Source organism: Haliotis asinina, chromosome 6, assembly GCF_037392515.1.
Source record: "Haliotis asinina isolate JCU_RB_2024 chromosome 6, JCU_Hal_asi_v2, whole genome shotgun sequence".
Lineage (NCBI taxonomy): Eukaryota > Metazoa > Mollusca > Gastropoda > Lepetellida > Haliotidae > Haliotis > Haliotis asinina.
In genome coordinates, this window is record NC_090285.1 from 18227654 (window position 1) to 18471429 (window position 243776).

The 243776-nt window shown below is 40.0% G+C and overlaps 7 protein-coding genes and 2 pseudogenes across 7 annotated transcripts; all 9 read left to right on the forward strand.

Moving 5' to 3' along the window:
- The first annotated feature begins 2616 nt into the window (after nt 1-2616).
- On the forward strand, nt 2617-77689 carry LOC137287724 (protein wech-like; annotated as a pseudogene).
- On the forward strand, nt 23433-40840 carry LOC137286622 (multidrug resistance-associated protein 1-like). Its single transcript, XM_067818571.1, has 23 exons — nt 23433-23552; nt 24116-24293; nt 25106-25426; nt 25688-25825; nt 26936-27082; nt 27752-27836; nt 27945-28014; nt 29877-30003; nt 30508-30684; nt 31225-31392; nt 31514-31697; nt 32060-32126; nt 32322-32484; nt 32847-33096; nt 33743-34053; nt 34519-34718; nt 35425-35551; nt 35955-36056; nt 37138-37278; nt 37720-37878; nt 38672-38838; nt 39710-39904; nt 40708-40840. Exons 1-23 carry the CDS (start codon nt 23494-23496, stop codon nt 40838-40840), a joined length of 3669 nt encoding a protein of 1222 aa, XP_067674672.1. The 5' UTR covers nt 23433-23493.
- On the forward strand, nt 59668-62093 carry LOC137286936 (uncharacterized; annotated as a pseudogene).
- Nucleotides 77690-79431: 1742 nt separating the features above from the next.
- LOC137286935 (tripartite motif-containing protein 3-like) lies at nt 79432-88529 on the forward strand. Its single transcript, XM_067818976.1, has 3 exons — nt 79432-79502; nt 80817-81108; nt 85592-88529. The coding sequence occupies exons 2-3, from the start codon at nt 80817-80819 to the stop codon at nt 87214-87216; spliced, it is 1917 nt and encodes a 638-aa protein (XP_067675077.1). The 5' UTR covers nt 79432-79502; the 3' UTR covers nt 87217-88529.
- A 6022-nt stretch (nt 88530-94551) lies between these two features.
- LOC137287725 (multidrug resistance-associated protein 1-like) lies at nt 94552-124170 on the forward strand. The gene is made up of 26 exons (XM_067820112.1): nt 94552-94560; nt 95221-95285; nt 95870-95998; nt 97464-97673; nt 98277-98454; nt 99173-99493; nt 100519-100656; nt 101536-101682; nt 102217-102301; nt 103667-103733; nt 104521-104647; nt 105637-105813; nt 106142-106309; nt 106934-107096; nt 111674-111719; nt 112738-112819; nt 113348-113597; nt 113917-114227; nt 114966-115165; nt 115930-116056; nt 116912-117013; nt 118139-118285; nt 118932-119090; nt 119969-120135; nt 120775-120969; nt 121847-124170. The coding sequence occupies exons 1-26, from the start codon at nt 94552-94554 to the stop codon at nt 121956-121958; spliced, it is 3882 nt and encodes a 1293-aa protein (XP_067676213.1). The 3' UTR covers nt 121959-124170.
- A 9842-nt stretch (nt 124171-134012) lies between these two features.
- Nucleotides 134013-148197, forward strand: LOC137287419 (carbohydrate sulfotransferase 15-like). Its single transcript, XM_067819688.1, has 8 exons — nt 134013-134421; nt 140315-140548; nt 143002-143221; nt 144848-144973; nt 145574-145730; nt 147102-147252; nt 147578-147725; nt 147916-148197. The coding sequence occupies exons 2-8, from the start codon at nt 140324-140326 to the stop codon at nt 148095-148097; spliced, it is 1209 nt and encodes a 402-aa protein (XP_067675789.1). The 5' UTR covers nt 134013-134421; nt 140315-140323; the 3' UTR covers nt 148098-148197.
- Nucleotides 148198-175281: 27084 nt separating this feature from the next.
- On the forward strand, nt 175282-196980 carry LOC137287726 (carbohydrate sulfotransferase 15-like). The gene is made up of 9 exons (XM_067820113.1): nt 175282-175541; nt 182485-182724; nt 182864-183083; nt 183977-184102; nt 184652-184808; nt 185781-185931; nt 186018-186165; nt 195142-195366; nt 196655-196980. The coding sequence occupies exons 2-9, from the start codon at nt 182494-182496 to the stop codon at nt 196978-196980; spliced, it is 1584 nt and encodes a 527-aa protein (XP_067676214.1). The 5' UTR covers nt 175282-175541; nt 182485-182493.
- A 371-nt stretch (nt 196981-197351) lies between these two features.
- On the forward strand, nt 197352-198290 carry LOC137287727 (uncharacterized protein F54H12.2-like). The gene has a single exon (XM_067820114.1). It carries the CDS (start codon nt 197352-197354, stop codon nt 198288-198290), a length of 939 nt encoding a protein of 312 aa, XP_067676215.1.
- Nucleotides 198291-233961: 35671 nt separating this feature from the next.
- Nucleotides 233962-239790, forward strand: LOC137287728 (carbohydrate sulfotransferase 15-like). Its single transcript, XM_067820115.1, has 7 exons — nt 233962-234192; nt 234585-234804; nt 235358-235483; nt 238429-238585; nt 239043-239193; nt 239277-239424; nt 239609-239790. Exons 1-7 carry the CDS (start codon nt 233962-233964, stop codon nt 239788-239790), a joined length of 1215 nt encoding a protein of 404 aa, XP_067676216.1.
- Nucleotides 239791-243776: the final 3986 nt, after the last annotated feature.

Consider the following 243776-nt stretch of genomic DNA (forward strand, 5'->3'; position numbering starts at 1 on the left):
AAAGGTTAACGTTGGCAGCGTACTTCCCTCGCTTTGGTTTGAAAAATATTTTTCATGTCAAAATAAAACATCGCCATCATCAAAGGTACACTCCCATTTCCTTACTTGGTCGTACTTTTAGGTCTCCTACCCCATGTTCAATAATTATTCACGTGAAATATGTTTTATTTAACATTTTTAAGCGCCACTCGTGGTATTCAGATCGTTCTTCGCATCCATTACCCTGTTAGCGCTGCATTTTACCTGTAGTTGGACAAGATAGGGCAAAAATAATCGCATGATTTGTATCAAAAACTTCACATTAGACAGCACAATTCTGTTAGCTACGTACTTTGTACATTGAATATGACGATATATACATTTCAGGCCCCCTTAAGTAATGGAAGGAATTACGGCAAATTTGAAGGAATTGCATTTCATATGTAAACAAATGCAGCCCACTCGCGAAACAATTGCAGCGATATCGGTAGTTTAGCGGTAATAACATAAACACAAAAGAGCGTCAGAAGTCATGCCCATGGAAGCTGTTTTTTTCGGAAGCATCCGGGGGCATGACTTCTGACGCTCTTTTGCAGTGACGATCTTTTCCTAAAAAAATAATTTATAGCTCCGACAACACCTCATACCTAAACGCATTCAACACGGGTGGTCAACCATGGATAATTATGAAAAATAAAAAGTAGAAGCTAAAAACAAAACTCACCGGGTGCTCCTTCCAGTGACGCCATGTTTTGATGCGTGAGTTTCAGGACGCGACCGACAAATCGTGGAACTGAGCCGAGAAATCTCTGAAGATGGCCGATCTTGTTTCAAGTATTACCGACATTGCTTCTGATAAGGGCGTTGTGTTTATGATATTACCGCTATACTACCGATATCTGAAATAACCGTCAATCATAGATAATTAGATGATCAAGTTATGAAGCTACATAATAGTAACCGAAGTGTAACCGTAACCGAAGTGTAACAGTAACAGAAGTGTAACAGTAACCGAAGTGTAACCGTAACCGAAGTGTAACAGTAACCGAAGTGTAACCGTAACCGAAGTGTAACAGTAACCGAAGTGTAACCGTAACCGAAGTGTAACAGTAACCGAAGTGTAACAGTAACCGAAGTGTAACAGTAACCGAAGTGTAACCGTAACCGAAGTGTAACAGTAACCGAAGTGTAACCGTAACCGAAGTGTAACAGTAACCGAAGTGTAACAGTAACCGAAGTGTAACAGTAACCGAAGTGTAACCGTAACCGAAGTGTAACAGTAACCGAAGTGTAACCGTAACCGAAGTGTAACAGTAACCGAAGTGTAACCGTAACCGAAGTGTAACCGTAACCGAAGTGTAACAGTAACCGAAGTGTAACCGTAACCGAAGTGTAACCGTAACCGAAGTGTAACCGTAACCGAAGTGTAACAGTAACCGAAGTGTAACAGTAACCGAAGTGTAACAGTAACCGAAGTGTAACCGTAACTGAAGTGTAACCGTAACCGAAGTGTAACAGTAACCGAAGTGTAACAGTAACCGAAGTGTAACAGTAACCGAAGTGTAACCGTAACCGAAGTGTAACAGTAACCGAAGTGTAACAGTAACCGAAGTGTAACAGTAACCGAAGTGTAACAGTAACCGAAGTGTAACAGTAACCGAAGTGTAACCGTAACCGAAGTGTAACAGTAACCGAAGTGTAACAGTAACCGAAGTGTAACAGTAACCGAAGTGTAACAGTAACCGAAGTGTAACAGTAACCGAAGCATTAGTAAAATCTATGTAATGACAGAAGGCCTAGGTGTAAACATATAATTTAACACATAAATCTTCGTCGGATCAGTAGCCGTGAGGTAGAGCGTCCGATTCATGATCTGACAGATGCGATTCTATTCCAGAGAGAGTTCATTTCGCGAAAAATTGCTTTCAGGACCATGTTTGGAGTGTTGTGCAGAATGTCCAAGTGATATTCTATATGACCCTAGCCCTGAAAGGAGGTTTACCAGAAAAAAATAACCTCCATAGTAACACAAATATGATATCTGAAGTTGATATGTTTGGAAACCAAACAATGAGAAGCTCATATACATGAACACAAAAGTTTATTATAAACAGTAACAACGTGTAATTGAATCACGACTGGAAAAGCGGCACATAATAAGATGAGACCAGGGGGCAGCCAGTAACGTAAGAGGGATTAAGTTAACAAGGGTGTTACGATAGAGTCTACAGCTTGAGTAATTATCCGTCGGCAAATGATAGTAATGCACTTGGTCCCTGTTGATCAAAGTTTGTGGCAACCAAATTTGATTGCTCCCAAAGGTTTTCTTGCGCGGAGGTCTAATTCTTGATGGATAGGATATCAGTTTTGTTGTCAAACAGAGGTTTAGATGGGTAGGGGATTTGCGTGGGTGGTTTGAGGGTTCAGATTTGTTGTCTGATGCTGAGTGCATGACAATACCCAGTCAGAACCATGACGTCAATTGTGCTTCTATGGTCACAGACGTTACTGACAGTTGGTATTGTGACAAATACTGATGACTTATTATGGACAGAAGGATTCGTTCCAGCATAACAAGACTGCTTCCATCCATATTTTTATTCAAAGTGCCCTTTGTATCTGTTTACATCAGATGGCGACCGCCAAGAAACCGACAGACAACCACCTCACCTGTGTCATCTGTACTGAGGTCTCCACAGACCCTGCCACACTTCAGTGTAATCACACATTCTGTAAGTCCTGTCTGTTGAAATACGCCAACACACAGCCTGAAGCAATACAAGCCAGGTCCATCCCATGTCCCTCCTGTAGACAACTAACGAAGGTGACCACACCTGACAGTCCAGCAGAGGATTGGGTCAGTCAGCTAAAACCAAGCCACGTCATACAAGGGCTGATGGACGACTTTGGACCAGGGACAGAAGGTAACGTATCAACAGTTTCATATTTAATAAGCATATTATGTGACATAACTGAGTTGTTAACCTCCATGAATGTGGGAATACCAGTGACGAGTTACCCAAAATTGTACCATCGCCTCTGATTTCTTACGAAATGCAAAAAATTTTATCTTCTCAATCAATTTTGATAACCTTTTTGTGTTTCTTTAAACACAGTACTCGTTTTTCTTCAAACTTAATTTGTTAGTTCAGATATATTATGAATTTTTGGGTTTATTTGTAACATCCAAGTATTTATATGATGCAACAATTTCAAGCAACTGTCCATTCACAAGAAATTTTTCATACTTTCATAGTCGGCCAGACTTCTGAAAACAATACCTTTACTTTTAGCAATATTTATTTTCAATTTCCACTTCTTACAAAATGAAACAATCTTATCTAAAGTTGCAAACCTATAACTGTAAAATAAAAAAGTGCAGTACCATCAGCAAACAATTGGATGAACAACTCTGTTAGTCTACATTGATAACCCTATGACCATCAGCTGATGGACAATAAACCATATCGTTGACAAAGATGGAAAATATATCTGTAATTCCTGACGACCTCTTGATAAACAATCAAAGAACAGTGTGTTAACCATTTCTCATCGAGACACAATCTCGATTACAATAACACCAGAATCAAAACATATCAAATATCAAAACCATTCACACAAAGTAACCATTTGCAACTTTCCAGTAGTCCTTTTCAAATAGCAAAGTTAACTGAGAGTCGGATAGCAGTCAGTGTTCCATGGAGTCAGGAAATAGTTACAGTGGATGTTACCCCAGATCCTATATTGCTGTCAACTATCACAACAACTAAACCGTACAACAGTCTAGCCTGTCTGAGTCTGTCAAAGCTGGTGGCAGGTACATACCAACAATCTCGCTCAGTGGACATACTGGACATGACAGGGAAGATACTGAAGTCTATCAACTCGGGTGACATAAAGAATCCGGAGAATCATGTCACCAGTAATAACAACTTGATAGTAAGTGAAGGAGCAGTAAAATCCCTCGTATCTGTGACAAGCGATGGAGAAGATGTTTTCACCTGTGGGAGTGTTAAATGTTTAAAAAATGTTGTTATGTAATGAATTTAACTTATGCTTAACCTAGTTTAGGATGCATTATTGAAGAATGACTCACCTATATAAAGAGAAGGTCTCTCAGTAAGGAGCAAGCACCCACTGTGAAACAATATACGGGTGAGCAACTATGAAGGACCACCAGGGCCAATCAGAGTCAAGAAAACATTTGTTTGACATAAGAAGCCAATCAGGGTCAGATAAATACTGAAAAGGAAGTAATGCTATGGATGGAAAAGAAGAATTGAAGTGAATTGGGATGATTCCAAATGACACTTAAGGTAATTTTAACATTATTTTTATTTGTTTGTTTGTGTTTGTTTGTTTTTTTTCTTTTATATATATATATATGACCAAAATATGCCAACTTCATGAAAAACTATATACAAAAATATCTCACACTGCAACACTTTCAATACCGAGATCTGATCTAATGACTGCAGAGCAAGTGTTGCGTTTGCTAGCAAAGACTTCACTTCAACGTTGCTTTAGTTGAATTTCGATCTATGGGAATGACCCTAATATTTTGAGTGAGTGAGTGAGTGAGTGAGTTTAGGTTTACGCCGCACTCAGCTATATTCCAGCTATATGGCGGCGGTCTGTAAATAGTCGAGTCTGGATCAGACAATCCAGTGATCAACAACATGAGCATCGATCTGTGCAATTGGGAACCGATGACATGTGCCAACCAAGTCAGCGAACCTGACCATTCGATCCCGTTAGTCGCCTCTTACGACAAGCATAGTCGCCTTTTGTGGCAAGCATGGGTTGTTGAAGGTCTATTCTACCCCGGGACCCTCACCGGTCTAAATTGTTTGAAGCACAACATGAAATGAAACTATCTGTATTTATGCCTTTTTTGTGAATGATACTAGACAATGTAGAATCCTAACAATGTTGACAATGTTTATCAAAGTAACATTAAATATATTACACAATGGGCTGCTGTTTTGTGTATTACATCATTTAGACTTTCCACTGTTTTTAATCGTAGTATATCTGTATTTTTAATTTGTGGCTAGATGTGACTAAATTGCTAACATCTGACGGGTTGGTGTAAATCCAGCTAGGTTCCATGCAGGAAGCAAAGGTACTTTAAGTCCCCATGGTCCCTAAGTATGGTGATCTACCTTCAGTTGCTGGCAATCTATAGCCTGTTTTTATATTGTATATAAATAGTGATATAGTGAATGGTGATATTAGTTTTAACTTCCCACGCTAGTTTTAATTCCATGTGTGATATTCTAGTGTTTTACTGTCCTTTGTTGACATGTTTTTATTATATAAATATATTCCATTTCAGTCTTAAATGCTCTCGTCACGATATGGCTGAAATATTGCAGATGTGACGTTAAATATTAACTCACTCACTCACTTGTGTATTATATAGTATTTGTCAAAGTCAAGAGGTCGGTTTTATTGTTTATATGTAGATTTCCGTAAGGCCTTTGGTTCTGTTAACAGAGATTTGTTGTATTATGTTCTATTATCTCACACTATTCACGATCGCATGTTTAATATCATAAGGGATATATATTCTAAGACAAAGGCCTGTGTTAAAGTGTCTCAGACGTCCGTTACTGATTATTTTGATTCATTTAGTGGGGTTAGACAGGGTTGTATTTTAAGTCCATTATTGTTCTCATTATTTGTAAATCAGCTTCATGGTGAAATGGAAAGCTTGGATAGGGGTATCTTCTTTGGTCCAGAGTTTCTGGAGCTATATTTATTCTTGTACGCAGATGATTTATGTCTATTGTCAGACAGTGTTATTGGTTTGCAGGGGAAGGTTAATTTGTTGGTTAAATTTTGTCATAGACTGACTGTTAATTTTGACGAGACAGAAGTTATAGTGTTCAGAAATGGTGGTAAACTTCGGAAAAACGAAGCTTGGTTGTTTGAGGATCAAAGGTTGAAGATTTCAAGATTGCAATATTGCTGGAATATTGCTAAAAGAGCCAAAAACTAAACTAAATGTATGAACGGTTCTTTCTCACACTCTCACTCACTCACTGAATGCAGGACAGCTACAACAGCAGTGTGACAGTATGCTATCCACATCAGAATATTTCTACCATCAGTCAACCGTGACCAAGGCATTTGCATGTATTCAGCTTACTATCAACCAATCAAAGATACCTATCTGTCACAGACCCGTGAAGGTCTGGAGTCAAATAGGCTTTCTGCAACCCATGCTTTCCATAAAAGGCGACTACGCTTGTCGTAAGAGGAGACAAACGGTATCGGGTAGTCATGCTCGCTGACTTGGTCGACACAAGTCTTCTGTTTCAAATTGCGCAGATCTATGTTCATGCTGTTGATCACTGGATTGTCTGGTTCAGACTCGATAATTTACAGACCGCCGTCATATATAGCTGGAATATAGCTGAGTGTCGCGTAAAACTAAACTCACTCACTCTCTTTCCACATTCTGCTTATCGCATGCTTGATAACGGTGTTAGAACCAACGCAGCCCTCAATGTAATAAAGAAGTTGTCTTTCTTTTATTTATTGTTATCCTTTCCCAGTGATGCGTTGTGCAGTGTCTTGTGTTCTGATCAACCCACTTTCATGAAACTCTTCAATCGTGAAAACTTATTATTATCAAAAATGACGAAATTTGTTGTAAGAAAATGGTTTAATCTTTCAGGTCACAAATTTGAAAAACAGATTTGTTGTCAATAAAAGATGGAAGTTGATCTACACATTGCAGCATGTCTTCCTCACTTTTCGAAATGATAACATAATGCTAAAAGCGGGGTAAAACAAAACTCACTCAGTCACTCGAAACTGTAACTAAAAATTTCAAGATAATGGTTGGGTTTGTCATTGCTTCGAATACTTGAGTGAGTTTAGTATAACGCCGCTTTAAGCAAAGAGCCAGCAATATCACGGCGGGAGACATTGGAACGGGGCCTCACATATAATTAAGCCCGTGTCTACGGCGTGACGATCGAAACCTTGAACCATTTGACAACCCCACCGGCCGGTCTGATATTTAACCTCTGGATTTTGTCTGTTTCAAAAGCCATATGTCACGCATTTGGATTTGAGTTTCATATACATACATCCTTACCTGATCAAACAATGTGAGAACAGAATTGATTAATATAAGTGTTTTTCACCTTTTGGTGTGATTGTAGAATATGTCGGCTCAAAATCAGATAACTAGGCATATTAAACAATAATAAATAATAACTATTATCAATCAATATGTCATATGATGATTTGCAAATAACGTTCTAACGGTCCATGTGTATATTTTTCACGGGATGATACAAAAGCCAGCGAGGGTGGGAATCTGTATGCAAAACACGAACTAGTGTGCATATCATGATTTTGCATTTCATAATATTGTAATAAACAAGATTCATTAAATTTTCTGTATACATAATAAACTGACACACTCTTAGTTTACGGTGAATAAATAAAAACACAACATGCTAATAGTGATTACACATGCACAGAAAGTGTTTTATTTTATGGTGAAAACAAGAGACAGGTTTACTTTCCACATTTTGGTTGTGAACTGTTGCATGAAGGGCGTTTACACCAACGACACCCATCCTGAGTACTTTAGTATAGTCAGTATCAGGGCATTTTTATGCCGTATAATGACATCATTTAGTGAAGAATTTGAGGGGGAAAAAACAAAATCTCATGCCAAAAATGATGTAATTTTATGTCAGCGATTATTCAGCCAGTATTTTGGTTTTCAATGCTACTATGGACTCAATAGTTGTATGGATGTGTTGTAGTATATTATAGACAAGACAATACAATCGCTTATTTCGTTGTGAACCATGAATAATTGTACCGTGAGGCATTTCGAGACGGGGATCATCTCATTTTTAAAAACTTAATCCCTGCTAAGATACTGAGGGATGTGACAGTGAGTGTCCAGGTTTTAATTTTGAGTAAGTTTACTTTTACGCCGCACTCAGCAAAATTCCAGCTATATGACGGTGATCTGTGAATAGTCGATTCTGGAGCAAATCCAGTGATCAATGTCTGGCAAAATGACATTCGTGTGATTTGTATTAAAGACAAATGCGCAAGATATCCCAAATGAAATCCGAAAATTTCGACAGATTGTGGTAGAAGGAGAAAAAAACTCCTTGATAAAGTCGACCGATATTCCAATGAACAGTTACAGGAATTACAAGCACAAATACAATCCAAGGAGATTGAGCTACAAATGTACCAGCAACAGTATGAGTTCACAGCTAATGCTGTCACCTCCAACTGTAAGATGGACATGTATGCCGTCTATGAGTCGGTGGGTGAGGGGTCGACAGAGAACAAAGACCTGGACAACCGACCAGCCCCAGGAAGGTTCGTATTCACTCACGACATAGACAAACTGAATAAAGTTGTGGATGAGATACAGTTGCAAGTTGCCAACGGTGTTAGTGACCATCAGTCTACCCCTCTTCTACATCACACTATTGACTGTCAGGCAGATGATGACAGTGAGGAGCCTTATTTCCATGACGTTTCATTGTTGACTGTTGATGGTATAAAAGTAACAGTCGTTGCAGATTGCAATAACCAATAACACCAGCATCAAAGCATATCAAACACTAAAAACCAAGCACACTGAGTAACCATCTACTACCCCCAACCCCCAAACCCCAAACCCCTTCCAAACCCAATCCCCAAGCTGCTGCTTCAAGGAGTGAGTGTTTAAACAGCAAGTCCATGTTTTGTAACACATTTCACATTGTTGAATATTCGGTTCACCTTCCCTATTCTGTTATAAGGTTGAATGGTCATCTATAGTCTATGCTTTATACATTGTCTTTAACAATTTCCCTCCAAAGGGGTCCCAGTTTCACAACTCCTCTCACGTAGAGGGAAATTCGGCGTTTCTCATCGTGCAAACGCCTCAGTTTATGAGATGTTTTCAAACTAAACGTCCGACGTTGTCTCGTCATTCTCTTCTGACTGTTAGACTGATATATTACTGACCGGTATTTATATCCTCAAACGTTCTCCTGCACGTCATACTCCTCATCATCTCTGACGCTTTCATCATGTTATTCACGTCCAATCCGTTTGCTGGTGAGAGTTAACCTGTTTGTCAGGATACACTAACGTTTATACTGTCTTGCAGGTGCAGGAAGACACTCTCTTCTTCACAGCACACTTGTGGCTGTGCATTAAAAAGCGATGATATGTGTATTTTAATTTGGTCTTACAAATACACACAGATAAATAATCCTTGATGGTCTCCATCATTGGCTTCTACGGGCAGCAGCCCAGAACATGCGTCACACAAATACGACATCTTAAACTGAACTATAAGCAGTCTCAAAGGACATTGGCGCATGCGCAACAGATCACAAAAGCCTAAGGAGAGAGGGTTGGAGGGTAGGCTGACATTCATGTATAACCATGGATACTTGAAATGGTTTATTCACAAGCACTTGTTTGTTTCAAAGGAGACTTTGGGGTGGCCGGCAGGGTTGAGAGGATGAGGAGACAATTGTAAACATGAAACACGTTGCTTGTCACTAAGATGTGTTATAGATTGCTTCTAACTCTTTCCCAACAAACTCACCTTCATGGTGTTGCACTAATCAGTTTTCTAAATGATACCGTTATGTTTCAAACCATCTAGTTTTAAATTATCACACCCTAAAGTAAAACTGAATACATGGTTAAAGTCAACCCGTACGGTTTATTTGTCATAAAGCTACATGTAAAAGGAAAAGCTAGCATGAAATATCACATAAACATCGGGTTCAGTTATGCAAGTCGGTACAGGGGTGAATAATTCTTTACAAATGGTTAACAATAGGCGCAATTCGAACGGGCATCCGTGAAGAGCCACCTCCTCGTGGTTGGTGCTGGGTAACGCTAAGGGCTCTTCTCCCGTGTGGACCAGGGACAGAATGTGTCCACAGCACCCCCATTGCTGGTCGTAAGAGGCGACCAAATTGGGCAACCTGTTTGCCGTGGGTTGCGTCCCGTGTCGGTGGAGGACGGTAGTCTGGTGGTTGAGGGCACTGGGAGCCTGAACAGTGTTCCTTTTGCTCAACACACCACTGTGGCCCTTACTTCACCTAGACGGGTGGTAGAATCGGCCCGATTCTATCAATCGGCTGGTCACGCCAAGCCCTGTGTATGGACTTAGCTTTATATGTCATTACACTAATCTCTTTGGAAATTGTATTACTTGTGGTCTTCGCAGAATCGTTCTCATAAGATGTTTATGATTTTGATATATGATGTTTTGCACTTTGCTTAGAGTCTTTTGCCAGAAGACGGTGGCTCATAGGCCAATCTGGTGGATTTGTTGTTTGTAACTCTTCTGCTGGAGTATATCATCCGAGTATCCTTGGTGATGCAAGTTGGAGACCCACTTGTCTATAGCATTGTCCTTGTGATATTCCGTGGTGGGTGGGGAGCTCGGATGACGAACTATTGAAAATTAACATGGCTTATGAAACCCCCCCTACAAAAACAAACCACAACTAGACAATGATCCTATTGATACTGATCAAACACCGCCCACGTTCACTGAATACTGGCCACGATTTCTTGTAATTGAAACTGTTGATAAAACTCAATCAAAGTTGAACCCTTTTGCCATATCCAAGGGTATACAGGGCCTTCCTGGTGATGTCAAGAATATTAGACATTTGCGTTCCAGTGGTTTGTTGGTTGAATGTGGGAAGAGGCAACAAGCCACTGACCTTCTGAGTACAGAATTGTTTGTCGGCGTTCCAGTCACGGTTACAGCTCATAAAACACTCAATACGAGCAAGAGAATCATTAGAGATCGTGATCGATTGTTTGCGGATATGACAGAGCTTGACATTGTACTCTATGTTAAACGTTTCACAATCCGGAAGAATGATGTTGTTATAAACACCAATACTTACCTGTTCTCCTTTTCTTCACCAACTGCTCCAAAATCTCTTAAAGAACGTTATTGTAACATCAATGTCGACACGTACATTCCGAACCCTCTAAGGTGTTTTAAATATCGAAAGTTCGGTGATGGCGTCAATACTTGCACATAGTCTGTTGTATGTGTTCACTGTGGCGAAAAGACACACTCCTCCTACTCCAAAAGCTGTCCTGTTTGGAAACATCAAATGGAGATTAATAAAATCAAATTCACTCAAAACGTTAGTTTTGTAAAAGCTAAAAACTAGCTCAAAGATCAGAACATAAGGAGAGTTATGCTTCTATCACCAGAAAACCGTCAGGAGCAGTAACCGCTAAAACAACGTCATCTGTATGCTGTCAGACAAACCTGACCTGGGATAAAACTGAATCTCCTCTGATATTATCACCTGCACTATCGACCCAAACAACAGAATCAGTTCCTAGTACATCTCAAAGCCAATGTGAAACCTCCCCTGATCTTGACACATCATCTCAGCCTACATCAAAGTCTACACAGCTTGTCAAAGGCAAAGGTTCGAAGCCATATTCTTTGAAAAAGCTTAGTGGCAGAGCCCCCAAAGGGTCAGACAAGAAAAGCAAATTATACAACAAATTTGGAAAATGGTTTATTCAGTACTTTGGCCACATGGCCCTTTGTACAATTACAAGAAAAAATTTGGTCACGTGCTTGACCTTACACTGAAAACATTTTTCAGATATAGAGCAACGCATGTAATAACTGAAACATTTTCACTGTTTAACAAATTTATCATACATTGGTTATTGATATTGTGGTGAATTGGCAGAAATTTGTTCCTGAGAGATTCATATTTACTACAAATAAATAACACGTGTAATTCATCTTCCGTACCCAGGCTGCAATGAGAACATAGTGCGTCAGTGTCAAGTTTGGTATTTTCTCGTCGTTTCTTGTTAATAGAAAACATTTGCAAGGATATTCGGAGTTTACAGTATGCATCCAGTTGCAATGTAATATATCTTTTAGGTTGCAGAAGAGACAGTTTCACCTGCTTGTAGTGATCGAGAAAACTTGACATAAGATTGAAGGAGAAGATAAAGCAGCTGGAATCGAAACTGGATAGATCGGAAGCCGAACACAGAAGAAATAATGTAATAATTTCTGGTTTGCCATGTTCGGTAATTAAAACTTTGTTACAATCTGAAAAATGTGTTCAGGACTTTCTTCAAATTAACCTAGGGGTACCAAACTCCAAAGACATTATCATTGATAGAGTTCAGCGAATAAAAGAACAGTTCCCACAGAAGCCGTTGCTTGTTAGATTCCTGTCATTTGGTTACAAGAGGAGAGTCATGGAGGCTGCTAAAACAAAGTTAAAGGACAACAAAAATCTACGTGTGATGCATGACTACACTGAGCTGGTTCGAGCAGTGAGAAAATTGCTGATTATGTTGAAAGCCAGGGAAGGTGGCAAAAGGGCGTTTCTGTCCCATGATAAAGTAATCATCAATGACAAAGCTTTTGTTCTAGCGGAGGATGGCGAGAGTCTGGTCCAGGTTGGAGACGGAGGAGCGAGACGAGGCGGTGCCGGTAACTACAGACACCTGCCGCAGCAGCACACGCAGGCGGGGGTGGACGTCAGCTAGGGAATCGGCCGTGGCCCACGAGCAGCTACTATCCAGGGGAAGTGGATCTCTAATTCTAATTCTAATCTTAATCATAAATCCTGCCAAACCTTAGAAAGTTCTATTCTTAATATATGCACATGGAATATCCAAGGCCTTATGCCTAAAGTACAAAATGTAGCTTTTATCAATTTTCTACATAAGTTTGATATTATCTGTTTGGTGGAAACATGGCAACATGACATTGAAAAGAGTAAGTGTTGTCTATTGTTGTTAGGGTTATGTAAACAGCTAGATGTGCATATTGTGAATGGTAGAACGTCTGGAGATTTGTGTGGCTCATTTACGTATGTTGGACCAGCCGGTTGATTACTTTTTGGTGTCAACTGGGTGTTTTGGTAAGGTGATAAACTCGTTTGTACATAGTAGAACAGATTCGGATCATTTACCCGTTTCTTGTCAGATCTTTTTGATATTCACCATGCTGCTAGTTGTGAGACAGGTTTACCGGGTGCATGTACCACCACCCCGATAACGAAGTACATCTGGTCCGACACAGGTAGAAATGTTTGTATGGAAAACTATAGCTCAAATCAGGCTTCAGATTTGTTGGATAGGTTCCTCCAGTGTGTGGATGTGAATGTAGATGAGGCGGCAGTCTGTTTCATTAAACTTACACAATTATCTGGAGAACACTTTCAGAAAGCTCCATATTCTGAGTGTGGAACTGCTGTAAATGAACAACCAGAGTGGTTTGACGAGCAATGTTCAATTTTTAAAAGAATGAAATATAGTAAACTACAGCTCCTCAGAACACAAAATTGTAAAGAAAATCATGAACAGTTCCTGCAAAGCAAGAAGGAATTTACAAAAGTATGTCAGGAAAAAAAGAAGGCTTTTCAAAATTAGCAAACTGATCGTATAAATTAAATCTACATTGCAGCGATTGTAAATCCTTTTGGCGATCCGTAAAATCCCTGTTACAAACAAAACACAGATCAAACGGTATTTCACCAGAGGTTTGGTACCATTACTTTAAAGACCTGTTAAATCCTAACTAGTGAATTTGATGTTTCCGTAGCAAAATATTATCAAAGAACATGACCATTTAACTTGCTCTGATTGTAATAACTCAACTATGTTATCTGAAAAAATTACCGAAAATGAGATTGTTAAAGCCATTCAGTCTTTAAAGCAAAATAAAGCTCCGGGTATACATGGAATTCCATCTGAGTTGTATAAAAACTCTCCAAATAACTATAGGGTTGTTTCTTTATTAAATGCTCTGGGGAAAGTGTTTACATGTATCATAGAACACAGACTGAGAGTATGGTTAAAGATGAATAATATTCTCTCTGAAGCTCAAGCCGGATTTAGGCAGGATTATTCCACCTCAGATAATATTTTTTGTACTGCAGTCATTAGCACAAAAATATCTCAGTAAACCTAAACATCGTTTTTACGCTGCATTCATAGATTTTCGGAAGGCTTTTGATTCAGTTGATAGAAACAAACTGCTATATCAGCTTCTCCAACATGGAATTCATGGAAAACTTTACAAAGTCTTAGTAAGCATGTATGAAAATGTTCCTGCTTGTGTTAAAAGTTGGAAACTCTATTACAGGCATGTTTTACTACATCTAGTGGCGCAAGACAAGGCTGCATGCTGAGTCCCTTATTAATATTCATATTCTTTATAAATCAGCTTGCTTCTGATCTGCAAAATGACGATTGCCATGGTATCTTTGTCAATGATCCTGTTGAAGTTATTAAACTACTTTTATTTACAGACGACATTGTGTTAGTTGCAGATTCTGTGGTTGACTTGCAGAGGAAGTTGAATGTTTTCGAGTTCTTTTGCAGTAAATGGGGGTTAGTGGTTAATATGGAAAAGTCAAACATTATTGTGTTTCGGAACGGTGGAATGATTAGAAATGTTGAAAACTGTCACGTATGATAAATATCTAGGTGTAATATTTTCTTCATGACTGTGTTGGTCAACAGCCTGTGAAACTCAGGCATCGAAAGCCTGTTTTCCTATCTACCAGCTCATGAAAAGTTACCCAGATCTTTCTTTGAAGGCTTTTCTGTCCATATTTGAGACACAAATCGCACCCATTGCATGTTATGGCAGTGAGATTTGGGGGTTTACCTTTAGAGAAAGTATAGAAAGAGTTCAGAGTAATTTCTTCAAACATTATCTTGGTTTGTCGAAACGATCTTCATCAAATGCAGTTCTTGGTGAGTTAGGGCGTTATCATCTATCATTTAATTACTTCTGCCGGTGTATAAAGTATTGGTGCAGATTGATCCATATGGACTCCACACGATACTCCCGTGATTGTTACAATATGCTTAAAGCTCATGATGAAGCTGGCAGTGTAAACTAGACTTCTCATGTCAGAATGTTGTTATTTCAAACTGGCTATTCATATGCTTGGATTTTTCAAGAATGTGGAAATGTATGTCATTTTATGACATTGTTTAAACAGACATGTATAGAGTTAAACATTCAGTCTTGGTATGGGAAAACAGAAGCATCTTCATTCTTGAGAACCTACTGTTCTTATTAAACTGTCTTTGAACAAGAAAAGTATCTAAATGCTGATATTGATGGAGATTTGATTAAAACACTTGCTATGTTTAGATGCTTATCACATTGTTTAAAAATTCAAAAACTGCGTTCTAACAAATGTACTGATCAGAGTGATTTGTTTTGTGAACGCTGCAATCTAAAAGTTATTGAAGATGAGTTCCATTTCGTACTTGTCTGTCCATATTGTAAGGAAAGTAGAAATAATCTCCTACCAAATATTTTTTGTCAATATCCAACAAGAGATAAATTTATTCAATTGAAGTCATGTACAAATAAAAACATCCTGAAAGGTCTAGCCATTTACCTAAAAGGAATATGTATAATTGTACTTAATCTCCCACATCAAAATGTACATTTATAGTTAACGGAATTGTATGAATATATATTCAGCGAATACTTTGTATTTGCACTCTGGGCCACGCGGCCTCCAATGCCGAAATAAAGTCTAAGTCTCTCTCTCTCTCTCTCTCTCTCTCTCTCTCTCTCGCTCTCGCTCTCTCTCTCTCTCTCTCTCTCTCTGAGAAAACTTGAGCTGTTGATAGAGTCATGCCAATCTTGTAAATATATATCAATTAAGCATTGTTTAAACATGTATATAGACGGTTTATGGTCCCCGACATCTTGTATCATCCAAGCAGTATTGGAGACAATTTAGAGTCAAACAGTTTGCACGCAGTTGAGAAAGATAAGTCTTTGCACTTATTGAATAACTGATACAGAGGTGTAACAGCCTTTCCAGCTTTTGTGAGGCCAATGTTTGGCATGCTTTTGTCCACTTAAACAGGTTTTCCACGTAATGTCCAGGATTCGTGTTTTGAAAGGATTCCACCATTCCGAAAAACGATAATGTTAGTTTTGTCCATGTTAATTTCCAATCCCCATTTGGCACAATACTCCGTAATACAGTTCAGCTGTCTCTGTAGTCCAGCCACGGTACATGAGAATGTAACAATATCGTTGGCAAATAACAGCAACATAATATCGTCTATTGATGCTGAAACAAAAACTCCTTTTCCAATGGAAGAATACATGTCACATACCAATTTGTTGATATAAAATACAAATAGCAATGGGCTCAGTATACACTCCTGTCTTACTCCAGAGGATGTTTGGAAAGGAGGAGTTTTCTGTCCATCAACCTGAATGCAAGATGTAAACATGATAATACATATTCTTGATGATGGTGTACAGTTTCCCATGACAGCCACGTTTCAGCAGCAGATAGATCAATTTCTTTCTTGGAATGAAGTCAAGCCCTTTTTAAAATCAATAAGAGCGGCGTAAAATCGCCTCTTTGGTCTCGATAGATAATTTGTACACAACGCTTGAAGGACGAACATATTGTCTATTGTTGAATAATTTTCTCTGGATCCTGCTTGATCTTCCGATAGCAAATCATTAAGTTCAATCCATGTCCGTAGTCGTTTTTCTACAATTGTTGTGAATATTTTACCAAAAACGTTTAAAAGCGAAATACCACGATAATTACTGGGGTAAGCCTTGCTTCCACATTTATGCAGTGGCATTATCAATCCGACTGCCCATGATTCAGGGAAATTTCCAGTATCCATTACTTTTAATTATTAAATAGTGGAAGGGGAAACGCTGTCAGTTATGCAATATCAGCTTTCAGGAATTTGAAGGAATGGCATCCTCTCCTGGGGCCTTTCCATTTTTCAGATATTAAATAGAGTCCATGACTTCAGTTTCTGTGATCTCCTCAAGCAGAAAGTCTGTATGGAAAGGGGTTTCATCGCACGTTTCACAAGTATGATTATCTACAAAATCATGTACAAAATGGTCAAATTCAGTATTGCCATTATCTGTTGTCTTCGGATTCAGCAATGTATTCAAATATTCAAACCAACCTCCCGGTGTTACATTACTAACACCCGTATAACCCTTCAAGAAATTCCCAATTGTTTTCCAGAATTGTTTACAATCCTTGATTCTCAAAGTTTCTTTAATGTCTCTCGTTAAAGTCTTTGGAACAATTGTAATCATGAAAGTCTTTCGAATTCTAAACAGAAGTGTCTGTGAAATATGACATTACACACCATTTACACAACACTTACACAAAATAATCAGTATGTATGGCGATGTGTGACAGTGGACAATATTGCATTGTATGCATTTTGCATGTACATAGCATTTACAGAAAAACGGACTATTTTTATGCTTCACTCAGTGATATCTTTGTGTTGTCATGTTTGTTTCACGAATATAAATAATCGAAATCGTGATGTTTAGCTCTAGAATATATTAACATGAAATAGAAATAAATGAAATTCAACACTAATTCATGTAGAACATAAGACAATACCCTAAACTAAACAATACCTAGTTGAAAGTTGCAAGGCAAGAGTGTTAACTTCATTTATTACAAATCTATTCATAAAGGTTGGCATGTTATGTGCAATACGAATGTGCGTGGTTTAATTAGAGATGGGCCTCACAAAGGAAACTTGGAATATCAATATTCACATGTAGTGTAATAGATCGCAGTGCGTTGAAATTCAGTTAGAATTCCCACAGAAACAGGACAATATGTATATTATAGGTCGGTGTATCCATAAACGTCTTTTTGAACAGAAGGATATGTTATAAGGAACAATTATCCCAGTACACCTTCGTTATCAGCGTCCGTCAACACACCGCCGAGCAGGGACTGGCTCACCCGGTGACCCACATTGCACAACACCGGGACATCGATGTTCACTATAAACAGCTCATGAGATACGTGAAGCTTCATTTGTAGCCGCTGTTAACACAGGAATGTTGACGGGAGATTCCCGTACATCTTTGACATGACAGATACACCACCAGAGGTACGCTTTGTTTAACAAGTGTTTATTATAGTTTCATTCTAGGAAGCTGCAGTGTAGACACAACACTGCATTAAGCTAGCGTTTTCACTTATATGATATATGTGGAAACGATGCTGACACCCCCTACCAATTATTGGCAAGCCATTATGGTATCATTCTAACTCGGGAATTTCCGAACCTTCTATTAATACCAGTTTTGTCTAAAAATAGTACGTGTCTTTCCTGGACCAACCTTGGCTAAACTGATTGTGTTTAGTGTTTATGGTGACTGACATTTAAGCATTTGCTAGGGCAAGGATGAAATAATGTGTAAATGAATAACTGGTGTTTCATTCAAAACCCCCCAAGCTATAGCACATTGAATCCATGTGGGGAATCGAACCCTGGTCTTCGGAGTGACAAGCGGACGACTTAACCACTAGGCTACCCCCACCGAGGTTTCCTAGGATGATGTAAACGTGAACGGACAAAGATGGTTCCCAAAGTCAAAATGGGAAATGACATCCAAAATAATTTTTGCCACTGATGCGAAATTGTCTTCCACAGATCTTTCCATAAAACATTGTTGTAGCTTCCCTGGTGTCTTAATCACATTTTCTTATTTTACACATGCTATTGACATTTGTCAGGAACATTTGGAATAAACAGAATTCAGGAAGAATCGTTAGCGAAATCAATAGAAAAAAATACTGCCTCTATATCAAGTCCAGAAAGAGGGTGTGCCCAGTCATATTTTCACCCATTTTCTTGAGAGTTTCAACTGTGTTTTAATAAAATTTCGGGAGGGGTAGGGTATTTTCAAAGCCATGTACTTTGAAATCGATTTCACTTTAAACTGGCTTTTGAGAATGATGGAATTAATGTGACGGGATGTGACGACTGAAGACTGCCTTGAAAAAAAGTTGAACATGTTCTGAAAGGTTGATACTTGCACAATAGTATCTCTAGACTTTATTATGACGGCCATTATGGTCAGTTTCTTTGTGAACTTGATGTAGGCCCAATATGTCCAAGATTATCAGCTTGTAGAAGTTCTTCATTTAAAGTAAACTCATAAAACATACATTTTCTTCCCGTTTATTGCGAGCATCGTAAGCCTGGTTTTAGATAGATTTCAGCAATATCATGGTGGGGAATCCCAGAAATGTGCGGCTTTTCAGTGGATCTTTTCAGTGGTGAATTTCATCAACCCTGTGGTTTCGGGGTAGTTTCATATACTCTGAAACAATACATCCAGATAAAGTATTTTTGTATTTATTACGTTCATATCGTGGTGACAAGAGTGATTAAGTATTGTTTGATGCCGCTTTAAGCACAATTCCTGCAATGTCACAACGTGGGACACCAGAAATGTGCCTCACACACTGTGCCCATATCAGAAATCGAACCCAGATCTTCTTCGTGACAAACAAACGCTTTAGCGGCTATTTTACCCCACCATCCATGTATGAATACGAACCCATCTCTAATTCCTTTCATATTTCTTTAAAAAGGAACACATTTTATATACCATCTGTGTAGTTATGATAATGGTCAGCTTTGTTGTCCTGCAGCCGACACCATGTCCAGAGGTCAACGCCTCGAAGTTGTCTAGACTCTTCTTCTTGTGGTCTAACGGGTATGTAAACATGTCAACATATAGCAAACATATATAACTATTGTACATGTTGAGGTGAGTGATATTTTAGCAATTACTATAGGTATAGTCAGTGGTTCAAAAAATCCATCGCCCGAAGCCCGGGACAAGTCAGTTTTCATTCCGGGAAAGCACATAATGGCATCTTACCTGTCCATGGGCTTCTAGATAATTTCTGCTGACGGTTTATCTTCATATCTGCTCAAAATGTAGCTATTCAATTTTGCAGTGATAATAAAGTAGGGTTGGCTGATCACTTTTCGATAAATAGTCCGGAAAACATTAACATCAAATACCACGTTGATTTATTCTTTCATACTTTCATCATCATGATTATGTCATAAAAATTAGAGCAAGTAGAAATTTGGTCAGGACAAGTTACTGTGGCAAGTGCAATAATCTTATTTCTGCAATAAAGCATAATTTCTTCAATGTCTGGCAGAAAAGTAATTCTTGCTGAAATTTCAGCACAAAACTAAATTCAGTGAGGCATGTCTACGGAACTGATCAAATTCGTAGGTTTGCATATTTACTAACGTCGTACTAAGCAACATGGAGGACGTCAGACATCCTAGTGATTGATATCATGAACATTCTTCTAGAATATGATAGCATGCATCAACCAAGTCAGACGGGTATCTCTATTGATTGGGTGAATCCTACATAAAGAAATGGTAATAGCTTCAGAAATGTGTGCATAAAACAAATGCTATGTTATTTGTATTTGCAGGTTATTAAAGAAAGCTTATACAGAAACACTAACGGAGGACACCCTCTGGGGAATCAACCCAAGAGAGAAGTGTCAGAATGTATGTCCAAAGTTCGAAAGAATCCTTTCAGAAGGCACGTCAACATCAAGAACCTCAAGGTAAACACTTCAGAGGGACTGGGAGTGGTCAATCTGGCAGTTATAGCAAGCGTTATTCAAGTATACAAAATTCAGTTTGTCTGTTCAATCATCTTTGATTTTTTCCATAAACAGAGGGGAAAACTAAATTATGCCGAGCTTCTTTTCTGCTTATGTATGTTTTAGTGTTATGTTATGCTACTGAAAAACTAATTATCTTGACTTCACCAACGCTTATTCCTTCAACAGTGAAACAGCTGGGTACCTTTGCATAAAACGCCTGTAGTGATTTTCACAGGGTTTAAATGGATGTGAGTGAGTGAATATGGTTTTGCGCCGCTTTTAGCAACATTCAAGCCATATGAAGGCGGAGGACACCTAAAAATGGACTTCGCACATTTGGAGAATCGAACCCCAGTTTTCATTGTAAAGAGCGGCTTTAACCATAGAGCTGTCCCCACTTCCCCCATTGTGTGTAAAGGCGTGTGAAATGCCCACAAGTATGTGTGTATTATAGCAAGAAAATATTATTTAAAAGGCCACGTTGGATGTACCTGAGTGAGAAGGACGTGAGATGATTTGGGGTTGAGGTCGATTTCACCATACCTCCGTCTGTTAGAGACTTGCTTCTATAAGACTTGTTCCTGTAATAACCTCGCAAATTCGGTACTCCCACCTCCAAAATATGACATTTCATATTAAAGGTCTTTGTCATGTCTTAATTAGATTAAGAGAGGCCAGTGTGGGAACACTTAAGTGTTCAGGGGCCACACTGCAATAAATCAGTTTAGCGAAAGGCCGACTGGCGGGATCGATTCTGAGCGCTCAGTGTATACGTTACCCCGTATGAGTCAATACTTCTTAAAACAACGCACACTTATAGAAACTTGTCAGGCAATGGCAGTATATGGGACCATGTTAATTTCCTATATAGTGCCACTGCCTGGCTCGGAGCGCCACGCTACTTTCCCATTGTTGTTTTCCCTTCTTGTTATTCCTGAAACCTTGAAAATACCTGACCGTCCATACCAGCATCTGTCTGTACTGTCGTCTACTCATAGTAGCAGATTAGCAAGTTGTCTCACACTGGCTCCCACGTTTCCTCCTTAACGAGTTGTCTCACACTGGCTCCCACGTTTCCTCCTTAACGAGTTGTATCACACTGGCTCCCACGTTTCCTCCCTCTTAACGAGTTGTCCCACACTGACTCCCACGTTTCCTCCCTCTTAACGAGTTGTCCCACACTGGCTCCCACGTTTCATCCTTCTTAACTTGCTGTCCCACACTGGCTCCCACGTTTCCTCTCTCTTAACGAATTGTATCACACTGGCTCCCACGTTTCCTCCTTCTTAACGAGTTGTATCACACTGGCTCCCACGTTTCCTCCCTCTTACCGAGTTGTCCCACACTGTCTCCCACGTTTCCTCCTTCATAACGAGTTGTCCCACTCTGGCTCCCACGTTTCCTCCCTCTTAACGAGTTGTCCCACTCTGGCTCCCACGTTTCCTCCCTCTTAACGAGTTGTCCCACACTGACTGCCATGTTTCCTCCTTCTTAATGAGTTGTATCACACTGGCTCGCACGTTCCCTCCCTTTTAACGAGTTGTGTCACACTGGCTCCCACGTTTCCTCTCTCTTAATGAGTTGTCCCACACTGGCTCCCACGTTTCAAACTTCTTAATGGGTTGTCCCACACTGGCCCCAGATTAGCAAGTTGTCCCACTCTGGCTCCCACGTTTCCTCCTTCATAACGAGTTGTCCCACTCTGGCTCCCACGTTTACACCTTCTTAACGAGTTGTCCCACACTGACTGCCATGTTTCCTCCTTCTTAACGAGTTGTATCACACTGTCTCGCTCGTTTCCTCCCTTTTAACGAGTTGTATCACACTGGCTCCCACGTTTCCTCTCTCTTAACGAGTTGTCTCACACTGGCTCCCACGTTTCCAACTTCTTAATGAGTTGTCCCACACTGGCCCCAGATTAGCAAGTTGTCCCACTCTGGCTCCCACGTTTACACCTTCTTATCGAGTTGTCCCATAGTGGCCCCTGAATTTGGTTGTTTACCATTAGAGACTGGCCACACCTCTAAATTCCAGGAAAAGTTGACAGTTGCCACTAATGGAATGTATTTTCCACTCTGCAGTTCAAAATTATGCACTGAACTAGTTAGTACTGGAGTGTTCTTTTACATGTTTTGAATTGAAAGTATATCAGTTCATTAACGTTGATCGGTGACAACATAGAATGTGTTTAAGTTAAAGATTCATTGAAGCTCGATTTCCGCATTAACTATGAAGTAAAGCACTACATGTACAATTATTTCGGATTACCCACATGGTGACGTATCTCCTAACTTAATACAGCTATGTTCATTGGTCATTTGGAACTGCCAAAGTACAAAGAGATTAATGGCATAAAGTTCATCTTGAATAATACAAGTGTATATTCTGGGGAGAATTTTCACGTTAGGGACAATATCAGCCAGATTAGAAGAATGGAGGCGATTGGACCTGAAGCCAAAAAACTCTTAAATACTACTAATTAAGAATCAAGTTACCCTATTTCCCGTAAAAAAGCTCAATAACAATGATAGTAATTACACAGAGTAAGGGACTAATAAGCGCCGGGTCTAGAAGTCAGTTGAAACAGGTGCGTATTAAGGGAAGTACGTACACTTTATAAAATAGATCCGTGCAAAAGTGTATTGTTTATCTTCAGCTATGTTTTTAATGAAACAAATGACTGGGAAGTATAATAGGTTTTTTTGCCCCTCAGTTTGTAACTATATATTAGTTCAAGCCTCGAGATCTTTAAACCGAGTGCAAAAATTTCAGCATGTATTTCAGACATCCAGTTCATACAGAAGACATTCCATCAAGTCATCACAGCGCCACGGGGCCCAGGTCTGATATACGCCACAGAAAGGAAACCACAGAACATACAGTCAAACATGTTCACATCAAACATAAAACACATGATGTCATCACCCAGCCGTGTACGAAAGTCAAATCCCGTTCTCTGTGGATTGTCATTATCAAGACTTTTTGGAAAGAGTTCTTCAAAGCGATGGGCCTTAGATTCCTGCAGTATATAATAATTTGGACAACAAACCCTTTTTTCATGAGGTAGGTAATATATTCACAAATCTCAAATGGACCGATGTCAAACTTTATGCTCATATCTATTAATAATATTGGCATTTATTCCTGAATATACATTTTTTCTTGCTATTTTATTTTCATAAATCGAAACACAATTGCTTTGTTTTTGGACTATGAAGATTAACGCCCAGTCTTCAATAAAGGCACGCGACTGTTCAACATAGATTTTCTCAAACGTTTCAAGTCCAAATTTATTTTCCTCAATGTTCTGGAAAGTAGAGTCAGCGTCCAGTACAGTGAAAAGCCAAATAATCACCTTACTCTTTTTTCAACTCAAAAATTTACAGACCTGAGTACAAGCGTATGAGGCTTGAGTTCGGAGTATTAGTATTGTTTAGTATTAGTGTGAATTTAAAAAAATGTTGAACTTCGAGCATTTTTCCCAAATCAACCTAGCTCGCGAAATAACCTAACTACTTAATCAAGCAGCTTCAAGTACAGTCTGCTCACAGATATAATAAACTCAAGCAGACACTTAACCACTGTGTCACGTCATTATGAATGCATAACAACCACTTCAATGTTAGCTACCTCATCGACACAACCGATGACCCCGACTCCAGTCCATGGATGGGGATGCTGCTGTCCATGGTTCTCCTGCTGTTACTGATGACGGCGGGACTATTGTTTGAACACTCCTTCTTCAACAACCAAAGCCTCGAGATCCATATACGCTCATCCCTTATGTCCTCTGTTTATAAGAAGGTACGTCAAACAAGTTCAAGAAAAACACGCTCAAGTATATTGTGATAGCTTAGACAAATCTATCTACTATCTACTAATAAAGCATTTCATACCCCTGTATGTAGACTCAAAACACACATAACGTAAATGCGTTGATATACCACGATACATACTGATATATTTCGTTTTCAGCATAAGTAACCAGTTTCATAACGTCATGGTAACATTTTTTTATTTGCCGTATGCCGCATTTATCAATATAGTACAATGTCATGTATTATATTGGCGGATCGAAGAAACGGGGTAGGGGGAGGTGGAGGGGGTAATGAAATTAAAGCTGCGGGTTGTTGTTTTTTTTTAAACAAAAAGAAGAAGTAAGTGAACTTCATTTCTAAACTCAAACAATTGGGAGACATATCGGAGTCAGTGAATGTTGATATGGCCATCATGAATGAATGCATCACCACTGGCACTTCCTTATGACCATAGTTGTACTGAAATTGCTCTTGATGATAGACATAAAATTTGTACGTGCAAGGTGTCCATTTTCATAAACAACGGCTAGAAATGAACACCAACAAATGTGTGATGCAAAGTGATTGTCACAAGGATGGTCTACAATGATTTATCGACCTTGAAACCCGTCAAAATCAAGAGTGACACTCCATGCATGCGTACGGAAACATCCCATACGATGCGTTCATAAGGTGTCTTTGAAAAGTTTGGTCAACACTTATACTTCCCATTCAGACTGAAAGTTCAGGTTCCCTTAATTTTGTGTTTACATATTATTAGATAATATATAATAATGAATTACTTTATTAATATATAAGGCAATGAATCTCCATTGGAGGTCACGGAAGAAGTATTCCATTGGTGAGATGACCAACTACCTCTCCAGTGACGCTGACACCATCGCCTACCATCTCACCCACCTGACAGAAGTGATGTACACTCCTCTCCACTTCCTCCTGGTCTTCTACCAACTGTTCTTCATCCTTGGTCCAGCAGCTGGGCTTGGACTGGCCACTGTCGTCCTCATCATGCCTATCAATGTGTACATCGCCTTAAGAATGCGGGCTCTATTCGACGAGAACGCCGATAACAAGGACGAGAAGATAAAGCTGTTGAATGAAGTTCTTACGGGTATGAAGGTAGGCAAGGAGCCTCGACGTCATAACACATGCTCACCCTTGGCACATATACAATATTGACACAGTCCATTTTCCGAGGTCTACATTTTATTACAACCTGATAGTTTCACGTGTACTAATAGTATTGGAAAAATGAAAAAAGAAACTGCTTAAAACTTCTTTAAAGCATATGCATCCCCTGAGGTACTTTCAAAAATGGTTTAAATTCCAATCACATACGAAAACATGTTTTGCATTGGAACTATGTGCCTGTTATTTAAGGTATTAAAGCTTCTTGCCTGGGAGAAGTGTTTCGGGGACAAGCTTGATACAATCAGGAACAAGGAACTGTCGGTTCTGAGACGTCTGTACATTTTCCGAGCCTTCACAGTCTTTTGCTGGAATGCATCCCCTTATGTGGTATGTTCCTGGAATTTAATAAAGCCCAGGTGGCCCTAGTTTTGCAGCCAACTGAAATGTGTCACACAACAATGGCATCACTCATCATCATCATCATCATCATCATCATCATCATCATCATCATCATTATCGACAGCTACATATATTTTATATTAGCTGTATCTCTGTGATGAACGGTGTTCAGTAGGGGTGCTTTGGTTCCATGTACATAGTGCATACTAGTGTTGCTATCGATAGTCGCTTTAGTAAACGTTTGGTGCCAATCTTATAGGAAAGCACTTATTAAGCATGATAAAGATTAAAACCAAAGTTGAAGGAATGTCATATATTTTTTCGTTGGTCTGTTCGCCGCTCCTCGAAATCATGCTCCTGCATTGTGTGATGTACGTGTTATTACGTAGAAAGCCGGTTTGCATGTATATTCTCATTCTTCAATGTCCTTCAATATCGTGAAGATCCGGATTAGAACTGATCTTCAGTAACCCATGCGTGTTGTAAGAGACGACTCACGGGATCGGTTGATCAGGCTCGCTGAATTGGCTGACACATGTCATCGTATCCTAATTGATGCTCATGCTGTTGATCCTTGGCTTGTCTGATCCAGACTCGATTATGTAGACACCGCCGCTATATAGCTGAAATGTTGCTGATTTAGGTGTAAAACTCACTCACTGTCCTTTAATAATCATTACCCGCAGTCCCTCGGCCGGTGATGATCTATCTTCAGTTATTGGCGATCTATGGCCTGGTGTTGTCCCTTATAGACAAAGACAATCATAAAGAAAAGCATTTTCTTCACAGATATTACCCTAGTATGGTGATCTGCCTTCTCTAGCCATACATTGTGTTGTCCCCTATAGCTAAAATGTTTAATTTTAAATTTAATTACTAGTTTTACAAAAAGTCACGTATATCTGTGATATTCTAGTTATCTTACTTTCCTTCGTTAACAGGATTGTATGATCCATCTTTCATTATCGTTAATCTATTTATTGTTTTAGTCACGGTATGGGTGAAATACTGACAGGGTGACTTTAAGTTTTAACTCACTAACTCACTCATTCAGTAATTATTGTATTCAACCTGTGCTAACATTGTCTTTGTCGCCAGATCTCCGTGGTGATGTTCTGCGGGTTCTACTACATGAACGGAGACAGTATTTTGTCTCCGAAATCTGCCTTCGCCGTTGTGTCACTTCTAAATCTTCTCCGATTCGCAATTAGCCAGACGCCCGAAGTTGCGTACGATATCACAAAGGTACACTACAAGTTTACCACAGTTACGCCGTATCGAATCATGGCCCATGTGATAATGCATATCGTATCCTGGTGTATTTTGTTTGTAAGGATAAAGGTCGTCATCAACCGTTGCTTGTTTTACAAGGCGACATTGTGGATTGGATGGTCGGTTCGGTGACTGGGTGTCATCGTACCCTCACGGCGTGACACCGATGTCACACCACCAATCACTGGATGTTCTGGCCGAGCGACGATTGTTTTAAGGTGACTTTAGTGAAGCCAAATATAGCTGACTCAGCATCATAGAATAAGCCCCCATCCCCAACTCCATTTCTGGTTTAACTCACCTGGATACACGTATTGCTAAAACATTGCTAGAAACGGACTAGAACACTCATGCTTGGGGTAAGAGGCGGGTGGTCACGCAAGCTGAATGGTTGATACGTCATCGGTTCGCAGATGTGTTGACACTGGATTGTCTGGACCAGACCTGATTATTTACATACCGCCGCATATCTAGAATATTGCTGAATGCGGCCTTAAGCTAAACACACTTACTCAATCACTTATTTTGGTTTTGTCGCTTACAGTATGAGTATCTGATACTCAGCACCACGCAGATCATCCATGTTGATCCATCATATGATATTCACGACAGGCTACTGATCCCTGATTCCTCATTTTTCAGGCCAGTATTTCAGTCAGCAGACTGCAGACATTTCTACAGGAGGACGAGTGTGATGCGAGTTCGGAACGAACTTCTCACTCCACTGGTAGGCCAAATACAAATAGCATCTCCAACTAGACTGCATATATTGACTATCAACATACATACCTAAAGGCATCTAATATATATTAACCGCTACTTCATATGTCCGTAGGTATTGCTATCAAGATGGAGAACGCCAGCTTTTCTTGGGATGACGACAGTTCCAAACCAACATTAAAAGCGTAAGTAAACTGCAGCTGCTGATTATTTCTGTCGATTCATTCAGCAATACATACATGTCGACTCATGACTATCATCAGATACAGATTCCATGTGGGGGGAAAGGGCAAAACAATTGTGAAAAGTATATGAATGGGCCATTCATATGAATCGACCTTCCTTGAGAGAGTGAGTGAGTGACTGAGTTTAGTTTTACGCCGCACTCAGCAATATTCCAACTATATGGTGGCGGTCTGTAAATAATCGAGTCTGGTGCAGACACTCCAGTGATCAACAACATGACCATCGATCTGTGCAATTGGGAACCGATGACATGTGTCAACCAAGTCACCGAACCTGACCACTCGATCCCGTTAGTCGCCTCCTACGACAAGCATAGTCGCCATTTATGGCAAGCATGGGTTGCTGAAGGCCTATTCTACCCCGGGACATTCACGGGTCCCTTCCTTGAGAGAAGCTTAAGCTTGTGCTGCCCTGCCGGTATTACCCGCCCTTTACACAATGTGCCTGAAATACGTGGTTAGCTGGTTGTTTAAAATAAGAAGTATTCAACCTATATGACGTCTGTAAATAATCGAGTCTGGACCAGATAATCCAGTGATCAACAGCATGAGCATCTATCCTACAAAATTGGGTTAGCGAAGCATATGTGATCCAACTGGTCTCTCCCAAGGAAGTTTTCAAAATTGCCTCTCTTCACCCATCAGAAAATGGGTACCCGCTGGGATAAGTCATATGACTATTAACGGTCTAGTGACTCACTGGCAGCTTGGGTTATGCGGGGTAATAATCATCAAATTCTGATAACAGCGTCCAGTGAGCAACTGGTCAGGTGGATAGTAAGCGCTATTATTTTTAATTATTACCGTTATATAGAGTGACATGCCAACCAAGTCAGCGAGCCTAATAACCCGATCCCGCCAGTCGTCTCTTACGACAAGCATGGACTGACTGCCTGATAAAGTAAGCAAACTGGTCAAAACTAGTTAGGGACATATGTAAATTTCCAAATTATGAATGATGATGTATTTTTCATTGACACACTGATAAAACATCAGTCATAATAATCCAATATTCCTAACTTATTTTGTCCAGTGTATTTGTAGCTCGAGGGAGCACAACACTACGCATGCCTTCCGAAAGAGACCTGTTAAGACCAGTTAAAACCTTGGAGCAAACTTTACTTGCACGCTCTTTAAATGATATCACTAACCATAGTGTGCTGTACACACGAACACATACAGACACTTAGACACGTGCAGTATCATTGAACAAAATACTGTGACAATGTGTCCCAGTTTACCTAGCTGTACATGGGTATCTTGTGAGGAAGAGGCACTATGATAACTCACATCGCCTAACGGGCTGCATACTTGTTGAATACTCCCCAAGGAGTCGACTTGGTTAAAAGAATGCCTGATCAAGGAAATACACAAACGCCTTGTTGCGTTGATATGTACGCTGCTAATATTTTTTTTTATTTTATCGTATCCTAAACAGTTTAAGTTGTAAATTGTTAATTGCAAGCGTTTAGGATGTCAGAGATTTACAAGGGCAGAAATGGGTTTTGACATGTGGGTTAAGGTCATGGTGGGAGTCATTGGATTCATCAAGAAGCAATTTTCTCTTTTTGATTATGGTGGGAAATATGAAATTTTTAGCATGTTTACGTAAACCAGTTTCAGTTGAACTTGCTGGATTATTGTAATGAAAACATGACATGAGGACCAAAATTATTCATTTACTAAAAGTGTTATTCGTACCCAAATTCCCAGGAACTTTTTCAGCGCCACCTCTTCCACCCGTATACAATAAAAATGCATCCCTTAATATTTGTCGTAATGAGTACTGATGTCTTTCGCAGTTTGAACCTGAGCATCCCAGAGAGAAGCCTGGTGGCTGTGGTTGGACATGTAGGGGCTGGAAAATCTTCACTGATAGCAGCTGCCCTAGGCGAGATCCAGAAGGTTGAAGGCCAGGTCAATGTCCGAGTAAGCTCCACAGTTCTGGCCTTTGGTTTTGCCAACGCATGTCATGGATTATATCAACGTAATTCTCAAGTCTTATAACCTTCTATATTCATCTGAGAGCCGTTTCATTCAGGAAGCCAGCGATAAACACTACCTCAGGTTTCACCTCATATATACATGCTTTCTACTCAACATGTACGTATTCAGAGAGGTGTAATTATTACACCCAAGACATGAAATAATGAGAAAGGTATTTCTCTTTCTTGTGTAGGACACACAACTTAAAATTTACAAAAATCAAAGGAAAAAACATACATCTTACAGGAAATATTTTACAAAGGTTAATGAATCATACATTGTTAGGTCAGTCTGAATCATCTGCTTTGCAAGATATGCATTCTCACATAGGCATAAAATTAATGGGCCTGCGTTCTGCTTCGCTAGCCTGACTTCTGGAATTTGCAGTCTGTTTGTAGTCATAGGTTGTACGTTGTCAACGCTTTTCAAAACACTCTACACTTACAGGGTCGTGTTGTCTATGTGTCCCAACAAGCCTGGATCCAGAACGACACCCTGCAGAACAACATCTTGTTCGGGAAGCCGATGGACAAGCAGCTGTATGATAAGGTGGTGGAGTGCTGTGCCCTGAAACCTGACCTGGATATGCTTCCAGCAGGGGACCAGACAGAAATAGGGGAGAGGGTGAGTGACTTACAACGCAGTTTTCGAAACATCCAGTGAACCTGTGATTAATTGTTGGTATTCCAAGAATCTAAAAACATCTCCAGCCAAGTAACTATCACAATGGGTATTACATTTGTTTCCGATCTTGTCATCGGTGTATCAGCTAGACTGGAGGACAGAAGCAGAGAGTGTCTCTAGCCAGAGGTGTCTGCTCTGATTTGTGTCCACCAGGTCTTGTGTTTGTTTTCTTTCTTGTCATCAGGATATCAACACGAATGGAGGACAGAAGCAGAGAACGTCTCTAGCCTGTGTTGTTAACTGTGTTGCGGGTTTTGTATTTGTTTCCTATCTTGTCCCCAGGGTATCACCCTGAGTGGAGGACAGAAGCAGAGAGTGTCTGCGACTAAAGCTGTCTACTGTGTAGTGGGTTTTGTACTTGTTTCCTGTCTTGTCAACATCAACCTGAGTGGGATGACAGAAGAAGAGAATGTCTCCAGTTAAAGCTCTGCACTGTCTACTGTGTAGTGGGTTTTAGTTTGTTTCTTGTCTTGTCACCAGGGTATCAACTTAAGTGGAGGACAGAAGCAGAGAGTCTCACTGGCCAGAGCTGTCTACAACAATGCTGACATCTATCTGCTGGATGATCCACTCAGTGCTGTTGACAGTCATGTGGGGAAGCATATATTTAACTGTGTCATAGGTGCAAAGGGAATGTTAAAAGACAAGGTAATAAGATAGTAATATGATGAAGTGATGAGTAAGTACTAAGTCAACCGTAAATCAGCGGATTCATGCTTTAATACTGTTCAAACATCAGTGAAGAAATTCAAACATATTGATTCTGCAGACAAGAGTCCTGGTAACGCACAACGTCCGTTACCTGCCTGGCGTTGACAACATCGTCGTTCTTGGAGACGGCACAGTGGCAGAGACGGGATCATTCAGCGACCTCCTCAACAGTGACGGTGTGTTTACGCGTGTGCTGCGATCTTACCTTGCTGACTATGAAGACAACAGGGCGTGTGTCGAAGGTGAAGTACATAGTGGTCACAGCCGTAGTCGTAGATGCACCTGTAGAAGTATCTGAAGACGTACCTTGTGCAGCACTTATTGTAATAATTGTAGTAGTAATAGTTCTAAACGTCTCAGCATTTATATAAATATAGTTTAGTATTACCCCTCACTCAGCAATGTTTCAGTTATATGAGTCTGTAAATAATCGAATCTGGGTCAGACAATCCAGTGATGAAAAGCATGTGCATTCATCTGCGAAATTGGGAGTCTGACCATCCCATCCCGTTACTCGCTTCTTACGACAAGCATAGTCGCCTTTTATGGCAAGCATGGGTTGCTGAAGGCCTATTCTATAATGTGATTCTATACTTCGTTTTAGATCTGGAGAAAAGCGAAGACGACGACATAGACAGTGATCTGAAAACAAAGTTGATTCGTCTGAATAGGTGAGCTAGATCTGGAGGGGTGTTTTAGTTACCCTCCACAGTGGGTAACACTAGTCCGCCCTTGTCTTCCCTGAGGCGAATGACACAAATTTAAGTTCCTGTGAACGTTTATATCTTGTATCCGTTCTAAAGTTTAACACCACTACCGTTTTGTCGACACCGTGGTAACAGATGTACCACACCATGATGTTTTAGCGAGGATGTACCAGTAACAACTGACGCCAGTCCAAACATATCTCAAGAGGTGAACATGAAGACATCAAGACAGAGCTCCAGACATCTGTCTACCTCTGACGATAACCTGCAATCTGGTGGGGAAATAATTGTAGAAGAGGAGTCGGTGGAAGTTAGCGGAAAGGTATTAGTACGAATCACAGAGTCTCACACAGGCAGTCTTGGGTAGGGCAGCATATTGATTGAAGATTTAAACACGATTTTGAGTGTAACACAAAGACGTGTCAAGCCTATTTCTTATATTAGTTATCCTATTGTTATTCATCACAACAGAGAAAACATCCTTTAAGATATATACTTATCAAATGGTATGTATTTTGTTGCGTTTTTTTGTGTGTGTGTTTGTTTTGTTTTTGGTTTGTTTTTCTATTTGTTTGGTTTGTTTTGTGGGATTTTTAGTTTGTTTGTTTGTTTGTTTTGCAAAAGGAAACTCTCACCTTCAAGACCATCGCTCTGTTTATATACGAGTATCTCTTTACACTACAGCGGACATGGAGTCTGTTTCTGGATTATGCAAGGGCTTACGGCCACTGGCAGATGTTGTTGACAGTGACGTCCTACTGTCTGTACTACATCCTCTGGTTGGAGGGCAACATCTGGCTGACCCAGTGGACGGACGACCCTCTGCTGAAGAGTGTCAGAGACGGTATCCTCACCAATGGGACAACAAAGGAGGACGTTCGGAGGACCAACATGCAATATCTGAGTGTCTACAGCGGATTTGGACTAGCCATGTGTAAGTTTGTTGTTTTGCAATGCGAAAATCAGGGGGAGGGAATGTTTCGAATGTATTGTCAAAGGAAGCTTGATTGTGGAGTGTTGCATCTGTAATCCTCGGAATCACATGTCATGAAAATATGCCTGGAGTAACTCCTTAGAAAGTTGAATGTAATGGAGAGAATGGGGAAAGCCTGTGTTAACTGAATAGCCGCTAAGTCAATGATAAAATGGTGACTAACAAATGTGTAGCATACAGGGTGTTGTTTAAACCCTGCCATACTTACTCGTACCCTGTGTTTGTCTTTGTTGTAGTTTGTTACCCCTGAACCAGTAGATCCGGGGTAGACATGTCTTCAGCAAACCATGCTTTCTGCGACTGGCGAGATCGGGTAGACAGGCTTTCTGATTTGGTTGTTTGGTTGACACATGTCATCGTGTCCCACTTGCGTAAACCGATGTTCATGATTCTGATCACTGGATTGAGTGATCCTGACCGCAGCGATATACAGCTGGAATATTGCTGAGTGTAGCGTTTACAAGCAAACAAAACGAGCCATGGTAAATTACAGACGTTGTTTTTCATAAGAGTATCATGTTAATAGTCGTCAACTTCTAGAATGCCAAAGACACGTCTAAAATTGCGTATCAACATGATCTTACAGCGTTCTGCATCCTCATATACACTTCTTTCACAACCATCGGCGTGGTAAAGGCCTCGACAGACCTCCATCACAAATTGCTGACAAGCATCCTGAGAGCTCCAATGGCATTCTTCGACACAACACCAATCGGTAGAATAACCAATCGCTTCTCACATGACATGGACAAGATCGACGTGAGCCTGCCATTTGACCTTGAGTTCTGGCTGGACTCTGTGGCTATCGTGGCGGTGTCCCTGGTTGCTGTTGTGTACAGCTCTCCTCATGTTATAGTGCTCATCATACCACTGACATACTACTACTGCTATATACAGGTGAGTGATCGAGTTTTGTTTTACGCCGCTTTTAGCAATATTACAGCAACAAAATTGAGGCGGACACCAGAAACACTCCAACCACGAAGCTACCCCACAAATTGATATAAACAAATGTGAAGTGGCAATGTGGACTAACAGTGAAATGTGGCAACATGTTAATAAATAAATAATAGGGTGACGACCATTTAAGGCCCGTGAAGATGGCTGACATGCTCCACAATTTCAGTGTGTGTGTGTGTGTGTGCGTGCGTGCGTGCGTGCGTGCGTGCGTGCGTGCGTGTGTGTGTGTGTGTGTGTGTGTGTGTGTGTGTGTAAACACAGACAATTAATGATTTAGATCATATATTTTTATCCCACCTACATCTGGACCTTCACTGCAAATTGTCCTTGTCTCTCTACTATGTGTTCGTTACCAGTCATTTTCTACATCGTAGTGGTTATGTGGGTTATTTTGTTTGATAGAGGTACCATTACAAGTCCACGTCTCAGCTGACGAATCTGGAATCCAAGACACGGTCACCCATTGAAAGCCACTTCACAGAATCGGTAATGGGGGCGGAGGTGGTGAGGGCATACGGGGCTCAAGACAGATTTGTCCGTAAGCTTGAGAACCGTATAGACAACTTCAACAGGGTGGTCTTCTACCAGCTGTTGTCCCACAGGTGAGAATTGTTTTTGTAAGGTAAGTGAGTGAGTTTAGTTTACCCCGCGCTCAGTAATATCCCAGCTATATGACGGTAGTATATAAACAATCAAATCTGGACCAGACAGGCCAGTGATTAACAGCATGAGCATCGACGTGCGCAAATGGGAACTGATGTCATCTGTCAACCAAGTCAGTGAGGCTGACCACCCGATGCCGTTAGTCGCCTCTTGCAAGCATCGGTTACTAAAGGCCAGTATTCTAACCCGGACCTTCACGGGTTTGCTTTTGTAATGCCAAAAAATTGGTTTGAAAGGAGTTTCTAGTAACTACACCATGTCAAACTGAAAGGTATTGATCTCCTGAAGCTCCATTTGCCGGTTGGGTCGCTGAAGCAGATTACAACCTGAATTTTATGCTTCATTCGAAGGTTCGCGTTGATACTGGTCTTGATTTCACCAAATGGACAGTATAAGCCATAACACAAACAGTGAACACAACTCTGGACACAAGCAGTGAACACAACCCCGGACACAAACAGTGCACACAATCAGTAACAATGAACATAATCACTGGACACAATCTGAAAACACAAACAAGGAATATCTGCATGAACGTTATGCATAAACATTGCCTGAAACACTCCTCGACTAATCTTTTGACAATCACAGCTCCTGTTTCACACTTTTGTTCGTGTTTCTATTGTTTTAATCAATTGTACTCAGGTGGATGGGTATACACCTCTTGGTTGTTGGTAACGTCATCTGTAGTGCGACATCCTTCCTACGGAATCTGACCAAGGGTATCCAATCCGGTGCTCTGGTTGGGCTGGGGACGGCTTTTTCACTCGATGTAATTTCTTTGATTTCATTTTTGTATTTCGAAAGCTTTTGTATATTTGTAGTGGATTTAACTTGATATTGCAGCAAATAACGTCTTTGTTAGCAGAGGTTAAAGTATTAATTTTGATAATGCAAGTATTCCACATTTGTTCATGCGTTCATTAACTCATGATATGTAATACTGGTATCAAAACGTAGGCCAGGTGCAAATTCGAAACGGTTGCTAATTCCACAATTAACACATGCAGACTGGTCTGCTAATTTAGTATTGTCAGTTATGCCACCTTAAGATGAACAACTCGAATAGATTTCTAGCTATTTCGTTTTGTCTTTTTCATCATTTCGGAAGCTTATGTGAGACAGAAGACCACCTTTGCCTTAGTACTCATTTACCAATCATGAACCTTTTCTAGATAAACTCCTCCTTGGGGTTCATGGTCATTACCCAGAGTGAGGTGGAGGTCAATCTGATGTCCATGGACAGAGTCCAGCAGTATATCAGCAAGCCAAATGAAGTGAGTTCTTGTCCATTTTGTCGTCACTCCCAGCACACATCACAATAGAAATTAAATGGCATAAATGATACACCTGACATTGACAACCAATCTACAATGATTTACGTTGCCCTTAAACAATGTTAGCTCTGACATCTTTCAAAAACACGACTTGCGAAAAACGCGACATGTGTCGCAATGGAGGTAACTCAGGCAGTTCTGTGTGCTGGGTGACTCCAGTTTGGTTCAACACTAAACGATCAGGGAAGAGGATGAGTTAATCTGGATGGCTCATCCTTGAAGCCATCTGTGGACGTGTGTGTGTGTGTGTATAATTACATGAAGCACAAGTAGGGTTGCACAACAGGGAGGAAATGAACAGTCTTCATACATGCAAGCGAAACGAGCAAAGGTTGGCAACGTACTACCCTTTCCCTGAGGATATGGGTGTGTACTATTGGTGGTGGCGATATTTTATTTTGACATGCAAAATATGTCGCTAAACTTGGCTCGCTTCACTCGCATATAAGACTGGTAATTTTCTCCTTGGTACGCAACCCTGTTTGAGCTACAGTTCGCCCGTGGACGAAGTCACGGTCTAAACTTACGCTAGGGTTCATTCACACCGTTCATATGAACCGTGACGTGCCCATGATAGCTTTTCCTCAATGTTTTAAAATCAGTGTTTTACTTGCCTCCTGTGTGTGTGATTCCGATAATTTTAAAGCGTTTTAAATGTTTTGGGCGGAGCACGTGCATTACACGTGGAAGGCAAGGTGTCCGTTGACAGTCGCATCCCAGCTGATTCAAGAGGAAACACCAAATATTAAAATTATTCCTCAAGTATATCTTCGGGCAGTTCACAGGTTGGATCAAAGACTCCCCCACCCCACCCCACCCCACCCCGGTTTGTTTGAAAAATTATGCCTTTGGCCTCGGGAAATCGGGTCGGGCCTCTTGGCCTCCTCAATTTCCCTCTGCCGCGGGCTTATTTTCCCAAACCTCAGAGCCGGTTTTGTTCCTTTACTCATAGACCCCTTTTCCGTGGGGAAGTTTCCATTGGAATCATCGTTGAGGCTAATAACGCTCCCTTGTATTTTAGGCAGCCTTGAGAAAGGGGCAAGTCCCTTTGAACTGGCCTAACAAAGGCAGGCTTGAATTTCTGAACTACAGCCTCCGTTATCGGCCTGACAGGGACCTGGTGCTGAGAAACATTTCATTTACTGTACGTGGAGGAGAGAAGGTAGGTGGAATTTTTATTCTAAACATAGTAGATGTAATATTCGAGTACATACTTCTTTAAAATGTTTTTTCGAGAATTTTATATTGAATCACGAATGTGATGGATGGGTGACCGTGCTTGGCAGTTTGACTCCTGAGAGTTTCTAGGACTTCGGTCCTGCCCCACAACGAAGCACATGGGAAACATGTGGTCTCACCTTAATCAAATGAGTTTGTTCAAATTTGCTTCTGTTCACCCAGCAGAAAATGGGTACCCGGTGAGATAAAATCCTGTGAGTATAACCTTCTAGCGCCTAACAGGCAGCTTGGGTTATCCGGGGTAATGATAATCAGATTCTGATTACAGCGTACAGTGACCAACTAGTCAGATGGATACTAGGCCCTATATAAGTGAATTATTATCATTATTATGTGGTCTAAAACAACATTGATATAATTACAGATAGGTGTGGTAGGCAGAACGGGAGCAGGTAAATCCTCCCTGATGCTCTCCCTTTTCCGTCTGGTGGAGCCAGCAGAGGGCGCTATTTTGTTAGACGGTGTAGACATTGCTGACATCGGACTTCATGATCTCAGGGAAAAGCTTGCTATCATACCACAGGTATGCTACCTAGACTGAGTGAGTAGAACTTTGATTGAGTGAGTAGAACTTTGAGTGAAAGAATGAGTGAGTATAGCTTTGCCCTGAACAGCAGCGTTTTGCGCACATCACAACGCATCAGCAAACGAATACGTGAAATATCAAAATGAGTGAGTGAGGTAATAGTTACCCGTCACATCGGCCATATTGCAGTCATATCGTGACGAGAACAATTCATTTAATAAAACGAAAACATCTGGAAGAGTAAAACCTGTCGACAATGGAGAGTAAAAATACTAGACCATCACATATATGAATATAAAATTAGCATGTAAAACTAAAACACTGTAATCACAGAAGACAATGCAATATAAGCCACGGGCAATAGATCACCAACAACTGTAATTAATGAAAATACTAGCGTCTGCCTCTAAAACATGACTTCAAATGCGGACAAGACAGTTTAAAAATGAGCAATGGATCGCCAACAACTGAAGATAGATCACCATACTAGGCACCATTGCTTGTTAGTGCTATTTAATTCTTTGAGATGCCTACAAACAGTAAAGTATTCAAAAACCTGGTTTGTTTTAGGGTTTTTTTATTGTTGTAAAATAGACAGGCAAGTTTGTATCTGTGTCATTGTCAGCATTCCTCTAACAATTGAACTAATAACAAGCAGATCCTTGCCTGTGAAAGAGATAATACCCTACCGAAAAACACGAAACAATGAACCCTGAGTAACCGTAAAGCTGCCTGAAAATGGTTCTATAGAAGAAAGCGTTTAGACAACAGAATACATACTCCTTTTCAGGACCCTTTCCTCTTCACGGGTCCTTTGAGAATGAACCTTGACCCAGAGGATCTGTATACAGATGAGGACATCTTGGCCGCTTTGGACCACACCCATCTTCGCGGTTTTGTGGAATCCCTGCCCGATGGACTTGACACAGACTGTGGGGAAGGAGGGAACAACTTCAGGTCAGGTTTTGCGTGGTTTGGGTCAAAGGTTAGGCGAGGCATCGCTTTGAGCAAGGGTCTGTATTAGCGTTACAAGTGTTTATAAATTTACCTAAACTATTTTGAGGTAACAGTCCAGAATAAGGGTAAGTGTGTGTATGTGAGGTAGTTGACGTCCCTTTTGCGATACGTCTGGGTGTGTCAAGTTGATGTGGGGACATAAATCTTTGTTCAGACATTCAACAAACTCGATTATGCGCACCCATAACTGGATAGCAGAGCCTTCTCCGTTGTTGTACCACGTTTATGGGACACTGACAAAAGAGACTGCACAATAACAAATCACTGACATTCAGCAAGAACATCGTCTACAAAGAGACGGTCAAACAAGAATAAGTTAAACACCGCCCTTACAATATAACCGTATTATGAGTGGCGCCAGTGGGCGGCATTGTGAGCGAATAGGCCCCATGTCGTAATATTACTGATTTCCAACACTGACCACGTGAAAGTCTTTTGAGCAAAACGTATGCAGAATCAGCTTCACGGACAAGCACTGTACATGCATTGGCCTACATCTGCTATTCCTTTGAAAAACCAAAATAGGCTTGCTCATTGCTGTGCGCTGACTTCTCGAAAACTCGGTCTCTGCACAGTTCCAACTTATCCTTGTTTGCCAGTAGATACAGACCGCTTTATTGCAACCCATAAGCATTGTATATGGTACTAGAAAACCTAAAACATTTTAGGGAGAACCGATATTTCTGTCACGTCATTGAGATGTAAGTTTGCGCAGTTATACTTGAGAGCTTCAGTTGAATTTGCGAATAAGGAAGTATTTTTAATGTGTGGAGGGTAAACATTCATGGATTTATTTTGGACGTATTGGCAGTGTTGGGCAGCGACAGTTATTCTGTATGACCAGAACACTGCTCCGAAAAGCCAAGGTTCTTGTTCTGGACGAGGCCACAGCTTCGGTTGACATGGAAACCGATGACTTGATTCAGCAGACCATCAGGTCAGAGTTCAAGGACTGCACGGTGCTGACCATCGCCCACAGACTCAACACCGTCATGGACTACGACAGGTAAAATCATTAAATGTATATGTTGAGTGTTTACGATCCTGTTTCCTATGTATCTAAATTAGTAAACATTCAGGTTAGAAATGCTATTCTTGTTTTCCCTAAGAGTTGACTATCGGGATCGGATGGTACTTCTCGCTGACTTGGTAGAAGCATATCATGGTAATACAACAGAGTACGTCGATGCTTATAAGTTTAGTCACAAGACTGTTTGGTCCAGACTCTATTATCTACATAAACAAGGCACTAATTACCATTTGAAAGATCGACAGTATTCGGTTATTGGTTCAAACGATATGACGTCTCAATGCTTAATTGTTGAGACACGATATGACATATTCATGACGCCAGAAATTTATTTTGGATATACCCTTTGTCGTCGAATAACGGCCTAGCAGTTAAGTGAACGGGATTTGAACCCACGGTAATGTCGCTGCACTGGTGCCGGGCGCAACTCTGCTCTCTGCAACACATTTGTGACTTAACCGCCCCACAGTTAATACCTGCAGAATCATTTGTAATCGCAGCTAGAAATGTACGATAAGTGTGTTCATTTGATAAAACAGCATTTGGTATGGGCATGCCTAAACCCCATTGAGTAGCTTTCATGTGCAGTTTAATAAAAGATAAGGGGATCTCTAAATCTGTCTGTTATCTGAACGCAGACGCACGAAACGAATTTAACGTCCGATTAGGCCGTAATATACCCATTACAACATCTGTACGGTTCTTGTGCTCAACATGTCATGATTAAAAAAAACCTAAATGGTCACGAAATATTGCTGTAATCCGCTTTCCATCTTCAGGATTCTAGTTCTTGATCTGGGTGAGGTGAAAGAGTTTGATTCTCCCGAGAAACTCATCCAGAAACAAGGTGTGTTCTATCAGATGGCCCGTGATGCAGGAATCAACCCCAGTAGAACGCCCAATTCAAGTTAACACTCAAGTGGAACACAAACACCATTAAAGCCTCCTTACACACCGTCCAATGCTGCATCTTTAATGGTGTATTAATGTTCTTGAAGATATGGCTGCTTGTCTTTGAACGCAGCCAGTAACAGTGAAAATCACCATATAATTCAGTATGGGTTTGAAATGTGTTTGTATTTTTGGTGGAATATTGAGAAATAAATTTACAAACCAATATATCTATGTGTCTACGTTTTTCCCTAAACGCCTTTAAATCGGTCCGTGGGTTTTCAGAGAACAGCAGGCTGGTGTAATCAACACTTTTCTCCTTTACTTGTTCTTAGCCCCACTGCCATTCGTGACCAACTCGTATTATTCCGAGACTGGCCGAATAGCGACTCGTGCCCCTCTCGAAGGATTTCATATTCGCGTAGGAACATCAGAACTATTTCAAACAGGAACGATAATTATAACTCTATTCCTGTTCAAATGGTACTTAATATCACCGAAGTAGTCATACATTGTATTGTTGTTTTTGTTTTTGTTTATTTATTTCAAAGAAATAAACCTCCTTGATACACCTAAAAGAACGAACAAAATGTAGCTGGTAAAGACATAATCTGACGTTATCATTACCACATCCCTACTCCAAAATTTCTGAAAAGGGTTTAATAACTACAAGTGAAATTTGTTTCATCGAATGTGTGACTAAAACGTATTTTAAAAAACAAAGTACATTAAATCCCAGAGTAGACACTCAAGGATGACTTTAAAATACTGGACATTTGTGTCACCCTGCTGTCACACCCAAAGGGGAATTTTGACTGATTCGCTGAAAAATATGTGAATGACCCAAGAAGGTCAGACTAAAATATTCACGGAGATGTGAAAGATACGCCCAATGGTAAAGATTAACGTTGATTAGTTTTACACATGTAATGTTATTATTTTAAAGCTCCTAGCGATTTATGATTAGATTTCCTAAAACTGTTTGAAGCGCACGTACAATCACCACTACATGTTGGCAAGATCATCAGAAAATAATGTTCAGTTGGACCACAGGCAAAATGTAGCGCAAATAGGGTTGCGCAGCATAGAGAATGTTGTTGGTTGGACAAGACAGGGCAAACACGCATGCGAGTATTTGAATCTCAAAAACTGCACATTAGACAGCACAATTCCGTTAGCTACGTACTTTTTACATTGAATATGACGATATATACTTTTCATGATTTTTAAACAATAACATAATGCCATAAAGAATTTAAGTAGTCGCGATTAATTTTATCAAAGCATCGAATCCATTAAGGGCATTCTGATTGTTTTTTGGCAAATAACAAGCATCGAGTTGGGGACGAGTCATCTTAGAGGTTACAGAGAGGGACGAGTGGTGGCGAATGCAAGGTGCCCAGCTTTCACGCAACGAGACAACCACAAATTATTTATAAACATGAATTGTTAACCAAAATCTTACATATATATATATAATCTACAGGCACATACATTCACACATAATTAACGTGTTGAATACTGGCTGCATAACAACATACAAAACAAAGGTTTAATGAGTGGCATGACCCATGACCTCTCTGAAATAACGTTAACCCCCCTTCCAAACAAAGCCAAAATATCTCCTTAAAATATCGTAAATACGGTACACTTTACTCACACTTTATGAATAGGAAGTTTCAACGGTAGGCGAGGACGGTATATGCTGACATAAAATATTGTTAAGTTGGTATTGCTATGGGCAGTCAGTCGCTTATATCTGCTTCACACTAGGCTGATACGAAGTATGACCCTGGTTACTTGAAATGGGACCCCCCGGATTGAAATCGTTAACAGACAGGCAACATAAGTCAATTCATTTGAAATCAGGAAATGACCTACCAGTATCTGTCTGATGAATTTTTAAAATGTGCGATCGGTGGACACCTCAACAACACCTTATGTCAAATATGTAACTGGTGTTACTTCATGTCAGAACTGACGCTGGATATTAGTAATCAGCTATGTTATATTAGGGAAAACGCTTCACTGTATTTTACTTTGTAGAAATGATTGAGAATGTCTATCAACTGGCATCACATGCGTACAGCGTGGATTTCAGTATAATAGACAATAAATCCTACAGCTATATAAGTTAACCCTAAGTAGTATAAAGTCGATCAGACAAGTCGACCAATGGGTGCCAGCCAAATAGCCAAAGCGCCAAAAGGCCCCAGTAAATTTGGTCAAAATGCCCTAGAGTTATGGGCAAATCTCCCCTGGGGGTAGTCAGAAATGCATAGTTTTTCCATACAATATTCTTCACATATTATTATGTAGTAATATTTCTGACCAAAAGTAATATTCATGTATGGACAACATTGCAGTTCATATTATCTGGTAAAGAATCACAAGAATAAATTAAATAGTTTGCATAATATATTTATTGTAAATACTGTAAAGTTTCTGTCAACAAATGACAGTGTGTCATCTCAACAAGTATGAGTGAGTGAGTTTAGTTTTACGCCACACTCAGCCATATTCCACCTATATGGCGGCGGTCTGTAAATAATCAAGTCTGGACCAGACAATCCAGTGATCAACAACATGCGCATCGATCTGCACAATTTGGGACCCGATGACATGTGTCAACCAAGTCAGCGTGCCTGACCACCCGATCCCGTTAGTCGCCTCTTACGACAAGCATGGGTTAGTGAAGATACATATCAAAACTATCTAGAGGTTGTGGTAATCACTCTTGTCCAACATTTAGGCTGTATAGGCTTTGGTTTTGTCAACAAGTATGATATAATAGGTGTCAAAACAATTTAAAGCTTTTGTTAATTACTCTTGTCAAAATTAGGTCGTAAATGCGTACGTTTTGTCAGTACGTATGGTAAAATAAGTATCAAAACTATCTTAACTATGCTTAATTACTCTTGTCAAAACGTCTGTATAAAACATACTATTAAAGCATGATCTGATCCTAGTCTTCAAAGAAGAACACTCAAACCTCTTGGCATATCGTCTCTGACTTGAAAGTGGACATCAACCACCTAAATATCGACTTGTTGCAGGGGTGAACAATCGGATGTACCAGCTTTCAGTCGGATGTACCAGCTTTCACTTGAATATATGATGAGCGAGAGGGACATGGCTTCCTATTTGTTAGCTTGTGGGTCATTGTTCAACTGAACATATGACTGTGATATGACTTGCAACTCTAAAAGTAAGGATGTACTGATGTGTAAATGTCATGAATTATGTAAATGAACCTTAAAAGACTTTTTGGGTTGGTGTTTCTTATTCATCAGAGTTCTTTCAAAGCATTACACATCACACCTCCCAAATTTGTCCAATACAGCTATTAAGCTAACTGGATTGAGAGGGGCCAGTGTAGGATACAATCAAGTGTTCAGGGGCCACTCTGAGAAGGGTCGTTAAAAAGGCGTGAAAACCCAGGGGTCACTGTGGCAAGGGCCACTCCGGGAAAAAATCCACTGCTGACGCTGGTAAGTTGGTTTGGTCCACTAATGCCTACAGGGCCAAATAGCTACAGGGAATAATAGCTACAAAAATTATTGTGACAGCGATACACTTACCTGCACACGCGTGAACCGTACCGGATAGTGTACACTAATGCTTACAATGGATTAGGGGAGTAGAGGACAAAGCGCAGTTAGCGGAGGCTATACTCCATCTCGCACAGTTGATGGGTAGAAAACATATTTAGTGATAGAACAAAGTGAGAAAGAAATGTTCAATTTATTGAGAGAGATTTTTCTTATTGAGAAGGAAATGTATTATTTTAAAACGCTTGTAACCAAAATCTTCTTTTCTAACTATGGCAAACCCAAAGAAAGTCGAGTACTTCACATCACAGAAAGGAGGACAGCATATACCACTAGATGGATACAGATACAGACTCAACAACCGACGACAGACCTGTGTTCACCGGAAGTGTCTTCATGGGGGCTGCCTTGGTGATTGCACTTCAGTCGGACAGTTTGTTCGAAATCAGTCCCCACACAACCATCTACAGGAGGATCAAGGTGCTCTGAAGATCGCCAGTGCTCTGCGGCGACGGGTACAGACTGAGACAACGCCAGTTCCGACTATCTACGACGAGGAAATTTCAAGACTCACTATATGGGCTCTGGTTACATGAGGACCTAATGGGTGTACAAGAGAAGCTGTGCCCCTTCAAGCCTATCTTGCTTCCGACAAACAGCAAGAACAAACAATCACATTGAAGGTAAATATTTTAAATAGTATTTCTTTTAGCTATTTAAGTTATGTTTCATTTACAAATATTCAATAAATGACGAATTACAATGTGAGTTAATAATGTTGAGCATAACAACATTTGTTTTCCCTTTCTGTTTTCAGGTTGGCACCAGCGCCTAAATACAAAAGTCGGGGAACAACAGCTGGGACTAATTCCGTAAATCATGGCATAATGAAATTCCTACTTAGTTTACAGTTTACATTTACTGACATCTGTGGTGTTACAGATTATGAATACATGTATTTATGTGTTAAAGACTTACGAAAATACACGATATCATGAATTACATTAAGCATACAATATACATGAATATAAACTTCCATACAGCAAAAGTACTTTTAGTTCTGCTAGATGAAAACTTTGAACCGATTAAATCTTCTTGAGGAGGCAATAACGTTTTGTACTGATTTGATAATATCATGATTTATAGACCTGGGAAATTCGAGGTTATCATACAAAGTATCATTTCTGTTACATTATATCCATGTTTGAAATAAAATGAATTCGAATCGTTTCCTATAGCATCATAGTTGGGACTATAATGAAAGGGTGTCCTCGGAGGCAGCACCCCAAGTACATGATGGTTATCTTATGATATCTCTATGGGCATTTGATCACTGCCTTCTAATTGGAGTCTGCAGTGGATTATTTGACAGAACCTGTTTCCAACGTTGATGTCAACCCCAAATGAATCCAAAGCTTTGCAATATGATGGAATCCTTTTCCTGAATTCATTTGGTGATTGTATATGTCTGAAGTCTTCAAGCAAAGAATTCCAAAGTTCAATAGTACTGGGTAAAATGATTTTTCTTGGAAATCGGTATTTGTAACCCCTACAACAATTTATCAATGTTGAAACATTATAAAGCATAGAATTTATCTATGCAATCCAGTTTCCGTCTTTTATAAACCAGAGACCTAAATGTTTGTGCTCGGAATAAACACTTTTACATAAATAATCTTGGACTAGTAAAATCACTTCACTAATATCACATCTGAGCAGTTCCTGAAATTCGTATCTATGTCAATACCAACTCAATTTATCTCACCTTGATACAAATGTCACTGATGTCACTAGTTGAAAATATCTTCAAATCCTCAAAAAATATTTTTTAAAACCCGTATCAATGTACATGTATCTCACTTTAATACAAGTTCACGAATGTCACTAATTGAGCATTTTATTGAAACAAACTATGGCACATCTGGACTACGAAGTCACTCAGTAGGGATTAGCGTTTTTCCAAGTTGGTGGCTTTATGAGAATAAGCCGCTTGTACATGGGACTCGACGATTTTTAGTTGAGATGGGTGTCACGACTGCCATCGTCCTGTCTTTGTGAGTCCTTCAACACTGGTCTCTCACATAGCAAGACTGGACCACATTGACAGTAAGATTAACAAATTAGGTATGTTGGAACTATCAGTGTTTAAAACACTGAAGCAAATATGAACAATCTTGCAATGAAAATACAAGAACTTCAAATGAATCGACAAAACATTGCCTGCAACACCTCTGAAATAAACAATGTATCAATAGCTAATAGAATAGGTACAGCTAAGGTAGGAAAGACAAGACCAATAGTTGTTAACTTCCCAAAATCAATACACGAACGTAAGATAAAAGCTCAAGCAAAGAACTTGAAAAGCACAAGGTGGTGATAGACCGCAGACGACATCTTACGCCATTTATGCAAAGAGTCAGGTAAAACTTATTTTACGTATTGACAAGCTGGTAGTGGAGGGCAGAGAAGTGGATGTCCTTCAAAGAGCTGAACCAGAGCAGATGTTTCCTGATTATGATGGAGCCTTTCCAGAGGAGACCAAACGAGCCAAAGAACAATAGGATCATGCCGAGGATCTATGTGTTGTTTCGTGGAATGTTCAAGGTGTGACAGAAAACGTCAAAGGAGTGTCTGGAACTGTTTGATACAAATAACATAGTTATACTGACTGAAACATGAACAACAAAAACACTTACAGTTAATATAAACGATTTTAAGAGTTACGCGTAGCACTTCCCAAGGTCAAAACTGCACAAAGGGCTAAACACGCTAATGGAGTTGTCATTGTATATTGTAGGAAATGTGTCAGCAAAGGATTTAAACCTATCAAATCGATTGAAGATATGGTTGCATGAATAAAGTCGGACAAACGCAAAACTGGATTACCCAAACATATTTACATGTTCGTAGAAGAATATACTTAGTGGTTGGTTTTATGATGACATGAAGGATGAAACTGACTGTATGGGAACTCAAACAGAAATATTTCTTTCTGCATTCTTTTCTAATATTTGCATACAGCGGACAAAAGCAGTAATGGCCTTCATCTTATACTTGCTGCTATGTATAACATTAACACAATCGGTTTTCGCTTGATATCCCTAAATGTCTACCTTTTACTTTTAGGGATAGGGATAGTGCTGTTCGGAATTTCTTAACGGTAATGTTTAAAGGATACTTTTCAGTTAGAATGAATGTTTCAAGAATAACTAACAAGATATATAACAAGATAACAAGAATAACGATTTAACTTGTGTAAAGAGAGTGAAGAGAACCACTTTTGAACTTTTAGCCTTTGCCTTATGTCATATATCTGTTGTTAATAACAGGTTGTTCTCTCCAAATGTAAATGCAAGACTGAAATATCTGGAGCGGTATGTTCATTATGTCGTATTGTCACATCGTCGTGCATGTTAACGTTTCCGTCCAATCTGTTGCCTCCCAGTACTAATGGTGATCATGTGACTGAGGTGACATTGATCAATGCAGTCAATGCTGGATTAGTTTCTCAGTCATAGCTGATATGGTTCCTCAGTTGCTGTTAAATATGCAATGAATTATTGTGATGTGATAATGGTGTTCCTCATGATTTGTGGTTCAGGCATTATCACTTGTGTGTATATATATACTGTATATGAAATTATGCAGGAGAGATCGGAATGATACATAATAGCCAGTCAACACAAAGCAGAGGAAATGGCAACTCGGTGATAAAGGTTTGATCTGATCGGGATTGTTACAGAGATGACATCTGACTTCTCTTGGTAGGGATAACAGTGTACAGTCCATGTGGGCCAGATAACAGGACCATGAAGGCACACGCCCTCAGACAGCACAACCTCAGTACCAGGATATCTTCAAATGCGACGAGTGACTATTTTCATTTTGCCAACTTGAATCCGTTGATGGACAATCGAGTCTGGTTATTTTTCTGGTGTTGGTGTCGCTATACTTGAACAGGGTATTGTACGACTTACTGGCCAGGATGATGCACAGCTAACAGATTACACGGAATCCGTTGAATGACTATATCCACAAATGCCAACTGAGATAAATGAACAGTTAAGGATGAATCAGACTCAAAACATGAATGATGATACGAAAAGAGATGCCTTTATTCTTGGGGTCACCTATCTCCTGGTGTCGATGTGCGTAATAATAAGCAATGGTGCCACTGTTCTTGTAATTGTCTTGTCCAAACAGCTACACATGCCCACGCTGTGGCTCACGACGTTCAGAGCTGTATGTGATCTTAGTTTTGGAGTCTACTTTTTAACATTTGCAGTACCATCGGCCTTCCTTAACCTCTTCGCCTACTCCGACGGAATGATGGGTGTTGCAACGGCCATTTTGTCTTTGTTGACAGGCCAGACAATATTCAACATAGCTCTGGCAGTCATAGATCGCTATATAGCAATATCAAGGCCATTAACCTATACCCGACTCGTCACTACAAAGGTTTTCTTTCTTGCCATTGGTACCAGCGTGCTGCTCAGTGTGGGAAGGTTTTGCGTGATTATGTTTCCTGATATGGACTTTTATTACAGTCCCCATATATGTCTGTGTTTGGCCGATTTTGATACTAAGCCGGCTGTGATGGCAGCTGTGGGCATCCCGCTTCTAACACTCGCAATCATCGTCATGTCGTCTTGTATGATCGGTGTTGAACTGTACCGAGGAAAGCAACGTATTCACTCTGGAGGCACAGACGATCAAAGTAACGTCGCCAAATTTCCTTTGGTGGTGACGTTGGATGCTGGTGTCTTCTGTCTCTCTTACGTCCCCTTCATCGTCACCGTAACGTTGAACCTGGTGTTGACCAAACAAGAGGTCTCAAGGACTCTTGCAAAGGTATCGACTGTGTCTGTTTTGTCCAACAGCCTGTGGAACGTCTTTATATACACCGCTACCTACAGGCCCTTCAGAGAAGCTCTTTTGAACCTGTTCTGCAGAGCCTATTTACGGCGACAGAGACGAACTGAGATTCAAAGAGATGCCCGTTTTCGAAACAGGAGTGAACTTTAGGGAACAGTTCGAGACAAGCATTAGTGGGTGATGCGGCTCATTGCTGTTAAATCAAGACAATACGAAAACCTAGAATAGGAACAAACTAGTGATCGAAGAATAAATCAGTTATTTATGTGAGTGAGCGGTGGGAGATACCAGAAATGGGCTTCTCACATTATACTCGCGAAGGGTACGATCCCAGGTCTCCAGCCTGACGAGCGGATGCTTTAACCACTAAGCTACCCCCACTAGCCCACGTTTTGGGTAAGATGACCAAGTCAAGGGAACAGTCAAGATATCCTAGGCCGCGCTCTTCGTCGCGTAGCTGTTATTCGGAGGTATTTTTAACTCACATTTGTATTACGATTCATGATTATATGGGGTCTGGGCAAACAAAACAGTTGTGTGCGTGCAAGCATGTATGTTTGCTTTGACTGGAACCTGCACATGAAACCCGACTCAGAAGGTAAGTATCAGAACGACCCATAATTTTCATAGTAACACCGTTTAAGCAACTATGTATCTACTCTGATACTTTTATAAGTTTTGTATTCCGTGAGGTTAAGTTAACATAGTATACATGTGTATGTCTCGTGGTGGACATCAGTTAGCAACCGAACCTATCCAAACTTCAGTTCAACTTACTATCACTATAAAATGACCCTCAAGGAATACGTACATGGCAAACTTGAACCCAAAGCGATCGGAGAACCATACCATTCTGGATCAGCCACACAAGCTACACAGACCGTCAGCTGCGCTTTGTAAATGATCTGTTTGTGACTGTCTCACAGTCCCTGAAACATATTATTTCCACTGCAGCCTAGCCCTTCCTGCAATGCTAAAGCCCAATATGAATCAATACTAGATTTCTCCAGGATCTCGGATCAAATGGGTTTATTTGTTGCAATAAAAATATTCATATAGTCATATGAAGAGTCTAAAACTCTTGCACGTCCATGTGCAGTGACGACTTTTACATGGAGAACCGGCGCGAATGTTTCAATTAGTCTATGAGTGCTCCTTGAGTGTATTACGAAAGGAAATCCAGGTACCTCCCACCTACTAAGTGTCAGCCACTTTGTAACGTTCAATGATTGCTCTCACTGTTTCAACTGTTGTACCATACTGGTTAGGTGTTTTTAGTATTACAGTTACAATGCATCTGTTTACTACTAACTCTGATGACTGGTCGTGCAGTATATAATGAATTTCCTCAAGGACTTGTTGAAAATCTAAATGTTTAATTTCTCAGATTACCCCCACTCCCTGAATCCTCCGATTGCCACCTCTACTGGACGTGAACACCACTTCCGTATTTACAACTCACCCATTGATAAACCCAGACTACCACCTCTCCATCAACACTACTGCTGCCTTAACAACACACAGTTGTACTTTAATGTACTTGCATCAAACCGTATGCAGATAGCCCTTGTGTCATACAAGATTCATTTAAATCCATCCATATCATTTTGAGATATTATTCACATACCCCATTTACTTACTCGAAATACCCATTCACGATTACAAGCTGGCGAATCATCACGAGGACCTTCAGCGTCCAACTTAGCACAATAACTCTGTTGTTGGGTCGTTTCGTGCATTCCATTTCGAAAAAGATGACCATCAAAGACCAAGAAAACCACGGGGCAACACACCAGCTCAAGATATTTACATCCGGGGACCGAACCTAATTCGACCATCGGGACACGGCACAAGAGCGTTTTGAAACCCGGAGAATGTCAGCGAGTCAGATGGTGTGACACGTTGCAGTAAAGGAGCCGTGGAAACTGGACGCACATTTGGTTCAGTAAGGAATCACGGTATCCATTCCAGCAGCGTGGCGGAAGACAACGTGTCCACAGACATGCAATGCACGTTTTGCATCTAACTGCATCAGGCAAGTGGACAGGTTTGATGGCGCTGGTGTCATGGCGTGAGAAGCCATGTCATTCACCTGCAGATCGGAATTGGTGCTCGTCCAAAGCAATCTGACTGACGCTCGATATATCGATCGACCAGATTTTCTGTCCTCACGTGCACCGCCTGGCTGACCATCAGAAGGGGCTGTACCAACAGGACCACGCCAGACTTCACACAGCACGTGCTTCCGTGGAGTACCTGGCCAATAGCAACACCAATGTCCTTCGCTGGTCCTCAAATCAATTGATAATCTGTGAGATCAGACCGATAAACCTATCTACCATTGCCCCTATAATGGGGGATTCCACAACGAAACCTGCAAGAACTGATTCGATCTGTGTCTGTGGTGCAGTTTAAGCAGTAACATCAATATTAATGTCGACTCGTTGACACCAGCCATGACTATGGTGTGCATGAGATACTAACGTATTGCTCAAATTGATTCCATTTTTTATTATTATTTTTTTTCTTATTTTTCTTATTTATTTTTTATATTTCTACTATTTTTTATTGTACTGTCTTCAACATCTAAATGATTTAACTACATACCCATGAGATAGAATAAGTTTCATTGATGCCTACCTAGTAGTTTTTAGGTAAAGTTGCAAGCACATAAGCATAATGCATAACTACACACACACACACACACACACAGTTAGTTATGATTCTAGTTGTTATTATTTTTCATACATTGTACCGATGTTCAGTTACCCCAGAATGACACCTATTATCATCAGAATAAAATGGAGCTATCTTTTTTCTGAATCTATAAACAATGCTGATTACTATTATCTGTGGCTCAAAAATTTAACATGCACATTCCACGGAAAGGATACTTGCTTAAGGCCCTGCACTATACTGTGATATAACTCTTCATCTTCCTCCACGCCCGCCTGCTGATCACCCCTCTATCTGCTTCACAAGAGGAGTTTCCTGAATTTTTAAAGTCTATTTTAGGCATCTCTTTTGAAATGTAGCAGTAACCAGCTCACAAAAATCTCATTTAAAGAAATTCACCACCTCACATCATACCGTTACGTTCTTTGTTGTGTGCTTAGTTTTGTTGTTGTTGTCTGCTTTTTTTTTGTTTTTGCTTTTGCCTTGTTCTTGTTGGGTTTTTTTTTCATTGTTGTTGTTCTTTGGTATGTTTTGTTGTTTCTTTTTTTTTTTCTTTTGGTGTGTGTATGTGTGTGTGTGTGTGTATGTGTGTGTGTGTGTGTGTGTGTGTGTGTGTGTGTGTGTGTGTGTGTGTGTGTGTGTGTGTGTGTGTGTGTGTGTGTGTGTGTGTGTGTGTGTATGTGTGTGTTCTGAGGGGGTGCGTGGGGTGTTGGTCTTCTTCTAATTACTTTAATTACATTACTTCAATGTCTTAACTTTCTCTGATATTTTCTCGGTTGTAACATGTACGTGTATGTGTATATCCGGTCAAAATAGTGGTGCCCTTGTCAGTCGTTTATCACCATGCTCCAAATTCCAAATATGTGGTCAAGGTTAGGTCTTGTAGTTCAGTATGGTGGTAATGATATGTGTGTAGCTATTTAAACCCTTGATTGCGCTTTCTTAATAACGCACAAATTCTAATACTTTATTAGGAAAGTGTAATCCTAAATACAACGTATATTACATTTATCCAATTTCTAAATGGTGCTGTCTAATCATGACTATATTGGAATTTCGCGAGCATATGCAAAAGGGAGAAAGGGTCATACACAGATGAAGTGAGTGAGTGAGGTTAGTTTTACGCCGCACTCAGCAATATTCCACCTATATGGCCGCGGTCTGTAAATAATCAAGTTTGGACCAGACAATCCAGTGACCAACAACATGAGCATCAATCTGCGCAATTGGGAACCGATGAAATGTGTCAGTCAAGTTAGCGAGCCTGACCACCCGATCCCGTTAGTCGCCTCTTACGACAAGCATAGTCGCCTTTATGGCAAGCATGGGTTACTGAAGGCCTATTCTACCCCGGACCTTCACGGGTCGATGATGGGAGTGTGCATGTATGTTTTGTTGGATGACAGAAACTGACCTATTTCATGCTGAGTCCATGGAACATTGTTCTGACACATTTACCAACCTGTGTATTACTTATTCATCTGAAGATCACATTTTCACCTGACTAACCTTGATTATGTTAATCGTCGTGTCGTAGAAATATAAAAACAAATATGGGTTCTTAACATATTGGCATGTTCCAAATGTTAGCATACTTTTGTCGACATTTCTACCAACATATATCGGTTATTCGATTTTGTAAATTATCATTTTGTAAAACAAAGTATCACATTTAGTATAGAACATGTTTGTCACCAAAACAAGAAGAATCTATTACATCAGCTTACCCTGTAAAATGAATTCAGCAATCAGAAAGTAGATTATAACGTTGTATTTTCATCCGACTTACCTTGATTATGTTAATCGTTGTGTCGTTATATAATTCGGGGAAATGGGTTAATAGTTTACGGGCAATCTTTTAAGCAAAGTGTCATATTCATTTGAAACATATTCCTCACCCCAAAACAAGAAGAAATCTGCTACTAGAAAGCTATATTATATCTTATCTTGTGTTGATCGTGTATAATTTATATGATGTATATTTTAATTCAATCACCACCTCATTCAAAATATTCTCGACTTGCGACTTCACGGGACAGGCTGTGTTGCCGTTGCTGTTTTTACCACCGAATAAAGCATTGTGGATCCACTGATGGACTTGAGTGAGTAATTGAGATTAGACAGTGGAATCTGGTTTTAGACGCTTTTCATTGAGACACACACACACACTCTCTCTCTCATCTGATTTAGTCGTGCAATCAGGGACGTTCTTTCAAAAGTAATCATTCGTAAGGCCTCGGTAATTTCCTTATGCATCGGGAAACCTCTTCCCCAACACGAGGCGCAAATGATTCTTCCAGACAGAGCAAATCCTTGAAATTGCGATTCAATGGCGCCTCCATCGCCCTCGTTAACAACAAACCAGCTAGCTATGAAAGTTGTGTGTTAACTCAACACAAGTCGCCAACTTGTTTAGGTTAGTCAAGCTGGATGTAAGTCAATGTACCACGCGTTCTGACTGGGAGATACTTCGAGTTGCGATTATTTGCCCCTAGGGGATATTATGAGAACCAGCAAATATGGCCGTATTAGGACAGAGGTTCGTAGGAAGATATGACAAGTAAACTTGTGTGTCACATCAACACATCAACGCATCAACACACCTCAAAATATATATATATATATGACATAGTCATGACCAGCCGCATTCTCTTCCCACAGAGGTTACTTGTCATATCTTGCTACGAACCTCGGTTCTAATACGGCTCTTTCATGGTGCGAGTGTTCAAGATTCAGACAGACAGACAGACTTTATTAAGGATTTAAGGCCTCATGGCCCAAAGTACATCACAGAAGCATTAATAAGTCAATACGGTGTGGTTGTATGGCATACTTGTTTAAATACTTGGGTTCTCTTTAAAAATATAGCAATATGTTTATCAATGATAGATCTTTGCATGCTAACAGCTTATAGAATTTCATCCTTGATGGGTTATTGGTATAAAAAGGAGGTATGTACAATTTCCTATGGGGCTGATAACATGGACAGATAAGGATAATATGGTATTCATCTTGCATCTCATGTAAACAATGTGAGCAGGTAATATCATTTTTGTTATCATTGTTCAATTTTCTTAATGAAGTTAATTTTGGACCTTTTCTATTGCATCTCTGAAGCAATAATCCCAAATTTCACTGCCATATAAGGCTATTGGAGCTATTTTTGTATCAAAACTATTCATTATAGTTTTAAAGCCAATATTTGTATAGTTATGGAGCAAACGGTCAATAAGAAAACATGCACGTTGTGCTTGTAAAGCTATTTTTCAAAGCTAATTTTTAGACCAGATTAAACGAGATGAAAAAATTACACCCAGGTATTTATAGTATGTTGTAGCGACTATTTCCTTCCCCGCTAAATACCATTTTTCTGAACTTCTTAAGCACTCTCCATTTCTAAAAGCTATAACATTTGATTTCTCAAGATTAACTTGAAAACCCCACATAATACCGAACCGGTGTAAGATATGTATAATTTTCTTTGTAAGTCGATTTGCGAGTCTGCAACCAGGACTACATCATCTACAAACAGTAGTATTCTAATCACGTCAATGCAATCATTTACAAATATACCATTACTATATTTCTTTCATCAAGTTCTTTAACAAGCTCATTTATGAAAAAGATAAACAGAAGCGGACTGAGCATACTCCTCTGTCTAACTCCCGCGGAAGTGTTGAACGACTCAGTTCTGAGTTGACCTGATCGAATACAGAACAACACTTTAGAATACATACTTTGCAACACCTTATAGAACTTACCATGGACTCCGTTTTTCCACAAAAGAGATAACATTTTCTTCCTGTTTACAAAATCAAAATCTTTTGTGAAAGCTATATAAGCCGCGTAGAAGCGGTGTTTAGGTTTTCTAGAGTACTTTTGCACAAGAGCAGGCAGTGTAAAGATATTATCAACAGTAGAATAGTTATTACGGAAACCTGCTTGTCCTTCATCTAACAAGTTATTGATTTCAATGAATGGTCGTAGTCTGTATTCTAGAATGGATGTAAAAACTTTGCCTATTACACTTAAAAGAGAAATTCCTCTATAATTGATTGGATTGGAAGAGTCTTATACAATGGCACCAGAAGACCAGTACTCCATGTTTCCGGGAAAATTCCGGTGGCCATAGTAACAAACAGATAAGGAGCTATAAATGAGGAGTGTTTAATACATTCTGGTGGAATCCCATCAATTCCAGCGGCTTTACCTGCTTTTAACATTAAAATAGCTTTATTTACTTCATCTAGGGTGATCTGATCAGATAACTCTGTCTGTCTGTCTGTCGGTCTGTCTGTCGGTCTGTATGTTCAAGATTCGTGATTGGTTGCCATCTGATTTAGTCGCGCAATCAGGGTCGTTGTTTCAAAAGTAATCATTCGTAAGGCCTCGGTAATTTCCTTATGCATCGGGAAAACTAGAACCTCTTCCCCAACACGAGGATCAAAATGTTTCTTCCAGACAGAGCACATCCTTGAAATGGCGATTCAATGGCGCCTCCATCGCCCTCGTTGACAACAAACATGCTAGCTATGAAAGTTGTGTGTCAACTCAACACAAGTCGCCAACTTGTTTAGGTTAGTCAAGCTGGATGTAAGTCGATGTACCACGCGTTCTGACTGGATAGAAAGGACGGAGATACTTCGAGTTGCGATTATTTGCCCCTAGGGGATATTATGAGAACCAGCAAATATGGCCGTATTAGAACAGAGGTTCGTAGGAAGATATGACAAGTAACCTCTGTGGCAAGAGACATATGCATGAAAAGTGTTATGCCCGTGCAGGGGACATTGATGACTTGGCTTGATTGCAAATTATTTATTCATGTTTATGTTGACTATGCTAGCAGGGGACAGTCGGGACGATTTTACTAAGAAAAGACGTGTTGGAAAAACAGCAAGATGCGAGATTCGAAGCGTTTTATTCACAGAGGTTGGACAGGTTTGCTAAAGTGCACAATCCAATACCCATGCTTGAAACAGTTCAAAATCGACATTGAGGTATTCACTTTCTGAAAAGGAATTTGACAAAATTACATATGCAGTTGTTGTGAATACATATTTTTTACAAAAAAACCCCTACCGATTTAAACTTGCTCGCGCGAGCATTTGGCCCATGGGCGCGAATATTTGCTTTTACTCAAAATGCCTGGGCTTTTTCTATGTATTCGGTGGGAGACACAGAAAGGGCTTTACACATTGTACCCCTGTGAGGAAAAAAATATGGTCTTCGGCGTGATGGGGGAACACTTTAACCGCTAGGCTACCGTGGGGGATTCATTGATGGTGTCGAGTGTCTGTAACATATTTCTATATTTCTATCCAAGTGGTTTACTGACATCCTAGACATTTCGATTTTCGATTATTCCCCTGCTACATGTTGATACGGTGTTAGATATGGGATTTTGCGATACAGTTTTCATGAGCATAATGCCAGTAAGTAACTCATCGTCAGACTGAGACTGTATTTTGAAGGAAGGTGTGTTCTGGCGATTTTATTGATACGAATAGAATCATGAGCATGTTGATAAATGTCCATAACCACGTGATATCATGTGAAGGAATATATCTAGTTTTTGTGCTGATATTTATCCCAGCAAAAGAAGTGTTCTTAAAGGCACAATGTCACAAATGTTCGATAATATTTTGGCCTGTATTTTATATATTGGGTGCATATGCCTTCACTTTAGCTTCCTATTGATGCAATAACATAGTTACGACTTGCCTGAAATCGATAACTGAAACTTCATCCCAACAGATACCGTCGATGTAAACGATTTCTCCGTTCATCGAAAACTATCGCACGCAGTGTTGTCGATGTTTGCGGAATCGGCCTCAATCACAAGTTAGGTCATGGGATATTCGTCAAGGAAATTAACTCTATGACGTTCGCTTTAAATACTGTTAGAGTGCGCGATAGTCGGTGTAAAGCAACGCTGCCTTAATTCATTCGAGTTTATTTTTATTTATTGTTATATATATTATAATTTGGATAATAGCTTTTCCGAGGGCTGGCAGAAAGTATTCTTGAGAAAAATGCATTATGGATTTTTTTTCAGAGAAATGTGGTGTGACAGTGTGCCTTTAAGTAACACTGTGACATTGTCAGTCATCTTTTGTAGAATGTTTTCAGTGATATCGAAACCTACCAGCAGTCGAATTTTACTCATGGGAATTATGAATAATACTCAGCACAAGTTATGTACATAGGATTATAGCTGATTATTACCTCATCGACAGACTGAAAATGAGTGTCACACTGATTTTATGGAGTGGAAAATATCCATTCAACATTTGGCTAAGCTTTGAGACAGCTCTTGGCTAACTGCTCTCGTGGACAACTGGCCCCGGGCAGTGTGTGAGTGTTGTCGTTAACCACGTGATCAACGGTACGACATGTGACTCAGAGTTGATTAAGTCCAGCAACCAGGAAGTGAGGAAGGGCGAGACAGCCCGTTCACCAGGAAGTGAGGAAGGGCGAGACAGCCCGTTCACCAGGAAGTGAGGAAGGGCGAGACAGCCCGTTCACAACGCAGTAGTTATCACAAATCGATACATTACGTGTCGTACTAAGATCTTCTTGTGATTGTCATAGAAAAGCGCGTGTGTGTGTCAGTGGGATGCACGTGCGATGGTGCGGGGAATGGTGGTGAGGGTGTGGAATGAGTATATAGGTCACTATGATACCCCATCAAACTAACTGATTTATTGCACGTTTTTATACAGGTTAAATGCATAGTTTGGGGACAAAACTAACCCCATTAAGTCAAACAAACACAACATACTTTTATTGCATAGTTCTAAAACTAATGGGGCTGTGGGGTAGCCTAGTGGTTAAAACGTTCTCTCGTCACGCCGAAGACCCGAATTAGATTCCCGTGGGTACAATGTGTGAAGCTCATTGTCTGGTGTCCCCGTCCGTGATATTGCTTGAATATTGCTGAACGCGGCGTAAAACCAAACTCACTCACTCTAAAACTAATGGATGTTTGATCAAACGTGCGTTCAGTGCGTTCATATACAAGTTTGAATAACATGGGCCCACTTGCACAAAGTGATCTTAACTCTACAATGAGCTTTTGACCATGTTAGGGTTTGGGAATTTCAATCATCGCGGTGTTAAGATTGCTTCGTGCACGAGGCCCTGAGGTATTTAGTCAGAGACCGGGGGTCACTGCACTTAGTGTTTGGTGAGTGTGACGCAGCAGTCAGATATCGATTTTACTGTCAGTATAACCCTGCAAGAAATCACAAGAAGGTTTTTAAAGACTGCACAGCAGTGCCTTACAAATCAGAAAATCAATCACGGTTCTTGCTGAAGCCAATCAAAAGTATTTTCTAACCATCGATTATTATGAAGATGATTGCTCTGTAATCAATATGTATATACCTGACAATGATTTCCTTACATGCTCATTTCTTCTACCGTACACATCACAGTCCGATACTTTGCCAATCCTGACGTGTCTTGCCATAGTCATCTAATCTAGATCTAATCCCAACAGAACACCTATGCCATGAAACCTGTTTAGATGGTCTGAAACTTCTGATTCACCGTTTGACGCTGGATGCATTGACAATACCCAGTCACGAGGTTAGATGCCCCGTGTCTCTGGAGTCACAGACGTTAATAACGTCCAGGGTTTTGGCAAGTATGGATGACTTTAGTCATTCTTGTTGAAAATTGAGTTTCATCTTTATCGCCATCCATATGAGTATTGAAAGTAATTTTGTATCTGTTTACTTCAGATGGCGACCGCCATGAAACTGACAGACAACCACCTCACCTGTGTCATCTGTACTGAGGTCTTCACAGACCCTGTCACACTTCAGTGTAATCACACATTCTGTAAACTTAGTCCTGTCAGCTGAAATACGTCAACACACAGAATGAAGCAATACAAGCCAAGTCCATACCATGTCCCTCCAGTAGACAACTCACGAAGGTGACCACCCCTGACAGCACTCCAGTAGAAGAGTGGGTCAGTCAGCTGAAACCAAGCCACGTCATACAGGGGCTGATGGGCGACTTTGGACCAGTTAGCGACGGTAAATGATTAAAAGTTTAAATAAGCATACATTATTTATAATAATCTCCACGAATTTGGAAATAGCAGTGACGGAAAACACTCGATTGCTTTCAGACTGCATCTTACATCTGTAACATACATCTGAATGCAACATCAAACAAACGCATGATTCACACCATGAATGCTACTCATAATTCAGTCACAATTACGAAATGAAAGGGTTTTTTTTTTTCGTTTCTGTCTGTTTCGATAATCTTAAAGAATTTCTCCAAACACAATAAATTTCGCACAGAAACATAAAACCTGTATCAGCAGACACCTGTCCTTTCTTTGTACCATAAAATAATTTGATACCAAGATATTTCAAAGTAACGATGGACATGTTATATTCAGCACGAAAATCTTTTTCATATTTGTTATTACAGATTCAGTTGTAAATATCGCCGCTGTTTGTTATCAAGGTCTACGATGTAAATGCCCGTGATGTTTGCTGTTACTGGTACTAATGTAAACATCTAGTGTGTTTGTTATTACAGCTAGCGTTGTTAATAACTGCAGTGTTTGCAAAACACAAGGAAAGACGACTCCTGCCAGAGTTTGGTGCTGCGTCTGTGATGAGGTCTTCTGTGATAGATGACAAGAGATGCACAGCATGATGCCAATTTTACGTGGACATGAAGTTGTGGATGTATCAGATACCATCAAAAGAAAACCTAAGCATCGTTTCATGTGTAAAACCCATACAGATGAAGAGACCAGGTTGTTCTGTAAAGATTGTAGGAAGGCCATTTGTCATACATGCTGCAGTATAAAACACAGAAAATGTGACGATGTTAATACTTTAGATAATATGACCCCGGTTGTCAGAAAACACCTGTCAAATCAAAACCAAGAACTGAAAATCAAAATGACAACTTCACAAAATGAGATTATCTTCAAGAAATCTCAAATTAAAGAAATAAGGACAAATGCGCAAAGTTTCAGAAATGAAATTCCAAAATTACGGCAGACTGTGGTAGAAGTGATTTTAAGGAAGGAGAAACAACTCCTTGATAATTTCGACCGGTGTTCCAGTGAACAATTACAAGAATTACAAACACAAATCAAATCCAAGGAGGTCGAGCTGCAGATGTACAAGCAACAGTATGAGTTCACAGCTAATGATGTCACGTCCAACTGTGAGATGGACATGTATGCCGTCTATGAGTCGGTGTGTGAGGAGTCGACACACAACAGAGACCAGCTCCCGGAAAGGTTGTATTCACTCACGACATGGACAAGCTGAGGAAATGTGGGTGATCTACAACTTGGAGAGGTTGAAGTTGTCTGTGCTGTTAGTGACCACCAGTCTACCCCTGTTCTACATCACACAGTTGACTGTCAGGATGATGATGACAGTGAGAATCCTTATTTGTATGACGTCACAGTGTTGTCTGTTGGTGGTATAAAAGTAACAGTAGTTGCAGATTACAATAACACCAGCATCACAACATATCAAGCATCAAAACCAAACACACTGAGTAATAGGATGCTACTTTCCAGTGGTCCTTGTCAAATAGCAAAGTTAACTGAGAGTCGGATAGCAGTGTGTGTCCCGGGTAGTGAGGAAACAGTAACAGTCGATGTTACCCCAGATCCTGTATTGCTGTCAACTATCAGAACAACTAAAAAGTACTACGGTCTAGCCTGCTTGAGACCTTCATAGCTGGTGGCAGGTACAAACCAACAGTCTCACTCTCTGGACATACTGGACATGACGGGGAAGATACTGAAGTCTATCAATACGGGGGTCATAAAGAATCTAGACTATATCCATGTCACCAGTAACTTCATTGTCAGTGAAGTATCAGTAAAGTCCCTTGTATCTGTGACTAGTTATGGAGAACCCGTTTTCACCTACAACCCCAAAGGAGACAGAGCTTTGAAAGGGCCACAGAGTATCACAACAACCAGTAGAGGAGATATCCTGCTTGTAGACCAGGACTCCCACAAGGTGATTCAGCTGACAGAGTCAAGGCAGTTTGTCAGAGATGTCCTCACATAACAGGATGGGCTTGAATATCCTCGTGGCATCTGTCTTGTTAGGGATGGGTTTCTGTATATTGCATGTAAGCATTATGTCAGAGTATTCAAATTTAAATGACAGATGTGTGTACGAAGTGAGACATGTTTAAAGAGCGGGTCTTAACACATTCCCACCTCAATCTGAGAGTACCAGTGACCGTTTTTCGAAAATAATTCCCAAAGTGATGACATTGACGAAGTACTGGAACAGGCTGTTACACCGAGAACCCCAATTCTTGTGTACTGCAGCATTGCAGGATAATCTGCTATAAGAGAATTGTACCACAGAATCACCCTAGTTCCCCTGCAATAAGACAGCTCACCTAGAGCGGAGATATTAACTGTTCATGAATAACTTTTCAAATACTATGTTTTGAAGACGAAGAAGACATTCTCCCACTGACTGGAAATTGTTTAGGAATGTAAGAAATAAAGTGGTATCAGCTGTAAGGAAATCAAAAGAATTATATTTTCAGAAATTAGACAATATTATCAATGATAATTGTGATAGTAAGACACGGTGGCGTCTGATAAAATCTTATCTTAGAAGAAAGGAAACATGTATATCATTTCCATCTATATCACACGCAAATGTAATATACGAGGATCCAGAATCAATAGCAAACATCTTAAATAATTTTTTTGCGAGTCAATCTACTGTCCCAGATCCGGATCCCCCGCTTCCTCCCCCAGTTATGATAACACAAAGTAGATTAGACTGTATTGAGATATCACTGCGCGATGTCCAAGACATATTGCTTTCTCTTAACACTAGGAAAGCTACTGGCCCAGATGGAATTGGAAATACCTTTCTTAAGCTCAGTGCTATCAAATTATCATTTCCCCTGTGTGAGATTTTTAACAAATCTCTTCACGCAGCGGTTTTTCCTAAGATATGGAAAAAGGTATCGGTAATTCCTCTACACAAGAAGGGCTCAGTAAATGAATGTGGCAACTACAGACCTGTTGCTCTTTCCAGTTGCGTATCTAAAGTTTTCGAAAAGTGTGTCCATAAACACTTGTTTAATTATTTTAGAGATAATAATATCATTATTACAATACAATCTGGATTTATTCCTGTGATTCTACGGCTTATCAGTTAATGGATTTGTACAATTTTATTGCAAGTGCTTTGGATAAAGGTAAAGAAGGAAGAGCAGTGTTCTGTGACATAAGTAAAGCATTTGACAAAGTATGGCGTAGGGGACTTTTAAACAAATCACAGACATTTGGAATTAGTGGTAAAGTGATAGTATGGCTAAGTAGTTTTTTAAGTACCAGAGTCCAGAAGGTACTTATAAATGGATACAACTCTAAATACATTCCTGTGTTGGCAGGAGTTCCTCGGGGTTCAGTTCTAGGGCCTCTATTATTCTTAACATATATTAATGACCTTGTGGATAATATTGATTGTAACATACGTCTTTTTGCTGATGACACATCTTTGTACGTAATAATATTATAATAGAAGATCCTGTTTTAACAGCAAACAGTCTTAATGACGATTTACAAAAAATATCAACTTGGGCGAATAAATGGCAAGTGAAATTCAACCCCGAAAAAAACGGAAACAAGTCAGTTTAGCAGAAAACGGATTGCCAGCCCCAGACCCTCTTTATTTATGCAAGGGATTCCTATAACTGAAGTTGATGAACATAAACACTTAGGTCTTATATTTCAAAAGGATCCTAATCGGGCTGCTCAAATTAATGATATTGTAGATAGAGTTACTCCTATGATAAACTGTTTGAGAAGTTTGAAATATCGTTTATCACGTAGGTCACTTCAGATTATGTACCAGTCTTTCATTCTGCCGTTATTTGACTATTGCAGTCACGTCTGGGACAACTGCACCTCTGCTCAGAATACCGCTTTAGAAAAATTACAGTTAGATGCATCAAGGACAGTTTGTGGGGCAACAAGAGGAACAAGCCATAACAAACTATATGCAGAAACTAAGTTCATTCCTCTTATTGAGAGAAGACGTATACAAAAATTAACCTTCTTCCATAAAATGATAAACGGCAAAGCACCAGACTACTTATGTGCTCTTGTCCCAGACAGCGTTTCGGTCAATAATTCATACAACTTACACAACATTCGCGTAAAAACAACTCTTTATTCAAGATCCTTTTTACCAAGTACAGTAGATCTTTGGAATGCATTACCAAATGACGTTAAAATGATACAATCCCAAAAATCATTTATTGAAAAAATAACCCCACAACCTGGACATACATTGGGATTTGATGTGAATTATGGAAGTCGATTTTGTCAAATTATTCACTGCAGGCTTCGTCTAGGCTGTAGTGATCTGAACTATCATAAATTTGAACGACATCTTTCAAACTATCCTTCCTGTTCTTGTCGCGCTCCTCGTGAAGATACCCAACACTATCTACTTGTATCTCCTAATTACAATATACTAAGAAATGATGCAGAATATTACAAACATGGATACAGCTTAAAGACAATCTTATTATTCGAAATAGTGAACTATCTGGTCTTGATAATCTAGCTATCTTAAAATCTGTCTTCCTCTTCGTCATTGATTCTCGTAGATTTGATACTAAATGTGGTTGAGAATTACTAGCTCTAAGAAATATATTGGTTGTTTTTGAAACATTGACCATTAACTAGTTTCATGTGCATTTACCTTGTGGTTTGTCATGTGACTATTCTCTATTAGAACTTTGGTTATTTACTTTTGTAAAGTTCATTGGAGGGGCATTAACATAAGTTTTTAGCTTGTTTGCCAATCCATTCGTTTTTCACGAATAAATATGTTTAAACCAAATACTATGTTTTGAGCGTATGGTCACTCCGATATGTCAGTCGATGAACATACGAGCAGAAAATCGAGAGCGCCGTGCTCGGGTCATTCTCATTTAGCCACCACCCTAAAGGGATTAATGAGGTTTAGTGTACACAGGTCAGTGATTACAGTGATCACCATTAAATTTGGTCCTGGTGGGTGACACTAATTTGTCTCATCCAGGTGAACGGTGTTTACCGTTCATGAAGTGAAGTTTGATGATTTGTTGTTGTTGTTGCTGATTTTTTAATAAATTTAGAGAACTCTCTTTACCATAACCGTTAGTATATAATGATACATATGGTTGGTTGTCAAATCTGGTTGGCGACTTGCGGCTTTTTCATCGGCTGCGCATGAATAGAATCAATTCCTCATCACTAAAGCATATCACATTTTTTCTCCTATTTCTCCTATGTATACATGTTCTCTCTCCATCATCTGTTTGTATTTTTGTATATTTTATGCATTTTCACGCCATAATCCCACCCCCAACCCCCATCCAAACCAATCCCCAACCAACCACCACAACCCCTGCCAACTCCTCTGTACAGAGCGATGATCATGCTGTTGATCACTGGATTGTCTCTTGATTAAACTATTCCCACGAAAAAAATTAACGTGCAGATGCCCTGTCTTAATGTACGGAATCAGTTCTAATCTACTGAAGCGCTTAACCTTGCAAATTCATTTTTGTTGACGTTAAACATAATTTCACACCAGTACTATTTCAGTACTGCTGTGTGCGGTGTTAAACAACGGCCAGCTAACCAACCAAACGAACATTTTCTTCTGCCTACACTTGGACACTTTAAACTGAAACGACAGAGGGGATTAAAGTCAGTGAAAGTTATTCACATTAGATGGGTTTTTTTATAAATACCTCACTGCCATGTCCATGATGTGTGTTATATTGATAGTTTATGTTCGAAAACATTCGTATAATAATTTGCATGTCCATCGACACATGTCTATACCTGTCAACAAGAGAGCGAGGACAGGTCACGTGACACACAAGAGACCGGCAACCAGGAAGTGAGGGGTGACGAGACATCCCGTCACAACGGTGTAGTTAATGAGGTAATGTCAAACATTTATTCAACATTATTCAGTCAACACTATATTTAGTCAACACTACAGACTACTTCTTGTTACAGTGCCGTGTCACGATTTCTATTGACGTGTTCTTGTCGTGTTTTACCTGTGGGTTCGGCACCAAAGTTTCACTTCAATATCGAAAGTAGACTTTGTAATCACATAACGCAACATACTCAAGTCCAATGGCATGTATGTCTGTGTTACGTGAATTTGCTACTGAGAGATAATTGTTGAAACAGGATGCCTTTCCACTCAGTATTTGTGATATCAACATCAACTGGTTTGGAGAAACATCTTGACAATGCCGACGAATTTTAAAATGTTTGTGTACTACAGGACAAGCAGCGTACATGTATCTACTTGTAGTTTCATTGTCCAACCGACATGTCATTTATGTCAGAGTTATGTCCCTTGAAACAAGCCTGATGGACCAGACTGGCCTTCACTCACTCTCTCCCCTCTTCTACACACAGAATCCAGGTTACACCAAATGTTTCCCCTACACTTTTATACTGACCTTATTTTTTTTTTAAAATTCTCCAAGTTATCAACAATCATACCATGTATATTTGGATACAGTCTGGCCTTTAAACTACAATAAAACACAATTTCCGACCTGTCCGCTTAATTTTCCAGTCACAGGAAGCAGAAGACATAAACACCCTATTCCGCGCCAAATGTCACCTACTTGAAAAATATAAACAGTCAATGATAGATAATTAGATGATCAAGTAATGAAGCTACATAATAGTAACAGAAGCGTTAGTAAAATCTATGTAATGACAGTAGGCCTAAGTATAAACAGATATTAATTAATCTTCGTCGGATGAGTAGCCGTGGGGTAGAGTGTCCGATTCATGATCTGACAGTTGCGATTCTAACTCAGAGAGGGAAAACAATTGTTCAGTACAATTGATCATTGACGACAATTTTCAATATGTTACAATAACACTTGAATTTTGATGCTTAAAGAGTTCATTTCGTGAAAAAACTGCTTTTGGAGTATGTTCAGAATGTCCTAGGGATATTCTATACGACCATGAAAGCAGGTTTACCCGAGAAAAAGAATAATCTCCACAGCAAAACAAATATGACATCTGAGGTTTACATGTTTGGAAAACAAACAATTTGAAGTACATGAACATGTACACAGCATTTTATTACAAACAGTAACAACAACGTGTAATTGAATTACGCCTGAAAAAGCGGCACATAATAAGATGAGATCAGGTGGCAACCAGTAACGCAAGGGGGATTACCTGACAACAAGTGTGTTCCGATAGAGTCTACAGCTTGAGTAATTATCCGTCGGCAAACCAAATTTGATTTCTCCCGAAGGTTTTCTTGCGTGAAGGCCTGGTACTTGCTGGATAGGAATTCAGTTTTGTTGTCAAACAGAGGTTTAGATGGGTAGGGGACTTGTGTGGGTGGGTTGATTTGCTGTTTCATGCTAGGTGCATGGACAATACCTAGTCAGAGCCATGACGCCAGCTGTGTTTCTGTGGTCACAGACGTTACTGACATTTGGTATTGTGACAAATACTGATGGCTTATTGTGGACAAAAGGAGTCCTTCCAACATGACAAGAATACTTCCACCCATCCCTTTGTTTATTTAAAGTACATTTTGTATCTGTTTACTTCAGATGACAACCATCTCACCTGTGTCATCTGTACTGAGGTCTTCACAGACCCTGCCACACTTCAGTGTAATCACACATTCTGTAAATCGTGTCTACTGAAATACATCAACACTCAGAATGAAGCAATACAAGCCAAGTCCATCCCATGTCCCTCCTGTAGACAACTGACGAAGGTGACCACCCCTGACAGTCCAGTAGAGGAGTGGGTCAGTCAGCTGAAACCAAGTCACGTCATACAGGGACTAATGGACGACTTTATAGGCAAGTGTCCATCCACAAGTAATTTTCCGGACTTTCATAGTCGACTAGCCTTCTGAATATAATACCTTTACTTTCATCAATATTTATTTTCAATTTCCACTTCTTACAATATGAACCCGTGAAGGTCCCAGGGTAGAATAGGCCTTCAGCTACCCATGCTTGCCATAAAGGCGACTGTGCTTGTCGTAAGAGGAGATTAACGGGATCGGGTGGTCAGACCCTCTGACTTGGTTGACACATGTCATAGGTTCCCATTGCGCAGATCAATGTTCATTATTGTTGATCACTAGATTGTCTGGTCCAGATTATTTACAGACCGCCGCCATATCGCTGGAATATTGCTGAGTGTGGTGTAAAACTACACTCACTCACTCACTTGGAGACCCCCTATCAAGTGAATCAAAAGCAGATTTCAAGTCAATAAATACACAACAGGGCCGACATTTGTCCAGTCAAAGATATTTAGCAATTATAGCACTGAGAATAGAAATAGTATCATGTGTATGGAAACCATGCCTGAACCCATCTTGCTCGTCAACGAAGAGTCCTTCCCCTTCAGATCAACCTGTTGTTGATCATTTTACAAAATATTTTAACACTTACTTTGATTTCGTTTGATTTTCCGGACGTCTGGTCGATGTTGTACAGTACTGTGTTGTTCTGTCTTGAGTTATTGTCCTTTGTGGTTGAGTGTTTCAAAGTTGTCTTCAGTCACTTATTTTCTTCTGTGAATGTAACTATGTAACTGAATGTCCTGTCCTAATTTTGTTATTTGGCCGAAATGTTTCTTGCCTCATAACCCTGATTTCCTTTAACGTTTCGCAATCACAAATCTCTCCCTCAACAGTTGTTTCTCTTCGTGGTCCTTGGTGTGACTCAATATCATTTGAAAGTACGAACAACGACACCCGTGAAGTGTCTAGTGATCGACATTATGAGCATCGATCTACGCAATTAGGATACGATGACATATGTCAACCAAGACCTTCAATAACCCATGCTTATCATAAGAGGCGACTAACGGGATCGGGTGGTCAGACTCGCTGACTTGGTTGACACATGTCATCGGTTCCCAATTGCACAGATCGATGCTCATGTTGTTGATCACTTGATTGTCGCCATATAGCTGGAATATTGCTGAGTTCGGTGTAAAACTAAATTCACTCACTCACTCACTCACAAGCAACGAAAAGTGTAGGGCTTTGTGAAGATAGAGTCTAACTTGGCACATAGATAGATCTTCTGTTATACTGGTGCCTTGAGGTAGTTTTGGATTTCTGAATAAAATATATTTCTACGTTTCAATGGCCACAAGTTTGACTTTGACTGAATTTGATGGAAGTGTTTTTTTCCGGAGCATAACTGTAAAACCTTTCAATATTTCTTCACCATTGTCGCCATATGGATTGGTCTGGTGTACTGGTGCCTGTTGATTGTTTTGGACATCTGAATAAAATGTTTTTTGTGCTTCCATGCCAGTAAGTTTCAACTGTATTTGTTAGAGCTCCTTTCTGGAGCAGAGACGGTCCCGGATATAACAGGTCTTCAGTAACCCATGCTTGCCATAAAAAGGCAACTATGCTTGTCGTAAGAGGCGACTAGTGTGATCGGGTGGTCAGGCTCGCTGACTTGGTCGACACATCGATGCTCATGTTGTTGACCAATGGATTGTCTGGTCCAGACTCGATTATTTACAGACCACCGCCATCTAGCTGGAATATACCTGAATGTGGCGTAAAACTAAACTCACTCACTCATACTGGAGCAGAACTTGAAAACCTCTCAGTATTCCTCTTCAACTTGGCCATTTACACACCAAAACATTTAACATCATCCTAGTGGCTAGACATATTCTTGAAGAGTACTTTGCCTTTGTGGAGGATATTGATGATGTTATTTTTGCCGATGTACACATTTAAAGCGTTTGTTATTACAGCTAGTGATGTTAGTAACTGCAGTGTTTGCAAAACACAAGGGAAGACAACTCCTTCCACCTCTTGGTGCTCCGTCTGTGACGAGGTCTTCTGTGATGGATGTCTGAAGATGCACAGCGTGATGCCAATGTCGCGTGACCATGAAGTTTTGGATGTATCAGATACAACCAAAAGAAAAGCCAAGCAACGCTTCATGTGTAAAACCCACAAAGACAAACAAATCGAGTTGTTCTGTAAAGATTGCAGGAAGGCCATTTGTCATACATGCTGCAGTATAAAACACAGGAAATGTGACGATGTTGATACGTTAGATAATATGACTCCTGTTGTCAGAGAATATCTATCACATAAAAACCAAGAACTGAAAATCAAAATGACAATTTCAGAAAATGAGATTATCTTCAAGGAGTCTCAAATTAAAGAAATAAAAACAAATGCGCAAGATGTCGGAAATGAAATCCGAAAGTTACGACAGACTGTGGTAGAAGTGATTTTAAGGAAGGAGAAACAACTCCTTGATAAAGTCGACCGATGTTTCGATGAACAATTACAGGAATTACAAGCAGAAATAAAGTCCCAGAAGATTGAGCTGCAGATGTACCAACAACAGTATGAGTTCACAGCTAATGCTGTCACGTCAAACAGTGAGAGGGACATGTATGTCGTCTATGAGTCGGTGTGTGAGGAGTGGACAGACAACAAAGACACGGACAACCGACCAGCTCCTGGAAGGGTTGTATTCACTCACGACACGGACACGCTGAATGAAGCTGTGGATGATATACATCTTGGGGAAGTTAAAGTTGTTAGTGGTGTGAGTGACCACCAGTCTACCCCTGTTCTACATCACACTCTTGACTGTCAGGATGATGATGATGATAGTAAGGATCCTTATTTGTATGACGTCACAGTGTTGACTGTTGATGGTATAAAAGTAACAGTAGTTGCAGATTACAATAACACCAGCATCAAAACATATCAAACATCAAAACCAAACACACTGAGTAATTGGATGCTACTTTCCAGTGGTCCTTGTCAAATAGCAAAGTTAACTGAGAGTCGGATAGCAGTCAGTGTTCCGGGTAGTAAGGAAATAGTAACAGTCGATGTTACCCCAGATCCTGTATTGCTGTCAACTATCAAAACAACTAAAAAGTACTACGGTCTAGCCTGCTTGAGACCTTCACAGCTAGTGGCAGGAACATCTGGGCATTCTCGCTCTGTGGACATACTGGACATGACAGGGAAGATATTGAAGTCTATCAACACGGGTGTCATAAAAAATCCAGACTATATCAATGTTACCAGTAACAACAACTTGATTGTCAGTGAAGTAACAGTAAAATCCCTCGTATCTGTGACTAGGGAAGGAGAAGATGTTTTCACCTACACTCCCACAGGAGACAGAGCTCTGAATTGTCCATGGAGTATCACAACAACCAGCACAGGAGATATTCTGCTTGTAGATCGGGACTCTCACAAGGTGATTCAGCTGACAGAGTCAGGGCAGTTTGTCAGAGATGTCCTCACACAGCAGGATGGTCTGGAATCTCCTCGTGGTATCTGTCTTGATGGGGACAGGTTTGTATACGTTACATGTGGGCGATATGTCAGAGTATTTAAATTTTAATGGGTCTATGTAATATTTAATTGTCGGGTGACCTGCTATAATATAACTTTAACACATGATCGCTGACCAAAAAGAAAGATATTGTCTGTTTATAACTTGTCATATACGATGATATCTGCATGTCTATTAGGACTCGCTCTTCGCTCGACTCATTTGTCTGGATTATAAAGCAGTCCGGATTAATCAACTTTTGTCCGTTATTGCAGACACTGCAATTCTGAGTATTTAAATTTTAATTGGTCTATGTAATATTTAATTGTCGGGTGACCTGCTATAATATAACTTTAACACATGATCGCTGACCAAAAAGAAAGATATTGTCTGTTTATAACTTGTCATTGCACGATGATATCTGCATGTCTATTAGGACTCGCCCTTCGCTCGACTCATTTGTCTGGATTATAAAGCAGTCCGGATTAATCAACTTTTGTCCATTATTGCAGACACTGCAATTCTGAGTTTGTTCACATCAGGTGTTATTGTGGAGATCAGCTTTGCTGACGGTAAATCGTCTTCTTCGTCGTCGCCTTCAGTTTCTTGGACAGTAGGGAATCCACATTTCTGAAAGCACTTTAGAATTGTTGAATCTGTGAGATTGCCTTCAACGCAGTCACAGTCTTGTACAGTTCACCAACATTTTCTCTGTCCTTGATCCTCGATAGCAATGACTCGAGTATATGCTTTCAATGCCGAGCTCTGAAGGCACGTATGCCGATCCCTGCATCTAATGAATGCAGACCAGATGATGCGTTCGCTAGCAAAGACTTCACCTCAACGTTGCTTTAGTTGAATTTCTATCTGTGGGGTGGAGCCTTTTCAATAAGCAATAATATCTTCTGGCACAATGTTTCAAAAGATAGGCAAAGCGTCGTCTCCATTTCAGGGAAACTGGTTATAGCTATATAAGCACCGGGGTCAGAAACATACATCAGTCTGACCCTGGTACCCTTCTGTTTGTATTAAGGTAAGCCCTAGTTACTTAATGCTTTGCTGTTTTCATATTTTTGCTTACTTGAACCTCGTTCTACACGTTATCAGTGTTATGTTCTAATCTTGTGCCTTGGCCGGGCTGTTATGATTGATCTAACTTAGTATCATTACTACGGTAGTGCTGTATGCCGAGACTTTGTAAGACTAATTTAGTTATAACATAAACATACAACTCGGCTGTATGACAGGCATGGTTTACAAGTTAGGCTTCTATTATTTCTAAACTATCGCAATATGTGTCCTGGAAGTTTTCCGTCAACAATATATATACGTGCGTTCTGTAATTTACAGGTTACACTCTGTGGGAATGTGTTTTCAGTCATCACTGTAATATCCATGTGTGTAGAATTTGTCTTTTCAAATATAATGGAAAATGTTGAATAACATGAAACACTAGCTCTAGCTACCCATACGTTCCGGCGTCAATACACTGTTCAGTTTTATGTTACAGTACAATTCCTGAGTTATTAGTTTACTTCAATTCAGATGTTTTACCATCGCATATTGTCGAAACTCAAAACCAAGTCAGTGCAAGTAAATGTTTTATATTGTGACTAGTTGCTTTCGTAGATATTGTAATTGTAGGTAACTAAGTTGTGTGCATATGTACAGAGGAAATTAAGTTAAGTTAAGTTATTCTGACTAAATGCGTACATCATTAGCAACGAATAAATGAATATATATTCTCCATTTGATATATGCTATCGTGACTTATTAATTCGGAAAATATCCGGTAAATAACAATCATTTTGAAGCTACGAAATTTAGTGTATGCGTATTGTAGGTCAGTTCGTAAATAACCGGGGTTTTCCAGATTTCCAAACTAGATATATTCTTCATAACTTTCTATATTGAGCCCGTTAACAGTTTAGTTGTTATAATATTTTAGTGAGTTTGTTTACATTGTCAGTTTAAAGCACTTCAGTGGGTTTAACGAATAAATGCTAACGCTGTAGAATCTGTGCAGCAACACAACGGTCACGGTTCATCAGCATGCCGCCACACTGGTCTGTACAGCTAGTACGGTGATAGATTGCCAACTTCTGACGTCACGTACCGTAGTCAGTCTCAGTGCGTTCTTATGATCAGTCACATAGTCCTTCATTTACATCATGATGTAGCTGTATGTCGGTCAATATTCTGAACTAATCCAAAGATATCTACTTGTCATATATATCACGGCTCATCTGTAACTGTTATGTTAAATTTACCGTACATCGGATAATAACAGTACATGTTAACAACACTGTACGGGCGTACCGTATTTGAGGTAAAGGACGCTCCTATATTGAAACAGGGTCCTGTTCAAGAATGGTGCAGTGTTTATGAGTAATGTACATGATAAATGAATACAGATGATGTTAAGTTCAGATATTATTAGTACAGGCATGCAGTTGTTAATTATAACTTTAAATGTGTTTGTATTACACCGTCGTAATGGTAAAAGAACTTTGTATTGAGTTTAACTTAAATTGATAATGATTTATTATATAAAGTAATTTTTGTATGTTTATTCTACCCTTCTCAAGTGCATCAATGACATTTATATCATTATCCTTGAATGATTTTGTATGACATCGAATCCATATATTGAATAAACAGTCTGACCCTGGAACCCTTCTGTTTGTATTAAGGTATGGAGATCCCCCCCGGCTAAATTCCCCAATTCTTGGTATGAAGCATCTTTGTGATAAACCAAGCACGACTTCAGTAGCGCTATCCGGCTTCATAAGGGTGACTTGCACATCGTACAATGTACCACGTGATCTAATTGTTGATATTAAGAGCAATGACTGAGGACTACAACGTTCAAGGAAGTCACAGAGTCACATGCTCCAAAACGTCGTATCCTGCTACACACAGGATGGTTTGGGCATATCTATCCCGATCCAAGTGTGGCCTTGATTGAACATGATTGAAAAACAGCATGTAATGAAACTATATGGTTTACTTTTACCGCTTTAGTAAATGAGACTAGACAACGTAGAATCCTAACCATGTTTACAATGTTTATAAAAGTAACATTAAATATGTTACACAACGGGCTGCTGTTTTGTGTATTACATAGTGTCCGGCAGCTTAATGTGGGGAAAAAAGCGGTTGGGCAGCCCAATGATGAAAGCGTTTGCTCGTCACACCGAAGATCCGGGTTCGATTCCCCACATAGATACAATGCATGAAGCCCTCTGTGGCATCCCCCACAGTGTTATTGCTGGAATATTGCTAAAAGAGCCGAAAACTAACCTCACTCACGTAATGTATGAACGGTTCTTTCTCACTCACTCACTCACTCACTCACTGAATGTGGGACAGCTACAGCAGCAGTGTGACAGTATACTATCCACATCAGAATATTTCTACCACCAATCAACCTTGACCAAGCCATTTGCATATCACATGGTTACTATCAACCAATCAAAGATCCCTATCAAACAAAGACCTGTGAATGGACCTCCAGCAAGCCATGCCTGCCTTACAAGGCGACTATGCTTGTCGTAAGAGTCGACTAACGGGATCGGGTGGTCAGGCTCGCTGACTTGGTTGACACATGTCATCGGGCCCCAAGTGTGTAGATCGATGCTCATGCTGTTGATCACTGTATTGTCTGGCCCAGACTCGATCATTTACAGACTGCCGCCATATAGGTGGAATATTGCTGAGAGTGGCGTAAAACTACACTCAGTCGCCCACTCACTCTCTTTCACATTCTGTTTATCGCTTGCTTGATAACGGTGTCAGAACCTACTAACGCTCAATGTAATGAAGAAGTTGTTTTTTCCTATATATTGTTGTCCTTCCCCAGCAATGCGCTGTGCAGTGTACATGCGTTGTTGTGTTCTAATTAACCCACTTTCATGCAGCTCTTCAATCAAGAAAAATGTCAATTATCAAAAAAGACGCAATATGTTGTAAACAAAATTGTGTAATCTTTCAGATCACAAAATTGCAAAACGTATTTATTGTAAATAAAAGATGAAAGTTGATATATATAATTCAGCATATCTTCCTCAATTTTTGAAATGATTACATAATGCTAAAAGGTGCTTAAACTAAAACCCACCCAGTCACTCAAGATAATAATTAGAAGTTTCAAGATACTGGTAGGCTTTGGTATTGCTTTGAATACTTGAGTGAGTGAGTTTAGTATAACGCCGTTTTTAGCAATGAACCAGCAATGTCACGGCGGAACACATCGGAAGCAGTTTATCGAAACTTTGAACCACTTGGCAACCCCACCGGCCCTCTGATATTTAACCTCTGGATTTTGTCTGTATCAAAAGCCATATGTCCTTTGGATTTGGATTTGGATTTCATAAATAAAATATACATACATCTTTACTTGATCAAACAATCTGAGTACAGAAAAACTCTATTGGTGTGTCTGTAGAATATGTCGGCTCAAAATAGGATAATTATGCATATTAAACAATGATAAATAATACCTATTCTCAATCAATATGTCATATATGATTTGCAAATAACGTTCCAACTGTCCATGTGTATATTTTTCACAGGATGATACAAAAGCCAGCAAGTGTCAGAATCAGTATCCAAAACACGACACAGTATGCATATCATTATTTTGAATTTCATAAGATTGTAATAACCGTGATTGATTAAATTTTCTGTACACAAAATAAACTGACACATTGTTAGTTTACGATGAATATATAAAAACACAAAATGCTCATAGTGATTACACATGCACAGAAAATGTTTTATTTCATGACGAAAACAAGAGACAGGTTTACTTTCCACATTTTGGAAGTGAACTGTTGCATGAAGGGCGTTTCTACCAACGACACCCATCCTGAGTACTTTAGTATAGTCAGCATCAGGGCATTCTTAAGCCGTATGATGACATCATTTAGTGAAGAATTTGAGGAAAATAAACCAAAATCTCATGCCGTAAATGATGTAATTTGATATCAGTGATTATTCAGCCAGTATTTTGGTTTTCAATACTGCTATGGACTCTGTGTGTTGTAGTATATTAGAGACAAGAGCTGTGTAAATATAGATTGTTCAGCACACAATCAGTGATTTCGATGTGAAACTTGGGGAATCATGATCAATTGTACTGTGAAGCATTACGAGTCGGGGATCATCTCATTTTAAAAACTTAATCCCCGCAAAGGAACCGGGGGATATGATAGTGAGTGTCCAGGTTATTAATAGTGAGTGAGTTTACTTTTACGTCGCACTCAGAAACATTCCAGCTATATGGCGGTGATCTGCCCATTGACGAGTCTGGACCGAACCCAGTGATCAACAGCTGGTAATATGACAGTGGTGTGATTTGTAATAAAGACAAATGCGCAAGATAGCCAAAATAAAATCCGAAAATTACGACAGATTGTGGTAGAAGTGATTTTAAGGAAGGAGAAACAACTCCTTGATAAAGTCGACCGATCTTCCGATGAGCAATTACAGGAATTACAAGCAGAAATAAAATCCCAGGAGATCGAGCTGCAAATGTACCAACAACAGTATGAGTTCACAGCCAATGCTGTCACGTCCAACTGTGAGATGGACATGTATGCCGTCTATGAGTCGGTTGGTGAGGAGTCGACACACAACAGAGACACGGACAACCGACCAGTGCCAGGAAGGGTTGTATTCACTCACGACATGGACAAGCTGAATGAAGCTACGGATGAGATACAACTTGGAGAGGTTGAAGTTGTCGGTGGTGTGAGTGACCGCCAGTCAAACCCTGTTCTACATCACACTGTTGACTGTCAGGATGATGATGACAGTGAGGATCCTGATTTGTATGACGTTACTGTGTTGACTCTTGATGGTATAAAAGTAACAGTAGTTGCAGATTACAATAACAACAGCATCAAAACATATCAAACATCAAAATCAAACACACAAAGTAATCATCTGCTATTTTCCAGTGGTCCTTGTCAAATAGTAGAGCTAACTGTGAGTCACATAGCAGTCAGTGTTCCGAGTAGTAAGGAAATAGTAACAGTCGATGTTACCCCAGACCCTGTATTGCTGTCAACTATCAAAGCAACTAAACAGTACTACGCTCTAGAATGTCTGAGTCCTTCACAACTGGTAGTAGTTACATGTCAACAGTCTCACTCAGTGGACATACTGGACATGACAGGGAGGATACTGAAGTTTATCAACACGGGTGTCATAAAGAATCCAGACCGTGTCTGTGTCACCAGGAGCAACAACTTGATAGTCAGTGATGGAGCCGGGGCAGTTTGTGAGAGATGTCCTCACACATCAGGATGGACTTGAAGATCCGCGTGGCATCGGTCTTGGTGGAGTATTTAGATTTAGATGACAGATACGTGTACAAAGTGAGACATGTTTAAAATCCGTGCGGATCTTAAAACATTCCCACCTCAATTTTGAGAGTACCAGTCACCGGTTTTCGAAAAGAATTCCCAAAGTGATGACATTGATGAGGTACTGGAACAGGCTGACACAGCGAGAACCCCAATTGTGTGCTACAGCATTGCAAGATAATCTGCTATACGTCAGCTTACCTAGATCAGATATATAATCTGTTCATAAACAACTTTTCAAATACTATGTTCGAAGCGTATAGTAAGTCAGATTATGTCAGCTGGTGAACATTATGATACGAGCACAAAACAGAGAGTGACGTGCTCGGGCCATTCAATTTAGTGAACACTCTTTACCATTACCATCAATATATAATGATACGTGTGGTCGGTTATCAAGTCTGGTTGGCCACTTGCGACTGCTGGTTGGCGACTTGCGACATTTTCATCGACTGCGCTTGGAGCTGGTTGTTCAGCACATCTTGCGCCGATCACCCGATCGCGTTAATACAGCCTACTACCCTGGCTTCGCCATTTTCCCCCTCCTCTCGAGCTCCCGCCGCTCACATCAACCAGTGAACCAGACAGAGACATTTCCCCCCACGGCCGCCGAGCCAGGGCCATTCAGGCCAGGACTGAAGGACTTTATATAACAACGCAAGTTTTCCCACGGACTCTGGTACGAAATCAATAGAATCAGTTCCTCATCACTAAAGCATATCCCCTGTTTTTCTCCTATTTCTCCTTTGTCTATATGTTCTCTCTCCATCATGCGTTTGTATTTTTGTATATTTAATGCATTTTCAGGCCAACATCCCCACCCCCCCCCCCCACACACACACACACCCACCCCCTATTCACACCAATTGCGAACCACCCACCCCAACCCCTGCCAACTCATCATGGCCTCCCCCAGCCTCACCACCTCACGCTTCTCCGCACCAACAAGAGATTTCCCCTACCCCCTCAAATCCCTGCAACAAATCAACCCCATCCCCATCAACTTTGCCATTGATCTGGACTCCCTACTACCAACCTAACCAACATCTGATCCACCCCCACCGCCAACCATAAATACCACTAATGCAGTCAAATCTACCAAGGTGACCACCTTTTTGCGCTCTTGATACTGACGTTTTGGGCGTATTTTTCTCAGACTGCAAGCAGATTCTTAATTATTGAAGATTATTTCATTAATGTTGTCGAAATTTCATCAAATGAGCTGGTGGTGTCTATACGGCGGTGTTATTATTATTGATGGTGTTCGTGTTTCTGTCTGTTAGTGTAAGATCCTGTTGATAGACGCTACAGGAAATGTAATCAGTTACAACGCCTTTGATACTGATTTACCCGTGAGGAATAAACCCGTAACTGAGATCCTAGTAAAGCACATAACCTTGCTCAACATCGAAATTCATTTTTGCTGACGTTAAGCATAATTTCACAGCACTCCTATTTCAGTACTGCTTTGTGGGGCGTTAAAAAACGACCAGCTAACTCCCTACACTTGGACAGTATCAATATCAGGATCAATATCAATATCATCCCTTGAAAAGACGGCATTAAACTCAGTCGAAGGTATTCACATTAGATGTTGCTTTCTGATAAGGACCTCACTGACATGCCTATGATGTGTGTTATTTTGATATTTTATATTCGAAAACGTTCATATAATAATTTGCATGTCAACTGACACATGTCTTTTCCCGCCAACAAGAAAGCGAAGACAGGTCACGTGACACACAAGAGGCCGGCAACAGGAAGTGAGGAGTGACGAGACAGCCCGTTCACAACGGTGTAGTTATTGAGGTAATGTCAAACATTTAGTCAACAGTAGTCAGTCAACGCTATATTTAGTCAGCACTACAGATTACTGTTTGTAACAGTGTCGTGTCACGATGTCTGTTGGACATGTTTCTGTCGTGTTTTACCTGTGGTATCGGCACCAACGTTTCACTTCAATATCGAAAGTAGACTTGGTAGTCCATCATACTCAAGTCCAGTTACATGTATGTCTGTGTTACGCCAATCAGCTACTGAGATATAATTGTTGAAACAGGATGCCTTTCCACTCAGTATTTTTTATATCAACATTAACACTACAAGAGAAGCAGAGTACATATGACCCTGTAGTTTCATTGTGCAACCGACATGTCATTTATATCAGAGTTATGTCCCTTGATGGAAGAAACAAGCCTAATGCACACACACACACCACGTCCATTCTTTATCTTTAGTCCCACTCCACCAGCAGCGCACACGCGCGCACGCACACACTCCGCCAGCACCACCTACTCCCCTCCCCACTACCACCAACAACCCCTCACACACAACACACTCTTTCAGATACTCTCTCTCTCTCTTTCTCTCTTTCTTTCTCTCTCTCTCAGTGATCAACAGTCATTCCATGTACATTTGGATACCGTCTGGCCTTCAACTACAAAAAAGACAATTTCCGACCTGTCGACTTAATTTTCCAATCACAAGAAGCAGACTTGTGGAAGTCGCGGTGGCTCAGCGGGCTAAGCGGCTGACTTTGTGTGCTGGCGATGCGATTAGGTGCCTGACTCTGAGGGTGCGTGTTCGAATCCCGGATGGCATCGTGTAATCAGTAACAACAACGTGTAATTGAATTACGACTGAAAAAGCGGCACATAATTAAATGAGACAAGGTGACAACCAGAAACGCAAGAGGGATTAAGTTACAACAAGGGGTTTACGATAGAGTCTACAGCTTAAGTAATTATCCGTCGGCAAGGGATAGTAGTACCCATGGTCTCTGTTGATCACCAATGTGGTTGCTCCCATAGGTTTTCTTGAGCGAGGCCTAATTCTTGCTAGATAGGATTTCAGTTTTGTTGTCAAACAGAGGTTTAGATGGGTAGGGGACTTGTGTGGGTGGGTTGAGGGTTCCGATTTGCTGTTCGATACTGGGTGCATGGACAATAGAGCCAGTCAGAGCCATGACGTCAATTGTGTTTCTGTGGTCACAGACGCTACTGACAGTTGGTGCTGTGACAAATACTGGTGACTTATTATGGACAGAAGGATTCGTTCCAGCATAACAAGAATACTTCCATCAATATGTTTATTTAAAGTACATTTTATATCTGTTTACTTCAGATGGCGACCGCCAAGAAACTGACAGACAACCATCTCACCTGTGTCATCTGTACTGAGGTCTTCACAGACCCTGCCACACTTCAGTGTAATCACACATTCTGTAAGTCCTGTCTCTTGAAATACGCTAACACACAGTCTAAAGCAATACAAGCCAAGTCCATACCATGTCCCTCCTGTAGACAACTGACGAAGGTGACCAACCCTGACAGTCCAATAGAAGAGTGGGTCAGTCAGCTGAAACCAAGCCACGTCATACAAGGGCTGATGGACGACTTTGGACCAAGGAGCGAAGGTAACTTATCAATAGGTTCACTTTTAATAAGCATATTATGTGAAATAAATGAACTGATAACCCCCATGGGTGTGGGAATACCAGTGACGATTTTCCCAAAATTGTGCCATCGCCTCTGATTTCATACGAAATGAAAATAGCTTTTATCGTCTCTGTCAGTTTGGATAACCTTAGTGTGTTCTCTTCAAACACGCTATTAGTTTTTCGTTACTTAGTTCGTTACTTCAGATATATTATGCGGTATTCATTTTCTATATTATTCATGATACAAAGCGGACAAAGGTGATCCTCCCTTTCAAGACATAAGTGTGTACCGTACTCTATCTTCAAATGGGGGTTTGAATAACGAAATCTTCATAAGAAAGTGCGAAACTGTTTAACACTGACACTATTGATATAAAACCCCGACGCTACACCTTCTTTGAGCCCACGATAAAAATCCAATTCAAAACAAGTGTAATACCAATTGACCACAACTAGTTATCTATGTCAATGCACCTCTCCTATTTCCAACACATTGTCAAAACTTTAACTCTACAAAAGAAATTTTACCCTTAAAACCCCACAGTCTATCCCTTTTTCATCAAAACAATAACGATACTCACTTAACTCGAGACAAGAGGCGAGCCAGTTATTTAACAATTTTAATATAGTCATTTACCTTTAATGAATAACGAAAATCTCAGCACGTGCTACAATGTTTCTTGAAGGACTCAAAACCTGTTTACAGAAGCTATCGAATACATTCAATACAGATGCCGAGGGAAGGAAACCCCAGACTTCATTTCCGATTAGTAACATGGCATCAAGTATATGGAGCACAACATTAATTGGTAAATTATAGAAATTCTAAACCGATGATCTGAGAATATTCAACACCTCCCATGCTTGTTCAGCCAAAGGTAAGACATACCATGATCCAGAAGTGGACAAATGAAAACGCAAGTATTTATATGATGCAACAATTTCAAGCAACTGTCCATTCACAAGGAATTTTTCGTACTTTCATAGTTGGCCAGCCTTCTGAATACAATACCTTTACTTTTATCAAAATATATTTTCAATTTCCACTTCTTCCAATATGAAACTAGCTTATCTAGCCTCTTTTGTAAACTTATAACTGTAAAATCAATGACTACAGTACCATCAGCAAGCAATAGGATGAACAACTCAATCAGTCTAGATTGATATTGTGACCATCAGCGGATAGACAATCGACGTTATCGTTGACAAAGAAGGAAAATGTAACTGTCATCCCTGACAAACTCCTTATAAACAATCAAAGAACAATGTGTTTCTCATCGACACACAAGCTTTAATATTTGCCCAGGACATGTTTTTCAACAGTCTTTAGGTATTACCTTTCATGTTGCCAAGCCAAAATTTGTAAAAGAGACCACCTCTGTCAACTGAGTCAAAAGCAGACTTCAAGTCAATAAATGCACAACAGAACCGGCATTTGTCAAGTGAAAGATATTTAGGAATTATAGCATTGAGAATAATAATATTATCGTGAGTCTGGAAACTAGCCTGAACCCTGTTTGCTCGTCAACGAAGAGTCGTTCCCTTTCAGCTCAAGAGTTAACCCGTTGTTCTTAATTTTACAAAGTTTAACTATTTTACCCCTTAATTCAAGCAGTGTAACAGGTTTATAATTCCCAGAGCAAACGATTGTACCTTTCTTATACAAAGGAATTACGGCTCCGTACGGCCACTCAGACGGACAACCACCTGTAGAAAAGATTATTTCAACAAATCAAAACACTGATGAGGTGCATTTCTTATAAAATCATTTGGAATGCCACTGAATCCTGGTGCTTTTCCATTTTGCATTTCTTGAATAGCATCAACTATTTCTTGGAAGGATATTTCTTTATCCAGAGAGTGACTCTCCACAGATGAATCAATAAGTCACTGATTGTATCAACACATTTTTGAGAAAAATATTAAAGTGTTCTTCATTGGTTGAATAGTAGGAAGAAAAAAACAACCTTGAAGTGATTCATCGAATCAGATTGTGTAATGATGTTCTTTACAAATGATGATTTCGATTTCACAGCTCTCCAGAAAAAATACTGACTTTAGTAGAGAGTGAGTTACGAAGGTTATGTGTGAAATCTGAGAATGATGAAGACAATGTCACAGCATACATTTGTTAATGGTGTGACACAGACTCGACATAACGGTGTCCATCACATTAACGGTTACTTGCTCGAAACACACGCAGAAAGCGCCGAGCGATGTCACGTGCACTCTTGTGTTCATAGTCATATAGGTTGGCTCCCTTTGGAATTATCGGTCAACAACACTAGATTTACAAACACACATGATTGCATAACCGTATTAAATAGGGCTCTTGAACATCACCGTTATAAATGGTGAAAACTGATTCGACTAGTAATAGACCCCAGCTGTTGTTCTATCGATGTTTAATTTTAGCTGAAAGATTGTAGAAACGCTCATTATTGTTCAGTGACAATGAAACCTAAAATGTTAATGGCAGACGTGTCGACTCAAGTTGTCGACTCAACCTCATCGGACACTTTAAACTCATTAAAATGTTTTCCGAACAAATCATTTAGTCAACAACATTTTGTGCATTATTGGCAAAACATGTTATGTTACCCTTTACCTTTGTCTAGAAATAGACTGTTACATATTCTCATGTCTGATGCTTTGTAGAAGTACAAAAGGACATAGCCGCGTTTGCTGATCACAGTGTCACATGATACACGTGGTTCATGATACACGTACGCGTGGTTCATGATACACATGGTTCATGATACACATAATCTAAGTCATCATCAGTCGGGAGATACCTCGCCTCATTATTTAAACCATAGTCCTTGTAACATCCATTCCCAGTGCATGCATGAAAACATTGGACTATAATTCTAAAATCCGGTTCAGATAATAACTCTACAATCCGGTTCATTTTACCTGAATTTATTTACATCATCTTCCAAAATAGTAAAAACAGGTTCATCAGTATATGCACTGGAACTTGCCCGTGAAAACTAAACAACACGTATAACTATAGCATGTTACTTTCCGGCGAAATTCCGTTACAGTGTCGGCGATAAATACAGTTATTCCAGTGGAATTTCTATACGCTTTCGCATGTTTTTGTCTACATTTCCTAAACACTATACATCTTCGCCTCTATCTGTGGTGTATCACCAGATCGGGGAGGGAATGATTTAACAGAACTAGTTCATCGATAGGGTTTGTTTTCGATTTGGATTTTATCAACCTTACGAATTGATTTACCCTCTTTCCTGGCTTCGGTCATGATTCCTGTGATTTTTTGCCTGGTAGACGGTACGTTTTCCATGAAATCCTGTTAAATGGAGATACTATCTCCTTTAAGAAGTTTTACTAACTGTAGGATCCTTGTCCTGTGTCGGAAGTTGAGGCAGGTAACAAGCACTGGTCGGGCACCTCGCGTCTTCGACAAGAGGCCAACAACACGGTCATTTAAATTCTTGTGTACGTGATACTCAACTTGTTCTCTGTAACACCGAAAACTTTGCCTGTAATGTCGTTTGATTCTCTAAATGCCTCATCGATGTTGTACAGTATTATGTTTTTTGTCTTGAGTTATTGTCGATTTTGCTTAAACCTTTCAAACTTATCTTCAGTCACTGATTTTCATCTGCGAACGTAACCACGCCCTGTCCTAATTTTGTTATTTGGCCGAAAAGTTCGATTTTTTTCTATGTTCTCCCTAATTTCCTTTTAACGTTCCAGAATCACAAACCTCTCCCTCGATAATTGCTTGTCTTTGTGGTCCTGGGTTTGACTCAAAATCATTTGAAAGTACGAGCAAGGAGACCTGTGAAGGTCCTGGGGTAGAATAGGCCTTCAGAAACACATGGTTGCCATAAAAGGCGACATTTCTTGTTGTAGGAGGCGACTAACGGGAGCAGGTGGTCAGACTCGCTGACTTCGTTGCCACATGACATCGGCTCCCAATGGAGCAGATCGATGATCATGTTGTTGATCACTTGATTGTCGCCATTTAGCGGGAATATTGCTGAGTGCGGCGTAAAACTAACTTCACTAACTCACTTATGTGAAGATGGAGTCTAATTTGGCACACAGATATATATTGTGGTATAATGGTGCCTTTAGGTAGTTTTGAATTTTTGAATAAAATATATTTCTGCGATTCCATGGCAACAGGTTTAACTTTGACTGAATTTGGTAGAAGTGTTCTTCTCCGTAGCATACCTGTAAAACCTTTCAGTATTTCTGCACCATACAAGCCATATAGATTGGTCAGCTGTAGCGATACTTGTTGGCTGTTTTGGACTTTGGACTTGTTGGTAGTGCTCCTTTCTGGAGCAAAACTTGAAAACCTCTCAATACTCATCATCATAACTAGTAGACATATTCTTGAAGAGTATTTTGCCATTGCAGGATATTGATGACTTTGTGTTATTTTTGCCGATATACATATTTAAAGTGTTTGTTATTACAGCTGCCGATGTTAATAACTGCAGAGTTTGCAGAACACAAGGGACGACAACTCCTGCCACATTTTGGTGCTCCGTCTGTGACGATGTCTTTTGTGATGTGTGTCTGAAGTTGCACAACATGATGCCAATGTTATGTGACCATGCAGTTGTGGATGTGTCTAATACTACCAAAAGAAAAGCTAAGCAACGCTTCATGTGTAAAATCCACAAAGACAAACAGATAGAGTTGTTCTGTAAAGATTGCAGGAAGGCCATTTGTCATACATGCTGCAGTATAAAACACAGGAAATGTGACGATGTTGATACTTTAGATAATATGACCCCTGTTGTCAGAGAATACCTATCAGGTGAAAACCAAGAACTGAAAATCAAAATGACAACTTCAGAAAATGAGATTATCTTCAAGGAGTCTCAAATTAAAGAAATAAAGACAAATGCGCAAGATATCAGATATGAAATCCGAAAATTACGACACACTGTGGTAGAAGCGATTGTAAGGAAGGAGAAACAACTCCTTGATAAAGTCGACCGATGTTCCGATGAACAAATACAGGAATTACAAGCAGAAATAAAATCCCAGGAAATCGAGTTGCAGATGTACCAACAACAGTATGAGTTCACAGCCAATGCTGTCACGTCAAACAGTGAGAGGGACATGTATGCCGTCTATGAGTCGGTGTGTGAGGAGTCGACAGACAACAAAGACACGGACAACAGACCAGCACCAGGAAGGGTTGTATTCACTCACGACATGGACAAGCTGAAAAAGGCTGTGGATGATATACAGCTTGGGGAAGTTAAAGTTGTTACTGGTGTGAGTGACCACCAGTCTACCCCTGTTCTACATCACACTATTGACTGTCAGGATGATGATGACAGTGAGGATCCTTATTTGCGTGACGTCACAGTGTTGACTGTTGATGGTATAAAAGTAACAGTTGTTGCAGATTACAATAACACCAGCATCAAAACATATCAAACATCAAAACCAAACACACTGAGTAATAAGATGCTACTTTCCAGTGAACCTTACCAAATAGCAAAGCTAACTGAGAGTCGGATAGCAGTCAGTGTTCCAGATAGTGAGGAAATAGTAACAGTCGATGTTACCCCAGATCCTGTATTGCTGTCCACTATCAAAACAACTAAAAGTTACTACGGTCTAGCCTGTCTGAGACCTTCACGGTTGGTGGCAGGTACAGATGGAGAGTCTCACTCAGTGGACATACTGGACATGACAGGGAAGATACTGAAGTCTATCAACACAGGGGTCATCAAGAATCCAGACTGTATCCATATCACCAGTAATAACAACTTGATAGTCAGTGAATTAACAGTAAAATCAATCGTATCTGTGACGAGTGAAGGAGAAGATGTTTTTACCTACACTCCCACAGGGGACAGAGCTCTGTATTATCCAAGGGGTATCACAACAACCAGCACGGGGGATATCCTGCTTGTAGACCGGGATTCCCCCAAGGTGATTCAGCTGACAGAGTCGGGGCAGTTTGTCAGAGATGTCCTCACACAACAGGATGGTCTGGAATCTCCTCATGGTATCTTTCTTGATGGGGACAGGTTTGTGTACGTTACATGTGGGCGACATGTCAGAGTATTTAAATTTTAATGGCCCTATGTTATATATAATTGTGGGGTGACCTGCTATAATATAACAGTAACACATGATCGCTGACCAAAACAGTTTACAAATATCTTTTCATATAAAGTGGTGTCTGTGTATTACAGACTCGTCCTTCTGTAGACTCATTTGTGTGGATTATTAAGCAGTCCGGATTAATCAACTTTTGTCCGTTATCGTAGACACTGCCATTATGAGCTCGAGTTCGTTGACATCGGGTGTCGCTGCCGAGATTAGCTTTGCTAGCGGTAAATCGTTTTCTACATAGTCGTCTTCAGTTTCTCGGACAATAGGAAATCCACATTCCTGAAAGCACTTAAGAATTGTTGAATCTGTGGGAATTGCATTCAACACAGTCACAGTCTTGCACAGTTCACCAGCATTGACTTGAACATTTCCTGTCAATACCGAGGTCTGAAGGTGCGTATGCCGTATCTTCCGGCGTTATTTTCTCGCCTGACTGCATGTTTGCTCCAGCAAATAGGTGAATACGGCGGTATTCAGCCAAGCCTTCCGATTGGTTGTTAAAGGAAGGACTCTATCTTCACATAATGAATAGCGTTATGTAAGTAATCGACTCGGGACCAAACAGTCCAGTGATCAGCATCATGAGCACCGATCCACGCAAATGGGATACCATCGTGTTAGCTGTCTCTTACGACAAGCATGAGCTGCTGAGGACAAACGCCAACTCGGATATTCACGGGCCACTTCATTGTTTCTTTATTGGTAGCACTATCCGGCTTCACAGCGGTGAGACCTGTGAAGGTCCCGGAGTAGAATAGGCCTTCAGCAACCCATGCTTGCCGTAAAAGGCGACTGTGCTTGTCGTAAGAGGCGACTAACGGGATCGGGTGGTCAGGGTAGCTGACTTAGTTGACACATGTCATCGGTTCCCAATGGCGTAGATCGATGCTCATGTTGTTGATCACTGGATCATCTGGTCCAGACTCGATTATTTATAGACCGCCGCCATATAGCTGGAACATTACTGAGTGCGGCGTGAAACTCACTCACTCACTCATAACGGTGACTTGCAAAAAGCACAATCTAACACGTGATCTAATTGTTGATATTAAGAGCAATGACTGAGGAGTACAAAGATCAAGGAAGTCATAGAGTCTGGCCACTTGCTCCAAAACGTCGTATCCTGCTACACACAGGATGGTTTGGATATATCTACCCTCAATCCAAGCGTGAACTTGATTGAAAATGATTGAAAAACAGCATGTAATGAAACTAGAATAGTAACAATGTGTACAATGTTTATGACAGTAACATTAAATACATTACACAACGGGCTTCTGTTTTGTGTATTACATAGTATGTGGCAGCTTAATGTGGGAAAAGGGGCGGTTTGCTAGCCCAGTGGTGAAAGCGTTTGCTCGTCACACCGAAGGCCCGGGTTCGATACGATGTATGAAGCCATTCTCTGGCGCCCCAAGCAGTTTGGCATATTGCTCACTCACTCACTCACTCACTCACTCACTCACTCACAGACTCGACTATTTACAGACCGCCGCCATATAACTGGAATATAGCTGAGTGATAAAACTAAACTCACTCACCCACTAACTCTCTTTCCACATTCTCCTTATCGCTTGCTTCATAATGGTGTTAGAACCAACGTAACACACAATGTGATAAAGAAGATGTTTTTTTTCTCTTTGTATTGTTGTCCTTCTCCAGCGATGCGTTGTGCAGCGTGTTGTTGTGTTTTAATTAACCCACTTTCATGCAGCTCTTCAATCAAGAAAACTTGTCAATTATAAAAAAAACCTGAAATTTGTTGTAACAAAATAGTTAATGTTTCAGATCACAAATTTGCAAAATTTAATTTTATGGTAAATAAAAGATGAAAGTTGATCTAGGTATTGCAGCATATCTTAATCAGTTTTCGAAAAAAGCGGCGTAAAACAAAACCCACTCAGTCACTCAGAATAATAACTAGACGTTTCAAGGTAATGGTAGGGTTTGTCATTGCTCAGAATACTTGAGTGAGTTTAGTACAGTGGAAGCTGCAAATACCGGCATCTTTCTGATCCGGCAAGTAGTCAACACTGGTTTGATATTTCAGTCCCGTCTGTGCTTTGTACATTTATCATCAGCTGCAGAGTCCAACACATTGTAAAAACCGGATTGTTTTTTCAGTCCCAATGAGTTCCGGTTTAGACAGCTTCCACTGTATAACGCCGCTTTTAGCTTTTAGCAGTGAACCAGCAATATCTCGGCGGGACACATCGGAAATGGGCTTCACACATTGTACCCATGTTGGGATTTAAGCCATTGTCTACGGCGTGACGATTGAAATCTTGAACCACTTGACAACCCCACCGGTCCTCTGATATTTGACCTCTGGATTTTGTCTGTATCAAAAGCCATATGTTACGCATTTGGATTAGGATTATATAAATATATATAAAAATATACATACATCCTTACCTGATCAAACAATTTGAGAACAGAATTGATTAATGTAAGCCAAATGTTTTTCAACTTTTGGTGTGGTTGTAGAATATGTCGGCTCAAAATGAGATAATTATGCATATTGAACAATACTAAATAATAGCTATTCTCAATCAATATGTCATATATTTGATTTGCAAATACGTTCCAACTGTCCATGTGTATATTTTTCACAGGATGATACAAAAGCCAGCAAGTGTCAGAATCAGTATCCATAACACGAACCAGTATACATATCCTTATTTTGCATTTCATAAGATTGTAATAAACAAGATTCATTAAATTTTCTGTATACATAATAAACTGACATACTCTTAGTTTACGGTGAATATGTAAAAACACAACATGCTCATAGTGATTACAAATGCACGGAAAGTGTTATATTTTATGGCGAAAACAAGAGACAAGTTTACTTTCCACATTTTGGTAGTGAACTGTTTCATGAAGGGCATTTCTATCAACGACACCCATCCTGAGTACTTTAGTATAGTCAGTATCAGGGCATATTTACGCCTTATGATGACATCATTTGGTGAAAATAAACAAACATCTGATGCCGCAAATGATGTCATTTGATATCAGTGGTTATTCAGCCATGTAATGCTACTATGGAATCTGTGTGTTGTAATATATATACTGGACAAAAGAAGTTAGAGATATTGGTATTTTTACGACTGATATTTTATCAGGAGTGAGTGAGTCTACGCCGCTTTTAGCAATATTTCAGCGATATCACGGCGGGGGACACCACAAAACGGGCCTCACACTTTTATCATTATTCATAATTTCAAATTTTACAAATATCCCTAACTATTTTAGTCCAGTATATTATTGACAATAGCTGAGTATAAATACATTGTTCAACATACAACCAGTGATTTGCTGTGAATTCTTGGCAATCCTGATTGATCGTACTGTGAAGCATTTCGAGTCGGAGCTCATCTCATTTTTAAAGACGCAATCCCTGCAAAGACACTCCGGGATGTGATATGAGAGTCCAGCGTGTAAAAGCAAGTGAGTGTGTTTAGTTTTACGCCACATTCCGCTGTATTTCATATATATGGCGGCGGGCTCTATTTTCGAATTTTAACCAGACAACCCAGTGATCATCAGCTGGTAATGTGTCAATAGTGTGATTTGTAATAAATGTCTCTATTACTCCATGACTGCTTTTACAGCTTTAGGGCAATTGCTCTTACACACATATGATCATCCTGTCAAAACAGAATTCTGTCTAAGTGATCTTATGTTGAAATTATTCATTACATTGAAATAAATATTGAAGAATAACGAATATATTGTTCTTTATTACTCCTGATATTTACTCCTGATATTTTTAGATGCGCACGCATTGTTCCGATACATATGATCGATATAAACAGCCGTGAGTTTGGATCTACTTTTGAATACTTTCATAATGTGATATTTAAAGATATGGTCAAATATCTGCACTAAAGTGAGTGGGTGAGTGAGCGACTACGTGAGTAACTCAGCGAATTTACCCTCCTCACGCCGTTTTAACATTATTTCAGTAATGTAATGGCTCGGAACACGAGAAATGGTCTTCAAGCAGTGTACCCTTATGGGGATCGAACCCGGCTCTTCGGGAGAAGAGAGAACACTTTAGCTGCTAGGCTACCCTTCACACACACACACACACACACACACACACACACACACACACACACACACACACACACACACCTCCCCCTGAAAAATCATCATCACAACCACACCTGCTATAAGTCACAACGCTCCCTCATTGATTACATATCTTTCAAATCTCTTTCTGTTATTATCCTATTCAGACCAAACATATTTTACACGCACGTCAACAGTTGCAAGCACTAAATAAAAGTACTTAATGACATATTTCATTATGTAATAGAAAAACAAAAGCATTGTATACGGCTATTCATACAGACGATTTCCAGATGTCAAACCCTGTCATTACACCCCACCAGTCTGGACCAAACCTCACCCGTATTATAGGAGATGTACCGCGTTGTACGTTGCGCACAGTATAAATCATTCGAATGTCTGCTACCTACTCGATATTTCATTATACTGCTAGACGCAAGCATATCCGGAGTCGAAGTAGTTTTAGTAACCTATGCTTGTCGTAAGGGGCGACTAACGGGATCGGATGCTGAGCCTCTGCTGACTTGGTTGACACATTTCATCGTATCCCAGTTGGGTAGATCGATGCTCATGCTCACAGGATTACCTGGACCAGACTCGATTATTTACAGACCACCGCCATATAGCGGGAATAGTTCTGAGTGCGGCGTAAAACTGAATTCACTCACTCATTATGAAGTCAGAATGTGCTGAGTGCAGCGATATACGGGAAACTAATATTTTACCCATCGCTTCAAAATGCGTGACTCATTCCTAATGCAAAATGTACTTAATAAACGTTAATACGTAGCTTAATCATACGGCTGATACGTTTATACTTCAGATAAACCAAAGCACACGTGAGATACCTGTTGATACGCTAAATACCCTCCAGCTGGGAATCTACAACAGAACAGTCGACCTTCCACAAAGGTGAGGTTTTGAATGCGGGCCAATATCCGAGATAGCAGATGCAAGTGCGATGTACTATGGCAGTAGCACTGTATGTATAGACACTAAGCCTGTTCTGTACGCTAACCATTTACGTAATAACGAGGAGCGGGTATTCTTAGCCGCCGGTACATCGAGGATCCGTGAGCTTAGTACTTGACATACATGCTGAGGAGTGGACACGGGAAACAGTGAAGGACTTTATAGGTGTGTCCTATGTGATACTACGCCCGGGGGTGCGGCGTGGGGATATGGACCAGAAAACGAGGGTAAGGCATGCGGTGTTTGCATCACCACCATATTCAAGGAGAAACGATTTGGTAGCGTTTTCATGTTGAAATCTCACACTTCAGACCGTGTCGTTATATATCAATTCGGACACAATTGTGGACACACTATTCCTAACGTATTTCCGTACACAATTCAGCTTGAATTTAATTAAGCGTGTTCTTTTAACAGGCTTAACGGTCAATTGATATCACAAGCGAAAATAACTCCTGAGAGATAAAGTCAAGGGTAGAGGGCGCACTCATGATATTAAGTACATATCAGGTGAACATATCGATCGTTCAGCTATATGCCCTACCTTTATTAATTTTATTTTTTCATAAGGTCAAGGAAACATTCCGTATTTTTTAAATGATTTAACCACCCTGAAGTTACAATGAAGGAATAAATGAATGTTGTTTATACTATGACAATTCAAACTTATATAATAAATAATATTTCATACCATTAAGACAAATTTGAACACTAATTTTCATCGAAGGTATGGAGATACAATAAAAGAATATTTTAAGGGAACCTTCAGTTTTGATTACACCGAACAAAGGTTTTCAGTCCTGAAATATAAAAATATATGAGTTGTTAACTCGGCTCCCTCAAGTCTTCCAGTATAGTAGCTTTGGCAGAGGCAAACATTCCGCCAACAAGGTTATTCCAGTGGTTGTATCACTACATTGGTCGGACTGTAAAACAGCTTGCCAGAGAGTCTGTGCATAGTCCTGTCGCGACGGGATGTCGACAATGATGCATGAGGTCACCATGTGTGCGTTCGCGTGGGATGTGACCTATGTGATTCAACATGGAGATGAGAGGATGAGTTAGTGAGTTACCGCCGCTTCAGAGGGACATGTAGAATTTCAGTGGCACTAAAACAGTGATAGGGTTGGCGGAAGGTCTTGTTGATGGGATTCCACCCCCGAAAATCGTTTTCACAATTCACAACATTCGAGCATCTGTGTGCAATCTTGTTTCATTCCGAAATTAGAAAAAATGCTGCATTTGGCGCCTTGTAGGAAAACTATAGGTTTGGTTGAAAACCGTTGATGAGGGGGAGTGTGGTATCAAAAAACCTTTTGTTATCTTCTTTTTCGATTTAGTTTTAATTATATGTTTTCCTTTTTTCAATCCATTTTTTAACTAGAATAGTGGAAGACCTTTGATTGTTGATGTGTGAAATAGGTTTGACTACTCATAGCAATATACAGTGAGGGCAAAAGAAACGCGACTGCTTTTTGTCAAGTGTTTAAAGAGAAGACAAAAACATAAACGTTTACTTTTACGAGATTTCATTGTTTTCGAAACTTCAGATACATATGATAATACATATGATAATACATATGATAATACATATGATAATGCATATGATAATACATATCATAATACATATGAATTATTTACACTCCGAAATGAAAAATATCGCACCATTTAGCACACAATACTCATTCATTTAACGACAGATAACAGTCATCAGCACATTTTTTAAAAAAAAACAACAACAAACGTCATACCATTTCAATGTCTAGAGCTGCTGAACCGAATTGGCCATTTACTGTTTAAATGTTAAACCTGGAACCGGTCATGCTTTGGTTATGGAAATCCGATTACTGTAATTTACGTTTGTTGTTTACCACTCACCAGTATCTCAGCTACACGGAGGCTATCTGTAAATAATCGAGTTTAGACCAGAAAATCCCGTGATCGACATTATAAGCATCGATCTACGCAGTTAGGATATGATGACATCTGTCAACCAAGTCAGCAAGCTAGACCACCCGATCCGTTAGTCTTACGACAAGCATGGGTTATTGACTATTACTTCTAGCGCGGAACTCACTCACTTACTTACAGTACATATCAGTGTACTATTATTCCGTTGAATGAACACACATGCCCGCAGTCAAGGAACAGCACACTCTCAGGTGCACGGTGTGTTATTTATAACAGTCGGCAAACGTATATATCATCAAGTATTGCTGTTATCTCTGACAGGCCCTCGTCGATATGAACAGTGTACGTTGCGAACTTGTGATAAATACCTGTAATCACTTGTTATGATTATCTGAACACACTAATTCAGACTATCAACCATCTACTTGAGCTTTGGCTAAAGGGAGTGGTGTTCACGGTCAAAAGACAGACAGACAGACACACACAGACACACACACACACACACACATACATACATACATACATACATACACACATACATACATACATACATACATACATACATACATACATACATACATACATACATACATTCATTATCCTGTTTTATACACGTACATAAAACTGAATTATATATATGACATGTGACAACCACGTGAGCAAACTGACCACCGGATCCAGTTAGTCAGTATGCTTCAGTTTCTAAACACATTGTTGTAAAGAAGCATCAAACCTTGCAGTCTTTCAACTAATCATACGCCATTTCAGTTAATCATACGCCATTTCAGTTAATCACACACCATTCAGTTAATCATACGCCATTTCAATTAATCATACGCAACTTCAGTTAATCACGCGAAAATATAAAATTATATATATACGTGGATGTTTTTTCCATCGTTCATTACATCTTTTTTTAACAAAGCAAAGATAATCGTTTATTTCATTTCGCATTTCAACCATTGTCATTTATGTTCTGCACCTTATTTACTTTCGTTTTAGACCAACACCTGTCCAGAAAACGATGCATCGTGGCTGTCAAGAATCTTCTTTACATGGCCAAACAGGTAACGTATCGTACTTTTATCTTTAAATAAACGCTTTGGTTTTAAGGCTTCTTTTGTCGTGGCTACATGTTTCATAGACACGATATAGCGAAATTAGTTTTTTTTAATCTACCAGAACAAACGACCATGACCCATACCGTTTGTACATTTAAATAAATGGATTGGTTGTACGGTTGTACTGCAGCATGCATGGCATGGTAGTACAGTTGTAAGGGTACGTAAGTAGATGGTATGGATGTACAGGTATACAAATGAATAAATCTCCCGTACAGAGAAATATAGTTACATTTCTCGAAACAGTAAACCGGCCTAACGATTTCGCCGGTTTAAACTTATAGTATATCTCGAAGATAAGATTTAGAATTGGTCTTCAGCAAAAACTGTTGGTGTAAGAGCCGGCTAACAAGATCATATCCGAATAGCGTAGATAGAAGCTCATGCTGTTGACCATTGGATTATCTGGTCCAGACTCGAATATTTGCTGCAATATAGCTGTAATATTGAAAGCATTGTACAACACACACACAAAAGAAAGAATTACAGCAACAAATGGATGTTTTGAGTTGTCTCCCTTGTTTTGATAGCCTGCTAGAACTTGGTAGTAGGAAGATTCTGAGCAGTGAGGATATCCCTGACCTATGTCCACCCTGCACCTGCAACTCTACCTACCCCCGGTTTCAGAAGGAGTGGGAGAAAGAGCTCCACGCCGCAAGGTAAGGGCCGATAACTCCTCACGAATAGCCCCATGTCCTATACATTCACCCCAAATATAGTAATTTTACTCATATTTACGCTGATGCTTCAAAGGATCCCAGAACTGGTTATGCTGATGGAGTCTTTTATATTCCCGATCTTGGTTTATCCAACAGATTTAGACTGACTGATCATCTGTCTGTGTTTGCAGCAGAACGGACAGTCATACTTCAAGCATTAAAATAGGTAAAAGATAATGAACACGAAGCAGTAATTGTTACTGATTCGTTGCCAGCTACACAAGCAATTCAATCAGTTGTCCAAGTTCCACGCAGTGACATTCTATACGACATCTTGTATCTTGATACTGTTCTAAATTCCATGTGCATCAGTTGTGATATTGTTTGGATTCCTGCACATGTTGGTATAGCTGGGAACGAAGTAGCTGACACACTTGCTAAGATGACTTGCAACAGACCACAGCCAGATACTCACTCCGTCAAGCCCATTCCAAAAGATTACTGGTTTGTCATTTCATCGTCAATACATGCCTCTTGGTAAAATATATGGCTCAATGAAACTACAGGTAGACACATGTACTCTACTTGTCCTGTGGTAAACAAACGTTTTAAACTTCGTCGGCGTTAACGCAGATAAGAAGGTGTTTTAACTCGTCTCAGGCAAGGGCATTGTGAATTAAAGGCTTACAGAAGTATTTTAGATAACGAAACAGTTCAGTACTACCTCATTCAATGTCCAATGTATGGTTGCATACGAAAGTCGATAACTCGACAATTAATGTTCCTTCTAGGATTCCATAGATTTTTCTTCATCTCTGCATAGCAACATGGTGTCCATTACTGAAATCAGGCGAAGGTGTTTGAAGTTATGACACATCCCTGGCATACACATGATACCATTTGGCGGGTTGTGAGATTGTTTTTGTAAACACTCCCCATGTTGGGGAGTGAGTTAGTGAGTTGGGTATAACGCCGCTACATTGCAGTTATATCCTGGAATATCTGCTTAATGTGGGAGTAAAACCCCAGTTTTGAGTAGCTAATCACATTGATGAAACTGACGGGCTTTCGTATGGTGCTGACTAACCTAGAAATATAAACGGGCCGAACCGGGATCTGCCGTGCCACAAGATGATCTGCAAGGTGAACTAAGCCACCTTCGACGACTGGGCCAGTCGTGCTCCCGATTCAACGACGTCGATGCCGGTCACGTTTAATCATCACGTTTCAGCTTATGCAACTGTTATTTTGAATTTCTGCATATAACATCCTTTAACGGTCGACAGATATCAGATATACTTTTAAGTTGTAAAACGATCAATAACAAAAATTGGCCTCATTTGCCAATAACAAAATATGTTTTTGATCTGATTAACTTTTACTTCAGGCTAAGAACGATAAAAGTCATTCGGTTATTATTTCTGCAATTGAACACATCTGATATCCTCTAAACACTGCTATCCAGATATTATGATGCCGTGAACACTACTCACGTCTCCAACGGCCACGTCTACCACGAAAAATCCCCACCTGACAACGGGCCTCGATCCTCTTCTAAACACACCGCGTCGCTTGTATGGGCTTTACTGAGGACGTTCAGATGGAGGTTCTCCATCATCCAGTTCCTTCACTTGCTCTGCTTCTCCTTGCTGTGGATAGCCCCCATACATCTCAGGTACTGTGTAGTGAGTGAGTGAGTGAGTGAGTGAGCGAGCGAGCGAGCAAGTGTCATACTACGTGAACACTATTGTAGGTGTTTGCCTGTCTATATGTACATTCTCAGAGCATTAGGTGTAATCCTTTACGTTTTCCTTCAAATGTCAGCAGTTGTAATTCCAAATTTCTCATTTTTCATTACTTGTAATATTTACCTCTACTTTTCAAAATCGTTGCAATTGTTGTGACCTTTTAAGCGTCAAAGACTGCAATACAGTCACTCAGCTGTTGGCAATGTTTAGAGCTGTTTCATTGCTATCCCCGTAGTTTAAAGGCGGGTGTTTGAATCCCTCAGTAGTGAAGGAGTTGTTTTTTACAGCGTTGTCTGTAAGATACCAGCAATAACAAGACAGGGAACACCTGTGATGGGCTTACAGCGTAGTACTCATGCCGTGAGTCTTCGGCGTGACGAGTGAACGCATTAACATATAGGCTAGCCCACTTCCAGTTGTACTTTTTAGAATCTGTTTTCGATTCAATGATGATAGTGGCAGTATTAAGTTCACGCTGTTAAATAGTACACATTGGATGTCAAACATAATCTTTATATCCCTCGCTCCAGGACACTGATCTCCTACGTTGAGAAACCTTGGGGTGGGGTGTGGCAAGGTGGCGTCCTTGTGGCCTCTCTGTTCCTCACTCAGGTCTTGGACAGTATCTTCTACCAACAGTTTATCTACATGAGGAACAAACTAGAACTGTCAACGCAGAATTTACTAATGGCAGCCATATTTAAAAAGGTACATTTAGTTATATACTGACAGAGAAAAATAAAGGATCACATGAAAAGACAAGTGTTCCTTTGTTTTTTCCAGATTTCTTCACACGCTTTATATCGCCTACCTTGTGAAGAAATCTGAAAAAAGTTAAAGGAACACTTGTGCTTTTATGAGCTCCCTTATTACTTTCCGTCAGTATATTAAAAAACATAATATGTGGTTTGTCGGTATCACAAATTTGTTCACAGGTTCCATCATGAGATTAGCTCAGTTGAAATTTCCGTCCCATCGACATTATTTCAGTCATTTATCCATGGGACAATTTTCTGGACAAAGTTCAAATGCGATTCTTAAAAACATGTTTATTCATTACACTGGCAGCTATTTGTTCAAATGTCTCTGACGTACATTTCCCTGAGGGGATTACACACAATGCGGAATTTAACATGAACATGCGGAAGCAAACAAATAACATTACAGTTTCAACTAACAACACGTTGTACATAATGTGTAAGAAAAATATACTTGGAGCTCAAATTCAACTAAAACATAATATTCCTCAATCGCAGCATGCGTTTGGTTCTCTGAGTATAATTGGGGCCATAGAATATAAATGGTTCTCTCATGCCTACGCCACATTGATCCATGTTACAAGGTATGAAAACTCAGAACATCTGAAGCCAAACGTTTTGTGTAATATTCTTGGTGGAACTGAACCTTTCTTTGTTGCTACTTTCAGTCTCTCCGCCTGTCTTCCTCGGGACGGAAAAATTATCCAGTAGGAAAGATGTTGACACTTATTTCCACGGACGCTGCAGAAGCTGGCCTCGCCTTCAACAACGTCTCATTTTCCTTTCTCAGCCCTCTCAACATCGTAGTAGTGTTTGTGCAGCTATTCCTTCTCCTGGGCCCCGCATCCACCCTGTCCCTATTCGGGAGTCTTGTTCTTGTCATCACCCATATCCAGATAGCTGGGGCAATGCAGAAGCTCCTTAAAAGCCGGATGGAGAAACAGGATAGTCGGATGAAGCTGTTGACAGAGGTGCTAACTGGTATAAAGGTAGATTAGAAGCCTTTATCTAATAAATATGTAGACTGATAAACACGTGTAGAGTATTTTTGATTAAAATTATTTTATTTTTTATTTGTTTATTATTTTTAATTATTTTTTTTATTGCCATTTTGGGGGGTTATTGGGTAGGTGGGTAATCAGTTAGCGCAAGTATTAAAAATAATACACAAAGAGTAATTTATTTTTCATTTTTTTGGTATTTTTAGTTACGCAGAAGAATGACACCCAATGCACGTGTAAGGGGGCCCATGCGTTATGATTAAGAGTGGTGATAAAGAGAAATGGTTCATAAGATGCCTGGCTTTGCAAAGTGTGTTAACGTTTATACTTCCTGTCCAAATTGAATGTTGATCCAGGTTCCACTAATTTCTTAAGATTTCGTGCAGCTGACAAAGCATATGGAGAAAAAAAGAATTTATTTCATGATTTAATTATGGTATCTTACCGATCTGAAAACAGACCAACGCCAAACTTAGTGTAAATACTCGTCTTAAATGACACAATCTTAGAAAACAAAACAAAGTGGGCATGCACGTTACATCGTTGCTGCGGGGCTTTGGCGCTGACCCGTCCACACTGTCTGGACTGCAAAATGTATCAGATGTTTTTCTTAAACATGGCGTGGATAGTAAGGAGCAACACGCCGCTCTAAACGACATTAACACACGTTGACTATCATGTCCTTTCTACACTATCTACCCGAGAAGACACAGGCTATGATTGGTCCACAGTAACCCATGCCCGTCGTAAGAGGCGACTGCCTGGATCAGGTGCTCAGACTCTCTGACTTCGTTGACATATGCCATCGGTTCCCAATTGCGCGGATCGATGTTCAAGAAGCTTATCACTAGGTTGTCTGGGCCAGACATGATTACTTACAGACCGCCCTAATATAGCTGGAACATTGCTGTGTGCGGAGTAAAACGAAACTCTCTGACTCATTCTACACTGTCTGATGGCTGTTGTTTATTTTTGTTTTTGGTTTTGTTAATTATTTTGAATTCTTTCTTAAGGCGATAAAGCTGCACGCATGGGAGGTGTGTTTCGGAGGACGGGTGACGCAGAGGAGGGACAAGGAGCTGGAGGTTTTGTCGGATGTGTTTCTGTTAAAGATTCCTTTACTGCTGTCAACTACAGTCGCTCCGTTCATGGCAAGTACAGAATTGTAGACATGTGCTCACCAATATAACGTTTACGTTGTTGTTGTTTTGTTTAACGCCACATTCAGCGATGCTCCAGGTTAATGATGTCTGTCTAAATATGATCGAATCTGAACCAGACAATCCAGTGATCAACAGCATGAACATCGAACTACATGGGATACGATGGCAGGTGTCAAGCAAGTCAGTGAATCTGAACACCCGATTCCGTTAGAAGCCTCTTGCGTCAAGCATGGGTTTAACCCGAATCTTCATGGGCAATATGTTGGCGTGTTTGCAATATATGTTTATTAGATAAGTGAGTCGAATAAGTATAAATAAGTATAGAGAATATTCCATCAGCATCACGAGAAATGAAGCGTTCTTTTTCCAGTTACCTAAGAACCTTCTTTTGAATTTCAGGGTATTTATATAACATCTGAGTACATAAATGTCCGTATATTACTCCGATATATATGTCCGTCAAAAGCTTCCACTTTGGAGGTAGACAGCTAGAGACACACTTGTCGTAAGTCATGTTTCCAAAGAAGCTGATAACATCGCATTGTTCATTAGAGACATGGATTTCCTTGTTAACATATTTGGGATTCGACAAGTATTTCTCGAACTTGTCTCGAAGCATGGAAGCTGTTTAACTAGCAATCTTTTTAGTGATCGGTTTGTCGGTCAAAACATGTATGCTTCGATATAAACGTGTAATATATATCTGATTTCATATGAAGGACGGTTGGGTAGCCGAGTGGTTAAAGGGTTCGCATGTCACACCGGAGACCCAAGTTCGATTCAACACACTCACTTACTCAGCTGAGCTCAGCTCCGCACAGCTCAGTTCACTAAGGAACATGGATGTGTATGTTTGTGATGTTGCAGGTATCGGCACTGACACTGGCTGTGTATGTATTTTGGTACGACGACGTACATCTAGATGCCGCCATCATCTTCTCCACCGTCTCACTACTAAAGATACTCCGCCGAGGGTTGAACATGACGCCAGACTTCTTTCATGACCTTGCAAGGGTAAATGGAACTAAACCAACACATAATACTCCGTGATATGTTCAGTTACTTCCGTTTGGTTACAGTTCCTTTTTTTGTGAAATATCTTTAAATCCTAAGTTTATGTCAAACCTATCTACGAACACTGACATATTCAACTCATTTTTCACATTCTCGCATAATAATAATGATAATGTTCATTTCCAGGCTCAAAGCGCACAATCTGATCATTATTACCCCGGGTAATCAAAGCTGTCTGTTAGACGTTAGAAGGTAAATAGTCTCACGACGTATTTTACCGGGTACCCATTTTCTACTGGGTGAACAGAAGCAACTTCTGACAAACTCACTTGCCTAAGGTGAGATCACATGTATCATGTGTGCTTCGCTGTGAGGCAGGACAGTCCTAGAAGCTATCAACAGTCACCCATCCACGGACACTAGGCGTCCAACATTGCTTAACACCTACCAAATTGTTATAGAGCTCAGTGCACAGGGCCACACACCACCATATATGTTTTTGATTAACGGTTACTTCTCCATCTTCACCCACAGCTTCAAACTCATGTTGGTAGGATACAACAGTTTCTTCTAGAGGATGAAAAGCCTCAGCATCCCCATGAACACAGGACATATACAGGTAAGTGATGACGACAACGCAGTACGAATTGACAGGAATTGAGGGGCCGGAAAACATGATGACATAAACTAAAGGATGACAATTTCTGTACTGATTGTAAAGAAGTTTTACAGTTTCATCTTTCTCATTAAATTTAGAGATCATGATGAGGACTTGGTTGTCGAACCCAAAGTAGACCCGCCTTTTAACTAAAATGACATTGTTCCCAAAGGGGTCTCTTCGAAGCGGCCATAACATGTTCAAAACTAATTCCCAACTCCAGCCTTCTTATCCGATGTCGGATACTTTGCTCACATGACCAAAGAGGTCACAGACCAGCAAGATGACAGTGTAAGGATGATATGTGAGATCATACCACGCCCATAACTCGCATGAGTTGAGTGCTGAGACATATTTGCCAAGAACACAATGATGGTGCTCAGTCCAACGTTTGGGCGTCATTGTAGCGGCCATGAAACTTTCTAGTCCCGTGGCTCGAGATCAGACACCTTGTCCAAGTGACTGAAGACGTTAACTCAGGCTGATATTTAAAGTAAGAATGGCATCTTTTGGGTGATCTTATGTCCCGTTACATCTTCAAAGTCTGACGACATCCAAAACGATTCTGTGGATATCATCGGTACTGTAGACTTAAGTGTTGTATTACTGTTCAGAATGTTTGAATATCTGTTACAATGGTGCAGTGTTGTAGTCAGGAAACATGCCTAATGGTGTTGCCTACAGTGAGGAAAGGGCTTGTCAAATCCCTCTTATCCCAATACGGATGAGGTCACAGGCCAAGTCAGGTAGCAATACATGCATACAATCATAATGCAGACGTTGATTGCCATGTACAAAAGCATGGTTGAAATTCTTACCAAGTTTGCGAATGTAAGTTGTATCGTTACAGTTCATTAACAAACATATTTTAATAGTATACGGATATGCACGGTACCATTACGGTAGATATTCGTAACGCAAAAGGTGGAATTCATCTTCGGTTACATTTAATGCACACATTCACAATCTGTTTTCTCTTGGAATGTTAAAATGTCTACCTTCTCGATCATAAGCTCATGTGAAGAACATTTATATCTGGTTAATAATAACGACGAAATTTCTGAGATTAATATCACGGAGAAATTTAAAACAGTTGTAAAAGTACAGTAAAAAGTGGACGAGTGTACAAGAGATGAATGGCCTTGCCATCTAAGACAAAGTAATCGCTGTAGAGTTTTGTGTCTCTCAGTTGTGCCAGAATCATGATAGCCAAAAGAAGTATTTAATCCAAGTGCTGTCCAAAGACGCATTGACTTTTTTACTCATCTTCAATTCTAATTTTCAAAGACGAAGAATTCATATCAGAGAACGTCATTTTCTTTGCAGATTTTGCTATTCAAATAAAACGAGGAACATTTTCATGGGACAAAGCAATACCACCAGTCCTAAAAGAGTATGTATATCCTTTGCTATGAATATGTAACTGAAATTATGTATTTCTGAATATTTACCATATGCTAGCACCAGAACCTGAAGATCCGGGGTAGAATAGATCTTCAGCAGCCCATGCTTGCCCCCAAAGGCGACTATTCTTGTCGTAATAAGAGGCGACTAACGGGATCGGGTGGTCAGGCTCGCTGATTGGTTGACACATTTCATCGCTTCCCAGCTGCGCAGATCGATGCTCATTCTGTTGATCTGTTGATTGTCTGGTCCGAACTCGATTATTTACAGACCGCCGCCTTATGGCTGGAATATTGCCGAGTGCGGCGTAAAACTAAACCCACTCACTCTCGATTAGCACCATCCAGTCAAACTAAGAACTGTTGGATGGCCTTACGTCCGCTACACGCTCAAGGTCTTCAGTTACCTCATATAAATTAAATAAAAATATAATCGTTACTATTTTGATATCTTGCTAGTTGTCAAAGGTAATAAGATTGTTCAAAATTACAGTTGTTGTGCAGAGTTGCTTCCCTTGTATGTTTCACAAACCTATGATGTTCTACTTAATATTTAAATTATATTCCTGGTTTGTTCGGTTAAGCTCGTGGTCTCTTCACATGGCATGCTGACACGAGAGAATGTTTGAATCCCTTTAATAAAAACCAACTCTCCCTCGACTGCCTTCGTGTTTTCAGTGAATAGGGCACCTGTGGTTACAAGGAAGAATAGCAATAAAGGAATTGTTAGGTGTAAATTCAAAATACGACTATATGCTAATTTTCTGCTGACGTCAGTATTTCAGTAAGTATGTCGAGGGGAGGCCTGGTGGCGGTTGTTGGACAGGTAGGGGAAGGGAAGTCGTCGCTGATAAACGCCATTCTGAGGGAAATGGTCGTCATTGATGGCACTACAGACGTGCAGGTACGGCGTTTATGTCCGTGGTTACCAATCAGTTTCTGTCAAGGAGCATGTACTTTTAATTACTGGTATTATACCGAATGTGATTACGGAACATCCGATCCTAATAACTGCTGGATATAAGGATAACACTATTACTGATAATTATTCTAATGTTATCATGATATCACGTCGCCTTGAGGTGGGTTAGCAAAGTGGTTAAAGGATTCGAAGATCTTGGTTCGATTCTCCACATCGGTACAATGTGTGGAGGCCATTTTGGTGTTCTCCGCCGTGAAATTGCTGGAATATTGAAAAAAGCGACTTCAACTTAAACTGACACCTACCGCCATGAATTGTATGTTGATTCCGTTTGACTGGAATTCAACATGCAACTGATGACGACGTCGTGATATCACGATCACATTTAATTTAGAATAATTATCCCCTGTGATGTTTAATATTTGTTATCCAGCTGTTATTAGCATGCTCTGTGGAACTTCGACGTGTTCATACGGCAAGACAAAGGTCATTGATGATACTAACATTCTTGACTTTAGGATTTGGCAAACAAAAATAAGTTGAACACCATCCTGATAATTGACCCGCATTAGCATGTATTAGTGACGCCCACTTGCGCATGCAATTGTAAGTGACGGGGAGCCAGGTTGTCCGCGATGAAGTGCAGTGCGATGCTTTTAGCTACTCCCGGAATCGGTTTCATCTTCATGCACTGCACACGTACTCGTCTACATCTGCTCTCCTTTTCACAAACCAAAAGGGTTGCTCATTGCCGTGCACTGCATACTTCTCGTAAACAAGTTCTCTGCGTCGGTTCAACTTATCTGTGTTTGCCAGTGGATATAATATTGCTAAATCGATCCCAATATTACACAAGAACAATGTATTCGTTTTCTGATGCAACTTTATGGTCATTTGTTTGTTGTAGCAGATGAAAATATGATCGGTTCCCAATATGTCGTGTAATGGCAATATATGATTTTTTAACGTAGGGCAGCATTGCGTATGTCCCCCAACAAGCCTGGATTCAAAACGATACCTTGCAGCAGAACATCCTGTTCGGAGCCCCCTTCGACAAAGAACGTTATAGCGCTGTTCTGGAGGCATGCGCACTTGGACCGGATCTTGAATTACTCCCTGGAGGAGATCAGACAGAAATCGGAGAGAAGGTACGAGGAACAATGAATATTCATTATTACAGGATATTTATATAACGTCTTTATAACCAAAGTCCTTGGGATACAAGACTTGACTTAACAGACTGTGTTGTTGGTCTTGTATTTGTTTCCTATCTTATCACCAGGGTGTCAACTTGAGAGGAGGACAAAAACGGACAGCATCACAAGCCAGAGATAACTACTGTGTTGTTGATCTTATGTCTGTTTCTTATCTTGTCACCAGGGTGTCAACTTGAGAGGAGGACAAAAACAGAGTATCTCAAGCCAGATCTGTCCATTGTGTTGTTGGTCTTGTATTTGTTTCCTCTCTTTTCAACAGGGTATCAACTTGAGTGGAGGACAGAAGCAGAGAGTGTCTCTAGCCAGAGCTGTCTACAAGGATGCTGACATCTATCTCTTTGATGACCCTCTCAGTGCTGTGGACAGTCATGTTGGGAAACATATCTTTGACAACGTTATTAGTAACAAGGGACGACTAAGTGACAAAGTAAGTGGGTGTGTGCCACTCATAAGGCACACCAATATATGACCGTGGCCCCACACGAGCAACATATGCTCATCTTTCCCGCCAACACCGGGTGCCATAACTATCTGACAGACGCACCTGGCGTAATCTAAATCTTTTGGCAGAGATTAGTCTTTAGCACGCCATGCTTGTAAGTAAAATACGACTACCGGGATCGGCAACTCATTCAGCATCCCATGCTTGTAGTAAAATATGACTACCAAGATCATGTGTTCGGGTTCACCGACCTGGTTGACACATGCTATCGAAACTCAGTTTCGTAGATCAATGTTTATGCAGTTGATTATTGGAGTGTCTGGTCCAGACTGAGTCATTTAAAATCGCCTGCATAGAGCTTTAATATTGCTGAGTGTGTCGTTAAACATCAAACAAATTAAAGATAACAGATACTAGCATACAGTTGATCTCGATGTGAACCCTAAATCCTTCTTCAAGTTCTTCTTACTGATAGTCTATCAGCGTCATATTGTTAACCAGATGTCATGCTTACGAAATGTGTTCTTGAAGCACCTACTAAATTTTAACGATGTGAATATAGCTATATGTACCAATACATCAACATGGTAATTCAGTACCATGTTTTAGACACGTGTCCTGGTGACCCACAACGTGTCCGTGCTGTCCAGAGTGGACACGATCCTGGTCATCAGCAACAAGTGTGTCCAGGAGAGGGGATCTTATGAGGAACTCATGTCCAGGAACAGTGTTCTGAAGCAGGTGGTGTCCTCCTCACCTGTAGCAGATATTGGTAAGAACCAACCAGTTCTTATGGCTATCATCAAAGTAAGGTTAACGTCTTCGAGAAACATTTAGGCGTTCTTGCAGCAAGGATTTTACATTATATTGAGATAGTCTCATCTTGCTTGATAACGGTGTCAGAAGCTACACAAGACGCCTCTGTCAATGTAATAAAGAAGTTGTTCATCCACATATTGACATTCGTTCTCTTAATCAGTAAGATTAAGTTTCTGTTTTTTCAGTGGTTGTTTTGTTCAACGGCTTGATAGTTGAGTGTCTGAAAACTATTGCATTTCTGTACAAAAGAAATGAATTTGGTCAATTTAAAAGTCTTTCTCCCGAACTATTTGATTGAGAATATACATGCAGGGATTACATACTGTTGTGTATGTAGAAGAAAAGGACTAACACCTTCTCAGTCCGTTGGACCACACACGTGGTTCCCTTTTATTCAGCCTTCACCAAAAAACAAACCCTCCAGCTCAGAAACGAAATGCGTATATTGGCTACATGTAAAAGTACAACTTGAAAGCGGAATTTGGAATGCGAATGACCAAAACACCACGTATTTCCCCTCTTTCAAAAGTTCAAGTGCAATCATACGCAGACAAGTAGACCGGAGGTGTGCGAGTTCTCTGGGGTCGAGTCTCATCAGCAGGAAGCACATCGACAACTGAATCAAGTGATGATGGCTGGCCTCTAGCAGGAATGAGACGTCGGGCATTCCAACAGGTACCATCGTGTAGCTGATAGGAATACTTCCCTAACCGGCGTTTCATCTGTCTATTTTATCAGACTTGAGCTCAGCTTGTGACTTCAAACTGGTCTTGAAGTTCGAACCAATCACCCGGTTGGAACTTCGGGGTTGAAGGTTTACGGGCAATGTCAGTGTAACTTTCAGACTTCTTCCGTCTGTTGTCAATATCTCTAGCCAGAACGTCAGGATTGTTTGACGACTTGCTAGGGCGAAGTCTGTCAAGTGGCAACTTAATGTTTCTTCCCAACATAAGCTCCGAGGGAGTTCTGTGTGTTAGGCCATGAGCTGTTGCTCTGTAGTTTAACAGAATTGATTGGATTGCTTGACTGAAGGATTTTCCAGCCGCCATATTTGATTTCAGGCCTTCCTTAATCGCTCTGTTGAATCTCTCTACTCCACCATTACTTTGAGGGTTATATCGTGACGTCAAACGATGTTCAATGCCCAAATTGTCCAGAAATTCCTTGAAAACGTGCAAAGTGAACTGTGGACCGTTGTCCGAAATAATGACTTCTGGTACACCCCAACAAGTGAAGAGTTTAATGAGAATGTCTATCACAACTTCCGACGTGACAGTGCCAGTAGCAGCGATTTCTCGCCACTTGGAGTGTAAGTCATGAACCACGACTAAAAATCTCTTGTTCTGAGGAACAATTTGGACTTCGCCAAAGATGTCGATCTGCAACTGTTGCCATGGCTGTTTAGGCCACGGAATGGACTGCGCTGGCGGAGTCGCTGGCTTCAAGGACTTTTCACTGAGTACACAAGGCTCACAATCCCTCACAAACTGTTCTATTTGGCGGTCAATGCCAGGCCACCAAACAGATTCTATACACCTCTGTTTTGTACGCACAATGCCTGGGTGACCCTTATGGGCCATATTCAAGACTCTCTGTCTAAGAGACTCGGGGATAACAGCTCGATATCCCCGTCCGACGCAGTAGGAGTCAAACATAAATAGTTCATCCTTCATCTTGTAATATACAGCAAACTTCTCAAGACACCTACTTGGCCAACCCTGTTCAATGAATTCCCGCAGTGTGCACAAGGTGTCATCAGACTTTGAGCACTCCTTGAGCTCTGCAGGAGTAACGAGCTGGTCAAGAGAATCTAACAGAACTGACACAACTCTGTTCTCCTCCTCCTGAGAAAGATCCTCCGCTGCCGGTGAAATCTCGTCCTTGACGAGCCTACTTAGCATATCCGGTACCTGATTGTTCTTCCCAGTGACATACTGCACATCAAAGTTGTACTGGTGAAGACGATCCGACCACCTGTATAAATTATCCTCAATGGCCGATGACCTGATCCCGATGTCGCTAGTAGAGTGGGCAGCGCCTGATGATCAGTACAGTAGGACAAACTTCCTACCAAACAGGTAGATATGCCAGTGTTCACAAGCACATATGCAAGCAAGGGATTCACGCTCCCCTGTCGAGTACTTCCTTTCTGTTTCAGTCTGAGTCCTAGACCAAAAGGCGACAGGTCGTTCTTCCCAATGGATCATTTGACTCAGCACCGCTCCAACAGCGATACCAGAAGCATCCGCAGACGCAAATGTGTCCGCCGTCGGGTCAAAATGAGCAAGAATTGGCGGAGATGCAATGTCATGCTTGAGACCTTCAAATGACTGCGCTTGAGAGTCACCCCATTCCCATGGGACATCCCTCCGCAGCAGTTTACGAAGTGGTTCGGCTTTGTCAGCAAAGTTTGGGACAAACTTGAGGTAGAAGTTTGCAGCACCAAGAAACGACAAAAGCTCTGCACGGGTCTCAGGTTTCTTCAAGTCAACAATTGCCTTCACGTTCGAGACTGTAGGCAGGATACCGCTAGCTGACACCCTGTATCCAAGAAAGTCAATTTCACTAGCAGAAAATGTGCATTTATCTGCGCTCACAGTGACGTTATGTTGATCAAGCCTCTGAAGCACCATGTCTAGTCTATAATCATGCTCCTATTGATCTTTACCATGTACCACAATGTCATCAATTTGGTTTGGTGCACCTTTAATGCCTGATAAAATGCTTGATAAAATCTTCTGAAAAGCACTAGGACTTGAGGAGAGTCCATAGGGCATACGGCAGTACTGGTACACACCCTCATGAGTGATGAATGCAGTCAGGTAGCGGCATTCTTCCTTCAAGTTCACTTGGAGATAGCTACGGCCTAGATCAAGGTTTGAGAAAACTGTAGATCCATGAAATCCAGAGGCAAGTTCTTCCAGGGTCGGTAATGGGAATTTATCCGGAAACACACATTTATTAACCTCCTTTAAGTCAACACACAGACGTATCTCACCAGTTTTACGTCTAGCAATTACTAGGTTGGAGATCCAGGGTGAAGAATTGATCTTTTCAATGATTCCTTGGCTTTCTAGCCTTCTACGTTCAGTAGCAACTTCATCCCGTACAGAGAGAGGAATTCGGCGCAGCTTTTGTGACACCGGAGCAACATTTGGATTCACCCTAGGCTTATGCACATACCCCTTTATATCCGGAGAAGACTGATGGATATTTCTCGTTCACTTGACAAGTTTTAAATTGTCCTGCTTCGGCTTTCACAGAATACACTTCAGTGTGAGGATAATCCTTGTCCATAGAATCACTATTTGACACCATCTTGACTAAACTTTTTGATTTACACATTCTAGCAAAATGTCCAACTTTACCACAGATTCTGCACTTCTTTCCCATAGCGGGACAGTTTTTATCCTTAGCATAGTGAGATGAAGAACCACAACAATAGCAATGTCCAGATGTAACAGCTGATTGCCTCACTTTACTCTTATCGTGATTTCTAGATTGTTTCTTTACAACCTGTACACTTGTTTTGTTTTCGATCAAAGACGGTGTCCGGTTTTCAATCACCTTCGCCTCCGCAATGGCCTCTTCAATCTGCACGGGCAACGTAACAGGCCTATCAAGCGTCAACGTGTCTGGTTCCATTAATAAACGCTCCCTAATTCTTTGGAAAGTGGTCTTTTCAATCAGTTGCTCACGAATTAGTTCATTGGTCAAGAAACCGAACTTACATGTAGACGCGAGTTCAGTGAGAGCCAAGACAAACTGACGAATACTCACTCTCTCCCGGCATCTGGTCACAATGACGAAAATGCCACCTCTCCATCATAATACTACGTTGGTGGACAAAGTGGTTGTGTAACACAGTTACAGTATCGTAGTAAGTGTAAGTTTCACCAAGAGTTCTAAAGATTCGCTGCCCCTCAGTTCCCAGACAATGTATCAATATAGCACGTTTACGGGCTTGCTTCCCTTTGTCCCCCGGTATACCACTGGCCACCGCAAAGTTATCAAACATCTCTATCCACCGAGTCCAAGGTATAGGCGGCTCACGTGGGGTTGCAAGAAACGGCGGAGGTTCCGACAAACTGTACGCCGCCATCCTCGTCGCCAAATCCATTGGGGTCTCCCCGCGTGGGTTCGAATCCCATCCTCGTTGCCAAATATGCTGTGTATGTAGAAGAAAAGGACTAACACCTTCTCAGTCCGTTGGACCACACAGGTGGTTCCCTTTAATTCAGCTTTCACCAAAAAACAAACCCTCCAGCTCAGAAACGAAATGCGTATATTGGTTACATGTAAAAGTACAACTTGAAAGCGGAATTTGGAATGCAAATGACCAAAACACCACACATACTGTGATTCATAAGATGTGTCTGAAGAAGAAAATGGTCGTAAGTGCGACAGTGCCATCAAACATTGTTGTTTGTATGTTTCGGGGGTTTGGGGCGTTATTTGATTATACTCCTGTGTCGTGGTTCATTTCATTGTGATTTCATGTCATATCATCTGGTCCATGTATAATTTCAGATGCAAAATCGTGGGAAACCGAGAATAAGCCGGCAGATGAGAAGCGGTAATTATTTATCTCACTCGTTTACATTCGTACTTAACAATGTCAAAAAGGACTAAAACTTGACTTGTGTAATTACCAATGCTTCAAGCAAGGACATTCATGTGATGAAAAGTGCCTTGAGATAATATGTATGCTTCATGGGGACATTACACAATATTAACCTGTTTTCTGTCTGAAGTAGTATAATGATATGGGTTTTTTGTCAAATAGCCCTGCATGTGGTCTCACCACATTGGATCAAATCAAATGCATATAGAACACAAGAGAGCTACCAACCAGAGACATTCCACCGAATGCAAGCCAGATACAGCATGTTGATGGCAGAGAATAACCATTCTCAATATATACAGACTCCATTGGGTATAACCTTATATAAATGGAAAACGACATTGTTCCGATAGTTTATTTGCGAACAGGGCAAAGTGCAACTGCCAAAAAAATTGCACAAAAAAAGTAAAGAAAATAAAAAGGTCCAATGCGATTTATCTCACCTGACACATAAATGTCGTTTTCTGATTGGCTAGGCGCTCTCCTATTATTTTTATTGTACCGCACTTAGAAGAGAGCTATATTTCAATGTACCCTGCTGCGAATGGTAACTCATTCGGTACTTCGTGCTTATTACTTGCTTATATCAAGCATGATGGACGGAAATCGATGGACAGGAGATAACTCAGTTCTTCTTGTGTCGTCTGCAAAATCTAATGATGGCTACCAAGAAATTTGACCAAACGTTCAAATGTAGTCCATGTAAATATTAAGATGGGGAATTACACCACGGCGACTTTATAAATACAATACCTACAGGAAAAACAGCAACATGCAAGATTCGAATCGTTTTATTCGCACAGGTTGGCTGAAGTGTACGATCCGATAACCATGCCATAAACAGTTCAAAATTAATATTGAGGTGTCCGGTAAGATAAATACGTTGTTCCCACGGGGAACATATACAAACATCGCGGGTACATCAATCCATGTCACCCCCGTGACCAATGAACAACTTACATTGTTTCAGTATTCTTGCTTCTAACAAAAACGACTCTGAACAAAAGGAGCTGGGCAAGCTGATTGAGGAGGAGAGCGTGGGGTTGGGAGGAGTGAGTAGCTCACGTATGTTCATCATCCTTCATTCCTCCTTGCCTGACAAATACAATACATGATTGAACCCCTTCATTGTCAAACACACCACACCAAACACCTTTTTCTGTTCTATCTACCACGTCCTTCACTGTCAAATACAACCCAACGAGCACCTTTTCTGTTCTATCTACCACGTCCTTCACTGTCAAATACAACACACTGTGCGCCTTTTCTGTCCAGTCTCCCACCCCCCTCACTTTCAAATACAACACACCGAGCACTTTTTCTCCCGATTTTTTCAAGGCCTAGTCACAAATACAATGTACGATGTCTTGTACTTTTACATTAAGTATGTGTAAATTGTCTTCCCTGTGCCCAAATTTGAATATTTTAAAGTCACAGTGATTAAATGATTTTTATATATTATCTCTTTATAATATTTATAACTAGGCCTTTGTTGCTAACTTGATAATCATACATGATTTTGTACCTTGAGTCTTAATATACATAGTAAAATGTATGTGACTGGCGAGTGTTACTTCCAGATGAGGATGAGCGTGTTCTCCAAGTTCCTGGACGCCTTTGGTCCCACTCACTGGTTGCTGATAGCAGGCAGCTACTTCTTGTATTACGTCACAGTAACTTTGGCCAACGTCTGGCTGAGTGTTTGGGCCGAGGGTACGGGTAGCCACTACTCCATTGAACACCATAACTCTACCTTACACATGACGAAGGGGCGTCAGTCGTCCAACACCTGGTACCTGGCCATCTACTTTGCTCTAGGCATACTCCAAGGTCAGCAGGTGTTCATTGTTTTCACTATATGTCTTTAGTTGTTTATTATCAACATGGAGACCAATCAGTGACAAAACTGATCTTTGCTGTCTCAGCTTCCTGTTTTCTCGCTTGTGTATTTTCAGGTAAACATTTGACTTGCCTTGAATTTTCATTCCTGGAACACCACATTTGCAAATATATTCAACGTGGCACTATTAAAGCTGTTCAAATGGTGGTTTCCATAAATAGCGTGCACGTTTTTGTATGTGCTATTTCTGTCAAATGCGACATAAGGCATCTTTATTTTACTGCTAATTACAATCTGTTCTATTTTCAGCTGCGCTTGTCCTGTTCTACAGTGTTGTTCTCAAGAACTTTACGGTGTCTGCTTCAAGAAAGTTACATTCAAAATTGGTGGAAACTGTGTTGAAGTCACCAATCAAATTCTTTGACACAACTCCTTTAGGAAGAATAACCAATCGGTTTTCACAAGACATAAACACCATCGATAAAGAGCTCCCCTTCATCTTTGAGATATGGATGGATTCATGCTTTCAGACTTTGTGCTCTATGTGCATTGTGTTTTATAGTGCCCCTGGAGTGGTGGTTCTGCTCGTTCCATTGATATATTTCTGTATTGTGATACAGGTAGGTATAAATGTTTGTTTCACCTTGAATGTATCTCTGAGACTTTGTCGTTACCGCATTTTACTCCATACTCCACAGATCTGTCAGACAGGCTTACATTTCTGTCCTAGGATGTATTTCCTGGAAGATTTCGGTTGTGTCATTTAGATCGCTATATTACCAATTCCTATTGCCTCCACACGCGAATGTATCATAGGAGAGTGTGAGAGAGAGACAGAGAGAGTGTGTGTGTGTGTGTGTGTGTGTGAGTGTGAGTGTGAGTGTGTGTATTAGGTGTTCAATTTGATGAGGCCTTTTGTAAATTCTACTGTCTAAGTTGGGTCATCACAGTATCACGTCTTTCCAGACTGAAAGAGGATGATGTCATATCTTTCTCACGTTGCCATCGTTTGTTCCAGTTATATTTTCTCGCCATTGCGAAACACGTAAATAAACACATACTTAAACAGAAATGAGTGAGTGAGTGAGTATGGCTTTATGTCGCTTTTAGCAATATTACTGCAATATCACGGCGAGGGAAACCAGAAATGGTCTTTACACATTGTACCCATGTGGGAAATCGAACCCGAGACTTCAACGTGATGAGCGGACGCTTTAACCATTAGGCTGCCCCACCGCTCCTAAACAGAAATGAGCATGCGTTAATGTGTATTACACAAATTAGCAAAAAGACATAAAAGAAATAATATTTAGGATTTTTCCTCTTTCGAAATCAATATTAAATATTTTGTTTCTTAGAGATATTTCATCAGTACGTCACGTCAGCTGAAGCGAGCCTACGTCAAGTCGCTATCCAGTGTATTGAGCTTCTTCAGCGAAACTTCTCAGGGAGTAGAGCTGATCAGAGCCTTCAATGATCAGGAGAGATTTGCAACTCGGTTCATTCGATTGGCTGAGACGCACATGAAGTTTAACTACTACAACTTTATATCAAACAGGTAACACATTCTTATATGGTATACCTGCATGAAGGACCGGTGAGGATTTAGGACAGGGTTGATCTTCAGTAACCCATGTCGTAAGAGGCGACTAACTTGATCGGATGGTCAGTGTCTGTCCGTGTCCCCACGAGTGTTTATGTGTGTAATGAGCAGACAATAGTTTTGGTTGATTTTGTTTCGTTTTTGTTTCTTTTCTTTGTTTTGTTTTTTTTAATTTGAGAAACCAAATTAATCAGAGTTGATGGTGTATTTTTATGCTGTCACCATACGGTATTTCCCTGCGTTGGGAACCATGAAGATGCGGATTAGATTGTGGGCAGGCTCGCTGACTTGGTTGACTTGTCATCGTATCCCAATTGCGTTGATCGGTGCTCATGATGTTGACCACCGTATTATCTGGTCCAGCCTCCATTATTAACGGACCTCCTGCAATAACTGGAATACTGCTAAAAACTAAACTCACATTTCATTATTTTGGACGAGCGCTCCGAGGGAGAAACAAAACCAATTTTGTTTTAAGTGCAAGTTTGTTTTCTTTGTTTCAGAGTATGTAGATCTCTGAAAATCTCAATGAATCAGACACTACACGTCCTGAAGAACCCAGAGCATTCGCCTTTGTTACTTGTGTCACACTCTCGACAAAACTTGGTAAATCTCACGCGAGTTACTTCGCGCTAACGGTCGATGAAATGTCAATGATGCATACGGCAGAGGTCTGAGTTTGTAAACCTACTTTTTGAAGACTGCGATGTTCGTTGCAGGTGGCTGAGCATGCGCCTAAGCTTCGTTTGCCACGTGATCCTTGCATCGACAGCGTTGTTGATCTTCCTTGAAGGGGATGCTGTCAGCAGTGGTGTGATGGGGCTTGCTTTGTCCTTTGCATATGAGGTGGGAAAGGAACGTTTATATAGATTATCAGTGAAATTATGAACGGAAGGATCGGTGTGCTGAACTTATGGAGGGATGGATCGGCGTGATGAACTTATGGAGAGATGGAGAAGTACGATGAACTTTTGGAGAGATAGAGCGGTATGATGAACTTTTGGAGAGATGGATCGGTGTGGTGAATTTATGGAGAGATGGATCGGTGTGAAGAACTTATGGAGAGATGGAGAAGTGTGATGAACTTATGGAGAGATGGATCGGTGTGATGAACTTATGGAGATATGGAGAAGTGTGATGAGCATTTGGAGAGATGGATCGGTGTGATGAACTTATGGAGAGATGGATCGGTTTGATGAACTTATGCAGAGATAGATCGGTGTGATGAACTTATGGAGAGATGGAGAAGTGCGATGAACTTTTGGAGAGATGGATCGGAGTGCTGAACTTTTGGAGAGATGGATCGGTGTGATGAACTTATGGAGAGATGTGCTGAACTTTTGGAAAGATGGATCGGTGTGATGAACGTATGGAGAGATGGATCGGTTTGATGAACTTATGGAGAGATAGAGCGGTGTGATGAACTTATGGAGAGATGGATCGGTGTGATGAACTTATGGAGAGATGGAGCGGTGTGATGAACTTTTGGAGAGATGGAGCGGTGTGATGAACTTTTGGAGAGATGGAGAAGTGTGATGAACTTATGGAGAGATAATGAAGATGAGGGTGTTGTGAAACCAAAGATATATGACGCGATTTCATTCAGTGTGTTGAAGTTATGATGACAGTTTTGGAAAAAAATATGGTTTTTAGACTGACAAGCTAAGACTATGAATAAGTTGTTTTTTTCTCTTATTCCAGACTAGCAATGATCTTCGGATGGTTATTATTAGAAGCACAAAACTTGATCTCATGAGTGTCTCTGTTGAAAAGATAATGGAATACGTCGCCATGGAAACAGAGGTACGTCAGTCAAGGGAGGCGTAACTGATAACTCTTTGTTCTAAAACTTAATGGACCTTGTGTTCGCAGAGAAAAAGTTAGTGAGTGAGTTTAGTTTCACGCGGCAATGTTCCAGGTATATGACCTAGGTCTGTAAATAATCGAGTCTGGACCAGACAACAGCATGAACATCGATCTGGGCAACCGGGAACCGATGACATGTTTCAACCAAGTTAGTGAGGGTGACCACCCGACCCCGTTAGTTGCCTCTTAATCTAACTCGGAATGTCACGGGTGTGAAAGTTCAAGGCGTTATATCATTCCACAATTAATAATGCATTTCTTTCAATAATAATAACTACCCTCAGGGAAACTACCACATAATTTATTCCCAAAGCAATTGTGTATTTAGATTACGATATTAGATAAAATAATTCGAATGAATGAATGCAATATTGCATTTAATCGACACTCACGCCCTCTACCGTGTTAACATTATTTCAAGCGAACCTTAGAATTCATTAAACACTAACATATGCTATATTTGCGATTACTCTTTCTTAATAAACTACAGATTCTAGTACTTGTGTTAGGTTGTGTCACTTGGAAGGCGCATGTTGGCTAAGGCAGTGGGAGTAGTTCAGTGGCTAAAGCTTTCGCTCATCACGTCGAAGATTCATTTCTGTTATCTCCTGCTGTGATATTGCTGGAACAAAAGCGGGATTAAGTCTATATTCACTCACTTACCGACACACAAAGTAAGCTTGTCAGTCTAACTGCTTTCACGGTCTTAATCCCAGTTCTAAATGTCGTAAATAGTAAACAGCAGAATGACTATCTGCATATAACTCTCCTTACATGGCAATAAAAAGAACAGACATTATAATAAAGATTACATTGAAACGTTGGGGGTTATATGTACATGTAGTGTCTCCGAAAACGGTGTTCGAAATATATATCAAATGGGTCCCCGGTAGGACTAAATGGTAATGTGACGCCAGTTGTTGGTGTAATAATGAGTAGCCCATTAACCGTTAAGTGGTGTTATATATACACAGACATGGAAGTTCATATAGAAGGATTTCCAGACAAACGGGGTTTTGCATTACGGAGGGAAACGTTCTTTATGGTTTGTCCTGTTGTCAGGTAGACTGCTTCGACAGGACTGAAGACGTCCCTCCAGCATGGCCGGATAAGGGAGTTATCCAATTCCGGAATTTTTCGCTGACGTACCGTCCTGGATTACAACTAGCGCTGCAGGACATAAATGTATTAGTCAAAGCAGGAGAGAAGGTACGGGTCTACGTGGGGGATGAGTAAGTGAGTCAGTGAGTGAGTGAGTGAGTGAGTGAGTGAGTTTAGGCTCAAGCTGCTTTTAGAGGCATTCCAGCAATAACAAGGCAGCGCACACTAGAAATGAAGACAGACCACATGCGGAATTACACCCAGGTCTTCTACCCTTCAACCATGAGCCTACCCAACCGCCCTGAGGAGGAGGCAAGGGTGAAATGGGGACTTTGGGGTGGGTCTGTGGGGTTGTTTTGTTGTTTGTTTGCTTGTTTCTGTTTTGTTTTTGTTTTGTTTTGTTTTGTTTTGTTTTGTTTTGTTTTGTTTTGTTTTTGCTTTTTTTTTAAATTTATATTTCGCGGGGGAGAGGGTTGTTGTTGATGATGATGATGCTGATTTTATTTGTTGCGGTCGCGGTCGGCGAGGCGGGATCACAATCAATTGGTGATGGAACTGTAACAATATGCGCAATCTGCCTGTGATTTGCATCTGTGTTGAGCATCTAGTGTTCCATATAGGGTATCTAGATCTTCATTCGTTTAGAGTGCCATCATTTCTTCTTGCTCACAATGAACCCCACTCTGTCTGATCCTGCCTGGATCATTAGGTCGCGTGCTGAGCGAGACATTATACTTTGAGAACTATTTTACAGGTGGGAGTAGTGGGTAGGACAGGGGCAGGCAAATCTTCGATGATGCTCTCCCTTTTCCGTCTCATCGATCCCGTAGAGGGCGCCATCGTCATTGACGACGTAAACATCGCCGATGTCCGGCTCTCCGAGGTCAGGTCAAGGTTGACCATAATTCCACAGGTGACCAATACATTGCTTAGTAACTGCATGTGCATTGCTGAATCTGTTTTAGTAGTTTAATTGCATATGCGTGAATCTCTGACACAGGAACAACTCAACTCAACACAGGAACTATTATATGATTACACAATGACGTGTAGAAGGTGATCAGATATAACATACGTTTTATTTGGGATTTCACTTTCTTTGTAAGCTACAGGTTCTTTTAGGTTTGTTAGGTTGAGACTCATGTGGGATTCGCACCCACACCTCCGGCACCTAATCGCCAGCAAAGAAAGTCTGACCCGTAAACCACCGCGACTTCCACTTAAAAGGAAGTCGGGCAACTGGTAGTCTGGACTGCGTACTTTGTGTACCCTTCTGATAAGTGTAAATTGGCATGGCGCTCACGGCATATGTTGTATATGACCACTTTATAAATGGCAGTTAATCATAGCTTTCGACGCAGAGTCGAATCCCGCATGAGGCTCAACCCAAAAAAAGTACTAGAATGTTTACTTTATAATCTATTATAAGAACTAACATACATTTCAAAGTGGAATTTCATGAAAATGCTAGAAACCTTATCAATACTCCGCTAGTGACAACAGTTAGAGTTTAACCCTGAAGTGCTATCGTTCGGTTAAATATAATAATCGGTTAACCATGTCTCGTTGGTTTCCTTTGTAGCCGCTATCAAATACTTCTGCGTTGACTTTTATCCCTTCCCGAAAGTTTAGAATGTTTCTTTTTATCGCCGCGGTTGGCGATATTCCAGCTACATGTGTAATAATCGAGTGTGGACCAGACAATCTTGTGATCAACAACAATTTAGTGATTGGTTTCACATAGACCCTCAAAAAGAGAGATATTTACATCGTTGCTTCGTTTCGTTTTAGGATCCGACTCTATTTTCGGAAACATTACGCGTGAATCTTGACCCAGTCGAGGCTTACGATGACCAGGAGATCTGGACTGCCTTGAGACATGCCCACCTTCACACTCTGGTCAGTTCTCTACCTGGTCAACTGCTCTACAAATGCCAGGAGGGAGGCAAGAACTTCAGGTACGAAGAATACAATCAGTGAGTGAGTGAGGGCATTCTCGGTGGATCCTCAGGAGATTCTTTCAAAATAAAACTCCTAGCCTTCGAAGCACTAAAAGAGGACAAAGTAGCATAATGTATTATGAATGCAACGCATCATAAAAGAAGGAACGCATTAAACACCGCCTCTAACAAAACTCGAACTATTTCATGACAAACTACATCTTCTATAGATGATATAGCCGTCAGTGTAAAAAGGAGAACAAGATGGCATATTATGAATGCAACGCATCATAATAGAGCGAACGCATTGAACACCGCCTCTAACAAACCTCAAACTATTTCTTGAGAAACTGCACCTTCTACAGATGATATTGATGTCAGTGCTAAATAATACCCGATGTTGACTATCCTCAAAAACGTCTAGTTGCGCGTAAAGGGAAAATAGCTGGCAACAATAGAGAAAATGGATCACTGTGTATAAGTGATATTCATCAGGAGTTCGAGAAAAACGTGAGCATGTACTGGTGGCGCCTGCGGCCCTAAATAAGAAAAATGGAAATGGAAGCGTATTTTACCTACCGTTGTATTACATTGAACAAAACATATTCAGTTAGTGTTCAAGACGGCAAGAGTCTGATTTCGTGTCTTCCTTTCCAGTATTGGGCAGAGGCAGCTTCTATGCCTTGCGAGGACTCTTCTACGAAAATCCAAAATTCTGATACTGGACGAGGCCACAGCAGCCGTTGACATGGAAACCGATGACCTGATTCAGCAGACCATCAGGTCAGAGTTCAAGGACTGCACAGTGCTGACCATCGCCCACAGACTCAACACCGTCATGGATTACGACAGGTCAGCATTATTGCAACAAATGACCCATAACACATGTTATATTTGGGATTCCTAACCCATGCCGTCAGAGGCAGGCACCTTATCTGTAGCAACAAGAGTCAACTGCCAAACCCATGAGATAGGACTCCTCCCAGTAAAAGTACTAGAATCTGTACTGATTGAGAATGTGTAATCTCAGAACAACGTGTTAAACTTGACTAGTGTCTAAACAAATTTCATAACAAATCACCTACCACTGAATCTGATATAGGTTTGAGGAAACGTTTTTTACCATGTGTAATGTATGTACCACAATCCTACTGCTATGAATACCATTTTATATCTTGTCGTCAAATGACATGAAGTTTCAGTGTGTGATTTGTAAGGCATAGCATATCCTCTGGTATCAGCAACTAGTGATTGTGAGCATGACAAAGTTAATCCACCTCAGTCAATTGTTACTCCCGTTCTCGAAGCGCTTCCTCACTCTTCTAAAATGGCGGAAGGATTGCATTTTGATCGCCTGACCATAACGAAGAATGCATTAGAAGAGTCTGCTGCTGCTTTTAACCATTTCACATCTTATCCCGTCAAACACTTGTTGTTCAGCTGTCGACTTCAACTGTCCTTCAGCCGCCATTTTGGTTTGAGCACAAAGCGTCTTCAGCGAGAAATTGGCGCGATTGTATGCGGCTGAAAGTTAACGCTCTGCGGTTATAAGGCGAATCGCTCTAAATCATTTGTGTGCGATTGGCTCTGTGTAACGCACCCGTATTTTAACCTTCTTTCCAACAGATTGGAGCTGCCTCATTTGATGTCAGCTAAATATTTTTAACGAACAATATTTTCCATTCCCATGATTATTCGAAAGATAACAAATTTTGTTATTATTTTGCAGAATATTGGTGCTAAACAAAGGGGTTGTCGAGGCGTATGACACCCCAGAGAGACTGCTGCAAGACACCAAAGGAATTTTTTATGCTCTCGCTAAACATGCTGGCATAGTTTGATTAAAGATGCAGCTAGGATTCTCAGCTTGTATTTCCAAGACTTTCTCATATCATCATACACCTGTCAGATGAGAGCAGTTGTAATATTTCCTAATTACTACTTTTTCTCACTAGAAGTTTAAAGTTTAAAATTATTTTATCATGGTTTTGATATTAGTGATATGCTTTGACATTTTTTTTTTATTTTCTTAATTATTGTAATTCTAAATGAAAGAGTGGACTGTCCATTGCTGAGCTTTTCTGTGCTGATGAATTTGGTAATGAAACATACACCCAATATGGATGACAAGTTCGTGTTTATTGCATCATGCAACGTTTCGATGTAGATTCTTAAAGGTGGACCATGTAAGAATTTACATCGAAACCTCCCATAATGCAGTGTACAAGAAGTCGTCTTCCGTAAAACTTCTAGAATACCGATCAAACAATTATAAAAGAGTATAATTAGGGGAAAGATCGATGTCATTTTGTAAGTAGCAGACTTCTAGTGATAAACAGACCTCAAGAGGATAAGACGTTTTCTGATTTTACGTGAAGTGATTACAAGATATTTAGATGAGCTCCGTTTGTGGAGCTGCCGGATCAACATAACAGACGATACGCTACTCAACACTTGTGAAAGTTAGAAAGAAATTATCCTAAAATGGTTTGTACCTCCCTCTCATATTTCTCGGGAGACTGCAGAATTGTTGCCGAAAGAGTTTATGAGCGGGGATATGTCTCCCAGAACAACACATTCTGAAGATTAGTTGGTTTGTTGTTTAACGACGCACTATTCCAGCTATATTGGGCCTGCCGGTACAAAATTCAGCAGACAATCCAGTGATCAATAGCACGAGCATCGATGTCTTGGTATACGATGACGTGATGTGTCAACCATCCAGCCAATCCCGTGAATCGTATGTTATGACAAGCATGGGTTAATGAAGACCAATTCTAACCTTGATATTCACGGGTCATTCTTAAGAGCACGAATAACTGTTCACATACTGCATAACATAAGACACATCTTATTGCAAAAAAACCCAAAAAACAACTGTTTGAATAGACCTACAGACCCGTGCCACTTTGGCCTCTTCACGTAGTATCCATGGATTTACATCTTTTTTCAGTGTAGTATAAATAATTTTCATTTTAAATTTCTTAAGAACTTAGTCACATTTTGCTCGTTTGTGAGGAATCATCTTTCTTACAATCATATAAATTCTGCTTTATTTCCCGTTGTTTATTTATCGAATGGCAACAATTTTATCAGTGCCATGAACACCCTCAGCGTGGATTTCGACGTGATCATGCATTGAAGAACCATACGTAAGTTGATATATGTGATGTCATTAGATAAACAGTGGTTGGAACATCAAACTGAAATTATGTGCACAGAGCGGAGATGATTTCAAATGTGCTTCTCAAATTTGACAAAGATCCGTCCTAAACTCACTTCATAAAAATATTTATTCTGCACTGAAATAGTACGCAAGTCAATAGAAACGACGTTTAGTGGCCCAGTGTAACTGCCACGGGTCTGTAGTTGAGCTCTTTCTGTGACACATCTGAATTCATAGATTATAGCGTATTTGGTACTGATTAGTACCAGATTTGTTTGTTACCAGATTACAATAGGTAATAACCAGGGGTGCGTTGCAAGCCGAAAATCGCTTAGAGTAAGCAAATTAGTGGCTTAATTCGGGCTTACTCGAAGCGTTTACCGCTCTTCCAAAATTGTCGGACCGATTTCCGTTGGCTCGTCTGGCGCTAACAAAGGACGTATTAAGAGAGTCACGATGACGATTGATGAATTTATGATTGTTGATAACTATATTGAACCTGTGGAACAAACCGAGGATGCTGGGATGTAAGTTTCATGCCAATTTGGCAGCCGAACAGTTTTGATCAGTCTTCAAATACAAATTTGCCTACGTCGCCATTTTGGTTTCAGATTGAAGCGACTTCATCCAGCGATTGATGCGATTGCAAGCGGCTGAAAGTTAGCATTCCGCTGTCAGGCGCTGTACATCGCTTGCAAGCGATTGGTTGTTAGCAACGCACCCCAGAATTTCCTGAGATGTGACAACACACGTACACACCTTATAGGGACTAGGCTGTGATGTCAGGTGGGGGTATCCAATGAACCAGGCACACTTGTATGTGATAGAACAAAAAGTTATACCATTTTAAGGATGTATATTTTCAATAAAAATGTTCGTTTGTGTTATCTTCTATATTCTTTGGATAATAACATATTTCCAAGCTGGAAATCTCCAAGATCATATCTCCAAGATGTCACCAGCAAACGTCAAACAACGTTATACTCTTCGACGTCGCAGGCTTTTGTAATGCCCCAAGCTTCATCGTTATTTTAGGAAGGAAAGTGACTTGCCCTCCTGTGTGTAGTGGTACCGTGGTTGGATGAGGATAAGTTCTCAATTTTTATACCTGGTATTATCAATATTTGGTGTTGATTCATTAACACATGTTACTTTGTTATATTGATATTGTGGAAACCATGCATGGCACTGATTTCTGTGATAAGCATTGTCTATGTTATTTTCCTGGATGTCTGTGTTGAATCGTGCAGTGATGGTGTGGATGTTTATGTTAGTCATATATACATCTATGTTCGCAGTAACTCGCTTAATTTGCACATTCATTGGCCATTATAGCACTTTCAGCATGTAAAGTGTACATGTTCGTGACTGTAGTGATTACGATCAAGAAAATCAGTTTACACATTCGTAGTCTTTATATTGCTTGTAAATCATGTTCACATGCATTAATTTCACATATCGGTTTTGTATCTTGTATCCATTTTGTAGCCATTGATATCTGCAGAATTTTTGATGTGGCCAAACTCAATATCTACTCACGACTCATTCTCATTTATGTAGGGTCGATATTTTTAGGGGACACCAGGAATGGCTGCACACATTAAAACCGTATGGGGAATCGAACTCGAAAATGCATACATATCTGACAATTATTCCATAAGTAGATCGTATTGTGGTAGGGCGCACCTGCATCAGTATGGGCGACACTAAACTTGCATAGACAGCTGACAATTATTCCATAGGTAGATAGTAGTGCACTGGGACACGCCTAAAACAGTAAGGACGACAATTAACTGGTATGTACAGCTGATAATTATTTCATAGATAGTATTGTATTGGGAAAGCCCTACAACAATAAAGACGACACTAAACTAGTATACACATCTGACAATTATTCCACAGGTACAAAGTATTTTATTGGGACGCCAAGGATGACAATAAACTGACATACATATCTGACAATTATTCCATAAGTAGACAGTAATGAATCGCGACAGGTCTATAACAGTAAGGACGACAATAAACTGACATTTACATCTGACACTTATTCCATAAGTAGCCAGTAATGAATCACGACAGGTCTACAACAGTAAGGACGACAATAAACTGACATTTACATCTGACACTTATTCCATAAGTAGCCAGTAATGAATCGCGACAGGTCTACAACAGTAAGGACAACAGTAAGGACGACAATAAACTGGCAAACACATATGATCGTTATACCATAGACAGATTATACTGGGACGACACTGAACTAGCAAACACAGCTGACCAGTACTTCATTCATATAGGACGGTTTGCAGACAAAGCCAAACATGGCAACATATTTAACATATATGTTATCTGCAAGTACATCAGATTAAAACCTGTCCTCAGACAAGATCCTAATCTGCGCCCAAATTCCACTCACGACCTGATATAAAGTCAGTGAATCAGCCTGAATAATGTCGACAATCGTATCGAAGAACAAGTTCAGAATTCTTCTCGTTGTACAAAATAAAAATACATAATGAATATTTATAAAAGTATATATATATGCATTGTTTGCTTGTGACGTTTTCAAATTGTAAATGGACATATTCTGCAAAAGATTTTATTACTCCACATCTTATCATGTGGAACAGACAGGTCGTCAATTTCAGTCGATATCAATATCTACAGTCTGAAGTACCGAGTTGTTGGTTATATGAACACTGACAGCGATCGTTTTGGGACTTATTGTTCTTGGGGCTCTGTCATCATGCAGTTGGTCTCATCGCACCCCTGACCAGAGTCGGGGGATGGGGGGGGGGGGGGGGGGGGGTGGGGAGACAAGACATCGGTAACTTAGTAAGTCACGTGACCCTGCTGGACGGAGCAGATATCTACCGCAGTTAGTAGTCACGCAGTCGCAGCTGAAGGATGCTCAGAGTTTGAAGATTGAGTGGTCATGTGGAGATAAGGTTTTCTTCGTCTACACCAGATTCTATTTCCACAAATGTGTGCAAGTAATGCTAATGATTTTGCATACGAAAAATGATGGAGAGTGTATTCTGTAAAGTCACCCATTTGTGGTTTTTTTTGTTGATTCCAATACCAAAACCATATGTTAATATATAGTCTACGTACAATGTAAATCGAACACGAACGAACGTTTTAACCACTAGACTTGACCTCTCTGACAAAGACACAAATTGTAAGATGTTGCCATGTACACGGCAAGTGAGTGAGTGAGTTTAGTTTTACGCCGCACTCAACAATATTACAGCTACATGGCGGCGGTCTGTAAATAATCGAGTCTGGACCAGACAATCCAGTGACCAACAACATGAGCATCGATCTACGCAATTGGGAACCGATGACATAAGTCAGCCAAGTCAGCGAGTCTGACCACCCGATCCCGATTGTATGTTTTAAAAAAAGATGTACACGGCAAGGGCTTAATATGCAACTAGTTCTCAACAAACACCTGTAAAGATCTGGGTTAGAACCGATCTTCAGTAATCATTGCTGGTCGTAAAAGGTGGTCAGACCCGCTGACTTGGCTGACGCTTGTCATCATATCCCATCGTACACCGATGCTCATTCAATCAATGGGTTGTCTGGTCTTGACACGATTATATACAGACAGCCGTCACATAACTGGCATATTGCTGAGTGCGGTCTAAAACTAAACTCACCCACTTTCATGTAGGCAGACAAAATGGCATTCGTCTTCAATTAAGTTTAAATCACACAGTTTACAAATTATATTTTCCCACATTAACCTGTTATTGTAAATAAATCATGCTATATGAGCAGCAGAATCTCACAAGGCATTTCTACATTTCTCACTTTTGAAGATAACAGATACATAATTTTTGTCAGGCACCACTGTTTTTCTAAATGTGAGTGAGCATGCTTTTAGCAATTTTAGCAATATTTCAGCAATATCACGGCTGGGGACAACATAAGTGGGCTTCACACACTGTACAAACCGAACCCAGGTCTCCAGCGTAACGTGTGGACGATTTAGCCACTAGGCTACCCCAGCACCTCGGTATTTCTAAAACACTCATGATAATCATAACATTTAGGATTTTCAGGATTCTCTTTCAAATTTCTCTATAAAATAAGATGTGGACTTTTTAATTGCAACAATATTCCCAGTATTCAAACATGACCAATGTATTTAGCAACCACTTTCTGTTTAGTAGTGGTACTGATCATGATGAGATGATGACTAGTGGTAGTACACAATGCAGTGTGTCAAATAGTTTCCAAATTTTGCTTCCTAGTAGGGCTACCTATGCATGAAAGTAACCAGCCCTCAAAAGAATTCACTATCCAAAAATGTTAATGTAGAACTAAGATCAAGTTGGATAGAGTGGTATATTTAAAAATGACCACAAGAAAATTTGCTAGTCGGTGACTGTGGAGAAGTACTGACCAGACTGGACTGTTGCTAGACACGTGCTGGCAGACCAGTGGATATTTCGTTCACTGAGAACATTTTGTTCCCCCGTGAACTGACTGTTGTGAAAAAAGAACCCCATGCAGCGCAAACAGAGCTGCGTGTAGCGAATCACACAAATAGCGACCTTGCTTTTATCAAACAAACTGTTGTCTGGATGACTCAGAACAATGCAGTGATATTTAATACAAAACCAGTGGAGCCTAAATATGCATGAACTATGTTATCAATGAATTACATTCAATAATGCATTCTGTATCAACTAGATTCTTCAAACTTTGTGCCAATGACTATATTCATGAAGAGTATAGTCTGTGTATGAGACAAGTCAAGAATCAGCCAGACATCAGGCCCAAAGTGGATTTAACCAGGGAATACAATCCAAAGACAATGACTCAGTTTTCACTTAGACGTATAGAACATGTTATTGGCCAGCCCATCGGGGTCACATTCGGTCTTCATGCTTGTTGTAAGAGGCGAGTAACAGGATCGAGTAGTCAGGCTCGCTGGCGTGGTTGCGCCCTGACATCGTACCCCAAATGCTCAAGATGATGTTCATTTAATAGGTTCTCTAAACACTATGTTAAAACTTGCATTGAAGCAACTGACTGAATATTTGTTGAAAAGGAACGAGATAAGTACAGTGTTCGTTGCCAGGTGTATGTTGAAAGAGCATGGTAGGCAATGTACCTTCTCAATGGATCTTGTCAAATGGGCAGAAGGACAGAAAGGGAAAGAAGTGTCAAATGGGCCGAAGGACAAAAAGAGCGAGAAGTGTCAAGTGAAAGTTAAATTGGCCGTGACAAAACGGCAAAAGGACTCTTCGTCATATGCGCCGAACAGAAAAAAACGCCATCAATACACACAAAAACACTGTTTAAAAAATTACCTTTGGTACCTGGAATGATGCTTCAGTTTCTAAGGCATGAAAACATTTGAAAACTGAAACTGTACAAAGATTTCTCCACCTACGGAAATATTCATGTTTCAGCCTCAGTAAACTTAGACAAAATATGAAATTTCAGAACCTGTTACCATGAAAAGGAATGTCTTTGAAATACTGGATGTTTAAGCATTTCCTCGGATATTAGACGTTCAATTCATCCATGGACATACTGTCATCACATGAATAAAGATGCCTCTGCATACGTCAGTGTACGATGAGCATATGTTTCAGAGGTGAAGTTTCATATGAAACAACCTCCTTCAGATAGGAAATATTATAAAACGGTCCAGCATCTATTCATACTTACCCCTCAGGCCTCGGTAATGGACTGAATTTAGCAATAAGAAATCGCTTTCACATGCCCCACCATCGTAGTCTTGTGTGGAGCAAATGATTGGAGGATCCCCTCCATACTTTGAAACGGCTTTTAGGCTATCTAGGTGCCTTCAGGTTTTTATTCTATGAATATTATATGCGAGGCATGATGCTCATGCGCATGCGTCAAGCAGAGTGGTTTAGGTCAACATTTGCTCTCAATTGAAATGTCCTAAATTAGAGAATTAAAGACATATACGACGTAGAAATAGCTTAACCACTTGTCGGACATAACTGTTTTGAGTTTTGCCAACCACGATGGTGGATATAACAACATGGAGACAACGCATCGGAAGACACACACATCGACCAGGTTGGAGCCAGATAGACAAGATGGCAACTGTGTATAACCCAGAAACGAACTGAAGATAAGTAGGGATCAAAGGGATCAGCTTAACGAGTTTGAAAACAGACTGGAACGAATTTTCAGCCGCAGAGACAATATTGTGTTCTTCGGGATCCCTGAGTTTGAACATGAGTCGTACAGTGACTGCAGATACAAGGTAGTGCAGGTGTTGAACTCCGTTTGTAACGAGTCTGAGGACTGCATACCACCCAGCGACATCAAATGTGCTCACTGGATTGATGATGAACAGGCCAGGAAACCAAGACCACTTATAGCTGCTTTTGGGGATACGGAGAGCAAAATATGGGCTCTGAAGAAACGAAATCAACTGAAAAAAATAAAATAGGCATAGCAAACGACCTGACCATTAAACAGAGAGAGAAACTAAAAGGACTATCAGATACGGGAAAGAAAGGATACTATAAAAATGGTAAACTTATTGTTGTAGACAATGTCAGTACCTCTAGCGACCACGTGTTTGGAGGACACCGGGAAGCTAGGCGTAAAGCAGCTAGATCCAACACCGTACAGGATGGCCAACACCGTACAGGATGGCCCTAGGAGGCGTAAGAGACAGGACCAGGAGTACAGATATGGGTACGGCCGGGCCCCAGCCAAAGCAACCAATATCCACGAGGATTTATCCAACAAGGTGACTGATTCAGGTAGTGGCGTTTCGTTTGTAACATGGAACGTATCTGGACTAGTTATTAAATTACATGACCCTGACTTTATGAACTTTCTTAAAGAACATGACGTTATTCATCTATCAGAGACATGGGTTGCTGATTGTGATCATAGTACTATAGTGTCATCGTTTCCCTTGTACAAGTGTTACCATATCCCAGGTGTACGATTGTCAAAATCGAGCAGATTATCTGGAGGTATCCTTTTATGTGTACCAGCCATATGTTACCAGCCAACTAACTCTCTTCTCAGTGTACTTACTCACGCTGTCTTATTGATGTAATAAGCATCTAATCTCCTACAGTGGAGGAAATAAAGATGATGATGATGATGATGATGATGATGATGATGATGATGATGATGATGATGATGAAACACATTCATAAAGGAGTTAACGCAATATTTGCTCTCTTCGGCAAAAATATGTTTACCACTGTTAAAAATAGAATGTTTATATTTGCGTACATTCAACCAGACGGATCAAATTGGTACTCTTCACTTACCTATTCCAAAAATGGTATCGATATCCATTTTAATGAATATTGCGATTACTCTGCGAATGTTGCACACAGCGATGCCGTTCTGACTGGCGATATGAATGCGAAACTGGCCAACTATCAGATTTTAACAAAGATGATTATAAGTACATATCGGACGATCGTGATGATTTGAATGACTTTATAAATGATGGATTCTCATCTTCACGAATACGTTGCGATACCCATGTCAACACATTTGGAAAACGTCTTCTAGAAATATGTCGTCTGCTTAACATCCATATCGCAAATGGACGATCTGGTTCAGACAAGGGTAAAGGTGATCATACGTTCATAAGTCACGTAGGGTGCAGTGTGATCGACTATGTCATCGGGTCAGATACAGTACTTAACCAGATATTGTCTCCTGTTTTGAATCTCGGCATCTTCCAATATCGTTTTCTCTATTGTCGATACATGGCAAGCAGCTAGCTACAAGTGAATCGCCTCTACGTACACCTATTGTTATGTACGTCTGGAAACCCGAAAAGGAAGGTGGATATGTCTCAAATCTTTTAAACCTGTCAAACGAGTTGGAGAATGCAACAGAAGTAATGTTCTGATTGTGAGTTTGGCATACAAAAGTTTAGTGGTGCAATACTCAAGTCAGCGGAGTGGATGAAGTGGACCCTTACATCGTCAAAACCCAACCCAAATTGATTTAATAATGCATGTTTGGCACTTATACGTCAGTGGTGTCACTACCTTAATAAATTTAGAAAGCATGAAGACACAGCATCCTTGAACTTATACATCTCATCAAGAAATGTCTACAAAACAGCGTGTAGGGATGCAAAAGGTAAGTTTGAAAACAAAATTATGAGTGAGTTGTCGGACTCAATTACTAACCCCAATTACTTTGGAGAAAAGTAAAGTAAATATTCAGTCCACGTAAAACTGAAAATAAAAATAAAGTTAATTCATGGCACGATTACTTTAGAAATCTCTTTGATTGGGACTCCAGTGTGACTTTCTCTGACTCCCTAGAAGATAGTAATAGCATTTCTATACCTGATAGCCAGACACAGAACATAACTAACGATATATTCAGTGCATGAATTAGCCGGGAGGAAATCCAGTCAAATTAAAAATAATATAACCGCTGGGGAAGACCTCGTAATCTGCGAGTTCTTCAAGTGCTGTTGTCATATCATCATGCCTTACCTTGAAATCATTTTCAACACATTGTATCATAATGGATCATTCTCTATAAAATGGGCAAAGGCAAAAGCAATAATTGTGCCAATACATAAACAAGGTGATAAAAACAATCCGGAAAACTATCGCGCCATTTCCCTTTTAAGTATTTTCGGTAATATCTATACAAACATTCTAAATAACCGCTTGGTATTCTGATCAGACAGTTTGGGTATGATAAATGAAGCACAAGCAGGTTTCAGAGCAGGCTATCCCACCACAGACAATATATTTGTTCTTCAGTCTGCAATTTGTAAATATGTTTCTAAGAAAGGTGGAAAACTGTATGTATGTTTTGTAGATTTTTCCAAAGCATTTGACTCAGTACAGAGACACAAATTATGGCATGTCTTCAATAAACACGGTCTCCATTCAAAAATGGATAAAACCCTAAAAAGTATTCATGAAAATGTTAAAGCCTGTGTTCACACTAACAACAATATTCTTACAGACGTATCTGACTGTCCTGTTGGTGTTGGGTAAGGTTGTGTACTAAGCCCTTTCCTACTTTCGTTTTTCTAGTCTCCTAGATTAACCTTTCATGTTCTACAGTGTTCAGTTATTTCCAGATCTTATTTATTCTGATAATGCCGATGATGTGGCATTCTTCTCAGAGGCTGTCATCGGTGTACAGAGGCAAATTAACGGTCTAGAAACCTACTGCAATAAGTGGTCCCTAAATGTCAATCTCGATGAACCTAAAATCACAGTTTTTAAGAGAGGATCAAAACTTTCTAAATCAGAAAAATGGACATATAAATTCACTACGTTTGACGTTGTTACATCTTACCAGTATCTTGGCCTAACATTCAACAACACTCTAAATTTGTCCAAAGACATATCAATTAAGGCAAAGAAAGCCTTAGTTTAAAGACTTGTCATATGATGTCTACTTTAAAATATTCGACTGTAAAATACTACCAGCATTATTGCATGGGTCAAAATTGTGGGGTTTTCACAAACATGTTTGCTTGGAAAGGGTATTACTTTATGCTTGTAAACGATTTCTTGGTTTGCGAATGTTTAAACCAAATAACATTGTACTCGGAGAAACTGGTAGATATCCTGTCCATGTATATACTCCTAAACGCTGCATTGTCTACTGGTTAAATCTCTTCGCGCTTTCCATCTAAAGCTTACAAAATGTTCTGTAATTTAGACTCAAACGCAAGCGCCGAGCGAAATAGGTTTAATTGGACTTCGCATGTAAAAACAATTCTGGCCGTGTGGATATGCCAGAGAGTTGTAAGCAAACACAATTTCTTAAATTTGCTTGTACGAAGAAGCAAAGGTTGCTTTATACAGGAGTGGCATGCAAAACTCCAAAACAGTTCCTGTACATTCACTTACTCCTTGTTTAAAGATAATGTTACATGTGAACCACATGTACTCTGTATTAATCTCAAGAAAGTAAGAATCGCCATGTCACAGTTCCTTTCCGTTTATTGTGACTTAAGAATTCCACCGTGTGCAAATAGTGTAAATTGAATATCTTGGAAGACGAATACCATGTACTATTAATTTGTGATTACTATAGCAACATTAGAATCAAATATATACCCACTTATTTTACGTTAGAACCGTCAAAACCTATGCAACTACTGTCAACTTCCAATCGGATACTCATTGAAAATGTTGCTCTGTTTATTTATCATGCTATTTCGAAAGGAAATCCACTCTGCTGTTGAACTGTTTTATAAATCTGTACTATGGGCCTGTGGCCTCCAGTTCTGAATAAACATTGATTGATTGATTGATATGCGAGGCCAGAAGGCAATATGTTATGGAATATAATATACAGAAATTTGGTTTCATTTACATCTTTGACAGGTGTGCCATTTCGACTTGCTCTTCATGTGGTGTATATTTTCTGCAAAAAATAATACAGTGACGTGGTTTTGGGGAACAATTCACTTTTGTAAAATTGATTGTCATACATTTTACCGAATCACCCTTCATGCATCATGGATGCGCACTGTGTTCATTAGCTCGTGAAGATCAGCTACAAGATGGCTGGCTTTATCGACAAATTCATGCATCATAAATACGCATTTCATCATCACATGAACGTTAGCAACAAATTGCCTGGCCTTATCGACAGATTAATAAATCAGTTCAAAACTTCAATTTAATCCCATCTGCGACCACGATGCGACCTGCAGTTCACGGACAAATATTAATTTTCCATACTTTAATCTTCATAGTTTAATATAGTGCAGTTCTCACTAAACTCCCTTCTCGCCACCCATGTTTTGTCATGTCGATCCGGCACTAGAGTATTTACATCGTCATATACTTGCTCATTCAATGGTGTTATTACAAGCATTAATAATATTATTTAGTGGTGACAGCACTAAGATTACTTCGACTCAATAACGTTCATCACTGCCTCTCAGGGTGTCACTTGTGCTATCTCAGTGGAGGCGTGAGACGTGAGACACACGGAAAACAACTGGTACTGAAACAGTCATTACAGAGACGAGCACGTGTTGGTGATGTTTAGATATCATGTTTCTACAAAGACAAACAGAACCGAACAGGTTGCTCTGTGGTACACCGGATGTTTGGGATGCTGTTCATATGTTTGGATACTGACGAATATTTTCCTCGTGTAAGGTAACCACCATTACTATTCCTAGCAATAATACTACACCTTTAGCCATTTGGGTGTAATACATTTCTTAATTTTGAATAATACCTATCAGCTATTCTAAACTCCCATTTTATTGAATATATAAAGTAAAGCTTAAGATTTGAAAAACAAACGTTTTCATTCGATCATTACACCCAGTTTTTGTTTGTTTGTTTATTTGTTTGTTTGTGTTTTTATTTGTGTTTGTTGTTTTTAAGTTTAATTATTGGGTATTTTGCAGCCAGCCACATTTACGTCATGACATTGATTTCAGTGATTGTATACAATAAGAACCATTAACAACAATACATTACAATCAATCAAATCAGCGGGTGCCACTGTTTGAGTGAAAATCAAAATCAATCTAACTATATCAAGACAAATGTCAACAAAGGAATTATAAACAACAGAACAAAATAGAAATGCAGCATAAATTCGATGATAAAACATTAACCCTTGTCTTGCTACCTGGGCCTCAGTGGCCAGAACGTGACTTTGATTACACATAAACACTTAACTGTACATCGGATATGGCTACGTTTCCACGTAAGTCCTCTAACACAACTGTTGATTTTCAAAACAACGATTTGTAAAAAAATAATAAATATTATCAAATCAAAATCTACATATACTACCTGTTAGGGCTGCACGGACTTTACCTGTATATCGCGATACGATATTGTAAAAACTACGTATTGCGATACGTTTATAATGTACCGGTATAAAAACTGTTTGTTCAATTTTAACCCATTCAGCGCCCCAAACCTTCCGCCCACATACCTCCTAAACTTCAAAGGTTAGAAAAAAAGACATAGATGTATATTAGATGTATATTCAGGTAATATGGGTGTTGGTATTGGGTGGGGATTGGGCGAAAGTCTTTCCACGTGAATGGCAACATGTCCACTTTCAAGTTGTCAAATGGCAAAGTACCGAAGTTTCGAGGAAATCATTAAAAGTGAGTAAGCTAATAAATAAAATAAAATAGTTCCACAAAAGTTGTCAAACGTACATCTTTGTTACTATTTACATATTTTCGAGGACCCGTGAAGGTCCCGGGGTAAAATAGGCCTTCAGCAACCCATGCTTGCCATAAAAGGTGACTCAGCTTGTCGTAAGAGGCGATTAACGGGATCGGGTGGTCAGACTCGCCGACTTGGTTGACACATGTCATCGGTTCCCAATTGTGCAGATCGATGCTCATGTTGTTGATCACTGGATTGTCTGGTCCAGACTCGATTATTTACAGACCGCCACCATATAGCTGGAATATTGCTGAGTGCGGCGTAAAACTAAACTCACTCACTCACTCACTCACTCACTCATATTTTCGAGCGATCATATAATGTAAGTCAAGGGACATCTCCGTTTTCGTCGCGTCGATCTTCATGCTCGGACACGATGTTTAATGCGAAAACAATTGTATAAAGAATACTTGTCACAGGTCGCCATCTCGCACGATACTTCCAATAAGTTGCATAATTTACGTATATATGGCGTTGTGTTGATTAACACGTTCAGAATAGCATGATTGTACCCAAAACATTTCTTCTAAACCTTTTTCTTTTATGAGGAGGGTATCCATTGCTGTAATATGATTGGCTGCCTTAGGTTACGTGCACGATATTCACCAATCATAAACCTTATAGCAGACTGTGGTGAAAAAGCGTCTTTAGAAGCCAATCTTTATCCAATAAAACCGCTTCTTACAACTGCGAAAAAACTCCTTGCAAGGTTATTTTGATATCAAGATTAGTGCTTTCGCACGATACCAGTCATCAAATGAATCTTCTCAAGTGATATTCATTCGGAGCTTCGAAAACGCACTTCCCAGTGTTGTGTTACGGTTATCGTCAAATAGATATACATGTACATATGATTTAATTAATCTTTATGTAATTATTTTCTGATCACGTAAAAATGAAAATATAAAAGAAATAGGCAAGTGATTATTATTGCATTTTACGAATGGATTTAAATGTGAGTTTTAGTCTACTTCGGGGTTTATCTAGACATTGTAAGTGTGTAAACTTGGGTTTTTATTAGATTGCTAATCTTGAGTGTTTTGTTCAATCATTTCTTTATGTGAAAGCGTGCCAAACGTCATTCATGAAATCGGTCATAATAATGCTTCTTTCATGCAAAGACATAGGGGCATAAATGACTAAAATGCGCACTTAAGATCATGTCACAGTCACACAATTGTGACGTCAATTAAATGTTTCATGAGAAATGCAAGTGTGCACAGTAGCTCAGACTCTTTGAATTATTTGAAATTCAACACCCTTTGCTGTTTAAAGAAATTAAAGTATATACATAGTTGAGTAGGTTGATGGAGGGCATGGTGTAAGCTCGTTACAGTTGAATTTGTCATATATATGGAATGACAAACCATACAATTTTATGTGTATACTTTCCTTTGGAAAGAGGTTACAAATAAAAGAAAGACGTGTTGACAGTTTTGTTGTTTTGTTGGGTTTTTTTGTTTTTGTTTTTTTTTTGGTTTTTGGTTTTTTTGTTTTGTTTTGTTTTGTTTTTTTAGCCCGGGGGACCATTTTAACGTTTTAGTGAGTGTCGATCTCAGTAAAGTGTGGGGTTTTTTAACAAAAAATCTAAACAGAAGAATGTTCTCTTTTTCGTTTTTTTTTTCAATTTGAAGGAAGCTCCACAATGCACAATGGTAACTCACACATCTTGTGACTCAACTTGAAGGTAAAAGTAAATTACAAAGTGGACAGATCTCAATAGCTGTCACAATATATCGCAATACGTATCGCAATACTGCAGAGTTTCTCTCAATATATCGCTATACGAAATTCGGGGCGATACACAGCCCTCCTAACTGTTACCCCAGTTATATCCCATCGAAATATTACACAATATCAAGTGGCTATAAAACTGTCCATGTGCATATGACAACGTATACTCTAAGGCACTATGAAGCTCCAGGCGAGGAACATCCGTACTTTTGACCAATCTACAAGAAGATGATGATGCTCATATTCACATTTCTGATGACAGTTGTTTTGACTGTTACTGTGTACAAAATAATTCTGATCTTGAATGAACGCGTTCTGACAGCGACAATTCTGTGTCTGACGAAAGCCCTGTGGATCATGAGGCCTTTTTAGCAGCAAAGATGGCAGCATCTGCTCTCTATATACTTTAATCTTCTAGACAAGCATTTTATAAGGGGAACTGCAGATAAGTTTTCAACATGGATCAATGAATATGTTTCAGCTGTTGCCGATGAAATGGTAAATGACATTGTTACACCTACAAACGCTGAAGGAACGAGAGAGAAACAAAATCCAGAAACTACATGGAAAGTTACAGATGCTGATGAAATTTATGCCTTATTATTACGCGTGGCTTCAGTGACCGGCTCCATTTAAGAAACGTTGGCATCAAACCAGGCCTTGTTCTCCCTTTCCCTCTTGCCAAAGACTGAGATGGTAGTCAGCACCTCTGATGGTGTTCCACCCTCATGTGGCATCCTGTTCTGACTAGTCTTGGAGAATCTCTTTGACTGCAGCTACCAGTTCCTGTTCTTGCAACGTTAATGTGGGGATGACCTTTCGGTTTGGAGTGGTGCAGCTTGCGCGGCTGTATCCTGGCTTTGCTGCTCACGAAGGCGCGATCAGTATCACAGTCGGCGCTGTGGTGGTTTCTGGTTTTCAGGACAGTGTTCACCGCGGAGCGTCTTGTGACCAGTTGATGCAAGCAATGAGACTTTGGTTGTTTTCAGTACTCTTTGTGTTGGGGCTTGGACTGAACGTGCAGGCTGTGCTAAGAGCCCTGCTCCAGAAACCTTTGTACATTGGCGTCATCTCTCCGACGGTATGGTGACTGATGCAAGATAGCAACGACTTTTGATCAGATCCAACCCGGGCGGTGAACTCGTCAAGAAGGAACAGCGGTTCCAATTTCGGTTGCAAGCTCTTCACACAAAACGCCCTTAATGTCTTCTGGACTTACCAGAGTAGGAGCACAGATACTGAGGACGTTGCTAATCCTGCAACAGTACCCAAATACATTTTGTGCCACCTGTTCTGGGTCCCACTGAATCCAGATGACTATTCTTTACAGCAAAGCCAAGTCCATGTATTCGTAAGCCATTCAGGTCTTTCCTTTTCCAGAAAGAGCGTATTGTTTTCTTCCCTAAGAGAGCCATTAAGGATGACATGAAGAGCACAGTTGTGTATGACGGGTCTTGCTCAGGTGCCTTTTCCATCTGGTCACACGCTGAAGAGGCCCAGCAGAAACTCATGGACAGGTCCGCTCATGCCTACAAAGTATTTGGACTCACGACCAGTCTGATAGGACCAACGCCAGAGCACCGGTGCAAGCCTCTTTCAGCAGTAACGACTACGACTTTACATACCTTGTCTCGCCCCATCGCTACCAGCCAGTCACTTGACAAAGAGCTCGAGATTATCCGCCGCATAGGAATAGATACAGAAACCATGACCGGCGACATCCTGGCCAAGGCTGGAATCTCAAGCATGCCATGCTGAGTCTGCGACGCCTACGCTCATTCGGCCATGCAAAGCGCGTGGAATATTCCTAAGAACCTACTCAACGCACAATTTGCCACTGGTACCAGACGCACAGGACGCCAAACTCTCCCGTTCAAGTTTGTGTGCAGAAGGTGACATGAAAGTGTGCATCATCAATACCTGGTAAACTGCTGCTGACGGCGTTGACTGCTAGCGTCAAATATTAATGGTGCCGAGAGTAATCAGAGAAGCAACGGAGAGAACCCAGCAGACATCATAGAAACGAACATGTCGTAAACCCTGCTTTTTCTCAGTCGCCCTGCTCTGTCTGAGACTGCAACAGAGACTGTCACTCCAGTACCACACGTCCACAGCTGCACAGTTGCGCCAAGGAATATGGAATTTCACTGATCAGCGACACGATGTTACAATGGAGGTTTAAGGAACTAACGGCTTTATTACGATTTGATCATAAAGAAACCAAACTGGTCCGAAAACAGAACATTGGCAACAGTTCGTGACTTATGGAAAATGTTTGAATGTTCTTTGCGACTGTACAGCTTGAACTGGTAACAATATTGAAAAAACGAAATTTCAATAATGATATTTTATAGCATTCAGAACTCGCAAAAAATTAGAAAAATAGAAATCATTATTCATTATTCAAAGCTGTGTTCCACAGGAGATACCGCTTGTGTGAGATCCAACAATATCTCATAGGAGATACCGTTTTGACAGCAGATTTTGTACAATGCCCCGACAATGCTATGACATCACGAAGTTGATGACATCATAATGCTATGACATCGCTGCACTTTAAATCTATTGGCAGCACTGTGTTCGGAGATGTGCATTTTTTATTGAAAACTAATGAAAAATTATTTTGGATGCTACATAGAATCTCACCCACGTGTCTACTGGTATCCATTATATCAACATTCGCTGACAAAGGTAAAACTGGACTCAGCAAGCCTGGGAAATTTCTTACTTTGTCAACTCGTGTTGATATATTTCATATCAGTAGACACTTGGGTGAGATTCTCTATACATCAATAAAACTTAACTGTGATTAATACATACTGCCAGGGAGACTACATAGAGAGACGATTATCCCTGATACTAATTGCTGACGTGACTGCTTGTATTGTTTCTTCTCTCTGTGAACTAGCAATTGCTGTACATAAGACCACGTGTAAAGAAGGAGTAAAAACGTCGGATGTGGCTGGGCTTCCTAGGCCCATGGTAACAGGTATAAGCAGGCACAATGGGTGGCAGCACAAGGGTTAATACTATTATTTGTTTGACCCCAGAACCATCCAATCACATTTTAAAATCAAATGACCTCGAACTCAACATCTCAATATATATCTCTTTCCAGCAAGTCACAATGAGGGTAAAATTAAGAAAATGGGCGTTGCTGATGCTGGTTCTTTGCACTTCACTGTTGTTTGTGGTTCAACATGCTCTGAGAGCGGCCAGTTTTCATACACGGAAGTACATGTCTTCACAAGGAAACGCATCTGAATCCATGAGGATAAACAAAAAGTCAGTGAAAACTGACGTCCGGTGTGTGGGAGCAGATCAGCACCACGCTGAGGATCTGTTTTGTATGGTATGGTATGGAAGGGAGTACTCTTCTCTTCTTATGTGCATTACTCACAATATTACTCATCCAATATCCATTTCTAAAAGTTTGAAGTGAACTGTCCTTTTCGGTGTTTCCTTAAAATCCCGACATGGTTTTATAGAAAAACATGCAGCTTCACCAACGTTCTATAAGCCAAGACAAATAACTTAACTTTTATTCAGGTGTGTGAGTGTGCGTACGTGTGTGTGTGTGTGCGTGTGTGTGTGTGTGCATGTGTTACTAAAAGTTTGAAGGGAACTGTCCTTTTAGTGCAGACCGACGCTCCAATTCTGTACCAAGGCAACCACTGCCGAATTGCGGCCAATTAGAATGGTGCTTAAACGTTTTTCATAGCATTTTCATCGATACTATGGCAAAGTGTGCGTCACCAGAACAAGGGCCGTCGTTACTTTCAGTGTTGGAAAACGTTAATTAAGCAGTTTCGAGACACAAAAAGCCTCATTACATGGGCGATATGTAAATAATGACACACCTCCTACTTTCATCACCGACATGTGCTTTGATATTTCGTGTCAGCTCGCTGTTATGGACTTCACTTTCTTATACTTTACATAGTACATGTATACATAAATTAACTCACAGTCAGTGATTTTGGTTTATGAATTTTGAGTAATTTGCTCAGTACTTGTTGCCAAGTTCACTATTGTGATTCTACTTTTTATCCTAATTTTATGGTATGTATCTGGAAATTGTATCTGTATATAGATATTGGGCAGTATGTTAACACCTAAACTTATTTGGACTAAAGCACTAACTACCCGTGGTGCTCACAGTTAAGAGGATGTTATGACATTGAACAGATGTCAAAAGAAGGTTGCAAATAAAATAATGTCAAGATTAATATGATATTTAATGCTATGATTGTTCCTCTGGCATGAAGTGTGCAGAAGTAAAGGGGACCTCAAGCTGTAAAGTTATTGAAGATGTACAGCAACAGTGTGTAAACGGTTTCTCAAAACTGCAAACAATGCTATGGTTTGGAGAGAATGTTGCAGAAAACCTCTTCAAACTGAAAAGCTTGTGCACACCACAAGGGGTATAAGGTTTTGGTGCATGCTACTGTAATTGGATGAACGCAAACTGTCGCTCCAGTGCTGTACAGCTTGGGTTGCTCATTAAAAATATTCTGTTTAGATTTGAATTTGAACGTATATGATTAGCACAAGGTGTGAAGATGATTATTCACCTTTTGAAACAAAGGTCATTTTACAGCCTACAACAATCACGATGTAAATCTGTCAATAGTTTGTCTGATTCCTTCTACTATCAGCAGCAAATATGCCTGTGTCATGCAATCCATTAAACTGTCTGTTCATTGTGATTTTCAAAATTGAATCTATCCCATTTCCCACCTCTCTCCAACCCCAGATATAGCTACAGTGTTTTATGTAATAGGAAATGGACACATTATGAAATGTTAATAACTGTTTTGTTACTAAATATGTCTTTAACAAACATGAGCACCATCTTGGAGTGTTGCGTATCAGTTCTTTAAAACAAGGCGCACGTTCCTTTTATGAATGAGCTCTTTCAAAACAAGCTAAAACACACACAATTATGAATATTTCATGATGTATCCATTTCCCTATTACATACAAAACTGTAGCTATATATAGGTCGGGTATATTCAATGATATATGTAATGCTTCAATGTGCAATCCGTCTCCCAGTAGCACCACACAGATATTGCCATGCCATGACTATAATCAAACTTTGTAAGATCAATGCCGATTGCGTCACTATGATCAGTGTTATATTGAAATGATATCTACCAAATGAATACGAATAATAAATAGGCCATATTCTTCTGTTATTAGTCCATACTTAAAAGCACATATATTGTTATAAACACATTGTTAAGTGAATCATTTATGTGTTTCAAAAGTATTAGATCTAATCATTATTACTTACATAATGTAATGTAAAAACTATTTTGTAGTTACAATGACTGCACAAAGCACATGTCGGTGATGAAAGTAGGAGTATCATTGTAATAAGGCGAAACTGCTTAAATAAGGTTTTCCAACACTGAAAGTAACGATGGCCGTTGTTCTGGTGACGTACACTTTGTCATAGTATCGATGAAAATGCTATGAAAAACTTCTAACCACCCGTCCTCGGATATTTCTATAGTAAATGGTTCTCTGGGTCGGTTACGCCTGCGCTAACGCTCCGACACTGACCCAGGGAACCAGGACGGTGTGTGTGTGTGTCCATTCTATCCATTTCATCTATATTAACGGTAACGCTTTTTTTCAGGGCATTGCCATTTGCAGGAGCCCTCGGCCTTTTCAACTGCCTTACTTCGAACTCACTTAATGAAAGACCTCAGGCTTCTGCAAATGATAATGCCCTGAAATAGCGTTACCCTTATATCAATAACATGATATGTTGTAACACTCTGCGGCAAATTCCAGGAGAGACCCAAATATCTACCAAACTTCAAGAACCCCTGCTGGTATGCAGTAGAAGATGGGAAGTTACGTCTCAAGTGTGTACCTTATTATCATCTTCTTGGAGTGTGCAAATCGGGTACCACCGACCTCGCCTTCCGCATTCGGGCTCATAAAGACGTCCTCGGTTGTAACAGCTGCATCGGAGAGAAGGAAAGTTTCTATTGGTGTCGTAGAAGATATGGTAATTCTAACATTATTGACCCGTGAAGGTCCGGGGTAGAATAGGCCTTCAGCAACCCATGCTTGCTATAGAAGGCGACTATGCTTGTCGTAAGAGGCGACTAACGGGATCGGGTGGTCAAACTCGCTGACTTGTTTGACATATGTCATCGGTTCCCAATTGCACAGATTGATGCTCATGCTGTTGATCACTGGATTGTCTGGTTCAGACTCGGCAATTTACAGACCTTCACCATAGAGCTGGAATATTACTGAGTGCGGCGTGAAACTAAATCACTCACTCACTAACCTACTAACATCATTTCAGTACTACTTGTGTACAAATGGTCACATACAGAATAGTGAATTTATACCACGTAACTATGGAACAGAATGACCCAGACAGTGGATGCTCTGATAGATGTGACAATTCGTAAGATTACATAAATCTAGGCGGAAAAACGATGCCATTAAATATTCACTAAGGGGCAGATTTCAGGTACAATTTGAGTTCAGATGTCATTCCGAGCGTACTTTGAAATATGCACATATCTCTGAAACATGACGTTGCGTCACAATTGCCGTGAGTGGAAAAACTACAGGTGGAATATTTATATCTAAAGCAATAAGACACATGAACTGCCGCATACTAACATGGAGGTATTATTGTCATAATGTGTTCATATGTCTTAACACTGATAATAGAAGTGCAAACAACAAACGTTACGCCAAATCTACATCACCCTCGCTAATAAGCATTTCAGTGACACAACATAATTGTTTCAATGCTCAAAACATGGTCGCAGAATTATTATAAGCATTCAACATTATCATTTGCGAAGTGACACCAACTGGGTGACAGTTAATAAGTAAAGTATCGAACTGATGCCGTGCCGTGCCGTGCCGTGCCGTGCCGTGCCGTGCCGTGCCGTGCCGTGCCGTGCCGTGCCGTGCCGTGCCGTGCCGTGCCGTGCCGTGCCGTGCCCAGCCGTGCCGCTCCGTGCCGTGCCGTGCTCGCAGCTGCTGCATGATGTCCCCATTTCGCACCAAGGCCTGAGAGAGAATTGGTCTTCATAACTAATGGGATCGGGTGACCAAGCTCGCTGACTTGATTGACACATGTCATCGTATCTAATTGTGTAGATCAATGTTCATGTTCACTGGATTGTCTGGTCCAGATTTCATTATCTACAGACCGCCACCATATAAGTGCAGTGTTGCTGAGTGCGGCGTTGAACTTAACTCATTCACTCGAGATTAACGCACCTAAAGTACCATTTTCATTTGGACCACTGTCAGCTGATTTCCTATGAGCTATGTTCTGGGAGCCTTCGTTTGTTATTTCACCCCCGTGCGTGTGTTCAGTTATACGTTGCCGTTAGCAATTATCCACCGATATCATGGTAGGGGCACCAGAAATGTGCGTCACTCACTGTACTTATGTCATAGAACGAAGTCTGCCGTAGGAGTGGAGTTTTAACCTCTGGGCTACCCCATCGCCCCAGTTTTATTCTTAAGGCCAATAAATCTATTTTGGTATTGATTCAGATGCTCGTAAGTATAATTTAAAACACTACAGGGACAATATGTAAATTCAATGACACTGAAAGCGTATGACGGATATTTCAAATCGATGACATTTACACAGGTTATGAATGGTCAATGCAACAGAGACCGCCCTGCAACTTCACCTGTTTTCAACAAATGTTCTCAGTTGCGGCACAAAGGATAGGGCAAACAACTACACCAACTGGCTACCACAACATGATTACAGGTAGGTACACCTGATGAGAAATACTTTAACAGTTGAAAACTCCCGGTCTGCCCTGTTATTATGGTTTTGTGTTTGTCAGCAGAATGCCACATGGTTGAACCGACAAGGTAAATAGCTAGGACTTGTTTAAAATAAGGTTCATGCTTCCTCGCTAATCAAGCGTGGTATAAATGAAAACATGTATTGGGTGGCTTTAAACAATCTCGTTTACTCACGCACTATCTCTGTCCGTCAAGGTGTGGCAACTTAATTTCCGAGGATTGCCCAAACTACCCCAAAATATGCATGTCCATCCTTCGTGAATCATTAGGCAAATTTGAAAATCCAACAATGTCGAGACAGATTTGAGGGGACGCAAAGACCTGTGCAGGGCATCCCCATGCCTCATACCTTGCAGGACAATGCAGAAAAAAATCATTTCAATAAAGGTCTGTAATTTTACATAACCTACCGCCTCCTCCCAGTGCATTTCTTCTTCGTATGACTTGTATTATATTTAAATGCAATTTTATTTGGATTGTTGATATTACATCCAATAAAGGATATTCAGAAAAATAATCCGTTCATCAACATCATGTGTTGTCATCTCTATTTGTCCAGGTGACGCAACTCCATCTGATTTTTCCGATTTCCGGGGTTGGCCCCAAATACCCCAAAATGCAGGATTAGAGAAACCGGTGGTTTTGACACCCCATCTTATGAGACACGTGTATACAGATCCAAAGTTCATTCTCATCCTAAGAAATCCAACAGAGAGGTAACAGCATTATGTATATTTTTGTGTATGCGAAATACCTAGGATTTGTTTTGTTGTGTTTTGTTTTTATGTTTTTTCAGCAGAAAAGACAAATGGTTCGACATACATACATACATACATACATACATACATACATACATACATACATACATACATACATACATACAAAACACAAACAAAACATTCAGATTCGGGCTTCGAATCCCTAATCCCCAATCCTTTTCTAACTTCATGTTCCCTGTTAAGATCTGTAAATTGCCGATCTTGGAAGAAAGGTGACGCTCTGAATACGCATTAAACTAATAACGTGTAGACTGAAGAATGATTTTATGGATGTTGCCTGAACTTTCTTGATAGTCAAGATCACCCAAATTCACAATGCAAATGAACATTGAACTATTTAAGCATGTGTGAATTTCTTCAGGTATGAACATTTTAGCATGCACTCGTAGCCTAATGGTTAGGGCGCTAGCTCGTACCGCATACGCCGAATGCATGAAGCCCTATTCTGGAGTCCCCCGCATTACGGAAATATTGTGAAAATCGAGGAAAAGCCATAATCACTCTCGTTCTACGGACACGTGAAGATCCGTGGTAGTATAGGTCCTCAGCAACCAATACTTATACTCGATTATCACTGTTTAATAGAAATTCAGAAATTAATACATATGCAAGCGACAATGCCTTACGAACGTGAATAGGTGACACTAACGTGAAAGTTTTATTCATTGGTTATATTCATTGGGGCAAAAGCATTTTAAGCCATGCTCAATGGTTACACTTGACCAAAACATTTGTGAAAAGGCAAACAAAATGCATCCTTTCTTCCGGCTGTATATGACCGGAGAGGTCATATGTGGCTATTGTCAATGGTTTCTTCTTTGGTTATAACTGACAACCTGACAATGGCTATAAATTCTCAGGCAGTAAAAGATGTTTTTGATGTCGTGTAGGACATGGGCGCCAAAAGTGTATAAGGTCACGTGAGTTTACAGACTTGCTTATGGAAATGCACAATTTCCAAAAACTGTTTTCTAAGATAACATTCTGAGATAAAAAAAACTGTTTTCTGAGATAACAAAAACTGTTTTCTGAGATACAAAAAAACTGTTTTCTGAGATAACAAAAACTGTTTTCATGATCAAAATGTAAATAATGATAGTTTTGCATTAAAATGACTTTGTCTCTAACCCCAGGCAGTTATTGCAATTTTCCAGTATTCTCCTTTAAGGGCAATCTATAGCATCCCTACTGAATACCAAAACGAAATATGAGAATGTTTACAAAACTTGAGCATTTACCACAACCAAGCGTTTTGAAATACAACTTCAGCAACGGATAATTGGTTACCTCCTTATGATATCGTTGTAGGTTATATTCTGACTTCATCATGATGGGTGGGAGTTCAGCTGCAGATTTCCATAAGGCTGTGAGTAGAGATATTCAGGTCGAGGAAAACTGCATGAAGAACCACACTGTGGAGCAATGTCTGTACAGCCTGGACATAGCACAAAGACTTCAGGTATTTTTATAGCTGGGTTGCTGTACTCGTATGTGAACACATAAGCCTCAACCCTTTTTGGCGAGTGAAACATTCTTCTTTGTTCCACGTCTATGTTACTTGACACAAAAGAAATTTTCATTTTTTACTGGAGTTTTCTCCCTTTTTACATCATGAAAAAACGGAAAAGTAACATACATGACCGAGCAAAACACATGTACTGGTAAGAAACACACGTGACGGGTTGACTTACCCGTCACAGTATGAAAACGTTTTGATTTCTAAAGCATGTCCAAATGGCAGATGAAACAGTAATGCACATTACATTGCCTGATTTCTCTTTCAGACTCGTATTTTCCTGGGGTGCTATTCAGTGTTCATGCGAGAATGGCTGAAGGTTTTTCCGAGAGGGCAATTCCTTATATTGCGAACAGAGGATCACGATCAAGATCCAAAAGCTCGACTAAGAGCAGTGTACAACTACTTAAAACTAAGTGAGATTTCATTTCTTTCTTTCCCACTTCAGGAATATTGTTGCCACTCTTAACCAAGCAGGAAGTACAACGCAGTCCTGTTTACATGGGATAAGTCAGCTTGAAAGTTCAGCATCTCAGTTGCATTATCTGTGTACATGTACATATTCCCCCAACAGGAAAGATTATATTCTGCCATAATGCATTTCAGATTATACTGAAGATTGGTTGAGTTCAATCGCCAACGTCTCCCATCAGCGAGTAAGTGAGAAGAAGTTAAAACAGGGACCTATGCTTGAAAAGACCCGTGTCTTGCTGGACAATTTTTACAGCAGATACAAGAATGATTTAGCAGATATACTACAAGACAAGAGATTTCTGTGGCTGACGTAGAATGAGCTAAAGAGAATCAAGGAAAAACAACCAAACAATTCATGTAGACGATTGCAAATAACTGTGTAAGTCAATTCTTGAATAAAGTTTCATACAGAAATTAAGGTTTTGTGTTTGAAACCAGTCCCAAATTCTGAAAGTCCATTGTTTTGCACATGAACGCATTTGCAAAAGTCAGATCGGGATGTGACCGTACCATAAAGGAGCCAAAGAACAAAACTTATTTATTCGCTATGTAATGTCAATCTGTGCTTGAAAGCTATAAAACCAACAGCTTCGGACAATTTGGGGCTTGCGCGAAAATCGGTCTTGCCAAGCAGCAGTTGTTTGTACAGAAAGATAGATTCACAAAATAATGGCAAAATGTGAATCATCTTCCACAAAACAGGAGATGATACTCTTAAACATGTCATTTACTGGTAAAGGTTTGGCTGCCTGAACACCAGCGTGGTGAGGGCCATTTACTACTGATACCTCGCTCGGGTATGGACACGGGATAGAATCTGTTTGTCGTCGGTTACACCCCTGCGCCGGTTGAACGGCAATCTGTTTGCCGTCGGTTACAACCTGTGTCGTTTGAAGGCCAATTCGTTTGCATCTCTGTGTCGTTGGAACAAAGGATTCTGGGTGGTTGAGGGCAAAGGTGGCAGGAACTGTGTTTCTTTTGTCCAGATCACCCCTTCGATCCTGATTTCACCAAGGTGGGACGAGCCGGTTCTATTAGTCGACTGGTCATGCCATTCCCTGTACATGGAAATCTTTACATTGAAATTAATGTGCATTTTTGAAATGCTGATAATGATTGTTTTAAGTTGAAATAATATCATGCCATATAGTCCATGCCTCTGCCAGAAGGCTGTGGTGCATGCTGATTGCTGAATGTTTGCCTGATGTTTGTCTGTATGTTTCTGGGTGAATATTGTGGGCAGAACCATCCTGAAAATAAATTTAGTAAACAAATATAGCCATTCGTGTCATATTTGAGTATTCTTGATTGTTATGTCTTGGATATCTGATGCAATTAGAACTGTCGATACTGGTACGCCATGGTGGGAGGGAGCGCTGTTGTTGAACATTTTACTTTCACCATGCGTGATAATCATACTAGTGTAAAACATGGACATGTAAGGCCAAATTCATTCATATGAAGAAATGTGACTCCCGTGCTCGATTCCTTGTGACGGAAGGTAAAGATCATAAACGGATAAACATGAAACCCTTTGCCATTTCGAATTCTATTCATGGTTATTTTAGAGAGGTTAAATATGTCACCCGACGTTTTTGGTCCATGTTTGCAGAATGTGTAAGGAAGCAGCAAGCCCTCATCTCTTTTCAATCCATTAGTTTGCCAGTGTTGGAGATGCTACCGTGCACAGGACACTTAACTCCCGCAGAGTTTATTGTTCGTGAAAGGACACGTTCCGGGCCCGACGTGTCAGAGATGTGATGACAACCATGAGAATTCCAAGTTTCAACATGTATTGAACTGCGTAAATTGTAATGAACATATGGCATTCTCAAAACGCAGTCCTGTTTGCAAACAGAATCTAAATTTCTGAAAGCAAAGTACGAAAAAATCATCACATTTGTTGAAACTAGAAAAGTCTTCACCGCTCAGTCAGCTACTCCATCAAGACTAAATTATTCTGCTGCTGTCTCCAGGTCACCTCTGTCAGACTGAGGTGCCATCGGTCAGATCTATTCGACCCGTGTTAACTGCGCCTGGCATCGAGCTTGATCTCTCTGTGAATGAAACAGCTTCATCACCTTCAAAGTTTCATGCAGTGTCTCACCTTCGGACACAATCAATCCCAGAGCAATCAACATGTAAAATCTTACAAAAACCGGATGGAAAAACTTAAATAGGAAACAGTCACCCAGAATTCAAGCTCTATCAGAGGTGCCTGGCCAGAACCCATAATATGTTCTGGACAAGGACGTTACGTCACTTCAGCATCAGAGTGAGTGAGTGTTTATCGTCACATCGGCAATATTTCATCCATATCATGATGAGAACTATAAATGATTATGCCATATATCAATAAAAATAGAAATTGTAACCTACTAGAGTATCACAGATACCCGTTTAAAACTAGTAATTAAATCTAAAACTTTGAACTAGAAATAACAAGACAATGTAAAAACAGACTATAGACAGACTATAGCCAACAACTAAAGGTAGATCACCATACTAGGGGCCAAGTCGACTTACAGTACATTTGCTTCCTGCATGGGCCCTTGCTAGATTTAGACCATCTCTTCAGCCGTTAGCAATTAGATTGGAGCATTTAAATTTACTTTGAATATTTTAGGACATACGTACCCTAGCAAGACGACTATAATTTTACAGTATTTTAACACCCCTTGACGATACGGCCACAGACAATCTGAGTTACTAATTCAAACTTCTGATCATTAAATATTTATTTACAAGTCATTCAACAAATGTAACTCTTTTAAAATTGCAAAAATGAATGATTACTGACATTATTAAACAGATTCATAATAGCACGTGATTTTATAATAGTTATCCAGCATCACAGATCTCTGTGAGTTCTTTATCTTCACGTTCGCGTGTGAGATCACCCGTTGAACCACCATGAGTCATCGAGCTACTGTATTTTAATAGAATTGCAGAGGACTTACCCAGAACTTTAATGACATGTAGTTGTTAGTTCGGTGTTTTAAACCGTCGGCATTATGTCTCCAAGAAACATGTCTTAAACATACAGATACATTTGATTTATGACTGCACAGACGTCATCATTCATTCTCATCACCAGGGGATAACTCGAGGCACTAGCATACTATATTAATTAGATATAATGTTATTCACAAACACCTATCTTCAAGAAGCTGCAAAATTAATATCCAAGGTAAGGAATTAAGAGAATAAAAGATAAGGATTCAGAATCTGCATGTCATCATTTGAAAGATGGTGGTAGCTTGACTACTGACATATCTAATCAAACTGGCGAAACTGTTGCTGAAAAAAAAATGCCGATGTGACGTTAAATATTGACTCACTCACTTGCCAAAAATTCATCATCGGCAAATAATTTATTCCAGGATTCTAGTCACTCAACTCTCGTGCATTGCATCGTCTCAAAATCTGTTTCATGTTACTCCGCATTATTAGAAATATTCGCGAATAGCTTACAGTTTAATCTGAGAAGACTCTTGTATTGCTACTTGTAATAACTAAACTGTTGCTGTTTCCTGGACGGTGCATCAAGGACCCATATACTAGCAGCTAAACTGCAGATTAGTGCAGATTGTCTCCGCATGCATCGTCACTCGCTCTGAAAATATGAACGCATAACCCTTATACTGCACACTCGCCACTGGCTTCCAGTTGAAATTCTGGTCAACTTTACACTCATATGTCTTGTTTTCCGCTGTCTTGTTGAAACTGCTGCTTCTTATTTTTCCAGTCTTCTAACCGTGTACACGTCTCGAACAACTTGCTTGTCACAAAGTAAAGAATGCAGGCTGGAAATGCTGGCATCCGTGCTGGACCAATACCCTGGAACAGTCTTCGAAAGTGCCTCAGAGACTTTTGTGACTTCCGATCTCTAGATCCAGTCTAAAACCACACAGGACCAATACCCTGGAACAGTCTCCGAAAGTGCCTTAGAGACTTTTGTGACTTCAGATCTCTAGATTCAGTCTAAAACCACACATGTGAAAGCTCGCCTTTCATCTCTTTGTCCTAATCTGCGCGGCAGAAATATTGTTATGGTCCTATTTCAAAGGGTCCGCGCTCTGAGCGACTTAGTTCGTTCTATAGAGGGGCAAGCTAGCGTTAGAAAATAACTGAATGAAGGCTATGTCTTACATCAGATTTGTGACGTCACTCTATTGCCTAGTCACTCATTTCGAAATTAAATTTTGTATTCCCAATAATTTGAATGTAATTTAAGTAGGGTAATATCCTCAAAGCGCCCCATTCCTTGAAAATAATGTGACTCGGCCCTACATTGAAACAGCACAATAGTGACTGCTTCTGTTTTGAGAGATAGAATGTACAAGTTTATTACTTTAATATAGCTCAGTCGTCAGACATTTAATCTATTTCATGCAGAACATCTACATGCATTGAAGCGGCACTGTTCGGGAAAGAGACAGAAAAGATATTTAATTTATATTACGGACATCTAGACGCAAGGAAACGTAAAGATGAACATTTTATGGATAGACACCTCATTCATTGCAGTGGATGCATCCTCAGCAATAAAGAAGCTGTCTCTCCATATAATGTGCTCCTGTTCACCATACTAGCTTCTAAATGCCAGGGGAAGGCAAGGAACGTGTTATCGAGAAACATCTTGCGTCTCAAATAACCTACATGTACTCTCGCATAGCAAGGCTCGAATATAGGATACAGGGGCACTCAAGCATGACTTACTGGTGGACTGTTCAGTCTCACTCACAGCTAGATGGAAAATAATGTCATGTGTAATTATACTCACACGCATAAGAAACGCAACTTTTATCCAAATGGATACGGATTTTGGCATATAGTGAAGCCGGTTGGTGATATCAGTAATGTTTCTTACGTTCAAGAATCCCCTAGTAAAAACACATCAGTAGAAAGAATCACCAAAACGCACCATAACAATGAACATGTAAACGTCTTGCAAACACATCTCATAAAATCGAACATGTACCAGTTGTCACCATTAGTGGGTATAAGACTGCACAAATGTTGGGTCTATCACTCCTTGTTCTACAATGCCACGCTTACTCAAACTGAACGAAACCAGGCATCGGACGTTTGCAAGATAGAGAATCTGTCCAAGATGTTGCCCGTCATTTCGACGTAAACATAATCACGATTTACCGTCTCCAGAATCGTTACAACGCTACACAAATAACCTTACTCGGAGCGGTCGTCTTTGGGTCACCACCCTTCGACAAGATCGGCGTTACTTTTGCGTGTGCGTACATTCTTAGATTTATGTACATGATGTTGAGGTTTGGGACATGTAGCGAAACAGAATGTTAGTCGTTGTATCCCCAGAATGCGTACTGGATTCACTCGTTCATATCCTCACTCTTCTCCTTCCTCACTCCTCTCTCCTTCACTCACTCACTCACTCCACTCAACCAAGCCTCTCTGCCTGCCAACCTAAACTCAATGGTTTGAACATATTTATTTCTGGTACATTGTACAGGACTGGATCGGCAAACAAGCAATCCGCTTATACTACTGCCTCTCCAGAAACAAATCAAACATTATGCGACTTACATTTCATAGTAGTATTTCAAAGGTACATGATATAATAACAATAAGCATACAACCTACATGAATATAAACATCCATACAACCAAAACACATGTAAAACACTTTAGTTCGTCAAATACTTATATTTATTCAAGGGGCTAGATAAAGACGTAGACATAGTTAAACCATTTTGAACTGATAATAAAGGCATGGGCAGATTTAATAATGTCATGATTTATAGCAATAGATAACTCTAAATCATCATATAGGGCGTCATTTATGTTATAACCATGTTTGAGTCTACAGTGAATTATTTGACAGAACCTGTTTCCAGTATTGATATCAAAACCGAATGAAGTATTACAATATGGTGTAATTTTGTCTATGAATTCGCTTGGTGATTGTATAAGTCTGAGTTCTTCGGGTAAGGAACTCCAAAGCTCAATGGTATCGGGTAAAAATGATTTAGCATTTGAAATCGTTCTTATTGGGATTTTTTTTTTGTAAATTAGAAGAGTTTCTTAAGTTATATGGATTTGTAGCAGAGACAGATTCTGACAGGAGATTATTTAGGTAGAATGGTGTTATGTTATGTATCATGGTTTTTGGAAATGAGTCAATTTCTGGATGCGCCTTCGTTCTACTGGATTCAAAAGTTTAGTTTCTGAATATGATTTATTATGACTTGTTCCCCTTACTGCCCCACATATTGTTCTCAGTGCCATTTTTCAAGAATTGATGCCGGGTTAACTGTACAATTATCCCATATACAACTACAATAATCAAATAATGGCAGGATGAAGGATGATTTATATATAATAAATAATGTTTTTCTTGATAATCTATATTTGTAATTCCTTAAACAATTTATCATTGGTGGAATTTTATCAAATAGAAAGTTTATCTGTACGGTCCAGTTTGCATCTTTTTGAAACCAGAGGCCTAGATGTTTGTGCTCGGAAACTTCATTTACTGGGATATTTTGCATAAATAATCTCGGACTAGATTTAACTAAACAGTATGGTTTCTGTTTTGGATGGATTGAATTTGACTTGCCATCGTACTGTACTGCCCATTGAGAAACCCTTTCTAAATCTTTATTGAGGCGCTTAGCATCTTCAGCAGGATCTTCTGTTATGACATAAAGTGAAGTGTCATCAGCAAAGAGTCTTATATGACAATCTATATTTTCAACAAGGTCATTTATTTAGACAAGAAATAATAATGGCCCAAGCACAAATCCTTGGGGGCCACCAGCTAATACAGATCTATACTCGGAAACCATTTATTACAACTTTCTGGACTCTTCCATGGAGATAACTATCGAACCAATAAAGTAATTTACCACATATTTCATACGATTGTAATTTATGTAGAAGTCGCTTATGCCAAACTTTATCACGGACCTTGCTTATACCACAAAAGACTGCACTTACTTCTTTACCTTTATCCATGGCACTTGAAATGAAGTTATACAAATTTAATAGTTGATAAGTTGTTGAATCATGAGGAATAAAACATGACTGTAATTTATTTATGATACCACTGTCTTTAAAAAAATTAAAAACATATTTGTGAACACATTTCTCATAAACTTTAGATAAACAGCATGTGAGAGACACTGGTCTGCAGTTGTTACATTCACTGACACATTCTTTCTTATGAATAGGTATTACAGAAGCACGTTTCCATGATCTGGGAAAATTTGATGAATCTAAAGACTTATTTAATATTAAAGTTAGGGGATAAGTCAGCACTATGGCAGTAATCCTTAGGAATATGTTGCCAATACCGTCAGGGCCCGTTGCTTTGCGCGTATCTAGGGAAAGAAGCATATCTTCTACATCTCTCTGGGTTAATGTAAGTAGGTAATAAGTAATCTGCCATACACATACAATAGCATTCGTCATAGCCACACAAAAGAATTCCGCACCCAAACAAAGGCATTCCTTAGCAGGACAAAAGAAATTCCTAAGGAGCATAGTGCCGGACAAAAGAAATTCCTAAGGAGCATAGTGCAGGGCAAAAGACATTCCTAAGGAGCATAGGAGTAACCTTAGGGGTCGGAAGCCACACAAAAGAATTCTGCACCCAAACAAAGGCATTCCTTAGCAGGACAAAAGAAATTCCTAAGGAGCATAGTGCCGGACAAAAGAAATTCCTAAGGAGCATAGTGCCGGACAAAAGAAATTCCTAAGGAGCATAGTGCAGGGCAAAAGACATTCCTAAGGAGCATAGGAGTAACCTTAGGGGTCGGAAAACATTCCTACAGATGTCCCCCAGGTGTGTACAGAATCGCTAACTCACATTCCACAGGTGTCACATTTACACAATACACATTCCTTCTATACTAAATTGAAAAGATTCTATACAATAACAATTTTTTATTGTATTTAAAATATTATCAAAGAATTGTTTATAACGGAATAATGGTATAGCTTGCATCTATTTCAATCGCTTGAAACAAAATTCTTATCATTCCATATCTCTTAACCAATCAAACTGAATGTGTATAACACATAAACCAATGAGACAAACCATTCTATACAATCCTATCTTACACTCAAACGTTTTAGCTATTTCAAATCAGTTTTATCACCACCGTGGAGCTAGAAGGTGCTGAAGATCGTCTATTTCCTACATATATTCGCCATGACGCAGAAAAGTGTGGATGTGAATCGTGTTTCTTTTTCGTCAGAGGAGAGATTTGATGATGCATTTCTGAAAGTAAAGGATATTCTTGATAGTCAAGTTTATCTACATGAAGTTATGATGAGATCGAGTGTGTTGTACAAAACCATTTATATGGACATGTTGGAGAAGACCAAAGAACTAGAAGGGAAGCTTCAACCAATGTCACCTGCTTTCTTGAAATGGTTGACGGATTACACTGATCTTATAGGATCTCTTTCCTCTGCTCAGGAGCAAACTTCAGAGAGAGCAACAACACAGAAAACAGTTGCTGCTAAGAATAAGAAGAGAAGCAGAAAAACAATGGAGTATGATCTGTTTCAACCCGACGTGAAAAAACCAAAGAAACAGCACGTGAAGAAAGCAAAGTAAGTATATATTTGTGTTACATGCGACTGTGTTCTATCTATTTACTTTGTAACGTCAATTTTTGTTTTATATTCATATCGTTTTCTTTTTGTTGGTAGGGTAATGGACAACAACTCAAGTCAACCATCGCTTGTTATAGATCCTATTACACCCCCAACTGAAGCTAACTTAGATGTCTCCAGTGAAGTCAACTTGTTAGTGGATGAAGACACTCTCGTAGCTGACTGTCAGCCTGTTGAATCTACTACCCCAAACGCTTGGTGGCAGGATTACAATCAGCTCATGGAAGATATTGAGCAACAAGTGTCAAATGCAGTAGACGATGATCCTTATGAAGAACACAAACTCACTCCTCTTCAAAAGAATTGTAGTGTGTGCTGTCATAATAATATGTTGCGATATATGAGTTGCAATAGTGGACAGGTTCAGTGCCATGTGTGTCATATGGATCTGAAGAACTGTATGTGTTATCATGATCCAGAGGGGATGGTGGATGACATGATATCCCAAGACTTTCATGGACATATCCTCACAGTATAAGTTGTTGCATTCCAACAGAAGACATATGACTGAGATGAGTATCATTGATTCTTATCTTGTTGTGTATCACGATTGCTACGTTCAACTGATGTTATGTATAGAATGTTCTGAGGTGAAATAAATAAATTCTGTTCACTTCCTTTTTAGTTGTATAAAATCTTGTTCAACACATTGCCTTGCTTCAATTCGTCATGAGTTCTCGAAAGAAGAACAGCGATGTAAAGCAGAACAAAGCATTAGAAAAGTATTATTTCAACCCGCAAAGACCAGGCGCTTTCTATGGTTCATCTAAACTGCGTGATGAATTGAAGAAAAACAAGCAACACAATATCAGGTTGAGAAAGGTGAAACGGTTTGTGAATGAACAAGATGCTTACAGTTTACACAAACCAGTTAGACACAAATTTAAAAGGATGAAAGTAAGAGTTAATGCAATTAAGGAAATGTTTGATGCAGATTTAGCAGATATGACAAGGTACACGAAATGGAATGACGGTGTCAGATATCTGTTGGTAGTTGTGGACATTCTTTCACGCTATGCTTTTGTCTCGCCTTTGGAGAATAAGAGACCACTTACAGTGGTGAAATTTTTCAAAAACATACTCAAATCAAGACGACCAAAGAAAGTTCGTACTGATGCAGGATCTGAGTTTCGTGGAGAATTTGAATCATTTTTGAAAAAGGAAAACATCTCCCACATCATCACACGTAATGAAAACATTAAAAGCAATTATGAGGAACGTTTCAACAGGACACTGAAATCTTTGATCACGCGTTATATGACACATAACAACACCAAAGAGTACCTTTCTATATTGCCTCAACTGGTACAGAATTACAATCACACTTTACATTCATCGCTGCCTTATTTATCACCAGCACAAGTGAATAAAAGCAACAAATTGAAAGTATGGCAACACCTATATGTCAAATCTTTGAGGAAACAACTCAAGAGTAAATTCAAGTATAATACAGTGAAGAAATTCAAATATAAGGTTGGAGATATTGTTCGCATTCCATATCTGAGGAAATCATTCAGTAAGGAACTTGATTTACGCTGGACTCAAGAATTGTTCAAAATAGCTCATCGGTACAAAAGGCAAGAAATACCCTTGTACAGAATTAGTGACTTTCGTGATCAGCCAATTAAAGGAACATCTTATACTCAAAGAGTATACTTCAAAGAGTAAACAAAGGTGAGGACATTGAGTGGCAGGTGGAAAAAATCCTGAAACGTCAACGTAGAGGCGGTAAAACCTATGTTCTTGTGCGATGGTTAGGGTGGCCAAGTACGTTTCATTCTTATGTGGAAGAAAGTCAGTTGAACGATTTGTGATGGGGAAAGCAGATGCCAAAGAGAGACGTCGCAAGTCTTTAAAAAGAGCTGCAGGAGAACAGATCATCACTTCTAAGAGGATACGTCAGACAGACAACACTACTCCTTCTAAGACAGCTAAAGTTTTAACGTGCACATCTGTTGCAGGAAACGATATTTTCAGTTAAAACAATGGCACTCTTATCCAGCAGTAACTTTTCGGAATATCTCCCAGATTCTTATTCTCTTTTTTCGCTTCCAAGTTACACAACAACCACAGAGATGTTCTATTTCAATGATGTACGTCCATTAAGCCAAATCAACGACTCGTCACCATTGGAATTTGCTATCCCTAATCAGGGTAGTGAGTACATTGATTTGAAGAGAACAAGACTACATGTGAAACTTAAAGTGGTGCATGACGATGCTACATCATCTTCACTGGCTGAGGATGAGAAAGTGAGACCTATCAACTTGTTTTTACAGTCCCTGTTTTCTCAAGTTTCGGTGTCCCTGTGAAATCAATTGGTATCTAGTGCAAATAATCACTATCCCTATAAAAGCATGTTTAAGACATTGTTGAATTATGGAGCAGACGCCAAGAGTTCACAGTTAACATCACAGTTGTTCTATAAAGATACTGGTGATGACAATGATGACATTGAATCAACTGATGCTGTTGCTGGTGGTAATGATGGATTGTTGAAACGTGGTGACTACATTGCTAAAAGTCAAGAGATCACAATGGTTGGCAATTTGTTTGAAGATGTGTTCAACATGGATCGCTATTTGATTAATGGAGTAAAATTGAATGTAACCTTGCACAGAACCGATCCTCAGTTTTGTCTTATGAGTGGAGTTGCTAATACTAAATACAAAATAAGCATTTTAGATGCGACACTAAAAGTGTGTTATTTGAAAGTGAACCCAGCTTTAATTCTGGCTCATAACACATTGTTTGAAGAAAAGACCAACGGGAAACCAAACAATGCGCTGTATCCCTATGTGAAGACAGAAGTCAAATCAACCACTATTCCTGTGTCTACTGAATCATTCACAATTGAGAATATCTCAAATCCTGTTGCCCATCGATACACAGTTGCATTTGTTGAGAGCAGTAGTATGACTGGTTCTTTGGTGAAGAACCCTTACAACTTTCAATCGAGTATGATCAAAAAGGTTACTCTGAATGTAAATGGTGTCAGTCTCCCTGGGACAGCATCCAGTGCAGATGATGCAGATACCTATCTGAATCTGTTTGATGGGGTGAATGTAAAGAGAGTAAAGGCAACTTCATCAGCAGAAAAGAATATTTACTTGGAAGTGCCCTTTTTGTGTTCGAACTGAACGAAACTGGCACTGAACATCTCAGTCTAGTAAGACGGGGAAATGTAGAAATTCAGTTCAACGCAGCCTTAACCAAAACACTGAGTTGTATTGTCATGACTGAAAGGACCTCGCTCATAGAAATTGACCAAGCCAGGAATGTATATATCAAGTGAAGAATATGAGATCCACTGAATTGTTATGTGCTATTCAATGTGATCCTGTGCTTAAGAACCATGTTTTAGGAGTGTATGCTAGAGACATGTTACCTGTGCTTACATCTTCAGTGTTGATGAGAGGTGTTGGTTTAATTGTTAATACTGATGTGAGAAGTTAAAATGGTCGTCATTGGGTTGCTATGTATCTGAAAAGAAACAGAGCAGAACTGTTTGACAATCTAGCTGAACCTATCAGTACAACATTTGATGACTATGTAAAGTCATATGTTCAATTCTACACCAGCAGTACCATACGTTTACAATCAGTAGATTCAAATGTGTGTGGATCGTATTGTCTGTATTATCTGTTGTGCGCATTTAAAGCTAACTGGACTTTGCACCAGTTTTATCACCAGTTTGATGTAAAAAACTCCAACTGGAATGATATGTTTGTGTCTCAGTATATTTGTCACTATTTTAAATATTGTACTCCTTCCTGTTTTCAATGAAACTATGTATCATATTTGTACCATGGAAAGAAAACATTTAATAAAAAGTAGTTTAGTTTAAATCCTGTGGTTGTTCTTTGTATAAAAACGACATCATGTGAGGTTTTAACTCAATACACTGGTGAAGTGTAAAGGTCGCCATGGAAGAATGTCTGTTACCCTTTCATACGCCTACTACAATTTCTGTAGCTGGAGGATCCTTTAGTGGTAAAAGTGTTTGGACTGCACGCCTCATAAACCAAGCGAATACCATGTTTGATCCTCCACCTCACTTGATTATTTACTGTTATGTTGTGTGGCAAGACATTTATTCAGAGCTTGAAAAAAGTGTTTCCAATATTAGATTTCAAGATCACTTGCCTACTGAAGAGGAACTGAAAGCTTATTCTCACGAATCGGGTAAACAATGTTTACTTGTCCTGGACGATTACATGCAACAAATTTGTAAAAGTCCTTTGATTTTAGATCTGTATACCACACTATCGCACCATTTCGGGATTACAGTGATTAACATTATGCAAAGTGTCTACCCTAAAGGTGAATATGCAAGGACAATGTCACTGAACACACATTACTTTGTCTTGTTGTCTAATCCACGTTCAGCACACGAATACAAGATTTTAGCATCACAAGTATTTCCAGGTCAAGCTAAGCATTCTGCTGAATCGTTTCAAGATGCAGTGGGAGGAAAGAAATATGGTTAGCTTGTCTTAGATGTGTCACCTTATGCTGATGAACAGTATGGACGTTTACGAACCAACATATTTACTGACGATGAGATGTGTACAGTCTACCTACCACAGAAGTAGCTTCACTAAATATACACATACATGCCTGTGATACCCCATTTCGTTTACAACCGCTGAACTGAACAGAGCTATGGATGTTTGTGGACACTTTGATGTGGAGACCGATTGTGTTGGTGTGACACATAATTCTCCTGATGGAAAAAGGTTTACTGATAGACTGGCTTCATTCAAGACTTGGCCAGTACAAATGAAACAGTCACCTAAAGCCATGACTGAAGCTGGATTTATTTACAAGGGACAATCTGATAAAGTCTACTGTTTCCAATGTAGACTGCGAGCCCATTCGTGGATACCAGAAGATGATCCTCTCACTGAACATTTCAGACTGTCTCCACATTGTGGTTATATCAACATGATAGCAGCTCCAAAACATACAACTATGAATTCATCATCATAGTTTTTCAAAAACTGACAACCTTCTATATAACAACCAGTTCACTTTACTTCAGTCATTCTACAGTTGGCTCTCCTCCTTTAGCAAACAAAATGTATGCAGTGAAAGAAAGGAATTGTTTGTTTGACATTATTGAAAAACACAGAAAGAATGGTGCAACATTGAATGAAACAGCTTCTCGAATGCTGTTTACTGTGTGGACGTTTCTGCATGAATAAACGCAAATACAAAACAGTGCAGTTGGTGACCCAACAAGCAAAACTTCAAAAACTGGCTGCAAAATCTAACTTCAAAAATTTCAAAATTTATTCAGAGGATGTTGTGGCAGTAGAAATGGAAAAGGTATCTGTTCAAATAGATCAGCCTATTACTGTTGGGTTTACCATTCTGGACTTAGCCAAATATGAAATCTATTCATTTTACTATGACGTTATGCAAAATCAATATGACATGAACATTTGGATTTGCTCATGACAGATACAGACAGTCTGTTTATGCAAGTCCATGCTCCTCCACATACTCCCCTTCTTGATCCTTATGTGTTTATGAAGCGAAACTTGGAGTTATTTGACACTTCCAATTATGCACCAGAAGATCCAAAAGGATTGTATTCTGATCACAATCGCAAAGTCACTTGGAAGATGAAGGATGAAGCAGGTGGAAACATTATTTTAGTTGTTCATCAGTTTGTAACGATCTTTGTCACAATCGTCCTTTGCATTTTTGCGATTTCTCAAGTTGAGCTCCACATAGGGTTTCAACCATGCACCTTGGGTAAATTTGAGAACTCTGTGTATTTGCATTAACACTAAACCATGCTTTAGATACAACTATAAGGTTTTGAAATGAACCACATAACTGGTACGGTCTTTCAAGGTACAAAACAGTTTTCTACCAGATGATTTTGTAGGATGTTTATCCATGTCTTTTTTTAGGAAATGAGCCAGCGATTCTTTGTGTTTCTCTAAAAACTCCCCAAAAGAGATATCATCATGAGTTGGAGCCATGGGGAAAGCTGCATGAAATTTGTGTAAGTGAGGAGGATACATCAAATCCACTTCCAAGATATAACCTGTATCAGCCTGAGTATCTACATTGTACCAGTCTATCTTGCTGAACTCTGTGGATGGAATGAATTGATAGTTTCCAATGGGGGAGGGGTTGTAACATGACAGTGGCATACAATGAATTCACATCAAAGTAGAGAAGGGTGGAAGTGTCTTTCTCTGATCAAAATGTTCCCTATGGTCATTGTTGGCTTCTGCATATTTCTTACCAATGGCTGACACTCCACCACGAATAGAATTTTCAATGAAATTGTAGGTGTCAACCTCCGTGAATAAATCCAATTTTGCTCCTGTGATTGTCGTAGCTGCATCCAAACAGAAACCAGGCATGGAATAGTAATGGCAAATGTTTAGCCCATAATCATTTAAACAACCTGTTCGAAAGGTCTCAACGATGTCCGTGAGCAGTAATACATCTGTTTTGACGTACAGTCTCATGAAATCACTGATGGTTTGGCACTGGAATGTTTCCCATAATTGTTGAGTATATGCATAATCTGCATTGCTGATACCTTGTTCACTGAGTGAACTGTAAAAGGTCTCTTTGGGAGGCAAAGATGTCTCCTCTAAAGTGTTCCAGGATTGCATATATTCATAGGGAAAGTTTAGTTTTCTTGTGAGATGATGAGCCTTGTTTCCAAAATGCTCATTCAAATACACAAACGTATCCTCTCCTTTCTTCAGCTGATTTTGAGTTAGAGCCTCTAATGAACTCTGCAAAAATTTGTAAGTATCCAAAAAGACTAAATGTTTATCTACCGTGAAGGACAGAAATTGCTCAGTGGTATGTGGTATGACAGCAATCTCACGATCACCATATTTTGTGCCACTTCTAACAACAGATGAGCATCATAATGTTCCAAACTGTGAAACATGACAACCACCTTCTTCCTTAACTGAAAATTTAGATTGCATTTATTATGCAAAACCTGACGAAATTTCCCTGACAAATGGTCATGATCTAACACCCTATCAGATCCCAGCAGCTCTCCACACAATCCACAATGGGTTGTGCTAGCTATAAGAAGTTGATCTTGTTCAGTGAGGTGCATAGGTTTAACAGAATCAAACAGATTCATAATGTCATCATATTCTTTCAAAATGTGTTCAATGAAATGTTCTGCAGCATTTTGACCTACATAAGTTTGAATAGGTTTAGAATCTTGTTCATCAGTACACACCACCTTGTGGGCATAAGCACAGGGTACATGGCGTTTCAGACGAGACATATTTCCCTGTTCAGGCACTAATAAACTTTCAAAGTCAGCTACAATCAGAAACTTAGCTCTTTCCGTTTTGCTTTGCGATCTTAAACCAAACTGGTACACTGCTTCTTCAGGTTTAGGTAAATCAACCCTTTGTGCCTTTGTGTAACAGTACGTTTTGTGAGCTTCCAACCTTGTCTTGGATGAAAATTACCATAAACATTTTCTACAAACAAAGCACATGTTTTTATCACCTTTTCTGTTTCTGACTAACCTATTCGGTTTTGTGATTAGACAGTAATGCATGTTTGGACTCTTGTCAACCTCCATGGCTTCCTCATGGTCTTCTAATCCTAACACCCCTTCAAAATCATCTGGTTCACTTTCCTCTGATAGTAGCAACAAATCCACTTGTCTGTTTTCTTCTACATGCAACTGATGAACATTGGGTATAAGGTACCATCTTCAAAACCATACACATTGATACTCAACTTGTTTAGTTGTTCAAACCGAGGAATTTGTTTCAAGGACATAGGGAAAGTGAACCCTTCTAAACTGAGTTGATTCAAATAGGGAAGGTAATGGGTTTGTCTTTCTTTGTTGACTTTAGATGGGAACAATTTGGCAAGAATGGATTAAGGAAAACATAAATCATTATCCTCGTTTTTAACATTGGTAATGCAGTAAGTATGCTTTGCTAGTGCTGGTGGTAATGGGATGTAAGTGCCTCCTCTAAAGGAAGCAAACTTGACCACAGTGAGTTTCAAAACCACAATGGCGGACACATTTAAACCAGAATGAACCCCTTCATAATCATCTAAAGTTTGAAGCATTTTGTTCATAGCTTCCAAATACTGTTCAATCAGATCGCTCCCTACTGTAGCTGTCTACATCATCACTTGGCTTTCATTGTAATGTGTAAACACAAACCCCATTTCACAGATTTTTTCTCATTTATTTCTGATTCTAGCTTTGAAATGATATTGCCTTGTTCACGGACTAGAAATTCTAATGCATCAGTTGCACCTCTACCTTCGAAGTCATATTCTCTGACATCACCTTGTAAAGCTTCAGTAGAACATGGCTTTGAATAGTCTTTGGGTTGACTAGGATGGTGGGAGGAAGCGGGAGAAGCAATGGAAACAGGAGGAGGACTAGGAGGGGCTACAGACACTGTTGATGATGGATTATTCTTTTTCTTAGCCTTGCCTTTACCATGTCCAATCATATCATGACCTGTCTGACTTTTGTGCATACGCAAAGCTTTTGAGGTGGGAAAGGATTGATCGCAGGTTGAACAGGTGTGTTTAGCTGTATTATTTGAGCTTGAACCTACGCAGGGGTGGTTTTGATAATCAGTTTCATTTGAAAACTGCTTAAAGCAGTGTGGGCATTGACGGTCTGTTTACAGGTTTTGACATGATGATTCACATTATCTTTCCGATTAAAAGCCTTTTGACAAAACTGACAGGCAAATAAAGAACATGTTCTACCACAATTCTGAAGATGTCGTGTTAAATTGGATTTACGACTAAAGGGGACATTGCAATGACCACAGATGTACACTGGGCATGTGGTATTGTTTGACATTATGAGGTTATTCACCAAGAATATTATAATATAATATTATAAAGAAAAAAATAGCATATGTAGCCAACACACAAATATACTACTGTTATGATGTAGTGTACAGTGCAATCTCGTGTTTATGGTTGTCTCATTGTTAGGCAGACGTTGGTCTAGTGTCATTGAACCTGCGTTGCTCCTACCAAACTTATATGTAAAATATTTCAGGTTAAACAAAATAATATGCTCTTTCTTGTCACTATTACCAGTAATGTAACATACTCTCTTTCAATGAACACCCGATCGCCCGATGTCACCGACCCCGATGAACCAGCTGCCTCCACCGCCACCATATCCCAACCAGTAATCCATGTAAGTTTGAAAAAAGAATTCACAAGTTCGTTTTACCATGTTTTACCCATACCCGAGTATCACATTAAAAATTGAGCATGTTGTGAGCGACAACTAATGGAATCGGGTGGTGAGGCATGACGACTTGGTCGATGCATGTCAGATCGACGTTCATGTCATCGATCACTGGATTGTGCTATGCAGACTTGATTATCATCTACAGACCGTTGTCTTATAGCTGAAATGTTACTGTGTGCAACCTAGTACATGTAGCATATGTATGTTTTATATTATGTTTTTCACTGAACATTGGCATGAATGTCTGACATATATTTATATTCGTTGTCATGTATGCCTACAGCATTAAAGTTCTACACACTTTATAAAATATTATATAATAATTGTCGCAGGATGACAACCTTCTAGAGGAGATAACTTGCACCACTTTGAAGGAACCGTAACCCAGGAAGACAATGCGTGGGGTGATGTTAATGTATGAGTGGTTAACAAGAATTAAAAAAATGAAAAGAAAATGCTGTTTGTGATCTTTTGTGTTATATATATATATATGTGTGTGTTCTTGTACTGTGAGATTTAGTATACAATAGAATCTACCACACAGTTTTGAGTTATGTGTTAGTGAAAGTAGTGAAACACAATGAAATTTCTCAAAATCAAAACAGCGATGTAGATTTCATTGTGTACTGAAACTTAACAAATGAGAAAGTACATCTTAACAAATTACAATGTTTTATATATGATTTGGTACAAGAATAATACGCAACTGGCGCATGATACATACAATGATGGTTGTGTGGTACAGGAATGCATAACATGATACAAACTGAAGGATACAACTGGAGGAGTTTAGCATGGTTGTTCATGACTCGTTCTAAGCTTTTTGAGTCGCTGTTCTCAAATTCTCTGTGATTGGCGTTGCCCCCCACGGAGCTCTATTTTTGACACTGTTTGTTTTAAATATTCTTCAAACTCGTCGTCGTCATCAAGTTCAAACATATTCACCCGTTCACCTTCCTCCACACACTCGCACATGTCCCCGTTGACATGATTGTCGTCGTCTGCAACACCTTCGTCTATGAAGCTTTTGATGATTGTCCTCGGTGATGTATTTGACGACGTGGGGTTGGTCATCGTGGTGGTGGTTATGGTAGATGTAACAGTAGAACCGGCTGCAGACGTAGGGTTGGTCATCGTGGTGATGGTGATAGTGGATGTAACAGTAGAACCGGTTGCAACTGTAGTAGTGGTACCCGTCTGACGCTCAGAAGAAGTTGAGCGTACAGATGATGTTGTAGGTGATGCTGCACGTATACGGCTTCTAAGCGCCTCCAACTCCATCTCAGGTTGGTGATGGTGGTGGCGTCGACGGGTGCGGTGACGTCGGTGTTGATGGTATCTTCTAAGTAGTGACAGGAGTGAGCCACCATATTTACTTCCCATCGTGAGCAACAGCAAGACAGAGACTATACTGATTAGTGCTGCCAACATCTTGCCTGAAACAAGAAACGATAATATATATCACAACCATCGTAAGCAACAACAAGACAGAGACTATAGTGCTGCCAAATTCTTGTCTGAAACAAGAAACGAATATGTATGTAATAGTACTCACTATTATGTATGTAATAGTACTCACCATTTAGATTAAGCTCCTCATCTTCAGTTGCATCAACAGTTGCATCAACATCATCATCATCATAGGTCTTTTTGGCATCATCATCATCATCATCCTTGTACACAAAGGTAGGGGTGGGTGGATCTGTGCACAGGGAGAGCGGTGAGGTGATTGATACATAAAGATTAAATTGTCTCCTCTTCCTCATCATCATTAACTGGATGAAGTTCATCCATATGAAGATCTAATTGTGGAATTGTTAATCGATTTTTTTTTTAAATATATAGAAATAAAACACATAAACAAAAACAAAAAATACGAAAAGAGATAACACAACAATACCTGTTATGGATAACTTGTCTGTAACTGTTAGTTGAGACGACGCAGGTGTTAACGTGGAGGTAATAGGTGTATACGTGGTGGTCAGAGTTTGAGCAGTGACTTGTGAGGAAGTTGAAAATAAAGTTGTGGTGTTTGCGGTTGAGATTGAAGACGTGTAAGTAAGGTTGGCTGTAGATAAGGAACGAGAGGCGAACGTGGAAATAGGAACTTGAGTAGTAAACGTTGAAGGTGCCGTCGCAGGAGTAGTAGAAGTTGTATGTGACGTAGTAGAAGAGGAGGTTGAATTAATTACAAGTGTAGGTACGAAACGGGAGGCGAACGTGGAAAACAAGACTGAGGTTGGAGCTTGAGTCGTAGTGGTTGTGATGGGTGTGGGTAAGGAAGAGGTGGTGAAGGTAGTGGTAGGAACTTGAGTAGTACACGTTGTAGGTGTCGACGCAGGAGTAGTAGAAGTTGTATGTGGTGTCGTAGGAGTGTATGTAGTACTTGAGGAGGTTGAATTAACTACAAAACAACAAAGATGTAAATAACATAGGTTAGTGATTGGAGAAATAATCATGGAAACAAATTAACATAATATGTTAATGAATTAGGTAAGTATCAAACAAGAACATAAAGAGGAAAATAAAATCATAAATAAAGAATTGAAAGAAGCGGACGTAATATATAACACTCTTCCTTATCAGAAGCGGACGTAAAATATAACACTCTTCCTTATCATACAATTGTATGCATACGTAAAAATGTAGGTGTTCAAATTTTAACAATAAAAAAAAATTCAATAGATTCATCAATAATATTATGTGTTCACACAATCTTGAAAATTGTGACAATAAACTACACGTATAACCACTATATATAGATTCAGATGTGTAGTACAGAAGTGTATACTATTTGGCTACTTTTACAGCAGTGTGATTAGTAAACATAAGCAAGAGTGTATCAGTTTTTAAAACCAGGGAAATAAAAAAACACTTACAATAACACTGGCGATAGTTGACAGTAATGAGTCTTCCTCCTCTATCACTACCGCTATCCATATCCACACTGCGACAGTCAGCTCTCCCTCCTTCGATGGCCTGTACAGAAAAGTGAATTCATTTATTTTGTAATTCTCTATATGAAACATAATTGTGAGGAACATGATATGAATAATTAAGATGATATAATTTGATATCAATGTTCTATAAGAATATAGAAATAAACTTATTACCTTTAGGTCTGGAAAACGCGACAAGGCAATGACAACTCCGTCCTCATCTCCTTGTACTTTCAAGCATTCGATATCATTATACACTTTTCCGTTAACATGCACCAGTTTATCATGCGCTTGTTGGCATGATAACACTTTCGGGGACAGTTTTACAATATCGAGAAAAGATCTGTGATTCACCTGCTATGCAGGTGAACAGTAGTAAGAACAGCATCATTATGATTTTACACCTTCCTTTTACAATATTATGTGCTCACCAAACGTGTAACAATTTCAGTATTAACCAATCGAGGTTTACGCACGTACACGATGTAGTGATAGCATGAATCTCGTGCACTTCGGTCATAGATCAAAGGTGAGAACCTTAGGTCGGTTAGATCAAAGATAAAAAAAATACCGTCCGGTATCATGTACAGCACGGGTAGTTGGAACACAGTCAATGCCTAACAGGAATATGTTACACTATGTTCCACAAAATGACAGGAATATAAAACAGAAATTTGTCGAGTTGACTTTATAAACAACATATACGTCGCTCATATGAGCAAACAATGAGGTTTGACCTGGCAACCAACCTCGGTCATTCACCGCTCATAACACGCTGACAAGATAAATGATATCACAATACACTTTAAGACATAATCTGATAACAATTAAACTGATGAGTGATACAATTTTATTCCACAAGGTAACTATGAGCGAAATTAAAATTAACTTAACTTCGCAGAGAAAAATACTGGTTAAACTTCCTGATTTCCATCTCTGCTTCCTCATGAATGACTTGTGATACAATTTGTTGTAACTGTACGTTACTAAACGAAAACTGATAACCACTCCTAATATGTCTAATGAAACGAATGTTAAAATCGAGGTTGAATTTAAACTCTACTTCTCAATCTTGGCCGTGACAGGTATGTAAATCGTACGATGCTCCAACAATATCCAAAGTTTCAAACTGAATTAAATTTTTCTGTACTTGCAAAAAAATGTGTTAATAATTTTTTGAATTCTCTCTTGACTGTTCCGCAAAGTATATATGTTTCTGAAGGGGAATTGGTCAAAACCTAGTCGAATCAATATGGAAGCTACTAGCCATGGCACAAGTGGTGAATTTCTTTTGTCTAACACTTATTTATATAGCATAAAGTGAATTTGCAAAATCTATTTTTTGAACCAGCACGTGAGCATAATTTCAATAAAATAACTAGAAACGTGTTCCAAATTTCGCAACATTTTGTGTGATGACTTTTTACTGATGTCATACACCAATCATATTATGATTTGAAAAAAAACATAGATAAATAAATGTAAAAAGTTTTCGCCCGTCATGTTTTTAGTTGTGCTATTTAAAAATAGTGATATGCTATTTTTTTTACCTGCTTTGAAAAAGTGTAACCAGACCTGTTTTATTGATAAAAATCGTGCTATACTGCTATGAGTACTGTTATTCAACCTCGAACATCAAATACAGGCAGCAAGTGAGATAAACTTAGTCATTATTTACGCAACAACCTGACTATGGCATGTGAGTATATTTAGCACAGTTGAACGAACTATATGATCTACGTTATGAAAGCATGTGACGACAGCATGAAGTGTGACTGTGTTAAATAAGCACAAGTAGGACTGTAAAACAAACTGAATGATTAAAGGTGAATTTACCTCGCTGTTCTAGTAAACAATTCTAAATATGAGTATGCAAGACGAGGCATCCTACATTATGACTTGAATTCAACTGACTGTCCTAGTAGTATACTTTGCGTTTGAATTTTATGCACTACTTGTGGGGCAGATTATAACTGTACTGTGTATGAAACGTGAAGCGAGATGAGACGGTCTACATTGTAAACATGGTGTTGAGTGTACACGGGAGAGTTGGCCGCATGTGGTGAATACGTGCGATTAACCCTTTCACGGCATAGTTACACGACTCTTATACACATGTAAAACTGATTTGAAGTGAGCATGATTAAATGGAGTGTAACACAACTTGAATAGTTTATTTTTACATACAACAAAGAAAAAATCGTGATTATAAACATCCTGTGAAAAAAATTTCCTTAGTCATGAGATTACAACTAATTCAACCACAAACATGACGTCAAATAAATACATGCTTTGGTTAGGCATTCTTTGTATGCTAGCAAGCAGACATTTATGGCGATATTCGGTACGCTCTCCTGTTAAAGACGACCTACATTACAACGATATGTAAACATGTAATAACACGATGTGGGCATAGCGGTCAGGAGACTGTAATGTGTTGATTTTAATACTTAATTAAGTAAATAAAAAAAATCGTGATAAACTTGCTTTGTAAAAGTTTTTCGTCAGTCATGGGCCCGCTTGCACATAGCTTTCTTAGTTACAATCAATCTTAGGCCCCTACAATCAACTTTACAATCACCGTACAATTGCTCTAATCCACTTGCACAAACACGATCTTAAGACAGCGTGTATTTAAGATCGCAATGTTAACTAAGATTGAACTCTTCAACGTTGGAGGTAGAAATTTCTCGACTCCTGTCTACAGTTGTCTTCAAGTGCGCATAGCATGCAGCGCAAATAAAACGTGGAACTTGTTCCCGCACGCAAATGACATCCCTTCCTTAATCGCACCTTGCAGATTTTTCATGAAAACAAAACAAAACAAAACAAAAAAAAACAAAAACGAAAAAAAGCCAACCCACAAATCTTTGAAGGAAATGATAACGTTGAAGAAGGAAGCGATAACGTGGAAGGTAACATGTATAATGACTCGTACCTCAGGGGTTATTCTCTAATTTTTCTACATTCTAATTTTTTATGAACTAAACATGTGATACTGCAACCACAGACCTATCATGTTTTATGTAAGTATTGAAATACAAACAAATACGTTAACAAATTGGGTCTTGAGTTATTGATCTAATAATCATGAAATTAAAATAAAATTTCCTTATGATGTAACACCTAAATGTACCATGATTTGTCAGTGACTGTCAGTTGAACATAGTTTGGCATCTCGTAGGTGTTATTTGGAGTAAAATCCCAAATATATCGCGCAAGCATTAGATTTGTAAAGATATGAAAGTGTGACATGACTGTGGGAGTGTTGTGGAAAATTCATGACAGGGAAATATGAAAACGTTTTTATTTCAGGTGTGTTGTATGTGTTGTTGAATGCTCATCCACAGTATATTAATTACTTCATGCTATTTTGTTGATAATTATTTTTTTCGTTTTGTTAAAAAAATGTTTTATACAAATTTCACATACCCCAGCAAGTGTATTTTTCCCGTTTGAAGAATACTTGTATTATATTTAAAATGCATAGATTAAAACTCTTGCTTCTCGTCAGATTCAATTTTTACAAGTAGAAAAAACATAATTTTGCACGGTATCCAACTGTAGATTATTTCAGTGATAACTAAGACAAAATCATTAACCAAAAAGAAACATGTGGAGATCTGTTCTGTAACAACAGAACATGCATTGTATTTGGGCATGGAGGATTTTACGGCAACGGCATAATATGCAAAGGGAAACCACTCTCATCTTGCGTAAAAACTAAGATTAGCTGCCCTTGAGTTATTGAAAAGGTCATGGCCACTGCTAATCGCATGCAGACAACTTTCGTTACTATCCTTTCCTTGTTTATCAAAAAGGTATGGTGTTCATACTTTTTCCAACACTGAATCGGGTGAGAATTGTACTCTATGATATCGACTCGATAATGATGTTGTTCACTACCGCAAATAACGATATTTCTGACGTTAAATCGATGTTGCATTCTCCGTGTCGCTGAAGTGTCGAGGCGAATCATACAGTTTTATGCAATAATGAAAGCAATTCCCAAACGTAAAGCTAATTATTTCCGTGAAATTGACACCAACTTGGACGCCATTTTGCTGCTGACTACAATTATCTTAGCTCCTTACAATTGGTTCCGACCAATTGTAAGTTTTGATTGTAATTTACAATGATCTTAACCTACAATCGCTTTGTGCAAGTGGATGGCGATTGTAGCCGAAGCCTAAGATCGCAATCTTAAGGATTCACAATAATTGTAGCTCTAAGATCGTTTTGTGCAAGTGGGCCATGCTTTATTGTTAAAATCGTGACATGATATTTTCAAACTCCGCAGAAAACGTTATTAGCAGTGGTGTAAAACAACCTGACAAGAAGAGTAGCTATTAGGACTGTGTGAGTATAAAGGTAAATATGAGTAGCGTCATAGATAACATGGATGTATACAATAACACGATGGTGGCTGAATTGACTCTCTCTCTCTCGGTTTCACTGCGAGCGGAGAGCTCGGGATAACGTTGGCCAACTATCCATGTGATGCAAGTTGAAGGTCCTCTGGATATAGTTAGCGCAAGGCAAATATGTGGTGACCTACATAACACTAATGCGTAAACATACAATAACGCGAAGTCTGACAATACAGTGGAAAGAACACTGTATGCGTTGGATAATCATGATAACGCTCACAGTTAAACGTTGAGTATGAGTGATTCACACAGTTAGGTGTCGTTAATAACTTTAAAGTTATATAGAGCGTTAAACAAATGAGCCAGTTAAAGCTATATTCTCTTTAATGTTGAGTTGTGATATGGAATGATGAGAATTTTGTTTCAAGCGATTGAAATAGATGCAAGCTATATTATTATTCCGTTATAAACAATTCTTTAATAATATTTTAAATACAATAAAAAATTGATATTGTATAGAATCTTTTCAATTTAGTATAGAAGGAATGTGTATTGTGTAAATGTGACACCTGTGGAATGTGAGTTAGCGATTCTGTACACACCTGGGGGACATCTGTAGAAATGTTTTCCGACCCCTAAGGTTACTCCTATGCTCCTTAAGAATTTCTTTTGCCCTGCACTATGCTCCTTAGGAATTTCTTTTGTCCGGCACTATGCTCCTTAGGAATTTCTTTTGTCCTGCACTATGCTCCTTAGGAATTTCTTTTGTCCTGCTAAGGAATGCCTTTGTTTGGGTGAGGAATTCTTTTGTGTGGCTTCCGACCCCTAAGGTTACTCCTATGCTCCTTAGGAATGTCTTTTGCCCTGCACTATGCTCCTTAGGAATTTCTTTTGTCCTGCTAAGGAATGCCTTTGTTTGGGTGAGGAATTCTTTTGTGTGGCTATGACGAATGCTATTGTATGTGTATGGCAGATTACTTATTACCTACTGATACCAATGATTCAAATTCGAAAAGTTACACGGAAAAATACTACCTATGCGTTTCTTTTTACAGTAGTCTATATTCACGTTTCTACGCATGCAGAATCAGTGATAATAGCTGTACCTGCTTGGTTTAATTATCTCCCGTGGAATATGCTAAGACATTTTGCCAGAAGCCAAATCAATCTTAATCTCACCAATGAGTTTCCAGAAACCTCTGCTTTTACTTTCTTCATAATTATATAACACTTGTTGTTGCCGTTCCAACAGATAAGTGCGTTTATTTTGTCTGTGTAGCCAATCAAATCTGACACATGAAGGTTCGGGGTAGAATAGGCATTCAGCAACCCATGTTTGCCATGAAAGACGACTCTGCTTGTCGTAACAGGCGACTAACTGGATCGGGTGGTCAGGCTCGCTGACTTGGTTGGCACATGTCATCGGTTCCCAAGTGCGCAGATCGATGCTGTTGATCACTGGATCTGGTCCAGGTTCCATTATTTATAGACCGCCGCTATATAGCTGGAAATTGCTGCGTGCGGCGTAAAACTCAACTCACTCACTCGCTAATCACATGATTTTCTATTTTAAGAAACCAAGACTAGTGATCGTTTCTTTCTTACACTTGATCCAGTGACTATCGGCTACTAAGTCTCAGGCAGACTGAAGCTATGAGTACCAGTTTAATTTTCTTTCGGAAGGCTTTTTCTGTTCAGATCTCCCTACTTTGTGGTCCATCTCAGTTTATAGACAATTAATAAACTCATCTTATTCAGGATTAGCATAATGCTGTATCAGTACATTAACATCTGATAGTATCTTTAATGAGTGTACAGTCAATAACTTCCACAAAAATATCGTCAATTCTACTTTGTTTATATCTCTTTCGGCTATGGTCATCAGATGAAGGATCAACGCTATGTACTACACACCTCACATGTGATCCTAACATCACAGGTAATGTCCGAGGGATCATGGAAAACGACGCATCCACAAAGGCTTCATTCTCGAGACGCTGAAATCGTTAAACAAAGGCAGTTCGCTTGTGGTGTCACAACAATAAACATCCATTTTTTCACATGCTTGTCATCGAGTTTCCCGAAACGATGATTTAGCACGCATGAAATATAGAAAACAGAGGACCTCATGTGTTATCAGCACAATCTATAACAAGGCTGACAGGCATCTCATCTGCTACGCCTATATGATCCTTTTCTGAGCTTTTAAATAATAAACACTCCACATACCCACTCCCAGTTCCTGATGTAGCATGAGGAAACCTGTTTCAGTGTTAGCTAACCTACTTTTCTCCCTTTTTGGCTACCTGGAGAGAAGAATTTTCATGGTAACCTGATCTGATGCTTCACTGCAAACTGCAACAAAACGTTTAGAGGTTGGTTTTTAGGGGCTGGAAAGGTCAGTGTGTTAGTTGTAGACGAAGAGGTGGATGTGTCAGAAGTGGACTCAGTGACATTAACTGAAATGCAGACGAATGTGAATGTGGTTGTTGGAGTACAGATGACGGAATTGGAGGAGTAACGTGTGAAGGTTCAGTACAATTGTCATTCACTGTTGAGGGTTTGTTGGTGCCATATAGTTTCTATGGAGTGTCACTTGAGTCACTTTTTTACGTCTTGATTCTGATTACACCGACAGCAACTGAGGCAAGCAATGCAATATCACAGCTGCGTAATGGCATTTCATATAAAACTTCAATGTCCACTTTTTAATGTTGTACAACTTTTGTTGTATCTACGGTGATATACATTTTTTTAAAAACAACTTAATATGTGGCTCAAACATTTCTTGTCTCTCATAACTCCAACAGGAGTGACCTATATACATTGTTATTTTCTAGCATTTTATATGTAAATTGAGGCGTAAAGTTTTGTAAACTACCTGAGTACGCTATTGGAGTAGGATGTGTGTGTGCGAGCGTGTCTGTGTGTGCGTGCGTTGGGGGGTGGACGGGGGGAGACCTCTTCGTGAAAAATGGTGAAAATGCAGCGAAGCTTAGCAAATACACTACCTTGTCGTCAGACTAAGACCATTACGAGTGATATCTCGACTGTGACGGACTTTGCACCTTGTTCACCAGTGTCATTCTTTTATTAACCCATCGCTACCAGCGTCAATTAAGTTCAATTCTAATTTTTATTTTACATTTAGCTGTGCGGCTACCTACATATAAATCCTTATTTACAGATGGATCCAAGGGCGGTGGCGCAGTAGTTCGTGTCACTGTCATTGGATCCAGAGCAATCTCTACTCGCCTCCAGTTTCACAGCAGAAGCTAACACCATCCTCCTATGTTGGTTACCCAGCCATGCAGGTCTATTTTCTGGGACCAGATTGGCTGATTTTGCTGGTAAGGCAGCACTCAACAAATCTGTGACACCACATCTTATCCCATACTATGATTACAAATCTAGCATTAGAACTTTCATCCGTGATCTCATGCAAAAGAAGTGGGACACCCAGGTAAGTATCAATAAATTACATGCAATAAAACCCCATATTGGTTACACCTATATGGGTTGTCACAGTCAAGCAGGATATGTGTGTGTGGCCAATACGACATCGTCGCAAAATGACCTCTTCAAATCTGGACTGACAACCCAAGTAGGTGTAACCGATATAGGGTTTTATTTCATGTAATTTATTTATACCCACTTCATTTGCATCAGATCACGGATATCAGATTTAATGGTGGCTTTATAATCACTGTAAGGAATAAGAAGTGGTGTCACAGATTTGTTGAGTGGTGCTTTAGCAGCAAGATCAGCCAGTGTGTTACCAGAAATTCCTACATGGCTGGGTAACCAACAGAAGACGATGTCATTATTGGCCAGTAGCAAGATCATTATACAGTTCAATAACTTCTATTAAAAGTGGATGTTTGCAAGACATATTTTAATAGCATGAAGGTAAGAGAGAGAGTCCGACTGACAGCCCTAGTAGGTGTAACCAATATACGGTTTCATTTAATGTAATTTATTTATACCTCCTTGGGTGTCCCACTTCTTCTGCATGAGATCAAGGTTAAAGATTAAATAGTGGCTTTATAACCTGAGTATGGAATAAGAAGTGGTGTAACAGATTTATTGAGAGCTGCCATGTCAGCAAACTCGGCCATTGTGTTACTAGAAATGCCTATGTCTTCTATTCAGAGATATCTATTAAGTGTTTGTTGTCTGACTAAGACCGAAAGTCGACTCTTACCCAGAACGGTTATTATTTCGCACAATGATCTTAATCACGATGTCCTGCTGCCGAGTGGTTCTTCGACTTAATATTTTCAGTTATAGTTTCACATGAAATCGGGGATGGTTTGATAAATATTGCGTTTATATTATATGAACGCAAAACTTGGATGTCTCACTTCAGAACAAGTTGAATTACATTCATAATTTTACGTAATAAATTAACGTTCTTGCTGAATACTTATGATAGATTTGTCAATGCTTTATGTTTCATAACTGTTTACAATTTTAAATCTTTTCATATATTTTCATATGTTAATTGATATTAATAATATGACAATTAAATAACCAAATTTTAATCAGTGTCTTTCACTGATGTGGAAAACTGACATTTTTACACATTTCTTTAACACAACTACATTTATGCCCTGAACTATATGGATAAATGTTTCATATTATTTTGTGTATTATATTTCTTTATGATATCGTGCCAAAATGTACATCAAATAAAAAAAGGTGATCAGCTATTTTTGTTTTCAACAGTACCTCTTTGTTTGATGAATTATTTTGAATCACACATGACTAATGTCATTTATGTTGTTGCAGTAGATGTATATTTATCAGAAAATGATATCATTTGATAAAAAAAGAAACCATATACATGTAATAAGTTATACTGTCTCTGGTGAAAGTAAACAGACCTCATATTCTGTAAATAGAAATTATTCTACCTTATTGCCTTTTCTTGGGTTTAGGAGCAATGTCACTATATGAAATGAGTCTATTGAACTTTCAAGGATTGTTTCTGTTTGCTGAAGTGTCTGATGAGGATATACTCCAATTATTTAGTGTTCAATAGCCTAAACCATCATAAAACAAGAAATATCAAGAACAGTCTTCTTTGAATAACAAAATGCCAAGGACTGAGCAGTCTTTCGTTTAAGATCTGGAAGCATTTGTTATATATGTCTTTGCCATATAGATATGGCAATGAAAAAAAATCCAATAATCCAATTGAAATAGCTCCAAACTGGACAACAAAAACCACTCACTGCAGAGTTCAGTATTAGGAAAAAGAAATCTACTTGTCCCTGGTGCCACCTTACATGATTACCTTGATGCCACAGACTAACACAGGTTGCACCTCCTGCTCAACAATTAATTATCTGTCACTTGTAGTTTTGATATTCCATATTCAAAACATCACTACAAAAAATGAGTCTTTCAGTCACTGTCAGTGTTATCATAGCTCCAAGAGTTTGGATCATCAGTCTGTTTCCCAGATGAAGTCAGTTTTAACAGCAAAATATGAACATAGGCAGTGCGCAAGTAGGTAAATAGTATGGCCCTAAATATGAGGTACATTTTGCAGTCCAGGTTGCAATAGTGCAATATCTAAAAGCTGCATGGAGCCACGGACTGAGCCACATGACATGATGTTTTTATACAAATATGCACACACGTCAAACAATTTGATCTGAAACATTAACTGCATTACACTAGGTAGAATTAACTCCGAAAGCTCTGCTGTTTGGAGTAACAGAATAATTTCAATTTTGCTCCAAATTCGTGAACAAAAGATGTTCAGCTTTTTAAATGTCTAAAATAAATACTGATTCACAAAGACGATGACAGTTGTTTTCTAAACAGACATTAACTTTTTTTAAATCCATTTAAGTTACATTCTCACACCAGCTCTGGTTTCGTTCGTTTCTGCGAAAGGAAAAATGATTTTATTCATGACATCTTAAATCATCAAAATTGTATTCTTGTGACGATATACACAGAACAATATAATATTATTGTTACGACACACTGACAATTTATAAGTCTCCCCGTGTCAGAACATTCTTTGAAAAAAATAGACCGCGAAAATCATCGACTTCTGATTTGCTAAACTAAAGATCAACACATCGACGGCTAACTTGAGGAAAAAATACTACAACATAAGCAACAAATGACAACTGCTATTGAACACAATTAACAGTAATTATAATTGAGGATGACTGAGAGGTAATTCTGGTGTATAGTATGGATCTTACGGGAATTTGAATCAGTTTAGAAAATGTTTCAATGGTCGTTTTCCAACTCGTTTATATTTTACCTCCACGAGTGCCATGCCGTGGACGCGCTTCCGGTTTCATCAAGGGTGGGTACAATTACAAATATTGTGATATTGTTTCCTGATCTGCATTATATAGGTATTGAGTCGTTTTCGTTCAATGTATATGAGTTCAGATTCTGCTTATGAACGCGTATTTTCAAACATCCTTCGTGTCTTGTCACTGAGAAAAACCGCAAGGTTGGCCACGCCCTTTCGGGTCACCTACGGCTGTCAGCGTTGTGAATGTTGGAAGATGTTTATCAAACAAAATCAAAATAAACTCGCTAAATGTGGTAATTTCTGTGCAGATACAATAACATTTTCCTATTCACACCTTGTAATTAATTCCAGATAAAATAGTTGGATATATCAAAAGGATGGCACATTTTCTTCGGCATCACGATGCATGTGGAGTTGTTTGCTTACCACCGTTGCCATGATCGTTCCTGTTCGTCCAATCGATGATGTAACATTGAGATTGGTTTTGTTTATAATTATTTAAGCCGAAAGTTACCAAGTTTTAGAAAATGGGAAACATTTGAGCTTTCTCTTTGTCACAGAACAAAAATATTGATTAAACTGTCAAAAAATATTTCATTATGAAGAAAACATTAGACTGGGTACCACTCGTGGTGTGCTTGAAAGTCAACAATGGCCGTTATTTTCGACTGCGTGCCGAGAATTTTGGCGATCACATTTTTAATTCGCATTCATTTCGTTTTAAGGTACATATACATATTGAAGATTATATATGTATAAAGCTGAGAATTAGTGCATTCCATGCATAATTCATATGGCACGTAAATCCGACTCGTTGAATAATTATTGCAAGTTTTATTTGGAGATGTCGTTATCTTGCACACTTGTCGAATGGGTTCGACGGCAGCATTCAGAGGATTAAAGTCTGCATATGGAAAACAAGACATTAGTGACAGGCGTTATAACTGTACTACTTACAATGCAAGTTGAAATCGTCTCCTTTTATATACTGAACAGCAAAAGAATCGCAAGTGTTGTTTTTGGTCAAGCTTTTGTAATATTGCTGATGTGACACTAAATATTAGCCCTCTTACTCACTCACTCCACTTCATGAAAGCGTGTGTACTCGCTGTAGTAGCAAACATGCTGAGGACGAATAACATGTTGCGGTTAACTGTGATTCTTATTCAGATCTCAGATGCAATCTTTGGCAAGCAATAACCGGTGTCCATCCGTTATTCCAATCTACGTCAGCAGTACACACATTTTTGCTTCTATTTAGAACATTGACCTGCAGTAACCCATGCTTGTCGTAATAAGCGATTAACAGGCTCACTGACTTGGTTGGCACATGCTATCGGTTCCCAATTGGGCAGATCCATGCTCATGCTGTTGATCAATGGACAGTCTTGTCCAGACCCGGTTATTTACAGACCGCCGCCATAAAGCTGGAATATTGCTGAGTGCGGCGAAAAACTAAACTCTCCCACTCACTTACAAAAAAATCACTTCTTAAAGCTCCTCGCCGCATTTCTCCATACTGTGTTTATCTTACAATAGCTTCATCTGTTTCAATAATAGTGTCAGCATCCACTCATGAACATGTTTGCTATTTATACAGTTTGTGCTTTTCATTGTAAGAACGTGCCTGGCGTATGTGTGTTAGAGTAGGTTTGTGTGCGTTCCTATCTCTCTCTTTGCGTGTGTGCGTGCGTGCGTGGGTTGGTGTTTGTGTATATGGCTAGAGGTAAACATGGTACTTACCGCCCACAACCACGACTTTCGAAAGACAAAGTTCGAGTTCGTACCCTTTCTCCCCACCCCCGATTTCAATTTGCAAAATGTTACGTCCAATGCTCTACTCGCTGATTTGACGATTTCTTTGGCCCTATACTTCAAATTTAACCTAGAATTTAGGCCACTGACACTATTTATCTGGTATGCCAGAGTCGTTCTCCTTGGCCTAGAGGCAGTCTTCTGGAACACATCTGCTAGCAACTCATTGTATTTCTGCATTGTGGCTTGCAATCACTCAAGTCTCGTCAAGATAAACAGGGTCTAACCCCTCTTCCCTCTTTTGACGTATGGTGCGTAAATAATCATTTCTCATTTGCACAATATCTGATCTTTCACAAAGAGCCCGTCTCACTTCCCATTAACTTTGATGTACCAAAACGGGAACTTATGAAGAAACTTCCTACGCCGAAACGTTGCACTTTTGCAATAAAGAAGTTGACTATCCACAGACCTTAGTTTTCCTCTATTTTTATAACTTCTAAAATTGAGGGGGTATGTTGAGTGCCCTGTATAAACATCAGGCTGTGTTCTCGACAAGTTGTTTCTGAAACGAATCAAGTTGTTAAATTTACATAGCTTTTGATACGATTCTCTCCTGAGCGTCACTGTTTAAAGATAGGACATTGTTGGTGTTGTAATAATGTTTCCAACTGTTGTTCTGGAAGTTAGTCAAGGTTGCTTTAGTGTCTACTTCAGGACAGCCATGTCCAAATATTTCTACAGACCAAAAACTATGTAGTCAGGCTATATGGTATTTAGTTATTATTATTCAATCTGCAATTTGATCTTTATCACTACCGCAGAGTACATTGTTTTGTCAGCTACCTTGCTCCTCTTTGTCACTTCCATTAACTACTGTATATGACATTTATGGCCATTATTGGTCTTCCCCCTTGGCTGTGTGTCTGTCATCACATCAACTGCAGAAGGACGTGCTATTACTGCTCTATCTGTCCATTGTTGAATCTTTACCTGTCTATTACCAGTTGTTAAAAACTATTTATATGTATGCTCACATCTATACTGTACGTGAGATGTGACTGTGGAGTCGGGCATTCCGACTGTCTTTGTAGGGACGATGGCGAGCAGGATCATGCCGCTCGCAGGAAATACCCTGGGGTTGAGCTGGAAGTCCGCTCACGTCATTCACGTATACTTGTTTGTCATGTCTTGTTTGTCATGTCTTAAGAATCAAATTACCTCGACACCAACTTCTGAATATGTGTCTTCAGACAAGGATGCTTATGTCTTCACAAGGATATCTGAATCCAAGAAGATAAAATAACAGTCGGTGAAACATAACAACCTGTGTCTGGGATCAGGGCAGCAGAGTATCTGTTTTATATTATGTGTAAGAGAGTACTTAAATTACCTCGGGTTCAGCTTCTCCACATGTATCTCATTCCAGGAAGTCCCGATGAGGGCCAAATGGGCAAAGCGGATGCCACTGATTCTGGCCCTAAACGCCTCCCTGTTGATTTTGGTTCTGGTCCGATATGAAGTTAGAACGGCTGCGTATGAGACCCGGAAACGCTTGGCTTCACATGGATGCAGATATGAATCCGAAAGAGTAAACATAAATCCAACAGAACGTAGGATACAGTGTGTGGGTGCAGATCAGCACCAGACAGAGGATCTATTTTGTATGGTAAGGGATCTCTCTCTCTCTCTCTCTCTCTCTCTCTCTCTCTCTCTCTCTCTCTCTCTCTCTCTCTCTCTCTCTCTCTCAGTGGAAACCTTTGTCATTTCTTCATTCTACTTTCTATTTTTTTCTGTGGCTATCCCAGGAGAGGCCCAAATATCTACCAAACTTCAAGAACCCCTGCTGGTATGCAAAAGAGGATGGGAAGATACGTCTCAAGTGTGTACCTTATTACCATATTCTTGGAGTGGCCAAATCGAGTACCAGCGACCTCGCCCACCGCATACGGGCCCATAAAGATGTACTCCCATGCAACGATTGTCTTGGGGAGAAAGAATCGTTCTACTGGAGCCGTAGAAGATATGGTAATACTAATATTATTTCAGATCTTCTGTTGCACACATACAAATGTGTATCTGTACCACAATTTGGAACAACAGTTCCACGGAGATGTGATAATTCGAAGGAATGAATAATCTACCAGGAAAGCGATGTTATTGAATGATCAATGTAGGGACATATTTCTGGTACATTTATTTTTTGCACATTGTTCCTTACATAGGCACAGACGTATGAAAGATGATGTTACACATGTCACGAGTGACAGAACGAAGTAAAGAATATTTTCATAGCTTGAGCAATAACTCTTATGAAGTGTGATATACTATCATGGTTAAATAATTTGTTCGTATTTCATGCTTTAGCGTTTGATAACACTGAGAATGAAAACAAATTTTAAAACAAAATGTGAAGGGGCAGAGTTTATGCCATGTCAAGATCACCATACCTAGTAAGTATTTCCAAAAGAAACTGAGCCTACATGCTTTAATATACGGCCATTGTTAGAAGGTTACCACAAGCAAGCACCGTGACGCCTTCTCGGTGACAGTTGCAAGCACTGGGTTATAACACAAGTACAATTTCTATTTGAACCACTGTCAACTGCTTTCCAACGAGTGGTATCATCAGGGAACATTGTTGTTCTTGAGCTTCCAGATAGGTTATCCTGCTTTTAGCATTATTCTAGCAACACCACGACAGGGGAAACTAAAAATGAGCTTCACACATTGTACCAGTGTTGGGAATCGAACTGAGTCTTCAGCGTGATCACGAGAATACTCCACCGCCCTTGTTTCATCCCAAAGTCTACTACATCTATTTTGGTGTAGGTTCATTTGCTCGTCAGTATAATTAAAATACCGTAGGAACAGTATGTGAATACAGTAATACTGAAAGTGTATGACCGGCATTTGTACAGGCTATGAATATTCAATGGAGGAGAGACCTCCTTGCAACTTCAGCTACATGCAACAGATGTTCTCAAAGGCGGCACAACGGATAAAGAAAACAACTACACGTACAGGATATCACAACTTGATTACAGGTAGGTACACATGATAAGAAATATGTCGACAATTTGAAAATTCCCGGTCTACCCTATTATAATGTTTCTGTTTATCAGCAGAAAACCCCATAGTTTAACCTAAAAGGTAGATGTCTAGGACTTGTTTTACTTAAGGTTCATGCATCCTCAAGCGTTGTATAATGAAAACATGTACTGCATGGCTTTTGAGTAAACTCGCTCACTCACGCACTATCTCTGCTCCCCAAAGTGAGGCATCTCTGGAAGATGTTTGTTATTTCTTGAGGATAACCAAAGACATCCAAAACTATTCATGAGTATCTTTTATGAGTCATTGAGCAAATTTAGACAACCCCCACCATATCGGGATATGTCTCACGGGACGGAAATGACGCACGTCTTACTGCAGAATTATGCAGATATGACCATTTCAATAATGCCCTGTACTTTGAATTAGTCTACTGCCGACCCCCAAACTATTTCTTCCTCGCAAGACTTGTATAACACAATAATAATTCAATTTAATGTTAAAGTTAATGTTCTTCCATCTACTGTCTTTTATTTGTCCAGGTGACGGAACTCCATCAGATTTTTCTGATTTTCGAGGTTGGCCTAAAATACCACAAAATGCAGGATTAGAGAAACCGGTGGTTTTGACACCTCATCTTATGAGGCACGTGTATACAGATCCAAAGTTCATCCTCATCTTAAGAAATCCAACTGACAGGTATCTGGTATCTGTATACTGTTTTTTCTGTATGTGTTATACCTTGGAACTGTGTTCTTAAACTGGAAAGGTAAATGATTTGCGAAAATTGCCCATTGTCGTAAAATACTCATTGTAGTTGTAACACTCTTTGTACTCATACCAAACCCTAATATCTTAAAATCTCAAGTCTAAGAGCTGCCGATACTAAAATACGCATTGAAGGAACTTTTAACTGAATTGACCGAAGATCAATCATCAAACTAAGTTCGAATTACCTTTTACTAATGATTGAATAGACTTTATCTGATCAAGGTTCCCAAATTCAAAATGCAAGCGGGTATTGACAAATTTCAACATGTACGCATTCCTTCACGTATGGAAACCTATTCATGCAGATACCCTTTTTATACTGGAGAAGTCTACAATTACTGAAAATATTACACGAGTGTGTTCGTGGTATATTGAGGTATCGTATACAGTCCTGGAACGACTTTTCTTTATGTCAGGTCACATGGAATATCACTGTTTGGTAGAGATTCAAAAACAAACACCCATACAATGGACAATGACTTCTCTTTAGGTTTTACCTGACAACTTGACAGTGACAATGGATTCCGAAGCAGTAAAAGATGTTCCTGATGTCATTTTTGACATGGATGTCACGAGAGTTCACAGACTTGCCAGCAGAATATGCATAATGGCCCAAGTTGAGAGATCAGAAACTGTCTTCGCGATTAAATTATACATGACTACGTGTTTGCTGTAAAATTGGGGTACATATTGTTGACTAATATTTTCTAACCCAGTGAGTTGTTGTAAGTTTGTCCGTATGCTCCTGTAAGGGCAATCTATAGCATCCCTACCAAATATCAAAGTGAAATATCAGAATACTGACAGAACTTGAACATTTACCCCGATCAAGCATTTTGTGGTACAACTTCATTAAGGAACAGTTGGTGACTTCTATGTCTCCTTATGATATGATTGCAGGTTGTATTCTGACTACATGATGATGGATGGACGTTCAGCTGCAGATTTCCATGAAGCTGCCCGTCAATCTATTCAGGTCGAAGAGAACTGCATGAAGAATCACACTGTAGAGCAATGCCTGTACAGTCTGGACATAGGAAAACGACTTCGGGTATGAAAACGTTAGGATTCTAAAGGATGTTGAAATGACAGATGCAACAAAATTGACGCCTTTTACAATGTCTGTTCTTTTTGCAGACTCGTATTTTCCTTGGGTGCTATTCAGTCTACATGCGAGAATGGCTGAAGGTTTTCCCCAGAGAGCAATTCCTTATATTGCGAACAGAGGACCACGATAAAGATCCAAAAGCTCGACTAAGAACAGTGTACAACTATTTGAAACTAAGTGAGACTTCATTTCTTTTGTTTCCACTCCATAAATGTCGTTCTCTGTCAACCCAGCAAAAAGTACAACACAGTTTTGTTCGCTTGGGATAAGTCAGCTTGAAAGTTCAATATATCCGTTCCAATACTTAATGCATATCAAACCAACAGGAAAGATCATAATCTGCCTTACTGTATTTTCAGATTTTACTGAAGCTTGGCTGAGTTCAATCGCCAAATTAGGGCATAGGCGGGTAAGTAATAGGAAGTTAAAAAAGGGACCTATGCTTGAAAAGACCCGTGTCTTGCTGGACAATTTCTACAGGAGATACAAGGTAGATTTGGCAGATCTACTTCAAGACAAGAGATTTCTTTGGTTGACATAGACTTCGCTGAAGAGAATTAAGTGTGGAAAACAGAGTCAACAAGCAAGTTTATGTGAGCAGTTATGAATAACTGAATGGTCTCACCTTAGGCAGGTGAGTGTGTTCACCCAACAGAAAATGGGTACCCAGTGAGATAACTCGTTTGACTATTAACTTTCTAGCGCCTCATGGGCAGCTTCTGTTTCCGGCATTTACAATGTACATAGAAAAGGAGGCATTATATTTTCACATTATCTTTTATAGAGTAAGATGAAAATGGAGCAGAAAGGGTTCAAGTGACCCTCGCAGTCAGGCAGGCAAGGCTCATCATCAGCTCAATGACCTTGGCCCTTCTACACATAGCCCACACAGCAAATGTGAATTCTGGTCGAATCCTCTACGGAATTTCCGGAGAATACTAGTATGTAGACTCCCCAACTTCTACGGCCTTCTGCATTACCTGGTGACAGGAGAGCTCTGCTCACGGTGGAGAACCCGCGCTCTCTACTCAGTGGACATGCGCCAAGAAGCCATGTCCACCGAGAACAATGGGGACCCTGACGACAGTGTATTTGCGATGGAAGTGAGACATTTCTAAGGCGAGGTCTGCATACTTTGTATGCTTTTCCTGAATCTTGCCAATCACATTGCTGTCAAAAGGGACAGGAAATTCAAGGATATAAATAATTTCATTGGCTTTATCAAAAAGAACAAGATCAGGTTTGTTGGCTGGAATTCGTCTCAGGCTGTATATTGGCCTATTCCAGAGAAGTTTAAAAGCATCATTTTCCAGGACTCCCTGGACATGTTCAGGGTCGTACCATGGATGGACCTCGGGGTCAAAGCCACAGGCATGGCGGAGACGATAATAAAAGCAGCGAGCCATGCCATCATGTCTTTTAAGATATGCTGTTTGTGCCAAGGAAGGGCATCCACTGACAAGGTGTTGGACAGCCTCTGTAAATTCATTGCAAAGACGACATTTCATATTGATATTTTCTTTAAGAATAACATTCTGGCGATTGCGAGTGGGAAGTGACTGGTCCTGAGCAGCAAAAAGGAAGCCCTCAGTTTCACATTTGAGACCAGCCGACTTCATCCAGGCGAAGGAGTCGGTTGGATTGCTGTTCTGTTCCACACACTGCATGTACACACGATGCAATGGCTTCTCAGACAGCTTCTCCACAAAGGACCGACTCTGAGCAGACTTGGTAAAGGACTTCACCTGGTTTACTCCCATCACTGTACCGCCCAGCAGTACATCGCCATCAACAAAATCAACTTCAAATTTCAGATTGTGTCCAACAACTTTGTTATTATTATTATTATTATTATTATTATTATTATTAAAATCGTATTCTACTTAAGGTATACCCACACGCAACAGAAACGCAAGGTTTTTTTTTATCCAAACAGGAAACAAACCCGGAACCCTAAATTGATTTGACTTTTGGCGTATATGGTGTTATGAATAATTTGGTTTGCGTTTGTGAAAGCCCAAGTAAAAACGTCAATAGAACGATTCACCATAACGCACCATGCCAGTGAACATTTGGGTATCATGCACACACTTCTCGTGAAATCGAACATGCACAAACTGTCGCCACCATTGCTGGGCATAAGACTAGTTGGGGCTACTACTCCCTGTTCAAAGAAAGAAACCAGGCAATCGGAAATCGGAAACTAGAGTGCCTGTCCAAAATGTTGCCAGGCATTTTGGCGTAAACATAACCTCGATTTACCGTCTCCAGCATCAATACAACAGTACACTACGCACACGCACACGCACACGCACACACACACACACACACACACACACACACATGACCTTCTTCGGAGCGTCCAAGGGTCACCATCCGTCGACGAGATCGATACATTTCCGGTCAACTTCTCAATGTCAGCGCTCTTGGTTGCCAGTGAAATGTCTTCACTCATTTTTTTTGTCTGTCAGGCCCTGTTTGTAGTTCTTGTATTTAATACTGAAAATTAGATACATGTATTCTTTATACCTGACTTTATACCGTTTCGTCTGCGTATGAGTATATATCAAATGCAGTTATATCACTTTGACTGGTTGCACTTCTTAAGCGTCATATATTCGCAACATCTCACAAGGTTTTGGTTATGTATGGATGTTTCAGTTTGTTGGAGGTACATTATCCCTTAAAATCCTTCAAAATCCGAACATGTACAAATCCAGATCTATTCTATCAACAGATAATGTATTAGGTTTGAAAAGCTTACGGAACTGTTTATGGCATGCGTATGACATTAGGTGAGAGTATATAGAAAAACTTGAGACGATCATGTTTAGAATATCGGTTCACAATGATATATTTAGTGTTATCTTTTGTGAACTACGGAAATACTGCAGTTTGTACATAGTTTGCATTGTGGTCACCCCGAGGCCTTTGTACTGGAAATAAACGTTTGACTTGACTTTACAAAAACACGTTAACAATCTTCCAGAAATGCACAATTTTCATGCCACCCCTAACAAATGTTGAATGTGAACGTGCAACTGGCGATGTCCCGGGCTTGCCGGTCAACTGTGGTTGTTGCACGTGCCTTGGGATGAAGTAAACAGACAATTCACAACCCAGGTACAATTCACATCATACAGATACGGTATCTGATCGACCCAGGTTAGGACAGTCACATGTGACGTCATATGCTGAAAACAATTAAACAATGTTTCGTTATTTGCATAAACGGTTTACGATGGAAGAGTCAACACTAGATACCTGATTGGCATTTCTAGATGTTATTTCATGAACATAAATGATTTTCTAGATTTTATCTTCTTTTTATCTTTGTTATATTTCGGAGCCTGTTACTGACCCGTCCTTTATGAGTTTTACTTTGTTGTGGGGCCGTAACAGTCCCGAAATCAAACAATAAAAAGAAGGTGGAATCCAGAACATTCTTGATGTTCATCAATAACACAGTGTGTTGGGATCGCGAAACTGCCCAGACCACACGAAACGCGCTGTCCATCATTGTGCCCCACGTCCACGTTATGTTGAGCAGAATCTGATACGTGACAATAGCCCGGAGACAATGGAATAGGGTTCTGTTATGCAGACAGACTGACTGAGGTTTTATTTCAGGATTGCCTCACTGAAAATACAAGCACAAATATACTTATAAATTATAACATATAAGAGAGACACTCTTTTAAGGATTGTGGGAAAGCTATAATACGACGTGAGATAATATATTACAAACATTAACCAGGAAAAACAAGATCGTTATATACAATATACCATCTATCCATATACAAAATGCTTTCTTCTCTGTAAGATAGAAATTCGGGATTTGGCAGTAATATGTGCATGGCAAAACTACAACACTGCAAAACTCACATCAGCAACACTGACGTATCATCGTCAAAGAGATCAAAGAAGTTGGGATAGTTGAAACAGACATCGCAAGTCATCACACACGGGTCGATACAGCAGAACATGTCTTTTATCCTCAACACTCACTACACTGAGCAAATAAACTCTCATTCACATTTGCATATCTGCTGGTTTGCAAAGGAGTACGTGATCTGAATTTGGAGAAGGTAGAGCGATATGGATTTGGCACACCCATGTAGGTCTCACATCTTTAAACATTTGACACTTCGTACTTCTTTACTTCCCAGTCTGCTGGTCCCTAGTATGGTGGTGTACCTTCGGTTGTTAGTGATTTATAGCCCGTTCTTATTTTGTACTGTCTATATAGTGATTTCATTTTACGACAGCGTACTAGTTTTAAATTTATATATCTGTGACACTCTAGTACTTTTACTTTCCTTCGAGGGCAGTTTTTTTTATTTTCTAACTTTAATGAATTTCACATTGATTTAATTGTTCTAGTCACGATATGGCTGAAATATTTCCTTTACTCGAAAATTCCAGTTTCCCACTCGCACAAATCTCTGACCACATAAAAACCTACTTATTTATTCCAGAATTCTATTCAGTTTTTTAAACGGCAATACTTTTTGAACGATAGACGCCCATTGTCTCCCGCGTTAGGAGCTTATGCACTCAACCTCAAGAAAAATCTCAAAGCACGATGGTGGACGGACTATACAGTAGGAACCTCCTGATAACCTCCAGAGCCCATAGCTTAAAACTGACCCAAACCATCGTGTCATATGATTTTGCATAAGTTGTGGATTCCATTGCTCAAAGTGTCTTATACGCACAATTACGAGGGACTAGAAATTCTGTTAGTAGGCTTTGTTGCTACTTTGACCACTGTTTTAATCAAGATGTTCTGTGAACAAGATCCTACATAATTATAATTATCAACATTTTCGAAAAAGGAATTACAAATAATAAAAACGACACATGTTCTGTGTGCATTAATATGTCTAAAATGTACAATCTTAGATTGATCATTATTAATGAAAATACCATTATCCACATACAAATGTTTAAAAATGTATAGCAAACGTTTTAAATCATCTGATGATTCAGCAAACATAACAAATATCATCAGCAAAAGCTAAGGCTGCAATAGTAGTACCATTAACAGAAATCCCGATACCACCCTCTTCCAAATGCTTAAGAAGTTTAAAATTAAACGCCACTTACCTGGAAGTTTAATTCTGATTCTGTTGATGTATGGGGTACTGGGAGGTTAAGTGAGACGTGCATATTTGTTGAGTACGCAGTGTTTATAGTATAAGTTTCATTTCCCGTGCCTTAAAGGATTGGAAGTGGGTGGTACGTAATCCCACAATACTCTATCAATCAGGAAATGATCGCCTTTACATCCTTCTCAATATGTGTTATCCGTGCTGAGCAGAGGAACGGTAACATATGCTGACAAATGGCATCGACACCAGTTTCTGCCAGCAGATATTCGTTATATGTTTTGTACTTGCTAGGAAGGCTGAGTTACTAAGTGAGACGTGTAAACGGGCGAAAACAATGCTGATTCAGGTCGAGAATATGTTCAATCACTCGCCACAATGTGCATGTCACCTGTCTCTCTGTGAGACTTAAAACCCTTCTCGTCCCCTCCTTTGCATGCGGTCCCCACAAACCGAACTGTTCCAATTTCAGACTTCTTTGTAAACATTGTGGTTTCAGACTAACAAAGCAGCTCCTAAATCTGTCATGTCTAAACTGACTCGAATTTTTTCAGGGTAGTGCTGGTCAGCTCTGCTAAGTTCAAAAGTATGTGTAGTCCATAAAAAAGTAAACATCTTAGGACAAGCAGTCTTCTGTTTCAAGGTCAAATCCTGTCAGTTAGCCTTACTTCAGAAAGTATTTCAGATTTATACTGATACAACAAATCATTAAAATACCTCTCTGTGCTTGATGTGACATTGTATACCTGATTTTCGAAAGAATTTTGTGTCCAATGTTTTGAGGGTCAACTTCGGATTTCTTTGAGGTTTTCATTACGTTCCTACTGGTATCCGAAGACAAATCTAAACATATCTAGAGTTGTTTTACTTGACTTCTTTGTCTTCTTCATCACTCATATGAGTGAGTGAGTTAATATTTAACGTCACATCGGCCATATCGTGACGAGAACATTTAATACTGAAATGAAATATAGGTCTACTATAAAAACCTGCCAAAGAAGGACCGTAAAATAAGTAGAATATCACCAATGGAATTAAAAGTTGCGTGGAAAGTTAAAACTAATGTCACTATTCGGACAATACAATATAAAATCAGGCTATAGATTGCCAACACCTGATGGTAGATCACCATACCAGGGACCATGGGCACTTACAGTACCTTTGTTACCTGCATGGACCCTAGCTGGATTTACATCATCCCCTCGGCTGTTAGCAATTTAGACACATCTAGCCAAAAATTAAAAATACACATATGCTACGACTAAGAACAGTGGAAAGTTTAATTTTAATTTGAATGTTTTTGGACTTACGTTCCCTCTAAGGAGGACAATAATTTTACAATACTTCAACCCCCTTTGAGGGTACAGCCACCAGCAGTTCAAGTTACTAATCCTAACTACCAGTAATTAAAATACATCTATTTTCAGGACATATTATTCAAAATTCAACAAAAAAATCAATTTCTTTTTTAAAAAAACAATAATTAAATGAGAACTAAAGCTGGTAAAAAGATCCTTAATTGTTTTACTGTAGAGTACTTATCCCTTGTGATGGAGAATTCAAAACAGTCAAGCAAAATATGCTTGACCATGACTCTCTCATCACAAGGGATACAAAACGGAGGATCCTCACCTTATAACAGGTATGCATGAGTATATCTTGTATGGCATATGGCATCGTACTAAAACAACCTCTCCAAATCTGGACTGACAGCCCAAGTAGGTGTAACCAATATACGGTTTTATTTCATGTAATTTATTTATACCTACTTGGGTGTCCCACCTCTGCTACATCAGATCACGGATGTAAGTTCTAATGCTAGCTTTGCAATCAGAGTATGGTATAAGAAGTGGTGTCACAGCTTTGTTTAGTGCTGCCTTGGCAGCAAAATCGGCCATTGTGTTACCACTACAGCCTACGTGGCTGGGTAACCAACAAAAGACGAGTAGATATAAATTTCATTCTACAGCACAGACAATAGAAACTATGTCAAAACAATGGTAAAACAATGCGGTAATTAGCTAAAACAATAGCCCATGACCCACATCCCTCATCCCTCATTTCGTGCTCCAATTAGCAAAGACAATGAAACCAGTGACCATAAATCCCTCATCCCTCATTTATCCCTCATCCCTCATCCCTCATCCCTCATTTGGCCCACATTTCATCCCAAAATAGCTACACGTGACAGTCATTATCTAATCATATCAATTTCATTAAGCCTAGCGATACATAATATCACCATGATGAAAAGAAGTTAATGATGTTTAAGGAGAAATTATCAATGGATGTTTCACGCTATAGTTGATGGTTTTTTGTTACAAAACGATTGGAATGCTGTCTATTCAAATAAGTTGTTTATACAGAACAATCACGACAGGGTGGCATGACCGGTTGATACCCAGTGCACGGTGTACTCTATATATAGAATCAACAAACCAGGGGTAGCATGACTGGATGATGAAACTTAAACCTTTGAATAGTGCCATGTCATGATTAGTCATCCCTTTCACATTCTTTTTTTAAAAAAAACACACGTTCCACTACGTCTATAAATCTACCAATGAGCGATGGTGATTATTGTGTGTTGTCCAATGACATAGTTTGAATTCGCCAATAGATGTGCGCATGCTCGCATCTATCACTGCTTACAGCAATGTTATTCCAACTGAGTACAAGCAACAGACAAGGTGTGCCTTTGCTGAACAGACATCATGGGAACAAGAGTTACAGATCGGTTCGTATTCTTTTATACAAAATCTTCACCATTTAGCCAGCACTATCCTGTTAGGATTGAAGTTGATGGTAAAATCTTCAACTGTGCTGAGCAGTATTATATGTACATGAAGGCAATGACGTTTGGCGATGTGGTTACAGCTCAACACATTTTAAGAGCCTCTTCTGCTGTTATGCAGAAGAGATTAGGAAGATGTGTGAAAAACTTTATTCAACACAAATGGGATGTTGTGAGTTACCATGTTGTGAAGAAAGTTACACTGGCTAAGTTTACTCAGTCTTCCACTCTTCGACATGCATTAATGAACACCTCCACAAAAATATTAGCTGAAGCCAGTCCATATGATAGGCGGTGGGGTGTTGGACTCTCTCTTCACGATCCCAAGCTATTAAATCCATCTAACTGGAAGGGACAAAACTGGTTGGGGAAAGCTTTGATGGAGGTCAGACAAGAGCTTATGGACAAAGTTGTTGAGAGTGAAAAGTGTTAAATTCTTGTTTACAGTCAACTGAATGGTAAAGCAGCTTTCTATTCCTGGAAGCAAGTTCTACAATCATAACACACCTTGCACGAAACAGTTGTCATGCAATCTAACGAATGGTTTCAAGATCGCAGTGAATGTGTCAAGGATGCTAAGAGAAAGTTTCAAGATGATTCTAGGTCAACGAAAAGAATCATCATCAAGAAGACAAGAAAACTGTTCTTGTGTGTCGACGAAGTTGATAGTGGAAATCACATAAAGCATGCGGAAAATCTTCTCACTTTGTGTTACACTTTGGAACTGGCTAAGATTCTTAGACGGTTATCCTGTGATTTGTGTTTTGGATGTATGTTTGAACCTGGGGGAGAACTGGTGCACACGTGTAAGCACATGCTAGAACAGGATCACGTTGATGGTCTTTTCATGACGGCCATGAGTGAAATAAATGATGAACACGTGATTGATAAATGGTTGGAAGTATTTAGTGATGACACATCTCTGAATTACGTGAACATAGTTTCATACCGCTGCAAAGACTTTCGGGACACTCATTTTAAAACATCAGAGTGGCTTCATGATCTGAAGCAACGTGTGGTTAAGATGCTGTTGTTAGAAAATCGCTTTCAATAATTGTGAATGTATACATGAATGAATTCTATTAATAAATGCATATGTTCCTTCCTATTCATACCTTCATGTTATATATTGCCTGTTACAACCGGTTTCATTCAGTACGTGTGTGAGTTCACAAAAGATGAACAGGGTATTGTTAGAGAGGCACGAAAAAGCATTAGAAAAGTATTATTATGACCCTCACAATCCAGGAGCCTACTATGGTCCGTCCAAACTCCGACGGGTATTGAAGACAACACCTCAACCTGATGTTAAGCTCAGGAAGGTGAAATGGTTTGTCAACAACCAAGATCCTTACAGTTTACACAAACCGGTCAAGCATAGATTTAAAAGGATGAAAGTCAGAGTGAATTCCATGGACGAAATGTGGGATGTGGACCTTGCTGATCTTTCACGCTACAGCAAAGAAAATGAGGGTATCCGGTATTTGCTTGTCGTGATTGACATACTGAGTAGGTTTACTTTTGTCCTTCCTTTGGAAAATAAAAGGCCAGAGTCCGTGTTGAAAGCCTTTAAAAAAATACTTCAAGAAAGAAAACCAAGAAAAGTACGCGTAGATGGTGGTAGTGAGTTTAAGGGAGTGTTCAAATCTTTTTTGGAAAAACAAAATATTACCATTACTATTGCACGCAACGAAAACATTAAAAGTAATTATGTGGAACGCTTCAACAGAACACTGAAGTCGTTGATCACACGTTACATGACACGTAAGAACACCAAGCATTATCTCAGTGTTCTACCTGATTTGGTGTACAACTACAATAACACCCCACATTCGTCTTTACCCCTTCTATCACCTGCTCAAGTCAATAAAAGCAATGAATTGAAAGTTTGGCAACACTTGTATGTCAAACCCTTGTTGAAGTCAAAGGAAAAAAAAGGTCAAGTGATAAAGAAATACAGATATAAAGTTGGTGATCTTGTTCGCATCCCATACCTGAGGAAACCGTTCAGCAAAGAACTTGATCTGAAGTGGACGGAAGAACTTTTCAAAGTAACAGAACGTTTCAAGAAACAAGACATACCTCTGTACAGAATTAAAGATTTTCACGGTGAACTTATTAAAGGGAGTTTTTACACTGCCGAACTGCAAAAGGTTAACAAAGGAGACGATATTGAGTGGCAAGTGGAAAAGATCTTAAAGAAGAAACGCATGAGAGGAAAAACGTATGTTTTGGTTCGTTGGTTAGGTTGGCCTAGTTCTTTTGATTCATATGTGGAAGAAAGTCAACTGAAAAACCTATGATGGAGAAATATGTGTTTCTCAAGAGTTCTGACACAAAAAATTCTTATTTCAAGGATAACAGCCCTTATCATTTTCGCATTAAGCTCAATCAAAGACTGCTGTTTGATGGATTTTGGGTCGTGTCTTTATCCGAGTTAAACTTTGGAAAGATAGACCTCACTCATGTGAACGATCCTTATGTAGATATACTGTGTAACCTGTGCGATAGTTCACTGGTGGGTAATACCCAGTTACCACTGTTAAGACGCATTGATCTGAGGAATGGACCCAACTTTTCCTTTGCTAATGAATACAATATCCATGTGATGGTCAAAGAGTCACCTGACATTGAACTCTGTATAAAAGCGAGCAGTGGAACACCACTGTCATTCTTGAAAGAGCAGACTTATGCAACACTTCACTTGAGACGTTATCCCTTTGCTGACTGAACATGGATTCCCTCCCTCTGTATATCCCAGATTATAGCAAATGGCAGAATTACTTCAAGAAACACATGACAAGTACTTCTCGTGTTGTGAATGGAAAAGCTCCCCCTAAAGTTATTCCATCTCACCGATCTGTTTCTCAACCGGAAGAACCTAAAATCGAACTGCAGATGACTTCAGAACAACAAAGTGTTGTGGAGAGAGCGGATGCTAAAGAAAAGCGTCATAGGTCTTTAAAAAGAGCTGCAGGTGAACAGATTGCCACAACCAAGAAGATACGTCAGACAAGTAACATCGCCTCCAAGACAGCTAAAGTGCTCAAGTGTACTCCTGTGAAAGAAAACGACATCTTCAGTTGAGCATCATGTCTTTATTGAATAGCAAAACTTTTGAAGAGTTGGTACCGGATTCGCTCAACCTATTTACCTTACCTCCATATCAGACCAGTATCCAGCAACACTATTTTGTAGATGTACGCCCACTCAGTCAAATTAATGACTCTTCTCCACTGGAATTTCACATATCCAATTCGGGTAGTGATTACATTGATTTGAAGCGAACAAAACTGCACGTAAAACTCAAAGTCACCCATGCGGATGGATCGGTATTGGATGCAGACGAACACGTGGCACCTGTCAATTTGCTTTTGCAGGCACTGTTTTCTCAAATTTCAGTGTATATGCAGAACCAGTTGGTGTCTTCGACCAACAATCATTATGCTTACAAGAGCATGATGAAGACCTTGCTAAACTATGGAGCTGATGCGAAAAGCTCTCAAATGACATCGCAGCTGTTTTACAAAGATGAGGGTGAAGATAATGATGCCATTGAAACAACTGATTGTGTCACTGGAACCAATTACGGTTTGATTGCACGTGGTACCTACATCAAGAAGAGCAATGAACTGACCATGTCTGGACCTTTGTATGAAGATGTGTTTAGCATGAAAAGACATTTAATCAATGGAGTAGATTTGACTTTGAAATTGTACAGATCATCACCTACTTTCTGTTTGATGAGCGGTAAAGCCAACCAAGAGTATACCATTGAGCTACTCGATGCTTATCTTCAAGTATGCAAACTCAAAGTCAACCCGGCGCTGATTCTAGCTCACAACACCCTGTTCCAAAATAACTCCAATGCACTCTACCCTTTCACCAAGTCTGAGGTCAAGGTCAACAGCATCCCTGTTTCTCAACTGACGCATACCATTGATAATGTGTCCAACCCCATTGCTAATCGTTACATCATCGCCTTTGTGGAAAGCAAGAGTTTGAATGGGTCATATGACAAGAATCCTTTCAACTTTCAATCCGGCATGCTCAAAACTGTCAGTCTCTATGTGAATGGTGTCAGTGTACCTGGACGTCCAACTCGAGCTGATGATGTGAACAGCTACGTAAACATGTTTGATGGCATGGGGTTTTGGAGAGAAAATCGAGGAAATTTCATATCCAGGGGAGAATTTTTGTTAGGAAATGCACTGTTTGTTTTTGAACTGGAAGAGGTGTGTGGAGAATCTGAGTACCTCAATCTGGTGAAGACTGGAAATGTGCGGTTGGAAATCGAGTTCAAAGCTGCACTAACCAAAACGCTGAGCTGCATCATTCTCAGTGAAAGAAACTCGATCATCGAAATCGATCAAGCGCGAAACGTCTTCATCAAGTAAACACAGAGATGAAAGCTTCACAGTTGATGTGCGCCCTTCAGTGTGATTCAACCTTACAGACTCACGTCTTGGGGGTGTATGTCAAAGATACACTTCCTATAATCGCACCTTTCATGCAAAGACAAGGTGTAGGATTTATTGTGAATACTGAGTCCAGTCAGAACAGTGGTCGCCACTGGGTTGCTATGTACTTTAAAAACAATACAGCAGAATTCTTCGATAGTTTAGCAGATCCTGTTGATGTTACATTTGATCGCTATTTAAAGACTTATGCTGGTTCTTACTTACGCAGTAATCACCGGATACAATCTGTGAATTCAAATGCATGTGGGTTCTATTGTTTGTACTATGTATTATGTAAATTTAAAGCAAGCCAGAGTCTAAACCATATACTTCATCAGTTTGATGTACACAACTTCATGTGGAATGACGCCTTTGTATCTGAATATGTTTGTAATTATTTCAAATACTGCTCTGCTTCTTGTTTAGATTGTAATTGATGTTATATCTATGTATGAAAAAAATATCAATAAAATTAGTGTAGATGAGATGAGGTTTGTGTTATGTATAAATACCACGGTATCAAGCCTAGTATTGCAGTTCTGTGCTAAAGAGCGATCTGAATACATCATGGGAGAATGTGTGTTACCATTTCAAACTCCTACTACAATATCGGTTGTGGGAGGATCTTCAAGTGGGAAAACCTTTTGGGTTGCACAGCTCTTAAAACAAGCTAGCTGCATGTTCAATCCACCACCCAGCCTGATTGTGTATTGCTATGCCGTGTGGCAGGATGTCTACAGCGAACTTGAGAGGACGATTTCCAACATTCGATTTAAAGATGCACTACCTACAGAAGAGGAGTTAAAATCATATTCTTTGGAATCCGATAAACAGTGTGTACTGGTAGTAGATGACTTCATGCAAGACATTTGTAAGAACCCTCTGTTTTTACATCTTTATACCACGCTATCTCATCATCTGGGAATTACTGTCATTAACATTCAACAGTCAGCCTTTCCTAAAGGCGAATGTAACAGAACCATGTCTCTAAACACCCATTACTTTGTTCTGTTGTCTAACCCGCGTTCAGCACACGAATACAGAATTTTGGCGTCGCAAATATTTCCAGGTCAAATTAAATATTTTATGGAATCCTTCCAAGATGCAGTTGGGAGAAAACAATATGGGTATCTTGTTTTGGATGCTTCACCCCATGCTGATGAACGCTATGGACGTTTACGTACAAACATATTTCCTGATGATGAAGTATGTACAGTCTACTTACAACAGTCCTAGAAGTAGGACTGAAATGATATATTCGTCTCTCTATAAGTGTTTTCATCATTTCACACTCACCGATGAAGTTGAACAGAACCATGGATGTGTGTGGACGGTTCAATGATGTGCTCACAGACTGTGTTGAAACAGAGCGTTACACTGAGGAGTATGGCTATAAGTTTAGTGACAGACTGAAGTCGTTCAACAACTGGCCTGTTCAAATGAAACAGTCGCCAAAAGCCATGGCTGAAGCAGGATTTATTTACACAGGACAATCTGATAAAGTCTACTGCTTCAAATGTAGGCTTCGTGTACATCAATGGATACCCGATGATGATCCCATGACTGAACACTTCAGACTGTCTCCACACTGTAACTATATACACATGGTGTCTGAACCCATGGATACCAAGAAAGGTTAGACGTGAGCAACTTTGAATAAATATTAATCACTGTAGTTTTTCAAACTGACAACCTTCCATATAACAACCAATTCACGTCACTTCAGCCATTGTACAGTCAGCTCTCCCTCAGAATGTATACAGTGAAAGAAAGGAATTGTCTGATCAACATTATCGAAAAACACAGAAAGAATGATGCAACATTGAAAGAAACAGCTTCTCGAATGTTGTTTACAGTGTCAGTGTGGGGAGACGATTACGCTGCTTTACAAACAGAACATCACTATGACTCATTGACTGAAGTCATTAAAGACTTCTTGTGGAATAACAGACTGTGTCCCAACATATTAGATGAAGACATATGGATAGATGGAAGGGTAGACTACGAATGTTTCTGTAGTGAAAACGAGCGAGTGGTTGCTAATAATATTTTTCGAAAAGCTATGTCTTTACAAGATTACGAAGACTCAAAACACAGTACCACTGTGTCTGTTAAGGGTGAAGATTTGTTGGAAAGTTGGCAAAGAGATCCTCCTCATGATTGTAGTCAGTGCAAAGCAGATGACAACAAAGAAGATGCGATTTTGGGTTTCTAGATAAATAACACTAACCAAAGATGTGTGTCTTCATTTGAAAGTGGAACAGCTACCCTACAGCATCAACATGAGTGGTCTGCTCCAAAAACATTCAGCTTTTCTTATGATGTTGGAACAAGCTAGTGTCAGGCAAAGAAAGGCTTTGTTAATACATGCCTCACGTGAACAGCTTATGTCAGTGATTACTCTTATATTTAACATTTTGAGAGGAATCATACCCTTACCACACAGTGATAAAATACGTCTCTCACGCTACAAGAAGTGCATTCGATCTTTAGCCAGCAAGACAGTTAGTAGTCGTGAGAAACGTGAGCTGATTCTGACACATCATTCGGTTCTACCCATTTGCATAAAATCCTTTCGAGTATACCTCTCATCGATTCACAATGAGCAAGCCTATGGTTCTTCTGACAAGAGAGACCTACCAGAGGTTGATGAACAATCAAGAAGAACAGATTCTTCCTCAGACAGCGAATCAGATACTGAATCAGAATCCTCTGACAAGACAAGATCTGAAGATGATGAATCATAATAAGGGTTCTAGTGATGAAGCGGTTGCATCTGTCATGGAACATAACATGGACTTTATGCTTCGTGTCCCCGAGCAGATCATTCGACGGGTTTCGTCTACAAAGACCATTGGGAAGTTAATGAGCTTGTGGATATTTGTGAAAGAAAATATTCTGAATGGTCAAATAGGACTAACAGAAGATCTAAGACTTGTGTTACCTAATGGTGAGGTATTACATGGTTCAAATATAGTGGACTTGCTCCGCTTTCTTATCATGAAAGCAGGTGCTGAGAGTCACCGACCCGTTGGATATAGAGAGTTTTATAAACTTTTGAGACATTTACACGTTCCTAAACATCTCATGAAAAGCAGGCAAAAGAAAGACAAAAAGAAGAAGACTGTAAATACTTTATATCTAAAACGCAAAGCTTCTCATGGTGTGCCTGGTGTGGCAAACGTAAGGAAAACAATAGAACCATTTTAATGTACATCCATTCTTCTATACATATTATGTACAAGGAAATAAAAAAATGGATTACTAAATGACTAGTTGGTCTTGTTGTTTATGGTAAACGCATGTTGAGTTTGGTCAGCATCAGCAGTTTCTCTTTTCCTGTGTTGGAAAGCAAACCAGCGTTCAAACTGTTAATGTTTTCATAACAGACAGTGTATCTATCATGGAAGTCTAGTCTGAGTTGTGTACGTTGATGACGTGCACTTTCCAACATGTTTTGATGAGATATTCCACTCAGAGCTTCTTCAAAATAGCGTTCCACCTTTTCATCACTATTCATCATCACACACTGGTGATGGATTTGAGATGGATGATCAATTTCACATCCATAGCAATTGTCTTCACACAATTTGTTGATTTTTGTCTGGAGTTCATTCAGGTAGAGCGTTTCAAGAATAGACTCGAACATTTGACGATGGTGTCTCAAGTCACGAGCACGCTCAAGAGATCGCCTTGTGATGTTAATTTCACGCACTTCCACAGGATATACAGTGTTAGCAGCGATCACACCCTGTTCCATGAGCCGCTGCAGAACCCTCTGTGCTGCTTGATAAGCAGCCATTCGTGTTCTTCTTAAGGTTTGTCCTTCGCGCAGCATTTCACCATTGGTCCCGATCAGCCTGTACACATATCTCTGAACATTCATTTTGAAGCTGAAAATAAATTAATGATTTGATAAATAGCTAGCTAAAAGGAGAAATATATATATATATATATATATATATATATATATATATATATATATATATATATATATATAATTAGATAAATTATATATAATGAATGAGTAAAGGAAGCAATATATGGTGAATGAGTAAAGGTCTCCACACATGTCAAATGCGTAAAGGAAGCACATACCTGTTGAGCACTGTTTTCTTGTGGAAAGATGTCTTCACATACATAGTGAACGAATCAACACATTTACATGCAACATTCCAAAGGTGCAACCAAGGGTCACAGAGTGCCACGATTCTACAGACGTGTCCCTTTCAGTTGCTCCCACCTGTAGGTGATGGACGAGGGCTAGTGTGGGTCGAGGCCAAATAATGGAGGCCCCATCTCCCCAGACAGAATAGAACTTGAACTTTATAAACTTTAATCGCAATGAGGTGTGAAGAGTAGCAAAGATTGAGACAAACAGGGTGCTTGCATGCAGCACAGTTGATTCTTTCATTTGTGAGTTTGTCATTACACACGTCGTCATGCGGTCTGCCCATAGATTAACATTTCTCTAAACTGGACAGCATCAACCATTATTCTCCAGTTTTGTGGAATTCAAGAAAAAGAAGAAATGTCAACTATGCACTTTTGAAAACGTATGTTGGGTTCTCAACAGAATTACACAACTAGACGTCTTCATTAATCTAGCAACAAATGAAAACTGTTTTGAAGAATTTTTAAGATTCCTTGAGCATAAAACACAAAAGGTCTGTGTGCATCATCCCAAAATTATTCTGCTTTCGTAATAAAATAGAATGCCAGCCATGCATGTTTGACAATGAATATTGGATTCTTAACAGGTTTATGGCAGACATCTTTATTAATCTGACTCAAACAGTAACGTTTTCAAAACATTTTCAAATTCCTGGGTCATAAAAGAGAAAGACTGCATGAACCACGGATAGAATATTTTAAATTTTGTAATTAACTAAACTTGTAAGTAAAATGCTAAAAAGTTATGCATAAGATATCAGTAATATTTTATGTAGTAAACTCTGAAATATTGTTTTCATTTTGATTCTAAGATGCAGCTTGTTTACTACATGCCTCTTGTCGTCAACTGGTGTCAATGCCACTTTGTTTTGTCTCTCAGTGTACAAAGTGTTATTGTATGATCGAATCAAGTGAAAGGAACAACTGAACCTCTTCTGTTCAAATAATGATTGTTTATACATATCATGTCTGAGAAATTTCTTGATGACAGATTTCTTAATGCCTTTAGCTGTCTTTTTTTCGATGACGTTTTTAGATTTTTGCATCAGAAAAGAGTACATTTTGCTTTTTAGTCCTACAAACTCTAATATGATGCTCCCGCCTGCTTCATCCTTCATTTTACCAGTTACCTTGCGATTTTCATTCGAGTATAACCCTTTTGGATCATCAGGTGCATAGTTGGAAGTGTCAAACAAATGTTGATTGTATTTCATGAACACATAAGGATCCAAAAGGGGATCATGTGAAGGCGCATGTACATGCATAAACAAACTGTCCGTGTCGGTCATCAAAAGGTCAAGTCTTTCTGGCCCATACTGCCTTTGCATGACATCATAATATACACCTGGAAATTAATCAAGCAACACCCCAATTTTTTCTATTGGAGCAACTTTGAAGTGTTCTGACAATCAAAATATGCCGGGTTGATATAGTTTGACACTTTTTTATTCAACAGACGATCTCTGACAAACAACTTAAAGGGAAAAAGTATCAAGACTTTGCTTTATTGCAACGAAATCCAAATTCTTAAAACTGTCTTAAATTCATGAAAAAATGGACACAATTTACTATTCATCCACAGACGTTGTTGTCAGGTGTATTAACACAAATGTCACATGGAAAGAAAGAACAGTCATCTGAGAGTCTGCACACCGACTTTCATCAATATCTAGTGTGTCCTCCCTGCGCACGCACCACCGATTCCAGACGCCTCCTCATTCCTTGGATGAGTCTCCGGATCTGATTCTGGGGGATCCTGTTCCACTCCTCATGCAGGGCAGCCGTCAATTCGTTGAGATTATGGACTGGTGGGTCTCTCTGCCTCACACGACGGCCAATAAAGTCCCACAAATGTTCAATGGGGTTGAGGTCAGGGCTCATGGCAGGCCATGGAATTCTGTCAATTGCATTTTGCCGCAAAAAATCATTTACAGCATGCGCCCTGTGAGGTCTAGCATTGTCGTCCATAAATATGGGTCTCGTTGCCAGAGGATGGTTCTCAAAATGAGGTACCACAGCCCTGTCAAGAACCTCCTGTTGGTAACGAACACCGTTAAGGTTGCCACGGATGGTAATGATATCCAACTTGCAGTTCATGGAAATGCACCCCCATACCATAACGGAACCTCCCCCAAAGGCCACAGTCTCCTGGATGTTCCGTGGAGCCATTGCTGTGTTCCTCTGCCTCCAGACCCGAGTACGACCGTCCACCATGTGCAGCAAGAACCGGCTCTCATCTGAGAAATGGACCTTCCTCCAAGAGGCAATGTTCCAGTGCAAACGGTTATTACACCAGGCCAGTCGGGCTGCCTTATGGGCTGGAGACAGTCTGGGTCGCTTGATTGGCCTCCTTGCCCGGTATCCTGCAGCTTTCAGACGATTCCGAACAGTCCTGTTCGAGATGGGTCTCCCTGGAAGCCACTCCTGTCTCAACCGAGAGCTCGAGTCGAAGGACCTGCGCCGTACAAGTCTCAGTAAAGCTCTGTCCTCCCGGACTGTGGTCTTCCTGGGTCTTCCTGGTCTAGGCAGGTCTTTAACTTCATTAGTGGCCCGGTATTTTTTCAAAAGTTTTGAAATTATGGAATGATGTCGTCCGATTTGAGTCCCGATTTGTCTTAGAGACATACCAGCATTCCTCATGCCGATTATTTGCCAACGAGTGGCCTCTGATAATTTCCTACGTGCCATGACATTGAAATGAATGAAAAACCGAATGCAATCGACAACCTGCGCTTGTAAACACCCCAGGGAAAAAGTGCATTTTTCGAAAGTTGAGGTTAAAGCAATGCACGTGCGCTGTGCAAGCTTCACGCGCGTCATATCAACCCATGAAAAGCTCATGCTGTATGTCAATACATCAAAATTGAATAATCAATCATCAAAATTACTTCGTTAAACTTTGTTAAGTTTTTATGTGTCTTTGAATTTGGTGTTGCTTAATTAATTTCCATATGTATAGAAAGTGTAAATTTCATATTTGGCTAAATCCAAGATGGTGAAGCCAACAGCAATGGGTTGATCTAAATATACAGATAATTTCTCCAACTCTACTGCAGTCACGTCTTCTGAAAAAATTTTGACCTGTTTGAAGTTACTTTTAGCTGCACATTTTCGAAGTTTAGATCTCTGTGTTACCAACTGAACTGTTTTATGCTTTCGTTTATTCATGCAGAACCGTCCAAACACACAGTTGTTCATGAGTTTATAACGATCTTTATCACAGTCATCCATTGCATTTTTGCGGTTACTCAAATTAAGATCAATGTAAGGTTTCAACCATGCTCCTTGTCTAAATTTTAACACTCTGTGTATTTTTGTACATATCAATCCATGTCTCAGGTACAGCTGTAACGTTTTGAAGTGAACCACGTAGTGGGAACGATCTTTTAGAGTTGTGAAGAGTTTTTTACCGGATGATTTCTTTGAACCTTTACGCAACGATTTTTTGAGTAGGTTGAAATGAGTTAACAGTTTCTGGTGAGCAGGTGAAAACTCATCATAGAGAATGTCATCATGTGTAGGAGCCATGGGAAAAGCAGCATGAGCTTTGTGTAAGTGTTTGGGATACAACAAATCGACTTCAAGGATGTAACCTGTATCTCCTTCTGTACCGACAGTTGCCCAGTCAATGCTGTCATACTCTTCAGAACTGATGAAGCGATAGTTTCCAATGGGGAGCGGTTGTAGCATGACTGTTGCATACAGAGAGTTAACATCAAAGTAGAGAAGAAAAGAGGTGTCTTTCAGTGGATCAAAACCCGATAGGTGATAATTGTTAGCAACTGCATATTTCTTGCTAATCATAGACACCCCGCCACGAATGGAATTTTCAATGAAATTGTAAGTGTCGACATCAGTGAACAGATCAAGTTTGGCATCTGTGATTTTCATAGCAGCATCCAGACAAAAACCTGGCATGGAGTAATAATGACAAATGTCAAGACCATAGTCTGTCAAACACCCAGTTCTGAAGGTCTCTATGATGTCGGTTAATAGCAGCACATCAACACTCACATACAGCCGGACAAAATCGCTCATGGTTTCACAGTCAAACTCCTTCCATAATTCATGAACAAATGTATAGTCTTCCTGACTAATATTTTCATCAGACAAAGAACTGAAGAAGGATGCTTGAGAAGGTAAACAAGTCTCATTCAGTTTTCCCCAGCCATCCATGTATTCATAAGGAAAGGGAAGTTTCCTTGTTAACATGTTTCCATGATGGGGGAAGTGTTCTTTCAAATAGACAAATGAATCCACGCCTTTGTTCAGTTGGTTTTGTGTCAGTGCATCTAAGGAACTTTGCAGAAATTTGTAAGTAGCATTGTTGTGCTACTTCCAGTATCAAGTGAGAATCATAACGTTCAGAGTTATGAAGCATGACAACCACTTTCTTGCGTAACTGAAAATTCAGGTTACATCGATTATGCAAAACTTGTCGAAAACGTCCTGTCAGGTGATCGTGGTCTAACACTCGATCAGTACCTAACAGTTCACTACACAAACCACAATGAGTAGCATTGGCGATGGTTATCTTATCTTGGACAGTGAGCTGCATGGGTTTGATAGAATCCAACAATGTCTGGATGCTGTCATATTCCCTTAAAATACTTTCAATAAAATGCTCAGCTGCCTGTTCTCCTACATAGGTTTGTACAGGTTTCGAATACCGTTCCTCCGTGCACACCACTTTGTAAGCATAAGCACAAGGTACATGTTTATTCACTCGTGAACTATCCGGGTTGCTTTCTGGAATGAGCAAGGACTCAAAATCAGCCACGATAACAAACTTGGCTCGTTCTGTTTTGCTTTGAGAACGTAATCCAAACTGATACACCGCATCCTCTGGACTAGGCATAACGACTCTTTGTGCTTTGTCATAACAGTAGTCTTTATGCTTATCCAGACATTGTTGTGATGTATAACACCAAAGACATTTGCGACAGATGAACTGACTGCGGTTATTACGTTGCTTGTTTCTGACTAACCCACTTAAACTGGTAATGAGACAGTAATGTGTATTTGGTTTAACGTCTACGTCCATACGTTCATGTTCTTCTAACCCTAAGATGCCTTCAAAATCATCCATCTCACTTTCTTGTGAAAGCAACAACAAATCAATCTTTCTGTTTTCATCCACATCCAGTCTATTACTGATGTACATGGGATACAAAGTATTATCTTCAAAACCATACACGTTGATACTCAACTCATTGGCTACTTCAAATCGAGGAATTTGTTTTAAAGTCATGGGAAAGGTGAATCCTTCTAAATTCAAACGGTTTAAATAAGGACGATAATTTCCCTCGCGTTCTTTGTTATGAGAAGCCGGAAACAGTTTTGCTAAAATGCTGTAAGCAAAACAAAGATTATCGCCATTTTTTATGTTGATAATACTTTTGGATTTCTTGACAAGAGTTTGAGGTAGTGGAATATAACTACCGCCTTTGAAAGGTTCAAACTTTACCACAGTGAGTTTCAAAAGTACGACGGCGGAGATATTCAAACCAGAATGAACCCCCTCATAATCATCCAGCGTCTGAAGCATCTTGTGTACGGCTTCAAGATACTGTTCATTTAAGTCACTACCCTCTGTAGCTATAGTCATGACACTTCTGAAATAAGCCTCATGGTAACTTGTGCTCTCATCTTCCCGACTAGGTTTGGCCATTCTAATATGGAGACACAACCCCCATTTTACGGCTTTTTTCTCACGAATTTCATCCTCAATTGTATCAATAACCTGACTTTGTTCACTAATCATGAAATTCAGTGGGTCCGTGCTATTCCGTCCGTCAAAGTCATAGTCTCTAACATCTCCCTGTAGGGAGTGGCTTGAACATGGACGTGAGGCGATATTGGTGGCGGGAGGGGCGTTAGGTGGGGAGGAGGAGGGACAGATAGCGTAGCCGTTTTAGCCCTTTGTCTACGTTTACCTCTGCCACCACCCAACATGTCATGGTCAGTTTTATGTGTGTGCATTCTTAATGCTTTAGAGGTTGGGAAAGATTGATGATACGTTTGACAAATATGTTCATCAGGAGGAGATGTTTTACAGTTACATGAATGTCGTTGATAACCGAATTTGCTGTTAAACCTTTCAAAGCAATGTGGACATTGACGACAATAAACAACATTTTCGGAACAACTTTTGACATGACGTTTTAAATTGTCTTCCCGATTAAACGATCGATGGCAATGGTTGCAGGTAAACAATATGCCCACTCGTTCACAATGTCTCTGATGTCTTAACAAATGACATTTCTGTTTGAAACAATGTCTGCAAATTTCACATTGGAAGACAGGACATGTAGTTTGCTCAGACATTTTGTTATTTGTTGTTATTCACCTACTATAAAATTTGAATACGATTCACTATTGCATGCTTTTTTCTGCGCCAACTTCTTTGTTTATCTGAAATAATTAAAGTTATGATAAAACGTTTCGAACAATGTTTTAAAAAATGATGCACAAAAAAGGCCAAAGACTAAGTATTCTGATTGTTACTCACTTCTCTGTTGCTTGTACGTTCGCTTGAAGAAGTCGAGTCTTGACTGTCTCTAGTCTTTGACGGACTGTTGAAGTGTGTTTCCGGTCGTGCATAACCTTATCCTTTTTATACCGTGTAAGTGCGCTATGTTGCTTGCTATTTCTCATGTCTTGTATCGGAAGAGGGATGCGACTGGGGTCGCCACGTTTTGAAAAAGTGTCACGATTACTTCGCTTCTGTTTTTCAACAGTACAACGTGGTTGCTCGGTACATGCAGGGACGTTGATACAACGTGTTTTGGAAATGATAGAGGGGTGTGTCGCTCATATATACTGCTCACCATCACTCATGATGTTGTCTTGACTGATATTCTTGTATATGCGCGGATTCACATGGACACTCACGCGCGCGCGCGCACACACACACACACACACACAGAGAGAGAGACACAAGCCATCGAACCACATGCGCGCACACAGAGTGAGAAGTCGACACTGCTAGACTATGGGTGAAAGTCCAACAAAGAATAAGAACAAGACTTTTCAAAGTAATTATTCGTTTTATTAAATTTAATAATTCCTTTTCATTCCTGACGACCAAACCTCACCCCGCGTTCAGTGTGGTACGTGTCTTATTACAAGGACGTTGTTTGCTGGTGTTGTGGGGAAAGCGTAGGGGACCCGTGCCTGACACTGTGTCACTGCATCAAGAGGATCCCTTGATACCTTCTGACAGTAACAGGAAATGTAGACTAACGCTTAGTTTCTGAATACATATCACTTTGATAGTAACACACAAACACATTCAAATTCAAAAGGAGCATCAGGGAGACCAGAGATTATAGGGCTTGAGCGCTGCAGCTAGGGCTATGGTGTTTGGGAAATAATATGGTTCGGGGGCTGTGAGACAGACTACAAGGGATATTATCATCTCGGATGGTACGGATCAAGACAGCCACATCGATTGCGAATACACTCAGCACAATCATACATTCAGCACAATCAGCGACAACGTGGTTGTGCAGACTCGTACCACTTCTGAAATAATAAAATTTGTAAGAAGAACTCATGTGTGTAACGGTTTTTAACAGAATTAATGTTAAGTAACTTTACGGTAGGAGTACTACATCATTACATGAGAAGGGGCGTGATTGGACGAGTGGTAGTGACGTCGCACTGTATATCAGTGTGTTCTAAATCGGATTTGCAAATAATTTGAAAAAAAACCCTTCTTGCTATAATTAGACTTTACACACACACAATTATATAAACTGTTTAAGACAAAAAATGTGACTTACTCAAGACAGTAATCTATATAAATTTATTAGACACCGCATTGTGAGAAGCTGGTTTTGGTGAACATATGAGTAAATTCATTCATAACTAACGAAGCCGGAGGAACGTTTCAGATCACTATCACCAGCTCGCCGCTTTAACCGGAATGAACCCGGTTGTCGAGCGAACAATATGATTAAAGTCAGGCCATAGCTACAGGTGTAACCTAACCTATCACCCGTCGTCTACCTTCACCGCTTTTCATTCAAGACGATATGCTTACTAGAATGAACTCGCCTCACGCATATATTCAAGACTAACTAAACAAACTCAGTGAGCGGGTAAGCACGTGTTCCCGTTGGTGAGAAACATTGTGCAAGCACCGCCATTCATGTGTCCATTTAGATTGCCTCGCAGAATATCTACCACCCATCATGATACTAACAGCGCAGTGATAATAACGTATTTTAAAACTTGTACTTCTCACATCTTAGTAATAATTTATCCAACACTACGATGTAGGTAAGAACACTTTTTGTGAATTTCTGGTTCTCATAAAATTCGTAGTCGCCTACAATAGGATACAAGGTTATTATCAGTACACCTATCAACATGTATCATTTTGTGAATACCGTCTTTAATCAAGGCGATCGCACGAACAGAATTATAAACCACTTATCAATCAGATAAAGTAATCACATGATAGTTAATACGTGATTGTGGTAACATAGATGATGATCAAAGTTACAAAGTACCTGCGCGTTAGGTTCTGCAACTTTTCAACAGAACACTAATCACATGGTTTAACATGTAATGTTTGCATCAAAATCTCTCCCACTTTGCTAGTGAATTCACTCTCACGTTTGTGTAAAGTCGAGGTACGTTCTAACGATTCTATCTAACGATCTATCACTTGTTACAGCATGATTATCATAACGAATTTCATTAAGAGTGGAAACATTGAGGATACACATCACATAACAGACATTTTAGATTCGGTAAAGTGTTACAAAGTAATTGAATCAGAAGCGTTAGTACTCTTTATAATTTTAAGTTCGTACTCTGTTCTTTGAGCATTAAATGAAACGCGAACAGGCATTACGTGAAATATTCCAACTAAAGCTGTTGCGAGCGGTGGTGCGTTTTAAGACGTAAACGAATTAGCAGACTCTTAAATGTGGAAAACGAGCTGTCTGCTGCTAACAATTTCTTTTCATCACTAATTCTACTGAATTTGAAAACATAGCAGGGAGGGTCTTGCACATCTCAGTTAAATAAACAGTAATTTAAAGCAAACCCATCTTGACCTACAGATCAAACCATCTTGACCTACAAATCAAACCTACTTGTCAGCACTTTTTTACACAATGGGCAATGGCGGAAAAAGTGGTGCATGGGCATGACGCAGCGTTTCTCTTGCTGCTGATTAAGTTTCATTACAACGCATGAAATGGGTTCGCGATGGGTTAGGGTTTGTATGTGACTTGTTTAAAAAACGCTAGATCATAAAGACACTGTCGAGACGTCGCCAAGATAACCAGTCACATGACACCTTTCATGGTTGTTCTATATTACAGAGTACACCGTGCACTGGGTATCAACCGGTCATTCCACCCTGTCGTGACTGTTCTGTATAAACAACTTATTTGAATAGACGTGAAACATCCATTGATAATTTCTCCTTAAACGTCATTAACTTCTTTTCACCATGGTGATATTATGTATCACTAGGCTTAATGAATTTGATATGTTTAGATAATGACTGTCACGTGTAGCTATTTTTGGGATGAAATGTGGGCCAAATGAGGGATGAGGGATGAGGGATAAATGAGGGATGGGGGATTTACGGTCACTGGTTTCATTGTCTTTGCTAATTGGAGCACGAAATGAGGGATGAGGGATGAGGGATATGGGTCATGGGCTATTGTTTTAGCTAATTACCGCATTGTTTTAGCATTGTTTTGACATAGTTTCTATTGTCTGTGCTGTAGAATGAAATTTATATCTACTAAGACGATGTCAGTAGCAAAATTATTTTACAGTTCAATAATTTCAATTAAAAGTGGATGTTTACAAGAAATATTTTTAATAGCCTGAAGGCAAGAAAGAGAGTCTGTAAAGATTATATATTGTTTATGTTTAGGGTGTCTTTGGATATATTTCAGAGACGTTAATATGGCGTTAGCTTCAGCTGTGAAAATAGAGCTGTTATCCGGTAATCTAGAAGATATTGTTCTAGATCCAATGACAGTGGCACAAGCCACTGCGCCACCGTCCTTGGCCCCATCAGCAAATAAGGATTTATAGTTGCTGTAATTATGTTTTAATTGATTATATTCTTGTTTAGATCGTAATTCATTGGTTTCTGATTTTTTGAATACGGCCAATGTTAGGTCCACTTGGGGCCTAACCAATTGCCAAGGAGGAGAAGAAAAAAGACGGGAAGGGGATCTATTATATAACTCAATGCTGGCAGCAGAAATAAGTGGTTTTATTCTGAAACCAAGAGGCGGAACAAGAGAAGATTTCTTATTGTATAAATCCTCATACAGAGGATTGACAACACAGTTATATGCAGGGTTGGAGTATAGTTTTGTTACATACTGCAAAGCTTATTTTATACGTCACTGCTAAAGAAATGGTTCATCAGCCTCGACATACAGGCTATCAACAGGTGAAGATCGGAAGGAGCCAAGACAAAGTCTTAGACCTTGATGATGGACTGAATCTAATAATTTTAAGTTGCTCTTGCAGGCTCCACCATAGACGATGGAGCCATAATCAAGTTTAGAACGCACGAGTGATCGATATAGATGGAGAAGGGTATCTTAATCACCTCTCCATTTAGAATTTGAAACCACTTTCAACAAGTCAAGTGCTATCAGGCCTTTTAAGGGATTTAACGTGCGGTAAAAACGTTAAGTGTTAATCAAAAATTAGACCCAAGAACTTAGCTTCCTTCACAACTTTAATTGGTGTGCCATCTAGAGATAGTTCAGGGCCTTTATGTGGCTTGTATTTACGACAAAAAATGCATGCAGTTAGTTTTTGATTTAGAGAATTTAAAGCCGTTTCAAGACACCATTTATTAATCTTGTTTAATCACAACGGTATGCATATTTTTACCACAACAAGAAATATTAAAATCATCCACAAATAACGATCCATCAATTGAATCGCAAGCCGAAGTCATGTAAATCTCTGAAAATACCATGTTTCCAGGTTGGATCCTGTCGGCTAAAGTTGTATCCTCGTTTAGTATTCCATCAATTGCTTCCCGAATGCGGCTGATCTGGGATCACAGCTGTTCACGATTCGAGGAAGCAGATTCAAATCGCGTGCGTCTCTCTTCTAAATTACTAATTCATTCCGTGATACGACGCTTCATATCATCGTCTTCTATTTCTAGTTTGTTTTTGTTTTTTTTTCACTAGCCATGTGCTTGTCAACTTCGTACAGTTTCACCATGTTGTTCACAAGTTCTCCGCGTACATGTTTCAAGGCTTCGTCTAGACCTACATGCCATAAAAGGTGACTATGCTTGTCGTAAGAGGCGACTAACGGGATCGGGTGGTCAGACTAGCTGACTTGGTTGACACATGTAATCGGTTCCCAATTGCGCAGACCGATGCTCATGTTGTTGATCACTGGATTGTCTGGTCCAGACTCGATTATTTACAGACCGTCGCCATATAGCTGGAATATTGCTAAGTGCGACGTAAAACTAAACTCACTCACTCACTCACTCACTAGACCGTACAGTTCCCTCTTTGGAAATTCAAATCCCAGTAATGGTTTATCCCAGTAACTACTTAACAGTTTTTCGATGTTGTCGGACACTTCTGTAGCACGCTGTGTTATGTCACCACTACTGCTCAGTTCAGATCTGGTAGTTTGCAGATCCTGAACAACTTTGGGGGTATGGGGGTTCCCCCATCTTAGGTTTTGCACCACCATGATCGTGCATGTTTAGTTCATCGCTGATAAAATTGGTACCATGGCGACTGGCTACAGTTGAGAAGGCAAATGGTTTTCTAGTTTGCCTGTTAATGATGTCAATCTCCGGGCTGTCCTTCAGACGTAGGATACCCTTCTTATCTGTGGTAAAATTAGAATAGTCTTGACCCTGTGGCTGGATGCAGTTTTTATTGCTTTTCAATTCACCATAATAATCATCTACTTCAATTCACCATAATAATCATCTACTGTTGTTTTTAATAGTTGACTACTCAATGATGAAGTAGTAAACGAAGTATCTTCATCATAATCAAAATCAGGAGGGATAGTAGATCCAAAATTATCTATCTCAAAATCGTCCATATTTTTTTTAAATTATATTATATTAATATAAATATATAATAATGTCATATGGTAGAAAGCTAAGACTAAGAGAACCACTAGGCGTCAAAGACGTGCGTTAGTCGATTACTATTACAAATAGTCCCAGCAAGATAGACCAGAGCCAATTACTTGTGGTTAGATTCCCAAACTTGGGTGAGAATGACATTATACTTCCAGGTACGTTTCATATCACGCTGACTTCAGTAAATGACAAACGTGCGCTCGTGAATAATGTGGGTCATGCTATTGTCAAGAAGACCACCATGAAAATTAGTGGTAACGAGATGCTTAGTATAGATGATAGCGATGTGTATTACTGTTACACAGACCTATGGAAAAGTAAGAGTGAACGCGAAAACAGTGCGTATCAGGGAATCGGTAACAAAACCTCGAATAGGCTACGTATCGGGTACATTTTCACGCCAGAAGAATTAGCCCGAATTTCAGTTAGTGAACAAGCAATTTATGAAGCGTATGCGAACAGGTTTTGTATCCCACTTGACTTTGAGTAACTAACTGGGCATTCACCGTTTTACCAAGCCGCATTGGGTGACAGGTTGGAATACGAACTTACGTTCAATGATTACAGCAAAGTCGTGCGTACACCAGAGGATATTGATGGTAGTTACGAGATAAACAACATATCGTTCGATAAGGTGACCAGTCCGGATCTTGCCAGGCAGATTCGAAATCAGTACGCTGCAAAAATGACCATCCTGTACTATAGGATACTATGACAAAGAATGGTAGTACACGATAAGAGCGACACGGTACGGAATATCAAGATTAAAGTTCCAGCTCGATCGATGAAAGGTATTTTAATCATACCCGTGGAGGAATACGATCCATTCAAAAGAGACAGCGAGAATTTTTTCAACCCAAAGATAACCAAAGTAGAAGTGACCATAGAGGGAGGGAGTAATCAGTTATTTAGCCATGGAATGAGAGCATAACAGCAGTGGGGTGATATAAAGAAGCTACCAACGATATAACGAAACTCAATAGTCGACAACGTCGTCAGTGACCTGGATCTATACTCAGTGAATATCGGTGAGTACTTAACCATAAAGTATGAGTTATGGTTGGATATGAGATCGACGGATGATAACACTCTACACGGTAGCAGTCATCGCATTGAAAATGGAAGCGAACAATTCAAATAACGAAGAATTCTAAATCATCTAGTAAATTCAAATTATATTTATATATAATTATGGACGCACAACTTAATATAGACAATGGAAGATTCGTGCAAGCTATGTATTAATTTACCTGCACTCCGCACTACGCCATAATATGTGGGCAGACGGGTTGTGGTAAGACCGTTTTCGTACTCGATTTGTTGGAGGGGTATTATAAATTCATATTTGACAAAAAAAATTGTTATGCCCTACTATAAGCATGAACAAGACATACAAGGATAGATCTTGGGTAATGACGGACCCGGACGCACACAGAATCGACCCGGGTACACGTCTACAATAGTGTTTAATTTTTTTTAATTAATTTAAAGGAATACAAAAATGAGAGACATACTATCGTACCTAGCCTTCTCTGGCCGGCACTCACATTACAGCATATGGGGATGACACAAAAAATCAACTCGGTGTTGAAAGATTTGAGGGAGCAGACGCGATGGGTGGCATTATTTCACTGCAAGGATAGGGATTCTTTCGAGGAGTTTTTGAGAGAGAACGATGTGATGAGTAAACAAGACCAAGAGCATGTGAAGAAACAGCTTGCTGAATCTAAACATGCCAAGCTCGTGTTGAAAACTGACCAACCAAAGGATTACCAAGTAATTTCTAGTAAATTTTATTAACGTTTTAGTAATTTTTAGTTATTTTAGTAACGTTGTAGTAATTTTTAGTGATGTTTTAGTGATATTTTGGTAAATTCTAGTATACATGTTGGCTTTTGAAGTTCTGGTCGTGTGAAACCTAACCTTTGTCTCTGTGTATTTAGTGTATTGTGGATATTATTTTTAAAAATAAAAACTAGATTAATATATTATAAAATGGAGTGTGATGAATCACTAGAACAGATGTTAGTTTCTGATGAACAAAAGAACATGAAGCAGCGAGACAGACTGGTAACACTATTTGTGAGTGGTAGTGGAAAACAATATTAAGGAGAAAACATCACTCCTGATAAGATTCAGAAAATGGCAGATGAGGAAATCAATAAATTATATGCCAGGTATGAGGCACAACTCGGAGCTGAGATGACAAAAAGTGATAGGTTCTACTATTTACACAGGCATAGATTTACACAGGCATAGCGTCACACTTCTTACCAGAACGTCGACTCTGTTTGTGGGAGGACTTAGAGAAGAATGAAGATTTTTATGGATATCAACTTCTTTATGAGAGAACACAACGTTTCGGAGTTAATGCTTACTCCTTCATCCTCTATCTGATGAAGGAGTAAGCATTAACTCCGAAACGTTGTGTTCTCTCATAAAGAAGTTGATATCCATAAAAATCTTCATTCTTCTGTATTTTCACTTCTAAATGACATTCAAAGACTTGACTTAGAGAAGGAACCATTTATCGATAATGCCTTGAGCTATGTCAGTTGTGCTTTGTATCACAAATACGGTATGTTTCTAGCCACCATGACGGCAGCAGTCATCACGGCAAAGCATTGTAAATTTAATAAACAAATAATAATATATAATAATAATTGTCTCTACAATGCCTGTGGCTTTCACCCCGAGGTCCATCCATTGCACGACCCTGAACATGTTCAGGGCATATTGGAAAATGATGCTTTTAAACTTCTCTGGAATAGGCCATTATACAGCCTGAGACAAATTGCAGCCAACAAACTTGATCTTGTCCTTTTTGATAAAACCAATGAAAATAATTATGTCATTGAATTTTCTGTCCCTTTTGACAGCAAGGTGATTGGCAAGATTCAGGAAAAGCATGATAAATATGCGAACCTCGCCTTTGAAATATCTCACTTCCATCCCAAGTAGACTGTCGCCAGGCTCCCCATTGTTCTCAGTGCCCTTGGTTTGGTACCTCCTGAACTCTTGGTGCAGATCAGGAGAGTACCCGAATTCCCCACTGGGAGCACAGCCCTTCTGACAATCTGGGTAGTGCAGAAGTTGCAGTTTTGGGGAGCCTTCATATTCTCCAGAAAGTTCTTGGTGGGTAAAGACTAGGCAGTGTTTCCTGGGAGAAGTCCAGTTCGCTGTCTGGGCTGTGTGTAGAGGGGGCAAGGGCCCCGAGCTGATGATGAGTCTTACCGGCCTGACTTTGCCAGGATCACCCAAACCCTCTCTGCTGCATATCTATCTTAATCTGTAAAATATAGTATTATGCAAGATGGATGCTGCCCATGAAGAGATAACCAGGATTCCAGAGGAGGAAACACCGAAACCGGAGTCAGTGACGCAAGTCACCAAAAAGAAGAGCCAAAAAAGAGTCTAAGCTGGTAGAAAAAAAATGCCTTAGCCAGGCACAATAAACATAATTACAAATTACGGGTGACAGTAGGTGGTGTGGTAGCCACTGCTGTTGTTTCATTATCTATGGTCCTGTGGACAGCCGATTGCAAGTCACCACAGCCAGTGGGGACACCCCACACCCCAGTGGACAGCCAACTGCAAGTCACCCCAGAAACAGACCCTCATATTATGCTATAATTAAAATATATATTTCCCTAATATATATTATGTCTGAGGGAAAAACATTCGTTAACGATGCATACCACGCATTAGTGGTTTCCAGATTAGCAGTAGGAAACGCTTGGTTGACTAAAATGATCATAAAACAACCGACTATAAAACTTGACTTCAACCTGCAAAATATTTTTATGCTTACTATAAATATTTGTATAGCGATGGCCACCAAGGACATTCTGGTAAAGCAAGGTATTAAACCTGAAAATATTTTAAAGTATTAAATATAATATGGCCACAGTAGAAATGATAGCTAGTTGGACTCTTGTTAATGTCCTGGCATTTTCTGGGAGTAATTTTCTATTTTCACAATTTGGAGGGTCAAATGAAGCTGAGGTAGAAGCGGGACGAAATCGACATGATATAGCAAGAGACAAACTACAGGCTGAATATGCTATGAGACGAATGAAGAGACTAGATTTTATCAATACTCAACTCCAGCACAAAAATCATTGAATTAGAACTTTCAAGGACGTAGATGAAGCTATGAAAGAATACTACGTTTTAACGGGTAAACAACTAGAACCATTAGGTAATGAACCAATGATTTCTCCGTATTACACTCCTTCAGAGAGGCAGAAAGATCGTGTGTTGGTCTTCGTGGCACTGCGGGTAGCAGAGACAGTGTTAATAGTTAAACAATTAGACTAATTACACAAAATATTATGTTAAAAATGAGAACAGCACCGTATACTTGTCACTGGATACTAATGGGAAAAACTGGCATCTGTGGTAAAAGAAGCAAAATTGAGGGTTATTGTTTTCAAGATAAAGGTTATACTAACTATGCATGTTCTGTGTGTGGTATAGGAGTTAAAGGTCATTACCAATTATGTAAAGCCCATGGCGCAGATAGAAAACTATTTCAGCTTATTTACGAGAAGAAAAAATACCATATCAGCGAAGTTAAACATTTGTCAAAGATAAATGTATAAAGATATATATTTTTTTCATCCCTCCCGAATAAATCCTCTACGAGGCCCATTTTCCAAGAAACATAAGTTAGATTCCCCGTCTTTGATGTCCACTCTATCGATATTGTACGTTTTCATAGACCATATAGGATCTATTGCACGTTTATGTGTGTTTCCCTCGTAAACACCTAGTTGATATAAATATCTAACGAGTGCGTGATCTGGATTTCTTTTTCTTTTTTCTACGGGGTGCTGCTGCCTCTGATACAAGGGATTTCATACGGATTGCTTCTACTGGTCTCTTATCAAGTAGTGTTGTTACTTCATTGTCCATAAAATCAACCACACGTGGAAGTCCCAATGGGTCAGAGCCCCAATTCTAAATCACGTGAACATTGGTGTGCAAACAAACGTTCGGCTATGAAGCAATTGAATCTCTCAACTATGGCGTGACTTCAATGTTCTCCGGCGGCACCCATCCTTATCTTGGTATTGTGCTTGGCTAGCAGTTGTGACACAGAACCCATAAATTCTTGACCTCGTTCGACTTGCAACTCTGACGGCCATGTCAGCAGACTGTGTTTGTATATGTGTTCAAATCCGCTGGATACTTGTGTCGCATCCTTTGCGATCAATGGTTTGGCTTCCTTTGGCCTTTTCTTCCGAAACTCATGCGGCTTTAGCTAATTTTTTAATAGCATCTGCCTCTTTCAAATATCCTCGCAGGCTGTAGTAAATTTTCTCCATTATATATATGTTACTTAAATATTTTTATGACCGTAAGCGTATGTATTAATGCCATTCAAAGCTATCCATCGTTTGGTATCCATTGGTGATAGACGCGTATTATTTAAAGTTAACCCATATATCTTATGCCCATCACTACGAAGTGTATTCGTCTGGTGTTTGAATGTTTTTTTCTCGAATAAAGCCTGTTTGTATAGGGTATGCTTAATATGCCGTTTCACCACATTCTTTTTCACATCTTTAGCCTTTCTTATTTCAGCATCATCTGCTTTCATAATAGAATACATCTTAGGTCTCAATCCCACGTATTCAGTTATTCCTGTACCAGCACATTCATCGTTCATCTTACCTAAGACCTTTTTGTTAACTTGACTGTGCATATCACGGTCTCTCGGGTAGTCACTGGTATCATACAGGTGCATATTGGTGTTCATATCCTTGTACACATCCTCAGTTTGAATCTCCATCAGTAGTGAATCTGTATCCGTGTACTACACTTCTCATCTGTCACCGTACTGCTTCTTGAGCTCATTGTAGTAAACGTTGTACATCAGGTGTTTGGATAAGTCTTGAATGCTCATACGAACATAAACTTGTCGATTAAGTTTAATGTGACTCTTTTTCATATGTATAGCTGCCAAGTCGAAAATAGTGCTTCTATTGTATGCAGGGCTGGCTATCAGTTTCCTGAACTTGTCTTCCTTGCTTGACCGGACTAGCTTCACATTAATTCGTTTTCTTAAATTCTCCATCATTTTTCCGAATACAGAGTTGTTCATGAGTTTATACAGGTGTTTCTCAAAGTCGTTGGTGGCCAGCTTTCTCAAGTCTGTGTTCATCCTGATATAAGGTTCCATCCAGGGGCTCTGGTCAAACTTCAATATTCTATGTACTTTAGTAAGCTTCATTCCCAGTGATAAATACAGCTGTAAGTTACTGAAGTGAACAATATACTTTGGGGTTTATTTTCATCAAATTAGGTAAAAGTTTTCTACATTTGCTAGCGGTCCATTCATTAGGTTATGTTGGTATTCGGACATCCAGTCTTGGTTAACCCTCCTGGTTAATCCTTTCTGGTGCTACGGGGAAACTGTTGTGAGATCTATGTAATTCCTCCAGGTAATCTAAGTCCACTTCGAGTATATAACCCTTATTAGAATTGGGGGATACCATAAAAATACAACCGTGTAACCCTTTCTCAATAAACAGATGCATATTGTAATCTGTGAATAATTCTAATTCAATACCAGCTTTCTTCAGTAATGTATCCCACGAGAGTCCAGGACTCGAATAATACCATGCAGAGTCCAATCCATATTGCTTTGAACATGTTTTTCTAAATATCTCAAAAACATCAGCTAACAGTAACACATCCGTTTTTAAAAATAAACCATTGTTATCACCCAGATTCTTACACCCAAGTTTTTCACCTTTGAAATAGCTCACATAATCAAGTGTGAATCATACCTCCAAGATTGTGAAACACCACTGGAATGTGAATAAGTTTAGGTTTTATACTTAGTTTCAAGTTACATACATTGTGTCCCGCACCTCTATATTTACCAGTAAGGTGACAGTGATCTGTAACTGAATCCCCATTCAGAGGTTTACAACATGCATGAAAATGTGTGCTTTTGTCGTGGGTTTTCCTATCTTCTTGCCTCATATGCATTGGTATTTTGTACAATCTTTTCGTAATCTTATTCTCTTCTTGTTGTAAACATTTCAGATATTCTTCAGCTGCACCTGGACCTCTAAAAATAACGAGAGGGTTAGTTTGTTCATCGCAGCAAACGACAACATACCCAAACCCACATGCTTGTGCTCCTGTACTTTTTGTGTGAAACTTGTATTAAGGGATTGAGCTACTGTATCGATTGGTTTAATGATAGCTTTGAAGTCAGCGTAGACAATGTATGGCACCGGCATTTTATTTTTGTGCTTGGTAAATTCCAATGTATTGTTGTTTTCTTTCAGGAAATCTATTCGTGCGGCTGTCTCACCTACACCTAGGCAATCATCCCCCTGCAAATCGAGTAGATCTGACCTAGAAAACCATTTATGCATTAAGGCACCTTTCACAAAAGTGTTTCTGTCCCCCATGTTTCGATTGATTGTACAAGAGACAGCTATAATTTTTAATCCATGTGTAGTGATATTTTTCACCTTGTTGTACCATAAATATATTCCAACTTCTCAAATATTTTCCTACAGCATGCTCAGTAGGCGTGAATTGTAATTCTATAGGTTTTTGTTCCGTTAGTAATTGGATGAGCTCAGATTTCCTCATTCGAGAATAACCCCGCATTCCTTGTTCATGAGCTTGTTTTATAAGCCCTTTCACAGTAGGTGTTTTTGATACTTTAAACCTAACAAATCTAATAACTCAGGTTTCCTCATGAAAGAGTAACCTCAAAGGCAACGTTCACGTGCTTGTTTTTTTCAATTCATTCACTGTAAACATACTGCTCAGTGATTATACTATAATTGAAACAATTCTCCAAATGATTGATTGTGTAATCTGATACTCTACCTTTTAAATTAAGCTTACAGTTCTCAGCGCATGCTTGTTGAGTACAGTTCAGGTGTGTGTTAGTAACCTAAAAATTCACATTTAGACTTTTATGTTTTAATTAGTATACCATGACAACACAAGTAGACGATTTTGTTACCGCTTGTGAAAAAGAAATTGAAAATTATACTTTACTGACTTGTTAACGTTTGACTGGGACAGGGTAACAACAAGGAATGACACAAGTTATGTTAAAATTTATTTCAAAAAGAAGCTACTTAGACTTAGGTTCAAAAATGAAATTCAAGCAAACAGAATTTTACCCTAAAAATGACAGACCTTATGGTTTGACTATCTCAATAACAAAAACACAAGCAATTCCAGGTTCAGATGTAAGTCCACAGGTGTCTTCATTGTTTAAAGCTATTTCATATATTTCTAGGGCAATCAAAAAAGAAATTACAAAAAAAGTGATAGATAAAACTTTATATTTTCCACACAAAGAAAAAACATTGTGTTTTACCATGGAATGGAAAAAAAATTATAATTGTCAACTTTTCACACAAATTCAAACAACTGTTAAAAACGTAAAAAATGGAACCTCTTTAGATAATCCTATTCTAAGAATAAAAATACATGAATTACCTCATTCATCTCAGTTTGCTGACTGGGTTAAAATTATACGATGAAAATAAACCAATTATTATAAATGGGAAAATATCTGGTTATTATCCATTAAGGGAAAATGATAAAGAACCTGATCAGAATAATATTCATTGACTTCTTTTAAAGGGTCAAAATATTCAGGGATTGTTGATATTAGTTCTTTATGAATTAGTAGTATTGGTACTTCACTTGGTGTATTGGTGTGAAGTATTCATTCCAGCCTCCAGGGACATCTGAAAGACGACACCCAAGTGACCGAGCTGTATAAAGCGACAACAGCCTAATGATAGAGAAATTTTCAATTTTTCAAGAGAAAACTTCATTTCTTTCATGCTTGTGCTCATGCTTATGCTCATGCTCATGCTCATGCCCATGCTCATGCTCATGCTCATGCTCATGCTCATGCCCATACTCATGCTCATGCCCATGCTCATCCTCATGCCCATGCTCATGCTCATGCCCATGCTCATACTCATGCCCATGCCCATACTCATGCTCATGCCCATGCCCATGCTCATGCTCATGCCCATGCTCATGCCCATCCTCATGCTCATGCCCATGCTCATGCCCATGTTCATGCCCATGCTCATCCCCATGCTCATGCCCATGCTCATGCTCATGCTCATGCCCATGCTCATGCCCATGCCCATGCTCATGCTCATGCCCATGCTCATGCTCATGCCCATGCTCATGCCCATGCCCATGCTCATGCCCATGCTCCTGCTCATGCTCATCCCCGTGCTCATGCCCATGCTCATCCCCATGCTCATGCCCATGCTCATGCCCATGCTCATGCCCATGCTCATGCTCATGCTCATGCCCATGCTCATGTACATGCCCATGCTCATGCTCATCCCCATGCTCATGCCCATGTCCATGCTCATGCCCATGCCCATGCTCATGCTCATGCCCATGCTCATCCCCATGCTCATGCCCATGCTCATGCTCATGCTCATGCCCATGTTCATCCCCATGCTCATGCCCATGCTCATGCTCATGCTCATCCCCATGCCCATGCTCATGCCCATGCTCATGCCCATGCTTATGCTCATGCTCATGCCCATGCTCATGCCCATGCTCATGCCCATGTTCATGCCCATGCTCATCCCCATGCTCATGCCCATGCTCATGCTCATGCTCATGCCCATGCCCATGCCCATGCTCATGCTCATGCCCATGCTCATGCTCATGCCCATGCTCATGCCCATGCCCATGCTCATGCCCATGCTCCTGCTCATGCTCATCCCCGTGCTCATCCCCATGCTCATGCCCATGCTCATGCTCATGCCCATGCTCATGCCCATGCCCATGCTCATGCCCATGCTCATGCTCATGCCCATGCTCATGCCCATGTTCATGCCCATGCTCATCCCCATGCTCATGCCCATGCCCATGCTCATGCCCATCCTGATGCCCATGCTCATCCCCATGCTCATGCCCATGCTCATGCCCATGCTCATGCCCATGCTCATGCTCATGCTCATGCCCATGCTCATGTACATACCCATGCTCATGCTCATCCCCATGCTCATGCCCATGTCCATGCTCATGCCCATGCCCATGCTCATGCTCATGCCCATGCTCATCCCCATGCTCATGCCCATCCCCATGCTCATCCCCATGCTCATGCTCATGCTTATGCCCATGCTCATGCTCATGCTCATGCCCATGCTCATGCTCATGCTCATGCCCATGCTCATGCACATGCCCATGCCCATGCTCATCCCCATGCTCATGCCCATGTCCATGCTCATGCCCATGCTCATCCCCATGCTCATGCCCATGCTCATGCCCATGCTCATGCTCATGCTCATGCCCATGCTCATGTACATGCCCATGCCCATGCTCATGCTCATGCTCATGCCCATGCTCATGCACATGCCCATGCTCACGCTCATCAACATGCTCATGCCCATGCCCATGCTCATGCTCATGCCCATGCTCATGCCCATGCTCATGCCCATGCTCATCCCCATGCCCATCCCCATGCTCATGCCCATGCTCATGCCCATGCTCATCCCCATGCTCATCCCCATGCTCATGCCCATGCTCATGCCCATGCTCATGCCCATGCTCATGCCCATGCTCATGCACATGCCCATGCTCATGCTCATCCCCATGCTCATGCCCATGCCCATGCTCATCCCCATGCTCATGCTCATGCCCATGCCCATGCTCATGCCCATGCTCATGCCCATGCTCATGCCCATGCTCATGCCCATGCTCATGCTCATACTCATGCCCATACTCATGCACATGCCCATGCTCATGCTCATCCCCATGCTCATGCCCATGTCCATGCTCATCCCCATGCTCATGCCCATGCTCATGCCCATGCCCATGCTCATGCTCATGCCCATCCTCATGCCCATGCTCATCCCCATGCTCATGCCCATGCTCATGCTCATGCCCATGCTCATGCTCATGCTCATGCCCATGCTCATGCCCATGCTCATGCCCATGCTCATGCCCATGCCCATGCTCATCCCCATGCTCATGCCCATGCCCATGCTCATCCCCATGCTCATCCCCATGCTCATGCCCATGCCCCTGACCTTTGCCCATGCCCATGTCCATGCTCATGCTCATGCCCATGTCCATGCTCATCCCCATGCTCATGCCCATGCTCATCCCCATGCTCATGCCCATGCTCATGCTCATGCCCATGCCCATGCTCATGCCCATGCTCATGCTCATGCTCATGCCCATGCTCATGCCCATGCCCATGCTCATGCCCATGCTCATGCCCATGCTCATGCTCATCCCCATGCTCATGCCCATGCCCATGCTCATGCCCATGCTCATGCTCATCCCCATGCTCATGCTCATGCTCATGCTCATCCCCGTGCTCATCCCCATGCTCATGCCCATGCTCATGCCCATGCCCATGCTCATGCTCAAGCCCATCCTCATGCCCATGCTCATCCCCATGCTCATGCTCATGCTCATGCTCATGCCCATGCTCATGCCCATGCTCATCCCCATGCTCATGCTCATGCTCATCCCCATCCTCATGCTCATGCTCATGCTCATCCCCGTGCTCATCCCCATGCTTGTGCCCATGCTCATGCCCATGCCCATGCTCATGCCCATGCTCATGCCCATGCTCATCCCCATGCTCATGCCCATGCCCATGCCCATGCTCATGCCCATGCTCATGCCCATGCCCATGCTCATGCCCATGCTCATGCCCATGCCCATGCTCATGCTCATGCCCATCCTCATGCCCATGCTCATCCCCATGCTCATGCTCATGCTCATGCGCATGCTCATGTACATGCTCATCCCCATGCTCATGCTCATGCTCATCCCCATGCTCATGCTCATGCTCATGCTCATCCCCGTGCTCATCCCCATGCTCATGCCCATGCTCATGCTCATGCCCATGCCCCTGCTCATACCCATGCCCATGCCCATGCTCATGCTCATGCTCATGCCCATGCTCATGCTCATGCTCATCCCCATGCTCATACTCATGCTCATGCTCATGCTCATGCCCATGCTCATGCCCATGCCCATGCTCATGCTCATGCCCATGCTCATGCTCATGCCCATTCTCATGCCCATGCTCATGCCCATGCTCATGCCCATGCCCATGCTCATGCCCATGCCCATGCTCATGCTCATCCCCATGCTCATGCTCATGCCCATGCTCATGCTCATGCCCATGCCCATGCTCATGCCCATGCTCATGCCCATGCTCATGCCCAGGCCCATGCTCATGCCCATGCTCATGCTCATCCCCATGCTCATGCTCATGCCCATGCTCATGCCCATGTTCATGCTCATGCTCATGCCCATGTTCATGCTCATGCTCATGCCCATGCTCATCCCCATGCTCATGCCCATGCCCATGCTCATGCCCATGCTCATGCTCATGCTCATGCCCATGCTCATGCCCATGCCCATGCCCATGCTCATGCTCATGCTCATCCCCATGCTCATGCCCATGCTCATGCCCATGCTCATGCTCATCCCCATGCTCATGCCCATGCCCATGCCCATGCTCATGCTCATGCCCGTGCTCATCCCCATGCTCATGCCCATGCTCCTGCTCATGCTCATGCCCATGCCCATGCCCATGCCCATGCTCATCCCCATGCCCATGCCCATGCCCATGCTCATCCCCATGCTCATGCCCATGCTCATGCCCATGCCCATGCTCATGCCCATGCCCATGCCCATGCCCATGCCCATGCTCATGCCCATGCTCATGCCCATCCCGATGCTCATGCCCATGCTCATGCCCATGCTCATCCCCATGCTCATGCCCATGCCCATGCTCATGCCCATGCTCATCCCCATGCTCATGCCCATGCCCATGCTCATGCTCATGCTCATGCCCATGCTCATGCTCATGCTTATGCTCATGCCCATGCTCATGCCCATGAACATGCTCATGCTCATGCTCATCCCCATGCTCATGCCCATGCTCATGCCCATGCTCATGCTCATGCCCATGCTCATGCCCATGCCCATGCTAATGCTCATCCCCATGCTCATGCTCATGCCCATGCTCATGTCCATGCCTATGCTCATGCCCATGCTCATCCTCATGCTCATCCCCCTGCTCAAACTCATGCTCATGCCCATGCTCATCCCCATGCTCATGCCCATGCTCATGCCCATGCTCATGCTCATGCCCATGCCCATGCTCAAGCTCATGCTCATGCCCATGCCCATGCCCATGCCCATGCCCATGCCCATGCCCATGCCCATGCCCATGCTCATGCCCATGCTCATGCCCATGCTCATGCTCATGCCCATGCTCATGCCCATGCCCATGCTAATGCTCATCCCCATGCTCATGCTCATGCCCATGCTCATGCCGATGCCCATGCTCATGCCCATGCCCATGCCCATGCTCATGCCCATGCCCATGCCCATGCTCATGCTCATGCCCATGCTCATGCCCATGCTCATCCTGATGCTCATGCCCATGCTCATCCTCATGCTCATCCCCATGCTCATGCCCATGCTCATGCTCATGCCCATGCCCATGCTCAAGCTCATGCTCATGCCCATGCCCATGCCCATGCCCATGCCCATGCTCATGCCCATGCTCATGCCCATGCTCATGCTCATGCCCATGCTCATGCCCATGCCCATGCTAATGCTCATCCCCATGCTCATGCTCATGCCCATGCTCATGCCGATGCCCATGCCCATGCTCATGCCCATGCTCATGCTCATCCCCATGCTCATGCCCATGCCCATGCTCATGCTCATGCCCATGCTCATGCCCATGCTCATCCCCATGCTCATGCCCATGCTCATGCCCATGCCCATGCTCATGCTCATGCCCATGCTCATGCTCATGCTTATGCTCATGCTCATCCCCATGCTCATGCCCATGCTCATGCCCATGCCCATGCTCATGCTCATGCCCATGCTCATCCCCATGCTCATGCTCATGCTCATGCCCATGCTCATGCCCATGCCCATGCTCATGCCCATGCCCATGCTCATGCTCATGCTCATGCCCATGCTCATGCCCATGCCCATGCTCATGCTCATCCCCGTGCTCATTCCCATGCTCATGCCCATGCTCATGCCCATGCCCATGCTCATGCTCATGCCCATGCTCATGCTCATGCCCATGCTCATCCCCATGCTCATGCCCATGCCCATGCTCATCCCCATGCTCATGCTCATGCCCATGCTCATGCCCATGCCCATGCTCATCCCCATGCTCATGCTCATCCCCATGCTCATGCCCATGCCCATGCTCATCCCCATGCTCATGCCCATGCTCATGCCCATGCTCATGCTCATCCCCGTGCTCATCCCCATGCTCATGCCCATGCTCATGCCTATGCCCATGCTCATGCTCATGCCCATGCTCATGCTCATCCCCATGCTCATGCCCATGCCCATGCTCATCCCCATGCCCATGCTCATCCCCATGCTCATGCCCATGCCCATTCTCATGCCCATGCTCATGCCCATGCCCATGCTCATGCTCATGCCCATGCCCATGCCCATGCTCATCCCCATGCTCATGCCCATGTCCATGCTCATCCCCATGCTCATGCTCATCCCCATGCTCATGCCCATGCCCATGCTCATCCCCATGCTCATGCTCATCCCCATGCTCATGCTCATGCCCATGCCCATGCTCATCCCCATGCTCATGCCCATGCCCATGGTCATCCCCATGCTCATGCTCATCCCCATGCTCATGCCCATGCCCATGCTCATCCCCATGCTCATGCCCATGCCCATGCTCATCCCCATGCTCATGCCCATGCCCATGCTCATGCCCATGCCCATGCTCATCCCCATGCTCATGCCCATGCCCATGCTCATGCCCATGCTCATCCCCATGCCCATGCTCATGCCCATGCTCATGCTCATGCTCATCCCCATGCTCATGCCCATGCCCATGCTCATGCCCATGCCCATGCTCATGCTCATGCTCATGCCCATGCCCATGCTCATGCTCATGCTCATGCCCATGCTTATGCTCATGCTCATGCTCATGCCCATGCTCATGCCCATGCCCATGCTCATGCTCATGCTCATGCTCATGCTCATGCCCATGCTCATGCTCATGCTCATGCCCATGCTCATGCTCATGCCCATGCTCACATATTCATGGTAACTGCATGTTGACATTTGTCAAGTCCTTTGTCTAAAACTGGACTCTTTTATTTCCAGAATTGTATTGTGATGTGTTGATAATCAATAAAACTTCAATTTAGGAATGCTGTCAAAAAGCGAGGTTGAAGCAAACAGCTGTTCATGGGCACATTTTACATATCTTCATATCTAGCACAGGTTTAATTGAAACTCTCCATGTTTATCGTATGAATCCTGCACTCAGTTGGCTTATTACAAATATTATTTAGTGTTGGCAGCACTGGGATTATCTCCACTCAATAAAATAATGTCTGTGTATGGGTGGGTGGGTGGGTGGGGGGAGGGGTCACATGTGCTAACTGACCAGTGAAACAACTGAACAGTCAGTCGATTGAGAGACAAGCATGGGTTATAATATCCCGTAACACTTTATATAATTAGGAGATGAACATACTGTGTTGGAAAATCAGAGGTGTATATGAAGTTATAATAGCTCTAAATTTCATTTAAAACCGAACGCGTAGTAGCGTAGTGTGAGGTTTTAAATACAAAATTTACAGCTGTTATAATTTCATTATATACCTCTGATTTTTCAACACAATACCTTTATCTCCATTCTACCATAACCGTGTTATTCAGATTTTAAACAAATACTTAACGTGTTGGAAAATCATAGGTATATAACGTGATTACATACCTCTGAATGACTTTGATTAACCAATCACAATCCAGTATTTACTGAAGTCATGGTATAATTTTATAAAGAAAGACAAGTGACGTGGAACAGGTGTCTCTCTACAGCGTTAGGTATATTGGCAACCGTTCATGTGTTTGGATGTTGATATTGTGGGTATATTCCTCGAACAAGGTAACTGCCAGGTATCACACTTACAACCTTTTGAATGTAATTGAAATATTTGTATTTTGTGTAATGCTATCAATTAGTCTACAGTCTTTTGGACCTTTGTTTTCACATGTTGTGGCATGGATTCTTGTCATTGTGAGATTTGTGTTGGCAAAAGTGACAGACCTTATAGCTCTACTATTGTAAGTTAAATGATATTCTTTTCATGTTCTTATGGGATGATAAACCAGACAAAATGAAGACAACAGTTGTATATAAACCTATATCCTAAGGGGGTCTCGGTATGATAGATATTGTGGCATATGCTGACTCTTTGAAAATTATCTGGGTGAAGGAACAACTAAATGTTGACTTTGAAAAGAAATGGAAACTTTCATGATTAATGTGAATCCCGACCTTTCTGATATACTCCTTCCTAGAAGTGACTTGCTACAAAAACTCAAAACCACTTCTGGAAAGATTGCTTTATTGCCTTTCCCAAGTACAGCAACAAGATAACGCCAAGTAACTATGAACAGTTCACAAAAACCCTGCTATACAACCCAAATATTAATTCTTTCTACAATCACAACTTCTATGTTAATAATATATATGGTATTCATTGCCTACTCAATATTGAGGGCAACTTTATGACATTGCAACAATTCCATATCAAATACTGTCCCATTAATTTCCTTGATTTCTATAGCATTATAAGGGCAGTTAGCAAATACTTCAAACATTTATGCATTAAAAAATCCCTGACTTGGAAATAAAAAACAATACGCATGCATACATAAACTATCGTTTTTCATGTAATAAAGACTCAAAGACTATGTAATAACTTTGACTGAAGACACTTTAAAAGTCACTGAAAAGTGGAGAGAAGAACATTTAATCAACCTTAACTGGCCTAGCTTATTTACAATAGCACACAAACGTACTCCAGACCCTAAGCTTAGATGGTTCCGACTCAGATTACCCCACCAAATCCTACCTGACATTACCTATGTACACAGAATGCACATTGTTGATAACTGTTTGTGCACTTTCTGCAAGGCTGAACCAGATCTATCCAACATCTCTTCTGGGACTGCAAGGTGAGCAGGACCTTTTGGAAAAAGTTTCACAATGGATTGAATCAAAGTGTCTACATGCTGGTAAAATAAATACTACTTTACATTTAATCCTTTAGGCTCTACTCAAAATTTTCAATCTGATGAAATCTTTGACTTAATACCCTTGCTAGCCAAATTTCACATCTACATGTGCAAAATGCGCAATTACCTACCAAACATAAAACACTTCCAAAATGAAGTTAAATGCTACTACCAGATAGGAAAAGACACTTTAATAAATCCAAATATGCTTAATTTTATACGAAATGGGCATCTCATGAAACCCTATTGTAATATGCTGCAATATGTGCATGTGTATGTATGTATGTATGTATGTATGTATGTATGTATGTATGTATGTATGTATGTATGTATGTATGTATGTATGTATGTATGTATGTATGGATGGATGGATGGATGGATGGATGGATGGATGTGTGTTGTGTGTTTGTATATGTGTCTAGTTGCACTAGACTACACTAGCACTGTGCGATTAACTGATTTTCTAATGCCTTCATGGTAAAGTGGCTGTTTCAATTTAATCCTATTTCTGTGTTTTATATGTCAATATTTAATCATATGCCTATGATATGGATAATGCCCATCATATTAAAACCCCAATCTGATTTATTTGAATCCGTGAACAAAATAACTCCATTTTACCATTTCAAAGTTTACTTAGGAAAATAGGTACAATTTATGTACAGTTTTTAACTTATGTTCACACCATATGTAACAATGAAGTTCCGTTCGTATCCTCAAAATAGTGTTGTCCCACAACTTTTTTTCAGGCAAAGAAAACTACTCCACTGCTGTAACACGTTTTTGGTATAAACCTACACATGTTATTTGTCATCAATTTCTTGATGGTCAGCTCATGAATTTATAACACATATAATTAGAGGTTGCACTACCAAGATTACCCGACAAAGGTTCCTACACTTAACATTATACATTAAATATACATTATAGGCATGAAAGTAGAGTAAAAGGAATTTTGAACTGAGTAACAAAAGCACAAATATCGATCAATGGATTGACCAATAAAATGCGGATTCATTAATTACTTTTCGCACAGCGAATTTGCCAAAGCTTAAGGTTTACTAAACTGCAAAATGAATTTAGATTCATCACCATATTTCTTTCCTAAATGCAAAAGTTCCACGTACTAGTTTCGATTCATGTTATACAGTCTCCGTTATTACATTCCTTCAATGTCCGGAAGAAATACGGGTGTATATTAGCCATTTCTTCAAAAAACAAACGAAGCCTTACACCTACGACACCATAACAATGACATCTTACAGTAGGAATTTAGTGTAACATCCAACTCACTAAACAGCAAAATAAATGAATAAACAATACCACAAACGGTTGTCCAACAGCACCTGTGGTTGTCCCCTATGTTATCGGTATATTGTTTTACGGGACAATTAATGGTACGAACTCTCATCATTGTTTAAATGGACAATTAATGGTACCAACTCTCGCCCCTGCTAATGTGTATATAGTCTCCCTGCTAAACAGCATGTGTAAATATCGCGTGAACAGCTGCGTTTTGGTGTAATGCCAATTTGCCAATTTTTACTAAACTCTTTTCATCACTGGATTGTCTGGTCCAGACTCGATTATTTACAGACTGACGCCATATAGCTGGAATATTGCTGAGTGCGGCGTAAAACTAAATTCACTCACTCTCTCACTCATGACAAAAACCTTTTTCACGTTATGAATATGTTTTACAATTCATCAGTTCAGAAAAGCCACATGTACACTAGTGAGTCTAAACTTTTGACGGGTAGTATATTTTTAGAAATTATATGTCATTATCGAAATTTCAAGCACGCCTGGTTTAGGGCATCCACCTTAGTTCATAGTCCTCCAAGGCTAACCTAATAGTTAAAGTGTCCACTCCTATTTACCTCGAATTCAACATTATGTCCATTTGTGTATCTTTCCAGCAAGTCAAGATGAGGGTTAGAGTAGGTTATTGATTCTGGTCTTCTGCCTTTTGCTGTGGTTTATGAATCGACGTAGTAGTGAAATGGCCAGTTATGACGCCAGGAAGCTCTCTTCTTCACAAACAAACGCATCTGAATCCGAGAAAGTAAATATACAGTAAAACTTGACATCCAGTGTGTGGGAGCACATCAACACCGGGCTGAGGACCTAATTTGTATGGAGTGTCTCTCTCTCTCTCTCTTAATTAACCTCGGGTCCAGCGTTTCAACATGTATCTCATTCCAGGAAGTCACGATGAGGGTCAAATGGGGAAAACGGATGTCACTGATTCTGGCCATTAACGCCTCACTGTTGATTTTGGTTCTGGTCCGATATGAAGTTAGAACGGCTGCGTATGAGAACCGGAAACGCTTGACTTCATATGGATGCACATATGAATCCGAAAGAGTAAACATCAATCCAACAGAGCGTGAGATACAGTGTGTGGGAGCAGATCAGCACCAGGCAGAGGATCTATTTTGTATGGTAAGGTAGCTCTCTCTCTCTCTTGGGGAGAAGGAATCGTTCTACTGGAGCCGTAATACTAATATTATTTCAGATCTTCTGTTGCACACATACAAATGTGTATCTGTACCACGTATATTTGGAACAAGAGTTCCACAGAGATGTGATAACTCGAAGGAATGAATAATCTACCCGGAAAGCGATGCTATTGAATAATCACTGTAGGGACATATTTCTGGTACATTTATTTTTTGCACATTATTCTTTACATACATATGATGTTACACATGTCACGAGTTACAGAACGAAATAAAGAATATTTTCATAGCCATCGGTCAATCGATCGATCAAATGATCGAAATCTGTTTGTTTCCTTTTCATGATATTTTATAAAGCTTTGTGACCTATCCCAGGAGAGACCCAAATATCTACCAAACTTCAAGAACCCGTGCTGGTATGCAAAAGAGGAGGGGAAGTTGCGTCTCAAGTGTGTACCTTATTACCATATTCTTGGAGTGGCCAAATCGAGTACCACAGACCTCGCCTACCGCATACGTGCCCACAAAGACGTACTCCCGTGTAATGGTTATCGAAAGAAGCAAGAATCGTTCTACTGGAGCCGTAGAAGATATGGTAATGCTAATATTATTTCAGATCTGCTAATGCACACATGGTCACACATGCAAGTGGGATATTATCATTCTTTGGTCGTTATTTTGATTTTCATGTTTGAGAACTCTGAGAATGACAGGAGATCATAAAACAAAATGCAAAGAAAAACATTATACCATGTCCAGATTACCTTGTCTGCTATGTATTTCCGAGACAAGTACAAACCTACATGTTTAATGCAAGGCCCATGCTCATCGAGGTTTTATAAGCAAACATCGTGGCGCTTTCTTGGCGATAGTTCCAGAGAACTTACCTATCCCGCTTTTAGCAATATTAATATTCAAGCGTGGCGAGGGAAACCCAAAAAGCTCCACACATTGTGTCCTTGTTGGGAATTGAACTGGGTCTTCGCGTGAAGGGTACCACGCCGCCCTTGTTTCATTCCAAAGCCTAAATAGATATATTTTAGTATAGGTTTAGTTGCTCGTCCGTATAATTAAAATACTGTAGGAACAGCGTGTGAACACAGCGTGAAAGCATGTATTCTATATATAAATCAATGACATTCACACAGGTTATGAAAATTTGATGCAAGAGAGGCCCCCCTGCAACTTCAGCTGTTTTCAACAAATGTGCTCTGACGCGACACGATCAATACAGCAAACGGCTACACCAACAGGTTACCACAACATGATTACAGGTAGCTACACCTGATAAGAAATATACTACCGACAGAAAATAAGGGAACCAAGAAATTGAATGTAGATGACTTTGCCTGTGACAGGGTCCGTTATCGTGGCGTATCTCCCAAACGCAACATCCATGCAATGACAATGGAATTTCGCATAATGCATGCCCAACACGTGCTACACGTGCATACAGAAGTTAACTCCTGTAAATGTACTGGAGAAGTGGCAATCAGTAATGCAATAGAGATTGACACTTACTGACAGAAATGCCTCCGAGGCAGTATCTCGGTGAAGCAACAAAATGGAGAATTGTGGGGATGATAGAGTGGTGGGGGGAGGGGGGGGGGCATCATTATGTCAGGTTGCCCGGCAGATGGGTAAATCAAAAAGTGTAATTTCACGCCTGTTGGATAAGTACCGTCAAACGGGTGGGGTTGCAACGAGACCTGGGCGTGGTAGACCAAAATCAACGACACCACGACAGGATCGTCTCAATACGTTAATTGCTCTACGCGATAGGTTTAAATCGGCCCCTGCCATCAATAGAGAATTCCGCACACTCACTGGAAGACGCATTTCAACCTCAATCGTTAAAAACCGACTCTATCAAGCTCGTCTGAAAGCAAGACGGCCTTTTAAGGGTGTCACCCTTTCAGCTCACCATAAGCGCCAAAGATTGGCATGGGCTAGGCAGCATCAGGGACGGGCTATGTGCCACTGGCGTTACACCATGTTCTCTGATGAGTCAAGGTTTTGCCTACGATTCACAGAAGGCAGAAAACGTTGTTGGCGTCGGAGCGGGGAGCGATATGCCAGAGCAGCAATTCTTGACCATGATCGATATGGAGGTATAGGTGTGTCATGGTGTGGGGTGCGATTACACATGACAGACGATCAGATTTGGTCATCATTAACGGAGCCATGACTGGTCAGCGATACGTTGACCAAATATTGCGTCCTGTTGTGGCTCCATTGGCTAGAGTAATCGGCCGAAATTTTGTATTCCAAGATGATAATGCCAGACCACATCGGGCCCGAATTGTCTCCGCTTATCTCCGACAAGAAGGTATCCAGACATTGGACTGGCCCTCTGTGTCCCCAGACCTGTCCCCAATTGAACATCTCTGGGACTTTCTTGGCCGAAGGGTGTACGCCAGGGACCCAGGACCTGCCAACCTGGCCCAGCTTGGTGCAGCTCTCCAAGAGGAATGGCGGGCAAGACCACGGGCAACCATCCGGAAATTGATTTACAGCATGCCATCAAGGTGCCGTGAATGTGTTGCCCAACATGTTGGACACACCAGATATTGAACTTGACGCATAAAATTGATTTAGTGGATATTTAAAGCAGTTGTCAAATTCGCTATTATTTCATTAGTTCCCTTATTTCTTGTCGGTAGTATATGTCGACAATTTGTCGAAAATCCCCGGTCTGATCTACTATTGTGTTTCTATGTTTGTCAGCAGAAAACCCCATGGTTTAAACAAAGATGTAAATGTTTGAAACATGTTTTAAGCAAGGTTCATGCCTCCACTTACACCAAAGGAAAATATGTACAGCGTGGCTTTCTTGCAAACTCGCTCACTCGCGCACAAACTCTGTTCTTCTAGGTAAAGGAGGTCTGGAAGATATTTGTTATTTCCGAGTATGTCCAAAAATATCTCCATAATATGCAACACGTCACAATTTAATTCTGGACTCACAAAAGTCTCCAAGGTGTATTTTGAGTGAAGGCAAATATTCTCGCCCATGGGCCAAAATGTCTTTCTCCCATGGGCGAAAGTTTTCAAAATAGCTCTCATTTAGAGGAATTAAGTCAAAATGAGTTGAAATTTCTGTCATGATACTCATAAATGTACTTTCATTCATTTACATCCTCCAAATATTGGAAAAGATGTGTTTGGGGTAAAAGGAAATATGCTCGCCCATGGGCCAAAATGTTTTTCGCCCATGGGTGAGATTTTGTTAAATAGCTCTAAATTAACGGAATTAATTCAAAATGAGTTGAATTTTGTGACATGATACTTATGAACATACTTTCATCCATTCACAACCTCCAAAACATGAGAAAAGGTGTATTTTGAGTAAAAGTAAATATTCTCACCCATGGGCCAAACGGTTTTCGTCCATGGGCGAGACTTTTTGAAAAATCACTCTAAAGTAGCCGAATTAAGTCAAAATAAGCTTAATTTCGTGTCACGACACTAATAAATACACGTTCATTTATTGAAAAACTGCAAAGCCTGGAAAAAACATGTAGTTTCAATGAAATTAATTATTCTCGTCCATGGGCCAATATGTTTTTCACCCATGGGCGAGATTTTTTAAAATCGCCGTCAGTTAGCAGAGCCAAGTCACAACAAGTTGAAATTTGTGTCATGATACTTATTAACATTTTTTCATTCATTTACAACCTCCAAAACATTTATTCTGGATGAAATTAAACACTTTCGCCCATGGGCCTACCCATTGGTCACTGTTCGCCCATGGGCGTGCCCATGGGCGAGCGAGTTTAAATTTTGAGTTTTCGAAAAAACATTTTTTCAAGTTTTCAGCCTTAGCACATATACATAACAGCTGCCTGTTTAATTTTGCCAAATCCCTTGTAAGAGAGTGGCCACAGTGCTGAGAGTTTCTGGAGTCCACAATTAAATTGTGACGTGTTATGCATGACCACCAAATATGTCGAGATATGTCATAGGGTAAGCAAAGGATGCACTTGATACCCATGCATGGAATTCCACGTGCAATATTACAGAATAATGCAGATGTAATCATTTCAATAAAACTCGGTAATTTGACTTAGTTTACTCTTAACCCCTAACTATTTTCTTCTTCGCACCACTTGTATTGCATTACAATCTAATTTTGTTTGCATTGTTGGTGTTAAATTTGATAAAATATGTGTGCCGTTCAACAGTAGTATAATATTCAATCTGTTATTTTTTGGTCAAGGTGACGAAACCCCATCAGATTTTTCCGATTTCCGCGGATGGCCAAAAATACCCCAAAATGCAGGATTTGAGAAACCGGTGGTTTTGACACCCCATCTTATGAGGCACATGTATGCGGATCCAAAGTTCATCCTCCTGTTTAGAAATCCAACTGACAGGTATCAGCATTTTGTGTGTGTTTTGCGTAATACCTGGGATTTGTTTTAGTTTTTTAACAGAAAAGACAAATGGTTTGAGAAAAGTGTTGAAACTGTTTTTTATCTTCATACCATTCCCTTTATTTCTCACTTAATCAGGCTAGATATCCTGCTCAAAGCACACATTATGATCATTATTGCCCCGGATAACCCAAGCTGCCTGCCTGTCGCGATTTATTTCTTAACGGGAACCCATTTTCTGCTGTGCGAAAAGGGTCAATTTTGAACAAACCCATTTGCCTAAGGTCAGACCATATGTATTACATGTGGTAAAGTACTACACACTCTCAGGAGTCAAGCTGTCACACATGATCACTCTCCAGGGACTCTCAGGGCCCTAAGTACCTAAACTTCGACTGATTTGTGACCTGAACTTTATGCACAGGACCATACGCCTCCACCTATGATATGATTGCAGGTTATATTCTGATTACGTGATGCTAGGTGGACGTTCAGCTGCAGATTTCCATGAAGCTGCCATTCAATCTGTTCAGGTCGAGGAGGCCTGCATGAGGAATCACACTGTAGAGCATTGTCTGTACAGCCTGGACATAGGAAAAAGACTTCAGGTATGAAAATGTTTTGATCCTAAAGCATGCCCGAATGTCAGATGTAACGTTAATGCATGATACAACGTCTGTTACTTTTTCAGACTCGTATTTTCCTGGGCTGCTATTCAGTGTTCATGCGAGAATGGCTGAGGGTTTTTCCCAGAGAGCAGTTCCTTATAATGCGAACAGAGGACCACGATCAAGACCCAATAGCTCGACTAAGAACAGTGTACAACTACTTGAAACTAAGTGAGATTTCATTTCTTTCTTTCCCTCTTCAGAAATATTGTTCCCACTGTTAACAAAGCAGGAAGTACAACGCAGTCCTGTTCACATGGGATAGGTCAGCTTGAAAGTTCAGCATCTCAGTTCCGTTATCTGTATACATATTCCCCCGACAGGAAAGATTATATTCTGCCATAATGTATTTCAGATTATACTGAAGATTGGCTGAGTTCAATCGCCAACATCACCCATCAGCGGGCAAGTGGGAAGAAGTTGAAACAGGGACCTATGCTTGCAAAGACCCGTGTCTTGCTGGACAATTTTTACAGGAGATACAACACGGATCTGGCAGATATACTACAAGACAAGAGATTTCTGTGGTTGACATAGAATCAGCTAAAGAGGATGAAGCCTGGAGGATACAACCAACAAGTATGTTCATGTTAGCAATTACAATTAACCCAGTGTAAGACAACTGCAGAATAAAGCGTCAGACTATAAACAGTAAGGATTTGTTTTTTGAAACCCAAATTCCAGAACTAGAAGTGTATTTTTTGTACATATGCAAAACGTATAAGAAAAAGACAGATGGAGATGTAGTGCTGACCTACATAAAGTGGCACCATAGTCCGCCAGATGGCCTAGCTAGACAAGGAGACAAAGGAATCCAGTAATGTCAGTACACAGCCTTAGCAAGGACAAATTATCTGTTAACATACTTGCATTCCCAACCCGCTAAAAGTTACATTACTTCACATTTGTTTACAATTGTTTACTCATTTACAGGTACGGTACATGAAGTCAAAAAGTGATACATGGTGTATAAGACAATCGGTAGTATTTCTACAGGACGAGGTTGCTGGATGTCAATTAAATAGCACCATAACTCCCTAGTAAAAGTTACATTACTAATATAGTTACTAATAGCCGTCAGTTATACAGTTTCTTTATGGGTGTCTGTGCGCAGGTTGTTCTAAGTAAAATTAATTATTTCAAGTTTTTTTCCCCTATTTTTAAGCAAATGTGCCTCTTATCTGGCGATCTGGGCCCGATTTCTCAAAACACACTAAAGTCTGAGTTTTGTCCTAAGTTCAAGATTTTGCTCAAATTTGAGAAAATGCAGGAAAATGCATTTTCCGGAATAAACGGAAGTCGGTATCAAACTCAAACTTAGTAGACAAGCTCAGTTTGGTGGACTGATTTCTTTAATTGTTTGGACTTTTTTATTGTAAAAAATGCGGTTGAATTAAAAATTCAGCTGTTTAAAATTGTCAAACTCAGTTGGAGACTTGAGTGAAAACTTAAGTTTGTTTTGAGATACTACTTCATTAACGTCTTGCACAATGTGCAGTTAAGACACATACATGTATGCTGACACGTGTTACAGAATAGCTTCATTGTGCGTAGTCTTTCAACATTCAATATAATCAAACAGTTAAAAATCGCAAATACATGTTAATCAGCTTACACTGAAAAAAGCCCTTGGTTAAATGGAGGATTTATGTGTGTGGCATGTCATCAGTAAAGAGAGCAAACTGGAAGAGAGCCATGTATCGGTCATTAACATTTGGAACCATTATTTCTCCGTGTTAACAACCGCTAATAGCTCCACCACTTGCTGATGCAGCATGAAACAGTTTGTTTCTCCTTAGAAGCGGGTGTGTTGAATTTATACAGTGCAAACCCAAAATATCTCATAATTTCCCGTATGTCTTTTAACGTGTATCTGTCATACAGCATATGATTTGTGTTGCGTTTATAACAAGTACGATAAATTAATCCCAGCAAAAGTCCGTCACTGGCAACTGTAGTGTTAACTACTCCACGTTAATCCTGTCCTGAATGATCAGGTTTGACTGGTTATACTTGTGATTCAACCACAGTGGATGCGTGAGTGTTTCGTTAATATCGTCATTGCTGCACACATACTTTTTACTATATTTATGCCAAACGAAATAGTCTTTCCAAAAACAGAAGAAGGTGTTGTATAGGGAAACTTCCCTATCAACTTCAAATTACGCTTCTTAAGTTCAGTAAATTCTTCTATTTTATATTTTCAAGTCGCCTTGTTGCATTGATTACCCATATGTTTTTTAAATGACAATTTCATTTGATTCCCAAAACGTAGAAACATTAGACAACACAGCTTTTTTCATGCCGGTTTCAGAACCGTGCAGGAATAATTCAGTGTCTCAATTTTTGGGTTTTTTTGTTTTGTTTTTGTTGTTGTTGTTGTTTTGGAGGTTTTGTTTGTTTGTTGAGTTTGAGGGTGGTGGTCTTTTTTGTTGTTTTGTTTGTTTGTTTATGTGTTTGTTTGTTGTCCTTCTTTGTGTTTGGTTGTTTTTCAAGATCTTTCCGTTTCCCGTGATCTAACACAATTTTTTAACCTTTACCGAACTTAAAGGAAATTTCTCATAAAGGGTATAAAGGGTATGCTTAAAACAGTGGAAAGATACTACACGTTCAAAAACATTCTAAAGTACGGACGTTCTCCCCGAAATGATGTTATTAAACCTAATCAAGGCTCAAGAATATTCTATGATAATTTCAATTCAAATTATGACTTTCTGAAGGTGTGTCTCAAATGGAACGGGGAACTAAACGATTTGATGAATTGGGCGCTTGGGAAATTAAGAAATTTATTGATACACAAAGGACAACATGACACATTTTAAAAGGAAATGGAATGATTTCACATTCTCTCTGACCTCCTTGTCACAAAGGACAAGGTCAGGTTTGTTGGATGATCTTTTTCAGAGGCAGTATAATGGCCTATTCTAAGGTAATTTAAACGAATGATTCGCCATGACGTCCGGGGCTTGTTCACGGTCGTACCATGGATGGACCTCTGAGTCAAAGCAACATGCAGGCGACAGTACAAGCAGCAAGTCATTTAAGATTTGTTCTTTATGCCAGGAAACGACATCCATTTACAAGGCGTTCGACATTTTCATGTTATTATTTTCTTTATGAATCACATCTAAGCGATCGCGAGTATGAAATGACTGGTCTTCAGCAGCTAAATGAAGGCCCTTCACCCAGGAGAATGAGTCGGTTGGATTGCTGTTCTGTTCTTCACACTGTGTGTACACACGATGCGGTGGGTTTCCCTGAAAGCTTCTCCACAAATGCCTGACTCAAGGCAAACACAGTGAGGGTGTTCTCCTGTTTTACTTCCATTACTGTACCTCCAGCAGTAAGTCGTTATTAACATGAACAACTTTCGATTCTGTTCAACAACCTTGGCACGCTTGAAATAGCAGCGGAATTCCTTGCTTTCATCATGAGTTTTGACATGTATCAGCAGATTCGATACATAAAAATCTGTAAAAGTACTCAATAGCATTCTATCATGAAGAGTAGACACATCAGTAAAACACCGATTGGCAAATATAAAGGATTGAAAAAGGAGCGAGGGTGGGGGGCTTTGTTGTCAGACATGACACTTTTGTTGAGACGGCCAAGACTCTGGATGTCGCATCTTTTCCAATCAACTACTCCAAAGAACTAGAAAAGGGCAGGGTTGTGTGAAAGGTTGTGCAATCTAGTGATTACGTTGTCTCAAGTTTACAGCAGTGCAGTCCAATTTGCGTCTTTTTGAAACCAGAGGCCTATGTGTTTGTGTTCGGAATAATAGTTATTTTTGCATAAATAATCTTGGACTTGTTAAAGTCACTTCACAAATATCACTAATTGAGCATTTCCTGACAATTCGTGTCAAAATCAATACGAAATCAATCTTACTTTGATACAAATTCACTAATATCCGTAATTAAGCATTTCCAAACGTCCTCCAAAAATATTCAAATAACACCATATCAATGTACACTATCTCACTTCAATACAAATTTCACGAATCTCACTAACTGAGTATTTTGTTGAAACAAACTATGGCTCACGTGGACTGAGTGTTATCAAAACACTAATCCCACCCAGCCACATCCCACTGTGGCTATGTGAGAGACCAATTTTGACAGAATCCGATTTAGTGAGAGGACACTCTGCTGACAGAGCCTGGTATCGATGCCATTTATCAGCAGATGTTACTGTTCCTTTTCACTTCATGGATGACACATATTGGAAGGCTGTAATGGATCATTTCCTGATTAATGGAGTACTGAGGGATTACGTGCCCTCCAATCCCAATCCTTTTGGCACGAAAAATGAAACTTCTACATTAAAAGTCACATGAAACCAAAAAATCAAACATAATTAAAACACGGTTATCACTTAGTCATGATATATAAAATGCATTGCTGATTAAGAAAAAAACAAATACACAAAATTATAAGCGCAAGATCGAAAATCAAAAGTGCAATATTTTCTCCACGGATTTACCTCCCTCGAAACGAAGCAGCCGCGATACCGAACCCTGT

Bases quoted from the DNA above. Each gene is read 5' to 3' on its own strand.
- LOC137287728 (XM_067820115.1), top strand. From the start codon at position 233,962: ATGAGGGTCAAATGGGGAAAACGGATGTCACTGATTCTGGCCATTAAC. The intron at 238,586-239,042 runs GTATCAGCATTT...ATATGATTGCAG, and splicing joins TTTAGAAATCCAACTGACAG to GTTATATTCTGATTACGTGA. The intron at 239,425-239,608 runs GTGAGATTTCAT...AATGTATTTCAG, and splicing joins GTACAACTACTTGAAACTAA to ATTATACTGAAGATTGGCTG.
- LOC137287419 (XM_067819688.1), top strand. From the start codon at position 140,324: ATGAGGGTAAAATTAAGAAAATGGGCGTTGCTGATGCTGGTTCTTTGC. The intron at 140,549-143,001 runs GTATGGTATGGA...GGCAAATTCCAG, and splicing joins CTGAGGATCTGTTTTGTATG to GAGAGACCCAAATATCTACC. The intron at 147,726-147,915 runs GTGAGATTTCAT...AATGCATTTCAG, and splicing joins GTACAACTACTTAAAACTAA to ATTATACTGAAGATTGGTTG.
- LOC137286622 (XM_067818571.1), top strand. From the start codon at position 23,494: ATGGGCCTTAGATTCCTGCAGTATATAATAATTTGGACAACAAACCCT. The intron at 37,279-37,719 runs GTAGGTGGAATT...ATATAATTACAG, and splicing joins CTGTACGTGGAGGAGAGAAG to ATAGGTGTGGTAGGCAGAAC. The intron at 37,879-38,671 runs GTATGCTACCTA...ACTCCTTTTCAG, and splicing joins AGCTTGCTATCATACCACAG to GACCCTTTCCTCTTCACGGG.
- LOC137287726 (XM_067820113.1), top strand. From the start codon at position 182,494: ATGAGGGCCAAATGGGCAAAGCGGATGCCACTGATTCTGGCCCTAAAC. The intron at 184,103-184,651 runs GTAGGTACACAT...TTATTTGTCCAG, and splicing joins ATATCACAACTTGATTACAG to GTGACGGAACTCCATCAGAT. The intron at 195,367-196,654 runs GTATCCGGTATT...TGTATATCCCAG, and splicing joins CTACAGCAAAGAAAATGAGG to ATTATAGCAAATGGCAGAAT.
- LOC137286935 (XM_067818976.1), top strand. From the start codon at position 80,817: ATGGCGACCGCCAAGAAACTGACAGACAACCATCTCACCTGTGTCATC. The intron at 81,109-85,591 runs GTAACTTATCAA...TTGTTATTACAG, and splicing joins CTTTGGACCAAGGAGCGAAG to CTGCCGATGTTAATAACTGC.
- LOC137287725 (XM_067820112.1), top strand. The intron at 107,097-111,673 runs GTAAGAACCAAC...GTATAATTTCAG, and splicing joins CTCACCTGTAGCAGATATTG to ATGCAAAATCGTGGGAAACC. The intron at 120,136-120,774 runs GTACGAAGAATA...CTTCCTTTCCAG, and splicing joins GAGGGAGGCAAGAACTTCAG to TATTGGGCAGAGGCAGCTTC.
- LOC137287727 (XM_067820114.1), top strand. From the start codon at position 197,352: ATGATGAAGACCTTGCTAAACTATGGAGCTGATGCGAAAAGCTCTCAA.